Source organism: Struthio camelus, chromosome 1, assembly GCF_040807025.1.
Source record: "Struthio camelus isolate bStrCam1 chromosome 1, bStrCam1.hap1, whole genome shotgun sequence".
NCBI classification, from domain to species: Eukaryota; Metazoa; Chordata; class Aves; order Struthioniformes; family Struthionidae; genus Struthio; species Struthio camelus.
In genome coordinates, this window is record NC_090942.1 from 42,918,772 (window position 1) to 43,166,220 (window position 247,449).

Here is a 247,449-nt window from a genome sequence, read left to right on the forward strand (position 1 = left end):
TTAGCAATGATTAGTCACTTTTGTAAAGTCTTGCCAGCACTCTAAATGCATCATACACACTAGGGAGAACAATTCCAATGATTAGGAAAACTGAAGCATCAAAAAAAAAAAAAAAAGACTCATGCAGTGCAGCTGCAAAGACAAGGTCATGGAGACAGAGTGATGCTATCCTTTCATCCAAGGGAACCCATGGTGAAATTTTTGCAACTCTGCTGCCTCTTTTCTTGGGGTTTTGCATTTGCAATTCTTCTAAGTTTTCTAAGACAAGTGCCTGCTGCATCCCAAACATCAAGCAGCACGTTTACACCTTGATTTAAAGGCTTTTAAAGTATTAGTATGTGACATCTGTAATATAATCTTTAGGCATATAGAAAGACATAATAATGAAAAATGCTGAGGAGTTAATAATACTGAATTCTGAAGCCCTCATAAGTCAACTTCAATAAGACTGCGCCTCCACATATTGCATGAATGTATGGAAACACTGACAGCAAATAAAAAAGCCATATATTCTCAGAAAGAAAGAAAGGGCACCACAATTTGGGTTAAAGCACTGTATAAAATGTTCAAGTACCAAGCTAAAAAGGTGAATACATGAGCAATAAGAATTCTTGATGCATGAAACCACTTGAATTCAAAAGCTGGAAGAGTGCAATGAGGAAAAAACCTGAGTCATATCCTTGTGTAGTCCCTGACACAATAAGACAAAGTTCAGGACTGCAGCTGAAGTGAAGGCACTTTTTAAATGGTTTTGCGTTCTTCTGTGTTAGTTTCTTACATTTTCTGTCTCTGCACTGTCTTTTGCAGAGAGGCCTCCTCTCCAAGCTGCTTCTGCTCCGAGTGGCTGAGCACTAGCCAGCTCAGCCGTGACAGAGCTGTGGGCTCTCTGGGGTTCGCAGGATCAGCCCCAGAGCAGCAGCTGCCAGTCAGACCTTGCTCAGTGCCACACAGCTGGAAGCAAATAGAGTGGCCACATGGCAGGGCAAGACTCTCAAATACTTTGTAACACTACAGCTGGCAGCACGACCATTATTTCATTTAGCACATTCATTATATACACAAATACTCTTATTAGCTGCTTGGTGTAATTATCATACACCTTGATTCGAGCACAGTACACAGAAATAATACCCCTATGTTGCTATAAAAATGTATGTATACATACACACACAGAGTTATACATACACATTATGCCTTATTCCTAGGGTTAGCTAAGCAATACTTTTCCCTTTCAAAAGACTGTTTTGAGGCACAGTATTTGCCTATGCTTGTTTAGAAATGAAAGAGTGTTTTCGTGAACCTTGCAGAGGGCAAAATGACAGCCAGTCTGAAGCCACGAGCACCTCAGGACACTATCTTCGCTGCCATCAGCACGCCCTGCCGAGCATATTTAATGGCAGGGAGTTGCTGAAGAGATTTGTACAAGGAGTAACACTGCTTTTATTTCCAGTCAGGGCTGAATGATGATCCACTGGGATCTAACACAGTTTCACTCATTTGTATAAGCTCTCTGCACGAGGGAATGAAGCCTGGGCAAGCATATCAGGGATGCACTCCTCTACCAGCTGCCTCCTTTAAATGCCTCTAACAACCTCCTGTGTTTTAAGCTTGTTGCTCTCACTGTTCAACTGCTATGCTTTGTCCTCTTTTGATTCAGACAGCAGTTTCCTCAGTCCAACTTCCCTGGACCATTTGTAGCGCAGCTCCAATACACTTAGTAAAAAAAACAGATAAAATAGTATTTATACAGTACTGAGGTTCATCAGTTTTTTTTAGTTAGTAAGTTCAGCATTAGAAAAATGAGGAAAATACTTTTTGTAGAAGAAGAAAATATTACAGAGATTACCACAAAAAAGATACTAAGGAGGCAGAGGAGACAAAAAGGAGAAGGGGAGGAGACAGCAAAATTCCTTGAGTTAGAAGTATTGCAGCTATATAAAAGAAAAATGACTTAATCAAAGATGCTACAGCCTAATGAAAAAATAGAAAGAAAAATAGTGCTAATAGAAGTCAGCACAGTGTTCAAACAGAAATCAGTACTCTACCTGAGAGCTTCCTGTAGAGAGAACAAACCTCAACAGCTTCTAACCTTCAGCAGCTCTATTAACAATTATTCTCAGAGTGGCCTGTAACATGGCACACCTGGTGTGCTTGATGTCTGCGAGGAGCCCAGCCACGGGGCACTGCCCAGTGGCTCCCGCTCTGAGGCACCTTGGGCTCGTTGGCCCTGCAGCCGCAATGCAAACCCTTACAGGTGTGCACCCTTCTCTAGGGGAGGGCAGGAGGGCCCACTGTGTGGGAAGCAATTCCCATCACAACGAGTGTTCCCTATTAATACAGTTTGCTTCTCGTCTGCGTTAAATTCATTTGTTTTTGCCTGCCCGAGGCTTTCAGCTATCGAGATTTACAACCTTTCAGTGAAACCTGAAATTTTCCAAATTTCATGATAAAGTGTTCAGGGATTTTTCATTTGATTCTGCCATGCTGTTGCTAGAAATCATTTTGCAAGTCCCTTCACTGTTTCAGTTAAGGACCAGGATGGTGGGGTAGAGCTGACCAGCCAGAACTGAGCAATGCAGCTGAGCTTCTTGAATAGCCTCAACTGATCATTAAAGAAAGATGTTCCTCCAGCTCATTCCCTCTTTTCTGACACTGTCTTATCTTGACATAGGGGCTGTAAATATATGTATTACATATGAAAAAACCCCTAGAAGTTAGTAAAAGCATTAAACCAGATGAGAGTACACAGAGAAACACAATTTACCAAAACTTTATAGGTGCTGTGTGTTACATGAATTACTGCATTGCTTAGTTCTGTCCTGTTCCTCTGCAATGAGAACAGCCCTCTGAGACTTTAAAAATGTATAGAGCTGGAGTCCTATGCAGCAAGCAGAAAATGAAATAACAACTAGCCGTATTTTTGCTTCATATGGCAGATACGATAAACTGGTTGTTCAGCCCGATATCAAAAGCATTTGGCTCCCCATATATACTTGTAGTCTATCCCCAACCCACAATCTATTTCTTTCACCTTCACATTTTAGAAGCCACAGCTGCACCCCCCTAACCTGCCTATAACAGGAAATTGGAGTATTTTTTATTCTACTGTGCTCTTCGACTTCCTGTCCATAGCTCAGGGTTCCCCTTTGACATAAGAAAAAGGGATCATGGAATGAATCATATATTACTTGCATTAGGTAAACCCAGGTAATATTAATAGTTAGGCATTGCTTTCTTTGTGTTCTGCCTGGCTTATCTCATATTTCTGGCTGCAACATTGCAGCCATAATGTACAGGCAACTGACAGCCTGAGGCGTGTCCAGAGTGTCTAACCAAAAGCCTGGGGCAAAGAACTTCACCTCACACCCATGAGGGATAAATAGTCCTTCTGTGCATAGGCTCATGGACATCTACTGGCATATTTATGGGAATAAGTAAATCCTTTTTAGTGTAAGACTGGCTGCTGGCTACTTTCTACCCTCTGAGCAAAGGAGCCAGAGTCAGAAGTCTCAGAGCTGTTAACCCTCATACTATATGCGCAGTTTCTGGGTCCTTCCACTTTTTATTAAATGCAAAGCTTAGACTCTCTGTACTGAAAGTGTCTAGACAGAGGAAAAAAATATGAAACCTTAAAGGCCCTAAAATCAAAAGAAAAGGCTTTCCTCCACTCCTAAAACGTTCATTTTTAGCTGTCACAGTTTTTCAGCCAATCTCATGGATTTAGGGTGCTTGAATAATGGTATCTGAAAAGGTGTGAAGATGGCACAGCAAACACCCACCCAACCCTATTTGTGAGCAGCTATGCTAGCAGTCTCTTACCTAGCCACTTCAGAAATCAGGGCTTACAGAAACCAGCAACAGTGATAAGGCTTACAGTGAAATGGGAATGATCCCTGAAAAGCAAAGGGAAGGAAGAGCACTTTAGAGATGCGTGCCAGCACTCAGGAGTTCATTGCATGCTCCAAAGGGCTAGTCTAATAGAGAAAGTCCAGCTTTCAGTGCTTTTCAACCCAGACTGGGGGTTGAATGAACATGAGGAAGGCAAGAGCAAGAAGAGCAACTTATTGGTTGCTCTTCCCCCAAAATCACATGGGGGAGGCAGCCAAATTCAGTGCTGTGGGCACCTAACACATCTGTCTTCTATTGCAAAAGCCCTCTGAGGAGCTGAGAGAAAGGAAGGCTGGTGGCAGAAGGTCACTCATAACCTTCTTAGGAGAAAAGAGGAAGAGAGAGACTAAAAATTTAAAGCAGCTTTGCTCTCTCCTCCTGCCTCTCTCTCCAGTGGAAAGGACTCCACTGCTTTCTCCCTGCTATCATCTCCCTTCCTGGCAAAATAAAACCGAAGATGCCGGAGGAGCAGCCCCACTGGTTCCAATCATGACCAGCAACCTGGCGCTCTACATCCCAAAATTCAGCCAGTGCAGTTTGTGCTGCTGTCCCTTGCTGTCTCATAGACACCTACACACCAGCACAGTTGTTCTCACACAGAAATATGCTCTCAGTGACCAGAGAAGATTATTTGGCCTGGAGGCTATCGTTGCAATTTGCTTACAGCCTAGCAGAATTAATTCTGCCAAATAGGAGAGGAATAAGTAATGTTATTTAATAACTATTATTAAACAACCAATGTTGTTTAATGACTTTTTAATCATCCTATCTAATGTTAGCAAAACTGTCAGGAAATGAAATGATCTATGTTTTGAGAGATTAGCACTTTATGAAACAGGATAAGAAATACTAGTATTGGGAGCTGACCTTTACTCAAACCAAGAGATAACTGTGTGCTTGCATGTGTGTATGCTTTGCTCAGTTAATGAAACTTCTGTTGAGCAAGAAATAAGAGGAAAAGATATGACTTTTAGGTGTGATTCCCGCTGAAGTATTTTGTGCAAAGAGTTTACTATGCTTCACCTGGAAAAAATGATGTAACACCTGCTTTGATTTCCTTACTAACTTTCCCATGGCCTGGCCTGGAGGTACTCAGCTCTCACTTGCAATTTCCATCATCTTCATGGGAGGTGCTCAGCACCTAGATAAATTATCTGTTATTCAGATATAGAGAGAGAGGCTCCCTGAGTAGAGAGCTGTGAAATCAGCAGTCTTTCAATGAAGCACTGAGCTTTGAGTTCGCATACAGTGTTAGTGCTTAGAGGTAACAGCTGGAGCAATGATTGCAACAATTTATATATATATATATATTTTTACCTGCAGCCTAAATCTTATCAACCACAACAGTTCCCTGACAATCCACTTTCTTCTTGAGTCAAAGGCAATAAGCTCTTTAGCTTTTAGACTAGCAGTATGATGAAATAATGTTTGGCTCCTGATAGCATGCTACTTCCCATTTCACATGCATAATTTTCAAATGCTAATTTGTGTCTAATCTACAGTTCAAATACTAGAAAATCTCTCTAGATTCTTCTCCATTTTCAGTGTATTTAAGAAGAGTATCAAAGTGAAAGTTACATAAGGGAAGAAACTTAGCAACTAGTACTGACTAACCATTAATCATTAGAGAGGATGCTGGGATGAGTTAGGTTATGGGCTCTACATACAACAAATGAAGCTCATAATAAGGGAGAAACCATATTTAGGGAGAAGGTGTTGTCGGGGGGGGAGGGGGTGGCTTTGAAGAGATGGGGAAAAGAAAAGCCAGCTATATTAGGAAAGGGTGTTAACACTGAAGAATGAGATAGGCTAAATTGTTCTTACCCTGGGAAGCTTTGCATTTCCCTCTACAGACTTAGGCATTTATTTAAGTGTTACTTTCCGGTCCAGTTCACAAAATCATGAGCAATGAGTTAGGCTAAACGTGTGAAGTATTCTGCACCCTAGAAGGCTCATGCCACTATCCAGAGAGATGATTTACTTAATACTTTTGATACTAATATCACAGGATGCTGAGTTGAAGGAACGAATTGTCTCTCTCAGATTTCATCAGAAGTCATTTCGTTCAAATTAGGGTTTCTTTCTTTCCAGCTGCCTGTGAGCTGAGCCTGGAGTCTGAAATTCTGGGAGGTTTCTGTCTTTTTTTCCTTTGGACAAGGAAGCTGTGTGGTCTGAGCCCTGCGATCAGTACCTAAGTGAGGAAGGGATGCAAGTCACCCACAGCAGGGCTGCGTCCGAGCAAAAATACCACCACTTCTGCCACTCAGTGAGCGAACAGGCGCACCTCTGATTTATATAGGAAGCTCATGCCGTTTCTACATAGAGCTGTGCAGGAGCAGAGCTTCTCGTCCAGACGAGAAAGCAGCATGCAAAAGCTTCGCAAACCTGTGGTTTATTGTCAAGTCAGCACAAGGTGGCAGCATTTTAGCACACTTCTGCTAACCCTGGGCAGGCGAGGACTTGTTAGCTCCAGACTGCCCTGGGGACTTCGGGGAGGGTGGGTCCTAAAGAAGACATGATCTGGGGGGAACAGGGAGGAGCTATGAAATACTGACTCTAATAGACTTTATACGCTGTGGAGAACAAGGGGAGATATGACTAAATATGCTGAACTACTCCACAAAACCAGGCCAAGTAAATCCCTATTTATCTTAGTTTGCCAGCATTGTGGACTCTACAAAGAAAACTGCTCTTTGCAATACGCTTACCACAAGTGCTCTCCACGAGTTCTCTACTGGCAAACTGATGCTTTCCTGTGAAAAGTAGGTTGAAGCTGTGTTTACGCTGGCTCTGGGATGCTGCATCCCAGTGCGGCGTGACTGGCAAGGATCAGTGATGCTCTGCTTATCTTTCTGCTTTGCACAGGCTGGTCCCAAGTGGATTGAGATTCCCTATTGTGCAATGGAAGTGCTTAGAGTCTGAGCCGAACACAATAACAGACTATTGGTGAATAACCTAGGCTACCTTTGTGCAAAGTCCAAAACATAGGTAAGGGGCAATATCCAGTACTGGCCAGAAAATAGTGAAAATGGCAAATCCAGCAGCTTTGCTGATAACATCTGCCAGTATCTAAAACCTCGTCACTGTTAAAAGTCATGCATTGTTTCTTGTATGAACTTTTCTAATTCCAAATAGTTCCAGATGCTGATTCTTACTACGCCTTTCACTACTAGATTGAAAAGGTCTTTATTTCACTGTGTAAGTACTTTCATGGAGGTGAAGTCATTAATTCATTTTTTCTAATTAAATAAGCAGGCTGAATACTTTAAAGCTGCTAGGTAAAGGCATTTTGTTTATGCTTTGAGTTATTTTGCCGCTGTTCTCCATGTGCTTTCCAGTTTCTCAACGTCTTGTTAAATAGGTGGCCACCCAGAGCGATTGCGTTGTTCTGTTATTGATCTCGGCAGCACCACACAGAGGTAAAATGTCACCTCCCTGCTGCTCCTCATTACTCCTAGCTTTGTACAGCCAAGCAACTCTGCCCCTATAGCCCTTGATACAGACATCTCACACCTGAACAGACTGTAACCATGCCAAGTGCAGTGTCTGTACTGTGTTCATGAAAGAAGTAGCGTTCCTCTTCTTTGGCTACCTTTTGTATTCATTATCCTGGGAGCATAGAAAAGCTATTTCTGCTGCGGGGAGTTCTCCGGAGAGCTTTGCATGTGGAGACTTCTGATAATCCTGAGAGATTTGAAAGGAAAACAATGCAAGAAGGAAAACTAGTTCTACAACTCTCAGTATTTCTGGTATTAAGTTACACTTCCCTAGTAACAGTACTAGCTTTCTTCACTTTCCCTTTAGCAGCAGAGAGTTAGCAAAGTGTCCCTTATTTCTGAGTCTTTTACCTCATATTAGAGATAACAATAACTTTCTTAATTTAAAGAGAAGTCATAGAAGTCTCCGCTGCCTCTGCAGCTTCTGCCCTTCTTTTCCCCTGGATGCAATAAGCAAACCCAGAAGGGAAGAGAGAGCAGCAGACAGAGTAAGAATAGCGTCAGTTCTGCTCCTGACCTGCTTTTGCAATTGCTCTACTGGAGAATCACTTGTCCATGTGCTCCATCATCCAGTCTGAGACCTGCCAAAACTATGCTGGCATGAGGCTGAGCAGGGCACTTCTCATCTGCCTCACTTACAGGCTCATAACGATGTTATAGCGGGGGTAGATGTGTAGACTCTCTCCTTAAACAGAAAGGAAAAGGAAAAAAGAATAAACAATGAAATGAGATGCAGAAGTCAAACACAGGAGGAAGGAGAGAGGGAGGATAAGGCAGGATAAGGGTGGTCTGTGTGCAGGTGGTGAGGAAACGATCCATGGTTATGAACGCATATCAGTTGTCATGAATGACTTACAGGAAAAGAGTATCAAAGTAGTTTTGGCAGCCTTGTTCTGTTAATATTAACCAGCTGAGATGCAATAATAAAGATAGTAATAACTGTTAAGTATTGCTTCGCATATTTAGTTCATTGCAGCTAGTCTGAACCACAAGCACTGTATCATATTTTGTTAGTTTAACAGCCCATTTAGAGTAATATATAAATTACTTCCGACTGAGGTTTTCTGAATCTTATGTAACAAGCTGAACTGGCCTCTCTTTCTTCTGGAGATCTTCAAGCACAAGTTTATGAAAAATAGGCCAAATTTATCAAGATGAGATCAGAAATTTTCTAGGAAAGTCAAAAATTTCTTTGCAAGCTACTCCTTGGTGAGTATCCCACTGCTTTTCTATACTGTCCTTCCCAGGTAGTCAATGAAAAGGCTAAACTAGTTCTAGAGGTATTCCCCCCTGAGGAAGGCATTTATAATTGACATTTGTATTATAGCTGATTAGATGCCTTACCTAATGGTAGGCTTCCACTATACCAAGCACCATACAGCACCCAGGAGGAGATCACCTCTATTTAGTAGTTATTACATACTAAAGGAGAAGAGAGACCTGGAGGAAGAGAAGCAAAGTGATTTGTCCAAGACCATGGTAGAGCTAGGACTATGCTGAACATTTCCAGTGCTGTGCCTTTTTACCACACTGTGCTGTCCTCAGAGACCTGTTTGGCCTTGAGAAAATATTTGTATTGTTCTTGTACCCCTCTTATTCCCCTAAATATGTAAGTTGTAGTGATAGACCTAAAAATGTAGAGCTCTGTGATGTTCTAGTGACACTGGCAGCAGAAAAACAATGACCAGAAGAAGTTACAGCTGCTACATCCAAGCTTTTGCTTCATCCTGGCTTCAGAAATTGCTCTTATTTCACTTAGAGAGCTCTGATATAAATTACATGACTTTCACTAGTTTTTGTTAGACATACATGGGCTCTATAGGCATATGGATGTTAGTCATTCACTTCGCCTACTTTAATTGTGTTATTACCTTTATTTTCTTTTACTTTTTGCAGTTGTCTGTGACCTGTGCTACAATTGCATTTACATAGGATGGTTGACCAAGTCCCACATTTCTCCCACTGCTTCCCCTTTCCTTCATAATGAAATGCTTTTCTCCGCAGAAATGGTACTTCATAGTCCCATGCATTTTCCATTCTTATCAAAAAGTTTTCTCCTAACTGTAATCAGCTCAGAATTCAGGCACTGTTGTTAAATTTAAGTATCTTTCCAGGTAAACTCTGTTCTTTCTGCTATGATCACCCTCAATATTGGTAAAAAGATCTGCTATACCTGTGTGATGCTACATGCTTGCCTTTAAGTTCTTCTTTAAAGCTCTCTTATGTACTCTTTTATCTATAAGAAGGAAGGACCTTGCTGATTTGAGGTAATCATATAACACTTATACTACAGATCATCTATCATCTTGATCTGTATCTATCTGCCCTGTAGATATGATCATGAGATGTATGTGTCTGGGACTGTCTGATTCCACAAGCGTACAGCACCTTGCACAGCTGAGCCTTAGCGTATAGCTACAGTTCTTTCATGATAATGGCGTGCAAAAAAAAAAAAAAAAGCCTTCTGGAAATTCCTTGCTGTATCTTCCTTTGCAACTTTAGGCATTCAGGAAATGACTTCAGGGCCTACATCTTGGGAGGATGAAGTGTCATTCCCTCAAAATCTCCCTCTTTAGCAGGAAGAATTAAGAACACCCTGCCCCGTGTGACCTATAGTTTCATGGTAAGAGCTTTCACAAATAGGTGCTTTCAAAAGTAGTATCCAGCATGCTTGGCAAATAATCTAAATTTCTATGTCCAAAGCAATCACTGAGTGTGGATGAAAGTGCCCCAGCATCAGTGGCATCTCACATTAGTATGTGGTTCAAGCAGTCAGCTCCCGAACATGGTTGATGATGATGATGAATTCTAGCTGGAAGGAGGTATTGCTCCTGCAGTCACAGTAACTGTCTATGTCTCTGAGAAGGTGGAGTTTAAGATGCAATCCTTTCTTCAGAATAGCTTGTGGTATTCCCAAATAAAATCGTTAATAATCCCAAGCTATCTCATCATATACCCTGAAGCTCAACAGGGGCTTTAAAACCCGCCTATGTAAATATTTGAGCAATTTGCAATACAGCTCTTACAATAGACCCTGAATACCTAGCTTGAGGCTATGGACTCAGAAAGGTGATACCGCTGATACCGCTGAACCGCTGAGCTGAAACAAAGTATTTTTGAAGATGTTGCCTGTAAGGTACAGAAGGGGACAAGCCAGAGCAGCAGTATAGATCTAGGCAAAAAATAGAAACATTTCAGCTTCTCAGGAGAGCTAGGCTAGCAGTGTGTTTATGTAGCTCTACTAGATCTGGTGTGCTGCTTAGCACATTCAGAATGAGCTGTGCACGTTCAGAATGAGCAGTGCACGTGCAGAATGAGCAGTGTTGCACAACGGAGGAATAATCTTAATGTATGTTTCCTTCCATTCTACCTCTGTAAAATAGGCTGCTGGTCCTTCCCAGTCTTTTGCAGACAGTGAGGACTGATGATAGTGAAGGAGAGATTTTGAAGAAAGGAATAGTGTATTTTCTGATAACAATAGAGGCCCTACAATTACCCTGGCAGAGCTTGCTGAGTCCTTGAGAGTTTTTACAAATATCAGACACAACAGCAGTTTGGATTTCAAAGCATGTTTGAACACAGACACCGCATTCCTATACTGAGACAGTCATTAAAGTGGGTCTGAAAGGCCTCTCCCTTATTCACATGAGCGCAGATGGGGGAGGAGGGGAGAATATGAATATCAGTGAAAGGAAGTTTAAATGGCAATGGCAGATGTCTGTGTGTGTCAAAGCAATAGTGAACGCCTTCATTTTCAAGAACAGTTTTGGCCCTCTCCAGCTCAGAAACAGAAAACAGAAGGAAGAAGAAGGCAATGAAAAGAAAAAGTTCAATAGCTTTCCCTCTCTTCATTCTCAGGGGAAATGCTGTGAGCTGAATTTTTGGAGATGGTCCTCAAGTGTGCCAGTGAGTTTTGCCTTCTCCTTTCTGGGGACTTTTTGGAAAAACTTTCCCTTTTCATCCAAGAGTAGGAAGATACTATGCACTGAGCCTTCCTGATACCTGATAATCCCCTGGTTCACTGCTGATATTATGCCCATTTGTTCAGCACCCAATAGTAGATGAATTTGTCCCACTGGTGGGCTGCTCCATATGGCATGCACGTTAATCTAGCACCGACAGTGAACTTGTTCCCCTTGCTAAATATATAAAATGATCTACATCAAAGGAGACGGTTGGACACTTTTGCTTCCAGTGAATGTTCTGATAAAGGAAATCCCAAATACTGGCACTGGGCAGAGACACGTTTTCCCAAAAGGTCTCTTCTACCTCCCTAGGTAAACCAACCTTTCTAGCATAAGTTTTACCTTTCTATGTAACTCTCCAGCTCATGCAAACGGAGACATCAGTCCGTTTTGTGAGACATATCCCACTTTGTGATAATTGATTTGGCCCTAATGGAACAGTAGGAGAAAGTCCACATCAAAGAGGTTTTTAAAGTAACTTCAGTGCCTGAGTTTAAGACATATGCCCTAGGAGAAAAAGGAGGAGAGAACCATACATAATCACTGGCTTACCTGTTCAAACGGTGTCACAGCATGCTCAAAATCACTCTCTCCCCCATGCCAGCTTATTCCATATAGAGAGCTATTTTACTTATAAGATAAAACACAAAAACAAATACAACAACTCTTTTCCTCTCATTTTTCTAACGCATTCTGTTTTCATGGCAGGAATGGTACAAGTGACAGTTCCTGTTATTTGCAGACATTAAAGCAAAACTAAACTACCCAATTTATTTATACAGTTTACTAACATTACTGTGACTAATAGCTTTGCTTTCTCAAAGATCAGTTAGGGAGTGATAATTGAAAAGCAATAACTTTTTATGGATCCTTGCCAGAAGGAACTTATACAATAATAACAGAGTAAAATATTTTTTCTTAGGTGGCTGCTCCTTCATACCACAATTTTCCTAATCAAAGCACAGTGTACATTAAACACTGTGGAATTTGCTTAGTAAAAAAGATACAGCATTTTGTAGAGCTCCATCATAGAAATATTTTTGATCTTCTCTTTCATCATAAACAGCTTGAATGCAGCAGGAAACCTGCAGCACTCTGTTTCTTGTTTAAAAATGTATGAAGAGTTTGATTAATAGTTTCATCTACCAGAGAAGCTAAAAAGAGGATTTTCCTGGGATTATACCAAGCACAGAAGATCACTGGAGGAGAGGTCAGAATTGCTCCACCTGTATTTTCTTAGTTAAAAGAGCACTGCAATTACTGACATTAAAGAAAATTATGTTGCAGCCCTGTTTTGTTTCAGAGGACAGAGAGATGAATTTTACTCTTGCTGTCTTACAGTTTCAGATTATCCAGGGGATTTCTAATGGCTCTGATGGGCATTCCTAGATTGTCCCTTTGAGATATTTTTCCAGATCAGCTTTTTTTCTGAACAGACAGTGAATCCGGAAGCAAGTCCCATTTGGGGAACTCCAAGACATTATCTGGATGAGAAGAATCCCTGAGGGCCTGCACGTTTGATGCAGCATTGATATCTACTATCCACATGCCACTATACACATGTGGACCAGCCTTGGGTTGCCTGCAGCAGCTCTGTGAGCCACCTGTCTGGATAAAGAGGTGGTGGATGCAGGAGCAAGCCGTGCTCCCGGCTCTTTCTGATACCACTTTGTGATAGCAGCGTTGACAGACCCTTTCGTTTTATACATTTCCAAGAGGTAAGACTTCCCCACCTGTTCCAGCTTATGACTGGGTGAGGGTTGCCTCAGTTTGGGCTGGATTCATAGCTTCCCTGATGTCCGAGCAGAAACTGCAGTGCTGGCTGTCCCCCTCGCCTGTGCATATACTGGGCAGCACGAAGGGTGCTAGCTTACCACTGGCATGAACCAGCCAGAAATCACCACATACTTGGAGAAAAGTCCTAGCTTTGATTTGTCTGAGGGAAGGTGAAGGCGCTGTAATCGATGCATCATAGATTACTGAAAAGCCTGAGGCTCTGCCTCAGAGGGAATATGCGACACTGACTGACTGAAAAACAAGTCAAAAAGGTGCTCTCCTTGCTTAAATTGTGCCAGACTGAAAGACACACAGGCTTTGAGTCCACTAAGAAAAAACAAGGCCTGGGTAGGTCTCACTTTTACAGGAGGAAAACTGGTCACTCAGATAATAAATACAGGGGTGAAGGCCAGACTGATCTCTGCATCAGCTTCTTCTCTAATTAATTAATTGCTTTTCATCTTAATCAAAAGTTTGATGGATACATTGCACTGCAAATGCATTCATATCATCCCTGTTCTAAGTAGATCATCAAAGTATATCATCATGTCTTATCTGAAAAAAAAGATCTTTGTCCAGATTTTACTCATATCTCTACTTCACCTTATTCCTGGAGAAGGAAACATAGGTTTATGCAAATACTGGAGCTAAGTTTCTGTGCAAAAATAGCTAAGGATTCTCAGAGATATAAGAGAATACAAGAGCTAAAATTGCTAACTCAAATATTCTAAGTACAAATATTAACTATAATTCTTCAATGAATCCTCTCATTTTGTTAACTCAAGAAAACAGATGTATGAATTGATACAGTATCCAGATAATCCTTTTATTAGGGAGTAGAAAATATTTTACTTTTTATTTCAGATTTTTTCTGTCTCATTATTATAACTTGTGCCCTGTAAGAACCCTATTTGACATCCCATAATAGGTATTTTGCGTAGGATTTAACTAATTTGCTAATGCTTAATCAACTTGACTTAAAATCAGAAACATCAGAAATGTTATATCTTTGTTTGGAACCCTTTCAAATACGTAGGTAACTGAACTTGAAAAAGAGGCTTGGAGAATTAAACGTATTTGTCAAACTTTTTCTTTCTCTGTGTTTCACGTACACATGCCCACTCACAGAATGCACATTCTTATTGTTTCTTTTCACTCTTTTTTAAACATCCGGTTCTTCCCTTCTTTTCTAATTACTAGTGGTCTCATTGAAGATCCGTAATTGTAGTATGTAAAACTGGCAGAATCGGTCAACACGTTACCTGGCACCATTTATGGCCGCAGCCCTCTGTTGGAGAGCAGAAGCCTTTATTCAGTACTCTAAAACAAAAGTCGTGGCATTTTTTTCATGAATTATACGTGTGAAGAAATGAATGGCTGAATCAGCATCAGCGAACTGGGAAGCGATTGAGCCATAAGCACACCCGCCTCCAGGTTTCTCTTACACTCAGCGCATGTGGATGCAGCACATACAGCACATATTCCCCAGGTATCAGCCAGCACTTTGTAGAAAAAGTATGTCTGGGATGAACTTACTACCTCACTACGAGTCCCGCTGCACACGGGACACAGTGTCTGTATGCCCTATTGCTCATGAGGTGCTAAGGTACCAGTGCCCTTCGTGGGCACTCCGAATCTGCCTCTCAGGTTTCTCTTAATAAAAATAAAGGCTTCCCTTTGCTGTCGTTAGCAAACATGTCCTCCTGTACACTAAGCTATGTGACAGGGGCTGCTGTTCTGGAAGAGACAGAATTTTAGATACATAATTTATGAAGCGTTTTTGGCACAGAGATTATAAATATTTAATGCTTTAGGTGCACACTGTGTGTTATGTGACTTGCATTCACATGAGGCAGAGCAGCCCAGCCTTTTGACTTCAGGAGCTGAAAGACTCAGACTCTTCTGGGCTGAGCTACTGTCAGAAAGTTTTTACACAAGTTTTTAATGCATCACTTTCTTGGCTTGACTCCCTAGCCTATGAAGCATTTAATTTATCATCTTTTTATTAAGCACTTTGACCCATGAATGATAAGTACTAACCAATAGATGGTATCATCCCTATGGGATAAACAATCAAGCATTGCAAAGTACTCGTGTGTCATTTTATTTTTCTGCCGTGCTGTGTACAGCTGAATCTGCCTGATAGAGTTAATTACTGCACCATCCACCACGGCAGCTTCCTCCTCTGTATCCTGCTGGCTTGGTGTGCGTGAGCTAAGAAGTCCAAGCAACGACCTGAAACACCCTGACCAACAAGCAGCTGATGCTGACACAGGGAAATGTGTTCTGCCATACGTTAGGCTGCTCGAACAAACACGACACTGGCTACTGCTGCAGGACAGAGAACTGGAAACTATTTGTCTAAAGATAGAATGCTTTCAAATCACTCCTTTATACTGTAGGTTTGAACAGCTTGAGCAATGTCATAGTCTGCAGCAGGAGTGAGTGCACTGATAGATATCAAGATACCTTGCTGCACAAGCACCCTGCGTCTTCCTTCCCCACATCAGCATGTGGCAAAGTAGAAATAGCTCAGCTGGTGTCTTCATAACAGTGAGGTTTAAGATAACCAGCTGATCTAAAAGCACAGGGGATCCAAGAGTGAGCGAAGCTTTCCAGAGCCTTCCTGCCACCGGCCTGCTGCATATCAATTTGAGCCTTTCGCACTTCTACCATCCCAAAGGATGTAAATGCAAATGCAAATGCAAGTTTAAGCAAATGCGTTAGTTACAATTTTGTTTAGCTTGCACGAGTATCATCCAAGTCCTATATATGCATGAATTGTATATACACTGATAGCTCAGTAAATAACTTATCACTCCCAGTGGAAAAGAGTGGCATCTGGCAGCATTGTTAAGTGAAAAATAAACCATTTGTTGACAAAATATGAACATACACTACACAATATCTCATGCTTTCAAGGGAATTCAGTCTTCAGGAGGAAGTCACTGATGGCTTTCAAGCTGAGAATGCCAGGGCCATGCTGTTGTTTTTTAAACATAAAGCAGGTGTAACATTGCATTCATAATTCACCCTACCAGAGCAACAGCATCCTTCCTTCACTATCTGCGCAGGTAAAGAAAGATGTTTGACAACTTGTTTTGCAATCATTCGGACAATAGGGCCACTCAAAACTTACATCAGTGAGAGGCCTGAGTGATTTATTTCTATGGTTTTCTAATTTGCTTCTTTTTAAAGAGACAACAAAAGCAACAAAAGCACAAAATTCTTTTCTGTAAATAAACAGTCCTTTGTGGTGTTTTGTTGAAATATTCTTTTCAAAAAGTCTGTCACTCCCAGGAAATATTGTGCTGGCTGTCCTGTGCCTAGCAAGGCAGATGTCTCTCAAAGGGCGTCGGGACTGAAATTTTGGTTGCAGCAGTTCATTTATAAATCACTCCCTGAAGTATTAATATGGGTGCTCTTCAGCTGAATCATTCTCCAGCAGTGTTATGAGAGCTCATTTAATAAGATCACCTTCATTGTTTATCACCGTAAGGTGGTGTGATAGCAGTGACTTTCAAACACATAGTCACTTATTTGCCTCTTAAACATGAGTATCAACCAAAAGTACTGATCAGCAGTAGTATACGGTGCAAACAGAAGTGCTTCTGATTTCCTGCATGAGTTTTATGCCTAAGATATCAGCTGCAGGTGTCATCTCTCGTCTTGGAATACTATTCACTTCTAATCAGTCCTCCAATCAGTCCTTTCTCCTTGACTGGAGTCAAAGGCTCAAACCTTGAGGAGGATCCTCGTGAAAGAAAATAATAATAATCTGTTCAGGGCTTCTTCTCAGATAATTTTGGCATCTATTTTTCCTACAAGTAATCTGTGCACTTTTCTTGGGAATTTAGTTCTGAAAGACATGTTCAACTGCTTTTTTATATTCTGATCCATCTCCTATGCAAGCTAAATTAAAGTCTTGTTATCAGAGTACTGTTTTAGGGTTCATTAAATATTGAATCTGAAATGCATAATCCTCATTGTAGAGACTTAGTATTAGTTTGTTGCAAATGCTACGGTGCTTTAGCTTGGTACTTATATTTTCTTTAACATTTATAATTCCTTTGAAATAATATCTGAAAACACTACTTATCTGAACAACTATTTTGCATAAATGGCATTTTTAATAATTGAAATGTGAAATATTCATATACTTTCTCTATAATAATCCTTTATAGAGTATTTTGATAATCTATCAAAATATGATAAATTTTAGTGATGATATTCCCATCACATGAGAACAATATAGAAGTGCTTCATTCATGTGATTATTCTAATAGAAACATGCAACAGGAGGGGAAATGTACAGTGGAGAACAGAGAAGTATTAATATGTACTTTATTTGTAAATGCATTTGAAAAATAACATTAAATAAGTTAATAAATTAAATATTGCAATGACCAAAATGATAAAAATGTTCCATATGAATTTGATAAGGCCTGGGCTCTATACAGGTAGTTCTTACCCATTTTGAATAGTTTCAGTAATTTAAATGAAAATACCTTAAATATTTGCAGGAAACTGTTCTTGGATTGGGCCTTACAGTAGCTTTTTCTTTCCACGTCTTCTGGTTCATAAAATGGCTTTCCTTCAGAAGGTGAATTTGAACCAACCTGTCCCCACAGTGATTCAAAATTAAGCTACATGGCCATGGACACTTATCCATTGTTCATCCATGCTCTGCACTCTTGTTATTGCCTCTGACTATCGTGGGGGAAATTCAGATGACCTAGTACTTCTTTGCTGACAGCAACAACATGACACTAGCAAAAGGGGCAGTGGAGGAACATACTAAATATCAGGAACAGAATCCTAGAAAAGAAACAAGGAGGACAAGACTTTGCCCAAACTTTCCCCAAATATCCCTCTTCACCTGGAAAGTACAACAACTGTCAACTTTCCATGACCAAGTGGGAAGCTTTTGTTGTGGTTGTTTCCATTCAAGATTTCTGTCAGACAGATGATCTCACTGACACTTGTCATCTTATGAGACTACGATGACTATGGAATTGGCATGCTTAAAAGTGATTGACAGCATATGACCTTGGTGTGGAGCTAGCTTTATGTTGTTGATTTACTGTAACGAGTTCCCTCTGGGTTTCTAAGAGATATATTTGGTAATTAAAATCTCCTAAGCTCAATGTTTCCATTAATAAATCTTATGCTGAGCAGGAAGAGGTTGAATTTTCTGAGATGAGCATGCTATTGAATTTATATGTCCAAAAACCAATATTCTCCTATTCCCTTTCAGGGAATTAGATCATTCAGTGACGTATTCTGTCTTTGCTAAGGTATATGTGACAGCCTTCTCTGGATTGTCACAGTCTGGGTTAAATTTGGGCTACAACTTGTATGTTATCAGGGAAATATATTATTCTGTGTCCTGTAAATCGAAATGTGAAGTGCTTTTGAAACATTACAAGCATTTAGATTCTTAATAACATTTTTATTTGAAATCTAGTCTTTTTTCAATCATCATCTGACAGCAAATTACCTGAGAACACACACAGACAGCTGCTGCTTCTGGTATACATAATCGCTAGATATTAGCAAGCAATTTCTAAAGTGAAACTGTTAATTCTGCCCTCTCACTCCAGGTAACCTCTATGACGCTAGAATTATATTGTTACCATTGATTAAGGCATCAACAGCATGGCAATTTGCAGGAGATCAAAAGGCTGCAAAAAATAGCTTCCTTATGCTCCCTGTGGAGGAGTACCTGGAAATCCTGCAGTGGCGATTTCTTCCTCTCCTGCAGCACGAGGACGGCTGCCTTCTCCGCTCACCTGTTTCCCCGCTGTTCCTCCTTTGTCTCACTAAGTTCTTCAGTGATGTAGCTATACATAACATCACTCATTTGCATCGCTCTGAAAAAGCACGCTTGGCTGGAAAGTAACTTAAAGCCTTCTGTGGGAAGTGGGAACTTTTCAGGGATGTTTTTGGCTTAAGATCAGAATGTTTTTCATCCCTTCTTCTTTATTCCTGCATGCTGTTCTTCAGCCTTTTATGGAAAGAGGTATTTCTTCATTTGTTTTTTTATTTACAGAGAATTTATATTTTTTAAATTACTTGCTGTTTTTTGATATCGTACCCTTTGACTATTTAGAAAGTAGTCACATAAATGTCCCTTTATTTATGCGTACCAAAGTAGCCATATAAAAATACGGATAATCAGGGTAAATGTAAGCATAATCTGCAATGGGGCGAGGGGTCTGCAGGTGGGACTGCCGCTGCTGTACAAGAAGTAGGACATATGTGACACGAGATAGCATTAATGTGCGCAAAGAGCCAGGAAGTATTGCTCAGTCACCTTAACCGCATTCCCTTACACCTCATCCATGGTCCCTCTTCATCTTATTTGCTCTGTGCAAGGACATAAAAAAATGAGATAAATTAAACTGTCTCGGTACAAGGGAAAGGTTCTTTGTTTCTACCAAATTGTGTACTCCAGCCTTATCTATCTAGCACAACACAGTGTCGTGGGAAAGTAAAATTTGTGTATGGGGGGGCTTCAGGAAGATTTAAAAGGTATGTTTTGTGTGTTTTGGTCTCTTAGAGACAGGGCTAGTTAGTTTTTGCTCCTGAAGCCATGCGTATACAATTTTTATATTAAATGTTTTTATTTAATATCATCCAGTTTAAAAGTCAAAATGTTTTCCTTTTGCATGTGTATCAAAAAGCTAGAAACCAAACAGGGGAAAAGGAGATGTTTTAATCTTAACAAAACAACATTCAAATCTTTTTCATCAAACCTTTCAAAAGTTATTTTATTAAATCAAAATTTGTCAACAAAACTTCTCCTTTCAAAATCATTCGACCAGTGCTACCTACCTTTTTTCAAAATATTGAAAAGCAACTGTATAACCATGTGGAATTTCAGTGAAAAACAGGAGGGGCTGTAGGTCTTTTTCTGCCAGTGCTAAAACACCCTTGGTAGGTCTAAAAATCTTGTTGACATTTTTCTGATTCAACCTGAGGGAGTCCTATGTTAGATTTCATCTCACTGGCTAAAGTGGACTTGATCACAGAACAAAGCTATCCTTTCTCGAGATAAGTGATCATGACTTGATTGTACTTGTCATTTGCAAGTAGAATGAACCCTCAGCAAGGAATGATTGTACTTTAAAGGACTCAGTTTCACCAAACTCAAAATAACTATAAGCTAAGTCAGTTATGAGAGAGAATTTTAATAGGAAAAAAAAATAGTGATAACAGGAGTCATGTTAAAAATGCTTTAATAAATGTCTAAAATCTCACATCGAGAGAAGACTAGAGCATTAATAATTCAGCCTCATTTAGGAGCAGAGTGGAAATAGTAAAGTCCAAAAAGCTTATTGGATGTTGAGAATAATGGAATTTATATGGAAATTGAAGGAAACATAGAAAGAAAAAAGTGCAGGGGGTTGGCTAGAAAATGTAAAAGAGAAAAAAAGGAAGAAGAAGATGTATACAAGCTAGAAACAGAAGGAAACCTAGTTCAGGTCAGTTATTAGACAGAAATGATAGAAGCTCAATAATGCAGAAAAGACTGTGTTCAATTAGGTGATACAGCCCATTCCAACAACAACCGAGGATGTAAAGCAGAAGGCAATAGTGCTAAACATTTTAACTTGCCTGAATAACATGTATTTATGAGTCTTCAAAGAATATGCTAAGGAGATGTGTGAACATGAATGCTGAGTTTTACTAATCTTGATTAACAGGAAATGCCAGCAATATGAAAAAAACCAGACGCTGTTAACATTTGCAAAAGATTAATCGATTTATAATATTGATACAATCATAAGCAAATAATGAACAGCTGATATAGCATTCTATTAATGCAGAATTAAGGAGGGGAACAAATCCAATTAGTTTTGATTTAAGGGGAAAATTTGTCAAACTAGATTGCTGTTTTCTTTCTGAAATGGTGAAGCTTAGTTGAGAATGGCATTGTTGTTAATTTAATCCACCTAGTGTCTTCTTAATGCCTTTGGAAAAGGTTTTGGCTTTGTTCTATGTGGTGCTTTCACTGAAATGAAAAAATACAGAATCAGCATGGCATACATTAGAAGAATTCAAAACTAGCTAACTGAATAGATGTCAGAGTAATTGTAAACAGTTAATAGCCATCATTGAACAGATGTGTTTCTAATAAGGCCCCTCAGGGATCATTGGGATTGAACAACATGCCAGTGACCTGGAAGGAAGAGTAAAATGTGAAAAAGAAATGGCTAGAAGCTGAAGCCAGAGAACTCATTCTGATTTTACTGGCCTTAAGATATGAACTCATACCCAAACTTTAATGAGTCAAACTAGAACCATAAACTGATTTAGTAAACCATCGAAGACTTACGTGATAAGCAACGTGTGCTACTGTTAATCAGTTTATCTTGGCTTAAATCATATAGAGAAGGAAGATTACATTACATTTTAGTGTGATTAAGTTGATCAAAATTATTTTTGTTATTCCAGTGCAAATTCAGTGCTAGACCAGCTTTTATTTAGCTCTGCTACTTGTGTATTCTAGTCAGAATGTCTAAACAACAGCTACTATTATGTTGAACTTATCATTTATGTGTATCAGAAATGAGTATGATTTGCATAGATGTTTACACTTTATAATGATGATTCTCCTTTCTGAGAAACATTTAATGCTGTTGCATTTTAGAGAACTGCATGAAGTTGACCACATGCCTCCACCCCTACTGTAGTTCAAGGTGATTGAAAGTTGAAGAGTCTCAGACTTCGAGTTCACTTTCCTGAATCTCATCATGCTTATGTAAAGGCAAAAAAAATACATATTAAAAAAATGACCTATGTCATGCCAGATTTCTGAAAGCCATGGTAAAAAAATACTGAATAGGATGTGAATAAAGATTGTCACACTTTGCTTTGTTCGCACTGGGCAGGATACTTCTTTTATTTAATTAGAGAGACCTAAAAATGTCATTATGGTTCATGGATACTAACAAAAGCATTAGCCAAAATAACACAGAGATGTTAATTCCTGTTTTGTTATGAAAAGCAAGCAGTCGGCTGTGAACTTACTAGGAAAGATCTAGCTGACTTTATATTATCTCTTAAATCTGTCTGCTTCTTTCTTGTTGTCATCTCTTTTTATGTTCTAGCCTTTGGCCTACAACCATCTGCGGGGTGTACAGTGATGCTATTAGGCAGCTCAGCAGGAATTGGTCACACCTTCTGTGGGGGCATTTTCTGTGAAATATCAATTCGTTCCACCAGTAAAATGGTTCATTTGTTGCTGTGCCCTATTTTACCTTATTTTGCCTTTCTTCATTGTCATTTCTTTCCTGATGAGCTTAGTCACTGAGGTTTTTTAGAAAGCCACTGACTCTCAGGAGGGGGTAATACTTAGCACTGGTAAACATGCATATACCAAGGACGTTTGCATCAAGACAGTGTATCTTCAGAAATGATTTGATGTATTTACTCCTTCCATTTGAGGATGGCAGCTTGATTAGTCATTGTTATGCATTTGGGAGGTGCGGTATGTCTTCTTCTTCTAATGACAATAGTTTATTCAGGTGTAGTGCAGACATATTACTTATTTAGCAGGCATCACACATTCCACGTGTGGCAGGTCAGCTTTTGGACAAATAGGCCAGTCATAAAAGTAAACAGCTGAAATATTTTTTTCTCCCACTTATTGTCAGCAATAACAAATTTGCAACAATAGTACTTGTGCTGTGCCATGCAAGATACTCATCTGAAACCTTTTAACATTGAGTGCTGTCATCGTCCCCTGTCTTCCTGTGCCTCATTTAAAAATATACTGTAAAAGGCTTGACACAGATCCAGAGCAACTCAAACCAAGCTTTGAAAGTGCCTCATTTTGGAGCTCCTAGTTTTGGGAAGAGAAGGTAACTGAATGAGTCCTTCTAAATTATGTTTCCCACTGCTCTTTGAAGTGGAAAGAGGTGGGTACTTCTAAAGGACTCAGGACATGCAATCTGCTGAAGCGGTCTGGTCTTACTCTAGTGCTTTGTAAACTACTCCATCAATGTGGGAGAACATAACCAACAGAAGTAATGGTGTGTTCGTAGGCACATGAGGAGTCTGATCACTGGTGTTTTGAAATTATTTCTCTCTTTTTTTTATCTGCGGTGTTAAAACACGTGTGCGCACACCCCCCCGCCCACCCGCCCACACACATACACATAGAAAATAGGGTCATTAGCTTTCTGCAGTCTAACCATTCTGTCAAGATTGCACATGGCACTGTGAAAGTGAAAGCAGAGAAAGCTCCTGCCGTGACCAGAGTGCAGGCCTGACAATTATTCTACCAATTGAAATTTAGCCCTTGCAGAAAGCAACATATCTGAGAGATCTGCCACTGAACCGGAGATCTGAGAGACAGCAGACAAATCAACAATTGCATTTTCTTTAATAAACTTGGGAAGAGGTCTCTTTGTGACTTGAGTGATGTTTGGGCTGGCATACTAATGTTTTACTTACTTTACAGGACAATGTACCACCATCTTCAAGATTATATAAATCTGACCTCTTCCGCTTCTATCAAAATCTTCCTTATTTTGCAGGGCATAAATCATAAGCCACTGGCCTGTCATTTACATACACTTGCAAAATAATTCATCCAAAGTTCCAGATATGCCCACAGTTGAAATTTAAAGTATGGAAAAATAACTTAAAATAAAATTGGGAAAAGAGGAAAAGGTCAGATGAAGATAAAGTTACAAATGTAAGATATTCTTACAGTGAGCCATTCATGATCTCTGAAAAATGCAACCATACACTCAGATTATTTGTGAATCATACCAGCCCAGAGGGCTCTGTTTAATGCAGATCAAATCTTTCAGTCTTTTCTTTAACCCTTAGGATAATCATCTGCAGATTAGTTAAAACCTATGTTACCGGATATTTTTATAACTCTTAGCAATTAGTCAGTATAATCAAAATTCTCAGTGAGGTCTGTGATTCTTACAGAAGACTGGCCACGCTGGGTCAGGCAATATGCCCCAACAGTAGCCATAAATATATGCTTACAGAAGAGTAAAGGAGCAGGGCATGCTTATGTTCTGCTTCTCTCCAGCACTCTTCCAGCCTCCAACCATTTTCAGTCTGTTTTTTTCTGTAGTTAATAGTTCTGAATGGATTTCTCCTCTAGAAACTACTCTGTTTTCACACTTATGTCACCTTTTAGCAACCAAAACATCCTTCACAGGGGCTCCATTTGGCTGTGAGGACCCTGCTTGTTCTTCTGAGGGCCATGCCACTGAAATGATACCTCTCCCTATCCTCCTTCATGCTGGTAATTCTTTTCTCCAAATGCACACATCCATGTATGACAACACAGTCTTTAAGCAAATAGTGGTTCATTTGTGTTCATTCTGCTCTAATTTATGACTTTAACTATACCTGTATCACTTGCCTCACATTTTTTTAAGTCAAGGTGCTGCTGGTCAGTCAAGAGGATGACCTCAATAAAGAGGCTTTCAGCATCTGGTTGTATCTGAGAGTGACTACTGATACCTGGAGACACTCTGCTCTGTAGCAGGAAATGCGTAGTTTCGCAAAGGGAATTTTTAAAGCTATCTCCAAACATTTAATAAAAGAAAAGCAAGACCACTACCTGTGAAACCAGTGAAGAATTCAGCACTAGGCAAATCTGTAGAAAAGAGAAGAAATGAAAATGATACAGAGACCAGGAAGCCTAGAAGCTTGTCTATGATATATTTATATCACACACTTTAAAGAAGGCCAGTTCTAAATATAACAGTCAAAGGGGAGACCTTCAAGAGAAAGCCAATGTGATACTTCTTTTTTTTATTTTTATTTTTTTTTAATTCAGTACCTTGTATCTCTATCGCTCAATAAGTCCTGCCATTGATCACTGGTCTTTAATGCCAGTCAGGACTTTGTGGGACAAAGTGTTTAGAAATCTAAAAGCTGGGTAGGTAGTGTGATACAGAAGAATATCCAAGCAGGTTAAGACACCGAGATCCAAGGAGCAGTTATACAGGAGCCAAGTCCAAAACAAATGTACTTAGTTCTGGATAAGTCTCACTTTAATTGTTTATGTCCAAATTATGCTCCTGAAGTCTTCAGCTGCCATCTGTTTCAGGTGGCTCCTAAACACTGAATGAATGAAAGAGAAAGGGAAAGTGGAGGAGAAGAAGGTATCCAAGCTACAAGGTTGATTCTGCAGACGTCCATCTCTGCTTCAGCACCTGGATCTTACAATACCCCAGCAAGGCCTGTCTAACTCCTGAAGTTAATTCTTGAAGTATTCTGAGAGCATTGTCAGTGTTTCCTGAGTGCATTATGCATCTAAGCGAAGGTCACTGCCAGCACTGTTGCTTATATTTTGCGATAGTAATATCTAACTCAGTCAAGATTTGAGAGAGATGGGTTAATTTTCCTCCTTTGCCTGAGAATTTTTGAACCGACATCAGTTGCATCCCGGGGTAACCCCACATTCCGTGAAACTGAGAGTTGGAAATTCATGAATCTGTGCTACTACTAATCACAGTATGAAAGGAATTGTGTCTCGTGTGCCCATTTTCCAAGGTATTCCTTTGGGAAAAGGAAGGCCTGAGGTACAATCTCTGCTCCAAGGGCCATTTGTGCGTTTTATCCTGCGACTGTTTCGTGTGCATCACATAAACAGACCATGGAATAAGGTCAGGACTCTGAGTCTTTGCTTGTCCCCAGGAAGTACTCTAACCACATGCTCATGCTCTCAGGTAAACTCTTCTGGGGTTTTCATGCAAAAACATGGATGAGGTGTAAGGGAATGCGGTTAAGGTGACTGAGCAAAACTCCCTGGCTCTTTTGCATGCAAAACAGCAGGGACCATGGAGAATGTCCCGGCCTTGGGGCTGTGATTGCTGAGGAAGCAGATGTCTTATTAGAGCAGGCAAAAATCTTTGACAGATGATGACCCTTATTCTCTTACACCCTAAGAATTAGCCTACTGCAGATGGTACTAACATTATTCTGGATGATAATAATAATTTTTAAAAAGTATGACACGTTTCTGAAAGAATGCAGTGGGCGCTTACCCAAAGAGGGAGGGAGAGAGGGGTCTGAACTGTTGTGGTGATGTCCCTCTGCCACTGCGGTCCTGAGAACAGGGTCAGACTGCAGATATCCCTGTTCTCACTTTTTGCCCTTGGCTCTAAACAGCTGTTCTCAGGCCCTGCTGTCCCTGGGCAGTCCCATGTAACAGGGAAGTACCTTGAGGAAACACTCTGCACTGTACCCAGAAGCCTTCTTCCAAGAAAGACGTTGAATACAACTGAAACACTGCTTGCCGTGTTTCAGGAAGCAGGAGCCCTCCTTGTGAACCCCAGGGAACCCCATGTGGCTTTACACTCCTCTTGGCTGGTTAGGCTCTGAGACGTCCTCGACACAGCCATGAATGTGGGTTTCACGTAGTCACTGACTTAAGCCACAATCACAACTGAACAGCATTTCTCCAACGTGGTGGAGGCATCAAATTTGGCGGGATTCTTCCCCATATGGATCAGTGTCTTTAGTACCGGTCATTTCTGATGTTATGACTGGGTCTGCTGTGAGAGATTGCCGTGCTGTATTACCAAATGTTACTTATCATTTGTTCTTTTCTTCTTTCTCAGAAACAAAAGTAATTACAACTTCAAAGGGAAAATAGGTAGCTGCTCTTGAAAAAAGAGATTAGACTTCTGGTATTTGGATTCATGGTGGTAGAATCTGCAATTCATAAAGGCAAGTATGAAATGAAGGTATCCCCATACACAGCGAATATGCTGCTGATGTTCTTAAAACTGTGATCTGGGCAAGAGGACTGTTAGCTAGTATGTAATACACATCACTTACAGAAGTGTTGCATGACACAAAGTGACTACTTCTTTGTCATTATTTAAGATCGAGAATTTTAAATTTCTTCCTGTATCTTGGACTGTGCACTCCTTGATTAAACTCATAAAGGAAATATTACTAGTAACCAGCACAGAAGCAAAATCTTCTGAAGAAAAAAATTAGTTATTTCATTCCCAGTAGGACTCAAAGGTGTCATATTTGTAAAATAAACAAGGGTAAAATTACAGAAATTGCCTGTAGTGTTATTAAGCTGATATTGTATTTCTCTAAAATGCTGTACAGATTTTAGGGAGTAGCATCTGCGAAGTTCATGCATATATGGTAGGCAGATGGAAATAATCAACTGTAACATCTCCAAAGGGGCTTTTGTGGTGCATCAGGCCAGTGAATCATGAAATGAGAAATGTCCCAGAAACTCCATCCTAAATGAACGAAAATGCCATCAAGTAAGTATTTTCAAGAGTAACACCAAGTGTAAGAAATACATTATAGTTACTTGAATACATTTTTAAAAAATATAGCTCCAAAATGTGTGATAATTTATTTATCCCCAGTCCTCAATTTTCAGTGCAAAATTGTGCAATTATTACAGGGGCAGTATTAGATATAAATGAAAAGACTGAGACGCTGTAGCTGTTATTACAGGTAGTGCAAACAAAGTCAGGCAAGTTTTTTTGCCATTTGGCTTTAAGTCACAAAAAGATTCTATAAGAATAGGCTTATAGTGAACTGTAAACTGAAAACCCTCATATTCCTATTTTATGAACCAAAAAAGGCCTACAAAGTTACATCTTCTTTCAGTCATAAAAGTTAGTGTTTTCTACTCATTTATTATATATTTAAAATGCTCCTGATGTTATGTCTTAGAAATAGACATCTCTCCCTAGATACATGTAATGTCTTCTAACGTCTCCAACTTCCTCCTTTACTTAAAAACCGCCTTGGATAGGTGTACTGATATTGCAACAATCATTGAACGTCTACCCGCTATTTTATCAGCTCACCAGGAGGAGAATGTATGTGAGGTCTCTTTCCCTTTCTATCACTAAGTGGCCACAAACACTTCAGTTTGAGTGCATTTATTGAGATGTTATAATGTTATTTCAGTTCTCAAGGCGACGGTGACCAATTTCATAGTGGCCAGGAGCCACTTTGAAATATCAAGTTAAGCTGCCCATAACTGGGTCAGTATCTTTTGAGCATATAATGCACATGATGAGCCATAGCTAGGCTGACACCTGGGACAGACACACTTTTCACTGCCTGCAGGACGCTCTCATGAGCCACACTGAGCTGATCAGCCTTATCAGCAGTAGAGTATTCTTGTGACACTGAGTCAAAATGGGGAGAAACTAGCAAGAGGTTGAGATACAAGTGCCCTCTGCTTAGTTGGCTTTGATATCTGTTGTCTCCTGAGGCAGCCCTGATTGGGATAGTGAAGTCACACAAGTCTAGTAGTTAAACTTTGTGCTTAACTGGGACATACTCCACTCTCAGCAGGACTATTCTGAAGAAACCTGTAGAGCAGCTGGTCCCCACTGACGGTTTTCCTGCCAAAGGAAACTTGCAGCTCAGCAGTCATGAACGTGCCCTCTCAGATAAGTTACCACTTGTAAGGAGACCTTAAAAGGCAAATAGATTCATTCAGCATACTTCGGTGATGGTCATTTGGCAGCAAAAATATATGAAAAAATCAGCTGTATATTTTGAAGCAAGATCAAGTGAAAAATTTAGTTGTCTTGCTTTCTACGCATCTGGACACTGTGGGTACATAACCACTGGAGATTACAGGCAAGGTAAATTTTAAACAGTCTGATTAGAAAGGATGGAATAGTCCAGCCATGGCAGCAAGTAGTTCATTATTGTTAATTTAACCTGTTGAGCAAAACGTTTGTAATGTAGATACAGAGTTTAAATAGGTGAAAGGCCATCCTGAAAACCAGAAACTCATAGAATGGATGATAACTTGTAAGGAGGAAAAAAAAGTCACTTTCTAAGTTTGGTGAGGGGATTTTTCTATTTTAATTTACTATCTCTGTGTTCTTCCTATACAGAGGCACTGTTTCTGATCAAAATCACAAGTCTTGGGAACGCTAACGTGAGAAAAATTATGAACGAATGTTTGTTTTCATCTATCTGAGCCATAAAAGTCAGGAATCCATGCATATGTTTTACATCTTAACTATTAATTGTTAATATGTTGTAGTTACTCCCAAGTAAATATCAAAGTGGTAATGTTACCTTGTTATGTTACCTGGACAACAGGAGCATACCTTATATGCAAAGTAGAGTTAATGTTGCTCAAATCTTGTCTAATCAAATATCAAATTACTACCAAAGAAAAGAAAAGGAGTACCATCACAGAAAAAGTCTCAGTAATAATACAGTAGAAATCATTATACACACTTCCCAGTATCTACAACTTTCTCTGCTTTTACACTCGATCCCCACAGCCTCTCTCAGTCCTAAGGTTATTGGCCGGAGGTGAGGTGATGACAGTGAACTATCAGTATCCAAAGTCCGTTGCCAGGAGGAGTATGATATTGTTGTTGGTGGTTTCTTCCTCCTCATACCTGAGTTCGTTTGGTGCTATTTTATATGCCTGGTAGCACAATCTGCACCTTGCTCTTTCTTCTTTGTTCTGCTATTCCACATTATATCTGCGCTTACTATACGCGGTGTGTTTTATATATGCTAGGTAGCTTGTTCTCTTTGTTACCCCCTGAAGCCAGTTTTGCCCAGTTCCCAAGTCTGCATTTTGTCAGCTATCAGCAACTGACCACTGATGAGCTGCTTACAGCCCTGGGGTCTCCAGTGTCACCCAACACCCCCTCTGTTATTATCTTATTCCTCTCTACTCCTCTACACAGTATCCTGCGTCCTTACTTTCAAGACCTCTGCTTCCACCCCATGGCTGTGCTCCTCCACATTGCATCATCATGCCAGGGTCATAAATATTTCACTCTACACAGAATTATTACTTGATACCAACATCTATAAAAGGATTATGGTTATACCACACAAACGCTCACAGCTGCATAAAACAAATTAGAAATATCTACCTGATAATTAGGAAATTGCTTGTTTAGCTAAACCAAAGCTCCAGGGAGGTGAAGACAAGTTCAGATAAAGTAAATCTGACAAAGCAAGCATCAGTCCTGAGGACGTGTAAGCTTAGTACAAAGTCTGTGGTTGTGACTAGCAAAGACAATACTGTTTAATCTGAACTACCAGTCAACAGTTGACTGAACAGAATAGAAAATCCAGGGCAGGATATGATGAAAGGTATGTACCAAATATTAAAGAGGGCTTAGGAAGTTATTTCACATTTCTGTAGCATTTTCCATTTCTGTATGGAAAAGTACTGATATATGAGAGTTATGCAATTTTATATGACAAAATATGTAAGACAGAATGGTCTTACATGGTTTTTTGTAGACTTCCACTACATTATAAACAGATAAACTAAGGCCTGAGGCTGTTCATCACCCCACATGTGAGGCTGAGTGTGTCAGGTCTCCATCCATAGCGGTACTTAAGAGGTCAAAAGATACAAATTTGGCTGGCTGCACATTCCCACACCCTCAGAGGGAACTAAGCCTACAGTGCTTACTGTGAATTTGGAGAAGGGATTTCTGCTTTATCCCATGCTTATTTATTTTTGCTAATACTTTAGGTCAAAGTTTACTAAAATATTTTGTGAATGTCACAGACCTTAATTTTTACACTACCCTTCACACAATGACCTTAGGTTCCTATTCAACATAATGTCTATTCAAGCACTTTGTGGTGATTGGTCATTTCAATATTTTTTAACATTTTTTTCACTCCTTGGGATTTTTTTTTTGTTTAATTTCCATTTCCAAAGAAAAGAAACAATCAAATTCGTTACAAAATTGAAATGATAAGTTTCAATCATAACTAACAGCACGAAAGGAGTAAGACAAGGGCTCACCAGCTGCTTACGTCAATTGATGATGTTCAATTGCACTCTTGGGAAAAAGATGCATACGTCTCAAAAAGGATCATTAAAACCTTGATATGAGAGACTCTTCTTCTTGTCAATACTAATCTTTGTATTTTACTTTAACTTTTCCAGCCCCACATAAAGAAGTTTTCTTTTCTGTTCAGCAGTGACTTGTATATGCTCTATGGATAAAAGACATCCGCATCATACTCAAATACCCTCCCACAGCTTGAGTATCATGAAGAGAGAAATTTGTCAGATTTTGATAATACTGGGAGAAACTGCTGACAAAATTTTGTCAAAGAAAAAAATAGAATAAAATTCTGTACCAAAGCAAATGAAATTGGCAAGATCTATCTGTTCAGTTATGGAAGCAATTTTCTTCTGTGACCAAGTACTTTCTGTGTCTCAGCAAGCTTTAATTCTCCTCTTGCTTTTTTCTTCATTTTGGGAGGAATAGTCGAGAGTAATCTGTTTCCCTTTTTCCTCTGGATGTTTCCACTAGAAAGTTAATGATCATTCCAACTAATCCAGATTTTTAACATTTAAGGAATGTTCACCCAGCAGCCAAGAAAAGTGTAATCTTCTCATCTGCAGCAATTCAACTAGGAGAGGCTCTACAGAGGTCATTATATTTTTACAGCTGAGCACTTTCAACCTCTAAATTATCCTGAGTTTCCTGAGTGTCAAAAAGTTCAGGTTTTACAACAGATCTTGGTATGAGATCGGCTTCACTGGCTTTGGAAGATGCATGGGAATAGGGGAATTTGTTGTTTATTTTACAAAACTGCCATTGTGTAGGTGTTTTAAAAGAGTCTGAAATATTTCCTGCTTACAGTTTTTAGCCTTGATATTTTGGAAGCATAATTTAGGAAGCCACTGCTCAAGGAGGGGAACAGATTCAAATTAGCCAGTGCAAATAGCATATCAGCACCATCTGCAGTAGATTGCTGCCTGTTTATTCAGCAATATGACTCCTGCACTAAGACTGAATGCCCTTGCTTGAGCCCTCCAGAAGATGCAACCCACTCTCTTGCTTATTTGGAACCTAATTAATCATTATAGTCCTGGGGCACTTGTCAGTCAGTTGATGACTGTGTAAGATTTCTTTTCTCTGTGAATTTACAAAAACAATAAGCTCAGAACTCTGATGCTTCAGTGCCTCAAGGAGCAATCCGCAGGCATAGTAAAATCCATTTTTTCTAATCCAGCTGATTGTTTCATTTGGTTTAGCGAAAGACGTTTTGTGAGTGCTCACCATCTTCTTTCAGTGTAATGCCTATTTTTATTGTTTCACTATCACTGGAAGTGAGATACCACAAGCTTTTGATCTGTGCATTTTCAAGGCTGATCCCTTTCATCTCCAAAGAAATGTAGGGTCATTTCTCCACTTGATATAAGCACATAACTTCTATTATGCTGAAAGCAGTTCTAAGTATGCATATTATTAACCTCTTCATTTTGAATGTCAGCTAATATTCTGTAAGTGCAAAGGGTCCCATTTCCTAAAATCCCCAAACTGTTCTTGATCCATTCCCCTATTTGCAAATTCCATTTGCCTTCTTCATACAGTCTCATATTCAGTCTTCACACAGTATCATATTCAATTTGTTCCTACGTTGCTGTTAACAAGAAAAATGAAGCCAAAATTATTTAAGTTGATACAATAAGGGGTTTTGCTAAAGGCTAGCTGCCTCATGAACTAATCCTTTTGTAGTGAAAAAAGGTCAACAGCTTATACCAAGCTTCTCAGATTATCATATTTGGAACTTGTCAACCTGCATTTTTGTAAAAATATCTTTGAAAATCTTCTCCTTCTGTCATGGTGTTCTAAAGATAGATGCATTAGTAACAAAGCCTTATTTGATGTAATAATTAGGTCCTTGTCAACTATAATTAAACACTAGCTCTTAACAGAATTCTAATTATTTCTGCTTAGATTTCTCAGGTTGCACAAACTATTCTTCCTTCTGTAAAGTACAGAGACTATTAATCTGATTTAGTCTTGTGTTTTGTTTATTTTGTTTTTTACAAACGGAGTTTTCATAGTCAGTGGAGCTGAGAATCATAAATGCCAAGGCCCCATTTTATTCCTGCCTTCATAATATTTTTTCTTATGTATGTTTTACAGTTAGCTCCCTTGAGATTCTGAGCTCAATTAAAGGTGAAAACTTAGAGCAATACTTTCCTTTATGATAATAAAAAAATTATTTCAATCCATGCATCCCTTATAAAAGAGCAGGGAAATGCTGAGAGCTATATTTAAGTTCAGCTAAACAAAGAGGACATGTAAAACAAAATTTAATTTAAAATAAGGCCTGATTATAAAATTAGAGTGGCTGATAATTTATCTTTGCAGTTTCAAATTTTCCTTACCTACTAACATTTGTAATGTTCAGTGATAAGCCAGAGTCCTAGAAGCAGCCTCATAAACAGAGAGGTTAAAGCCATTCACTGTTGCAATCCAGGCTTAAGCAAACAGGCACCCAAACTCTGCCTATGTCCCACTAAAGAGGCTTGAAAAATTTGGAATTATTCAGGGCTGTTTGAGTTGCATTAAGGAGACCACATTTTTGTGCAGTACTTTCAGATAAAGCCTTTATCCAGAGATCAGGAGGTGAGCTTAGATTTTCCAAGGAGGTTTGCTACTTGCGATGGGATATCACAGATGAGGACACCTTTCAAAGGAAGCCCAGCAGCTGCAGAGCTGACCAAGCGAGAGACATGGGACCAGCTGATAGGAGGGAGCCTGATTCTTGCCATGGAGATTTAACATTTGGTTGAGGCAGGGCAGAACGAATTTTCAACACCCAGCCATGTGGATTTTGTAGGTGCCAGACCATCAGTGGGCAAGGACAGAAATCAGAACTTTAGGCCTTCTCTCCTCACACTATTATTCTTTCAGGCTGTATGAAATGCTTAAATTAGATGTTTTCCTATAATAGACTCTTTTCAGCTCTAATTAAACTTCCCTTTCAAGTAAGCCTGCTTTCAGACTATATCTGATAGTGTGAGGCATCACAAATGTAAATCTGAAAAAGAATAAGGAAAACTCTAATGTTGCATTTACGATTTGAAAAAGGTCAATTTTTTTCTGCAGAGACTATAACAGCTTGCAGTATAATCTCTGAAGAAACTGAAGACCATCTCCAAAATGAAAACAAAGCCATTTCACAGAATCACAGAATCACAGAACGGTTGAGGTTGGAAGGGACCTCTGGAGATCATCTAGTCCAACCTCCCTGCTCAGGCAGGGTCACCTAGAGCACTTTGCACAGGATTACATCCAGGCAAGTTTTGAATATCTCCAGCGAAGGAGACTCCACTCCCTCTCTGGGAAACCTCTTCCAGTGCTCAGGCACCCTCACAGTCAAGAAGCTTTTCCTCAGGTTTAGATGGAACTTCCTGTGGTTCAATTTATGCGCGTTGCCTCTTGTCCTGCCACTGGGCACCCCAGAGAAGAGACTGGCCTCATCCTCTTGACACTCCCCCTTCAGATACTTACACACGTTGATGAGATCGCCTCTCAATCTTCTCTTCTCCAGTCTGAACAGGCCCAGCTCTCGCAGCCTTTCTTCACAGGAGAGATGCTCCAGTCCCCTCATCATCTTTGTAACCCTCTGCTGGACTTTTTCCTCTTACTTTGGAAATGACATTGCTCCAAAATAATGCCACTACCAGTCATTGGTCATGGAGAGAAAATATTGCTATGAGTGAAAACGATTTTTTAGTTAATGAAGATTGCCCAGCCTGTACAATCTGTCCTACATCCTGCAAGGTGAACCTAATCTGTTCATTCTACCTCTGCTTCCCATGCATGTATCGCAGCAAAAAGGACCATCACATGATAAAAGGCATGCTTATGTTGTTTATTTGGGCACACTTCATGTCTCAAAGGAGAAATTGTGAGGCCATACAACTTCAAAGTGATATGATATTACTCATGTGATTGCATGGCCTTTTGTTAAAAAAAAAAAAAGATACAGTAATGGCTTACTTTATCAGATTTCTTCTGCTCATCCTTCTATATAGAAGAACAAGTGAATATAAGAAAGTTGAAAGGAAGTGTTATTACGCAAGCTGTTTATTTCTGCACAGCATTGGCGTGATAAGCTATTTTGAGAGCCTCTTTCAATCAGTTATGGAAGAAGCCAAATGGAATAAAGTGAATAGCTTTATGGATTATGCCCAAGATAAAAAGAAGTACACAGAGGCTAACACCTCTATCTGATTGTATTTTATCAGCTTGAATAGCAGGAAATTTTGGACATAAAGGAACCTTGAATGGTGAAAAAGAAGGTGACCGACAAATCAGAATTTAAAAACAGGATTATTTTTTCAGACCTGATTTTTTCAGTACAAAAACTACAACTAATGCTGCAACAAACTGTTGTTACGGTACATCTTGACTGGAAAAAAACAAGGTTCCTTGCTGTTCTCAATGTCACAGGAAGTACTGGCTCATCCTTTCGTGTGACCATAGATGGAATATAAAGTAGGTAAGCAGACGCAAGCAGAATTCTGTAGTTAAGGCACAGATAATGATGCATGGGAAGAGATGCCAAAATGCTGTTCCTTCAACTACGAAACCTCTGTTTTTTTTGTTTGCGTGAGTGTTAACATTATGATGAATAATGACATAGTCCTAGGATGTTGAGCAGGCAAGGATTCAAGTGGGATTTCAAACTTTCCTATAGCTAAAAAGGTACGCATTGCAAAGCTGCACATTACTTCTACTGCATTTTACTTTGACTGGCTTGTGAGTCCTTGGCCTGGAGCCAGGAGCTGCCCTATGGCCGGGAGCTGCCCCATGCATGTCTGTCCATGTCTGGGAGCAACTGGGTGTTGTTCTTCAGAGAGATGCTGTTGTGAGCTAAATGGCAAATAAAACAAATGATCATGCTAACAAGACCAGATGAATTCCACATGCTGTTTCTTCTGCTTCTCTCATAAGCTTAATAAATCATGGTGTTTTTTACTTAGCTTCCATGAGCGTTATACTAGAAATACAGTTCAGACTGCTGAACTGTCATCTTCAGTATGTAGCAAAGGGATTTAAGCCTTGCATGCTTAGGCTTTCAGTTAGGCACAGGTTAAATCACCTGCTCCTATATCATGCATTAATCACAGAACAATGAATATGCAGAGTAGATGGTGAATGTTTACTCTCTAGAGGTAAGAAATGGTCATCAAAGAGACCAGGAAGAAGTGAGGACAAATTTCCATAAGCTAAGGTAATGGGCTGTAAGTTACCCAGACTCGCATTTTTTTGATAGTTTGACTCCAAGAAGAAAATTTTATTCTGCGCAGTAAGCTTTTACAGTAATCATTCCTCCAATTTGAACACGAACACTCATCCAGCCATTCAGAAAGAAAGGTAGAAATAATTATTTAAATCACAGAATATTTGACTCTCATCATGCACAAGTGGCTAGAATTGGAGCTTCACTGACCTGCTCTTGCAGACTCTAATGCTGCACTACAGCAGCATTATGAAAGAAAGAAAACTAGCATTTTAATTCCTGTTTGCTGGCTTGGGAGGACTTTTGTTTATGTTGATGGAATTGGATCAGCAAAACAAGATTTAGCCAAGAACCACTGCAGAGCATTTATATTTTGGGCAGGATCATCCACTGACTTCATTTCCTTTTGCTCCCCCTTTCCTTTCCCGCTCCTTATAAATGTTGAGTGATTTTCCATCCGTCTTGCTAAGATGAAGCGGTGTCTGGATTAAGCTGCCAAGCTGTACATTACTCTCCCCTGTTTTCATTTTATCTGAATATATCTGCACATGTCACTCGACTGCAGGAAGAATTTCCATTTGGGGAGAGAAAGTTCTTATAGAGTGTGGAAGAAAATACATTGTGTTCTCTCCTCTCTTATTTTATCCTTCCCCTCCATTTTCATCTTTGTTTGATTTTCTTTTTCTATGGAGATATGCACAAAACTTCCATAAGTTTCAGTGCTCAGGAGTCAGAGAAAGGCCAGAAGGATGTGGGGGCAGAGCCAAGGCAGGAGTCTCTCAGGAAGCCATAGGTCTGTGTCCAAGTCAAAACCATAGTCCGGGATCATGGACCAGCATTGCTGGACAAACATTCAGCAGACTTCCATATTCCTCACAAAGGGCATGCATATATCAGAGTCTGCAAGGATTTGGGGCATGGATGGAGCCTTTTCACTGAGCTGGCAAGGGCCAAAACCTTCATAAGATAGTTAAGACAACAGTCTTTGCATCTTCTCCTCTTGCTTCTTAGTTCAGTCATTCCATCACTTTTGCAACAGCTACATCGTGTAGAAAATAAATGCTGTTTGCTGACCAGAGGGGCTACAGGAGCTTTGACAATGTTATGTACTCTGCTGTAATAGAATTTGAGACAGATAAAGCTGATAGAGAAGAATTTCCCATTAATTCATAGCATCTTGCAAATAAATTGATGAAATCTACTGAGTTTTTGCTAACAATAGTAATTCCTATATGTGTGGTTTTCTTTTTAATAAGAGGTATGGTCTGATCTCTGTGATTTCAAATGTTTAGGTATTGAGGAGAAACAAGAATAATAATTACTTCAAAAATGAAATATATATATATATAAATATCTAAATATATATATATATGTATATGTATATGTATATATATATATGCATATATATATATGCAGCTACAGCTTCTTAAATAATACCACTGTGTTGTGTGCTTTTAATTTGAAAACTCTCATTTGGGTTGGCTTCCCACAAGACAGTAGCAAGAGATTTCAGCTTTCATTGCTTAATAAAAATCAAAATCAAAATATGCAGGTCAATGCCAGTAGCTAAAATGTTACTGAATATAATAAGGGCAGGAGGACACAAACAGACTGATTATATAAAACCAAGACAATGAAGCCATGAAAATAGTTCCAAGGCTGCAGAGACTCATGCACTTGCATCTTCCTTACCAAAAGCAGTCCCATTGAAATCCACAGAGACCAGGTCACCACTGAGATAAGACTGAGGCAGTTCAGAACCACAGAGGGTCAGGTCAACAATTTTTATACTTCCAGAATAGTTAGACCTCTGACAAAATGACTTGTCTGGGGCTTAAGATGCCACTAGCTTCTTATTTACATCCAAGATTATACTGTTGATAAATATTAAAGAGCTTCTTAATAGTATTTTGTACCAGACCTAATTTTCTCCACCCTTTTTTTCCAATCAGCAGATGTCACACACAGCAGTACATGAGCATGTCCTGGGTTCAGTGAAAGGGAAGGGTTAGTTCTGTAAAGCTCTAAAACCAAATTTTTTAAAAATTTCACATTTCTGGGAAGGGTCATTAGGCCACATCTATACTAAATGCAAGCACTATTTGCATCTTCAAGCACAAACTCAATTCCTTTCTGTAAAGCATGGCCTCAAGTCCGTCTCACAGGCAGGGTTTTGACGAAGGGAAACCTTGCGTCTGTGCTATCCCCCAGTGCAGCCCAATCCTGTACTTTTACTTGCAGTAGGTGCAATGATTTATCCTGTCATGACCAGCCTAACCAGCTGCCGTTTGTCTCAGTGCATTACATGGCCAGCTTTGGGCAGACAGAATTGCTGGGCTCCCTCCTAAGATGGCCAGGTAATTTTGTGCTGACGTCCTGAGCACCACAGGTGTTGGCAGGCAGCCAGCTGCAGCTACCCAAGTTCGGGGACACCAGCGCCCGCCATACAAAGCCAAAGGGTCTGAGCTGAAAAATGCTGCGCTCCTGCTATAGCAGTGGGAGGTGATGAATGCCACTGACGAGTAAATGTCAGTAAAGTTTCACTGTCCAAGGCACAGCTCTGTCTCCTGAGAGACAAGATTTATCCCTAAGCTTGTTACAGTGACACTGCTGAAGTATTCAAAACCACTCTGGAGAACTGCATGGTTCAGGTTTTTTTTTCCTTTCAGTGAGGGTGTGTTTGCAGATATGATACACAGCATAGCAGAAATCAGAAACAATTTCCTGTAACTATTGTGCCCATTCCTCAAATAATGAATCTAATTGTGGAGTTACTTTAACATATACATTTCTTTCTCCTGCACTAACTCCTGCACGGTCCCCAGCCTAATTAATAGACCTTGCAGTCTGCTCAGCAGCTCAGTTTTTCTTCCGCTGTAAAGATACAGTACAGTTTGTATGATCTGAAGGAGCTGACCGACAGCAATACCCTAAGCACTGCGGGATCTCCAGATCCACAGTGATTACTATTGCTTTGATTTACAGAGTTTCTTGCAAAATATAAAGCTTGAAATTCTCTCTTGGACATTAGATACACATCTTTTCTTTTTTCATTCTTTTTGATTCTCTGAAAAGAGGGCCAGGATGCTGAAGTTAAATTCTTCATTTCATAGGCCTCCTCTGAAGGTGGTGGGGAGGGACAGGCACTCCTAGAGGTCCCATCAGTGAGTTAAATTGCCTAACTGCTCTACTGTCTATTAAGGGAGCAGCAGCACTGAGGTGTCTATGATGTAATGATGTGCCCATTTCTAAAGGACTTTAAGCAGTGTGACTGAATACTGCGTCATGTTTGGCTGGAATTTTCGAGGGAGGGAACTCATAACTTGTAGGTCGTTTTAGAGGGTCGTATAGGCCAGGTAACACGTCCGTGTCAGCAGGCACCTTTGCAGACAACTTCTTGCACATGCACTGTGAGGACGTGTCTCCCCAAGGGTGGCACAGAGACATACTGCCTTCAGCTCTCAAAGCCACTGACTTCACACTTCTACATCTACCACAGAGTGTGAGCTGTTCATAATCCCTTCAGCATTTGCCCAGTTCAGGTGGTATTCAGAAAGGAAATGTCGTAACAGGAATTGCTTATTTTAAACTTATTCACTTCTTCCTCCTAATGAATAGAGATTTAGATCAATAAATGTATCAACGAGTGTGTCTATGATTTCTAGGCATGTCTATGCGGCCAGTGTCTGGTGCTTGCCAACCTCTCTCTAGACATCTCTGCATGCCTTCTTGCAGGTGTTTTTCAGCATCATAAAGTGGTATAAAAGTTACATATTAAAGGAGAAAAGGAAAAGGAAAGCAATTCAATGCTCTTCTCTTTGGAGAAGCAAAGTAGTACTATTCATTGAAACAAGAGTTTTGGGGAGGTTAATCTCAACAGTGTAGCACTGCAGAGAAGATGACAATGAGTAAGAAATCATCAGCCTTAAGTTTGCTTGAAAATGAATCTCATGATACCTTTCCTCCTGCAGAGGAGCAGACTTGCTAAAGCTAAGCAAACGTTATTTACTTAAGAGGAAGGAACAACTTTGTCAGAAAACCTTCCTAGAAATGTGGTTAATGAGCCCATCTGTCAATTTTGTGGCCAAGAAATCTACCATAGACATTTCCAACAGCTGAGCTCTGATGAATCACTCAGCTTATGGAACTGTTTACCACTCAACCAAAGAGCCTGGAAAAGAACAAGGTGAAATCTGTACTTTAAAGGATCAAAACGCCTGTTTGCAGTCAACCACTTTTCCAGATGCTTAAAAAACTAGCGCATGAATCCAGCCTTATTGGCTAGTGTGACAGATACAGTCTTAGGAGTGTTTGTACACTGTGTTTGAAAAGTTCATCTATACTTCCCCCGTACCCTGTAGTTTGTCAGGAGATACTTCACTTACGGATAAATATAGCTTAGCTGCTACATTACAGTCATCCATAGTCTCAAACTAATGGTAAGGCTGAGAGGCAACCCTCTAGACTGCAAAGTACATTTTGGAGTAAGGGAATCCATTTCTAATCTTGATCAGTAACAAAGCAATGCCAGTAAATGCCACCCATAAGAGCTGACACGTGTCGGCAGCTTAGGGTATACCGTTTTTGTATTTCTAGGGACAAACTATGTTCTAAGAGTACAATTGCCAGACAAGCTGCATAGATTGACAGAAAAGCAAAAGGACGTACTAAGGTCCTTTGGAGCAGTGAGATGCTTATAAGGACAATAAGGAGGCAGTGCTCTAGGATTATGCTAGAGCAACTAGATTGCAAAAAGGGATGGGCAGCACCTAGGACAGTGCAAGACAAATGCCATGATCCTAGTCTACTCCCTGTCCAGACCAACAGAGACTCATCTGACAGACAACTGTCCCTCAGTGCAGGGACAGTGCTGAGCAATTCACAGTTGCAGCATCAAAAGTGTTGAGAGACCATCTTCTCGGAGGAACTCCAGGCATAACTGGCCAGGTGGACGAATTTTCTAGTTGTTAGGATCATCAGGAATCAAGAATGATATCGAAATCCAAGAAACCCTCCTCCTACTCCTTTTCTACAGGCTGTTCAGTCAGAAGTTGGAGCGAGGAGATGCCTTCCTCCTTCTCTTCACACAAACCATGCTACGAGCATCCCAGGGCCCAACAGCCGAGTGCCAAGGACCTAAGCCCTGGGGCTCTGCCTTCACCAGAGCAGCCCTCCCTGATGCTTATGGCTCCCAGCAATGGAACAATATGCATTAATTCCCTTTCCTGGCTGGTTAAGCCATCCTTTTAGCACAAAGCTATTCCATATATTTTCACTTGCAGGTATGTCAAATGAATAATTTTGCCCTACAGTTTTTTGAACAAGACTAGCCTAGAATATAATAAATGTACTTTCTTGTGAGTAATACAGCAAATAAAGTCATTTGCAAGCTATAATACATAAATCTCAAGCAACACAACTCCTCACCCCTTCCCCAGACATCTACTTGGTATTCCTGTAAGTCTTATATTATCGAAATATGAGGAATAAAATACGTCAGTATAATGTACATAGAAGCCACATTCTATTTTTGGTGTTGTATTGATGTAAATCAGGAGTCAACCAAGTGAAAAAAATTGAGTGCTGTCAGGTACACTGGTATTAACCTGAAAGCAGAGCATGGTCCTTGAAATGCAGTTATATAACAACTGAAGAGGAGATGCTGGTGGAACAGATGATCTCTAAAATGTTACCAGTTAATTAAGCAGAAGTCAAAGCCCAAGCCTAGATCTCATTCCTGCATATTAATTCAATAAAACACATTATTTGTGCTTCAGATGTTACCTTTTCATCTGGGAAAAACAGGTATGTCCTTAAGGAAATGTTGACTTGATTTCACTTGCTTATTTTAAATTTAAAATCCTTAATAGCAGCAAAGAGAACTGCGTAGCTGATAAACGTTTAAGACCAAAGGGAAAACATCATACCATACCACCAATATTTTTAGTTCCCCATGAATGATTTACATACCCCTGCACTATCAGATATCTTCAAAAGAACATGTCAAAAGAGAAGAGCGGTATACTAGGTTCATGTAAAGTTAAATTTGTTGCGAAACATCCTACTGAATTCCAAGGTCTGAGACCCAGTTCTCGTTCCAGATGTTGAGTGCACAATCACAGTCTGCCTTTGAAAAGCCTAGCAGGGTTTAGGGGGAAGGTGAATGTTCAGCCCCTACAATGACATGACTATTGGAAAATACCTGTTCACAGGTACTCATGGTGCTCGAGAGATCCGGTCACAGCTGAAACCCTACAGTCCCGGTCTTGGGTGCTGCACAAATGTGCAGGGCACTTCTAGTGCGGAAGAGCTGATTTGCAGAGGATTAAGACAAAGCCCACATTTCTAAGGGAGACTGGCACAAAAGCTCGTCGTCACCCTTTGAATTACAGTGACTAGCGTAAGGTAGTTCTCAAATCTCCATCAGTCCTAGCTCAAGGGGACTCAGTCTTTGTCATTCAAGTACACAACCCAAACCAAAACGTATCTGGCATCCAGCCCTCCTAAAGAAAACTGGAACCCCAGTTTTGCAGGTCAGTCTGGACAATCTGTGTTAGTGAGTTTTACAAGCACTTGTATAGTAATAGCTTTTCCGCTCACCCAGCAGTACCTTTTTGTCAGTGTAGCTTTCCATGCTGGAGCAAACTAGGAATACTGAGTGGCAGGTCCTTTCTTTTTATAGCCAAGTCTATTATTAGCTGTTTGGTGAGAGGACAATTGAGATTCAATAATATGCCTGAAATCACTGGGTACATCATAGGTATTCACTCCAAAGAAGGTCTCAGTAAACAGCACTCTCATGCCTTGCCCTTGACATGTCCTTCCTTACTGCAATGCAGCCTGAGACAAGACTATTTCCACTAGTGTATAGTCATTCCCCTTTACAGTTACCACAGAGTGGTGGGTCCTGCCATGGAATATCTGAATACAACAGGAACAGGTAGTTAAAAAAGATGTGGGCATGCTACTTTTTACAGGATTCATGCAACAAGAGCACTCGATTACAACAGTGTTTTGATGTTACTCAGCATTAAACCTATTATCTGTGTTTTTCTTTTGCCCAGTGTTGATTCAATCATTGTAGAGCTGTAGATAACCTCCAATCATTGTGCATTTATAAAAAAAAAAAAAAGCAGACCAGAGGCATCATCATCTTTTCTGCCCTACTGTGAGCTCAGAGATCCTCTACTTCCACAGATGGCCTGCCAGGGATAAGTGAGATCTCTCAGCCCAGGTTTGGAAATGGAGTTTTCCTTCTGCTACATACAGCAGCTCTATGGAACATTCTATATATGTGTGTCGATACAGATGTGCGTGTGTGTGTATGTGTGTAGTATGCATAAAGTATACACGTGTATAATCCAGTGTAATTCTCAGATCTCTCTCTTGTCGCGGGGCTTCAGCATATGACTGCTGAAACTGTAAGGAGAATGTGACAATCTGAGAACAAATAAACCATTTATTATTAATAAATGTACTGAAAAAATAGCTTTAGTATTTAGCACAGCTTAAAGAATTGAAGACACTTTTCTTCTCAGTTCTTACCAACATGGAATGCTTTTTCTTTGCAGTTAAATGGTACTCCCTCAACTCTTTTTGAAAGGTTGTTGCATAAAATGGCAAGATAACGTCAATATGAGTTATGCTGTTTTTTGTCATAATCTGACTATTATACCAGAAGGCCTTAGTTACAGTAGCATTTAACATATCAAATTCAGGATTTATAGAATGTGTTTTGGTTAGAGAGTATTCAGCGAGGAAGAAGCTGAAAAGCAACCCACAACTGATGCCTCTTTTAATTAAAAGATAAAATACTGCTAGAGGTGACTGATCTTATGTTGCTGTGTCACTAGTGAGATGAAACCAACTTGATTGTTTTTAAAGTGACTCATGAAAATGTTTTCTTCCTACTTACTTCTGTTTCAGGATATTACTAAAAAAGAAAATATTTTCAGAAAATGTAGTGTGTTTGATTAAGAGACCTAGGGATTTTGTTCTGCAGCTTGTCTCCTGTACAACTGCGACCGCAGAGCAGCAGCACACTGTTCTGCATCACACTCCACCATTTGGTTTAACCCTTCACTGGAGTCACTAGTGAAAGTACCACTGGGACTAGGACTGCAGAGCTGGATCACTATCCAAAGATTCAATTTTTAGCCTCTTTATGGTGGCTACCAATGAAAGGTAGAAGCTAACACAGTCGTGATTTAGGTGATATAAATCCCTGGACATGGACATATGTTCTGAACACACCAGCATGTGGTATTACATTGTTGTAACAATTAAATTAGGACATTTAGAATAGTATCATCCATGATTTTGTTAATAAATGGTGAACATAACTTTTTTTCTTTCAGTATTTGGCCAGTTACTCATGGAACTGTTCAAGTGCTGATGCGCCTTCTAAATGGATGTCTACACGTTATGCTGCCTTGATAAAAATCTCACTATTTTTGTGAGAGAGGAGAGTAGTTTTTCTCTGATCTTCCAGACCTACAGTCAGTCAGCGAACTCTGAATCTTGCTGTAAGTTCAAGAACTACCTCTGCATCTTTTTGACCGCTCTTGAGCAAATCTGTAATACCCTTTTACAAAACTGCAATCCCTTCCAGAATTTGGCGTTACCTGCAGCTAGGACTTTTCACCCTGTTCCACCAGGTGCTTTCTGTTCCTGTAAAAAATGAGTTCAAAAATGTTCATTCATTTTCAGTTGCAACAAATTGATTGCATACTTAATTAGTTTTACAAACTAAGATCTCTTTCTGAAAAATGAATGACCCAGAAGGACTATGTCAACCATATTGCCAGGGAATTTCCAAGCTATGTCCTTCGACTCTTTTGTTAGTGGCATACATTTTTAATGTGGAAGAGAGGATGTAGAGCAAATTTAACACGATGAAGAAGAAGCAGGGATTTGCAATGTGACTTTTCCCCTTTCAGCTCCAAAATAGTCTTGTTCGAATGTGAATGATAAACCATTACCTTCAATCATAGCATTGTGATTCTGAATGAGAAAATCAAGTATAGATATAAAATGGGGTTTGCTTCTATTAATGCTGTTTGAAAAACAAACAAAATCTTTACATTAGTAAGTTAGGGTTGGAACTTCCTAGCAAAACAAGTTCAATGCAGTGTTTCTTGATGTGTTTGTGGAATTTTGTTTCAGAAACTGCACTGAAACATGACGTTTCTCTAAGCCTGTTATTTTGCCAGATTCTGACTGGGCAAAAAATAATGCCTGTCAGCTGCAAAGTAAGAAAGTAATGTTGCATTTCCAGTTGAATGATTCAGTGCTGTGCAGAGAGTTGAGACCACAGTAATGTCACACATTAACACCTACAGGGAACTTGACTACAGTAATTTGTTTCACTTTTTTATCAAGGACAGTTTGGGACAGTTAGATTTATGAAGCCATAATAAAATATTGGCCATGCCAGTAGTAGAATTACATTCATTTCACTCTCTCGTTCCTTCTCCCTTACTTGCTTTTAGTGCTGTTCAAAATGCTTTCCTATATACATGCACGTAACTGTAAAAGAAGCGTATTGACTTAAATTAATGATTTATAATGTAATTTATAATATTCTCACAATTTCAAATTATAATAATATGTTTCCTCAGAGACTTTACTCAAATCTCTGGATAAATAAAGGCTACCTTGTATTTTTCTCTCTCCCTTCATAAAATTTTAAGTAGTTTACTTCTAAAAGCCAAGCTGTGGTACTCTATGAAATGTTCATACTTTAGCGGCCCAGTCCCTCAGTGGATTCCCTTCCTTTCTGTTTTGCTTCTCTTTTTTCAGTACACATCCTCAGAGGGTACGAACTTACTATCTGTTGGCTGCTGAATATTGACACACAGACATGTCGTGAAATGGCCTTTCTGCAGGAAGGCTTTCTCCTTACTGGCAGCCCACAGAAATAGCAGTCATGACTTCTGTATTAAAGAGATGGATTTACTTCCAATTTTCTTCCATGAGGCAATGAAGGAGAAAGACTGGATGTGCTTCGTATCCCATTCTATAGCAAGGAATTAAGTGTGTATCCTGAAACGGAATAGCTCTTTCCCAATTATGTCTACTTTCTGTGCTATAAAAACCATGGTGGCAGATCTGCTTCACATTGACATGATCCTCAGGGGTAATAAGTGTTTTTGCCTGGCGTACTGACTCTGGTGTCTGGCCATGAGCTCTCACCCAGACAGACAGCCAACACTCATGGCCCAACTGACGTGGCAGGGACCCCTTCAGCCCACTGCTGTGCTGGTGCCTCTCCCACCTCTTCCTGAGGAGGGTGAAGACATTGTGTCCACTTGTCACCACGTGCTGAGTCTTGTGTGAGTCTTTCTTCAGGCTCTTTGCCTCTTCCAGCCTGAAGACCTCAACTGGCTGCCCGGTTCATCTCTCCCCGCAGGTACTGCTGCCTTCCCATCCAGGCTGCAAGCAAAGCTGGAGGTGACAGAGGGGTTTTCCAGCTCCTGGGTACACTGGAAGAAGGTTTAGATAAGCGAGCGTGAAAACCTTAGGAAGAGATGTGGTAAACTAGACTTTACAGACACAAGAGGAGCTAATTTCTACATGATTGGAGCTGATAACACTTCTGTGGCATGAGAATGAAATCCACCACTCAGGAGGTGTCCTTGGTGTTGTCCTGCTCTTCTTCCTAACAGTGAACCTACCTAGCAGCAAGCCATATTTTTAGGCATGTTCAGGATTGGAAAGGATGTCCAAGGGCCAATTACAAGTATTTGGTGCTCGAAAGGAAAAGGCATATTATTTTTGCTGAGGAAGTTCATTGTGAAAGAGAAAGGCCTGACTTGTTTCTGGTGAGAGCAAAGATGTTCTTAGCGCAAAGAAAGATTAAACAGTTTGGCTGCATTCAGAATGAATTGGAACAGAGATGCAAACATGCAGAGTTATTATAGGAAGAGACAGACACACAGATCTTACTCGCCTATCAGTCCAACCCTGGTGGCATTCTGTGGTTAAAGAAATATATATGCGTTACTTTACAGAGTGCAAGTACCAAGAAAACTAGGCTATCTGCTTCCTATTGGTGCTATGAGAAAGAGGTACAGCTCATGTCAATAGCAGTTTTTGTAGCTCAATAGTAATATGCAGAATAATCTCATTCAGCTATTTATTCTGTATTAATTGCTTGCGAGATGTAAGGAGAGACTTTATTTGGTTCGTCAGACCCTGGATAACAGCTTCTCAGTGCCCTGAGTATCGTGCTTTTGAGGAGAGAAGACTTCTGTTTGCTCCATGCAAACCCTTCAGTTTGGAGCAGAGTAGTATCAGCCTGCATCACTTTATGTTTGACCTGTCTGTGAGCCAGTCACAATGAATCCTAATTTTGTTCATGTTTTTGAAGTGTTCTGTTAATGTTTCCTGCACCTGCACCTTTCATCATATTGCTTCTCGACATGCATTTCAAGCTCAAACCTTTAGAGCAGACCTTGGGGCAAAGTCTCCCCTGATGCTCACATACTCCCGGCTGAATTAATTTCCCCAGTTGAAGGAAGCTTCAGTTCTGCTCAGCATAAGCCATTTTCACCTTATTGCAATGTCTAATGGAGCACTGTTCAGGAGAAAATAGTGTCATGGCTTTATGTAATTCTGGTTGAGAAGTAGCCATCTTCTTTAACACCAGCTGGGAATGAAGCCTTGGACGTCAGTCATATCCTGTCCCTGCTCTCAACAGTCCCTCGCCCTCAGCGACATCGAGGAGAAAGAGCAGAAAGTGACTTGCAGGGGACTCCCTCCACCAATGCTGGGAGGCCCACGGGAGGTCTCTGTGCAGACGGAGCAAAGAGAATAGCACGGCTAAGGACCTGCTCCTTTCCTTATGGCCGATCCACATTACAAAACTAACAAGTCCTGTGTGTTACTCCTTGAAATACTGCATGCGTGAGTAGGCAAATTGCTCTAAAAATACATAAATGAATGCTGGCAGTGATTAAGTATGAATAGATTGCTTTTGCTTCATCTAACTGCAAAAAATAAACATTAAATTTAAAATGCAAGGTGCAGAGATTCAGTTTGTCACAGGAAAAGAATGGCAAATGTCATGAGCTGCAACGTCACACACAAAATGATGTTCAACTTCCTTCAGAATGAAATATCCTACCCTGGAAAAATTTATCCAGATGGCATGCCTTTTTAGACCTGAAACTACTTTATTTTGCTCTATTTCTCTACTTTATTTTGCTCTATTTTTCTCCATTTTTCTATTTCTCTGTACTCTTTCTACATATAGGTCAACTGATTTTTCCCCAATTTTGTCTCTGATCAGCTTTTAGAAATTTCTATTGTGATGTCATGATTATGAAGGCTTGAAAAGGTCCCTTCAAATTATACCTGACAGGTTTTAGGCATCCAAGTAAGAGTGCTCCAATGTTGTGGACTCAGAGGGCTGCAAAGCTCCATCCCTCCAGGCAGGTGTTTCTGCTCTTTCCAGCTGAAATGCAGACAGATGGAATTTGACAGTGTTTCCCCTTCAGTTGCGTCCTAAGGAAAATTAGCTAGCCTTGTCTTTTAGTTGATGCAGGCACAAATGACAAACAGTTGCCAGCCAGGGGTATTTTCCCACGCCAAATCCACAGATCTGACAGCAAACACTTGTGAAACAAAAGCAATAATAAGGAAGGAAATTCTCACAGGCCTGTGATACTGGAATGTTTTGTAAGAATGTCTGCATTTTTTATCTTCCTTATTAATGGTAGATGCAAAGTTAATCATACTGTTGGTACAAAAGATGAAGTTAATAGCAGGGAGCCCATAGGGCCTTTTTCCTAACGTAACTATGCCTCAGCTATGTTTGAGCTAGACAATAAAATAGCTCAACTGCAACTGTGTAAATGATGAGTTCACAAAGCTGTAGCATGCAGATTAAACGCATGAGCTACTCAAATATCTTCCTAAAGTAAGTCTAACTTTCTTAAGGATTCCGTGAGTTTATAGTAAGAAGGCCATGGGGGACAATGTTGCAGAAGTGAATCTACAAACTACATATATATATATGTATAAACTATCTATACTATATTAAATATCTATACTATACTAAGTATTTATATTAAGTAGTCTTCACATATTGTAATGTAATGTGATGGAAAATGACTATTTAGACTGGCCTACGAGACTGCTAATATAACCTCCATGCCAACACTTCCTTTGCTATAATACTAATTAGTAATATTTCTGTTATATGCAGCTAAGGGTTGACACATTCTCCAGGAGTGGAAAAAGGAAAGTTTATGTTCTTTTCCATACTCTTGAGTTAACACTTTAATTTACCTTAACTATTGTCCCAGTCCATTTCTCCCTCTTGTCCCAATTTCTTTAGCCCACATTAAAGGAAAATAGCAGCTCAGCCCTATTATCACAAACGTCTACTGATGTAAGGTCCTTAGGGATGAACCTTGCAAGCGTGCTCATGCTGTCCTCTTACAGTTTTGCTTTCTGAGGTCTCAGGGATGATCTCAGATTTACGGCAGAAGGTGGCTTTACAAAGTATTTCAGTGTGATGCTACATTACCAATGACTATGAAAGTCATGACCCCCACCTAAATAAAATCCCTTAAGGCTATTTTTTTCTTCAGTGCAACATGCCGCATGTTTGTCTTTAAAGGCCTTTAATTTCAAAACAAGAGAAAAGGAAAGGGGGGAAAAAAAAGCAGATGGCCATACGAGTACATATCTGAAATGTAATTTATGGTGTGCTCACCAGTATCTCTGGTGGTAGACTCTCTTCGTGCATAAAAAAAACTCCATCCAGAAAAAAGCTGATAGTTTGCTGTTTGTATCACCACATGGGTTTCAGAAATTCCCCTGACTCTCCTGAAGTCACAGCAGCTTTTCCAAGCCTTCAGTGAAGAAAACTAAACCATCATCTACAGCTGTACCGACCTTTCTCTTCGTTAAAAGTTGAGGCATTAGTAAGTTGCAAGAGGCTGTGTTGTCAGCTTTCTGCACATCTAACTATCTTTATAAATCCATTGGATGGATGGTTTCTTATTGCACTACATAAAAATCACTGCTTTAAGAGAGAAGACTTTCTCCTTGCTCACGCCTTCCACATACATTTAGTGGAACACACACTGGAACCATTGCTTATGGAGTAAGATCATTACAAAGGTAATTTCTTTCTGCAGCATGAAGTAAAGCTATAATAAAACTTCCATTGGGTTGATAGCTGCTAAAGTATTGAAAGTAGTCATAAACTTTCATGGTATGATCAGGATTCTGTAATTTGTCACTCAAAATGGGTCCAGGTGAACAGGGCCCATGAAAAATCTATTTGACAGCTACTAAAGCTATTGAAATAACTCAGGTAAGTTGGAAAAAATGATTGGGTAGTTATGTCCCAAAGTGCAGCTTGTATATCAATAGGATCAGAGAATAGCTTTCTGCAAAAGATTGGCAAGCCTGTTTCCTGTCTGCCACGTTACCCTGTAGCTGTATTCCAATGTGAGTTGGATTCTAGTAATTTCTTTGCATAAATACCCTCTGCTGCTGAACAAAATGCAATATTCTCTCCTTCCTTTGAAGCACGGGTGCTCCTTACTCTTGGAAACTGGAAGAACTGACCATCAAGTAGGTTACCTCTCTTTCTTAGGCAAATGTTAAAGGAGGCAAAACATCAACCAGTTCTTCCCTCAGTTTCCTTCACGAGGATTACAATGCGCTACCCTTGAACTTCTTAGCTGCTTTTGTCTTAGGCCTTTAAATGAAGCTGCGATTTACTAATCAACCATGAGGCAGAGTAAAACTAGATATATTTTATTTATTTGGAATTACTTACCTTTAGCTCTACATCATTTTCCTTTAGGAATCTTTATCCTGTTTTTATTTGTAATAAGAAAAACTGAGACAATGACATAGAAGAAAGACCAATCAAACAAAACTGCATCAGCATCTAATTAGTTTTTTCTAGTAAGCTGATTTTTGATCTACCTTGGTAAGTCCGTTTATTTGACAGAAGGCAATCATAAAATTAACTTGCTCATCTTGAAAGAAGTGGAGTGATTTCTGAATTGTGTGGTATCATTTTTGCTATGATACTGAAAACAGTGCTAATTTTTCCAATGAAAACATCCCCTCAGGCCTCTTCCTCACTTTAAACCCTTTCCTTCTCTGACAAAGTAGACGTAGGAAGCAAAAAAATGAAAATATTGTCTTCATATTGCGGCAGAGACACCAGCCCCAGAGTCCTTTTTGGAGCTTAACTTCTATTAGCATCATTAGTGTGAGGACAATCAAGAATTGATTTCATCCCTGAGCTCGCTCACTCACACACACACACACAAACACACATACCCCCTCCCACACACACACATACACAAAGACGGTATGACCTTGTTTCCCAAATTCAGCAAGGCTAATCTGCACCAGCCCTCCAGAGCACTGCATTGAAATAAGCATCATACAGGCTCCTGTGTGAGGTTACATTTCCCTTGATGCTAATCTGTTATCAGTTTTCCATGCCCTTGAAAGCAGGGGGTGAATCAAGGCATCTCTGTCGTGGCAACCCCATCTGCCAGAAAGGCCCTGGACTCCACAGATCCATCATCCTGCTTTGGACCAATGCCCATTTGCCACAGTACTTTGCTGCAATAGAGAGTTTAGGCTACTGTTACGTGCTACTTAGGCTTCAGGCATGAGTATGAAGACCAGGCTCTAGTGCTATCTTGCAGAAAGTCAAAAGACTTCCAGTCATGATGATAAGAGCAAAAAGTACTACCCCTATCCAGGTTGCATTGTTAATTATTTTCTACTGTAAAACATTTGCCCATGAAAATTAAGTAGGAGTGTGTATTCAGAATAACGTACTTGAAAATGGCAGGGAGACAGTGACATTATCAGCACGAGCTTTCTCCCAGTACTTGCACTCTGACTTCAGAACTACAAAGCAAAAGGTGTTCCCTAATTTTATATCTAATTATCTAAGCTCAGAGCCTCTTTGGTTGGTCTCAAAGGTCTATCTGTTCAGGCTAGATTGAAAAGATAAGCTAAATCTTACACGTGGTATCAGATGAATGTGAAATTCGCTGTGAAAGGCAAATAATTTATTTTAGTATCTCTTGCTATTTATAGAAACAAAAAGTCATAGAAGAATCTGTTTGCCTGATTTACTAAGCAACTCTGCATGAACTAAAACTACTCTGTGAGTGATATTAAGTAAACAAATTTAGCTGCAGCGAATGATGACCTTTCTTCCAGTGGAATGAGAAATAATCGTCAGAAAAATAAGGAATGGAGTTTTATTTAAAATATCTTTTCAGAGTACCATTTTCCTTTGACAGATCTTTTTTCCGTCTCTGTTCTGGAAGGTATATTTCTACTGTTCTACAGTATGTAGTTTGATTGTCATGAATCAATTTATTTGTTAGAATTATATTAGTATCAGGTTTTATATATTTCCTTGCATCTAGCAGTTTTGAACACCAATTTATTGAACTCTACATGTGCAAATAAAGTTAATTTGAAAGCCTGAAAAATCAATATTTAACAAGTTCTTAAAATCTATTCTAATCTGTATACAGACGGAAAATTGTCTTCTAATAGCTGCATCTGAGATAGGAATCTTTAAATCTTTACAATGTATTCCATAATTTTTAATGAGTTGGGAAGGCAATCATTTAAAGATAGAGCATTAGACTAATTACTAATACAAGACATTGAAGCATATAAATATGTGCTGTACCGAATCTTGCATTACATAACAGGCCTTATATGAAAATTCACGTCTAGACTTTTATGAACTTCAGTAATATTCATTATTTCCTAAAAAATCAGAAAAATGGCTGGATCAAGTTTAAATAATTTGGTTTGCTGAAATCAAAATGCAAAGCCAGATATTGGGGACTGAAATATCCAGTAATGAATGAAAACCCTTCCTGCTTTGTTATGATGTGGTTTTTACATACTAAAGCTAAATTTATGACAAAAATTGTCTTGTTATATGTTTGTCATTTAATTAATGCATTGTCAGAACCTTCAGCACAGATTGTTCTACTGTAAAGGGTGCTATATGAAGTAACAACCCCTAATACATTTCAAAAGAAATATAAGTGACGTTTAGCCACGGGAAGTCTCTCTGTTTCATCCATATCTCTACTGTCCTTAAAAGAACAAACAAAAAAATTACTTGTGCAGCACAGAGACTTTAACTGGGACTGATAAATTGTTTTCTGCCATAAAACCTATATCTCTATCAAGCACATTTTCCCTTGTATTTAAGAGAGTTATTAATTTTATTTCCCAATCACATTTTTTGAAGGTATTTTGTATCTTTTGAGTGCTAGAAGCAAGGGGATAATGATTTTTAAAATGAAAATTATTTCCTACATTTGGCTGGATATTTCTGTCCTGTGTGAGTTCACCCGGTTCTATGCTGGTAGTGTGCTCTCTTTTGCAAAATCTCCAAAGTGGCCCCATAATGTGCAATCTCCTCCTGAGCCAGGCACAGAAGGATATATTCTAAATAATGCACACTACCAAGCCTGCGATGCATACCTGGTGCAGACCTGACACCTCCATCATCCACAGTAATATTTCCATGATTTCCACCATAGACGCAGTAACCACCGCTCCTCCATCAGACCATCTCTGCTAGCCCAGCATCAATCACCCGGTCACCATGAGTAGCATAAAAGTACAGTACCTTCAAACAACCATATACAGATGAGCACCACAGATAAACACATATCTCCACAGACCTAGAGTAGAACCGAGATCTGCATACTATGTTGTTTGCTGTGAAGAGAACAAGCCCAATGAAAATACAGCGTCTCCAAGCTACCAAAACACTTTTCTAGAGAAAAAAGATCACATTCCCAACTTATTCTCTTCACTCCTGATGTTCAAAGAAGACCTACAAAATATCTTTCAAAGATAAGTCTAGGAGTCAAGATTCTTGGCTGTTGTACTCTACAGATCAACGGCAGAAAAGTAATTATTTCTGGCATATTATAATTCTTTTCTCTCTCTCCCTATTCCTACCTTTAAAATACAGAGAATATGTGGCATGCCTATGAGGTCACCTAAACTTATAAGGAATTGTACTTTAAATTTTGAATGAGTGGTTCCCCTGCTCAAGGTTAAGCAGTAAGCAGTAAGCTTAAGTAAGCACCAGTAAAGGATGCTGGGGTATTTCTGTGCGTTACGCATAATTTGTAATGTGTCCTGAATGATTTTATTATTGCTTCATTTCCAGAGCAAGTGGTTGAGGAAAAGTAGCTGTTTGTGAGTGTGTTCGTTTTCTTTTTCATAGATGATTGTGCTCAAAGTGATCAGCTTTTTCTAGTACAAAGTCTTTGAATAATAGATTCTTATTCTAAACCTTTGCTGAAATATGTATAAATGGTGTACAAGAGGACACTGCAGCTTTTGGTTTTAAGAAGGATTATATGCAGTTTTTCCTTTCCCACACTGAAATAGACCCAAGAAACTGTGGCTATCATGGAGCTGCCTAGCACAGCATCCAGTATTACTTCACATCTCTTCCCCATACCCATATTCCTCTCCCAGACAGGATAGCTGCAACCTAGTTGCCTGTTGGGTGCTGTCTCTCAGGCTGTGTCGGGCGCTGGCTAGCAGATTGTTCTTTGGCACGGTCCAAAACCATTTTGGGGGTGCGCTAGCTACTAAACTTGGGTCCATGCTGTGGCCCAGTTTCATCACTCTAGACCTAGCCTGTGGGCCATCCACACCTATATGACAAAATATTTTGTTTTCAGCAGGGTTAACAGTCTTCCCCTTCCACCTCACATTGGTGTGCTGAGCTGCTGTAGCTGTACAGAAATGTCCACAGAAATGGACCAGTACAGAAATGTCTTCTCATTGCAGGATGTTCGGAGGACTGAGTGACTGGACGCAAGGCTGCAGTGAAGCACAGGGACTTAATTCTTAGTGAGGAGATTATGACTGACAAGCAAAGGAAGGAAAAAAAATGGGACGGTACCTGAGAGAAGGGTTGAGAGGACAGTGAAAAAAGCAAAAGGTCAAAGCAAGGAAAAGAATAAAGAGGAAAGGAAAGCAAAGCAAAGAATAAAAAACACAGGGGAGAAGAAGGCTCAAGGGAAATGAGTGGTAGGTAAGGCAAGGCTTGGAGCAGGACAGGATAAAAATAATATGTTTCAAAGAGCTGGACCTGCAGAACTTTAGTGAGCTGAATTTAACATTTCCAGTCCCTGAGGTGCAAATAACCTAGGCTGAGAGTGGATGAGAGCCACGGTGAGTTTGTCCGTTTTCTGTACCGCTATTCAGACGGGTGCTGCTGGCAACATCATTCTACCCTCAATTTTCAGATTAATCCTGAGCCCTCCATTCGGGATAAATCCTGTCCTTCTCATCCACACCTTTAAATGACCAACAGCAATATAATCACTATGCTTTGCTGTGTTCAGGCACCATACAGAAACTGGAGTATTTAGCGGTCCCGTGCTCAGCGGATCGACAGAGCGGTAGCATGAAACCACCGAGGAGCAGGACTTACCACTGTACCACTCTGCTAACCAACCTCTTCCCTCCAGAGTGGTGTGCCTGGTGCACAAACTGCAAGGACTGCATCCACCAGTTCTCACTGCATGATGATTCCTCCACAAAATTATGTATCAGTATTGTTTCCTAAACTGCAAGAAGTGGACAGCGAAACAAGGTGAGGCCTTCTTTTACTTCACAGTACACAGAGTTTTAGTATATGCAAGTTCACATGTAAATCCTATTTGTTAGACTAAATGGGAGATTAATTATTATTGCGCCCTCATCTGGTCCTTTCACTTCCTACATTTCTCACTTGAGTTTCTAACTATCAAAATTGACTGTAGGCATGAGTTATGTGCTTTAACACAGCCTGATTAATCAGTCAAAAAGGATATAGTCATTTTTCACTAGGAACTTTTTTAATTGGGTTCCTGGGCTCTTCTCTCTACATAACGTGTCATGAAAAAGCATCTAATCAGTTTAAAACCCTCCGTCCTTGAAAAGCACCCTACCTTCTATGCTGATTTTTCACACAAGTTACAATACAGGAAAATCAAATTACAGTGATATGCAGATTTCTGGATACGTTCTTTGTGAACGTGGATGCGCTCTTTGGTGCTCTTTCATGTTGCATCATCTTTAAGCCTTAGGTAGACCCTTACCATTGCATCATATGCTCTGTAGTCCTGACCTCTTCTAAAGAGTAGCTTCTCTTAGTTCTTCGCTTTTTGAATAATATACATGCATATGCATCTGAAGATTTTGCTGCATCCAGGGTACTAATGAAAATCAGAAAGTCAGGCCGATATGACAAGATACAGAGTTCAGAGTCAAATCTGAAGCTTTTTGCAAAAGTTAATTGTGTCCAGACGTCATCACTGGATTAGATGTCATCACTGACCCTACTAACTAGAAACACATGTACTCTCCCATCTAGGTTGATATTATAAAAGGAAGCATTCCTTCACCATAGTGTGAACTTGAGATGCTTCCAAATGGGTGAAAATATCTATACAGCACAGTGCCGTGCAATACAGACTCACTAGCTAGTGTCTCAAAAGCAGGTCCTCGGTGATGTGGCTATCTAGCTTGTGGACACTTTGCTGAAGGAGCTGTACTGCTCCCAACTCCAGTGCTAAGGTATTTGAAGATACGCCAGATGTCTTTGTAGAGGTGGATGCAGTTAAAATATCAGTTAGAGCTCTTGCAGTACTGTGTGGCTTGAAACATTCATCGGATGCAGCCTCCTGACTCACCCTTGTAAAGGAGGTTCAGCATATGACTACGCTAGTCAGCATCAATGTACCAAAAGTATGTACCTTTTGTGAAAGCAAAGACCAGTCACAGGATTTCAGATAAGAGACAGAATGCCTTAGAACGATCTTCATCTCACCACGATGAGATCATTAAAGATCACCTTGGGAAAAAGGGACAGGGTGTTTCTGAGGAAGGAGGGACAGAGTATTCGGTACCATCCTCCCAGGGCTTGATAGATAGGAAATTTGGAGAGTTGCATGTGCACCCCTGCTCCTGCTTGCCTATTAACTGAGGTAGTGACTCCCTGTTCGATCACTAGTTGCATATGTAAGCATCATAATTGGATCATGCTAATGAAATATTTATTGAAGCTTTAGTATTTCCGGTGGAAGAAGCCAGATCAGATCTTTACCTGTTGGATACCTTGGTTTCTGGGAAATTTTTGCCCTTTCCTGAAGCTCTGAAGATTGACCACAGAAGCAAGATGCAGAAAAAGACAGGTACAACTGCTCCTAATAATACTTAAATCTTGGAACTATTTGGCTGGGGTATCTTGTTTATGTTATTACGATCATTACAATTGTCAGATTTGAACTGAGAAAAATTTCCCTCAGATCGGCATTGTCAGGGACTGTTTTTTTACAGGCAAGGTCACGGCCTGTTTCTGAGAATTACCCAGTTTCACCCTATGGAAAAGCCTTTGCTTTTTTCCCCTATAATACACAAAAATTGTGGCTTTTAATCTTATATTTCAGGTCTAAGTCAGGCAGAAGCTACTGGGAGTGTTTTGTGGCCTCTGCTGAGCAAGGGTGTGTGGAAGAGGTGTTCTGCAGCCCTTTCAGTCTAAACATCTGCTGTGTGGCCACCTGTGATGAGAGGGGGAATTTGGGACCTACGGCAAATTGTCTTCCTCCAAGGAGCCTTGCATGACACACCTCCATTGCATGATAAAGTGGAGACACAGGCCAGTACCTGAAACCCTTGGCTGAGGACAACTATTTTAACAAAAAAGCTGTGTGGGGTCCAGCACCTGAGAAATCACACCTTTGGGATGCAGTTGAGGAGGTTTTGTCATAAAGAGCAAAATCTAACTAACTCAGACATCCAGCAGAGCTGAGGATACCTGACCTGACTGAAAGCTGTGACGTGCAAATCTTTTGTTTTCCTATTCCAGTATCTGTGTTCCTCAGACAGGTCTAAAAAAGAGCTCTTCAAATACCTGAAAAACAGTCCCGTCCCTGCTGCCTCCTCATCTCCTCAGCAGGAGCTGGCTGCCGCAGGAAGACCTGCCTGAAATCTGCAGATAAGGCAGTCGTGGAAGAGCTGGGGGAGCCCTCACTGTGCTCAGAGAGCAAGTACCATTACAGTAATGTGGCTGTTGACACGGACTATCATTTTCCTTCTCTTTCGTCAATGCCACTTATTTCTGCCTGTTTGGGAAAGGGCCCTTCTCCCCACCCACATGAAGAAAAGCTTTTCTTCAGAGAGAGAGGGTAAGAGCAAACGGGAGGAAAGGCAGCCAAAGGTAGAGAGAAAATGGCAGTGACTCTGTAGAGGGCTGGGAGAAGACCCAGCCCCACTGCCACTTATACCCTGTATTTGTGTGAAGGCAACAGCTCACCAGGACTGCTTTTTTTTTTTTTCCTGGACATTTTGTGATCGTTTAAGGTTGACACTTGAATCTGAAATTATCACAAACAAGCTGGTCAAGAAAGACTTCATAATCACACCAAAAATATAGTAGTGGAGAAGAGTAAAATAGAATATCTTCTATTTAATGATAACCTTAGGCTACTATCTTTTTCTAAGGCAGCATCTGTATCAGTGGAATAAGCGTCAGCAAACACAACAGAAGTTCATTAGCCAGGGATGTAACCATTACCAAGTTACTGGAAAGTTGTCCTTCCACTGTATTTTGTAATGAAATGTTTAAACTTTTAAATTAATTGAAAAGAAAAAAGTAATGAAGATAGCAAGCCATTTGCCAAATTTCTGAAAGACAAATAGTTGAACATGCACATGTGAACATAAAAAACGATATTTCTCTATCCTTTGTCCTCCTTTGTCTCCTCCTTCTCTTTCTGCCTTCTTTGCGATCTCTTTTCCCCAGCACCACAAAAAAGTGTCATGGTTTTGCAAAGTCTCTCACTTTAAATGGCCATTGGTGGGTGTCAGGTGATCAAGGTCGGGGACTCACATACCCTGCGGTCATCCAGGAGCAGCCGTGCGGTGACTGCACTGACGGGGCTGCTGAGCAGCCAGGCCCACATGGGACAACAGTGCAGACATACGCCTGTCGGGGGGAAACTGCCGCACCACGCCTCAGCGCCCATCCTCAGCTCTGACTGAAACCCTCCCATTCTGGAGTAACATGTTCTGATAGTACGAATATAAGAATAACTTAATCCTTTCCTCAGGAGTTTTACGTAAGTATGTACAGCGGTAGTTTACCCTTAGGCACAAGGATGATAGCATTGTACAGAAGTAAAGTTAACATCACTGTCATCGCATCTGAGTAACATTAGTAACTTACGAAAACATTAACACAAACAACAAAAACCCTACAAGGAATTCAGATTGTAATTAAGGCCATTATGAAAATATGCACTGTATTAAAGCATATCTTCATGCTTCTATCAAATTCATCCCTTCTTACCCACGTGCTGCTGGTTTTCTTATTGCTGTAGGAAATATTACCTCGACCTAACCCTTGTATAACACTTGCTGCAGAACATATACAAGGATAGCCAAAGGCCTAAGCATACTTCTGATGATCATCTCTTTTCTCTGTAACGGAGAAGAGGGAAGTACACCATTCAAAGAGGCAGCCAGCAGCAAGGAGGGCATACCTAGATTTAGACGCAAGTCTTCTTATCAGCAGAGGACAGGCTCCCTTCTTACAGAAAGAACGCGTTCCTTCCTAACCAGGTACTATTTATTTTTCTATCAGTCCACAGAACTATGGAAAATGTGACAGACTGTGAATTGTTGCTGCCTCTGTTCGCATATGTGTCAACATGAAAAAGAGAGCTGCGCAGTCTGATACCCCAGAGTCCAGGTGGGAGCTAGACACTGATATTGCTGGTATTACAGACAAGCTTGAATAATTTGAGAAAGGAATTTAAAACACAAGCACGGTTGCCAACTTGGCTAGCAGACACATGCACAGGCACAGGCACTTGCCTAGCTAGTGCCTGGAGCACTAACAGTACAACGATTATTGCGTGTGAGTGCAGGGCACCAACAAGCTGTGCAGCAACTCAGCAAATGTGAGTTATGATATATAGGAAACAGGTTGTATACAAAGAGGGCCAGGATGTCTTTGGGCTCAGGACACAAAACAGAAGTAGGAACGTTAATCAAATACCTTGTGTCCTTGGTCCTGTAAAGTAAATCTTCCCTCCAGATGACCAGGTAGGCAATAGGAGTAACTCCAGGTCAGCAAAAAAATGGGATTTACATCCTCAGCAAACAGAGAATCAAAACCAAAATTGGCAAATAACCACTGGGAAGGAGGAGGACAGCAAACCTGAAGCTATCTGTAGTTCAGAAACTGAGTGCCTACATACTCTCATGACAATGTAAAAAACAAGAGGATCCTTCCTATTGTTCAAAGAGATTCAGAGCTGCGAAGCCTGCAGGCTCACCTCAACACGAAACTCCAACTGAGTAACAGCAGTGCGAGCAGGATCCTGGCAACGCTGCTGTGCAGTCAGGGGGCATCCTTAGGTCCTCAGTCTGGTAAACAACTCGGTGAGAGCTGGCCTTAATAGGCGATTAATGAACAAGTCTTTATTCACCACATATGCTGACAGTATTGCCTTTATTAGAACTCACCCTGTGAGGATTTCTTTTGCAACATGCAGGACTTGGAGCTTAATTAGCTAAGAATTTGTTTTAAGTGATTTTGACTCAAGCAAACTCTTATCTCTTAAGCTTTGAAGTTGTCATCATTTTTGGATCATCAGCTTTCTTTATAAAAACATGCTTTGTTGGCATCCGAATAGAATTTCCAGCAGATTTACTTTTGTGAGAAATAGAATGCACCTTAACTCATTTTCAGATGTACTCAGGCAGTGCCTTTTGGCTGAAGCATGGAAAGAATTTAAATCATTATCAGTGCTGCAGCAGACAAAGCAAGCATCTAACAAGCATTTTATTCCATACTCAATTTGCAGTATTAATAAAACAATTAAATTACTAACAGAAATAAGCAATTTTCCAAAAGTGATACAGAGTCGTGTTTACTCATTCTGAGCAGTTTCCTTCTCAACAGGAATGTAGGAAGATTCATTCTTAACTGCTTTTCCAGATTAGGCAGGTCATTGCTGTTTTATTTAAAAATAAAAGCCTACTCAGCATTCTATTTCTTTTTTATTTCGAATTTCTGCTGAGTACAACTATAATAATTGGATTCCTTCATTCCTCCTCCTACATCATCCTGGGTCAAACAAACTCGGTGATTAAAATGAAATGGAGCAAGCAATGGGTAAAGCATTCGTATCAGCACAAATGTACTGATTTGAACGCCTTCACTGTAACGTGTATCCCTCCCACCATTGCAGGAGGGCTTGGAATCTGCTGCTGTACAGAACAAGTATGAAATTTGGCTCCTGAGACAATTATGCTTCAAATATGGTGTGCATTCAATCTGTCAACAATGGACAACAGTGTTCACAAGGAACCTAAGCATCTTTTCCAGCTGAAAATTTAGATAAGCTGTGTTGTCCAAGGCACTCTGTTTTAAATAGTCTTTAATGTGCCAAAGAAAAGTGTTCTTAACCCACCCTTCATTTAAATGGGTTAAAACTCACCGTTTTCCCGATACGAAAAGCTCCCTCAGACTGCGACAACAGAGAAGTTCCCCTGGACAGGTTTGAATTACTGCATTTCAGGCAGATTATGCTTTCATAAAAGCTTTATAGGACGATGGTTTGGGGCAATGTGTAAAATACTGTAAAACACTGTGGGTCAGGTTATCCTCTGGAGATTTTCCTACGAGCCTGGACTGGATGCTTTAGAGACAGGAGGGTAGCTACCTTAGCCTAGCCAGAGCAGGCTCCACTGCCTGCAGGGGCACTCCACTCTCTTGAGGGAAGAGTGCTCCAGTCTCTGTGTCATCTCAGCGGTCACAGACATCAGCAGGTGAATTGAAAAGTTTCCCTAGTAGCAAGCCATGGGAAACTCAATGTCCTGCCCCCTTGTGCACAAATTCTGCTTACTGAGGTCCCTTGTGTTGTGTCCAGCTGCCCTGGACCCAGAGCTGGCCTGAAGTATCAGGCATGAAGACTTGAAGAGAAACAAAACAAAACACAGGAGCACTTTGATGCTAGTTTGCTTTTCTGTTATTTCTTACTCTTACTTCTGTCTCTGCGCAGCTCAATTAGCTACACGGGAGAGTTATCTTTGAGTGCTGATATGCTGTCTCATCTCTAACATAAACAAAGAAGTTTACCAAAAGCTCTGCTCTTAATTTAGCATTGGTTTCCAAACCATAGAAAATAACTGCTTAGAGATTTAATCTATTCTTCTCATCTACTAACAGGATCTTTCCAGGACAAATGCCAGCTCCCTCTTTTCTGCATTTCTTTTATCTGTGAGAGCCTTGTGACCTTGGAGGCTATGGACTTGAGAGTACTTCTGTGAAAACTTTACCTTTTTCAAGTACTTTGTTAACTCTGAATATCACATAAGATAACAATGCACCAAAAATAGCAGTTCTCCCAAATCAGAGCCAGCATTTGCTAAGGGTTGAACACTTAGCATTTGGGTGACCTCTTTTGATATTTGATTACTTTCTTCTGATTTAGTACCTAGATAATGCAATGAATGGCACCATATCTGAGCCTGCCCAGAAGCACCTCGGTGATGAACGGTTCTGTCTTTACATACCACAAAAAAAAAAAAAACATTTATTTAGTTATCACTAAATAGAAAGCTCACAAACATTAATAGGAGCAGGCGCTGAAGCCCAGGTCTCCTCACTTGCAAAAGAGTGCTCAGACCACCAGGATAAAGATCCACATCTCATGTTTTTGTCTCCCATGCATGTGTACACATGATGCTTCTCTCTCAGGAGGGAGGCCTGCGAAGGACCTGCAATGCTGCTGTTACAGAATACTTTTGCGAGGTGGCAAATGTGAGATTGGAAAACCAACGGACAAAAAACCTGACTACGGAGATGTGGTCTACTACATCCTAGATGAATGCTGCCATGCCTGACCTACTAGTGCGCCAAGCAGCATCACCAGCATCAGTTTCAAAGAAAAGCCTTAGGAATCTGATTTCATAATATGCTATGAATCTTGAGTGAAAGGAGGTGCCAAGAATAAAGGCCCATATATTGCAGGAAGATTCACTTCTCCTTGCACATTTCCAATTTTCTGGCTGATGCAGCTCTGCAATCCTGTGCCAGTTACAGGGCTCCCCAGGATCCTGGGCACCTGGGGCCCAGCAGAGACTGTGGGTACTACTGGAGGGGCCAAGTACCTAAAAGTCAGATGCTGCAACACTAATGACTGCCAGCTCCATTTTATGGATTGAGCTCTTAGGCCCAGATCCCCAGATATTTCAACAGCTTAATTATTCAAGCAGTACTTTTGAGCAGACTGGTGTTAGTGCATCAGTTGCAATTGTAAAGGCGGTTTTCCTCAGGAGGTGCCACATAAAAGGGGTGAGTGTACACTAAGGGGTGGTGGGAACTTGTTACCATAAAGTAACTTTGTATCTTAAAGCTCTGATTTTAGGGTTATTAGTGGAAATCAGAAAAGCATAATCACTGAGTTATTTACTTCCCACTTGCAGGAAACATGCGCAAAACAAGAACCTTCAGTGTTGCTACCGGTCTACCGTTTCAATCTTAAAAATAAACAACTCCAAATGTATTATTGAATAGAGAATTTTCAAATTATGGGCTCCAGTGAACCTGTAGCTTCTTGAAAAGTTCATTGGTGTTTGTCAACTTTCATCACACGAGAAAGCAGAGGAAATACAGAGTCTGGGATAACTTTTTTATTTACTTTCACTAAGGAACGACATAGCTCTGTTTACCTTCCATGACCTGAATACTCCATCACATTTGAACTAGATTCAGGTGCTTATAATTGTTTATAATATCTTTTTATATGAATGAAACAGGTAAAATTAAAAAAATGTTTTAAATAAGCATCCAATTTTTCCTATCTTAAGCACATTTATGTCTCTGGAGATCTGGATATACCTGGAGATATAAAGATGCACTCATATTTATTTCATTTATTTGTGCATACATATTATTAATGGGCATGTAATACATGCATGCACTCACACTGAATATTATACATTAGACTTAATATTTAGAATAAGGAAAAAAAGAAAATGATTTTTGATCTTGGTGACATTCTTTATCCACCCAAATAAGAATGATACTTGTGTGCTAGATTAAACAAAGCAAACACGCACTACTTTTTGGAATATTTTGGTCCACAGACTTTGCAGAAGTTGGGTTACTACACATATGCAAGAACAGTATCTTTCTTCAGATCATTGGAGACTGTGGGCATTGCTTGAGGCTTGGATGAAGAGAGCATTGGTTTTGTGATTGGGAGACTCAGTTTACTGCTTGTCCCTAGGCAAGCCCTGCTTCACTGTCCCAATGCTCCTACGGAGCTGCCTGCTCCTTCAGCACCTCTGACCAACGCTGGAGAGAGGTACAAAGTGGAATCTAAAAACATTTCCAATAAAGTGCACATTTTTTTGCCTCAAAAATTAATGAAACCAAGGTCTTCTATCAAAAAGGAAGTCATTTGCACTCAGCATTCATTGCTATACTAACGCAGGTGAATTAATACTTCCTTTAGTTTTTAGCTACCACCTTTGTATCTGTTTTCATTCTTTCTGCAGAGGGTTATTAGAATCTACATTACTATGCTTCATTCTCCATTGTTTCCCCTCCAGTTCTTTATCATCTGGAGCAAGTCAGCCTACAAATGAGCAGAAGAGAAATAACCAAGGAGGTTTATCTTTATCAAATAATCCTCTCCTGGAGCAAATGAGTGCAGCTCTGTGGAATTCGACTGAGTCTTGCTGGATTTGTGAGTGGAATATTCAGCCTTAACTTGGCCCAAAATTCACAAAATATTCCATCTTGTTCTCTGTCATGATTGCTGTGCCTTGTATCACATTGCCATGGGACCTCCTCTCATCCACTCGTACCCTGATTTTAGTTAACCAGCTTGCACTTAATAGCAAGGAGTTCAAATATATTCTATATTCACACTCTCAAAATTAGGCGAACTTAGTGATATCATAATGGCATTTCAAAGACTTGAATTGTGCTTTACATTTCTCTGTTATATTAGTAAACTGTGTTGTTCTATGGTTGATATGACACACCGTAAGTGATCTGGCTAAATGAATCATAGGCTTTCTAAATTATTAAAAGGAAAATGTAGCTATTAACATCACTTAAAATGTTATCTGTTACTATGCAGTTTAATTTCTATGAAAGGAAGATATTGTTATGCTCCATGAAGCAAGATGCAATATCCTTCCACTACTACAAACATGAAAATGCTCCAAAATGTGACGTTCAGCCATCACATGCAGATAAGTAGTCAAACAATGAGTCTTCCTGAGTTCTCCATGAGCAGTGTACTTGCACAAGATGTTGTTTCCTACCGACTGTGAAATCAGAGGTAAAACACCCAAACTAAGCTTTTGCTGATGAGTTCACCTTAGACAGGATGCTGTAAAGGTACACCAGGCATGGGGCATCTGCTGATTCACTGCTAGCCTCTGTGCACAGCATTGCAAAGAAAAAGCATCGGAAGACAGCTATTGGGAGTGTTCTAGCTCCTCAAACCAAGGTGAGAAAATCAGTCCCCTACCGCATGTATAACTCCATTGAGAGCAATAATTAATCATTCCATAGTTTTACTTCATTTCAGATGTCCTTCCAAATTTTGTTACAGGACATTTATCATTCATATGCAAAGTCAAGAAGCAAAAAATACTGTCAGGCACATATAAGAAGATAATGCATGAGATGAATCCAATCAAGGGCCTTTGGCTGACTAACCGCAGACATCTACACACAGAAGTGTGTAGATGTCTTACAGCACTTCCATCAGTTTCTGACAAGCCAAAAGCATGTGTTCTTCAGTGAGTTGTTAGGAAGAACACCAGATACTTAATAGTACTAGTGTCTTAACGATCCTTCCAGTCAACTTCAGGGAGAAAAATTAATCCCTGGTCAATATTTTTGAAAGAAGGCCTTTAAATTGTCTTTTTTTAATTCCAGGAACCAGTTCAGCATCGTTAACCCCAAAGAGATGGAGGAGCAGAGATACTTTTCTGCAAGTGCTTGTAATTTCAAAGGTTAAAGAGTGGGGAAAGTGTTCCCAATACCCTAGTGTCCCTGGGGCATCTTTTGTTTGCTGCCTTCAGCAGCTGGATTTTGTGGATCTCATTTCATGGATCCTTATGGATGGATATCTACACACTGTGTTGTGAGTTCTGTAAGGAGGCTGCACAGCTAAAAGATGCTGTGCTGTTACATATTACAACACCCAGGTCTTCTCCACGGATCTTTTGCAACTTGCACCTCTGCCTTCAAGTGGTTCGATGGCTTTGCCTGTGTGATGTCAATAACCCTATTTAAGATTGTCTTTCTCTCTACATCTCCTGTCAAAAATCTTTCCATTAGCCTCTGTTTTCTGTGTCAAGCTTCTATTGGTTCCTCTGTGATCTGTGCATTGCCTTTGCATAATTAGGCTTATTAGCTACCTTACAATATGCTTAGTGTGTAGCAGTCATGTTTATCACTGTCATATTAGTTCAGCTTAGGAGTCTATCTGTCTGGAAAATCACATCAGTTTTGAGAAGGCCATAATATGTCTTGTTAAAATATGAGAAATTTTGTCTTGTTTAATGGAGAGATAATACAATGAACATGAAAACTGCTCTTAATCACTCCTTTCATTTTTGTGAACAATCTTGTGCTGACTGGGCCAATATGGACTTGGTAAGAAGTTTCTTCTCGGCTCCGGTTTGGAATTAACCACCATTATGGGAATGATGCTGAGGCTGTAGGAACCCACATAACTACTGCAATGCCCCTTCCATAAATACACACACCCACATTTAGAGAGAGAGAGAGGTTCTTTCTCAAAAAGGAATTCAGCTTACACAAAAGAGTAGGGAAGGTACAGGAGAAATTAAAAAGGCCCTTTGTGAGAACTAGAGGAAAAAAATTAGGTAGGACTGCATTCAGAATACTTTTAGGCATTCAAGGACAAGTCAAGAGCCTAAATAGATCTTTGGATCTGGGCCCTAGTATACTGAAAAAAGAGGTAAGGAAGAGTTAGGATTATAAGTAGACAGGTTGAATAAAGGAGCCTTATTTTGATGTAGAATATGCAAGAGCATGTTTGCAGGCAGTAGGACAGGAGCCAAGAGAGATGAAGGTGAAGCAGAGATAATAAGAACAGAAATAAAGGAGGAAAGGAAACTTGAGATAGCAGGGAAAGCTGAAGGGGTTAGAGGTAGATAATAGGAGTCAGACCTCAGAATTGGAGACAGGGTATGAAAGTGAAGGTGAAATCTGTGGTGGGCAGGAAAACAATTTGGAGAGGTAGAAGGTTCAGTCTTGCCAGATATTGTCAGACTTGTTTTTGTAAGAGTTGACAAAGAAGTGTGAGGAGGAAGCAATACATCCTAGCAACAATGATGGGAATATTGTCAAGGAAAAAAAGATGGAGTGAATCTTGTCAGATATGATATTTTCTCATAACTTATAGTAGGAAAATATAATCTCTATCATCATTAGAAATAACAGTGGAGAACAATTCACCTCTGGCTATCTGACAGTTGCATCCAGTCATCAAGAATATGTGTCCAAAGACATTTTTCTGCACAGTAAATTGCAAATTTTTTTTGCCATTTAGAAAGAATGAAATTGTCTGAAATACGGAAATCACTGTCTAGTTGTCAATACTTGCAGCTTTTTCTCTAATAATTTTACAATTCCAAATATTGTGCATTTTGATGTTATTTAAACATTATATTTTCATTCCATGAAGGGCCAGGGGCAGCTGCAATCAGAAAAGGGAGTAAACAGTCATTAGGGCCTGTCATCAGACTGGACTGTGCTAGAAGGTAGAGTAGAGGAAGGACTAAGCTTTTCTCCCTCAATAAGTAAACCTATGCCTTAGTCCATTGAAAATCCATTAAATGAAACTACTCCTGAAAAGCCTTGCAGAATAGTACATTAAAGTTTGTTACAGGCAAATTTAAAAAAAAAAAATTCAAAATAACCACTGATTTATTTGGGAAAATTTTCTCTTGAAGGAGGCAGAATTTCAGGGAGCACTATCTAATCACCTCTAGGGCGGAAAGGAGGAAAAGCCAGATGCCTTTCTGGACTTACCACATCCAAAATCAATGATTCCCATGGAAAATTTTGCCATGGGATCCCAAGTCAAGGCTATGGCCGCAAAGGAGGATGTGCTCTGAAGGATCTCACGGGCTTCAGTCAGTCACCATGCATGAGTTTCAGCCCACTGCGGTGCTGAGGAGCAGCCTTAGAAAGCATGTTGCTACCACGATGACAGCCCTGCTACCACGATGACAGCCCAAGCTTTTCACTTTGGATGGAGCCTAGGGTCCCTTGCCCCCTGCTCCCCGCTGCTGGGACTTCCTCCCAGTAAAACAAATACAGGCAATACAGACACCTCTTTGAAACTGCAGCCATCTTCCTAATGTTCCACAGTGCATCAGTTTCCTGGACATGGGTTGCATGTTGTCCTTCAGCCTAAATTATCACGCATAAAGCTACATTCCTTTCTGAGTAATTCTCCTCTGCTTTTAAGCACCTCTAGAGAGGAAGAACTTCTTCAGATACCAGCAAGCAGCGCTAACTTTTGAGTAGATATTTTACTGGTGGGAACAACAAGCAGTATAAATCCCATTCATTCCTCATACACAGGTCCCAGTGGCTCCCAGGGTTTTCAGAAATAAGGAGATGTATCTGTGCAGGCATCTTACTGTAGGTACTCCTTTCCTATGCTTTAAGGGAGAGACCTCAGCCTGCCTCACATTTCATGACAATAACGGAGCCATTGCTTTTCATTTTCATGAATGAAGTAAAGGCTGTAGAGACCTGCAAGATTTGCTTGATATTTACTTGTAGAAGTTTCAGAAAACAGCCTCCCTTATCACATATTACAGTTTTTTTCTCTTTCAGAAATTGATACAGGCCGCCCTCTACAATTATATGACGCCAAGATAGGAAGGTTACGTTCAAGTATTGTTGTAACAGGAATCTCTTTTGAATTGTATTCTGTGGTCAGAGATGATCTGTAGGCATGTGTTGCCACCCACTGAAAGTAGGAAACCCAAAGGCTTTCTTATGTCTTTAGTATCACGTGCTTCATGAAAGCAGTCTTCCTACAAAATGAGATATCATTTGCCACTACCATCCAAGTAACTTTCTCAGTCTCAGGCATTTCTCACCAAAATTTATTCAAGTTTTTAATTCTTTACTATTGCTATGGCTTTTCTATCTGCTCCTCTTGTATCAAACTGATTTGATAAATCTATTCATAGCAATGCAGCTACATTCAGGGAGACTATCTGAGGCCCAGAAAACAATATAAACCGATGAGCACGGCACTGTACCCTGGCCCCAGCACAGCCCGGTGCTGAGGTAGCTGCACAGGTTCCCATCCCAAGACATCCTGTCCGGGGCTCGCTCCAAGATCACTGCTCAGTGCTGCCTTACAGAGTAAAGACTTTTCCAAGTCATCATTGAAACCCAACGGGACTCAGGCTCATAATTCAGGCCCTTCAGGAGACTTGATGTCTTCTTCTTTGCCCATCAATATTCACACTATGTGGCTTGTACATGCCTTTGAAAACATCCAGTTCTCCTTTCTTCTTACATGACACCTTTAAGTATAGCAATTGTTCCACTGAGTTTAGGTGCACACTTCACTTCCTTTGAACACTGAAAATTACACCAGTACAGAAAAGAAAGGTGTTTAGGTTCTCTTCTTTCCCCCCAGGAATTCTCTGCACCCTGGCATGGAGGGATTTAAGCTTCTCAGTTAAATGGGTGCCAAGTTTTTCTTCTTAACATAAGCAAAACAAACATTTTTCATTTCTTCCCTCATGAAATATTAATACTGCTTCTCTGGCCTTTTTCCAAAAAAGAATAAATAATATAAAAAAAACAGCAGACACTTTACATGGAAGATTTGAACACAAATGGCTAAAGTCTGGTGAAATTATAAACCATGAAAAAGACCATTCAGTAATAAATGCACTCCACAGCTTAAAATATAAATTATATTTTCCCAGATCCAGAGTCACGGCCTCCAAATGAGACCATGACAGCTAAATAAGCTTTCAGAAGCTAAACAGAAATTTAATTCTTATAGGTCGCAAGCCTGACAAAGACATGGCAGAAGATGCATTTTACTCTCAGGAAAGGTTGGGGACAGTAATAAAAAGTAAAGTGAGTTCCATTACCTCTAAAAATAATGTACCACGAGAGAAAAAAGTGCCAGGAACTTTGCAACTCTAGCATAGCCAAGGAAGAAAACACTGGAGGTGAAATCCTGGCTCCTGTCGGTTTGGATATTGACTTCAGTGACTTGATGTTTCACTATACATCTCTACCATGAGGTAGGAAAAAAAGCATCTGCTTGATTTCTTGAACTGCTCTCTTTCAAGACCTGTTTTGCTAGCTTGTGCTTTGACCTTTGTGTCAATTTTATGTTCAACGGAAGCTGTTTCTCTCTTGTTTTATTTCATAATCAGTGGTACCCAGTCACTGCAAGACTTGGAGGAAGAGGAGAGGAGAAGGCAGGCTGCTCGGTTCCTGCTCGTTCTGAGTCTGCGGAAAGCCCAAAAGAGCTTTTAAGGCTGCCATAGCTGTGTGGGATAAAGATAAACATAAGGCAATTCTTATGCAGAAAGAAGCTTGAGGAGATTATGGAGAACAAACAACGCAGCACAGTACTAGTTCAAAAAATATAAGCAGCAAAAGCAGTTGCTCCTGCAGCGTCTATACAAGAAAGCCTGTTAGATAGAGTAGGAGCTATATTATCCTTTTGAACCACCTTGCACAGAAGACATGTATGCCTGTGAGTCACAGTTACGCTAACATACAGCCATAGGGTACCTGAAGGATCCCTTGAAGGGAGGATGCTACACCTAGAAGGTGCAGAAAGATGCACTCAGGCTCTTCCCAGGCCTTAATGTGTGCAAATATGCAGGCAACAGATATGACCAGGGAGGGCTATGCTCCCTCTGCACCTGGTTTCCCCACAGGAGCTTGAGATGAGGTTCAGTTGCCTACTTGTAGGTGGCTGATGCCATCTGAGATGCCCTCGGCCATCAGTCCAGCTGCCTCTCCAGGAAGGTATGAGTCCACAGACAGTCTCGGGCACCCTGGGGACATGCAAAAATAGCATCGATGGCCCAATAGATGGGCATCCAAATCCTGCCCTAGCAGCTCCTGCTTATGCTGGGGGCAAATAAGAGAATATACTATTTCTCCTGTTCTGTCTCCATTCAGAATTTAAGAGTCAGCTGGTTCAGAAATGTTCAGAAATGGGCTTGGACATCATTCTCATACAAGTTCATCACTTGAAACTATAGCAAAAAGTCCAAGGGGGCCTAACAGCTACCCATGTCCCAAAGTGGGTCTTCTGAAAAGAAACTGAGTCATTGTCTTATTCTAAGAAAACCTGGTATTTGAATGAAGATACCGCACAGAGAAGCAGGACAGGCATCAGCGTTCACCTAGCATTTGAAAGAGCGGCAATGAGCAGAAGCTGAAAAAGGTTAAATTAAGCTTAAGTATTAGGAATAGCTTTTAGATAACAATGATGATTTGGTGTAATGTTTTTTCTAGGAAAGCAATTAAGGCCTAATTGCTAAAGATCATTAAAAAGTGATGTGGGGCCATTATCATGTGATTTAAGTTAAGGTGCGAGGTGACTCTGGAAGTGTTTGTGCCTACACTAGCAGGAGCCTAGGCAAACTCTGGCCTCTGTGAAAGTCGGTAGGAGTTTGTTATGCACTTCTATGGATCCCAGTTCTACCATAATAACCCTTATTAATAATACTGACTGAAATTTTCCAATTTCTATTTAGTCTTTACATTATAATGAACCTAAATAGACAGTCTGCTATTTATCCAAAGCTCCCACTGATTTCAGTGGCAGCTGGGATTGCTCAGCAGCTCTAAAAATCAGACTACTTATATTTAGATACGCAAATATGAAGTCAGGAGCCTAATTTTAGACACTCAGATTTGAAATTTTTGGCTTAAATATTCTATATCAATTCTTTTTCCACTGCATTCAGCTAGATTTGAGGAAAAATCATTTTAAATCTTCATATCCATGTAAGAGAGACATAAATAAATGATAAAACTCTATTTTCATTTTCAAGATATTTTATTCAAAGAGTTTATAAAATATACGTAACGTTCAAAGCAGCACATTGGAATTAACTTTAACCATATACAACTGGTTATCTTAGGAAAAAATGCTGGCATGCAAAAGTTTCATTTCACAACGTTTAATTGCAAAAAGTTTTTTTATTAAAAAAAAACCTTGACTGGGACTCAGAGACATGTAAGTTTATCCAACAGCTTTCAGATAGGAAATGTGTCGCTATGTTTTTTCCCAAAAGATATGCTATCAGTCATACTGTGATGCATGCACTTTGTCTAATTCTCCTTTTGTCTCTGATAATTACTCTACATTAAATGCTGGAGAATATTTTAATGCAACAACCCAGCTGAAATGCTGAAGTCCACATCTTCATCCCTGCAGTTTCAGAGAGAGTTCATGCAAAGACAGAAGACATGAAACAGAGACGTCATTCATTAAATGAATGAGCTCTGCTGCAGTACAATTTTCACTTGGTCCTCCTGCACTTCACAATCAGTGGATAAAAGTCCATGTTTTTTCTTGATTTTTTTTTCTTAATTAATGAATACTAAGTATATTAACTTCCTAAAACTTTGTCCCAGTGGCAAAATGCCTTATTTGGTTGGCTGGCCACCTCATCTAACCAAGCAGACGTGTGACTTCCTCAGAAACCTCTGAGTCGCAGTGGCTTTTGGACAGGAGCTGTTACACTGCAGAAGCAGTTTGGGAAGTTACCAGCTCTCACTGCCCGTCCCAGCGCTCTGCAGGAGATTGCTGCAGAGGGGACTGTGTGCATGGACTCTCGTATGCTTTAGTGACAAGTCAGGTAGTTCATTTTAGGCTTATCACTGCAGGCACTTGGAAGCAGAGCACTCGTCTGCTGAAGCGGTGAGGAGCCCCCACACTTTGACCATCCTTTGGCCAAGGGAGGCAAGGCTGGGCCACCTCCAACAGAAAGGAACAAGCAACCCACAGGCAGTAAGGTTTAAACCATCAATGCTGTTTGCTAAGTACACATGTGTTAATGCCATTAATAAAAGAGCAATAACCAACAAAAAAAGCAATAAGAAACCTTATAGCTTTTTCCTTAGGTCTTTCTTCCTCTTTCACATTGGCTTTTACCCCTACTGGAACTACTGGTTCTTCTTTTTCTCTTTTTCTCCTATGGTCTCTGATCAATCATCAGCTCTTTCCTTCTAGTTCCTTCTCCTCTTTCCTCTCTCTCAAAAGGACCTCAATTTCTTTTGCTACGATTGCTCCCCATCTCACCATCTTAGTCATAATCTAAGAACACTGTGGGGCTTCCTTAGACTAGCACGAAAGCTACCCTCCCTGCCTCACGTTCTTCAAAAGCCGTGAATTTTCAGCACAGACTACGCTGGCTGTAAACCCCTGGGCATGTTTATAATCTGAAGGATGCGCATAGCCTCTCATAGCGTCCTGGAAATATGCTTAGCCACAGAGCAGCAGAGGTGCATGCATTCAAGCAGCAGAGGTGCATGCATTCAGGACAGAGGCATCTGTGGCCCCTCTGACTGGGGATTCAGGGAGAGAGGTGGTCTGTGAGTGTCTTGGTTGCCTGTTGGAAGAAGGAGAGCAGCCCAACAAGTTTATTGTGAGAAGGAAGAGAAGAAAGATATAGATGGGATGAATCAGGTAAAGAAACAGCCATTTGTGTATCCAAATACATTTGGATCCTTACCTAAACTACACTGAGGCCCAGGGTTGTTCACAGCTCTCCCATCTCTCCAGTTACCATGTTCACGTTTGCCAGGTCATATTTTAAAGAAAAAGTTAGTATATGTTCTGTGTTAGTGCTGTTAGAGAAATGTTTATGTTTTAACCTAAAACAGAGGTAATCCCTCTGCATACAGTGTTTAGGGGAAACAGAGCTTTTTATTGTTATCTTTAAAATTTTTATCATAAAAAATGCATTTTATTGGGGTATTCTAACTGTCTCTCTCCCTCACTGGCTTTCTCATGCTTTCTGCCTTAGAATTCTTCAAATCTCTGACACTAATTTGTCTAACAAACATGGAAAGCTCTGACCTCTCTGCTTAGCATATTGAAGAGGTAATCTGCAGAGAAATGTGACACAAGAAGTAAAGTTTAACAAAAGTTATTTAAGCTGAAATCACACTGGAAGAAGTATAGGCATCATGCTGACTTTTTTCACTGGAATCTGTAAAACAATTAGGAAGGGGCACACATCTGTAGGGGTTTTTTTTGTTTCCTTTTTTATAGAAAGAAATTTATGAGTTTGGAGGATTGTTTGGTTTGTTCCTTGAATATGTATTTACTGGATGCTTATGGTCATGTGGTTTTTAAAGAAGAAACAGAATTCACTGCAAAGCTGCTCTACTTTGATAATGTGTAAATGTTATTAGTTATGGGACCTGAGCAAAGAGCTTATGCAGTATGAGGAGGACTGCACTGTCGGTCCGTATGATCACAATAACGGTGAAGAGGTAATGTAAAGGGACAAAACTTCTCATTGTCATCAGGAATGAAAATGATAGCAGACCTGCAGATTCCTTATATTGAAGCTCTAGGACTATTCAAAAATGTCAATTTTTCCTTTTCTATTTGCAGAGAGTCAAAAGTCACCCACTTAGCTACTCCTCACAGCATTTTCTGCCTTCTCCATGCTGCTTGATGGCAGTAAGCTGCTGGTAGGATAAGTGACAAAAGCGTTCATTTCCTCAACCTCAGGCTGAGATTGCAAGCTCAGACTATGAGTCCCTTAGTCACATTGACTACAGTCATCAAGCTTCAGTCGGTGTCTACTCACTCCCAAAGCCATGCGAATACCATAGGCTCTGCTCTGCCTGTAGCACTCCTCTGACTGCATCTCCACCAGATGTGAAGGTGTAACTGAAGTGTAACTGAGTGCAGAAGCAGTCGAAAGCTCCATGAAAGTTTTATTCATACCCAGCACCCACATTTAGCTGAATAAAGGGGAGACAACAAAACAACTCAATTTTGTGTTATTCCAGGAACACACGTAAATGTGTAGTCCCATTTCTCTGCCATGGCTGTAGAGGCACCAGCCTGACGAGGAGGGGACATCGAACTCTGCGAGCTGCTCCTTATCCCAGGCACAGCCTCTAGACTCTCTAGATTCAAGTCTGATCAGATGCTAAAAGAGCAAGCATGCATGGGAAATAATGACCTGATGTGGAACCTGAAAGTGTAGAAGCAATCTACTGCTAAAAAACAGCCCTTCAGCACGAAGGGTTTAACAGGGTTCTGTCTTGCTAGTGAAAAAAACATTACTAGATATTTAGAAAGATATATATATGCGAGCAGAGAGAAAAAATCAACATTCAGTTGGAGACAGAATCGCCAGAAAAGTTTAGTTTAAGCTTTGCTTCAAAAATAATCTATAAGCCTATTTGCAGAGAAGGCTCTGAAAACAAGAGGAGGGAGTAGAAGTGCCAACTGCAATCATAAAACCTCTGAAAAGTTTTTCAGTCACAAAGCACTTCAGGTCACTGCTCATTGATTGTTAGATCATTCAGATCATTGATCATTTTTATCGCCCAGCAAGCAACATATAAAGCAACTCAAATCTTACACCTGCCTTGGTGTCAGAGCAGCAGAAGGGCTGGGTACACGTCCTGCCTTCCTTCGCTGTAGATCCAGCTGAGCTTCTCATAACTGCCTTAAAATGTTTCAGAGTCTTTTTTGGCACAGGCAGTGTTTTCGTGGGAGAAGATGAAAGCAGAGGTGGGGCAGTATACTCCTTTCAAAGATTTCTAGCCAGCCGCAAAGATTCATCCCATCAGCTGCTCCTCTTTGGAAAGAAAAGGGGATGGTTTGCTGACAAGCCAAATTATGGCTGCAGCGGCTGCTGCCTGAAGTCCTTACAATGGGATTGATTGTGTGTGGTGAAAAGGATTTGAATGTAAGCAGATAGGAGCGAAGATACATAAGAATGCTGGTGTTAAGCTTTCTGCTATTGAAATAGCAGCTAGTGAGAAGCAGCTGTGGTTATCTAAAAACACTCGTGCATGGAAGAATGATTTTTCTTCCAAAATCTGAAAGAAACTCTAATGATGAATCATAGGCTAGGCTATATATAAAACATGACTATGGATCTGCAGACACAGAAACATTCTCATTAGATGCTGTTGTTTTTTAGGGCCAAATTGCCTCATTTTTTATTTTTTAAATCTATCAGAATCATTTTGAAATGATTACTTCCATGATGTCATATACATTGTAATGCACAGTAGGGTTTGCTGCATGATGTGTGACAAGCATTAAGGTTGAGTAAATGAGCCTGGCTAAATATCTGCTAATAAGTGTGACTCACCAGCATGATATATATTCACAAGTTTGCATCCTCTTTCTATAGGTTTTAAATGAGGTAAGGAAAGAACCTTTCGCCCTCAATCTCCCTTGCACTGAAGAAGTGAAAGTTATTTAGGCCTCATCTTCACTCTGAAAGGTCAAAGATGCCTTCTGTGTCTGGTAAACAAGGAGGATCAGGCAAGAGGTTCAGTGACAAGTATTAGAAATAGTTATTGATAGTTATAGCTATTGGTAGCACCCACACTTGTTACGGAACACAAAATTATCCCAAAATAAAGCTGATACATTTGTGAAGGATTATAAAAATTGAGATAGATGGAGATGGAAATTCATTAGACTTTGTGGGATGTTAACTATTGAAATCTCATCCACTGCATATGCACTAGTCTGTATCAGACTCAGAAATAATCTAACAATTTTTTGAAGACAGGTCGTGATTATCTTTCTGCACCATAGTCTGCATGGATAAATCTCATTGTGATGAAAGGCCCACTGAACTCTAAAAAACAGCATATAGATATGGTTATCTCTCTATTCAGGTCTTATTCCAGGACAGGATAGTTTGAAATGATGAGAAATGTGCTCAGGCACCACCTTCCATTTGAAAGCACAAATTTATGCCTGAAAACACATTTTCATTGATTCTCAATTTATTTTACATACCAGTATTATTTTAACTGGTTCAACCGGTAATGACATGTAGCAGTAAAAGTGCACTGGTTTATCAAGTTCATCAGACTTTTCTACATTTTTGTGGGTGGGGAACCACTGATGCTTCTTTTTCGGAGAAGTTCTTTAAGGTTGTGCTCAATCTTCTGTATTGTGTTGGTTCAAAAAACAGCATGGTCTGCATAAGAAGAATCAAGAATTATTAAACTGAACTAAAAATGTGAATATTCACAAAAGTATTAATATATAAACTATTTATAGTTAGTTGGATGTGCCACCAAATGTACAGATACACATGTTTATTTAGGTAAGAGATATTTAAATTGGGTTCTTTCTATTATTAGATTATCTTTGCTTTTGTTGTATTTAAAAACGTGACCTATTCTGTCAACATTTGGCATGTCAATAAGTAAATAAGGTTGATGGAAACTAGTCAGCAGTCTTCTGCAATTAAACTTTCATTAAAATAAAGATATTTCGTACCGATGTCTTTGATTTTTTGATTTTCAAAGGTCAAAGCATGGCTACCTTTGAGTTGAAAGGGTATGGAGATTTCTGGTTTGAAATGGATAGTCCAAATATCTTTTGAGTTTTCTTCATATATACAATTGGCTTCCTCACAGTTCTCCAGTACCGTAAAGCTGTAAGCCAGATTGGCTTGCTCCTGCTCAAGGAGTGTAATCCCAGTGCCATTACAGATAATACATTCTCAACTTTAATGTTTCCTTTATGCCTGGAATATCTCAGTTTAGAGACTCAAGGGAATGCTGAATGCTTAAGCTCCTCTAAGGGATGAACAGACAAGGGATGTACTTATTCTGATCTAGAAATCTTCTGTACCTGGGCAGTTTTCATACCATGTTAGAGGAACTGAGTGTCCTCAGAAGCCTTCCCGGAGCAGCATGCACTTTTTGGTAATGCAGGATTCTGTTGGCTGTCAATGCTAAAGTAGAGTGGCAGTGAAAAGGAACATGCATGTTTTCTTATTACTGGGTAGCTGAACAGATGCAGACAGTCACTTTAGGGAGAGGAAATACCATTTGCACTTGTCTCACTAACTGCAAATTTCTCTTAGTCAACTAGAAAATTTCGCTATTTGAAAAAGCTGCTTATCTAGCTGTTAAGAATTATTCTTTTCTATTGCTCACTTCTGCTTATTCAAAACCCTGCTTAGGGAGTTTCCTGCCTCCCTGATAAGTTCATGTTTCTTCATCTTTCTCCCTCTCTCTTTCATTATTTGTACCTACCACCAGAAACTGATGGCATGAAATTGCTTATGTTGTCATCAAAAGCAAAGGAAGATATATAGTATACCTTCTCTGAGTCCAAAAATCCAGATTTTGTTCTACTGGGATCTTATACAGCATCCAGATTCAATATACTAGCTTGCCATATGGATAAGCCCTGCTTAAAGAGATGCCATCTGTCTAGCTATTTGCAGACATTTGTTCATACTTTCTATTTTAAGCTTTTTCTCCCAATTTCTAATTTGGTTTTTGTTTAGGCATTTGATTGGTCACCTGATCTGTTATAGTAGGTTTTATGAATTAGTCACACACTGTGCACGTGTCTTGCCAACAATTCTGCTCCACATTGGCAGCAGAAATGCTCCTCTGGTGGCACGATCTGCTGCGAGCCCTCTGTCTCGTAACAATCCTGCGGCAGCCACTAGCTCCGGGACGCTTGACCTGCAGGGGCTGAGGACATCGGAGAGGTGCCTCGGCCCTGCCTTCGGCACCAAGTCATGCCAGAAGACCTCCACTGCCAGTCGGGGCTGGGCATTTGGGGGCCTTCCCAACAGATAGACATGCCATCATTTGTAATTCATTCTCCGTTACCTTTTATACACATCGGACATCTGGACTTTGCATGGGCAAAGCAGCCACCAAAAGTCTCCTGACAGATATGTGAGGAGAGACCCAGTTAGTGTAGGATTCGGAATTTGTGTTGCATGAGTCAAAATAAATGTCTAATAGGTAGATAAGACGCATGCTCTGTCTCTCATACCCATGAGAAGCAACTGGCCCACTAGTTTAAGAAATTCATGATAGGATTTTTTTTAAACTACTAGTATTTTTTAGTAAACTACTTTTAAATCACATCTTTTAAATCCATAGAGTGGATCACCTGAGAGTCCTGAAGACAGAAGGTATATGTCCCACTGCTATTCTTTCCCATGAATGAAATCCTGGGCTTATTAGCATTTATTGTGAAACTCCCAATGATTTCAGATGGAGGCAGTCTTTTACCTACTATTTCATCCAAACTTACTGGATAGAGTAATGAGCTTTTTATTGTTATCTAAGAATCACTTAACTCAGTTTCCAGGTGTCTCCATGACAAAACTTCTATTAAACTGCAAGAGGAGTAGGACTACTCCTAGGTAGGAGGTTTTAGAACAAGTCAGTCATGCTTTTCATGCTATTATTTTTAGAGAATAGACTGTGAACCGGAATATTTCATTTTTTCAGTGAGTCCTGGAGGAGGTAGTCAGTGAAAGAACTGATGACTATGACATAAACTCAAAGTTAATTAAATGGTAAAGGGAAGCATTTTTCTTGATAGACATGTTTTGCTGTCATCAGCAGAAAGTGTAAAGAAAGGATATCTTGTGTAAATATCAAAAGCTGGGTCACAGGGACACTGACATCTGCAGTACAAAGATCTGCCTGAACTAACACATACGCTGGGCGAAAATGGCAACTCACTCAAAAAATACCAGTCAAATTTCTTTATCAAGAATAAAATGAAGATAAAAGTCATATATATTTGTCTCTGAGTAAATTTATAACCAAACCTCAAAATCTGGAAATTATCTGAAAACATCCAGATTGCCGTGGATTTTAACTCACTGAGTTCTGAGTACTTTACAAGATAGAAAGTCTGCAGGACAGCAATGCTGCCGGAACAATTGGGGATAAGTGGGAGGATAGCAATACCCTTTTAAAATGAACATGGGTTTGGTGACAGAGCAGCCAAGATTTAGCAGCCAAGATGGAATGGAAACAAAATATCCACATTAAAAATTTAATTTTCAAAATACACCTAAGCTCTTTTGAGTAAAATAGATAACTTTCTGCCCCTCCTAAATGGAGTGAAGCCATTAGGTGGTCTATCAGCTTGAACACTACAATAAAAAGAGTCAGAAAAATGTTATTTATTTCATATTTCGGGTGTATTACCGCCCAGAATGTTTATATTTAAAAAAAATGCCCAAAATGTTTGAATTTTTCGGTTGTCTGGGATTGCAAAATATTTTAAGGAATCAAATAATTTCTTAAGAATCCTAGCTTTCAGCCCTGCCTGTTAGTGGAATTTTTTTTTTTAATCAGCTCCTGTGCAATTGCACTCATTGACTTTATTTCCCTCTCTGTTTGAACTATTGCATTTGCAGAGTTGTATTAAATCTTTCAGGAGTAGATATAGCACCCTGGCCTTCAGATGTTTTGAGAAACTCTTGTCATCATCTCTATGCAAAAAAATTCCAGGAAAGGGCATTGGTGTTAATAAAAAGCTTAGGTACCCTGTGACTAAGTCTGATGTGCAATACAAGATCAAAATTTTGCTACCAAGCATGACAGATATCGCTGAGAGTACAAAGTAGCAAGACTCTGAAAAATGTCACGCACAGCTCCATAAATTAAAACATGATAATTTTGCCTTACTAAAATAATGGTGATGATCAGTGGAATTAAGTGCACGATTAAGAATCAATTTCCTTTTACTTTAAAAGTCTCAGGCAGGCACTTAAGTTTCCACCCAAAGTTTGACATCCTTTTATGATGCAGAGAAACAGGCGGGTGCAGAAACCTGGCCCCGATGTGCTCCATCTCACCTTAACCTGGCAAGGACGGATGTCTGGGTCCCCTCAGCCTGTCAGGAGACAACATTGCTAGATCCCAGAGGAAATCTCTACCACGGTCAGGCAACGACAAAGTTACTGATTTTGGCAAGGGATAGTCAGGCCTTGAATGAAAGGATAATACTGCTAATAGCACGGACCTGTTCTTTAAAAAACAAGAGGGACCTCTTCTTTAAAAAACAAGAGGCAACTTCAGCAAAGGTAACTGGAGGGAAATTCTGATTCACTAAAACTTTGGGGATTTTTCGGCACAGTGTAGTGCACTAAGCCTGTCCTCTCCTCCCCGAGTTATTTTCCTAACATACTCTCTAGTTTTAGCAGGTCCTTCTTGTTCAGCCTTGTCAGCACAATTTGCCATTTGCTCACATCTTCCTTAAATTCTGACTTCAGGGACAGATCGAGCATTCTAATGATTTACTAGGCACGAATTTTGTACAATACATTTAGGACACAGTAGTCCTATCTGCGCATCTTCACCTCAAGGCAGTTATTTCTCTTAAATACTTAGCTCATAATTATGTACCTAAAATATTTCAGAATAATGAGCATATTCCTAAAATATTATTCAGCGTGACATCTTGCAAGCTGCAAAGAGACAGTTCCCCAGATCACAGGGGGTTCATCAAGAAGAAATTAATATATTTCAGTCTTAACCTCTGATCCTGGATTTTCTGCTCTTTTGCCATGTTGCCATGGTTTCCAGTGCCAGTTGTATCTTTGTCTTGTAGTTGTCTTTTTCAGTTATATCCTGTAATGGGGTATGTAATGGGGTTCTTGTTTCTTGTCCTGGGCAGAATGGTGAGGTCCAAACACTCTGTTGTCTCCACCCTGGCCATGCTGACCTACCTTGGCCAATTAAATTTGGCCCTAACAAGCCTTCTGCACATAACTCTGGTAATATTTTTAGCACTGATTTCAACACTGAAATACATTGCTGATAAGGCAAATTTCATGCCATCATGGTTCATTGTAACAAAGGTCAAAATCTAGCTGACTGCTTACATGGTTCTTTCTTTAGAAACATCACCGTAAACTAGAAATTACATTATAAGTCTCATAAATATGTTATTTACCTGCTGACAGATAGCCTACTCAGGATTTGCTATACTGCATTAGTATGCTGCTAATTCAGGAATTAGTGCTACAGACATCTCATGGGCTAGAAAGTCACAACATCATCTGGTCGTCTCCAGACAGAATTTTTCTCTTATTTTAAAAATATGTGAGGGAAAGGTTAAAAATGAACTGTATGCTACAAAAAAATAAAAGTAAAAAAAGGCTGTGAAAAAATTAGCTGCTATTGGTCCTGGTAATGTCCATATTTCCACATCAGTTTCCTGTTCAGGATGTGGAAGTCCAATGTCCATTCATAGATGGATTCATTCACAGCTTTGGATGCGCTGCTTTACAAAATCTATGAGTGAAATAACTACAAATCGACCAGGAAGGTTAAAAAGAAAGTGGGAGAAGGAAAGTAGTGAAAATGGTCCAGAGACGTCAGAATCTGCCATGAAGAAAATATCTTCTCATGCTTCATTTAAAAAAAAAAAAAAGAAAGGTTTAATAAAAGAAGAGTTTGACACCAGACTTTGAGGAATGGTAATGTCAAGCAAACCTAAGAAGTCAGTGAATGGAATATGCAAGTGAAAACAAAGCTGAGAGGCTGGTACAGGTAATTATCCAAGAGACATTAATGACCCCATCTGCAAAGAAATCTCCCTTGTAAAGGAAGACAGAAGTTTCTAAAAGACAATGCAACAGCTGTACCTGTCGGACACATTTACACTCAGAAACAAAATTGATTGCATATGTACATTGTGATAAGCTCTACAGATGAAATTACTCATCTACATGCAAAAATTGCAAAGTTTGAGTTATGTACTCACAGCTTTCCCTAAATTCTTCATGGGAGACAATGAGGACTGTTGTAGTCATCTGAACAAATAGCTGTGTGAACAGGCTAAAGAAATAGAGAATAAAAAGGACAAAAAAATATCATATCATGTTCTGAATGCCTGTCAAAATAGGCGTTCTTCCAGGGCATGTTAACTTATTTGGTGGAGTGGTTATTTTTTGATTGACAGGACTGAAATAAAAAGGCTGATGTGTTGTTGATACTTCTTGCAGTAAAACAGCTGTATTAAATTACGTGTTTCCCTCTTTTTGTCAACAAGTTGGCAGGATGTACACAACGTGTCAGCTCTGTAATGACAGGCACCATTTTAAACAGCAGCTGAAAGAGCCTTGTATGAATGCTTATTTTTGTGAATAGGTATCTCTAATAAGGGAAAACACAAATAGTCGTGAAGACACTCATTAGGTAATATGCATCAAAATTGTATTTCCACCTCAAAATATTAAATTTCTGGCTCTGTCCAGATATTAATTGACACAGAGGCATACCCCCAGACTGACTCACAAACTGCTGCACTTCAAGTAACAGAAATATTTTTCCTGCAATGTTTTCAGCTGGGTGCTCTGCTCCCTGCCTCCTGTGTGGTTAATGATGGAAATAGCACGAGCACCATATGCTTGCTGAGGCACTTCACCACAGCTCTGTTGGTCCTAGCCCAAAACAAGAAATGAAAAGTCACAAGAGAAATAGAAAAGAGCCACAAAAAAACATGTTTTGAAAGAGGCCTGACTTTGGTTTGACATGCCTTTTAAACAAGTTATCAAGCTGCTTCTTCTGCAATAGTACTGTCTATTCTGTTCAGAGAGTTTTGTCCATTTTTTTTGTACCCTCATGCCCACAGAACTGCTTTCTTCTCGATGGAGTACACAGCCACAGCTATAGCTAACTTAACAAATCCAAGGCTTTGAAAATTGCATTCTTAGATACCATTTGCAAGCTTACCTCTACTAAGATGGGATCTCACATGCTAAGTCTCTCCTTTGCATCTGCCTGCCCGCAGCAAAGAGCCTCTGCTGGGCTTCTGTCTTAGGAGACCCACGTACAGGGCTCAGGGAATTAATACAGAGAGAGAAGGAGGGAGGGAGATGGTTTTCCTTCGTACGCAGCGCTCACAAGTGACACAGCCCTGCCAGTACAGTGGATATGGTCCTGGTAGAAAGGGGAAAATGGACGGTTGAATAACGAGGGCGTGAAGGATGAGCACTGGTTGTGCCATGTAACCATAGTGACCGCAGAGGTGATGGCTGTGACACCAACCCAGAAGGTTACCACATCTGTCTCTGAACAGAAAACCTGCTCTCCTACCAAAGGCAAGGAGGAGTTAGAGAAAAGGATGGACTGAGATGATAGGTGTGCCAGTCAGGATATTTTAGTCAGAATTTTCTTCCTGGGTAAATAGTATTTACACCCACAATGAAAGGAATTTCTTATGTGTCAGTATTGACAGCCTTTCATTTGGGGAAAAAGTGCTGTGATATAGGAAAGCCTGGTTTTAACATTTTGAAAGAACAACGTTGAAAAGCTGTTTTAAAATAAAAATTAATATGATCATATCTTCATAAAAAGATGACATTTAAAATGAACTGTTTTGTCTCCTCAAAGCAAAACCAGGCTATCCAGCCAGCTTATCTAATACAATTTTTGGAATAGTTGTTGCTATTCTTCTATTTCAGACCAAGTGAAACATTCAGAAAACTAGAATCTTGAGCAGAAAATGCATTCCTAATTCAATTATTCAGCTTACAGGTTCTATGCAAATCTGACAGCCACTTGGTTTTGTGCATACATTAGCATAAGTTTTCACATATTCCACACATACATCTGGAAATATTTTGCTATTGCAAATGACATTTCACTTTCTGATAGGCTATTCTGATCTTCCCTCCTGAATTATCTGGGAAGAGTTCTCAAAAGAAAAGAAAAGAAATACTGAGTCATTATCTGAATCTTCTCATTAACTGTATCTCCCATGCATTAGATACTCCACTTGGAATTAGGCTGTACTTTCCAAAGAAACTGTGTACACCATCAGCCTCATTTTTCCTAGAAAAGGAATGCGAAGTTGATCTTTTATAGCAATAGAGGGCAAATGCGCCTCATTTCAAGAAATAAGTAATCTGAGCTATCACATCGGTGAGATTCAGCTCACTTAAATTTAACCATTTAAAAGTTTCCCTGGAGAAGGTGTTTTGCTCTATAATTAGGATAACCTCTCCAGATGGCAATCCACCTCACCTAGCTGAAGTGTTTTAGGATGATACAGCTCACCCTCTGTCCTGACATGTGGAAAAGACAGAGGTCACACTTCTTTCCGATACTGGGTGAAAAGAGTCTCTTCCTCCATCACTAAGGTTGCCAGGCTCTCCCTCTCTCCAGAACAGAACAAATAAAGAGCAGTTCTGGCCTCCAGATGTGGGAGTTATCTCATTTCAGATGGGGAATCATCTTATTTTCAGCCATCTAAAACTCAGACTTGTAATGGAAGCAAGTTATCTGCTTTCCTCTATGGTCAATGGAAGAGAGCCAGATATCTTCGAGGGCAGTTGAACTACCAACTTTAAACCCTTGTCTGTAGGTGCAGAAGTGCTGCCCTTCACTCTGCAGAAGTGCTAACTCTTTCCCTTGTCTGTAGAGTGGATCTAGGTGACTAGTGTGACTAAGCACCTCTCCTTTAGGCAGCTCATCCCTAGATCAACTTTCAAGATCACATGTTGAAATTAGTGCACAGCTTTCCTTGTAATTCAGTCTATGTATTATCCCTGAATGCTGATTTTCTTCACAGGAGAGCCCAACAGGCAAAGAAGGAGGAAAAGTATCTAACGGAAAAAAGTTAGTAAAGAAAAGCCAGCTAAATAGCCTGCAGGCTGCAAGCTGCAAACTCACAGCAAGCCACCCTGCCCTCCTGTAAATCCCTGCCACCAAGCAGGGAAGATAGATGAGAACAGCCACCCCTCTCCCTCAAAGATGAGGTTTCGTGCTGAACACAAATACCTCAGGCTGGAGAACCTGAATAATTTAAAAATTGCAACTATATGTTTCCTTAATCACTCGTCTTTACATTTAACGGTTAAATCTCTTTGGCAGCCTAGAATTTAGATATTCAATCATTCTCTTGTAGTCAGTTGAATATGTTTGACTGATGTTGGAGTGATATACAATCCCCGCATAAAATTACTGATGGGTAGTCAGTGACAACAAGAGCACCTGGAAAACCTTTGCAAGAGCTGCACTACTTAAAAAGATGTAGAATCTATTGTTGAGGCTTTTTCTCCCCTTATATACATATTCTACTGTTATATGTAATGACGTAGAATTTTGAGGATGGAGGACATTAAATACTCCGAAGCTTTCTTGTCTGTGAACATTAAGGCACTCTGCTGTGTTAGCCCAATATCTGATGACACAACTTTCACCGTTTCAGAGCAAAGTGTTGAGGTGCCCCAATTTCAATTACAGCTGATAATGATAAATTGCAATGTACTTCCCTCTAAATGCTCCATTTTTCCTGAAGACAGAAATTCACAAAGCCTGTCATCCCAACTGCTGCTCAGTTAACTTTCATTCTTTTCTGTATTTCAAGGCAAGTTCACATGAATCGGCTTTCAAGTTATTTACTTAAAATGTATCTCAATAGGGTTTTTTTCCAATAAAGTTTCAGTTATTTCCATCAAGTTTAATTTTATATTTTGTAACTTCAGTCTCTTACAACTAGCTAGAGGGATAATATTAAAAAGTCAGATTGCATTGAGTTTCTGTGTGCCTAAACATCCTTCCAGCCGTAAGGTACCATCGGTGTTTTCTCTGTTGTTCTATAAACAGGTTTCCCGCTATACATCTGAGGTAATCAAACACATTTAAGGTGTAATAAGATTTCACTACCTAGTCGCCCCAAACGAGTGAGGTTTTGATGTTTCTCCTGTGCAGTTTTCCAAACCAAACCCAACTAAGAATATTGACCAGTCTATAGATGCAATTTTGCAGTGCAGTTTTGCAGGTGTATTAGTTCTCATGGTTTGTGCAATTTCTCTCCTGTAATTTATTCTCTGCACTCTTGTGTTTATCGCAGCTGCCCGGGCTGGTGAATTTAGTGTTCTGTTGTAAATACCTGCATTTGAAAGAAAAACACAGCTCTTACTCCCTATAAAAATGTCTTATATTTAGCAGCCAAAGGATTTATCACTTCTGAAAGTCTTGGCTGATGCATTTGTTTTTTCAGGTTATGTAATAAGGTTCCCTTTGGGATTGCCCAGCATGGTTCCTACGCGTTATTGGCTCTGTGCCTACTGGTCACCAGTAGGACAGTACAAATCAGGGGTGAACAGTCAGTGACTGCATTTTTTGTTGCTCTTTGGTTTTTTTGCCTAATGGTGTCCCTACCTAATTAATTTCATGGTCTTAGTGAGATGCACAATCTCTTTTTATTTCTTATTACACAGCATTTCTGTAGGCTGATAAACAGCTGCTGGATATTTTTTATGCCAAAGAAGATCTGAGCAATGTTGAGGAGAGCGTAATTCTTACAAAATAAATGAGATATTATGTAAATAAAACAATTTCAAAGCCTTCAGGCTGCAAGGTGCTATCCAGATAAGACAGTGTCACCCACAGCCTCATGTGTGGCTTAAAAAAATCAGGGTTAAGTGTCAGTTTAGCTGTGCATTTCAATTAGGGTTAATAGTTCCATACTTTATGACTCATGCAAAAGCATTTGTTCGGGGGCGAGGCAAGACACACATGAATTTTGCCTCCAAAGAGAGGTGTTTAGGGGGAACATTTTGCACATGAGCCTGCTGTTTGAACAAAAGGACTTACAAATTCTGTGTATGTTTGCATATCTCAGCCAAGAAACTAAAAGCTATTTTTCAAAGAGCTCTTCCAAAACACAGTTAAAATAACCTGTTAAAAACTATAGCTCCTCTTAGAAAATGAGGCATCCAACATTTTTCCTGTGGAATTGCATGCCATTTTGTGTCTTCCTTCTTAAATTCTTCAGGCTTCCTTGGTTTTGTTCTCACTCTGTTTTTTTCATTCTCATGTAAGAATTTTGCTTTGATGTATGCAAACCCTCTGATAATTAAAGTTTAATACTAAGTCATCATGGAGTCAGAACTGTCCAAAATATAGGCTGCTGGGGTGGGTAGCAGTGCCTGCCTGCCCATGAGAAGAGTTTTGTAGTGTAGGGATTAAAGGTGCCATATATGAATCTGAAGGCAGATCCTGGAAAACCTAGGCCAGGTGTTTAAGTGTATTTAAATATGTGGGCCTTAGCACTGTTTGTTAGGTGCCAATAACATGCACTGCTTTTAATTAAAAAACATATGGAAGAAAACCCTTACTTTGAACCCTTACTTCCTCACTGTATCTCACCTGGTAAGGTGACATACAGTTAGGAAGAAGTTCCAGCTAGCACCAGTTGCAGCAGAAGCCTTTATGTCCTTTCCGTTTCTGACTAACGCAATACATATTGCCCTTTGCAAATAAAATGACCTTTGCACTTGTAGCCTTCAAAAGCATTTGATATTTCTATCATCTTTAAAGGAATATAAAGCAAAATAGCCATTCATTTCTATGAGTTACGTGGAGTGTAAACATGAGGTATAGTGAAAAGAGAAGTACACGGGTAACTGAAAGAGTACAGAGGCTGTATGAAGGAAGGGGATTACCATTACAGCAGTCATGAGCTAGAAGCAAAAGCAAATCTGAGTTCAGCGTTGCTTGCTGACAAAGAACAGACCAGGAGGAAACCTTGCTCATTAGAAAAAGGCTCTGACAGCTAATCAGCATGGAAATCTTTTGTTTTGCTGTTATTATGGTGAAAAGTACTGGACAGAGAACTGAGAAGGGTCTCCAGATCCTCCTGTGCTGCTGTTGCAGGCAGCCGCGTGGCTTTTCTTACAGGAGGGCACGTTCCTTCAGGGCAGGCAGTGGCCTGGTTGTTGGCATTTCCTCCTGGAAGAAGAAGAGCCAGTCAAGTCTTTTTTCTCAGGAAGTATTTAGATTTGTACAAAATGTAAGGTAAAAAGAATTCAAACATTAATTCTTTTATTTTACCAAATAAGATAGTTGCTTTCCATCTGGCATGGGTCCTGAACACCTTGGTTTTTACCTTCTGAACATAATCTCCACACATCTTCAGCATAACGTGCCTCCTCCCTCTGTGCATAACATCTTCTATGGCAAAACCACAACGTGACACCTAAACAACAATGACAAACAACTGACAATTAAATAGCTTCAACCCAAACCCATCTGCTCTGTAACATCACCATTGCAATTTTCAAGAGAATTTAAAATACCCTTGACATTTGTTATCAAGAATAGACTTATCTAACCGAAAAGCATCTGGATGTATATGGAAGGATGGGGGAGAGGAGGAAGGCAGGTGTCACCATCTGAAGGAATCGGTCATTTTGGCAAGACTGTAAAAGATTCTGGAATAGTTTTGATAGAAAGAAGAAGTGGGGCCGGGGTCACACTGGGGCGGCAGCCCTAAAGAAGTCGTGCAGGCTCCGATATGCTGGCTTCCTGGTGCTACTACCTCAGCTCAGGAAAGAAAAAAAGTATGCATAATTTTCCAGGTTGCCTGCAGAAGCACAGATGCATCAAAAGAAACTTTTAATCTGCTCTGATGTTCACTACTCCTGGGAGAGGAAAGCACTTCATTCAGAGTTAGAAAGTATGGCTCAGGCTAAGCAGCCTCACTCTGCAGTTCTTCAGAACAATTACTAGGGCTGCTTGCTAGATGTGACCTTAATTTCCAGGAGAAGAAACAACAGCATAGAAGATTCATACCGTGCGGTACTGAACTGCCTTGCAAATTCTAATTTTTCTTCCCATCACTTCATTTGCATTGCCCATGTCTGCTGGTGCCTTCATTCATTAATTCTCCATTACAGACCCATCCATCTTGAAGGAAAACTGACACTACAGAGTGGATTGAATTCACTCAGCGAGGATGGCGAAAAAATCATAAATGCTTCATAACAAGCTTCCTCCCATACTTATAATTCTGTTTTAGCACTGCAGATAATTAATGCATGTATCAGATGAGGGATTTTTTAAAATCAGATGTTAGTAAGAAACTTGCAATTCAAATAGATTCATGAGCATTTAGAAATGTACACAAATCACATACACTAATTTAACTACATCTCCCTTGGCATTTCAGCTTCGGTTTGTAAACTGGCACCAACAACTTGCTTCAGACACTTCAGCAATACTGGATTACATCCTTCCTTTGTGTCAGAGAACCAAATCTAAAAACTTTAATATCATTAGCCTTGCATGCACATCATTTTTTTTCATTTTACATTACATTTTTTTTCTACTTTAAACCACTTAAAATTAACCAGTCAAGGAATTTTGGCAATTAAATTCTGATTAGCAATACACACTCCTTCCCTCTCTAGTACTCTTAAACGTATGGATTATTTTATTTCGTTGTAAAAACTTAGTAAAGTTACAAAGTTCATTCAGCAACCTTTCGAATCAAAGCTCTTATTTTAGTTAGAATTAATGTAATTACACTGAAGATGGTATATATAACAATATAGAGGTAGAAGCCCAGATGCAGCAGTTCATGCCACATCTACATTAAATCAAAATAATTCCAGTCCATTCTCAGCTGAAAGGAAAGATTTTCCCCTCTTTTTCCAGGGTGCTTTCATCTGGTCTAATTAAAGAAGCAGAGTGGGTTCCAGTCTTGCTAAGTTAGTTCCTGAAGCAATGTAATGCTTGATAGGCCTGCCTGTAAAGAGGCAGTGTAATCTTGTGCCGGGTTCTTTCTTTAGAGAGGAAAGATATTTCTGGTAACAAAATTCCAAAATGTGTGTGCCCAATCTGATCTAACAATATGGTTTTGTACTGCCACTGAAGAGTAATTCAAACCATATTGATGTTCTAGTTGCATTACCTTATTTTGCCATGAGAAAGATTTTATATTTTTAAGCATTTATCCTCAGCACAGTTAGTGTCTGGCACCACTGATGTCTGGAGTAAGTATAACCTTCTACTGCTGTGTCTCTGAATCAATAGCATAGAATTTGGGAGGCTTTTGTTTAGATTTTGCCTGTGTAAGCTGGTGGTTGCAACCTTTCGGCCAAACCTGTCGTATATACCATTAAGGAGGTTTTCCAGCCAATACCACGGTCCTTCTCCAAGCACCGGACCAGACACGGATTTGATAGGTGGCTGAACACAGGTATCCCCTGTTATATAGGCTGAGTATTCTTGCTTTGAACAGGGTAAAACAAACACAAGTCAGAAAAGAAAATTCTCAAAATTTTCCATTCATTTTTATGGTATGTTTAAATGATCATGTCTCCCGGGGGTCTATTTTCCTGCCCTGTGTATAGATTGGAAAGAATTTGTGTAGTCACCTTCAGAACTCAAACAAGGTGTGAGGGTCTTTCAGTGTTGTCCAGCATAAAGGATTTGGGGCATCCTAGGATTCGAAAGCTGTTGAACAGTGCACGATCTGAAGCCGTTGGATGGCATTTCAAGCCTGCTTACTGCTTTTTCCTACCTATGCAGCTATACTGAAAAATCAGTCAATTCTCTACTGACAGGACTTTTTTCTCATGATACCAATCACGTTTGCAGGTAGCAGGAATCAGTTGCCTCTTGGAAGAAAGCCAGTTGGTGGGGAGGTCTGATAACAAACTAACTATCCAGTTAATTAAGTGAATGAGGAAAAAACATGATGGATGATCAAACTCCACAGATTTTGGTGCAGAGATTAGTCATGGAATAAATAAAATATACTTTCACATTTTATTTAAAAATTCCCTCTGACTTGGGCATTGCCGTTCTACCTAACATTAAAATCCACTCTGCACAAACCTCTTTCGTGGAGGTTACATTTTAGTTACAGCAACATATTTGATACTCGTAGAGGAAAGTATTTAATCATATACTTTTGTTTTTATTAGCTGACATACAACATTAAATACCACACAAGAATCCGTACTGTATAGGAACAGGCCACGGTGACAAAATATCAAAGATCTGAAACATGTCCTCGTGCAGTGTGACTGTTATGCTGAACTGCAGCAAGTGATTTATTACTTAATGTACAGAAATATTAAATTCTGCAGCACATCATTTTTATTACTCATCAGTTTCTATAAAGGATGTCCTATAGAGACTGCAAAATCAACTTCTCCCATATGAATATTATTAATGATAATAATTATTATTAATATTGATATTCTCTTGATAAATAATTCTATGCACTTTTTAGGTCACTTTGCAACTCTTCACAGTGGAACAGAAATTTTGGAAAAACGAATGGTTGTGAGAGGCAGTAAAACAAAATGGCATCTTCTCAACATATTTCCTTCAATTTTGCTGCTAAAAGAAAAATCTGAAATTGAGAACTCTTATGACATCAGGCATAGAGATGCCACGTGTTTGGTAATATTCAGAAGAAGCCCTTCTGTCTGTTTTGAAAACTCAGGCTTTGACATATTAGTGATAGATTTAAGTAGAAAGCTGATCCTTTCCTTGCACTTCTTTGCTTTTTTGTCTATTTAAACTTTGTTTCTCTTTTTTACGTCAGTCTTTTTGATGTTACTTATTTTGATTGTTATTTGAAGCAATTGCCCTTTCATTTCCAAGATTGCTATTCTCCATATGTGTTTCTGGGAAAACCCGTCTGCTCTCATCGAACTCGAGAGGAATTTGACCATACTTGAATGTCATTTTGAGTTTTTCCCTTTTCTTTATTCTCCTTTTTATGTCTTACATCATTTCCTTTTCTCTCCCTACGAGTACTTTATTCTATAGTTAAGTCTTCCCAATAGCCTGTCATTGCTTAGCAAATGCTGTAGTCGGGCACTTTATTTTTGACATTACTGATTTGCTAGGCTTTGTTTCCTTGCTAAGGTTGCATGTAATTAATTGTGCATTCTTAAGGACAGGCCACTGCTGTCCACGTATTGAGTTGAGCATAGTCCCTCCCTTGTAGAGCCTGGGGTTCACTCTTGAGAAAGACACCAGAAAATATAGTGTACTTACTTAGGAGAAAAAAAGCGGGTGGTCTGATTAGATCAGTGAAACTGATCTTCCAGGATCAAAAATAAGCATTTACACTTAGAAGCCCTATAGCCTCAGGCTTTTTTTTAACCAAATAAGAGCTGGTTTTGCCACTTGTCTCCACTCTGGAAAGTGTTTAACTCCTCAAAGAATGCAGGAAAAGTATTCATGTGAGCTATTGTGCAAGGGCGCCCTGCAGTCAGCTTCTATTCATTGGTTAATACAAGTTCTGTGAGTCACCGGGGAATGCGCATTTCCATCTTTCCATACAAATGAGCCAAGGGTGAAAAGAATATAGTGAAAAAATTACAGTGCCATAGCAGAAAATGATGATGTATGACCTCAGGAGATCAAAAAATGTAGAATAAAATTGAAAATTTTTTTCAAAGTAGTTGCAATTAACTGAACTTAATTGCTGCATGCGTGCACCAGGCATCAGCCTTGCGTTAATAACTTTGGCTTTCAATCACCATCCAGAAGGGCATTTTAGCTTATTATTTTTATCAAATAGATGAATGGTGTAGATTAACCCTTTATGTTCAGTTGTATATATTAATACTAGTATTAGTATCAAAATAATTTCTGCATTAGCCTATTATATACTACCTGTTTCTCTGCTTGAATACTGGTAAACTTGAAGCACCATATGAATTTAAGGTGTGCCAGAGTGAGGGAAAAAAAGTATTTGTTTTCCATTTCACCAGTTGGCATGTTGCCCAGAAAAAATCGTACTTAAATACTTTGGCTTAGCCCTCCGTATACAAACTGTGTGCCCTGAATCTGTAACTCCTGCTCCTGAAATCATGTGAATAACTGCAAATCTCCATTTTATCTTCTAGCTTTCCTAGCTGCAAAGAAAACCCGGAAACCCCAGAGTACTTAAATAGTATAGGGCAAAATTATGAATTAATGCTTTCATTATTTTTAAGTCATTATTTTTTAAGATAACCTTAAAATTATTAGGATTCTGATCAATGGCTTGCGAATATCTGGCTGGATTAACCCCAGGGATTAGACATACATTCACTTAACAATAGACTACAACAATTTAAGGTGTTACTGCTCCTCTCTGCCATCTGTTCTGTTCCAGCAGGTAGGAAGAAAAGATGAACACTCCATACTAAAGTCAAACACCTCAAAGGACAGTTCAGGCCATCAGACTTTGCCCAGAAATGATTGACAAGTGCGTGCACAGTCCCCGACTGTGCTGCAGGCACAGTAAACTCCACCCAAGGGACAGCAGCACGCAGCTGCAGGGGGCTAACGTGAGGAAGCACCTCTTCCCTTTGCTGTGTTGATGTGGTTGTGAGCCCAGACAGAGGCATAAAAGCGTGCACAAAAATTTAAGCATGCTATCAGAATCTGCATGAGGTTTGTTTGTCTTGGTGTTGACCTGCTCATCATTAGCTGCTTAAGGTTATAGAAAACAATACCCAGAAGGCAGCTCACACGTGACAACAACGTGGCTATATATACTTCCCCAATTAATGAGTTTCCTCTTTAATGCTATATACTGTACCATCATAACTACATGATGATCTCTGCCACAAGCCCGCACCTCTGCATGCTGGTAAGAGAAGCAATGGAAATTTTAGCCTCTGAGTCTGCACTGAGCAGTTTCGCTGCCCCAAGCTGCACTTCAGCGCTGGACAGCGGTGCTGCTTCTGCTACCACGAAGGCAAATTTTCCTTCCTGATCCAAACAGTGATTGACTGAGTACTTTGGAAAAGTTTATTGGAAAGCATTTTAAACCTTGTTAGTTATCTTTTATTGTTGTTTGCAGTCAGCCTAGCAAGTCTGGTTTCCCATTGTGCTGGCACAATAGACAATGTTTGCTCCAAGAAACTCTCTGTTGGAGCTAAAAATAAGGTATAAAAAGGTGTGAAGATCTTATGGATACAGGTAGGTTGACATCCATGGCAGGATCAGATCAGATCATCATTACCATAAGCTTTCAGCAGCTACCTTTGTTTCAAAGTGAATGTTTGCAATATTTTCAGTGGTGTCCAAACTGTAATGATGGTTGGCAAAGTTTAGACACCTAACTGTTGCCACCTAAAAGTCAGGCACCTGATCTAAGGTAGACATCTCTGCCCTCTCCATTCAATAAAAAGATCTCTCAAAGCATGCCCATCCCATTTTGCATAGACTCTTATCTTAGGGATGGTGTGAATTGCCCACAGGAGGTGCACATTGCTATCCATTACCCATAGAAAAAGTCTTGATAAGTGGACTAGACATTTGCCTAGACATTACGCTTTCTTCTTCACTCTTCTAGTGTTATTTAATTCATGAGTATGGATTAGGTTATTTCCGAGTTCAAGCTTAGCGACTTGCTTTGTTTTGTTCTGAAAGGAAGATATTTATGCTGGCTTTTTCTTCATAAATTCACAGTTAAATTTACTGGAATTGAGTATAATGACGTTCTTCAACAATGGGAAACACTTTATCTAATAGATAGCTATGAAGCATAACTTAGCATGGTTTTAAGTGGCGGCTGAAAACATAGGGACTGAAAAATGGCTGTAATTAGCTGAACAACTTTATTGCTGTGTGAACACTACTATTACCTGTGTATTATTATTTTGATTTTAAATCAAGGCTAAATAACTTTATTGCTGTGTGAACACTACTATTACCTGTGTATTATTATTTTGATTTTAAATCAAAGCTAAATAAAACTAAATAAAAGGGAATGAGGAACCAGCAGCCATCTGCTTAACAGGGGAGCTGAGAAGTAATACAAAAATTAGAGTTGGAAAGTTCAAAATGAGAATTCCAAACTCTCTCATACTCTGTCATAAATAAGAGCAGTTCTGTAACACTGTCACGTACAAGAACAATAACTCAGCCACAGGAAATCTACCCAGGGCTAGCATAAAGTTTTAAAATGCAGAGGCATCATTTCACAGCATGCTTTGAAATTTGGTAAACTGCAGAAGCAATCTGTCATATTCCTTCTAGTCAAAGATGTTTTGCCAGGACTTCAGTTCGTAAGCATGATGAATGTTTGAACAGTAATGAAGCGAAAGATTTACTTTGTAGCCACTCCAGCTTAGACTTGATTTAGTACATTCTCAAACTGAGCATGTTTTCCATAGGTGGCAAGTATGAGCTATACCGTTTACAGAAACACCCACAACTCCATCCTCACTGTCTCTTCAGCCTTCATAACTGCCCCTTCACCAAAGTCTTTTTACCCCAGCCAATCCGTGAATTTCCTCTCCCTGATATATTACTACAGCTTATGATGGACGTGTGTTTAGCCAAGCTAGCAAAAAAAGTCAGTTGCTGGAAAACAGAAAGGGACCAATGGTGGCATCGGGCTACGCTATAGGGGATGTAAGTAAGGAAGCACAAGTGGAGATCTTTGTGCCTTATCTGCAGTAAGAAGCCACCTGCTGGAAGGGATCCTTGTAGGTCAACTGAAGAACTCTAGAACAAACGTCTCAGGTACAGACAATTATTTATTTAATTTCAAAAGTCCAAGGCTTTAAATACTGGAGCTACTCTTTCAGTGCAATCTGGCATTTGCAAGGTGGTGTTGAAATTATCAAGGGTATTTCTGAGTTTGGTGCCAGAGAATAAATTCTCCAGATTGGTGTTTTGCTGGTCAGATAAGCTTGATGGATGCTGGAGATGGAAAAATGCCCTCCTGAAATATTGATATATTCATTACATCTCCATTGTCCCTAAATTATGTAACTAAAATGTATAAGAATCAACTATGACTCTTAAAATGGTTTGTGAGATCTCCGACAATGTTATCTACGATATATGTTTAGAAACTAATAGTTACTGCCAGCTATAAAATAAAACTTGTTGAGTTTTCCAAAACTCAGGAGTTACTGCTTTTACTGAGTATATTTTTGCCCTCTTGTGTTTTATAGTTATGATTCCATCCTGAAAGCAATCAGCTCCAAAAAGTTCAGCTAATTTGCTTCCAACCAGATACAATAATTTTTCTTTTTAAACCTGCAGGCTTGTTACGATGTGCCAATGAAATAATGTGTACTACTCTTTCTTCATAACATAAAATTTTAACAAGGGCTGTTTATCATTACAATCTGTCTTCTGCCTAATAGTACCCAGATGAGTGAGGACTCTCCATTTAAATGTGAAAAAAAATGAAGTTTTTCTTTGACGTTGTTTCCTTAAGTGGTCTCAATAGTGTTGCTGTGAAATTAGAAACCGTAGATCTAGTAAGAAGCTCAATTTTAAGTCCAACTTCTTCCACTTGTAACGAAAAAACAAATAACATTTTGTTTATGGTTTCCTAAATCAAATGGCTACAGAAATTAGCCATTATCTCAGGCATCCCCATGCTGACCGCTGGAAGATAACGAATCTGAAGACTTCTGGCAGTGCTCTCACAAGGTGATCGCTCTCTGCTCACCAATTTCTTGCATTTTTTTGGTAAGTTTATGTTTGACTAAGTGCTAACTGGCATCCAGCCCTTGTTTTTCACCTCTTACTTTTATGTAAAAGCTTTCCTCATGACACCTTAAAACAATTTCCACAGGAGACCAGGATCATTATTACTTTATAGATATGGAAAACTGAGATGCAGGTTACCTGGGCTGCGTACTGGGCAGCCCAGGGCTGAGCCAGGTTTCCTGAGCATCTGAGGTCTGGTTAGACAAACCTGAAGAAGAGAGTTAGCAATGTTAGGAAATTATTGACCCTTTAACTGCTTGAACTCAGCCTTCTGGTGCCATCAGGGACACCGCTGTGTGTCCAGTTCACCTCCAGCAGCACCGCAGAAGGCCTGAGGTCTCCCGTAGATCCTGCGACATAGCTGGCAGCCCCATGGGGAAGTCTAGGCTCCTCAAAGGCGTTGTAAATGGCATCTGAATCGGGCCCTAGATGTCCTTTGAAATGAGCTCTCTGAATCACTCTCCGGTCTTCATCAAATGTTGACCAGATCTCAGTCAAGTAGCGTGTGAGCCCCAACATGTCACTCATATGCAAATGCCATGTGAAACCTACCTTTCTTCTGCCTTGTCTCACTCTCACGGCACCGTTACCTTTACTGAGCCACGTTCTTGGACATTGTTTAATTTATTCTCTCGTTCCGCTAGAAATAATCAAAATAGTTTTATTGTTTCATCCACTTTGAAGATAGGTGCTTTATTTTAAAAGATGATATTACTCCTTTCTGTCCCCTGTTCCAGGATCAGGACACTGTTGCCTATACCTGTGCCTCTGTCTTTCTTTGCAGCACTGAAGGAAATACAGAGTGGGGCCCATATCACCATTTTTACCCACCCCCAACACAAAGGTTTAGCTCCATGGTGGAGTGCTGAACACAGAAACCTGTACCATTTCACCACAGTTAAATCACCAGGGCTGGACAGGGCAAGGACATGTCGAAGTCAGCAGTCCCCTCCCACTTCCCTGTTGAGTGGTTTTCTCTCAATAAACTCTGCAAAGGCTCAGTACATTATTTGTTTTGTTTTTCACTCAGGTCATTTAGCTTCCTTAGTTTGAAAAGTGTTTTCTCACCTGGTTATCCTTACTGTGCATTAGCAGTAGAAAAACTGGAAATAGGTGACCAGAAAAGCAGCAGCTGCTATTGATACAGGTGCCAAATCCCAGACCTGCCAAGTGTAATCTACACACCTAAGCACATATGAGAATCCAGGACTAATGCTCAGCCCTAGGTCTCCGACCTTGAGTCCTGAAATTACATCAGGGTCACAGACTTCATTTAAGAAAATGAATGCAAAAAGCACCTTAGTCACAGGTTTGAGGAAAGGAGCTTTAAAACATTTAACGCTCATGTAGTCAGTGCAGGAATCCAAAGCAGAGCAAAGGCTGGTCAACTAGCAGCCCTTGCTCTCCAGAGTAAGAAAATCTCTCCTATTCCTGTAGAGTACCAGGTGTTCCTGGCTACCAATTCTTGTATTTTCAGGGGACAGAGAGGGCACAGAGGGCACATTAAAACCACTTCTGATCTTCTGCAATAGGAAAGGATTTCCATGGAGTGTTTTGGACAGAGGAAGATGTGAAGGATCAGAGGAGATTGCAGCATATCGTTTCGTGACTGCTCTCCAGGTCTATCCCTCTCTGCCTCTTCATGGAAGGATTGACCAGAAAGGATGTGAAAAATCCTTCCGGATATGACCTGCAACTCGTTGTCCTTGAACTCATACACGAGTGCTCAGAAAGCTTCCACCATTTCATGTGGTATTTATGAGATGAGTAGGTTGGGTCTCTGGGAGCTCTAATATGACTTCAGTTAGAGCTCTCTAACTCTAGAACCAAGAGATTTACCTTCAAAATCATTAGCCGTATTCCTTGTGATTTTTGGACTTGCAACCTGCAGTATATTTTTCATGTTTCCCCCTCCCAAAGAGATTGGTCAGATCTGACTTTGTAGCTGGAGGAGCGGGTGCACATTTTAACAGCAGGTTGACATTCCTGTAATATATCTTGTATGAGCCCTGCCATTGCTCATAATTATTGCTCAGCACAATTTACAAGAGAAATGATAGTAATCTGCATTTCCTTTAGAACTATTATCATTCTGCTAAGGCACTAAAACACAGCTACCCTGAAGAAATATTTCAATGAGAACCTCCATATATAATACATGTGTTCAATTTATTATTAATGCACTTCAATCTGAATCGCAAATGCAACATGATGTCTGAAATTTTCTCAGACCCATTCTGTTCTGTGTCAGCTCTTATAACATTGTCATCACCATAACATCTGAGCAACAGACTCCTAGTGCATTAAGCAACAGACTTAAAAATCAGTCACACCCAGCTTAGTTTCTCAGCTGTGCCCCAGAAGCAGAAGTCTGGACTATGTGGAACGTTCCATTTTAATAGGGTTTTTATTTAGTTTGGTTTGATGAGGTTTTTTTACACATGTTTGTATTTGTTACAGAAAGTCAGTCAAAGCAATAGTCCTTACTGTCAGAGCACAGGCCAGATTAGTGGTGGGCCCCAGCTCCCACACCATTATTTTCACAATCTTGGACCAACCATTAAGAAAGCTCTCTCCCCATGACAGATAAGCCTCCCCTCTGCGATAGAGGATGTGCCAGTCAAACGCAGTCGTCAGCTTTGGTCTTGATCCCAGAACATCCAGACATTTCATAGATATTCTGGGCCTGGGTTCAAAATAAAGATTAAAATCTAGCAATTAGCTACAAATCTTACAACATAATTGTTTCTGTATGCTGAGCAACCACAGTGGTATCCAGTGTCTGTCTGCAGGAGAGGGCTGACGGGGCTGTGTGACACCTGCGTGCTGTGCACATCAGCTGACAGCTTACCTGCTAGCTGTGAGTTTCATAAGGAAATCTACAGGTGATGGATCCAGCAGTGATGATACAGTTTCTAAAATACAATCGCTGCAAATACAACTTCAGCAGAGACTCAGGAGCATCTTGCCTGGATCCCTTTTCCAGACAGCAAAGTATTGTCTGACAAGGGCACAGCAATTTCCTGCCTGCCTCAGACTTAATACCAGTCCTCAAGTGTCTTTCATCTGACAAGCCAGCACTAGACAGTTTTGGCTTGAAAGTTAAGCTTTCTCACCAGGCGCAACTGTTTCTAAAGCCTCTTGGGTCCCTTTCCAGTATTACACGCTTGTCTTCCATGGAGAGAAGTTTTAATAACCCCGCCGCTGCCCAGTGGGGACAACACCTGTGCCACTGGCTGGATCCCTGAGCTCCAAGCACAGATCCAAGTGCTGATTACCGGGAGCTGCAGGGATTTTGTCAAGCCTCTTCAATAAGCTGAGAGACAGAGGGCATGAAGCCTGAAGTAACTTGGATGCCACACACTGCCATTTCCCTTTGTAGAAACCTAAGGAGGAGCAATATGGAAGTGTAGATTTTATACGCAGCTGGCTCTTTCCAGGAGCACGGAGCATTTTGTTGTCGATGAGCATATTCCATTTATGACTGTCATCTTGTTATCCAGCTCCTGTATGTTGTTCAAAAGACGTATCTCAGTGTATTTCTTCAGGCAGTTGATAAAACACTAAAAATCTCACACCATTTGCTACAAAAACACAGGCATTGTGTAGTATACACCAGTTGGAAGGAGTCCATAAGTATACTAAAGTGTTCCTTTTGATGTTCTTTGAGAATATGAATGGCAAGCTAGTAATGCAATGATATCACTGAACAACTTCGTATCCAACCATGGTAAATGTGAGGTTACCTTACTTGAAAGGCATAATCTAGCCAAATTACCTTTCTAACCTCTGAAAAGAAAAGAATCTTTCATGTGAATAAGCATTTCAGAAGAATGCAACTGAGCCAAATAATCATCATTTTGACATTTAAAAATCCACTTTGATAAAGATCCCAGTGCCTATGACAATATTAATACAATTATAACAACTAGGAAAAAGGCTAAGCTTAACGTCTGACAGAAAGTCAGAAGCAAGTCAGGGAAGACAATTCAAGTACTCTGATTTGCCAGCTTTGCACCAAGTCACCTCCTCCCCGCCCCCAAAGATCTTTGTCACCTTCTCCACACTATTTCCTGGGGTGCCTCTTAGTGTGCTACAAGCCCCAAAAACCAGAGAGAAGAGATTGCAGCTTCTTAGGCTCACAGACAAGATGCATATATTTCTTTCTGTGTGGGTGAGAAGCTGATGTAATGATTCCCAGTCCACAGAGCCACAGCCCTGTTCTACCTGCTTATAGGACAGAAACCTTGGACGATCGAGGCCTCACCTGCATAATTAGACCATGTGTCTGCAGAGAACAGTTTCCTGAGCCAAGATCTTGCCTTAGGCAAGATGTCATGAGCTCCAAGGTAGTCAAACTGAAACAGAACCAAGAAGGAGAAAATGGTATCAATATGATGATGATATAATCTTTAGCACAATGGCTTGAGAAGAGGAATAGGTCACAGTCCACAGATATTTGATAAATACTGGAGAAAGAATAAACTTCAGGAAGGTCTGTCCTATGAACATGATTTACTTTAGAAGGGTGCTCTGTACAAGGTGCAGAAAGCACAGCAGCAACTCCTAGCTGTTGTAAAAAGGAAGTTTGTCAGGAAAGAGCTGGATCAAGACAGTAACTCTAAGGGCATATGAGTTTTTTCCCTCATTCCTCTCTGCAGGTGAAATGTTTTCCATGCCTGTGAATCCCTTCTGCTGGATAGGAAGCCATTCCCCAAAGTAGGCCAGCCTGATGATCACTTCTTTTCCTTCTGAGAGTTTAAATTCTCTTCATGAAAACCAGCTGTCACTCAGGTGTTCCTATTAAATGTGTAGTCTGGAGTGGCCTGTGCATTTTAAAAATTTACTAGTGCTCCATTTGCATGAAATAGCTCTATGATAGTCTGAGAAATTATATTGTAGTTTATAAATATTTTGTAGTTTATGAAAATTTGATTAATGTGGATAAAATAATACTTTATCAGCTCTTCTCTATGTTACCCCTATATCGAGGGTTTAAGACCAAAGTACACGGAGGTCGCAAGGCCCTGCTTTGGATAATTTGAGGACGTCTAGCTGTTTAGCGAAGTAGAAAAGCAGGTTGCTCTGGGCAGCAGCAGAGGCGAGTTAATGCTCTCAGCCAGAAGGTGTTGTGCCCAGGCAGTCGGGAAGGCTGAGGCTCCAACTTTGACAACTGTATGTCCTTTTCCAAGGCTGAGTTCTTGAAGCCATGCTCACAAAATAGGGAAAGGGACTGAGGTCTCTCAGGAGCTGATCCACCAAAGACAAGGAAGGCATTAGGCATGGTCAAAGCGGGCTGGCAGGCAGCCAGAGGATTTACTGCTAGAAAACTAGGTCCCTTTGGGGTTATGCGTTGCCAAGTAGCCTCTTGGAGGCTCTGGGTGTTGGGCTTAGGTATCAAAAGTGTTTGGAGGGGGAAGTCACATGAGTATCTGAGCCCTTTTATAAACTGAGCTACAAGTGAGACTCAAAAGCAGTATGGAACAAAGCGCCAGGATGGTAGGGTTTATTATTATGCAAATGGTGCCATACAAAGAATAGTTAACTGATCCTTACTTTTATAAACTGCTCTTTGAAATACTTCCAGAATTCTTCATGGGAGAGTCCCTGAAATCTTTGACATTACCATACTCTAAAAAGTTGGTTTATTAGGAACTTCGGAGGCCCAATGAGAAGGAGAGTTACTTCTTACATGTTACCCTGGACAAGGGAAAACTTTGAAGTCTTTGTATGTCATTTTTGACTGATTTTGTCATTTAGAAGTTATGAGATTTCCAAAAGGAAACTCTTGTTGGACAGAACAGTACGTATAATCATGTAACTGAATAAACTAAAGATGTGCAGTCTCCAGAGCCACTAAACATTTAATGCTGCTATTTCTGAACTAATTTATGGCTAGCGTTTTTTTCTCTACAACCTAATTATTAGTAAGCAGAGGCTGCAGTCACCCTTGAAAGAGAGATTCCGTCTGAAGCTGCCAGAATTTTTCTGATCTCATTAAACATTTCCAGCAGATTGTTGTAAATGATGAGAAGGAGCTGAGGCACCTGACTGAAGAATTAGAAAAGGAAGGAATAATTAAACAATATCATAGAGAAATATATTACAAGATTTTTATCTATCCAAAGGGCATTATTTTGCAGTCTAGATTGTAATCATAATTGTGATTTAGCAAGGCACTTCTTAAAGACTTATTTTAAGTGCATTTAAAGTCAGAGGGTCTGAAAAGATATGAAAGAAAAGATACGAAGAAGCTGCAAAAGTTATCTCAGGTGCTGGACTTCATTATACCAGTCCCCTGCACAGGAAGACACCCTTACCAACTGATTTTATTAAATCTTGTGAATGCCAGCTAGACCATTTAATACCAGCAGATGCTTTGTAACACGCTCTAAGCTTTCCGTGGAAAACCAGGCAACTTTTACAACACTATGAGTAAGCTTGCAGATCAGTATCTTCCTGGGTACTTAAAATACAGATAACAAGGGACTTGACCCATCTTATGAAAAATTCCATAGCCATGTGTAGCAGAACAGTATTAGCTGGAAATGACCAAAGGTATTCATTGCTACTTCCTAAGGGTAAGACTATCTTCTGCATCTCCAGAGAGGTGTGAGTAGCAAGCTTGGGAGGGGTTCGGCGATCACAGGCACCCATTCTGCAACCAGTGCCTGGATTAAAGCGCAGCAAACAGGCGCCAGTACAAGGTTGTGTATGTACTAATCCGATGAAAGCGATGTGCCAGGGCTCAGACAAAAGTGAGCCGGGATTGCTGTCGTGCAGCTAAGGATGAGGCCTGGCAGAAGGTAATTAAAGCAATTAACACTCTGGTGAAATGCTCATTTGGGCATCTTCTCAACCCTGATATCAGTGAAATGGAGAGCTCTCAGCAGCAGATGGATTTTTTTTCCTAGATGCAGAATGGTGCCTCATTCTTAAACACTTTAAAGAAAAATGTATTTAAAAGGCTGTGTGAGAGTCATTTAGGGATCAAAACATTTCAGAGGAGGACCAGAGACATTTTAAATGGCCTTAGATGAACTGTGGCATTATTGAAACTCTTAAGGTTTGTCACATATGACAACATACAGGGCAAGTCAAGTGAAAAACCCCATGTTGGTGGCACAGGAAAACTGGCTGCCTGGAGCAAAGTAGGCATAGGTTTGTTTAAGCTGGTGACAAAAATGCTTCTTGTTATATATATTTTAAAAAACTAGCAGAATCTGCTTTCTAGATCTGAGTGTAAGCTGTCAAACATTTTACATGAAGAGTCACTCGTTTTTTAATTCAAGCCATATCCATAACCTTTTTTGGTTTTGCTCTAAGCAAGTATTTCTGTGACTGCATCTTACTGGCACCTGAGTTTCATTTGGGTGAATCCAACCTTGTGCAGCCTATGACATGAAGTCAGTGCACTACTTCAATCACAGTAAGAACAAACATTTAGCATAGTGAATACTTACTGGGTGGCCTTTGAAGAAAATGCAAAGTTGTGGATGAACATAACTGCAGAAAAATGAACTTTCAAATGACATGAACGATAATACTTATTCCTGAAGTGTTGGTCCGCTGAGGGTCTGGTCCAATGAAAGCAATATATTCATATAATAAATCCCAAATAACCACAGATAGATGAAACATGGATATTTCACTCACAGAATACCACGGACTCCACACTCAAAATAAACCACATTTAGATCCATTTTCTTATGTTAGCAGTATTCCCAGCTGACATCAATATGAATATTTATGGAACAGGCAGCAACCTTGCAAGAACCGGAGAATAATAATTTGGTCCAGAATGTGTGCATAAGATTTCATCTATAAACTTTAAACACGCATTTAAAAAAAAAAATTGTCTTTCTCCCACCAGATCTATTCCAGGAAACCATTTTCTGTATCTATCTATATCCAATAAAAAGTAATAAGAAGGGCCAAACTTACAAGCTGAATTATTAGTGCTGATTTATTAGCTTTTTGTTTACTCCTTAACTTTTTTCACTTTCAGAGCTAGAAAGGCAATCTAGGTTTCTTTTCAGAGTTGCATCTCTAGAACATTAATCTTTTCAGAGGCAGACTTTGGATTAGCGGGTTACAATAAAACTTTGAGACTTGGCATATTTTTTTTCTCTTGCATCTTTGCTGTTCTTTTCCCTGCTCTGTACAAAGATACATCTATAGTTCAAAGATGCCTGCTCTTGGCACACTGTATTTTTACTGGTGGCTTCAGATGCTCTGAGCATGACAGTGTTCTCTAGTATTTTTTTTCCTGTAAGTCTATTTTTCCTAATCTTCAGCGCCCATCCTCTATTATAAGTAATAGATATTTATTTCATCTTGCACTAGTGCTCTTCATGTCTTTGCAATTTCCAAAGAAAATAGCACCGTGCCACTTTGGTTTGAAAATGAGAAGGCAGCTGCCATTTTGATACTGTTTTGAAGAGAAGAACAAAAACGTGCTTCAGGCCAACCTGCAAGATGGTGTGTACTTTTATGTGAGTTTTTTGAAAGGTTCACATTTCTAAATTTGCCTTGCTGCTACTGAGGAATACATGAAATGTGGCCTGAAACTCAGAAGCTACATATAAAGCAATAGGCATCGTTCGCAGTCCCTCAGTCTGACTGAGTCTGTCAAACTCATTTGCACCTTTCTTCTGGTGGCCAAGAGAGCTGCAGTTATATAAGATCTCCATGCTGAGAGACAAAAGAAAGCATAAAAAAATATAAATTGAGGCAAGGATTATTGTCCTTGTACTTCTTCTCCTTATTTCTTATTTATTCTTCCTCCAATTCAGTCTTGATCTGATCATAAGCATGATGCCAATAGTTTGAACCTTCTCACATCCACAGTTAGAGGCCAAAGAGGTATCAGATAATGACTTCTGTTAAAGGCAGGAACACTGTCCAGGTGGACCTTGCTCTGACACATGCTATACTGCACCCCAAGCTTTTCAGCTGATAGAACATCATTAGCTCTCAAAGCTGGCCATGAGCCACCATGTTTCCTTTTTATCAAACTGTAAATGAGCTTTTTATATAGCTACTGTGTATAAGAAATTGTAAAGTTCTGAGAAGAAGCTGCACCGTGGTTTGGGCATGGTTTTCAGGAAAAGCAAATCCTTCTCACATATTTCATAAGTGGAGGACCTTTTTTCCCCCCAGCATGCACAGTCGGGTTTGTTGGCACTGCACCACATTGTCCTGGCCAGGCAACAGCCCAGCATATAGCTGATTTGGGCTCTGTGTCCTGCCCGGCTGAACCGCCCACTCGCTATCCGCAGCTGACACCGTTGTTCCCTCCTGCCAAGGTGCGAGTGGCCAAACACTGTGTACTCTCATAGCGTGCATACCGCTTTCATCAATACATTTTGGTTTCTCATTTTGAAATTGTGCTCCTAATTCTACGTGGCAGGAGGGCATGTCTTCCCTGAAAAAGGGCTGGCTGTGCTGTGAATAGAGGAACATATGCGACATTCAGCGTTTGTGTCAATTAGGAATGTTTGAATAGTGTTTATACCAAGTAGGGTTGTTTCAATATTTTAATGACTACTGATTTTTGTTGTGAAAATGTTTGTATGTGCCATACATTTGCAGCAGAGAGCTAATCTCTCTTCGGTATTCACTGTACACTCAGATTCAGCCTGTGCACAATAGTCGCCATAATAACCAGGCAGCCATTTATCCCCTGCACAGGTAAAATAGGACTCTCATACAGGGCCCAGAGCTATTCTTCTTCAGAAGAACAAATATCTTCCTCCTGGTGACTCAAAGCTGCCATGTCAGAAACAGCTTACCTAGAAACCAAAACAGATTCAGCAAATGTTTAGCAACATTAATGAAAGCTGAATGCAATCGCAATGGAAAGGGCTAATATATATGGCATCTGAAAATAACTTGGTTGAAATTGAAATCTGACGGAGACTTTTTATGTAAAGTACTGCTTTCAGCTTGCCAATTGCAGCTTTTTATAAATAGTTCATAGTAATGGCATGCCATGATGGCTTTCACTAAGTGCTTGTCACATGAAAGAGGAAAGCACAAAGGCTGAGAACCCTTCACACTGTCCTCTGTCCACACGCTATGGTTGCTGCCATAGACAGCTTCACTATTGCCCGATAACGCATTATGGTATCGCTTCTTTACATGCTAAAGGTTAAAATTGAATATTGGTTAAATCCATATCTCTTCAGTGTATAGCATTCTCTGTATTCCACGAGAAAAATAAGTATGCTTCAGTATTGTCAAATATTAAGAGAAAGTGAAATTGAATTCTTTCTCTAGTTTATATTTAGATAGAACAATTAAAACAAAATATTTAACTCAGTTTGAGCAAGATTACAAAAATATCAGATTGGTCATTTGGGGTAATTATTAGAAAGGGTTATTTTTGTGATTATTGTATTTTAATGGTTTATAAACAGTAAAGAGCAATCCTTCTGATGAAAGACTCAGAAGACGAAAACTAAGGAAGTCCACTAGTGGCTGCCTATTAGGTTACATGAATTTTGCCTCCCTAAACTATTTTTTTCTGAGAATTTTTGTCAACATTATTTTTAGACAACCATTACATAAAACAGGAGTGGCTCGCAAGCTTGCAAGGAGCTCCTTTTTTTTTGGCAAAAAAAAAAAAAGTGCTTAAGTGCTTGTTAGTTGATTTGTAATCTGGGAACAAGTCTGTCTGAATTAAGGCTGGCTACAAGAAGTGAAAGGCTCATAAGCCAAGGGAATAGCCCCCGGGATACGTGTGTCCCATGGAGCCCAGCTCCGCTGTGTCTCAACGCATCAGTTGGCCACTGAGGGGAGGCTGCTCGAGGAGGAGCTCCCATATATCGTGAGGCCACGTGTCCTCAACTACAAATTCGTTTTCCCAAAAGGAGGGGATGGCACCTGCTGTGGCATCGCTGGCCTGCAGCACTGAGCAGCCAGATTTGGTGATGCCAGCTGCCAAGCAGGTGTTGTGGCACTCCTGTCCTTCCCAGGCAGCTGTGTATAATGTGATGGAAATGCCTGGCCCGCCACGCAATCCCAGATTGCTCTAAAAATTAACCCATATGATTCAGTGCTAAGGTATGAAAGGTACAGCTAATTTGCAAACGCACTGCGCACTTTATTCACACTTGCAAGTGCTGTTTGCTGCAATGTGAGCATGCCCTTCTCTGCTGGAAAGGATAAAATTCCCTTTCTGTGTTGGCAGTAGAGTTTTATTTCATTCCAGGCTGGTGCCACATGGCTGTGGAATTAGCATTGCCCTGCAGCTCCCAAGCCCCATGAGGGTCTCGGCACTGATGGTCCCACTGTGACCTTCTCATTTGCAGCTCGGTATGTCAAAACATCCAAGAGGGAATAAGCCATTTTCCCAAGTGATCTGTGACCTAAGAGACTACCAGCTTCTTCTCAGTAATTGTCTGACACGTGTACAGGTAAGGGGTCTTTCCAACTCTGCTTTGTCCCCTTTTACTCCCAGGACCAGTGTGAGGACACAAGAGCTGTTCACACGAGTCCAAGCTTTCCACTGAAGAGTACATAATACACAACACATATTTCAGAAGTGGATGAGCAATAATATCCCTTTTTTAAAAAATGAAGGAAATAAATAGAGGCATAGTCCACTTGACATTTAAGCCAAGACCACAGAAATTTAATGATAGAGGTTGAAATAACAGGGCTCTGGTTTCCAAGTCCAGAGCAGATCCATTTAATCTACCTGGTCCAGAAGCATTTAGGAGCCTAAACTCCATTGATTTCAGTGAATTCCAGGGTCCTAACTGCTAGAGTTTCAGCTTTTATTCTGTGGTCTCTGCTGGGGTTTTTTGTTTTGTTTTGGGCTTTTTTTTTCCTGGCTAAAGAGTAAAATCGCCTGATGTTTTCACCTGAGTGAGCTTCTATATAGGCCAGCACCAAGGCAGCAGCTCGTAGCGCGGAGTGCCTAATGTTAGAAACCCCCTGTCGTATCCAGACTGCCTTTCTCTGGGGAACCGTTACTTCTGAAGCAGAAGAAATGTAAATTCAGCTTCAAACACTGGTAGGAGGGTGAGTTCCTGGGATCCTTACTTATATGTTTGACAAAAAGTATGTAGTCTTTAAAACCCATTACCTAAGATCCACAGTTCAAATGAAATGACAGAATTTCTCCCTCGATTATTTATGGTTTGAATCCTTCAAGGAGGGAGAAGGCCATTTGTATTATCTTGGAATGTACTTTTTTAACATAAACCCATATTCATCTGAAGTTATGCAAAATTAATTTGGAAGCACTAGTGGTCTTGTAATCCTGATGAGGCTAAAGACCACACGCAGCTGCTACACCACAAGCCAGCACTCGCATTTCATCTGCTGTGCCTTTGATGTCTCCTTGAAACTGCCTCAAGTTGATCATGAAAGAGATAATTGTGTTTCAAAAAGGAAAAAAAGAACTTCCTATGTAGAAGCTAAATTACACATTTAAGCTTGACTGATTGGGGGAAGAAAAATCCAGCCAAACAAACAAGTCCTGCTGTCATCTCAAACTCAACCAAAAGCAGGTCCTAGGAGAATACTTTCATCCCAGCATGAAGCTGAAGCCCTGTGCAAAATGCTCACTAGCGATCGCATCTCCAGAGGTCTGAAGTCCATACCCAGCCCACAGAGTCACTTATAGAACCTCTTCTCATGCTTGATCACACTGGTTTGGGCTGGTTGTGGCGACAAAATGCACCAGGTGAGGTGCCTTCCTGGTGAACTGCACTGCATACCCTATCAGGGAGGGAAGAAGAAACATCACCAGGGTCAGAAATGCACAGCAGCTTCCCGTTTGTCATGCCCTGAGGATGCATGGGGGCAAGAAGGGCAGGGAAGAAAAGGAGTCAGAGCTGTCCACTGCATGGGGTGCAGGAAAGGGGAATCCTCCACACCCAGGACACTCGAGGAGTAAAATGTTTCTGTGTGCTCCTGTTTTGGGGGATGCTCTGTGCTTTCCCTGGGTCTCTAGGAGCCTGATCAAGCTCTGAAAGCAAAGAACACAGGGAAACAGCAGAAGTAAAAGATAGGACATGGTGACAATGGGCACAATGCCTCTGCTGGTGAGAGCAGCAGGAACTGAGGCAGGAGAGGATGATGCTAATAGGCTGTGGGGGAGCTGGTCTCTCCCTGAACCTAGGCCCTGGTGGGGCTGCGCTGAGTTACGTACAACCTCTGTAGATGTCCTTCGCTGCACACTTCCCCTCCTGCCCATACCCAGCACGCAGGTGGATGGGGACCAGCAGCATTTCCAACACCAAGCCTGACTTGGGGTATGTTGTCTCTGCTCCTCACAGGGCCGTCACATCTGATAGCTCCTTCAAGTCTTGGTTTGTGCAGGTCAGCACATGGACACAGGTCCCACTAAGTGCACATTTGTGTCCTGTCCCACCCCTCAGCTCACCTGGCCAGGCTCCTCTTCCACAACAGGCAAAAATTGAACTCCTTCTCCGTCTCTGAAAAAAATCAGTGGTCTGATCACTCTTACTGCTGAGCTTCCAAGGGAGTACTCATGAAATGAGATATAATGAAGATCCTGTGCCTCCCACTGCCTTGTTGTACATGCTGTGCAATTTACAGTTTATACCAACCAGCGTACATGATTTTGTAAAACACAAGGAAGTGGCATTATTCTAAGAAGAATATTTTTATGATGATGCAACTTTTATGTAAAGGCATACATAAAAGGCAAGAAGGGACTTGGGGAGAGGACTCTGACACATTTCAGTGCTTGTGACAAAAGAGTTCGGCTTGCTTAAAAGTGACTCTGCGAGTGAAGCTCATTGCACAGAAGAAAATATGCTCATTAAATTCACAGGATAAGAGGAAACAAATCCGTTCTATAGCAGCTTTGTGGCTGTCATATAACTGTTTTCTGTACAAACAGCACATTTTAGCTGACTTGTTAAAACTTCTGTTAGGGATCGCACAGATTAACATTAAAGTTTGAATGCTGTTACACCTACTGTACACACTGCCACTGGGTCCCAAACAAGATGTCCAGCTGCAGGTCTGTAATCAGATCCAGGCCCAAAAGGATGCCCAAAAGCAGGCGTAACATCAGAGTCTTGCCCTGCGGAGGCTGTCCACACTGCACAGCAGTCTGATCTGGTCTTTTTAATGATGGAAGGAATTAAATCCTGGCACTGGCCATACACTGATGTTGGCAGTTCTCAGCTCTACATACTGAGACCTTTACAATGAGATGAACCCCTGCAGTCCCAGCTTCTTCCTTTCCCCTAGACATGGTAGCAACAGCCCCATTGAGGCAAAGCCAGTGTGACAAGGCATTCCTAGGACCAACTGCGAACTGCAGATCATTAACTTACTTCTCTCATGCTGCAGCATATGTCCCTGTGCTGTCTGCCCCAGAAATACCTCTGTGAGTGGATGGCTCTCACATTCACCTGAAAACCTGGGAAAAGTACATAACTTAAGGACGGCAAGCAAGTCCCAGGTGCTGAAGGATGCATAAGCAGAAGTCATGCATGTACCTGAACACTGTCTAGTATTTCCAGTGGACACAGGCAATACAGGAATGACTGAATCAAAAACTTATCAGCTGCTGCCTAACAGCTCAAAATCAGGTAAGTGAAATAGGCTTCCCAGTGGCCGAAGTTTGGAAATTATACCCTTCAAGTATCAGAGGACTATGAATAAAATTTAATGAATGGCTTTTTTTCTAAGACTAGTATATAAAAATGTTTCTTAAACTAAATTATTATAGCTATCCTTGGGGGATGGTTACCCCCTCACATTAATTTAGCTGATGCACATATTTTCATTGTATTTATTTTCAGGTCTGAAGGGAATTCAGTATTATAGATAGCCTTTAAAAAAAGTAAAAAGGGTCATGACACTGTTCGTCATTATTTCTGATAAATTCAAATACATTCAGCACTCCAATCAGTCTGCTCAGTACTTATATTGATTGGTAAATTAATAGCTCTGTGAATTAGTGATTGGAAAAATCTGATTTCTGAATTCAGTTTCTAAGTGGTCTATCAGTTTTTGGCATGTGCTTCAGCAGTGTCCCTGGCACTGGCCATATTCCAGTTGCAAACTCTTCTTCACTCACAGCAGTGCTACTTTAACACATCACTTGCCATTACAAAATTCAGCAATCAAGTTTAACGTTCCCAGCTGTGGTGACCATAAGAAAGGAGCTGCTGAGTTTCAAGTTCATTCTGAGCTGAGTTGGACCAAAATGTGTGAGGGGGACATCTCCAACAAGTTTTAGCTAGCTTTACCAGAAGACCGAGCGCTGCACTCTACTTTTAAGATTGAGGTCCACATTCACCTTACTTTTTCACTCACAGTCCCTTCCCAGCAGCTCTTGTGCTTGACCATAGCTGCACTCTAACCAAGAGAGAGGAGAAAGAGGCCTGTGGGTAAATCCTGCATACCAGATGGGCAGAGATGAAGCTAAGGAAGGCACAGAAGGCAGAGAGCAGTGAAGATGCTCGCAAAAAACAGGTGGAGCAATCTGTGTAGTAGGATCAGGAGACTGGAGAAGGAAAATAGCAAGCAAGCAAGCAAGCGATGTAAACTCTGCTGAAGGTTTCTCATATAGCCAGATGCTTTTCCAGGAAGTGTTTTGGAAGCAATTTTCAGTTAATGAGCTCCCATGATACAATGGTTCTTGTCAGGGATCTATTTCATGCATCAAGAAAAAAGAAGAAAGCTTGGAGGTTGGTGCAGACGTGAGAGTCCTGCATGCACCTAATATGGACTGGCTCCAGGGCAGGCTCTGATAACACACCCCCCTTCCTCTTCTAACAGGAATATAAGGGCTGAACAAGAGAATGTTTCTGGGGGGAGCGGAGAGGAAACTGCGCTGCACTTCTACGAGAGCAGGTAAAGCAACAGGAGAGCCAGGCCCTGGTGCGAGAGCACGTTGCCTCTCTACGGACAACCCTCTGCCCTAGCAGACAGGCGAGAGCTCAGCGAGAGAGATGCTGCTCTTCTCATGGGGAAGAGAGGGAAATAAGGAAAATGTCACTTTCAGATATGTTTAATTCCTTCCCCCCCAACAGAGAAAGGTCACCCAGGTAGTAGTATGTTTCTATGAGGATTTTCCCCAGCAATAGTCACAAGGTAAATGCGAGAGAGACGCAAAGATGACAATAAAGGTAATGCTATGGTCACCGCATTAACAGTGATTAATTCCCCAAAGAGTTTAACACCAAAATATTCATGAAACAGCTTTATTCACATTTACACTGAGTCATTTTATAGCATCTGCTGCAAAGGTTTGGGGGTATAATGTTATTATTTGGGAATTCTTTAGTTTCTTAGATGTTATGACGTGAGTGAAAGTGTCCTTTGGGGCATTTAAAGAGGTTTAATTTAGGCATGTTGATTGCATATTTTTAACTGATGCAATTTCAATTTCTTTGGTGTCCCTATTTAGACAAATTTGTGAGGTGTGATTCATCTTACCAAAATATGCCATGGTCAAGTTAACCTTCCCATTCTAGCTACATTCTTTGTCAATAAGCATTCACAAAGATCAGTCTGTCCCATCTGAAACAGATCTCTAAGATGTGAGTAAAATCAGTTTCTGGAGGTGACGGATCATTCTCGTTTAGCCTTGAAGAAAGCCACGTGGCTTGGCTAGAGCGGGTAGAGCGGGTAGAGTGGGTAGCATGCTAGAGACAGCAGTGTTGTCACCCATCGTGAGGTAACTTGGTTGAGGAGGTTATAGTCCCCTTTTCCTCCTCCTCCTCCCTGCACCAGAAGCCGTTTTTACCCTCCAGCCACAGGGTGATGCCCTGAGCACCCACCCGTGCCCCTCTGCCTCTGCCTTTGCCTCCACAGAGCGGGTGATGCAGAAAAGTGGAAGAAGACACGGATAAAAGCTGCGGGCAGTAAATTCGTAAGCTAATGAAATGATGACCACCACAATAAATCTGTAATACAGACCAGTTGCTTCTTAAAACCTACTTCCTCTTAAGTAAGTCAAGGACAGTTTTTGCCATTGGCTTCAGTGAGGCTACTTCGACCTGTGAACCTGGTCGGGTAATGCCCTGTGCTAAGGAAACGCTTCAAAAACAGACAGACTTAACATTAAGCTTGTTCATAAGCTTTTCTCTGAGCTCAGACAGAGTGGTTAAGCTGCATATTGTTCCATTGCTACCAAATTTAAAGCAAAACTACCAAGGGTTGAGCAGGGTTTATAAACAGCAGCATCAACTAATTGTATTGCTGTGATTGTGCTAACCAACACTTGGTTTGGCAGTTCCAGAAAAGAAAAGCTACAGTCAATGTCAATACATTGACACAGGAAAAGCTGTGTGGCTTTATTACCCTGTAGATGCAGTTACATACAGCAGGTTTTCTATGAGTTCAACAAAACTACATCATTCAGCGCTCCACTTTCCTGCCTTTCCAGGGTTCCAATTGAGAAGAAGTCTGATTTTTACTCCAGCAAAATACAAAAAAAGCAGTGGTAAACAATGGTATAGTCCTAAGACTTCCAGAATGCTGTATTATATCAACAACATTTACAGCTACGAAGAAAATAAGATTTCCATAAATCCCCAGTTTGGCATTTAGTCACAAAGGAAGGAAATCCCTGTAAGAACCTGAAAATCTATTTTTAGAGTTAGCCTAATAGGATAATGTGGCTATGGTTTACTATTCTTCAGATTGATGGAGCTTTGTATTGTTTCACTGCAAAGGCCAAGCTTCTTATATAAGCCTGATCTTGCTGCTGTTGAAAATATGAAGTTTTAAGGGCAAGGGAAACAACTTCCACTTTCTTTTTTCAGTATCTCAGGCAGACCTAGTGCTGCTCTGCAAGGCTGACAGGAAATCATCTGCTTTCAGCGCTTTAAAGAAAGGGTGACTGTAAGGGTGACTGCTGCAAGACAGTGATGGATTATAGCCATCTCCAGTCTTGATATTTTGCAAACAATATTTTTTTACAATTCATGTTTACAGTCCAGTAGGAGCCACAACCATTCTGCAGAGAAGAAATGCAATATAATACAGGTCTTCTCGCTGATGTGCCCTAGCAGCTTATCCCCAGATCCCATTTGGGGAGAAAACTGAGAGCTTCATATGACAGTAACATGCAGCTACGTCATAACCAGCTGCAGAGTATAAAGTGGGCATACCCTGTAAGTTTCAGTACAGCCTAGCTATGGTCCTTGTTTTAAACTGATCTCCAGTCTTCCACCAGCAAGAAATATAGGAGATATTAAAATGAAATGTATTACATTTAAGTGCCAAATTTTCCAAAAATGTCCACCTCCTTTTTTAAAAATGTTAGAATATTGCCATATGTGAATGTGAAACTGTGAAAGTATGACTCTGAAACCTGTCAGCTGTTCATCAACATGCTCAGAAGAAAAAAAAGCAAGCAACAGAAGGCTGGGTTTTGGGGAGGAGGTTGCAGAGGGTGGGGAAAGCAAGTATTTTTTGCTAAAAGGTAATGAGAAGCTTCTCAGAGACTGGCTCAGGGTGTTTCCATAGACAGTGCCACTTTCTGGGTCTCTGCATTAACCAAACTGGCTGGAGCACACCAGGGCTCCTATCCAGCCTCCATGCACAGATTTCTCTCCCACGGAGCTGGAATGTGACAGAGATGTGTCTCTGGATCCAAGAATAAGAAAGTTTTGCAATTTTGACATATCCCAGTGGTAGCTGATCAGGAGATTCGGCTAAGTAGAAGGAAAATGCTGGTAATGGCATAAGGGTTAGGTATCCAACCCTAGGGCACATACACCAAGAGCTCAATGTTTGCTCATGAGCCATCTCTTCACTTAAAAAAAAAAAAATCATTTTTTAAATGACTTGTATCTTTATAAATTAAATAAATAATAAGCATTTCCAACTGGAAATAATGTATTATATTAATATTTCTGATAACTTCAACTTGCCTGAAACCTTTGCTTTTTTTTCTAATTTCCTTTCACTCAGTTAGTGCTCAAAGTATCTATTATGGAATTGTTCAAGTCACTGCTTGTAATACAGCATATTAATATACTCATTTTCTCTTTCTAGTAGCAGTTTTCCATTCCAATTTCCTTTGTCTGACTTCTGCATGATTTATTCTGATGATAAAATGCCCTCCTCTTTCATATAGTTTAATTCATATCTTAAAATTAAAATATGCTGGAAAGTTTGCTCTTCTTAGATTGCTCCCCTCCCCCTCTGATTTTCAGTAACCGTTCTAAACAGAGGCTTCCTTAAAATTCCTTCTCTTTTAACACTTTTAATTTCATCTAAACCTTTTGTAAGAGGATATTTAGGAGTAATTAATAATTTTTTCACACACAAAAAAGTCGCCTGACACACAGCTTGGTCTCAATTTGTTTAGCTGTATGTTTCTTATCAATTCTGGCTCCCGCTTGCAGAGCACACCTATAACGTTACTAACACCGTGTCTCAAAATAAGCTGGAACAGCAAAGTTTTCTCAGTGCTGAATGAGGCCTCAGAAGAATGATAAATGCCCATAATCTGTGCATCTCCTCAATACATGTCAAAGATTTTGATCTGGTCATCTCTGCATCAAGCCTGCCGTGGCACTAGTTTATCTTTCAAAATGATGCTCATTTTTGATGTTACAACTTTATAGCTTTTAAAGGTGAAAAAGCAACAGCCTTTGGTAAATTGTCTTAATGGATGCATTGGTTCTAATCTTATTTCTAGTCTGAATTTATCTAGTTTTGTCTTCCAGCCATTCAAGCCTTATTTATACAATACTTAACTCAGTGTTTATACTCTTCAAACAGGCCCAGAAATTCCCACAACCGCTCTTCAGTGCCTATTTGATCCTCAGGGTACCCACATTTCCAGAGCTGAAATGCCCTGGAGGCCTGGTAGATATGCGCTGCCTAAATTCAACAAACTGGCAGGGTGACGTCCCCCCTTTACAAAATATCGATGATGTTCCCACATATTTTAAAAAGATGGCCAAGAGAGAAAGCAGATGCAAATGTGCTGCCTGTTACGTATACAATAGCTGTGCTATAAGACTTTCATTACCTCAAAAAGGGAAGTCTAGGTTCAAAGCCTTCCTCAGTTTGAGAAAGTCAAACCTTGCTGTTCCACCTCCCATGAAAGTGCCCATCCCTCCCAGACACAGACGAGCTACCTTTCACCCTTGCATGAGTCCAGGAGCAGGGAAAGCACAGGAGGGAGTTGGTCTTTGAGGGCTGGTGGTTAAACAAACTCTTCCTCTCAGAGAAGTTAGACGTGGGTTGGACACATGAATAGCTAATGAGATCACCTTGTCCTCCGTGCACTTTTTAAAAGAAAATAGTTAAACATGCTTGGTTCTTTAGGAGAAAAGTAAGCAGCTGCGATCAGGAGAGCCTGGACTCCAGATCCTGTGTCCGTGGAGGTTCTGATTCAACCTCCTTACCTTCAGAAGCAGAAGACGACTTCAGCCACACCATGGTCATTACTGCTTCCTACTGTCTTGCCCAGCGCAATGCACCGCCTGATCCAAATCCCATTTTGGACACATAACTGTCCCCAGGTAGCACTGAGAAAAGCCACTTCTCTCTGAGCACTGAGTCTCCTTTGGGGGCCAGACATGAGACCTGCATGACTGGCAAGAGAAGTAAGCCTCTCTGGGACAGAAGAGAGGCTGACCGTTACACCTCTTCTTCATGTAGGTACTACTTACAGGACAGTTGAGATACCATTTGAATTTGGGTAAACTAAGCAGATGATTGAGTTTTTGTAGTATGTCACTGTAACACATTTTCCGAAATTTGAACACTTTTGAGCATGCCTTCTGGAATCATTCTTACATTCCAACACCTCTTCTGAAATGTCTTTCAGAACTGAACATGCTCCAGTAAGTCTCTCAGATCAGGTACACAGATGTACTAGCTCCCTCAGCACTCTCTGATATTCTGCTTATGTATCCAGGCATTTCAGTCATTGCGCCAAATACAATATCAAATTAGAAGTTTTCATTAAACATTTATCACCTTTGAGTTCCTTTTTAGGTTCACTTCATACTAGGACATGCTAAAACTGTTTTGAGTCAATTATATCTATCCCAATTACTACTTCCACACAAGGTTTGGCGTCATTAAGGAGAAGGGAGATTTTGAATTGGCTTAAAAGCCAGCTTGTGTTAGTTTTTGAATTAGCTCCTCATGTACCCCAGGAAACTGATGTGAGAATCAGAAGGATGGCCAACGGCAGGGAAGGGACCAATACAGCTAAAGAAAGCGCATGAGCCACTTCAGAAGATATGTTTCAAGTTCCTCCCCAGATCGTTTGCCTTTTATTCTCCAATTCAGGTATTACATTTCCACTGGCTTCCACCAGGATTGTGCATGCACCTTGACATGTTCACAGAAGTTCCACAATACAGAGTTTCACAACTGGGATATGTCCCTACAATCAGGACACCAGGATGACAAACAGATTCTGGAGAATTTCTCATCGAATAGGATGGAGAGAACATAATTATCACATCGTACCACTACAGTGCTTCATAAACATAGAATAGATTGGATCCATTTACCACAAAAATCACAAAAAGTAACTGATCAAAGAATATCTCTTTTATGTAAAATATACATTTTTTTAGGATATAATTTTAATACAACTTACATACTTATTTATGTTGGGTTTGCAACACTTTGAATAAAAAAAAAAAAAAAATTCTTGCTGCCAGAATTTTATTTCTCATAATACTTATAGTTTGAGGTAACAATGAAAAAAGACTGTGTGCTGTGAACAAATTCAGTGATGTTTGTTTGCAGTCACATTTCTCTTATCAAAGTGAAAAGTAAACTTAAGATTTGGCATGTACACTAGAATTCATACAAATATAGATCGTGGCAAACTGAGGAAGCAAGGACTTTTGCAAACCTACTCTGTCCATAATTGTGACCTTTGCAAAATATACCATTATTATGATGGAAGTCAAGACAGATGTAGTTTACATCACTATCATTATAAGTGTGTGTCTTTGTATGATCCACAGCACAACTTACTGCAGGAACCAGGAAGAATAAACACAGGGGTGTGGGTCTTGGCATGGAGCCTTAGCGATGATGACTTGAATTCAGCTTTCCTTGATATAGATAAAAACTGATATTCCATGCACACACATTTTATTTACAGCTGACTCATCAACAGTGACTAGTCACCCCTTTCTCTGGCAGCAGTAATTATGAGCAGCCTTTAATCTTCTTTCACAAACTCTACCTCCTGTGTAAAGTCTCAGTGACCTCTTCAAGGCGTGAGTTGTTTATCAGGGCCCATTCAGCAGCAGCAGTCTCTTTCCAGTACAGTCCTTGGTATGGCTAAATTCCATTGTCCCTTTTTCAGCAGTCAAAAATCCATGATAAATTCTGTACAACACTGTAGTTAATATAACAGCAGCACCAGATATTATATTAATTCCTTTGCTAAAAGCTGTTTGCAATTATCTTTCTATTGACAACATTTTACCAAAACTAAACAAATGTACATCTCTAAATATCAGAAATGTATACTTTGATAAATAAATACATTATTGTACAAGAATTCTGACATGCAGGTCATGCTGCTGGGCTAGGCTATATACAGGAGAACATGTTACACGGCCAACAGTAAGTTATATTTCTTTCCCTATCAAAAATTAAAACATGACAAGCAGGGATTATTCAACAATCTCAAGGATCTCTTAAGATTTGGGGAGTTATGGTCTTCCCCGTGTAGTGGTAAAACTCTTTGTTTTATGGTAATTTTTCCTCACCAGCCCAGAATATCAAATCTACTGTTGCATTTGTCCTATTGCATAAACAGAGGTTTAGTTTAAAAGAAAAAGCCACTAGAGGAGATACACTTTCAAAACTGTAATGAATGCTGGTTGCTAGGAAGCAGGATTGATGGTTATGCAATAGGTAACTGGTCAGAACTATAAAACCATTACTAAATCTCACTCAAAAAAATCTTCGTAGTGCCCGCATGAGTTATTCTAAATGATACTAACTTGCACTTGAAATATATATATAATATATATATGTATCTATACATACATGTATAGTCCCCATGAAAAAAGAGAAAAGGAGAAAAATGTCCTTAGTTAATCTCAAAAGAGAGGGGCATTTTAACAGTATCTCAGTGCTTTATGGAGACAGATGGAAAATACAGTAGACAGGCTGCAAAACAGACAGACAAACAACACATAGGACAAAGCACCTCAAAAAACATTGACCGAAGAAGTTTTTGAAGCTCATGAGCCAGAGGTATAAGGCTGGTCAAAAACCCCACTTGACAACTATTGCCCTCTTAAAGTTGTACAAAAATAATGAAATAATCTTGATTTACTTGGTACTCAGCCTCTGAAAATGTTGAAGAACCCTGGAGTAGAGAAATGACTACAGTACCAAGCAGCACTTGCTAGCTTAAAATTGCAAGCCTGGATGGCATTTACCTTTCTTGCATGTTTTGTGCCTTCCCCAAGCCATTAAGAAAGAGATCTGGCTTCTGCTTGCGTGTAACCAGTAATGACAACCTCTTTGCAGTTATCTGTGTGCAAACAACCGGAGACATTCAGAACTCTGATACAGCAATCTAGTACCAAAGTAAGTTAATCAAGAAATAAAACCATTTATAAACAAGTAGTTTGTTAAAAAATAAAGGAAAAGGTTAAACAAAGAAAAACAATCCCACATGCAGAACAGTTTATCAGTGCTTTCATTTCAGCAAGATGGTACAATGCAAGAACACACATCCAGAGCCATCTGTGGTCTCCGTAATCAGCAACACGGCTTGTCAGGTGATGGAGACAGGATGGTCCATGCAAATGAGCAGACCCAAGTCACATTGTGTGCAACCAAGACACGATTCCAGACATCTTCAGAATGGAGTAGAGTCACAGGAAATGAAGGTTCAATGGAGTGATTGGTAATTAGTTGGAAGCACATTATTTAAAATATATCTCCCTGAAAATATGCTTATTTATTGAATATACTGGCCAATGGCATCCACTAACTGTCCTTTTATTGCCACAGGAAGGTAGGACAATATAGCAGATAAAAGGAGAAGCACTACCTTAGGTAATCGTTAAAAGCCAAGATAAAAATCTTCAGCTACCCAAGTGGCATTTATTACTGACAGTTACATCATGCAGGAATTATACCATATTTGTGGAGCCTATAGTTAATGCTACATTTATTTCCATTATGCAGTAAACAGTATTTGAATTAATACTATGTAGCCGATTGACGACATCTGGTTTACAAGATAGAAGGGATGGGAGACCGAGAGCGCCTTAGAGGACAAGGTGAGCTGTAGGGTGATGTTACTGGAGACAGTCGCAGAGCATTGCCTGCCAAGCCAGCTATGTTGTTTAAGCTTCGAGATTTTTCGTAGCCTTGTATGAGAAAATGCACAGACATCAGTTGAATTCAGCCAAAAAATAGACAAAGACAAACAATACAATGTAATGTAATCCAAGGAGCTATCTGGGACTCAAAGAGAATCTTCCTGCAACAGAATTCAATCCTGAGACACGTTACTACCAAAAGATGTTAGTAAATAAAATAATTCACAAATAAATGCAGCTATTCTTTCCCAGGAAATGAAACAGAGCACCACACAAGAGCTCTGACCTGTTCTTCCACATCCCAGCTTGCACTCAGTACCACCCTGCTGGCTTCAGCAGGGTTGCACAGAGCGCAAGATAAAGGACCCCAAGAGGGTTGTTGGGTGAGCTATCTGCCTAAGCATATTCAAGATGCCATTAAAAGAAAGGCAGACTATAAAAACTGCTAGAATAATACAATCTCTATCAAACTCGATTCATAATAAAGGAAGATTTTTCTTTAAAAATAAATAAAACAAAAACCAGATGAAATTGCATAAAGTATTTGTAAGCCATTTCTGCAGAGGCTTTAATGACATTATAGTAAAAAAAGCTCCATCTTCAGATTTATTAACCCTAAGACTTTCTAATATTAAAGTAAAATAAGATAGCAGAGTATGACATATTTGCAACTGCTTCCTCACTGGCAAATTTAAACCACTGTATTTGTGCTCCTTATCCAGCTGACTCAAATGAACTACAGTTCCATTCCACATAAGCAAGTAGTAAAGAATTAATCACTAAATGGGACAATCACATAACAATGCCTCACAGTTTGGAGTGAACATTGCACTTGCAGACATTTCTGTTCACATTTACTGTCAGCTCCAGCTGCCTATTTTATGTGACACGTAGATTGTTTTCACTTTGTAAAGGCTATGGTATAAAGCATCAGAATAGCATTGCTATTCACTCCCTCACTATCTTCATATTTAAGCATTTTCAGTGATGCCTGAATAATTCCACCTACGAAGAAAAGGATCAGCCCATTGCTCTGGAGAGAGCTACCAGCAGGGACACTACAAGGAAGATCAAGCTTTTCTGGATTACTCTTCCCTCATCCTGTGTTACCTTTTCCCAGATACTGCTGGACAGGCCCTCACTCCTGAAAGGACTGAGATAACTTGCTTCACTGTAAGCATGAGAAGTCCCATTGATTTCAATGGCACTACTTACTTGCTTAAAGGCAAGCATGTGTCTAAGCATTTGCAATGTATTGCTTACAGTGAAATACTGAGACTTTCCTGTCAATAAAATGACACTACATTTACACATTACATGAGGTGTCACCAAGCATTTTCTTTTTCTTATTAAAGCAGTTGCTGGTTCAAACTCCAGGTCTCAGACAACAGATCACTGGTGGCATCTTTAGGAAAAATCAGGTCTCAGGTTCTCTCCAAAATACATATTCTTTTGGACAATCACTGCATCACTGTTTGTGTTTGCATAGGTCTTAAGCCATTGAGCGCCATGGTGAAAACATATGCAGTAATAATAATAAAGACAATTAACATGTTTTTTACCTACTGAAAATTGCATGTTGTAAAACTGTACTTAAAACAAATGTGTAATCTCATGTCTGCTAAAACATTGTGCAGTGTTATCTCCAGATTGCAAGGGCACGTGGAGTTTCTGAGTTTCTATCAGTACTTACACAGATTAGAAAGAATTGTGTTTGAAAGGGGAACGGAAGGGAAGCACAATCTTAATCTAGGTATTTAAATGCTCCTGTAAACTTAATGCTGACAAAAAGATCTAAAAGATCAGGTAGCTTTTTTTGCTACACAGAAACTAGGAAACTAATATTTTTAATAATTTTCCTGTTACTTTTTTAAGTAACATTTTTCTTTGCTTTTCTAAAAGCAAAGAAGAACTGATAGAGGAAGGAAGACAAGATAGTAAAAACAGGAAAGAAAACAGGAACTCCTAGAAAATGAAAACCAGACACACAAGATGAATAGAGATAGAGGCATAATCCAAACTTAATCATTTCCAGGTATTTCAGTGTGGTTTGGATCAGCTCTGAAGCAGTATCACCTTAGAGATGGAGATAAGATGCTAATGCAAAAAAGCTCTGAATAAACAATCACTGAAAACAATCAAGAATTAATTAAGGGACCAACTAAACAAGAAGGATATACCAAAAGAAAAAAAAAAAGGGTAGGGTGGGAGGAGGAACAAAATGGAAAACTAGTAGACTTGATGTGTGAATTAAATTCAAGTATTCAAAACCATTTGGAGGTCACTTGAAGATGTTTCCTGCTTATGAGCTAGCTTCCCTACTCTATATAAAACAGACTTCAAAGTCAGTGGCTAAAAAATTTCAGCGTAGGTTAAGGTTATCATTACAGCCAGTCAAATACCACATTTTGCATTGAGATAATGTCAGTTCTGAATTCAAAACCCATTTTTTCAGGATAAACTATGAAACTGAATTTCCTATCGAATCTAGATTTTGATATGAAAATGTTCATGTATTCCTAGTGGAACATATATTTCATTTTCATATGAACATTTATCTCTAGAAATTAACGGGTAACTTCTGTTATTTCTGAACTGTTCTAATTACAGTTTCTACTAAGTAAGCAGTACTGAAATTTTTATACTAACATCTCCAAATGAATCAAAGAGCCTGATCTTGCAAGATGCCATGGCAATCTGCATTATTCAGGTGTTCCTGACCTCCTCAAAAGACTGGACCCTTACTGTTAGGGATACTGTGAAAAATCCAAAGTGTCCAGAAGTCAATACAAAACATATTCACATTAGATAAGAGTCCTAAAATCTATGTGCAAAAACATGCTTGTAACTAAGTACCATTTAATCTAAACATTATATATAGGAATATGTGAAATGTAGGAGAATTGAGACAATCATATTCTTTACAAATACCATATACATTGCACTGTGGCTGCACATCTACCTTCACAAGTTTAACCTACTGAGCTCATGCTTTTGAAATGTGAAAAGAATATCCTCTTGCATTTTGCTGAATAACCAACAGAATTTGTTTTTAGAGTCTGTGGCTGGCTGGGACAGCTACATTTGCTGCAGACAAAGCTAGAAGAAAAAAAAAATCACAGAAAAATCTCAGCCCAAGTTGTTTGTCCAGTGCCACATGGCTACTGCAGATGGTGAATTCTGAGAGAAATAGCATATCAGTGATCAGGAATGTGAAAACTATTAGAATACTATTCTTTGCCAAGAAACCAAAGCTATTCTTGTCTAAGAAAATGGCAAGATTACCCGGGCATTGCTGATTTTTGTGCTATGCCCTAAGGTTAGCCTTCCAGATACCGCCAGCTGTGGCCCAGGCAGACTGTCACACAATCAATTGCGCGAGTGATAATGCCAGAAGGCTCTGCAAACACCATTCGGAGAACCCAATCCTAGCAAATAGTGAGTAATCAGACTTGAACAGGATGAACAACTATAGAAGACATTTTCAGCACCTTGCAAGTTCAAGCCATTTTTTAATGTGGTTGAATTCTGGATGGGGTAGACTATGCTATTACCGTCACCTTTCAGCATTAATGGTGTTTTACAGAGATGAAAATTTTTGTGGCATTTTGTGGCAAAAATCTCAGTAGAATCTCATGTGATATGGCTTGTTGTGTTCAGAACAAAAATACTGTTTACTTCTGATATTTCAATCTTTTAAATGTAATTTATTCAGCTATAAAGTTATTAAGTGCAGAACAAAGTTATTAACTAATTAATTTGTCTTTTAGAATGACAAATGGTATTGAGGGATGAATGACTGAATGAGAAAGGTCTGAATTACAGGCTTTTCCATTAAAGGTAACAGACAAATGAAGACACAAATAGAATGAGGGTTCAACATCAAGCATTTTTTTTTTTTAAGACTGAGAGATAAGGTGGTTTCTAAAAGAAAAGCAAGAAGAGAATGACTAGGAAGAAAGAAACAAATACATTGTGAGTACAGTTTTTCCTATAAGAGCATTGTGCACATCATTTTACTCTAAGCTCACTTTTCACAAGCACGTTGCTGAGTGACCTTTTATGATCTAATGAAAGAAGTCCATACCTTTCCTGATCCCTCCATCAGTAGCACACGTGTAATCACCTGTTGTCAGTAGGAAACATGTTCCCCCTCTTCTGTTTTTGTCTCTGGTACTAGAGCGTCTGATGGGAGGGAGCCTTTCACCAGGTGAGAGTGGCTGCTCACTTCCTGCACTGTCTTCACCTGATAACACTGGTTAAAGCACCATGCCCATTTACAGACAAATAATGAATGAGGAAATGAGACATCACAAAGAGCTTATGTTGAATGCCAGATATTCCCATCACTCAAAAAATAGTAATAAGGTAAATCATTGGAAGAAAATAAGATTGCAATTCATCGTTCATCCGTACAAAATGCCAAAAATATATATTTTTATTCAAGTACAAATGATCTTTTGACTTTCCTGTTCTTCTTTTTAAATCTCACTTAACATGAAATAAAAAATAATCAAATCAAGATTAAGTTAGTTGCCTTCTATAGACTGTAACCTTTCTGAGCACAGTCAATCTAAGACATTTCAAAAATGAACTTATTACTTTGGCTATTCTTTTTATCAAACAAGAAGCCATGCTAGCCATTTTTGCTTAGAATATGTTCCTTAACATACTTTGAAGAACCACTCTAGCAGGGTTAAATTATGAAACATTTGGCACTGAAACCTCCTTAAAAATATGCATTTAGCATTTATTTCTGTGCTTGCTGTCATACTGGTATTGCTTGTCATCATAATTACCCAATACTAAATGCTTTCTTTGATCTGTGTAGTTAATTTAGTCAAACAGCAAAACTCTCACCTCTACTGATCCCAAAGGACTCTTTTTAAAATTATCTACTATTTCCGACTCAGGCCACACTTCAAGAAAAAACCTCTGCTCAGCAAGGCATGTAACAGGTAGTGGCATGTTATTGACTTCAACTTTACCTTTGCATCTAAAGCTGAGCAGGTGCTTTTCTGAAATGGTAATGCAAAGGGCTATATTCAGCCTTGAAGTTTTGCACAAAATTCCTAACTAATCTAACAGAATTTCTACGCAAAATGAAGTTAGAACATACAATGCAAGTGGTGGCACTACCAAAGAGAAAGTCAACACTTAAAAATTGCTCCTTTTTTGTATAGCTGCTTTCTCCCTAACCTCAAGGATTATAACACCTTGTAAATAAAGCTGCAGACACACTAGAAAGTGTCTCTTTGCTCTGATCACACTGAGCCTCCTCCATCCTGGTATACCTTTAGCAGGACCTGATAACATGCAAAAGCTGTTTTCATTAACACTTTAAAGATGTTATCTGAAAGTGTGTATCAGTCAAAGCACTGTAAAACTAACTATGTTCCACCCACAACACACGACCTTTCAAGGGTTTCCATCCTCTTAAATATCTTTAGAGATGTTCAAAAATCTCTGTTAACTTTGTCTGTGAATATTCACTCGGAGACTGAAACTGAGGTTCTTTGAACATAAATGCTATTCAGTCACAGAGCCACAGAACAAAGAAGGATATTATTCAGAGAGAGATTTTCCAGATTCTTCTTTGTAAAAAATAAATTTCAGTTACTGAATGACATCAGTCATGTTTTTTTGATGTCTTATTATCATTTAATAACTTTCCAATAGGAGCCTAATGATTGGTCTGTGAGCTTTGTCATCATACTGCGTTTGGCTTAAGAATAAATACATTCAATAAAGAAACAAAAAAAAATCCTTGCTGCTACAAATTTCTTTCAATTATACTGTAAGATAAACCTCCCTCTTTAATTTCAATAGATATGGAATTTGGAGCAGTGGTTTGGAGGGGTATAGGCTGTCATTTGATAAGGTTTTTTTTCACAGAAATTAGCATAAAACAGTCCTGGTCTGTGATTTGGGACTCTGAGAGTTAAGGAAATACAAATCATAAAAATCAACACTGAGAGTGATGATGATGTTGCTGGGGATTGCCATTTTCATTTTTCTTGACAAACTTCACATCAACTTTACTCTCATCGTCCAATTAATAGTAAATACCATGCAACGTCTCATCTAACACAGATGAAGGAGGTTCTTCCTGCCAAGGAAGCAGAACCAAATGGAGAGAAAGCTAGAAAGAGAATCTCCTCTTATTTCCTTTGAGTGCTGGGCTTTTTATGTAAAGCACCTGTTCCTTGTAAGTGGCTGCTTCTTTTTAGGATCTTGTTTAACAGCCCACTATGTGGCATAGGCAAAGCTGATACAAGAGACAAACACTGAGGCAAAACACCATGGAATTCAACAGGGTGGGACACGGTGGCTGTTCAAATTGTCACAGTCATGCAGAAAAACAAGAAACACCCATACAACACAACAAACAACAGGCAAAAAAAAAGGTTGATATCATCAGCAGGAAAGCATTCGCAACAGAGCAAGCAAAACTGTATAGACCAGCTACATATAGAATTGGGAACATCACTGTAACTATTTTTTCCTCTACAAGAACACGCAAACACTGGAGGGGAGAAGGGTGGGAGCTACATCTGCTCATTGCAGAAAGACTGGCTGCTTTCTGGCACCTACCAAACATACTGGTCTATAAAGTGTTTTGAGAGGACATGCATTTCCAGTGGGGTCCTACCTGATGATCTGTTGTGTTCCATCAGCTGGTTGTCCTTGCCCAAGCAGATGTCCCCCTGCGTGCTATTGCAGGCCATGTTCAAGTCCGTCTTGCAGAAGGTAGGGGAGCTGGCTTGAGGGGCAGGTGGGATGTGCTTCTTCCGCTTCCTCGGCAGTTTCTGCTTTGCCATCGCCAGGGAGTAGTACATTCCAAAATTGTTAACAATAACAGGCACGGGCATGGCTATGGTCAGCACCCCAGCCAAAGCACACAGGGCCCCCACCAGCATGCCTGACCAAGTCCGCGGATACATATCCCCGTACCCAAGGGTTGTCATGGTGACAACAGCCCACCAGAAGCCGATAGGGATGTTTTTGAACTGCGTGTGCTCGCTCGCTGACGGGTCGTTGGGCTGGGCTCCCACTCGTTCTGCGTAGTAGATCATGGTAGCAAATATCAAAACACCTAGTGCCAGGAATATTATCAGCAGCAAAAACTCATTGGTGCTGGCTCGCAGAGTGTGGCCCAGCACCCTGAGGCCCACAAAGTGGCGGGTGAGTTTGAAGATTCGCAGGATCCTCACAAACCTTACTACCCTGAGGAAACCAAGCACATCCTTAGCAGCTTTGGAGGAAAGCCCACTCAGGCCCACTTCTAGGTAAAAGGGCAGGATGGCCACAAAGTCAATGATATTCAACAGGTTTTTGATGAATTCAAGTTTGTTCGGGGAAAAAACAACACGGACTAAAAATTCAAATGTAAACCACACCACGCAGACTCCTTCCACGTATGTCAGAGCAGGATCTGTCTCAATTTCATACTGTAGAACAGCTTCTGTCCCGTTGACAACCTGCTCAGTTTTGTTTATAATAGTATTGAAAGCCTCATGTGTTTCCAGGCAAAAGGTTGTGATTGAGACTAGGATGAAGAATAAAGAGGCAAAAGCAATGAACTGCAATGAAAAGAGGAAAAAGAGGACATCAGAACCACACAGATCTTTAACAATAACAATAAATAAATCATTGATTATCACAAGTTTTATGCTAATTCATCCCAAAAGCTCCCCAATTTATTCACAGATTTCTACACGTGAAACTTTGCATTCAGGCCAGAGGAGAGCAGCAGACAGCTCCCAGTACACAGTACCCAGGCCAAGAGTCTGGGAGCAGGAAAAGCTTTGGTGATGGACACCACAGCATAAGGCAACTCATCTGAAAAGTGACAACAAATTCTTTAATCCATGCTAACTTATCTGAATTCCATTCAGGAACCTTACGAACAACCCTCATACATATCCACCACAGCAAAATTTAAGGCTGTCAGCTGCTCAAACAGAGAAGATTGGGCAACTGGGCCAACCCTAACGGTCTTGAGATTATGGTTCAGGAATGCACACCTAGTCTGTCCCAGGAACCGATTCAAAGAGAAGGTTTCCTTTGGATTTTCATTAATTCACAAACACAGATAGAAAATCTGTGTCTCTGTGGAAATCTTTTCACTGATAGAAAAAGTCTTCAGCATTACAGCTAGAGTTGGTTGCACCATCTGTCTAGTTCACAGTCATCCATAGTTCTGCTGAAAATCTTTACTCATACTCTTAGGCAGGACTAAAGTAAACCTAACGTACTTGTTCTCCCTTCTAAAGCCTTTCTTAGCAAAACAGCACTTTATCTACTTTTATCCAGCACTGAGAAAGTCCCATTTCCCAAAAAGCTAATATATCAACATCCTTCACCCATTGTCCTGTTTTTCAAAAAGCCCTGTCATGCTTTTTCAGTGCCTTCACTCAGAAGCAAAGCTCTGGAAAACACAGGGGCTGAAGCAGTCTCCCAAGATAAGGCCCAATGTCAAACGTTTTCTAATCATGTCAGATTTTAATCACCCAGGTGGTTAAAACTTGGTTATGCCACTTCTCTGTCTCGGGTGCCTAAGGGTGTTCTGTGCAGGGTCTTTCCCTCTACCTGTTTGTTTATTATGTTCCAGCAAAAAAGGGATTCAGTCATTTCTGACAACAAGATTAGGAAAAGACATTTTCCTTTCTCCCATTTTCAGAAATATACACAACTATTTCATAGGAAATATCTAGAACATATAGGATCTGGAACAAGGCCGCAGAGCTTTATCCGTGCTTTAGAAGTGCTGTACCACAGCCCTACTACCAAAATTTCAAATCCAGGATGTTCTGAACAAACAGGGAAATCAAAATACAGGTGTTCTAGGACACATTAACCGGTAAAATACTAGTAAATAATCTGGAGGCACCACAGCACTCATCTAGGATTGACAAGAATTTAAAAAACAGGTACTACCTGATCTTTAAGTCAAGCTGTTACAGTTAAGCACAGAAGAAAAACAGAACTTCCAGGACAGGATCCCACAAAAAACACTGAGTCCAACAGCTGGAGGGGGAGATAAAAATCCTTACACCCAGTAGAATGCAGAGAACAAAAAGGTGTTTTGAGGGCAGAGGTTTGCTCCTCTGCTAAATGTTTATCTTCTTTTAAATGACAACATTTTACCAGCATATTATCTTTTCAGCCGCAATTGCACAATGCATGAATAGGCAATGTGTTTAAATGCCTCTCTGAGCTAGGGCTTATAACATTCTCAAGTGTGCTTGTTATTCTGGATTTCCCACTTAAAAGACATTTTATAGCCACTATTACCTTCGAACAGACTTTCTAAAGACTTGAAGATTCTCAAAGGTGTTAAGGGCCCAAAGAGACAGAATGATGCTTAAGCAGGTTTTTGAAAATATCCTGGTATCTGTATGTTTCCTTAGACATCTAGCAGCTTGAAATCGGATCAATGTGATATCAATACAAAAATACAACAAAATGGCAGCAGGTGACTAACTCTTTTGGCCTCTGATTTCTGTAATCTTAAACTCTGATTTGTTAGTAAAACAAAAACATACAGCAAACATCTCAGTTTAATTCATACTCTTGAAGCAGGCTCGTCATCCTTTTTTAGTATTATTTATTTTAGTAAATGGACTTGACATGCTCTAAGCTTGCTTTAATACTACTTACAAATCACTTCCTTAATCTCCTAATCCCCTACCTGAAACTGAGCACCTTAGCATTGTCCAGCAAGTAGAAAAAAAAATCATGTTTTTTACTACCAATCTAATAGAAAGGGCATCTTAGGTTCTGGGTCCCAGCGCTACAGACAGGAGAAACTGTGGCAGCAGCAGGACGTTGGCATGTTAGCACACCAACGTCTTGAATCTCATTGAAAAAAATCTAGTTACTGTGGAGATAGAGTGGCAACCATAAGCAAGAATGTCTCCATTCTGTTACCTTAATCCAGGCTGCAACTTTATTGCAAAACCAATTTTGTATACTTTGGTTATCAATTATTGAATTAGAATTGTGTGCTGGAAGAGTTCATTTGGGCTGGTATGACTATGTTTTCCTAATACAGAACATTAGTTAGACGACAAAACGTTGTCTACACAACCTGTGGAGAGAATTGCTTTTATTCCATGCAACAAGTCTAAATTTGCAATGAGGGCCTGGTAGGTTTATTATATTCAGAGTGACAAGATATATCTATCCATCTACAAAACATATATCTAACATATATTTAGTATATCTAGAGCAGACATTTGTGGCTTGTTTATGGCTTCCTTTCCCCAGTCAATGGAACTAAGTTACTATACCACACCCTTCAATTACAAACACTCTAAATCTGATACCTTTCAGAAAGGACTGACTCAGGGACTGAATTGAACAACACTTATCATCCACTCTGAATTTCTTGCTGCAAACTAAGCAAACAATCCATCTAGCTGATTTTTACCAAGTAGGCTTTCTGCCTTTCCCTTAACTATAAAACTGCTGTATGTTCATAGCTCATTTCTTCCTGGCACCTGACACCAGCATATACATATAAGCCCTAGTCTTGTGTGAGACAGCTAGAGTCAGCAAACCCAAACAGATTTATTTAACCTAAGTGAATTAATCTCAGCAGATCTTTGCAAAAGCTTTCCATAACACGGACAGAGAATCTATTAGACTCTAAACCAATGGTGGACTAAGAACGACCCTTGGGATGCTATGACAGCACCTTCCAGCATCTTTTTATATGGTGCAAGAGGGTATAAGGCAAGTGAATCTACGGAGTTTAAGAATCACTGAAGCTAAGTCATGCTATATTTTGCAATTTGGATGGCAATTTTTAATAGATAAAATAATCTTTTAGAAGGAACATGACTGTTTATTTCAGGGCATTATAAATGTTTTTCATCTGAAAAGAACAAAAAATTACATTCAACCCAGCCAAAAACCAACAACGCAGAAATAATAAGGATTTTATGAGCATTCAACAATATACTGAATCTAATAGGAGGTAAATAATTGCAGCACCTATTTTGGGGCTATTTTTCAGCAAAAGTGTCCTCTCTGGTTCACATTCTTTCCAAAATCACCAAACAGCATGGGATTAGTTACAGGTACAACTGCCTGACAAGCTTTTTATTACTATCATGTGTAACACTGACACTATGAAAGGCCACAGTCCACTTAACACTTGACAAAGAAGCTAAGAGTTTTAAACTACATTCAAGGACTCTTTATTATCCCTAGAGGAGAAAAACATTCAGTCATTTTCAAAATCAGCTGAGTATCCTGTTCTGATATCCTGAAGGCAAGCATCCTTCAGATGTTATAAAAAAGACAGATAAGAAAAAAGACAAGAAAAAACGGTTATATGTCTTAATCTGGTGAAAGATTTTTTGATAATCCTATGGCTTCCATTCGTAGTGTTATAAAACAATGAGATGTACGCATTTATCCATGTACACAACCATATACATACCATAGATTTTGAGCAAAGGCACTCATTCTTTTTTGTTACTCTTTATATCTCCTGTTGTGTCTTGTTTTAGGCGGCAGACTCCTGGCATAAGGGGGTTTGTACAGGCAGTTTGTACAGCACCTAACACAATGAAACCGTATACACACAAAGGACCCACAATGTTATTGCAACAATCAGAGGGTTCAGAAAAAAATTAAAATAGTGGCCAATCTAAGAAAGACCATTTTCTCAATTAAAAAAAAAAAAAAAAAGAGCATGGGTGTTTTTTTAATATTAATAAAGTCATTTCCTTAATATTGTACTACATAAGATCAGGCAACAGGTTGAAAAGAATCAATCAGCCTTTTCACAAACAGTTGTAATGACAGAAACTCAGTTAAAACTCACGTTAGCCTTGCTTTCTGCTATTTTCCTGCTTCATCCCAATTCCATCTTCTCATTTCAAAAGCAATGTGCTCTAAAAAAGCACACTCAGTTTTGTTCATGTGGGTAACCAGCACATTTCAGACAAAGTTAGTACAGATTCAAACTCCCAGATTCTCTGGTGGATGAGATCACCAGCTGAGTTCTGTTCTTGAGTCCTCTAGTGTTCACTTAACTGGGGTACCATCCATAACCCTTATTTTTCATGAAGCATACAAATCTAAAAGGAGATTGACAGATCATTGTTTGAGAAAGGCTACAGAAGGAGACAATTTTTTGTTTGAATCATTAGCAACTCGTCTTTGTGGGAAGTTCTGAAAACTTAGGTTTTGACCAATTGTAAGACAAATTCAACCTTGTTGTACAGCAAAACAACTTCCTTGACCTCCTCTTTTGCACTGAAGACTGTGACCCAACCACATGGCTTAAATCATTGAAAAAAATTAAGAAAAAGTCTCAAATAAGATCTTAATAATTATGATTCTTTACTCATTTCTTAACAGTTTTCCAAAAACAGCTGTTTCTTGTTTGTTTCAATGGGCAAGATAAAATTATCTTTCTTCCTTAGGTTTTTTTTCCCCCTGGGGATAAAACATTCTTAAGTGATAGCATGATTGTATAGATAGTCCAGTGGCATCAAAACTAGCCATTTCCAGATACTGTTTGATTTAAGAAAAATTTTTAATGCATTTGGACTGGAGAGAGCACAGTTAAAAGCAAAATGAAAACGTTTATTATGTAATACAAAGCATGCAGAAAGTTCTTCCTTAGGCAGTTAAAGTTCTCACTGACGATTCCCTCTGTTCACATTTTGAAGGCAAAAAAACACTTTTGTTCAAGCATGTAAGCATCAGATTTCAGACAAAGTCGGTACAAATTCCAGCTCCCAGTTTCTCTAGTTGATGAGCTCATCAGCAAAGTTCTGTTGCTGAATCCTACTAATGTTCATGATAACTGGTTTAATCACCCACTTCCTTGGTCTTTAGTGAAGTGCACAAAGCTAAAACGAGCTGTAGATGCTTGCAGATAACTGTTAGGAGGTAGATAACTTTACGATACCTATTTTGATGAGAGTGTCTCATGGGGAAGAGCCGCTCAGAGTTTAAAGCAATTTCAAAAATTACAGCCAGTTTTAGGAATACAATTTGTGGATTATCAGAACTTCCATGCATCCAGTGACATGCTTTATCTGCACATAGCTCCTAAAGTGCCTCGAAGAAATTTGAGTCACTTTAAAAAACTTGGCTGCCAATGACCTGACAACAGTCCCTTAGGCCATGTCTCGGATTTTGCAGCAGAAGACAGTGGTACCTGGTCAGAGGATGCTATTACTCACATCTAGCCCACCTGTCCAAGTTTCCTTTCCAACACAAACCAAGACATAAAAATGGTGCACACCTTGACCTTGTGCTGTAATGGAATCAGGGCATGGCTTCAATCATTTTAAGGTTTACCAGCTTAGATATAGCCTAAATAAATCAGCAAGCAACAGATGAAGAAATCGATCCTCTTACCCAGATATGTAACTCATATTCATAAAATCAGATTCATATGCACTATTCCATATTCAAGACGTGCTTTGTCCCTTCCTCTCCCTTAAAATATGCTGCTTCAACATATTATTTGTATTCTGAGATGGACAGGACATAGTCAGGTAAGTGGATAATGTACTGTCAGTTGTTGTTAATATTCTTACTTTTTGTTTGATATTTAAGTTGTCAATAAAATCTATCACAGCATTTTAGTATTCTCTCAGAAAGATTCTGTATCCTGTCTGGATACAACTTACTCTAGGGTTGGATCTCAATTCCTCCTCCTTCAACTCCCCTCACTGTGTAATGCGTATTTTCTAACATCAGTATTCAGTAGCAGCTTTTAAGGTTCAGTTAGTTCATTGGAGTTTCACTACAGGACTTACAAGGCTTGCCCTGGATACACTCGACTACAGAAAAAGAAAACTACTTAATATTCAATAAGCCCTTGGAAATACAACATTTTATACTCTCCAATGCAGGTACAGTGCTAACGTAAAAAAAAAAAAGACCTCTTTAAATAAGTATCTTCACAGACACATTATGAGACTTGATACATGAATCTAGCAGTAATCATCTGCATATGTTGTTGGAACATAAAACAATTTTAAAAAGAATAATCCCCCTCATCAGGCCTATTAGACTAATAACACTACCATAGAGAGACAGGCACAGAAAAGAGATTGCTTATAATTTCTTAAGAGATTGCTTACAATTTCTTAAAATTTCTTAAAACCTTCTTCAATAATTTTGAAGGTTTGCTTGCTATTGAAACGAAAATTCTGCTTCCGTTACAAAAGATAAGAATTTACTGACTGACTCTTAACTTCTTCCGAACAAAACAAGCTTTGGGGGATCTCCACTCTCATGAGTTCTTCATTTTTCCCACCAGAGCATTCTTGCTAAATGGAACCCTCGAAACACAGAGCAACTTTTCTGCTGGATAATGAAAGCAAAATGTGTAAAAGGAAAGCAATATTTACTTTTTTCCTAATACCATAATCATTTTGAAAAATCAAAAATAAATGTTCATACTTTGGAGATGTAACAATCATTTCCAGTGATGTCTGTTTACATTTGTTAGTTTAACCTTCATCTTTTCATAGTTCTGAACATGATACAAATTATTTGAAAAAGAACTGATTCTGTTTGTGCATCCCCCTTGCCCCTGGACTACAGAAGTACAAGTAGAAATAATCCATGCACTAAACATATCCAATCTCACTAACTGCAATAATTTGATCAGATACATTAATTACGATGTTGTATTTCATAATAAAATTTTTCTTCGTATGTACTCTAAGACTAATTGATCCACGTTATGTCTTGATTAAAAATAACCTTAGAATAAGACAGAGATTATATGAAAATTAATTTTAGTCTTTCCCTTCATAAACATTATAATCTAATACCTACTTTTTCCCTCTCAAGATTCTGGGCAGAAAGTTCTTTGTTTATGTAAATTTTCCTTCTATTTGTGTTGCAACAGTTTCCATAAGCCTTTTTTATTCTTCCTGGAATTCAAACCTCCAGTTACCTTTTGAACACCCTAATTTTCTAGAGACTAAATCAAATAGGGAACAAAGCCAATGTCACGTACTATTTCTGATCCATCACAACTAACTGCCAATGCTGATTTTTTAAATCAAGTTTTGTAGCTGCTTAGCCATATAAAACCAAAGTCTTAAAAAAAAAACCCATAAGAATTCCAGTAAACTCCAATACTTTGGGAATTCAAGAAACTATAACATGATTATGAATATTATGCAAGCAGAAAAAGAAACTGCATTCATAAAGTACATGACATGCTTCACACAAATGAGCAGAAAGTAGCTGTGGAACAAAATCATAGAATTACGTATCACCTCCAGCTTTAAAGAAAGTTGTCTCTGGCTTTAGATTTGATGGATTGTTCTCATTTCTGCTTTTAACAAAATAGATTTTTTTTTCCCTCAGTTTAAATTCATCTGGGTATCAGGAGATTGCTAAAGTCAGATCATGATCTCAAAATGTGCTTTTGTGATGATCTTACTTCCTTGTATTGCTTAATATTGTGTTCAGGTGAAATTTAAATATTAAAGTTCACTCTACACAAATTCCGCGAAAGATAGAAGCTATTCATATCTCACCAAACCGATTATGAGTCTCTTCAAGACTCAAAGTTCAAATTTCTCAAAGTTGCTATTCTTCCCTAACTACAAGCTCATCTTGGTAGACTGCTATTCCACTCAAAGAAAAGGAAGTCATAGATGTTTTTATTTTGTGATACGTTTGGTGCATTACATCTGGATATATCGAGCAGGAAATCAAAGACTCTCAGTACCTACTTACCAAACTACTGGAATTTGAAATACAAACTCAAGTCAAATATGCCAGCACTATCCTTTTGCATTATCACTCATAAATCGTAATCTCTCATATTATCACTCTCCAAACATTAAAGAATAGCTATCGATATAACATTTTAATGAAATCTTCAAGGGAAAAACAAAAACATGTTAGAAAAATTAGAAAACAGAGTTGGTGGAGCTCTTGCCAATATTTTAGTTTTCATCTAGATAGCCTCCTGTTTTTAAATCCCCAGGCCAGTTCTTTCTCATTTGTACTCTCTCCTGTTAATATTATTTGCATTCAACTTAATGGTTAACATTCTGCTGTTACAATTCTATGCACAGTCATATTTAAATGAAAAATTCTATATATTGATACACTGTTACTGATATACTGTTTAAGAATAGCATATAGGATAGACAGTAATAATACCATGCAAGGATTTATAACATAAGAGTATTTACAGTTCAGACTGGCTACCATCTGTATATAGTAGTGGGAACACAAATGTTCACTTGCTTGCTCATTCTCTTCCCATTTGTTATAGTCTCACAGAGCAGTTTTCTTTCATTACCAGCTGGAGCACAAATAAAAGGTTATGAATGCCCCTGCTCATATTCAGAAATCCAGTTCCACAATTAAGTCACTCTAACTCAGCTGTCAGGTAAATCAGCAGCCTGACACTAGCCTACGCCAGATAAATATCTGACTCAACAAATCTACATTTTAAAATAGATCATAAAGAAAAATAGAGTTATAAATTATGCTGTATTTTAATTGCATTTAAATGATATACATCTTCCCAAAGGATCAAAAAACAATTTACAAACTTAGCCTGATATATACATATATTCTGCTGCTCAACATGGATAATTTTGCTACTATTGTGCAGTTGGAAAGATGTGCCAGTGCATGTCAGTGGTGGGTCAATAGTTTGTGAGATGGGAGTCCCAGGGACAACACGGATCTGCTGCCTACGACATTCCTACACATCTCCCAGACTCCATCCCTAATTGGCTTATTTCCATGAGAGTCATTAATTTCTTAAATGATCAAGGCCATTTCCCCTTGGACAAACCAAAATTATCTGACTTTGTTGTTGCTTTGAGAGGCTAAGTCAAATATGTAACACCCAACACACAGCATACAGACCACTGCCTATATTTTTTACTCCTGAAGACGTAATAGACCTACTGGTTAAAAAGTAATTGCGCTGCTACAGAAGCTTGCTTTTCTCATCCACTTGAATCTGTCAAGCTTATTTTACTCATGCTTTTTCTGAGCTGAGACTGTCCCAGCAACATACTAGATTTTACAGCCAGTTGTTTTTAGCTAGACTTGGCATTTGCATTCCAGTAATCATTTTTTAAAAAGGCATCAGCAAGGCTCATTTTGACCTCGCTTTATTGAAAATGTCTGCATGGCTACATGGACTGATAAGCAAATCACTATCACTCATTCATTAAACATTGTTATAAATCTATGCACTAAAAGAGGCAAAAAATTTCCAACAGCTGCAAAAATGCAATGCATGCTCTTCTTGGAGTTAAGGGAAAAGTAAGAAATAAAAGAATTCTCTCAGTCAGTATTCTGGGTTCTGGTATCAGATGTTCAGAGGTTTCTTATTACTAAAGGAGTATCCTCCAAAAACAAGCTAAAACTCACTGAATGGCTGAAAAAGGCAGATTTTGAAGGACCCATTTCAGACAATCCCAAATTTACATGCTGTGTCGAGACAGCCTCTCTGGATGCTTTATTTCCCTACCCTCTCTTTGCACCAGTACAGCAGAGATTAGGCTCTGGGACATGGCAACTTGAAACAGTACGCACACACTACCTTTCCCCACTTGACTGGTTATGAAAGGTTTTATTTAGCTCAGTGGGTCAAAACTGGGAAAAAGTATTCAGTATCATACTATTTATTATTCACAGACTTTCGCATCCATGAAGACAAATGAAGAAAAAAGAGAAGTCCTTAAGCAGAAGACAAATACATGAAAAATCTGTTATGCTGTAGTTCGTCTAGTATATAAATCTTATGTCCATTAAAATTACAGAAACATTTTGTGCCCTATCATCTCTTCCTCACTTAAGCACTCACACTCACTTATGTCTACTTTTTCTCTCACTTAGAGCAAGTCTGACAACCTAATTCAAAATCACACTTTGACAAATTTAAAAAATGTTACGAGTTTGGTTTGACATCCATTACGATTTTTAATAAAAACCCTCTTAGCTTTCACAAGAGAAGCCTTATAACCAAACCATATCACCTTTTTTTGCCAACCACAATCTAATCAGAACACACTGGAACTATTTACAAGTATTCTGAGCCTGCATCTTTCCTGTACGACATAATAAGACTTGTACTGCAAGCATTGGAATGGAAATTGCCAAACTCCTTCTTAAAAATTTAAGACATGCAGCCATCTCCAAGATGTTCAGAAGCTTTTACAATCTTCAAATACCTGATTACAAGGTCTCATTTGACTAGAATCTTCTTCCTCCTTATACTGCAGCATTGCTTTAATTCTTTATAGCTACAGCACTGAAATACAATACAGATGATATTAGCTAGTACCCTTATCGGCAGTTAGAAGAGAACAAAGTACTGAATGGAAACGGAGATTAAAATTCATCTCTCAACACTGCTGAAGGCCAGTCTGGAATGAGAAAACAGAATCCTTTACTTTACATGCTGCCCTAGTTATTTGTCTCAGTTTATTTGTCAACCTTGCTTTTCTTTATCCTTCTGCCTCCCTCCACATTTGTGGAGGCTCTTCAAGTCCTTCTTCTCTCGATCTCCAAATTTGACTTCCTCTTCCATATTCTTCAGGCTCTGCTTACTACAGGCTCCTGCTCCAGCCACTCTGAGCTATCCTTTCTGCTTCCAGTCACAACCTCTTCAGGACTTTTATGACACTAAATTCTTACTGTCCCTGTGTGGTTTTTGTGACTTTTATATTTGAAGGGCACACGTGCCTGCAAATTCATCTACTTTTTCCAACTGTATTAGTTCGTCTAATGAAAGATATTATTTCTTCTTCCAAACCTTGCCTCACTTTGCATCTGAAGGCTTCCACCCCCACAGCAGCTAGATGTCAGGAAGGAGGAAGGGAGCACAGGATAGATGCTGGCCTTAATTAAACAAACCTACCATCTAATAAAATTAAAACAGTTCCTCTTCAGATGAAGATTTATACCTTTCTATAGTCATAACATTGGACTATCTATAAAATAAAACCAATATCTCAGCTTTAACCTTTCCCTAGGCCAGACAAGATGGTGTCTTTGGAATTCTTCCCTGGTATCACAGAAGCGACTGAAAAGCCTTTCAAGGTAAAAAAAATATTTGAGATACCTAAACTGATGAACTGTGCACCCGAACATTCTGGTGCAGCTTAAATATATTTGGAGAACAGTCTGAGGTCAGAAGGGTGTTTTATGAGGGGGAAAGGAACAGCAGTTTAAGCTCCTCTGCTTGCTGTATGCGAATATGTTCCAAACACACAACACAATCACATGGCTCAAAGCTAAATTTAGAGACAGTGAATTATTCATTGCAACAATAGTCAGCTAAGCTTATGTGAACTCTCAGAAAGTGAGTACACCATCTGAGATAAGTTTATTTCATACATACGCCTTATTTTTCCAGATCTGATTTTATGGTCCAACCAGTTGCCCAGAATCCTGTTGAAGGTTTTCCTAAAGAGAGGCCAAAATTATACGTAGTTTACATGCAGTTTTTAATACATTAAAATTCAATTTACCTTTGTAGCCAGGGGTACAGAAAGTGACAGTTCAATTGAACTGCAAGGGCAACATAAGAAAGAGAAAAGTCACTAGTAGGATAGTTGTTTGGATGATCAGAAAACTATGACGTTCAGATTTCATTGCCGCCTTGTTCAAAGCAAACACTTGAACTCACAAAAGATAGCTCAAGTCCCTCCTCTAGATCCTGGGAGAAGCTTATTTAAGTATATGGGAAAAGATTACACTAGACTGAATGACACAAGAGGCTCCTCCAGCCCCTCTGTCCCTAAGAATACTTCAAAATCCAATTCACACATTGTATTCAGTACACAGATTATGTTCTAAGCTATTGCCACTGCAAGTATGAGCAGTGAAGCTGCATACAACACCATTTCAAATGTATTCCCATTAAAGGCAACTGCATTGCCAATATTATTTAGCTTAAACATTCTCTTACAGCTTTATCGTCAGTTTGCCCGGAGGGCTGACACTTACTCTTACACTCAGGATTGGACTAATTAGTGTAAAGACAAACACCAGTGATGATGTGCACGGGCCATAATTCTGCTGAAAATGTCTTTATCTAAGAGCTTGTTACTGATTGAGTGAGAGTTTGCTAGCAGCAAAGGGGAACCATATGGAACTTGCCTTGTTAATCTCAGGAGAATCAAGGAAAGAATTCATGTATTAAACCTGTCAATCCACCATAGTATTTATTCCTTCAGAACCATAAGGTGGTGAGATGGACAAGAGTGTTTGTCTCAACCCGGCAGGCTTCAGAATACTAAAATTGCTTGGGAAAGGTACTGTGTATCTGCCATACTTCTACTTCGTTCAATGATTCTTTCAGAGGCAAAACAGTAACTCAAAAAATAAACATCTTTATCCTTTTTCAGGTGATTCTAAACCTTATTTATTTTTTAACTTAGATTAACAGCTTATTTATGGGAAACCATTAGTAGAATATGCACAGTGTATCCATTCCATGATCTATTTGATTACATTGTCAACACAGCAGAATGTAGGAAGTAATTTAAACTTAGTATAAACATTTGGATTTCTTGGAGGACTAAAATTCATCTGTAGTAAAGCAGTCAGCAGTATCCATATTATCATTTATGTTTCAAAGTCAATGTGCTGTCGAGACGGCTAGGACCATTCTTGCTCCATGCAACTAGCATTCCAGGCTTTTGGAGAGAAAATTTAACTCTGTCCTGGTTGCAGTTTGAGCTGGTATCTTTAAAGTGATCCTCACACAGTAATGAAAGGCGAAGTTTGTAGCGTGTAGTGTAAGCTTTGTATTAAGGGAACACAATTCTTCCCTTCTGAGGAGAAGACCACAGTCAGGAAATGGGTTTCCTGACAAGATTTGAGACTTTACTGTTGGTTATTCACAGATTGGGAACTCTGGGAGGAAGAACTGCGACTGCTGCCAGCACTAGACAGACTTTGCTCATTAGAGACTTCGTAAATTTAATCTGCAAAAGGAGTGGCATGCAATGTTGCATAGAGACACAGTTTTCAGAGTTTTCAGTTTCCATTTCCAATTTCAGGCCTACACGGGATGTTTACTGCTAGCACATTCCTTTCAATACTGGTTATGTCTCCCCATATACTTCCCTTAGATAAGGAGCAGGTTGCTTGTACATGGATTTACAAGTATTGTCACTGCTGAGATATTCATGGACATACCAGCAGAGGCAGGTCACTGATGGTGTTTATGGAGTAGCAAGCTGGGCTTTGGGGAACTCTGTGATTTTAATTAGGGCTTTGCAGTTCCGATTTGAAGGATAATACATTCTCTCTGTTTACATATCACTGACAGTCATACAACATCTTGACAAAGTGATACATGCCAAGAAATACAACTTTATTTAACAACATACAAGCAGAGAAGTCTAGTGGCGGGCTCAGCTTTAATTTTCACTTTGTTTCTCCAGCTCTTTCTCATCTACTCTTACCCTTATGCAGTTCAAAATATAGAAAATGCAGATATACCATTTCATCACAAATTTTCCAGATGGTTTACTTCTTCTGGAGTTGAATGAAAGCCCGTTTCCCTGGTGTCTAATGAGATTTGCCCTGGTAATTCTTCGGGAAGCTGAAAACAAAACCAAAGGATTAGCAGGATGTTAATGGCATTTGCATTCTTTACAGCCATCTAATTCCTAACAAAAACATTGTCTGTTATTCACAAAGGATTCTTAACTGTTAGACTCTCTGTCCCTTTAGATGTTCAGTTTGATAATACCAGCATGAAAATGCCACCCTTTACTTAAATAGTCACTTTTTTTTTTGGATTGAAACAACCAGGAGAGATGATGTTCACTAAAACAGTCTAACGTAAAGTTATGATGTCTTGTAGGGCTAATTTTCTAAGCTAGAGCAGAAACACATTAAGAGACTGATGATCTGATGACCCCGGAAGACTGGGGGAAAACAGAAGCTAACTTGAATCCAGAGTTCTTTCTAGTTTCTAGGCAGAGAGAGGTCTTCTTTCATCTCCATTTTAGGAATAAAAGGCTGTTTTCCTCTACTAAAGAGTATGCTCTAATGTAAATGTTATCCTAGCCAGTCAGGTAGTCTGCCTGGTCTCAACACAGGAACAGCTCAAAAAACATCATTTGTGAGCAGGGTTTACCCTATATGCAATGTTTATAGCATATGATATGCCATATTTAGGTTTGCAATTTCCTCTTCAAATACAGATTCCTATACTTTGTTGTGTTTGACTTCCATTTTTAGAACAGGAAATTTCTGTGCATGCCTCTCAAAGTACTTACGACTTTGATCACTAGGGAGAAACAGTGAGTGACCACTGTCAGATGAGTATGCTACAGGTCTCCTAAAGGTGCCGAAATTGGCAGCAGCATGTACACTGAACAAGTGGAATAATGTTGCTACAAAGGGATTTTTACAACTGCAAGAAACTACAGTCATCTTATTCCACAACAACAGCAGTGACTGTACAAATCCACTTCGCCTGTTCTCCAGGGGAACAGAATAAAGAGAGGCATTACTTGATAAAGAAAAATTCATAGCAAAGAAACCCACCTGCACAGACTGTTTTTCATCAACCCAATTCAAGTCCTCCAGTATGATCTGTATTGTGTGGGCAGGGATTTTGGATTCCAGTTCCCTCCACTGCTTCTTGATCTTGAGCTTATTTCCATCTTCCCACAACAACGGCAAGCAGCTCCCAGGTCACAACACTGTTTCAGATGCCCCAGTATCAAAAAAAAAAACCCTATTTCTAGCTCCTTCATATACAAGGGAGATGAAAATCATTGAAATCTGGGTAGAAATAACCTGTCTCCCACACGTCTCAGGGAGGTTCCCAGACCTTCAGGCCTCTGATTTCTCTGTCATAACTAGACGTATTGAAAAATTCCTGTATAGTTAATGACATCCAGTCATAATTAGGGTGTCCAGGTAGCCCCGTTCCACTTAGGTTTGTGTTTTCTTATGATCTAAATATGCCCATTTGTATCCGCTTCATTCATGTGATGGCATAATTGTAAGTTGCTTTCCAAGACAGAATTGCACTGGAAAAGAGTCTTTAACTTTGTGGATAAAAATGCAACAATCTCATAGAACTGGAAGCTAACGAAAATTTTCTAGCAGCAAGGATAGAAGTTTGTGAGGCCATTTTGCCCAGGTAGAACCAGTTGAACCCTCTGTGCCATAGCATACTTTCTGCATTGGTATTAAATGCAGCAGTAAACAAAAGGAGTGACTGATATAGTACTTAGCAACTCCAACGCATTTGCACCCTACTTTTGCACATTACTGAGAGCATTTGGAAGGACTGCACAATGTATGGCACACAGGGTCTTTCACTGGCAAAATTCTTGTATGGAGACAAAGCTCTTATCTCAGGCTATATGACACATACTTTCCAAACCTACACACTTGCATATGAATAAAACATTTCTAATAATAACTTTGTTTATGCACAGTGTGGACATTGATATGTTGCCCTGTTTATACAAGATAGTCTTATTACATGAATATGGGACTTCTGTTTTTAAAAATTTTCTGTTGCAGTGGATCTTCCAAGCATACTGAAAACCATCAAACTTCATCCCATAAGTGTCAACATATTTTTGAGTGGGAAGACATAGGGAGGTGTTATACAACCTCTGGAAATGTTCCAGTTTGAAAAATCATGTGTGGTCAAGTCTCTTAGTTCTAGCTCATCATCATGCTGGTACTTTAATTTCCAAATTAATGCAATCCAAGAGATGAAAGACAACAACTATTCGCAGAGAAACTGTTTACAGAAATTTCAGTACAAATCCCATTTTCTCTGGGCCGGGACTGAATTTCTATTCCACCCGCACACCCACACACACACACAAGGTTTCCCAGCAAAATAGCCAGTGGCTGGAGGTTAGTGTCATCACATGGGAGGTGAAAAACTACATTCAAGTCTCTACTGAGTGCATGGCTGTCCCAGACTAGATTCTTGGACTGATGTGGATCACACCTTCCTTCTCCTTTACAAAGCGTTATGCAGAATGACAAGAGGCTTCAAATCCCCAAATGTTTCATGAAACAAAATTCTTGTTTTCCAGTCAGCCATAATCACGATCCCATTCCAGTTCCCAGTGGGAAGGTAACTACCACCAAAAAAGACTATAAAACTATCATGGAATGACTCTTGAGATGCTAAGAGCAGAAAGACTAATGCTTAACTGAAGCCAAAACTATTGCTGTTCCAGTATGATAGGCAAAGTAATTTGCACTGGTGCAACTCACAGGACATCCATCCTCCATATTAAAGACTTCCTGTAAAACACTGTTAGTCAAATAACTTTCATTATCATTCACTACATTGAAATAGGAGGTGGTATGGGATGCGAATATATTCTGTTGTGTTTCTTCAGCATCCTTTCTCTCCCAGAAGACAGGTGAACTCTTCCTACTTCTAAATTGTATTTGTGAAGCACCAAAATGATCAACAACAATAATTTATGGTCTCACTTCCAAACCTCCCTTTCACTACCTCACAGATGTTGCAAAATCTCATGCAAAAGACTTGTCAAACATATTCCCATTCATCTTTTTTTCCCCCCTTTGGTACATACTGCCCATCAAAACTGTTTTGAAAGCAGACACTTCCAATCCAACAACATCCTCTGAAAACCAGCCAACTTGCCACCTCATCCCTTGTCATCCTTCTTGGCAGTTCACTGAGAAGACAGGCTTGCACCTACATGTCCTGCAAACTATGACAGAAACTGTCCTAAAATGAAGTTTTCATTCCATTTTATGAGAAACTGAAAAATCTGGGAAGTTGTTTTAAACTGGAGTGAATCCTGTACTCTAAAATATATTCACCCTCCATAAAAGAGAACACCTTTCTTGGTCCATTTCCACCTAACATAGTAACAACACTCAAGCATTAAAAATGTACATGGTAGACTGGGACATTACTTTTTTACCAATATCTAACAATAAAAGTTTACTATGTGGTTGGAATTTAATGATTTTCTTCCTTATGCTTTAAAGTTTCAAATAGATGTTTCTTCAGTTTGCACCATGCAGAATTACATTCAGTGTTTCCCAGTTACATTTTCCAGCTGTAATACCCTATGCATCTCTCTCTCACTTTTCCTCTCTCCCTCTTCTTTCTGTATCAAGCACTATCTAAACTGACAGACAGGCAGACAATGCATCAGCCTTTTCAAACTCTACTGGGAAATGCACTTGAAATAAAAGTATCAAAACCATCCAAAAGCACACACAAAATATAATGGCATGCAATTAATTAACCTGTCAAGAGAGAAGCAGACATTATTGTTTGGATGAGCTTTTTAGATTGTGGGTTGCTTCCTCTTGCCAGGTGCAGCTGCAGTGATAGCGGGGGGGAAGCCTACAAAAGTACTGGGTTTTGCCAGCCGAGAACAAAAACCAGCCTTCAGACAAACGGCCTGGCCATGCACTCACAGATCACAAGAGGTTCTCTTCAGAAGAAACCAGATGCAGGATGAAACAAAGCAAGGGTTTTTTTCCATTTTGTACAGCTGGTACCAATACCATTTCTATCAAAAAAATTGTAATTAAAAGAGTGGTTGGGGCTCAACCAGAGCTAAATATATGGTGCTTCTAATGCTCAGGCCTGTGAAATACGGAGCACCTCCTGCAGTGGAAACTGATACTTGGTACATTACAGAAAGAGAGAAGTAGAGCATAGAAAGAGTCTGGTGAGGGCTGTTTGGCCAGGATCCCTGTAGGAAACACATGAATGTATGAATTTGACAAAGCTATTTAGCTTTATGAAAAGTAAAAACATCAGAAATCCCAGTTTGCATACATTGTTTCATCTGATACTCTTAGACTCTTATCTCAATTTCTATATAGGATTTATAATAAATTTTATGTTAGTGCTTCCAGAATCCATGCTTTGCTTTCATAGCTTTCTGGAAATTTTTTCACTTTGTTAATGTTTGATTAACTGTTTCTTTGGTTATGTAATCTTTAAGTGTGTTCTTACATTACCCACACTGCCAGTTATAGCTTTCTTTTCTTGATCTAGTCTTTAAAAATTACCTGAGCTCTAGGAAATTCTCTGTTACATGGGGTTAAATCACTACCAAGATTCAGAGGGCTTGTTGAACAGCTACCGTTATGTATATCTCCCTACTCTGGGACATTTCTTGTTCATAAGTTCATTGTAGGTTATTCATAAGGTAAATGACTAGGAAAAAGATAATCCTTTAGGTTCAGATAATCACAGTACTGGGGTGGAAGATTCTTCAAATATAAAGCAGTTAGTTAGTTATGTATTATTCATCTTTTTCAGATATCAGGCATAAAACTTGAACTGAAGCGTAACAGGCCATCCTGGGCTACAGATACACATTACAGTTTGGGAATATATTCTAAGAGCTACGTTGTGAAAATACTAAATGCATGCCTACATGCAATGGAATATAAGAGCGCTTCTGTAAAAAACAGGGTTATGGGTAATACATTCCCAGCTGAAATATGTGTCAGGCCAGCTCAAAGAGAGTTTTGTTCACTGGATAAAGGCCTAATATTTAAAAGATATAGAAAGTTTTATTCCCCATGTTATTTGTAGGGATTTCATTAAAAATAAACATTGGCTAATGGCCATCCATTAGCAGGCTGTCAAGTGATATAATGCTTCAGATACGGAGCAATGAACCACAGCATAAAAATCTAAGTTTCATAGTTTCATATTCAGTAACAGTGCTCTGTTAATGAATCAAATTCATGAAAAATGATGCTGGATATGACCAGAAAAAGCACTCAGAGACTATGATTAAGTCTCTCTTTATCTGCCAATACCTAATGATCCAAACACTCAGATGTTAGAAACTGGGAATGGTTGGAGAAGGTTTTGGTACATCTGTAGATAGACCTGTGCCCACCCTAGAAGAACAGATTGCTGGTATATAACTACATTACTCCTTGTTACAAATCCATGACTGCATCAGATAACCAGAACAGGAAAAGAGAAAGTCATTGATCTGCACTGCTGGAGTTAAAGTATTTTCTTTATTTCAGTATACTTATCTGATAATAGTACTATGTGAAAAACTGATTGCATTTGTTTTCCGGAATTCCGTGTTACTGAAATAGCCACATTTCAAGAGACTCACTAGGCCAAAATGTGACACTGCCCTACTCGTACATTCTTGCACTTATCAGGGAAAGAATATATGGTAGGTGAAGAACTTCCCATATGAAGGCAAAAGGAGCCTAAGTTATGTGTACGCGGGGTCACAAAGTAATTTTCTTCCTTTTTGGCTGCAAAAATGACAGTGCATAAAATGGCTTCATGCAAGATATGGTCATATAAGATTTACATCTATGAACAGATGCACATGTAGGTCAGAAGTACCCCTCTTGAAAATGTTGCCCATGAAAGACATTAGAAAGCAATAAGGTAAGCAACATTCAAGAGCAAAAGAAGCAGGAAACAAATATGTATCAGCCACATGCGTATTTACAAGGTACACTAGGGAGGCAGTAAGCCATTAGATAAGGCTTAGCGTGGTACACACGCACCCATCTATGTGATAGAGCAGCAATGGCCTGCCTGGGCAAAGGATCTCTTTTCCTCACTGCATTCAGATCCAGGCTGTCTGCAACACTAGCTGGTAACAAAGACACTTTTTCAGAAATATAAGCTGATTGAGGCTTGAATTCCTTCAGTGGGTGATCATTACCATACAAGACCTGATTATGAATACAGCTGCACAGATACAATTCCAAAATAACTTAATGTAACGCTGTGGAGTTTCATGCTGCTATAACTGGGATCAGAAATAAAGCCAGTGATGTCACAGAACTGGAGAAATGGAAGAGCAAGCCAAAAAAAGTAACCTAGACAATGCATAGCAATGTCAGTAAGTCTAAGACACTGACTATGTGGTTCTTTTGTAGTCAATGATGTGATGACACAGAGGTTTGAATAGGTCACATATTTAAAAATCTTGCTGACCCAGGGATAAACACATTGATTTTGGTAATGGGATGCTGACTTTGTGTACTGTGTGCGTGCGTAAGCTCACCAAACATGCACAAACTGGTGCTAGTATTGTTCTACAGCTACTAGCCGTAGTAATTTCATAGAAAAACAATGAAATAAACTTTCAAATCCATTGTTATGTGATCCAAGATTCAGCTTGTGCAAGAGACCTTGAGATCGTTCTTATATTCAAAGTAAATCTATAAAAGTTTATGTAATTTAGAATTGCATCCACAAGTCTTTAGTGCAGGCTTGTAAGATATGCAGATACATAGTGCTATGCTGGTTCTGAACTATCATTTAAAATTCTCTTACCTCAAATGAAAGCTTGAAATGAAGTTCAAAATGGCAATGGTGCAAGTGAAAAAGTTTCATTTCTCCCAGGTCCCTGGTAAATTTCTCCATGAAGCTGTTAGCATGATAGAAAGTGTTTATTAAACTAAATCTGGCTGGTAACATTAAGTTACTGGAAACTCTTCATATACCTAACCAGCCAAACTGACCATACTCAGTCATCACTGTAAAACAGTTACACGTAGATAGCCTGGGAACCCCCTTGGGTAACGGAGAAGATTAATAAAATACAACTTTTCCAGTACTCTACCAGGGCATTTCTAAGAAAACTGTGACACTGTCATTTTTAAGATCACCAGCCAAAAAGACTTACTGGAGACTGTAAACAGTTGTTTCCATTTCCAAAATCTATTTTTGTAAAGGGATTCCTAATTCTTAAAAATAATACTAATAATTATACCAAATAATGTAGCTGAGAGCAAGAGAAAAAGTCAACATGTCCATATTCAACCTCTTGATGCTATTCTTATCCCAGATATAACCCAAGTGGATTAAATGCCAGCACAGATGTTTTGAATTAATGGCATTCATCTGAATAGAAGCTTCATTTTGATTTTCAGCACGAACTTACTCTAAGCCTCAGGCTAGACTTGAGAGTTACTTACAGTGTGTATGCTAAGTAGCTCGAGGAGGAGATAGGAGGAATCCCCAGGTTAGCAAGGGAGGGAGGGGAAGGCTTACATTCTCAATCTAAACCACAGAAAAACAAAGTGTTTTTCAACTCAGTGTCCTATCTTTTTTTTTTAACATGTTACCTGCGAAAGGGCAGTTTGGTTTGGTTCAGTGATTGCTGCTTCCATGCAGCACCGCAAGACTGAAGCTATTTTTATTGTCTCACCCCTTCAGCATTTTTTCTTTCTCCGATACAAGTAATTTGGACAGTTAGTATAATCCAGGAACAAAACCACTGTGAGGCACAGGTTTAGATGTTCTAAACTTCCTCCTGTCTTTAGGGTGTAATTGTGCTTGCGTGTGTGTGTTTGTATGTTCTTATAATTCTTTATATTTACACCCCACATCATTATTATTAAGAAGAAAACTGTCAAGAAAAATGCAAGAATCCATTCCATTTTTTGACTACTGTAACAGAGTTTTACTCACAACTGCTGAAAGAGAAGATAAATCCCAGGCTTCAAAGGTTTGTTTATTTTTTCAATTGTGTAGGTAGAGAAAGAAGAAAGATCCCATCATGACCTCCCAAAGCTACACTAGATATTGGAATGAAATAGAACAGGTTTCAGCTTACATGAGAGAATAGTGAGAGACGCAGCCCATCATTAAACGGGCTGTCACAAGCAGCTTATGAACTATTTTTAACACTGCAGTGTAGAAGTGCACCAAAAGGAACTCTGATTTATTTTCTTAGGGCTGACCTTCACCCAGAAGGTCATTTATGGCGTTCCTCCTGAGAGACGCCCATGTGGGCAGCCTGCTTGGGGAAAAGGGGGGTTAGGCAGGACATGTGCTCTGCTGATTGGCACCAATTTAACATGGCAGCCATTCACATGCGTCTTGGCACCCACTACTGTCACCGACAAAAACAAGCTTTCCATAAACATCTACCACCTTCCACAGAAAGATCAGGAGGGGATGTCTCGTTTAGACTCACACCACTAACCGTACATATATCAGATCAGAGGCTTGTCTCATTGTACTGCCATGCCCATGGGAGAATAGTGAATATTGAAAAATTGTGAAGAAGGAGATCATCACAGTTACCACAACTTCACATCACTGGAAAACATGAAATGAAACAATTGTTTCCTTCTGTCACTGCAACAGCTTTGGGAATTGCTCTTGCACACTCAGCTACAAAGGATAGGACAAAGAACTGCTGTTTAGAAGATAGGATCCCTCTCTGCTAAATGTACGTAGATGAAACCACGCAACTGCTGCTGGCTCCTCTGCAACTTTTGCAGCATGCTAGTTCCCCAATTTAGGAGTTTTCGTTTTAAGAGTACATCCGAAGAGAGGCCTACATATTCACTAGGAACAATTAAAATTACAGCACCTTATCTTTAACCCAACTATGCTGTAAGTAATTAATTTGTTTGCTTTCCTAATGAAAAGGTAAATAAACATGATATAAATATTTAATCTGCAATATTCTCTTTTGCCAGTATGTGGTTGGTTTCTCATAGCAATACAGCTGTGCCATTGTCAACAATGGGCCACTTTAGTTACCGTGAGTCTGGAGTAATTCCACTGAACATAACAGCCCGACATCTGCCCTTCACCGCAGCTGTTCCCACGGTGCCAGCTGGAAAGGCTCGCTAATGGCTCTTCTGCTAGCCAAGGGTCAGCACATAGTCCTGGTCACAATCCCTCCCACCCCTTCTGGCACCTCTCCCTTGGACACTTCTCCTACCAGGAGCCAGGAACAAGTGGCAGAAGCACATAGATAGCTATGCGCCTTCCAGATAGCATTGTACAGAAATAGCTAGTGGAAGTGCAGGGATGGAAGTCAGAGGCAGCAGAAACCCAGGGCAGCTCAGTGATTTTGGAAAGTTACTCCAGATTCAAAGTGGTGTAACAGAAGCAGCACCCGATCCAATGCCATTTCACTAGGCTGTTATTACATCTTTTATCTTACAGACCCTACTCCATCCTCCGTGTTGGCAACCAGTCAAAGTCCCTGATTTCATTCTGCAGGTGATCATGCTACTTATTAGCAAATCAATCTTCTGAAGATTACTTTCTTCTGAATATCTAGTTGACCTTGGTCAAACTCCCCACTAAATATTCTCCCCTCATCAGTAAACTATTTGTTTGTAAACCACTTTTTCTCATAGCAGCACATAAGTCAAGATGACAGCAGGCTAGCCACTATAAGCAGGTTTCTTTTTTTTTTTTATGAAGTAGCTGTTAGTTGCTCAAGCTGCCTGTAAATTTCATAGCTCAATTAATAATGAACTGAACGCACCTACATGTGAGGAAAATTAGAACAGACTGCAATATAATAGCTTTTTATTGCAGTTTATATTGCCAATATCCAGAATCCTGGAAACACTATTGATCAAATTACTAATATTGCAAATAATATTACTAAACTAATATTGTACGTAACACAGTGAATTATTCACTCCTCATATTTGACTGTAAAAGAAACGGCCTTGATAATTCAGCTGGAGCACTGTGGAAGACAAGGATTTAATCAGAAATCAATCTGCATACATATGCTTTAAGTTTAATAATAAAGAACTGTCAGCACAGCTTCCAAATTTCTTCACCATAGTTACTAGCCTGTTAGAAGACTATGAAATATGATCTTAAAAAGTCCCTGTAACCAACCGACTATATATGTCAACTTGCCTTGAAAGATTAACTTAATTATGTTGAAAGGGGGAAACAGTGCTGGTAGGATTGGTAGGATTTAAAACTCTTTGATGTATGTTTTTTAAGTGTTGAAAATGTACTGTTTAATGTAAATGTCATGCATACATATTTTTTGAATAGAAAGTGTTATGAAATCCTTGACCACGCTGCAAGTTATCTCAAAGAAGTGTTATTAAAGGATGTTTTCTTAAACCTGTAAAATTATGTCAAAAGAAAGAATTCAGCTAAGTCTGGCAGTAAAGAGAATTGTAATATAAGGGCAGGTTTCAAAAGAATTTTTTCCAAGGTATTGTTAAAGTCAGATCAGAAGAAATTTTTATCAAAAGAATAACATTGCAATTTTATCAGGTCACGAAACAAATATGAAGTCTTAATCTGACCTTCAAATACATTCTATTTGGTTGAACAACTGGCCATTTACTCCTTCCTATTTAAAACATAGATCTACAACCTGGGGTAGAAAAATTATCAGTTAAACCAAATAGCATGTCTACAAATTAACTTTAATGCTAGAGTGACAATTAAAGTATTGTAATGAACAAAAACTCTGATTTAAAAAACACAGTAAGAAATATTTTGCTCTGGAGAAAAAAATACACAGAAAAGTCTCACAGAACAATTTCTTTTATAGAGTTTGATTTAAAGGGTGCTTATAACTCCAAGGACAAGTGATATTTACTGTTACACTACCAAATTTTTACTTAGCGGAGGTAAACCTGTGTTTGCTTTCTACTGTTCAAGCTAGATACATATGTATATAAGCAGAAATATGTATATGCAAAAAGTAGAAGAAAAAGCAGAGGTCTTAGAAAAGAGTTATAGTCTACATTTTCAAAAGTAAATCATGCTTTAAAGAACATCAGTTCTGAACGTCTCCCAAGAGACTTATTAACAGGACTGGATTTTCAGGGAATCTTCCTCTGAAACTTGAAAGTTGTCATAATACGGAGACTTAAATGTGGAATCTTTCTGAAGACCTCAGACCATGGGACCTTCATGGGGACAACACTGCTGAAAGTAAAGGTGATTCTAACATAATATTCTTGGGTCTTGGTGCATTTTTTTTTTTTTTTTTACAAACATTAGCAGATCAACACAGCACACTTCTTTTTCATATGTTTTAAAGAAGAAAAAACTGAGACAAAATGTTGTCAAATGACATTACTTACAGGAGGCCATAGTAATACTTTTAGTAATACTTGTGCTGCTTTATCTTGTTTCCATCATACCAATGTTTTGAAAATAGTGTTACATAGTTGCTATTAAAATTACTGTATCTTAAAACAAGCTATTCAGGTTTTCATAGAAAACCTCATTCAGAAAAAAAATAAAGCACAATATTCAAGTCCTCCAGAAAACATATTCTTAAATGTTTTTATGAATGAGGTGGAAAAAATACACATATATACATATATATATATATAACCGCCATACGTAGAGCCCAACTAAAAAAGCCTATTAATATTCCTCTTCCCAGTATTTGATAAATGAGCCAATAATAATATCCATAATCATCCCCTATTTCCTAGATGTGGGAATGTGCTAGCATTGCTATATTTTCCTGAGCTAGGTATATTTGGCTGTGAAATATTTTTCATTTCTTATTTGAGTTTAGTAGGTCTCTATATAGACCTCATAATAGCAAAAATCGTATTAGTAGAAAAGCATCGCCTATTTAATAGACCCAGAACGGATGGATGATTACTGTGTTGCTTGGTAAACTCTTCCTATGTAAAAAATAGCAGAACAGTATAAACTAACATGAGCAGATTTATAACCACTAGGTGCAAGTATTAAGGTGAAATATTGTCTCTATGGAAGAAAAAAATAACTTTTCAAAGTGCTGACCTTTAGAACTACTGACGACTGCATCTATTTATACCTGTAGGTTTATAGCATATGAAAGAGTACTTCAAATTTCTGTCTGGCACATGCACGTTTAGCACATTCTCTTGTTTGTTCTGGAATAAATGAAAGAAAATAATAACAATGAAAGTTCAAAAGAAGTCATCATTGCATTGTAGATAGCACCTTAGATCTTCAAAAATTAAGAAATTATTAGCAATTAGGAATCCACATAGTACCACTTAAATAACAAAATTAATCCGAAAAGCAAACATTTTAGCTGGTCTTTAAAGCTATTAGTCAACTTTTCTAAGAACTAAATACATCTTTGTACACAATTAAAAGGATCTGAGATACTCTGCCTTTTAATTTAACATCTTCACTGCACACATACACAGCCTGCATCTTCCCATTGACTTATCAGTGCAAGACAAAGCAAAGTAAAACAAAACAAGAACACAGTAAAAAAAAAATGCGTTGACTTGAAAGAGCAAAATCAAAGCAAAATTCAGTACATGATGAACTCCTTTCCCTATTGTTTCAAAAGTAAGAGAACACCATTGAAGAAAGCACTTTGTTTTCTCATTTAATTCAGCTGGCATGCCTCCCAAGGGGAAACAATGTCTGAATTACGAACTACTGCCTCAGGAATTCTCAGAATTTTTAAAGTACTTAGTTGCTTTACATCCCTTGTCCTTCATCCCTGAGCTTCATGTAATAAGGTTAAAAAACAGCCTGAGTTTCTTGACAGGCAGGATTCTGTCTGAATTAAACTGCTGAGGGTTCAAATGACTTTCATTTCTTGCTTTTCACGAGGCAAATGGGGATTAATAGTCTATATCTTTAATGGTGCTAAACTGTGCTTAGAAACGATATCTGAAAAATCAGGCAGAAAATGACAGTAAAAATGTTGCTGTTTTCAGTGCTTTCTCCTTTGCATATAAAAATGCCTGTTGTACTGACCAGAATAAGGACCCTTTTAGGAGATGGACTTATGTGGTGCAGTAGTACAATATTGTTTGGTTTGATTTTTAAATTTGCTTTCAAATACTGAAAAGATTTTAAGTTTAGTAGTACTCATTTTCATTACAGTAACTTTTTACCTGTAAATTAAAATTCCCATACTCTTATTGTAAATCCATGAATTTTCTTTTTGTTTCTAGGGAGGTTTTCCTTTCCTTCCCTTGCACAGATTGTCCCTGCCTGCTTACAAATATTTAACATCAATCAATAGACAGTAGAAGACGAGATGCCTTCTTTCCTGCAGAACAGAAAAGATGAAAAATACATTCTTGCCCTCTGAGACACTGCACACCAAGAAGGTTCTTTGATCGTGTTAAAGAACTCAGGATTGTTTAGCTCTGAAATTCCCCATGAACAGCTATCGCACTTGCAACTACTATCCTATTCACACCTTCTCAGGGTGTGTGGAATTGAGAGTGGTATGCTTGACTGTCCTCTGAAACTGACAGGAAGCCAATGGAAAGAAAGGAATCCACCTTTCCTTAAACAAATACCTCATATATGTTCTATGCAGTGCTAAAACAGCATTCCTCCCATTGTTTCATCTGCCACCATGCAACAGGAGGGCTGAGGAGTGTCTATACTACACTGTTCAGAGCTAAGAAGATAATCAAGAGAAAGACCTTCCTGAACCTTCTCAGTCCTTTTCACCTCTGCAAGAAAAAAAGGAAAAATGTGTTTGTTGTCAGATCTGCTATATCTCCTCAGCTTCAGGCACCTCCTCCTTGAAATGTGGAAAAAAGAGGGAAAAAGAATGGTTCCTCTGACATTCCCCAAGTTCCTGCTCTTTACCCAGTCCTCTCCAAAATCAGTCTCCTCACAGACCTCTTCAATGAGGCAGCAGTGGCTGGTAGGACAAGAGTTAGCAGGGAGTAAAAGAAGGCCAGAAAAGCCAGGAGTAAAGAAAACTGCAGCAAAAAGTGCACTGCCATAGAGCAGCAGGGTGTCAATGACAGTACAAGCTATCTGTGAGGGACTCTACCTAGATAGTGCAAGAGATGAGTGGTCTGGAGGCAGGAGGAGTGAAAAGCAGGTCCCATGAAGCAAGTATACGGGATATGGGTCACATTTCAACCCATGAAATGTCTGCCCATGACATGCTACCACCTGGCTCTCAAAGAAATGGAATACATTACTACAGGTGAATAAAATAATTCAGCAGGTGATCTGTATTCCACATTAGGTGTTTTACAGCATAGAAATTACATAGATGGAAAGATACCAACTGTAATTCCTTGCACAAGGGTTATGGAAGCCTCCATTCTGAGAATATACACTTCAGAACGGGGCTGAAACAGAAAAAGGTGGATGGACAACATAAATGAAAGAAACATCGTAATGAACAGCAACAATATCATGCTTTTTTGTGGCATTGCCCTCATTTCAGATCTTTGTGAACTTCATTTCTGATTTGCTGAACTATTTTATATCTATATTATCTCCTAAGTGATATGGCTGAAAAATTGTATAATTCAAGAACTGTCATGATCAATTATATTCTCATTCAGTGTTGAATACTTACAGAAAGTTTTTCAGGCAATACTATTCACTCTAACACTGCAAACATCATTCTAGGATTCTAGGACCAAGAGCAGGCTACCATACCTCCATGTTTTAAAAGAAGACAGGGAAACCTTTCTGCCACTGATTGTAAAAGTTACATATACAATTCCATTTACAGAGAGCTTCAAATGACAAAAGATGGTGTTTTTACATGATTTCAATCCTACTTGACTCTTTTATGGATATATCATTTATCTATTGCTCCTCTCGCCATATAAACAAAGAATAAAGGAAGAAGCTTGGATGCTTCTTTTGATTGTGTATTTTGTGGTTAGTATTGAAATGGTTGCTCCTCATAATTTCATACTTCAGTTAACTCATTATGAAACATTATGAATTATAAAATAATGAAATTATGAAATGAGTTATGCAAAACACATTTCTGCAACAATCTGTCTAAACAAATGTGAGGAGGTAAAAAATAAAATAAAAGTGTGCTTCTGTTTAGAAGACTTCAGCAGAATTATACTTAAGGTTGAATGAATTTCTTCTAAAAATGTGAATAATGGTATTGTTTGTTAATGCACAGATGCACACAAAAACACAGGGGTTAAAATGGGAATAAAGCACATACAGGTGAACATTTAGAACTATTGGTATGTTTGCATTCCTTCCCCATTTTCTCTCTACAGAAAGTTCTGAAAAACATCTTTGAAGAGACATTATATACTAAAACATTTCAACCTACTATATGTATAGATATATTACACGTATATTACACACTTACAAAAATTCTCTATACAAGTGCTAGGCTTCTAAACTTTCCATATTTCTAAAAAGGTTTTATACAAGTGCTGGTATAATAATATTTCTGGGGCTAAAAAAGTTTCCTTTTCTCCCTCAGTTTTATTTCTTTGTCTTTACTATCTTAGGACAGATTCCATGCCTAAAAGAGGAGAAAGCAATGAAAAGCAGAAGAAATCCTGGCTGGCTGAACTGAAGTAACAAAAGAGCATTGACTATAGAATGGACCCATAATTTCACCTACTAGGGAGTTATGTACTCCATGCAACTCAACCAGTCAATAGCAGTCTTGCTTCCTAGTAACTGGAGATATAATACAGCAAATGAAGTCCAATAATCAATTATGGGAAGGAAAAGAGATACATAAAAAGACAATTTTCTTCAGCTCCTTCTGACAATGTAAGAGCCGAATATCTTGGCTCTCCATTGTGCTTCTAGCAGGGAAGGGCATATTCACAATCCTCTAACCTTGGACTGTGGCTCAAAGCCACAGTTTATTTTTAAACATTTTAACAATAGAAGTCTGAAATAACCTTCTAAGGCTTGTATGGGACGTACCAGCGTGCACATTTGACAGACTGATAGCTAACTATGCCTGCATAGCCAGTAACAGTCAGTCATATTGTAAGTGAACTTGATTGAAATACAATAGTCAACACTAACTGCATTTTGAAGGCAACACCTTCAAGCTGTGGCTTCTCAGAAGTCCTCTGGCCAGACCACCAGAACAGTGAGCAGACTCTGAAGGGGCTGTAACTCTTTACAGCTGCCACACAGCGACGCTTAGCTGTGAACAAAATAAGCCATTAGAACTGCCAGGGCCAATGGAAAACCTCTGAAGTCTCAGGCATGGGGCGCTGCTAAAGGAGAAACACAAAATAGCTTTAAGCCCCAGAGTTTCTTCTCACAGAGCACCAAGAGAGCAGGCAGGTGCTCTACTTGCATTGGTAAATATAAAATGGATAACTGCAAGTGAAAATTCCAGTTTCTGTGTATATGTTATTGGTAATAACCTGGTTTGCACAAAATACATGACCCTACACATTTTGTGAGCATACGAGGGCTTAAAATAAAATCCTTATTTAAATCCACGGAGAAGGGCAATTCAGAGTTAGGACTCCTCCAAAAATGTCATTCTACAAGGCACCTTCACACTAGTTAGCTTTACTGACTTAGCCAGCTAGTTCCCTCGGTAGGGAATGGGGAGCCCCTCCAAGGGATAACACTTTCTCTTCATTTACTACACAAGGGTCCTCAGAAGACTCTCCTCTGAATTTGGCTGTGGTTTCATGAGAATACTGCAATGCTGGCTTGAATTTTCCGAGCTCATAGGCTTTAAAATTTTTTTTCCGAATCATCCATTTCCAAATCCAACTCACAGCACAGCTGCACAAAGCGTGGTGGCAAAGCAGCAAAGGGAGCAATGCACTGTGTTGCAGGAGGGGAAATGACTAGTTCAGGAATAAGCAAGAACACCACAGGCCAACACTGCACATATGATTTTGTCTTATAAAAACTTGGCTTTAGTTGGCTAATGAGATGTCTGAATTTGGGTGATGAAATCTCTCATCTCTCAGCCACTTTAGTGGTTAGGGGTGGCAAATAACACAGTAAGCCTAAGGACTAAAAGGAGTTTCTGTATTTGGAACCTGCCCCCTCTCTCACTGCGGCCAACCTGCGCAATCCCTATGACTTTCCACAGCAACGTAGGTCCTGAAACACCAGTGAACAACAAAAAACTGAACAGTCATATTTTAGTAATATTTACTGGAATAATCAATCTGCCACAGAATAATTATTATTTCTACTCTTTGTACTAAATATTGAGCATGTTACATTTTCTATACTGACAAGATGCTAAACACTGTGCTTGTCCTTCTAACAAGTATCTACAGCCAATGAGAAATAATAATTGTCAAATGAAGTATGACAGAGGAGAGGGCATTAACTGATAAACACAAGACTCTTCTTCCCTCCAGAACAAATCGGATGAGATTGTGATCAGGAGTCACAGAGGTCTTAGTCCTGGTTTAATACAGTGAAAGCAGCATTATCTTGTCAGGCTGTAAAAGCAGGAGGGAAGGAAGGATGTAAGGCCACAAATGGAATTACCTTGAAAACCACACAAGGCAACACGCAGCTACTTACAAAGGACAATATTATCTCTTCAAAAGCTTCATGCAAGACATCATTCCTTAAGTCTGATCTAAGGAGATAATGAACACTCACACAGCTCTTTTCAACGTCAGTATTAGCTGCCAACATTTAATACATTCAAGAGCAGGCCTTAAAATTGGAAACGGACAAGTAAATTGCATCTTGTTCACTTTAGATTCTAGAAGTGGTGAGAAGTAAGTCACCAACCACCGCTGTTGACTCTACAACTGCAGATGTGATCGAGGAAAGAAGGAATATAATTTTCTTTGCTGACCAAATTCAGTAAGCCCTGAATCTGCATCAAAATCAACTTTTCATTAAGGAATAAAAGGGAAACTATTTGAGCGCAGAAACAATCCAGCTCAAACAGCTTATTTCAGCAATGGAAAGTGACAGCATATGCACTCATATAATCACATGGAAAATAATAATAGTACATCCCAGTGCACTGCATAGCATGAGAAAGCCAACTGCCCAAGGGATACGTCAAGAATGATTTATTTGTATACAGTGCTCTCTTTCCATGTGTCACTGCCTGATTTCTTCAATGGAATCACCCAAATCTCAGAACAAAAAACATCCATAGCTTTTTTCCCTCAGCTTATCTCTTTTTATTTGAAAAATGAATTAAATAGTCCTCCTAACAGAAGCATAAGAACTTTCTCAATGGTTGAAAAATTAGAGAAAGGTGTTTAAAAGCACCTAGCTTCCAACTCACATTAACACACATACACAGAGGCAACATTTTACTGAAAATATTATCAGTATTTTGAGACTGAATGGTAGCTTCTCTTGTCACTTTCTTGAAGGGTTTTCTCACATAATCTTTTGACTCAATACTGTCCAGCTTTTGCAATGTAGCTGTTTTGCTTCTATACCTCCACTATATTATTTCAAACTAATCAGATGTATAGGTGATCTGTTCATTTATATAAATCACAAAGCTACTATATTCTTCTTCTCACAAAATTACTCTCTCCTTACTACTTACTATCTTCTTTTACCTCTTTGTTTCCCATATCCTCCCATGCAACTTCTCCGGAAAGTTTAAGAGAACTAGTATCTACAATGTCAGTACAACCTGAGGGAAAAATATGCCAATTTCTGATTATGGTTTATTCTCTCCATTCTTTTAATATTAGTCAATACAGAGATTATTTTTAACCTGCCATCTAACTTTTATTAAAAGTTTTATTAAATATTATCTTTAATTTTTACTCTAACAAAAATTCCATTCAAATTGTGAGATAAATACAGTGATCAGTAATTTTTGCAGTAGATTTACCATAAATCTGAGGCTTCTGATTTCCTCAAATATCTTTGTTTTTTCTAGTTATCCAATGCATAAGCTTCATTTTGGCATTTGCTAGACCACAAAGCAAAATTACGGCTTCCTTTACTCAAGTGCTATGAATATCACATCTTCTATTAAGTTTTGGTCAAATATTTAAGAACAAAAAGGATCAGCTGCCTCATACAAATGAATATTTTAACATCCAGAAAGTATAGTATTTACATCTTAAGGGGAAAAATCAGAACATTGATGCAAAGTTTTCTTTTTGCTCTTTAGGTACCAGCATGGTTTCCATCAGAATGGTGTTGGAATACTGCCAGAGAGCAGAGTTTATTCTTACATCACCCTTATGAATTGCCATTCCTCAGAATAAGAAACTGGAGAACAGACAAAAAGAAGACTAGTCCAAGAATGTGCAGTCACCCTATGTAAGGAGTTTGCAAAATTCTCAGAAATCCAGTACAGTACTTCACTCAACACTTGTAGCAATGTACTATACTTCTTAGAAGACTGGCAAAACTCAACAAAGAATTATATGCATCTGCTGTGAATAAGTCACAAAAGTTACACGAAATAAAGTACTAGGAAAAGATACGGCCTGCCTTTTTAAAAACATCCACTATCCTGTACTGAGACATCTAGCACCTGTGTTTTGTAAGGGTGCACGCCCACAGTGCAGCTGAAACAAAAGGAACTCCAAGATGATTAGCACGGTGACTAGTCACCCGCAAGACACCTCAAGTTGAATAAACACTTGAAAACTTTGGCCCAGATTATATTTTATGGGATTCTGTCAAATTCTTATCTCTTCCATAATGAATCTCAATCAATCAATGACCCAATTAATCAATCTTAGACAATTTATAAAGCAGGTTTATATGCAGGTGGAACTACATAGGAGGAACAAGGTCCACCTCTCTATCTAGGGAATAAGTATATTGTAGTGATTGCAGCAAAAAGAGAAGTGTGAAAACAGCCTTTCTCACTCCAACTAAAAGTACAGAAAATGTTTTGACGTTAGTGATTAGGAATTCATTGTTACCGTTTGAAGTACAAGTGAAAAGACACCTGGGCAGGAAGCTGAAATTCAAGAAACAGATCAAGCCCAAATCATTCAAATCAAGCCCAAATCATTGACAGTATTGTGCTTGGAATGGAATCAGCAGTGGTATTATCTGGCTTCCTCTGTAAGAATGGCATGTGGAAGAGGGTTGCTAATCAGAACCTTTCCAAAGATTTAACAGCATTTTCTGCAGTATGAGCTTTATCCAGTTTGCAGAAGCAAGCTGAGTATGAAACAGTGCCACCTCATCCAGTGGTCTGACAGACGAAAGGATTTTCTATTTTGAAATATTCAATAGCATTAACATTTACCAAATCAGAATTCCCATGAAGACAAAAGTGATACTCCCTTTCAGGAACCTAACTGTTTCAATTAATGCTGGACTTGAAGAGTTAGTCTATCTTCCTCTTCATCTTCATGTATGCTATCTGCCACCAAAGCCCTTAATGACACAATGTTATTTCCCATGGTATTTCTAGATATATTAAAAATTTGAAATAGTGCAAATTTTTACAAGATTTCCAGGTGACTTTTGAAGATCAGAAAGCTTCATCTTCAAGTGGTAAGGTTTTGAAACAAATAATGAAAATGTTATGAAGCAAGGTCACCTACCACATGAAGTCGATGAGATGAAAACGGACACCAACATGGCAACCAGATGTGGAGAACACTCTGCAGGAAGATGAAGTAGATCCTAGTACTCTTAATTAAGATGGGTCAGTATGAAACATACACCTATCAGTAGCATAGAATGGGCATACGTGAAAAACACCAATGAACAAGTTTGCTGTCACTGATTTTCTCAGAAAGGAGGACAGAGATGGTACACTGACTAATAAAATTACATAATATTGAACATATTTGGACCCGGTTATTGCTATAAATGAATAGAAATGTTCAATATCTGATACAGTAGAACATTATTAAACAGGATAAATTCTGGGTCTCTGCTGATGATCAGCCCATATTGCACCAGAGATACCAGCAAAGCATTGCTATGGTTTGCTTGGTAGTGTCAAAGATTGTCATCAAAGGAGCCCTTGATTGACAGACAACAGCAAGTCCTGTGAACAAAGGTGCACGTGTTAAGCATGTGGCTGAGTTAAAGGAAAGGAGTAATTGTGCCCCTTTACGAAGCGAGACAGGTAGGCACACTAAAAGCCATGGTGCAAGTGCCACAAAGTGCATAGGGTATATGGCACAGTGTACAGCAAAGCTAAGCCATGCAGGAACTAGAGAATTTCCTGAGTCCCAGTGCAGAAGTTAAAGGCTCATTCAGCAAGGCAGGAGGACGGCATGTGTTAGGCAAAAAAAAAAAAAAAAAAAAAAAGAAAAAGACAGAAACCCAGCAAACAGAGGAAGACTGCCATGGCATTTTTCAGAGAGGGTGCACAGAGACAGAACTCGTTGATTGTGGAATATACTGAAAGATAGAGGTGGGAATTTCCACATAAGCACCCACATCCAAAGTACTTCCAATATACCACCCATGGTATGATTAGGTAATGACAGATTTACTGCAGCAGTAATAATTATTGCACTTCTCTACGCCAATCCACAAAAAAGGAAACCAAAGACACAAACATTCAGTTAGGTTTACTGATGAGCTTAAGTTTTGCAGGATAGAGGATTTCATGTCTTCCACGTTTTCAGTTTGCATGCAGAAAAAACACTGCATTCATTTATCATCAGCCAATTTGCACATGGGAGAACACCACCAGAAACAATCTTCACATATTTTTGTTTTAAAAATGTTATGGCCGCAAGTCTCACTTGCAAATTTCATAACCTGCATTATTTTCCACCCATATTAGATAAGCAAGACAGAGATGATTATGCATTACATAAATTACATTAGACAAATCTCTAGAACAAACTACACATTCTGAGCTAATGCCTTTTAATCACAGGCCTGCATCAGCAACTATGGAAAGTCACCCAACTGGAGAGAATGACTGGGGAACGTGTCAGGAAACTCAGTCCCCAAAAGTCACCTTGCCTCTCAGACCACAGAGGCTGACCTCAGAGGGTGGGATGACCTTCTCTGAGTCCCTTATGAATATTCAGAACTGCTGAGAACAGCAGCAATTCATTTCTGCGAGATTCCTGATTCTCTGCAGCCCCATAATGCTCAGTTTGGAGTAGGCTTTGCCTCCCCTCTTCATATCACCAGATAACCTAAAAAGGTTATCTGAAAGTCTGAAAAGAAAAATCATGCATGCAGCCCTCTGGAACATGTCTAGGCCTCAGAGATTTGGCCAAGGGCTAGTACTATAAATGCACCTCAGCCAGGATGTAATCAGGAACAGGCTTTGTTTATTCATAACAAGAACCACTTCGCCTCCCCAAGCAAATACGAATCTCTGATGAAGAGAGATGTTCCCCAGCATCAATTATGTTTAACAAGTCATTTCCCCCTCTTCTTGAGCTCTTTCTAAGGAGCTTGGGAGAGACATCTGTTCATTTTGTTATTTGACTGCTGCTAAGGAAATAATAAGAGGACTTGTAAATACTCATAAATGCTGCAGCCCTTATTTCCTTAAAACACAGTTATGAATTGCCATCAATTAAATATGAAAGACTTCAGAATCCACTGTTCAACTACCTAAACACCAAGTTCTTTCTCTCACTAACTACAAGTACTCATTCAAATACAAAGACATGTAAAACTGGATTGTTATTTAAACATTTCTAGGCTTGAATTCATTTTGCTTTTTATATATTGCCCCTTGTATTTAAAAGGGCTTTTTATTCCTCAGGAGAATATGAAATATTTTATGTATGGAAGAAAATAAGCCTGTATGAAAGTGACAGTTATTCAGACATGAGCCAATTTATGAATCTTACAGTTCTGCAAACTCCTATGTTACACAGGATGATTCACATTAACATGGCATGTTAGTGAAGTATATGTGGAAGTAAAAAAGGAAATGTGCAATTTTTAAGGAAGCGATGATAACATCTATCAGATTCAGAATAAGTGAAATAGAAATCTCCATAAAATATTTAATGCATGTCCTGAGTTTATGAAATTAAGAGATTCCTGCCTTCTGCTATTATTATTAATTCAATTGTGGTAGCACCAAAATTTCATTCTCAATCAGAGCATAATTTTGCAAACACTGAAGTGACAAGTCCCTGCCCCAGAGAGTTTCTAATATAATTTGAATTCATAAAATCAGTAATGGCTTAATTGATTCAAAATTTTAGAGGAAGAATATAACTAATTATCTGATGAAAGCAAGGATGACATTTCTGAGTAAGGTTAGTACAAATATCATTTGATTATTTCATTAAAAATATAGCATTGTATATAGTTATTTCTACTTGTATCAACTTGGATAGCCAATGAACCTTAATTAGTTGCAATTTTTACATAGCATGATCTTCAGGGACTGTGGAATTATTTTTCATCATAACAGTTAAGTTGTTAAGCCCTGTAGTTATATGCTTAAAAGGTACATAACATTTATTATTCATGCAGAATGGAAGTAGATTGCAAGGATTATGGAAAAATAAACCAGTTACTATGTAGTTCACTCTCTCTCTATAGGAATAAATATACATATAAAACATATATATCTATATGCATGTATACACACAATTATGAGGACAATGTTCATTGTAGTTTAAATTAGCTAATAGAAAAACATAATAATTAGGGTTCTCATTATGCTATTCTGAAAATAGATTCCTGTCACAACCCTATCAGCTATCTAGAATTTTACATTACACTTGGCACTATGAACACTCGACTTCCTTCCAGCTACATAAAAGTCAGCTTTTTCTGCAGTCAAATAAAGTAAGACTTTGCACAGTGCTCTAACACAGTGTTTAACCAACAGGTCCTGTCAAAAAGTTGCTTCCTTGTCATCCTTGGACCACACTAATCAAATGACACTAGACCAGTAAATTTGGAAAAATTACTCTCTTATTCTTAAGGCAATTTCTTCAGATCATTGGGTTATTTTATATGGAATCCAGAAAGAAGTCAAAGTGCATGTGTAGCATTATGCAGGCATTATTGATGATCTACATGATGATGATCTACAAACATAGATGTCTATGCTGTAGACATCTAAATCTAGGTTCCCTTCATAGTCAGTGGACGTAAACAGGTATTTTAAAGGTGTGCTTCATCTCAGCCCAAAGTAAAGATTTTATCCTCCCATTGCAGCCCGGATGGAGGTGAGATAACAGTCCTGGAACAAGCAAATAATTGAAAAACTTTTGCTTGACATATTGATATTCAATTCAATAAAGAAAAAAACAGGAGAAGTGAGAAGTTTTGCTCGAGACATTCTCTTCTGTGCAGGAAAGGTACACAAAGACAAATACAGAAAGCATCAGACAGAAGGGAGCAAATTGAAATACTCTCCCCTCCCCCAAAGGATAAACTCACAAAGGTATGAGCTACAACAAAAACACTGGAAAGGGCAAAGCATGGTCTAGGTCTGGGGTGGTTTAACTCCCTCAGCTGCCGAGGCTGTTCTCTGTCTCATCAAAGGAAAATGCAGTGCATATGCCAAAATCACCAGTCAGCTTAGCTGGTAGAAGGAACTGAGGAACATACAGATGATAAAGAAAACAGATACATTAGTGCTTCCTTTCATTTTCTAGTTATTGGACTTGAGGGGCTTTCCACGTTCCAGATAGCATCAGGCAAGTATTACAGGAAGGGTAATTCCAGAACTCTCTTGCCACCAAGGAATAAAGACAGGAACTATTTTGCCTTCTAATTCACCCTCAGGCTAACATATACAACCATGGCATCTGAGAGATAGGCATTTTGGGTGTTGATATTAACATCAGCTTCTTTACTTTTATAGACTGTTGCTAAGAGATGTTCACGTGCAACTTTTACTCTAAGGTTATAACTTTTTTCCCATCATGTGAATTTTCTTTGCATTCTCACTTGCTGTAGGGCCCCATGTCACAAAGGTCAGTGCTGACTCTGACCCTCTCCAAAGCCTATATAGTAACTTGATTTTGTCTGGAAGCTTCTCTGCTCCTTTTAAAGAAAAATTCAATATGCATTTTATAAAACAGCAGTTTTAAGAATTAATTTACTCAAACCATATTTATTTAGTGCGACAAATGCAGACATGATGTATGCAGAAGTCTTGCATTATGATTCAGAGTAAATAGCTCAAAATCAATAAGTAAGCATGGTATGGTTTCCATGTTCATCTTATTCTGCAAATAAGTGACTGAAGACCAGCTATTCTTTTCTTATGCCATTGAAGAGGGGAAACAGACTGGGAGCTCAGAGACCTAATTTAATTCCTTATTGGAAACACAGTACGGCTTTTTCAAAAAGAAACAGAAAATACTTGTTAACACTTGGAACTGCTCACTGCCCCGTCTTTTACCTGAGCGTATGTTCTAGACTGGGGCAAGGGAAAGGTAATTCTTTGCTAATTCCTGCAGGACAATGAAAGAAAATATTCTCACCAAATTCAATTACTATTACTCAGATCCTCTGTATTCTCTTCAATATTTTTCCTCCTGGCCTACAAATAGTTGGACCCATGAAAATCTCATTTTATTAAGGCTTCCTACCAGGAACATTGATACCACCTAAGCAGATATTTGCATGGAGTACGGGTCAAATTACCATTCAAGTGTTTTCCCAAATTGATCGTATATATCGTATATATTGTATGCTACATTGATTCCTGCAGCTTTTCAGCATATCTGATTAGTATTTGGTTTTTCTTTAGCACTCCACTCCAAAACACCCACTATTATTTTTCAGAAGGCATGAGGCTGGATAAGCCCGTAGACAGAAGGACACAGATTCTAATAAATACTCAGTGACATAATTCCCAGAACTGCATCTCCAACCTTACAGGGTTTTCTTGGGAATAAAGCCTGGCACTCATACATTTTTAACAGGTTTTCTAAATTCAACGGCAATGCTTCAATGAGGTAAATCTGCATCCTGGGACTTATGTAGTCTATAGGACTATCTGAGGGTGAACCAAACAGTTGGCAAGGCAGACAGCCTCAGAAACCTTAAACTGGTTATTCACACCCAACATTTGTAGTTCAATAAAATAAAACCTACAGAAGAGAGTGAGAGTCACAGCTTACATCTTTAGCCTAAGTCTGCGCCTTGGAGCATAATTCCTGCTAAAAGTAGCACTGTCCTGCCAGTTCTTGTTGTCTTATTAGAAAGATTTTCTAGCTAGCAGAAATCCCCAACTACTAAATCATGTGTTTTTGCTTTAAGCTTACATTTTCACAGGCAATGCGAGTCTAACTCACACTGAGTCTAACTTTAGCCAAAGGTTACCTTCCTTGTGTTCTAGTCAATCTTAGGTTTGTTACTGCAAGGGTTGCAGGCATCATCTCCCTTCCAGCACTCATTGTCCTTATCCAATTTGGACAATTAACATTTGCTCAGGGACTGTAGCAGAGCATTCAATTGTCCTATCTCTCAGCAGACAGCAGTTCTGCTAAACACCAGCCCTCAGAAAAGTTTTATAAAAGTAAATCCTAATTAAAACTTTGTCAGAAGAAAAAATTAATCCAGGTTGTTTTATATGCTTACTGGTGTACTAGAACAGAATTCTTGCCCTTCTGGTTGAAAGGCTAAAGCTGTGGCTAAACTTGTGGAGCTGGGAGTGTTTCTGAGCTCATGGGTCCAAAAGTTTGATTTGCCTTGTCCTGACCCTATCCTGTGGTTAAGACCCAGATAGGCAACAGTTCCCTCTCTTTCCTCCTGTGCATGGTTTCCCCAGGAAGGAAAGCCAGGCATGCAATACTGGGAATCCGGGGAGGATCCAACAGGATCTGTTAAAGCAGAAATTGCTCAGCCTCGACACAGCCTGAGGCACCCACCTAGGTCTTCAGGAAGAATTATTTAAATCTTGCCCACAGCTGTAATTACTATAGTCCCAGGATGAAGAACCCCACTTGCCTCTGGAGCAGTAACTTCAAATTCTCTGGAATTCTAGCATTAGTATATTTAAAATGAGTTACTTGTTCTCAGAGATAGCAAGAAAAATGTGAACTTGGAGAGGAGGGGCTCGTGCTATATGAAGGGCCCTTGGGTGTCACTGGATCTCGAAAACAAAATCAAGGATTGTGGTAGCTTTTTGAAGTATTCAAACACAGTAGAAGTGAAACAGTGTTACAGTTACCTTAGGAGCACCCTGTAAAATGTTTGTACTGTTGTTCCTTATATGAATAAGATGGTTGCAAAGACAAGAGGAGACATCAAATGAATCACGTTAAATAAAAATGAGCAGATGTGCCTGAAGAAGGGGTCAACAGAAGCTGGACTGACTAGCAGGTAACTGAGCATCAGCTGTTGAGAACAGGCAGCTGAGAAGCAACTGGAAAAAGAAACTGATGGGGAATATTAGCACGAAAGAAAATGAGAGCCTTTGTATACTTAGCAGGTAACTGGCTATGTGTATGCTCAGTTTCACCTCAATACCACTGAACATCTTCATTTAAGTGCTTGGTTAAGGAAGATAGCGTCCTCAATTCTCTATATAGACAATGGAAAAGGAGAGGTAGCCCCAAAGGATGATCTGCCCTGCCTAAGAGATTAAGTACCACCCCCTGGAAGTTCTGTATCTCTTCACTGACCAAGAAGAGCTAGTTTTGAACATCTGGCCCACAGACTCCTTGGATCTGTAAAATCCTTCTGAGAGGTCTGCCAATGATAAGTAAACAAAGCAAATCCACTGTAACTAGGCTTAATTAAAAAAAAAATAGGGTCCCATCTCAGGTAGAAATTTTTATGAAGGATTCTGCCAATTAAAGAGTGATGGAAACACCAGAGAGTAACTAAGCTTCTAACTTGGGTAGGCCCTCAGCTAGCGGTATCCTATAGGGTGGGATGAATTTGGGTTGAAGAGCCTAGTGCACCAGTCCACCTGAGCTCAGCTCAGAATAACAAAGGAAAGCAAATACACCAGGTTTACATTTTCCATGGTATGAAGCCAGGTAGGGCTAATATATCCCCTTGGATATTTGAATACAGATCTGGTTGAAAAAAATGTAGGAAACAATTCAAGAAACTGGGACAAACACAAGTACTTCTGCCAAACTTTGTCATTCTTAAGCAGGGATGCTTCCAGAAAAGCACAGTATATAGCACAATATGCTAGACTAGGGACCTAGAATAGAATTAATCTCCCCTACTGTTAGCCATATAATGTTATCTATCTGAAGTTAATTGTCTAGGCTCCCTCTATAGTCAATGCAGAGAGATGGGTATCTCAGCAGAGTGATTTGTCTTATCCTTTGGTAACTCTTTTCATTGATTACAACAGCCATCCAGACCACTAGCTAAATCTAGATAAATAATGTTTAGATGGATTAGGCTAGGGGAAAAGAATCATACATTCCTTGACTCTAGTGAGTCTGAACCTGTACTGTCCCCTGTATTTCATATATCGTATGCTGGAATCAGCATCTCACCAGGTTAAATATAACTATTATATACAGTTACATATATCAGCAACCTGTATGCAGAATGTTAGATAATTTATATCACTATTGAGAACAGTGATGCATGGCACCCAACCACAAGCCATGTAAAAAAAGGAAATTAGGAGCTAAAAATCTCCTAGAGAAACTTCAGCTTTTCTTAATTGTTTCTAATCATCTTTTTGTGGACTGTCTTGGAATCATACAAACTGAATGTAACCCAAGTCTAACTAGGATTAAAAACTAGCAGTGTCTCTGCATAATACTTGTGGTTTGTGCATCTTACAGTCACCTAGGAATAGGCTTTAGCGAAACACAGTCTGAGTATTTTTCCTTTATAAAAGTTGCAACATGGCTCAGTGAGCAAAATGCAATGTACTAAAAAAATAAAACTAGAACTAGGGACCAGCAGTGTCATAGTATGATCTTTGAGTACATGCCAGGCAAACACTGGACTGCACTAACATCCTCTGACTGGGCCTGTGCTTAATGGAATAACAGGAAGACATCTTTCCAGTAGGAGAAGGAATTAAAAAGAATTGTTTCAAGGCCAAAAATACTGAGTTGATTCACAGAGTTCCTTGGGCAATCGCGTATCGCTTACTAATACAAACCAATAATCTTCCAGGGGAAGAGATGATTATTAACCTTAACTTTTCTCCATTATGGACATAGGGAAGCCGGAAAGTCCTATTGTATGTTTTGTAAATAGGCAGTTTGATGAAAAGAAGGTAACAAAAAAAAAAATCAGACTTTTGCAGAAAACATTTTGAAAGCACTGTCATCATCATTAGAACACCCTGCCACTATCATAAGATTACATGACTTTTATGCATCCTGTATTTCTATAAACATACCTGGCTCTGCAAAATAAACATATTTAAAACTTCAGGGATAATACCTGAAAGTTGTAATGAAGGTAGAACGTGATTTGTCAAAAGATCTTCAGAACAATAGTCAGTTTATTTCATTTTCTGGCAAAGAGATGACTAAAATCAGTAAAGTTTTTCAGACTTTCATCTACCTGTGTTTGAACTCCTGAAAACCAGTCCTACATTCAGTAGTCTGTGATGGCATACATATATAAAGAAAAGCTAGATGAAACTGAAATTGATAGGGTAAGGGTTTCATCTAGGAAAAAGATTATTTTCCATGAAGAACTGTAATTCAACACATATTTGACCTGGCAGTGAAAAACATCTGAAATATAGACCCTAATACTAAGCCTATTTATTCTTGGCCTATCGGTTAAGCCTAGCTAAACCCCTGCAGGCCCTTTGTCAGACCCTTCGGGACCCCACTCAGTGCAAGCTGCATGCTTTCTCTGGGAAAAGGGTTTCTCACTGAAGGGTTTCATGCAGACCTGTTTGTAAATCTCATTCATTTGACATACCCGTTATGTTTGTTCCCATAAACCGCTCAGTATATATTTCAGTTCATTTCCTAAAATTAGGATGGATTGTCCTCACCCTGGAGAATCCAGGGCAACTGGTAAGTCCTGCTAGAGACCACAGTGATGGAACTTTAAAAAGCAGGACACATTACGTTTTCCCATGAATCTAATAGGAACATAGCTACAGAATCTAATAGGAACATAGCTACATCACTGGGTTCCCCAGCACAGGCAGTTACTCTCTTTATTGAGTTAGGGAGATGGTTCTGTTCAATCCATTAGCAATCAAATGGAATAAAGATATTTGAAAGTCCAGTTGTCATTTGAGCTCACTGTGAATCTATTATTATAGTTTTGGCTGAATAGCAGAAAGATGTTTTATAAGCCTGACAGAAATTGCTAAGAATAATTCCACTTCACTTCATAAAATTTCTTGCATTCTAATTTCAACTGTTACTCAGATTTCTGCCTCCTTTAATTTTTAACTTTATGTTTAAATAGTAAAAAAAAACCTCACTTTATGACATCCCCAATGGAGTTTTTCTAAAATTCTCTAGAGATACTGCAAAAAAGTGGCTATAGGCAACTGTCTATGAGTTCAGATTATCATTTACTTAATTTTCAGTGCATATTCATACTAGAAAGTGCATATGGTATTTCAAAATTTTCCTTTATGTAGACTCTACAACTGCTTTATACAGCAGAGTATAAATGGAGTGTGGTTTCAACACTTCAGAACTAGCATTTTTAAGGACAGGGCTTCTACAAAGCACTTCTATGTCATGATTTTTCCCCTTAAGTCTTTGCTTTCAGAAGAAAGACAGTATAAGAAATCATTTAATTATAGCTAATAGAAACTGACCTGGTCAGAAAAAAGATCTTAAATGTACAAATAAAATTTGCCTTTGTTCAGGATCTCCAGCTTTTCAAATTCCTATTTTGCAAAGCCAACTTGATTTTCCGTTTTTTTGATTCTGCTCCAAATTAAATACCCCTGATTTTCAAGTTGCTACTAAATAGGACAGAAATAAAAGTCAGGGTTTAGGTAATTAAAATTCTTCAAGTATAACCTTCTAAGACATGTCCCTCTTCTGCACAGTTAGCTTTAAAAATGTAAGAAGAAAGTAAATCATGTAGCTCAATATGCATGCATTTACATAAATGAAATAAATGGCCACAGTTCTATGACTTGAAGGAAGCAGGATGATGAAATGTTGCACATTTATTAAGCCAGAGAGCTATACAAATAACCATCTTTAGCCTATTATTTACACTATGAATCTTTCTTTGATTCTGCCTTAGTTGCAGTCCTACTTCGCTCTGATAGGACAGCTTTTTGCATCTATTGTATAATTCCTTTATCTGCTCAATATACTGAAATAGCTTTTGAAGCTGTAATGCAAAAGCTGTAACAAGAGTCAACAAGCAAAACATGTAAGACGTTAGTAAAAGATATGGTTAGGAAAAAGCCTCAAATACATTTAATCATTTTTTCCTTTAAGAGCTGACAATTTTGAGACATAGTTGAATATACACATGTAGAGGGCCTTGTGGATGACTGACATTATTGGCTCAAAACCCTAAGTATGACATTCAAAATCAAATCTTCATTTGTCATCTAAAGAGAAAAAGATAAGCACAGTTTGCCCTGCTCATCACTAAGAGGCTGAGGCAGTTAACTACACTGATTTGTTCCACATCCCTTACAATGTATATAACAGGATCCTATGATCTAAAACTTATTCAAACTTACCGCCTAGGACGGAGGAGGCTTCCTTTTCCATACAAAGGCAGATTATCAGAAAGCGTTATTACTTTGGTTACTAGGTCTTCTTGAAATCTATACATGGATTTTGCATTCGGAAGGCCTGTATTTGGAAAGGTTGCTCACTCCTCTTGTATTTATTACCTTGCAATTCAAGTGCTTCAGGCTCTTGCAGACTTGAAAAGAAACATTAAAAGTTTCCTTCTGGATATAGAGAAAGTTCCTCCTTTCACCTGCTTTATGTATCCGTATTTCTTAGTATAACAAAATTAATTTCTATGATAAACCATATGTTAGGAATAGGATTTTAAAATATACAGTATTTGCTTAACTCCATAAAAGCTTATCATTTAATTAGAAGGAAGTTAATATAATACTTTTAATAATTTTTCCTAAATGAAGAACAGATTAACTTCAGATATTTCTCCTTTATATTTCTCCCCAGCAAGGTTTGCTACGACAACACAGTATCTTCCTACTGCCTGATTTTCCACCTCATCACCAGGATAACGTACACAGCATTTCATTTTCTTTTCACTAAGGCAGTAAGCCTTAGAGACACTTTAGCAAGTAATACGTATCTCATTAATTCATTATTCACTTATTTTTAGTTGTTTCATTTGCACAGATTGGCTATTAAGCGTTTCAGTATGGGACAATACATTTTGTAATTGAGAGTAAATCAAAAACAATAGTAGGCTCAATCTTAATAGAAGGGAAAAATTACTTGAAAACAGTTCTGTTGAAGAACATTTACTTCCCACTCCACACACGGATATGAAACTAAAACTGATTCGAATTTCAAAAAACAGTTTATTTCAAATATCTCATTCAAGGTGCCTGCATGGAATTTCAATTCTTTACTCCCCCAAATGACAGTACCTCTAGGGAACTCAAAGCATTTTACAAATGAAATAAGTAAGATGGCCATGAAGAAACAGATCTTCCAACAAAACCCTATGCACGTTAGTTGAACTCATAGGTTTCCAAATAAAGTTTTTGAGTTCAAGTAATCAGCATTTCCAAACAGATTTTGCTTTGCCTGAAAATCTATTGATCATTTCTTTTCTTCGGGTAATGCCTGAGAATTACTGCTGGTGGAGATTCCTAGTAAAATTCAAAACTATTTCAGAGTTGGAATAAACTAAACAAACAGACTATAAAACTGGTCTCGGATGTATGACGTGGAAATGAAATTCATTTCTATCCCTTCCACAATTTTCTGTAAGTTATTACTCTGATACACATGAGCTATTCAATAGTGCACTTTACACTCTAGATAAAAAATTAATTAGCATGGTAATCAAGTTAAATAAGGTAAATTTTAATGCTGAAATAAGTTGCAGTTATTCCCATCTAACGCATTCACAGGTCTCAAAATGCTTTGCAGCTTTGAATTAGTTTAGCCTTCCCATACACCTTTATCATCTCATTTTACAGCTATGGAAATGAAGACCTGTAAAAAGATTAAACAGTTTCCTAAAGCTTCTGCCAGAGTTGAAAATAGAGAGCGAGCCCCACTCTTATTTCCTTGTTTTAATTATTAGCCATTTCCTTTTTCCTCTAAAATAGTTTTTCATAAATAACATTTCCAGTATTTTCCAAAAGTTCTGCTTTATTTCTCATTCATTGTTAACATACCAGCTCACCACTAGCTTTATGATTTCATGGATTTGTCAGAGGGAAAAAACAGACTGAACTATCTGATGATAATAATCAGCCTGAAAGTGCAGTTGTCCCATCTAAACATGACAATTCAGCGATAAGAAGAATGGAAGTAAATGGGCTCAGTGTGAAGGAGAAAAGAACAGTTTACAAACATATATTCAAATACTTTAATATAATTTGTATCCACAGATGTGACATTACTGTATGTCTTTACTAATTGGTTAGTTAACAATAGCTAATACTGGAGGCACTTAGTATTCGTGTCAAATCCATCAAATTTCACCTGCCACTTCTGCCTAAAATCCACTCAGACACTACAAACTTGTTTAGACTATTTCGTCTTGTCATAAAAATCCTTTACAGCAATACTTTTTTCCACTTTTTTGCCTATTGCTTTACACAAAGTACTCTGCAAGAAATGTAAACGTCCAGCAACCAAAACCACTCTTTTGAAGTCATTAATTTGAAACTATTTGACTCCATACGGACAAAGTCAGTACAGTACATTCCCTCTTTTGGGAGTCACATTTAATACTGAATAGACCTTATCTTGTTAGAGAAAAGAGATCTGAGTATAAAAAATAATCTATTTTTACAGATATGCAGAATCTGATTTTGCAAGGACACACGTACTTTATGATACAGCCTATAATTGACAGATCACACAGTATTTTTTCCCAGAACTCCTTGTATTCAATGCAGAGTTTGAATTATTCACAATAAAATAAATAATACCCCATAGTGTTGGAGACAGGAAGACAAATGTTCCCTGTTTCTAGATAAAACTTTCTTCGCAAGTACTACCCTGCAAATCCAGAACACTTCCAAATGTATCACCATCATATACCATTGGAACCAAAGGCAAAGGTCAGACTACGCATTAAATTAGGCTGGGATGTTTTCACTGAAAGCAGAGAAACCAAATTAATAAATAAAAATAATAATAATAGCAGCTTAATTACAGTCTTGCTAGAGCCTAACATATGCAAGGTAAATGGTGCGTTACATGAGCCACTGCAAGACATAGTTGTTGTAGCTGCTGTGTGTACCTCAGCTTCCATAGCTCCAAGAAAAAGCTGCTGATGCTCATGGACTACAACCTAGAATAGCCCTGATAACTACATTGTCACTTCTCCTCCTATGCTCTACAGAGGGTTTAAACTATGCTGGGTTTGAACTCATACTTATCTGCATCAGAGTGATTTAGCTGGACTGGAGCACCACGACGTGTGGATTCCATCCCCACAGCTTATCCTACGTTTATAAAGATGTATCTTTATTTTCTCTGTGGAGATCAAATATGTTTAATTGATTATATTTAAATATTTGCAGATAGATTACTGATCATGTGTAATTTCTCTTTCAGTTACAGTAGCATATAAAAACTCTAACCATGGACCACAATACCAGTAAAGGGTGTACCATACAGGCGTTTGAGAAAGGAGGCCTGCTTTGATAGACAAGAGAGATCTTTAATAGACAAGGTCATGGTAAAAGAGACAGGGACTGTTAAGGCAATGAAGCAGCATTAAGACAAAAGGCTTGCATTCTATTTAGCTATAAAGCTCAATACCAATAAATGTTATTTAAGAACTTCATTTATAGTTACATCATCAACTCTCTTAACTGCTAAAGGAAAAGCCCTGAAGAAATGAAAATGATTGAGCAATTATATTCACTGTAATGCACAAGCAGAGAAGCGGGGAGGTGAAGCTGCGCAGCTGCTTGAACTTTTGCGTGTCCTGACTTTTGAAGTGCACAAGCCTCACGACTTCTGCAATCACACACAGCAGTAAGCCTGAGCATCCCCTAGGCTTTGTGGGTCCCTTTGAAGCGCTGTAGACCTCCTAGGTGCCCGGCACTACCGATAGTTATCTCAGAATGATCTCAGAAATCTCAGTGCATCTCTAACAGAGGATTTAAAATAAGATATCTGCTGCTATGCACAACTTTTGAGCTTTCTGACCTGTCCAGCTCCAATGAATTTCATCATACAGATGCTTCAATAGATCAAGATGATAGCAAGGGTTTACCCTCCCACCTGTTTGAGCTTGCTAAGAGTTACCAATAAGGTACGTCATCAGACATCACCTCCAACTCAGCATCCATACTGGGAAAGTTCTTGAAAAGCATCTGTGAAAACAGTCTTGCATAAAGTGTGTAAAGCCGAAGTAGAGAACACATTTGTTGGAAAAATGTTCCTAAAAGCTGATAGCTTTAGCTATGTAGTATTTTGCAGCAGTCATTCTGCCTTTTTTCCTGCATATTTCAACAATATATTAAAAAAGTCAGAAAATTGCCATGGAAAAAAGTAATTTTAAAAACATTCAGGAATTGAAGAAATAAGGGCAATCAAAATATATCATTCTTATAGCCTTACCTCAAAACTGACCAAAAAGCCTTCATGAAGGCTACTGTTTACATCTCTAGCCCGTTCTTCACCCAAGCTACAAATTTCACACCACCACCTTAACGAGATATTTTTCTCTTCTACCTACAAGTTTTTTCCAGTCTCCCTTATTATTTCTGCTACTCGCTTATTTCTTTTTACTCTTGAAGCAAAAACCTTTTCCGTCTTTTAACTATTTTACCTCTGCTACTTGACAATATACCATGAATTTTTAGTCAAAAGCTCATGATTACATTCATTATATGGCTTCAGAAGACAGGGCAGAGAGTCACCATTCTCCTCACCTCCGTGGATTTTAGCTCCACCCACATGGCTTCCATCAAAGGTTTTCAAACTTAATATTATTGAGATATCATTTAGCTGCTCAGGCAGCTTTGGCATACAACTTTGAAGTGACTTTCATACCACTAGTTCTATGCTTGCCATAATAGGGAATCCCTGTCGTACACCAACAGAGGACATTTAGACAGTGAAAGTAACTAATGCTATTTTCAAAATAATAAACTGTTACAATCCCAACATTCAGGGTTTTTTTAAAAAGGTTAGATTCTTCCTAACATTTGTATGTGCACTTATATTGTATATTTTTGTTAAATATATATGAAATATATATATATATATATATATATTTCAAGCATGTAACTTGCTTCTCATTTAAACATAAACTTTTTAAAAATACAGTTCCTTGAGAATAGGTGCTCAATAACCTTTCACAAGCAGTGGGGGTGGAAGGTGTGCTATCATTTCCAGGATGGGAGAAAGTACTCCCTCCTCAGAGGGAGACAGGGATGCCTGTTTGAGCAGCAGCAGGAGGGGAAGGAAAACAGAAACCTCCCTTTTCTCTGCTGGGGAAAGGGATCTGCTCGATCAGCTTTTCCTTTTGTGCGCCATATATTAATTCAGCTCATACTAGTGTTGAGTTATTTTGGCAAAAACATAAAGAACTGAAGAAAGGGGTTTGTAATGAAAAAAATGGGTCATATAACTGTGGGTTACAGCTATGGGTTGCTTTGATTCTCACTGTGTTCAGAGAAACAGCACTCTATTTTCTTTATTGATTAAAAAAAGTAGGTGTAAGAAACAAAGGCTCTGTAATCAATTTCTCTTCTCACCAGAAACAAATGAAAACACTTTAAATTTGACCAACTGCTCAAGTCAAAAAGCAAGAAAACAAACCTTTTTTTCTTTCTGCCTCTAAGATCCTGCCTCATTCACTCTGCACCTTCCAATGTCAACAAACGATGCAATGATGACACTGCCTCCGGTTGCCTTTACAATATAAACTTTAAACATTTGATAGATATCCACCCGGGAATGAGGCCATCCTGTGAAAAAGTGGTATATTAAAGTGGTATATTAAACATTGCTTCACAGTGAATGTGCACAATCTAGCACTTCTTAACTTTTGCCTAACTGACTGTATCTTTTTTATTCCTATGTTGTGGTTTTCTGTGTTATCGACTTTCCTAAACAAAAACAACAATGCAGAGTTCATCATGTAGGGCCAAAATGGCTCAAAGTTGGTGCAATCAGAAATGTACACATACACACGTGTGTATGCACATATAAAAGATGGAATTCAGTGAGACTAAAAAAATATATATTTGAAAAAAGGCGGCACAAGAGACATTAATGACCTTAACAAGGGGAAGGCCTAGGTATGGAGCATGTCTAAATGAATCTTTACTTTCTATTACATATTTTTTCAATAGAAAAATTACTATTTCTAAGAGAGGGAGAGAGAAGCAGGCAGAATGAGAATTCATTTGCAGCTGACTTACTGAAACTGACTTGCAAAGGAAAAAAAGATGACAGCAACTTTTACTTTCCAAGTATTCCCAGGCTGGCAAACTTACCAAAAATGCCTGGTCCCACGATTTTCCTAGCTCAATAGTTGGCCTAGGAGAGAAGAGCGAATCTTGCTTATATTCTCAGATTCTCAGTTTCCCCTTTTTCTGTTTTTAATTCCAAAATCTAGAAAATCTATAGATAGCATAGTCACAGGTGCAATGCAAGACCTTAAAACCTAGTCAGTCCAATTAGTATTTTGACTACTATTTTTTTCTTTCTGCTTACTCCCTTTTCATGTCTCCTCTTGCAAAGAGAAATCATTAATCATTAAGGAACACAACATGCATTAACGTCAAAATCCAAACCTCAGTTCTGTGGTACTTGAGAGGAAAAGACAGAATTCCACTGAGCGGCAACATCCATGGGAACAGTATACATAGAGTTTGACACAGAAGAAGTTTAAAGCCAGTTTCTAAGACACTGTGTGCAAAACTTCTAAGAAGTCTGAATATATGAAGTAGAAGTATTCTCTTTTCTCTCTCAGAAGTAAAAAATTTATTCAGAAACTGCTCATTAAGGGGTTTAATTATGATAAATTATCACGTTATTTTCAATATGCTATGAACAGCTGAAGAGAAGGGATTTGAATGAAATGTCTGTCTCAGCTTTAATTAGTGTCATTTCCTGAAAGCTGTAATAAGGTTCATTTCTGCAAAGCAGTTTTCAATTTTTCCCCTTGCTTATTTTATCTCAGCAGCAAATGCAAGATTAAACAATTCTTAGAATTAGATCAAATGCGACATGCTACATAAAGATTTAACAAATCCTATGAATCAGTTCTCAGGTGAGAATTAAGAAGAAAAAGAATACATACAAAATGCATAAAATCACCACAAAAGAAGTTTGTGTTGTAAGTGTAGTTTTTGTATTGTAAGTGAAGTTTGTGTTGTTGAAGTGTTGCAAAAGAAGGAACACTGTCGGTCAATTTTTAATACTGGAAAAATACAGGAAATATCATCTAACTAGAAATGTGCCAGAATCACTAGGAGCAAAGGAACTTGCATATTTGGCAAAGTCTGACAGTAACTACATTAGCAGTTCACAAATGGCTCACATGCCTGTTTCAGCTGTTTCCTCCACCTTTTTATCCTAAATCCTCGTGAACACTAAGTGTTTGAATAGGCCAGAAATGCTCTGCATAGATAGATACTTTATGAATAGCTTATAAAGTCTGAATCATCTTACTCATATTTTGGTTTGAAGGTTCTCCATGATGCAGACAAACACTGAGCCTGACAATTCTGGCCCCAGTACCATGAAAGGTAAATCACTAGCTTTCTAAGGAGCTTGGCTCTTTTCTCCTGTCAAGATAAGGGGACACATTCACTGAAACAATAAGCAAAGACAGTACAGAATTTCAGCCTGAGTGTAAACTGAAGCTGCAAGCTAGCATGACAAGAGCGACTACCTAACGTAGGCATTACAACATAGACATAATAGTTACAGATCACTTTAAGATGCATCAAACACAATATAACGGTGCATATCAGGCAGGTTCAGAGTCAAAATCACCAACAGATAAATACAGAGGCAGCCTTTATACCTGAAGCTAATTTATTAAGTTTGAAAACAAGTAAAAGAGGTTGGCAGAAAAACAGAGCAAAAGAAAACATAGTTGCCTTTTAGCCTTCTGCCTTCTAGTGAAGGTAAAAAAATGGAATAAATAGATTGACTATGTAATTTATGAAAAATCAAAGGAAAGAGTTGGCAGCAAAATGAAAATATGCAGGAGTGAAGAGGGAAGGCTTCATGTCCCCTTTTAACAAGAAAGTGAAGGTTAAGGCCAGCAGGCAGTGGGAAAACTTTATGCTGTTTGTTGGTGTGTAATACAAAACTTAATCAAGATTTGCAAATTGGAAATGCTGTGTCTTCATACTGGGAATTACCTAATTGCGTGCACCATAATGAAAATCTGTACAGTTCTGCTACAGAGGACCAATGCTATAGACTTTGTACTACTGTCCTCTTGTTTCCAAACTACTTAATTCAAAATCTGCAATCTCAAGTAACAGAGATAGATAAAGTGCAAACTGTATTAAAAAATAATGTTCATTTTGATATGTTGATAATTTGATGAAGTAACACAAAAAGCACATTAAAATTAGGACTACTGTTTCCTGGATCTGTCATCTGGGGCACTTGGACACAAACTGTTCAAATAAAGATTCTTCTACTGCTTCATAAAACTCCAGAGAGTCAAATTGTTCTGAAGTACGGTGTGACACAGTAGCTAGCATACATCAGAAAACTGCATGAAATCTCTTACTGGCTAATTTATTACTCTAGGGGAAAAATCACACATGAGTATTTTTATATGGATGGTTATCTCCTGTTTATATTTAAGTCTTGACTAAATGTACTAATTACATTTTAAATGGCCTGTGATCAAGACAATGTATCAAATTGAATCATTGTCAACATGGAGAGGTAAACCTTTACAGTACACAAAATTTAGTCTCTGCTTGGCCATTGGACTGGAGTCCAATGAAATGGACTCCAGTCCAGTGTGACTGGAGACACACCAGAAGACTGTGCTGCCATTCAGAGGGACCTGGACAGGCTGGAGAGCTGGGCGGAGAGGAACCTCCTGAAGTTCAACAAAGGCAAGTGCAAGGTCCTGCACCTAGGGAGGAATAACCCCAGGCACCAGGACAGGCTGGGGGCTGACCTGCTGGAAAGCAGCTCTGCCGAGAAGGACCTGGGAGTGCTGGTGGACAACAAGTTAAGCATGAGCCAGCAAAGGGCCCTTGTGGCCAAGAAGGCCAATGGGATCCTGGGCTGCATTAGGCAGAGTGCTGCCAGCAGGCTGAGGGAGGTGATCCTGCCCCTCTCCTCAGCCCTGGGGAGGCCTCACCTGGAGTACCGTGTCCAATTCTGGGCTCCCCAGTGCAAGAGAGACATGGCACTCCTGGAGAGAGTCCAGCGGAGGGCTACAAAGATGATGAGGGGACTGCAGCACCTCTCCTCTGAAGAAAGGCTGCAAGAGCTGGGCCTGTTCAGCCTGGAGAAGAGAAGACTGAGAGGGGATCTCATCAACGTGTATAAGCATGTGAAGGGGGGGTGTCAAGAGGATGGGGCCAGACTCTTCTCCGTGGTGCCCAGCAACAGGACAAGAGGCAATGGGCACAAAGTGAAACACAGGAAGTTCCGCCTGAACCTGAGGAAAAACTTCTTCACTGTGAGGGTGCCAGAGCATTGGAACAGGTTGCCCAGAGGAGTAGTGGAGTCTCCTTCCCCGGAGATATTCAAAACCCGTCTGGATGCGATCCTGGGCAATATGCTCTAGAGGACCCTGCTTGAGCAGGGAGGTTGGACTAGGTGATCTCCAGAGGTCCCTTCCAACCTCAACCATTCTGTGATTCTGTGACTGTCTAAGCACTGCACCGTAGCGCTGTTCAGGCACGCATCCCCACTCTGCGATTTTTCTGTGATCTGCTGAACACGAGGATTAACCGGATATCAGGAACTGTAGCCCCCATTAACCTCCATGAGAACCAGCTTTAGGCTCCATGCTCCAGAAGTCTTCATGCAGCTCAGCAGCCTTCCTCTTCCTTCCTCCTACTCTTCCCCCTTTTTCTCTGTGTCCCTCACCACCTCCACAGCACAGTCCAGCCATGGTATTAGTGATCTCATAGAGGCCTAGAAACGTGGCACCTAGGACACAGATCATTCCTACAGGCCTGCTTAGTTATATTAAATCTTAAGAAAGGTTTTTAGTAACAGAGTATCTATTTCATGTTTTATGGGGTTTGTAGCACTACATTCAATTAGAAGTATTTGTGAATATATATATATACATATATGTTTACATACAGAATCACAGAATGGTGGAACTTCCTGTGCTTCAGACACACATTCATACATACACACACATTTATATATACATACACACTCTCCCCTCCTGAGAATAAAAATTTGGAATTTTCAAGTATTTTGTTATCAAGAGTCATAGTCTATCAACAATTCTGACTGAAAATTCTGAACATCACAGCAACATAATGTGTTTGAACAAAACAAATGCCTTCTGTTGTAGGGCCTGCCTCAGTTGGAGAACGCTACAATATTTAGTGTGTACTAGCCAACACAGAATCTTATCCTGGAAGGCTTAATCTACTGCCCTTTTATCTGCATAAAAATATGGACATAAACTTGAACAAGAGCACCTGAACACTAAAGAGGCTGTATGGCAATATGTAACTATCATTAGTTTTCTTCTTAACTGGAATTTTCTCAAACTTTGTCTCTCACAAACTGGACAAAAATACCATACCTTCGGAGAAACACTTTCACGCTACATAGCTATTGTAAAATAGAAAATAGTTCTATCACACTAGTGTAGATTTGTCAATATTCCCTTACTTTTATTCTGCCCATAGTAGTCTTACATTACTCACATAAGTCAGTTGCAGCACTTCAGAGTTGCATTCTCAGGAAATCAACGACTAGGTAACTCAACTTCTTCCCAAGTAGAGCACTGTCGCTCACAGAGAACCTGATATAAAAGCTACCACAGTCAATGGCAATATTCCCAACAATTTGCATCATTAGTTTAGTTCTTTACTACTGAATATTTGGGAAGCCGGTTACCAGAAACAAAGATTGCACGCTTACTGAATCAAGGGATAGTAATTTCATTTGAAAGCCAATCACTGTAACAAACATAATAGGATGAGGTTGATTCTATGGCCAGATAATGTTTTCAGCCCTATTATAGTTCAGCGCAGTGGTTGATAGTTAGCAGATCTCTTCTGCTTTTCATTCAGACAGTGCTCATTTTTGACAGACGGCGGTTTACATAATGATGACAAATGTGAATGAGCAGCTGTCAGGAGTGTTCATCTTTTATGCATCATTCAGTATTGGCAGTCAAATACTCCCTTTTTGAAGGGGAAAAAGTGTTTTCAAACCACCAAAATCAACACCTAAAATCAATCTCCTTGGTATAAAAATAGCAATAGGAAACAGTAATCAACACAAAGTACTGACTGGAGAGTTAGGGAAGAGACGTTCCTGACCATTTTGGAAATTGCTAGAGCGGCTCACTGTTACCATCCTTCCTCTAGCTGCTTGTCATTTGCTCTCTCCTGGAGCTTGCCAGTCTCGTAGGAAAAGACCATGCAAGCATCCTTACTTCCTTTCAAAACAAAGCTTTTCATCCTAGCTTAAAATACCTTCCGAAAGCATTTAGGAAGACCTGAATGACAAAAGGATAAATAACTCTTCCTTGTAGCCAGGATGCTTAGGCCATAATAACCTCCATCTTGGTGATAACATGCAGGTAGCTGGAATATCTTTGATGTCTGCAGGAAAGAGGATCTGTCTTTGCCCTTAGCAGAAAAGGAAACTGTTTGTCATTCAGGCTTCCTTTTAACAGCCACGTTTCAGCATTTGTTACAGCTGTGTAATCACACTGAGGCCAATGCACTGGCACCAGTGCTTTTATATAAAAGCATACTTTGGCTTATGTTTGTAGCATTAGACTCTTTCTCACCAAGAAGAAGAGCTAAAACTAATCAACTGCTTAACATTAATTTGCTAATACTGGCTATTCCTATTTCTCTTTACATATTGATTCTTTTTACTAAATCACCTTTATAGTCACAAACTCTTTATGCTTATAAGAAAATAAACTAATTTAACACATTTATTTTCTCATTGTATATATATTTCCTTTTTCTATACTACCAGATACTGCATAATTAATTTCTTGTGCTAGTTCTGCATGTGGGCTTGTAGCATGGAACTGGGTTGGAGTAGTGGCTTTCAAAACCAGAACAGGAGGAACTTTTTCTTTTAAAAAAAGCCTGCATCAAACCTTGTCTAGCTATAAAATAAAGATGAGCACCTCATTTCTTGTATATGAGTAAGTAAATAAAGTTAAGCAATGGCCAAATAACACACCTGTCATCTGCTGCTTCATAGCTTTTTCAGTTCATTCCCTCTGCATCAAAAAAGTCAGTGGAGCTTTATATTCTGTCCCTCAGAATATAAAAAAAGGAAATCTCAATACATGGCCATTTCAAGCTAGATCAGGTTCTGATCAAATGCAAGCTGCAAAATTTAAAGTGGCATCACTATGCTTTACACATTTCCTTCATTTTCAGCTTTTATCATTCATTAGCATGCAATATGAAATTCTTCACTTTCTAATTCTCCTTATACTTCTCAGCGAATACTTGTTTCTATGAACTGGTTCCACAAAATAGTGCATCCTTTTAGCTAAAAAAATTGTTTTGATCTGAATGTATTCCCATTCATTTTTGTTCAAAAAACTCATCTGAATCCAGACAGCAGATTTTCCGGCTTAAAATCACAGTGGAGAACAGGTGTTCTTGAAAGTATAGGCCGTGAATTGTAGTCCATCAGTACACAGCTACACACTGAGTAGTACCCAGCCCACCCATATAGCCATTAGCTCATTTGTCCATTAAAATGCAGTAACTTAATAAACTATAATTTTGCATAATGCATAAGAAAATAAATTCCATCTGTTTTACCTTCAGATTCAGTGTTGATTAGGGGCCGTGACTGTAATGAAGTAGTGAATACTCAGAGGTACTCTACCAATATAAACATACGCTGAGAGAGGAGCCTAAAGGTTTCAGAACATTTGCAGGATTTTCAAGCTTACATACCAAAAGAAAAAGGATTGAGACTTGAAAATCTGAAGAAGGGTGAAGGGATTTCCAGCATATCTTTCAGTGCTATGTCACAATGTATAATCTTCACGTCCACCCTTTCAAAAAAAACAAAGAAAAAAAAGGAAGGGTGCAAATAGGAATAGGTATTAACTTTACATCTTTGTAAGTGCAGTCTTCATTTTTATTGATATGTCTGCCAAGCAGAAGCCCCTTAAAGGCAGGCAAGCCCAGATCCATTTATAGTCTTCTTTTTTAGACCACATGATTCAGAAGACAGGCCCAATACCTTTCCTGCTCCCCATATAGTTCAACAACATATTATCCTGTCATCAAGCTGAAAAAAAATCTTACTCTTCTCTCCTCCAACTGCTGTATGCGTAGACATACACATTTTATTAAAAATATAATTCACAAACTCTCCTGATTTTTTTAAGTATACAATATATTAGTGTTTTAAATCCTCAGTTTCAAATGAAGCATGATGGATATCGCACAAAGTATTTTGGCTCATCCAGTGTTCTGATTTACAGGGATAACGCTCTTAGAACACTTGTGTGCATTTTAGGATTTACAGAAATAAAACATAAACTTATGACAAATCTTCAGCTGGTATAAACTCTCATTTTTCCACTGATTTCTGCCCCTCCCACCTGCCATGAATTGTTCAGGTGCTCTTGGCTCTCCTAGTCCATCTGTGTTTTGCTTAAAGGGACCACTTTGGATCTTGAATACCAGTTACTAGAATTTCCACTTTCTTTTTTTTTTTTTTTTTTTTTGTTAAAGATAGCTAGCTATTCAGCTGCTGGCCCAGAAGATCTCCTGGCCACCTCAGAACTACAGCTGCAGAATGATTGCCTGGTTTCAGCATCTGTAATAAATAAACATTGGCACCTGCTGAAGGCTTTCCTTGCCGCTGCCTCCAACTACAATACATAAAGATCATTTCTTTACTCCTTTTCTGGACACCATGCATGTGATATGTCATCTGGGAAACTTGTACTGGCATGTTCAGTTAACTTTCCTGACATCTTGCCAGAGAAGAGAGAACTCTCTGATTAACATGAAAAATGAAAGTGAGCTGTAAGCTAAGCAGATTTATGATATGAAGGGAAAAGAAAAAAACTTTATTAAAAAAAAAAAAAGAGCAGAGAGCAACAAAAGCTCTCAGGAGTCCTCAGGAAAAAAAAAAAAACATAAAAGAATATTTTAAAATTGCATTAAAATAATTTGAACAGACGTCTGTCAACAGGCAGCAAAAGAAATTCCAGTGTGACAACAAAATAATTGCCCAGACAAAAATGATTATAAGGATGCATTCCTCCTAATATAGCTGTAGGTTTGAAGGAAAAGCTTTATGTCACAGAGTTGTACCAGCCTAAGGCATGCCTCATCCAGACCAAATAATATGATTCAACACAATATCCCTCTCTGCTCCAGAGGTCGGAAGGACCCTTTTCTCTGAATTATCTCACTAATCTACATAACTCATTTAAATTCACAGCAACTGTTTGCAACCTGTACTAACTCTGTTTTTTCTGTTTCTCACCTGAACAAGGGCTTATGAACCCAAAGCCTTGCCTACTTCTTCCATGTATGCCTTCTGATCTAGGAGGAGATATTATTTCTCCCTGAAAATCTTTTTTCTCTTCCATCTTTGGTCCATCAGAGCTCCAACAACTTGATACCAGAACTAGAAAGAACATCTCACAGAGGATGGTCAGTTTCCCTTCAGCTCATTGATCTGTTAAAAAGTCAAATTTGCCAACTGCCCTCAATTGAGAAGGCTACAAATCATTACAGTTCACATCAGCAGAAAGGGTTCAAACTGCATTTTGACGTTCAGCATTAACATTTCAGAACTCCTACTTCTTGGCTTTTTTTTCCTTAAACCCCCAGGCCTAAAGAAACAGAACTATGTGGTGTGAAAAGTCATGATCGGCTTCTCAGTTCTTCACTATGGGAACCTCCAGCTGATGAGGTCTGCCCTTAGCAATGAGGATTACTAAGTCAATGGGAATAATTTTAGAAGGTTTGTGGGAGAGGAAAGGCTGATTCATCTATATGAAAACAAAAACCAAAAAAGGAATAAACACAATAAAAAATGCAGCAGGTCCTATGTTTGCTACATGGTTACTCTTCATCTCACAGAATAAAATATTCATGAACTTTCTAACACTAGCTGCCTACTGCTCAAGAGAAACTGTTAAATATGTAGTAGGGCTATATGCTGTGTGAGTTTTATCCATTTAGACATTCAATTTTTTATATGATGCTTTTAGGATTTTCATGTATTTCACAGTTGTATGCATCTAAGTTCTCTGCCAATGCCTCTCACAAAAGGCATTATATCACATGGAAAACGGGCAAAGAAGGTTGGAGAATTTTCTCTTTCTTTCGATTCAAGCAGAAACACTGCTAAAAAGGCAGCATTCATCTTAGACAGCAGAGCAAAATTCAAAAAAGTCGGAAAAAAAAAACCACAGGAAAAATTAAGCTGACAAGAAAAGTTTACCAACCTTTTGGACTGCAAAAGAATTACATATCTTGATCTTACTGCTGATGAGAATTCAGTTGTGTAAGCCGTATAGGAGAAAACTGTATTTCTCACTTTAACATCTACAGCTATAGATATAAAACCACTAGATACATATTTTCAATCACCTGGTCATCCTACCACTGTCCAGACTAATCTGTGCCCCAAGTAAGGAACAGCCTCAAGACCCTTCTCAAAATATTTCCAAGTACAATCTATTCGAATTCAGAGAAGGACACGACACACTGCTTTTCCAGCCCACCAAGATCTACTGTGATGCTGGCTCCTAGACTTCTGACAGCTCATAGGCTCTCGGTTTCCAGTTTTGTACCTGCAAATTAGACAGTGTGCTCAGTAATTAAGCAATATTCCAAACTTTTTGAAGGCATCAGCTTTATTTCCTATGACAAGCACTGCTTGGATCAGTGCTTCATTGAGATTTTGACACAGTTTTTCATGTCTTTTCAGAAGAGGAAATGTGTTATATGATAAAACACTCCCATATCTCACAGACAATTGATAAACAGCAGTTGGCTAAACAATCCCTTCACTGATGTACATGAAAGAGCAATCATCAGTCAACTCTTCATAACAGCTGCAGGCTATCCAGTGACAACAGAAGTTCAAAATTTCTCTCATCAAACACAGAATTCTCTTAATATATTTGAATAAAAGACCTATTGAGTGAGAAGGTTAAACATTTATTCACACCCTTGGCAAAAAATAAATTGGCAAATGTTTAAAAAGGACTAAATATTAAATCAATTTCTTTGACAGTGTTTTATGCTTTTTTCCAGGGATTCACCCAGCTCAGGACTAAAAAATATTTTCTGAGGGATGAATTTCATGAGTGACTGGAATATAACTAGCAGAACAACGTCTGAGGCAGATGTCTGTTGCTTTGATACTTTGTTTTTTTCATATGTAATATCTACTGTAAATACGTCATCTTTCAAAGTTATTACTGTCTGATATAAATATTGCTACAAAAGGATAAAACTGCAAGAGGAAAAATATTCCACCCTTATGGAAAAATTATCTACTGCATCATCTTTGTAGATATTTCTCACATGTGAAAGTTTCTTTTTTAGAACTGAAAAAACCTCAGAGATATTTTCATTTTCTTTTCTGTATTTTTCAAGAAACAATTTGCATAAAAATACTCCAGTCATAACAAAGTACATTAAAATGTTAAATTGATCATAAAATCAAACACTTAGAAGCTGGAAAATGCCAGGTTTACTTGTTCAGCCTCCATTCATAGAAATACAGAAAGAGAACGTTACCTGCATCATCAAGCCTAATCCTTCATAAATACAGGCAATTATGCAATCGTTTTTTGAGACCTTTTTGTTTGTTTGTTTGTTTTAAGAAGTCACCCCACATCTGCTGGTAACAAGCACTTTGCAACACCCTATAAAAGCCCTTACAGTTCTGTAATATAAAAGACCTAAAGCTCCAAGGAAGTGGCCCAGACTCCATTCTACACTTGACATTTAAAAAATAATAAAAAGAAGAAGAAGAATCAACCAACCAATGAACACTGGCTTTCAAACCTGGGTGAAATTTCTCCCTCAACCCCAGATACGGTGATAGTTCTGATCATGTGAGCAAGACAGGCCATCCAGAAGACTCTGGTACTTCTCATAGCATCAGTAGATCCCACTAGTTCTTTGTATTTACCTGCAGACATTCTTGTATGCTTCAAACAAAAATGAAGAACTAAAAGACAGGATACGCAAGGATATGCAGGTCAGGGGATAATCCCAGTAAGCAAATAACAGAAGACTTGAGGGTGGGGATTAATACAAAAACGGGTATGAATGAACACTATCAACACCAGTAACACCTCCTTGGGGAGATGAGGAAGCTGGTTATCCATAGCCTCCTCCTACTTGGTTTAATTTCTAACAACAGCAACATCCTTTCTTGTCGTCCGCTCCCATCCAGAAACTTACCAAGCTCTACCTTAAAAGAGTTTTTCATCTTTGTTGTTTTATAGCATGAGTTTTCCTAATTCCAGTAAAGGCTAAACTAGGCTACATCAACATCAATTTGCCATTGGAGCCAATAAAAAAAGCTGAAAGGCATAAAAACATTGGTCAAATAAATGAAGGATATATTTTCTCCCAGCTTCCACATTTCCCGCACATTACTCTCTTTGGCAGTCCTACTGATGACTGTCCTGTTAATGAAAGATTCCCGACTACTAGCAGATGCTCAATGAGCATTTAGTTTTGTTAACGCTTTGTAAACTGAAGATTTTCATTCTTCCCTCATCACAAACACACATGTTTATGTATACTTTCCTTACAGACCACACGGGAGCACTTTTTAAAGTCTAATGGCAGCCTTTGACCTGCTTCTGATACCTCTGCTCTTAGAAGCCATTTCCTATAATATAAGTCCTGACAGAGAGCCATAATTAAACAATAAGTCTTTTAAAGGACCAGATTGTCAGACTTCGCAATTAGACTGGTTACAGTACAAGGCAATGCTCCATGATACCTAGTCACATATTCTGCAGCTGTTGAAGAAAGAAAATTTTTACTTCCCAAAATAACTTAATTATCCTCCGAAGGCAAAGTCTGCAGACTTCTTGCAGGACAACTACCACTGAAGCTAATTTCATATTGCCTTAATTCTTTGATAGCCTGACTGTATGTGTTCTTCTCAAGGAGTAATCATCTCAAGTCATCTATGTCCCTTTATGGCAGCAAAAAGTAATTAATACAAAGCCACATGTCCCTACACAAATCTGAAGACTTACAATGAACAAATTCTGATGCTGGAAACTGATCTTCCATCTTAACCTCCTTTTCCTCTCTTAGCCAAGTCATGATTTCTATTTATTTAAAAAAAAAATTTCAGGAATTTTATTCGTAATGTTATTTGAGCTATAGAAGGGCCATTTCCTTAATTTTTTTACTTAAATAGAGTGCATGAAGTGGCCAACTTGGCAAACCCTGTGCTTAAATGTCTTGATGACAGAACGGTTTATTTTCTGTAAAACTGGATCCGAATTTGACATTTAGTATGGATGACACTAAGGCTGTTGCTCTTTAACCTAAACACCCAGCAGAGACATGCCCTCATATCCGCCACTTATCCTTTCAGCATAACACAGACTGTTCCACAGGAGAGATCCACAGTGGGATGGCTGGGATAGCTGACTGTGGGTGAAGTCACATGGGAAGTGTGCAGGCTTTTTATCTGTGCCAAAGCCAATTTCTCCCACTCTCAAGAGCTTTCCATTAAAATGAACTAAACCAAATCATTTTGCTAACATATCAAGACCTTGTCTATCATATTTCAGCTAGAAAGTACTTATTTAGCATAGTTAAATCCTGAAAACTAGGGCATGTAATGGAATTGCCAACACATCCTAAATTGTTCGAGGCCACAGATAGCACTGTGATAATTAAGAAGTCTGCTTCTGAGCACTGTTTTGGTAGTTTAGGAATAATCATGAAGTGGTGGTTATGTATTAACAATGCCATACAGAAAAACTTGCTCAGCCAGTATGATTTTCCAAAGATCACAGACTATATCAAGCAAAAGGCATCAAGAAATGTAAGAAATCATAAACACAAACATTTTTTTATTAATCCAAGATGGATTTCTGTTGCTAGTGTACTGTGACTGTAGCTCATGAAGCTCTATTGAAACGTTTGCTGCTGCAAAACAAGAATTTAAACATACATTTCTCAGAGATTATGTAATTATGAACCCATGACAGCTACACAAGTTTTAACAGAGAAAAATTATATCTTACACTTTGGTGCTACACGTTAGGTTAATAAGATTCTTTCTTATGTTGTAAAGAAAACATCCGGACGTTTTCTATGCTGTATTTCTGCCTTTCTGAAAAGTAAAAAAAACCTACACACCCAAACAAAAAAACCCTCCAACTGAAAACTAAAACTAGCTGTTTGCCTTGGAAAACTTAAACAGCAACTTCACTTGCAAAATGATAGCGCAATTGTTTAGACTCTCATTATATCTGTGCTTATCAGTTTTTCTGCCAATGAAAGCGACATTGTAAAAGCACATTGTTTTATAAATGCATATTAATTTTACTCACTGAGTGAAAGACATGTTCTGATGGACAGCAGAAGGGAATCTCTGCAATAAGAAGGTGACATATTTTCAGAAACAGTAAGTTAAGCAGATTTACCCTTCTTTGAGTATAATCAATGCTTTTTTTGATCAAATGAGTGATAACTGATTTTCAATACTGAAAATTCATCAAAATGCAACTTTAACTAACCACAGCAAACGGAATACTAAGACTAGATCACTGTTTTCCCATACAGTCTTACAAAAATCTAAAAGAAACTTCATCTTAATGCGTTGTGCCTCTTCATATAAATAACTTGATGTAGGTACATCATGATGGTTCAAGCCCAGTTTAGTTCTGACCTGGCTCACAGTGCACCTAGGAAAATGAAAGAACGTCCTAACAAGATTATACTTGAGGAAGATCATTTTTCTTCTGTGTATATGTCATCATCTCAGCTCTTATCCTAGCCTAAATAACTAAGCCAGTCCCTTCTGGCTATAATCTGACTTAGAAGTTATCTTCAAGCTTTCACTAGACCAGAATTATAAATAGGGCTATGTCACATGAGGGAAAAGAAATGAAGCATGGTTTGGACTTCTAATGACAACTTAGGAGGAAAAATAAGTAAATAAACTGTATGGCAAAAGATTTATTGTATCATCAAATTATAAAAGTAATTTTCAAGCCAAGAAGAAGGGGCAAGACATCAGTTTACTAATCAGGTCTAGGAAATATTTCCATCACCTATGATAACGACATTTAATAGGAAGTTGATAGTAAGCCTAGAATTGTTTACTGTCCTATAAACAGGATTACATTTTGGCTTCCATCCCATATTAAATTAATTTCTAGAGCTTTGAAGATATGCCCATGAGCACCTCAGGCCAAACTCTCAAGCAACTGCCTCTCACACACCTTATTTTGGTGTCACACAAAATAAAAGTTTCCTTTCCACTCTCAAAATTAAAATGTTCTCCCAAGTCAAATAAATTCAAGTAGGAATAAAATCTTCCACTGAATAGCGGAAGGAAGCAACTACTTTTCAATGTCTGATTCACAATTAGGAAACTGAGGATGTGGATATTTATTAAAAGCAAAGCCACAGAATTCTAACATATAAAACTGGAACTTTTTTCTTACTTAACAAGGACAGTGACTCTGAGGAAAATCATCAAATAAAACAAGAAATATTAATGACAGTTTTCTTGTGCATCCATTAAAGAAAAAAAGAGAAATTCTACTCCTGTATAAATCAGAGTTGTTCCACTGCACTATACAAGGATTTACAGGATGGGTGATACATTTGACTACTGACATATCAGCTGAGATTTGCAAAGGAGTTTAACAGAGTTAGTTATTGAAACATTATTGGCATGCAATAGAAATTGACATGTAATTTTTCTCCTTTGAAGAACTCGGCTATGAACCATGGAGAACTTCAGCAATAGAAAGCCAAAGTACCATTTAATTCTTCTTTTGGAAAAAAAAAAGTCTCATATGGTATCAATTTCATTTGTTACAGGTAGGATAACGACAATCAGTCAATACTCCTATTAACTCCACAGCTGTGAAGCACAGTTAGATCTACAGTTTCACTCCACAAATGTTTCTTCCTCAAACATTTTAATGCTTCCTCTGTATACACTTCTGATTCAGAGCTAAAAAGTTAAAACAACACAAGAAACTATCACAAATCAGACACTCATGATGCATTCAAAAGCACACAAGCAAATAAAACTTGCAAGACATAATGCAACCCTCTCTGCAATTTCATTCGGGCGGGGGGCATTCTTCTGGCCCACTTCAAAGACCTGAGACAGTAATTTTGAAATGTATATCAAAAGGATCAGACTATTCGCCTCTACATTAACAGGAGGCATTCAGTTCTCCTACCTTTTGTATCTAATCCCACTGATTGCTGTTAATAGAAACTTATAGGCTCTGATCTTAAAGAGAGTGATTACTATCAAAAAAATCCCCAGAGTTTCTCCCACTCTTACAGATTTCAATAATCCCATTGGCTTCAACTTGTCAGATGTTCTTACTTTGCCTTATAAAGTTCTGTGACATCCCACTTGACCAGCAACACATTCAAATATCATAGTTTTAATTGTCATTTGTGTCCTGAGACACTTGGAACTCTGCATTTAGCGTTTCCACAACAAAGAAGGGCTTAGTGTGATTACATACATTATGTTACAACAACTTGCCTTCCCATATCTCTCTGTTCCAGTGGCTGGCCCATTTCAGCTGCTTTTTTTAAAAAAAGAACACTTGGAAATCCCCAAACGCCTGATCTGTTATGGTGGAAGTTGAATTAGACTAAAACTAATTTGAAAGTGTCAGCAATATCTTTTCTGAAGTGTACTTAGGTATACTCCATTTAATAATAACATGACATGAAGTAAGTAAGGAAATTATTACTGTAGGAGTGAAAATTGTTTTAAAAGAAAGACTATTATTCATACTGAATACCATATGTTTAAATGACTGGCATTGCATTAATAATTATAGTAGTTATCACTCTCCATTGAATAGAAAATATATTCAGATTACTAGCTCTATTATATTATAGTAAAATGAAAAAAACGACAGATTTAACAAATGTTATTGCCTACTTGGGGTAGTCATCTGCCAAATTCTATTCCCGTTATTAGTAGCCAACTTGTTTTGAAGTCACTGAAAACTGGGTAGGAAAACTGTTATTCGTAGACACATATGTTATTGATAGAAAGCCAAATAGATATAAGCACACACAGAAAATTCAAAAAGTGCATTTTTGCATCTCTTTTAGTTTTCTTCACCATACTCTATCTGCCCCAACTATGGTTTTAAGTCAAGAAAAATTAAAACCCTGTTCTATTTCTAATTGTTTTACTGCGCTCATGAGTAGGAGTTCGTATGTAGGGATAGATGGACATGAAAACGCAATTTCAACTTCTGGTTTCTATCACAAAGAGTTATACAAGCTAGAAGTGCCTTTACCTTGACAGGCTTCTTCAAATAATGATTTCCCATGATGATCATCCTGGTTTTCCCTGGGATTTGAAGATTCATGCAGCACTTCTCCCACTTTCCCATTAGACTGCCTGTTATTCTTTAAAAAAGTGTAATGCTGTAACGCCACAATCAAAAGAATGACCTTGTTGGCTACATGTTGAAATTACGTGTATAGCAAAACCACAAAAACTGTATTGTCTGGAGGATATTAGTTGCATCCATACCAGTTATTCACTGATGCAAAATCATATTCTTTCAAAAAGAGAGCTAGTTCATTGTCCTAGAAATGTTATGAAGTAGAGATAGTCCATAACTTTGAATAGAATGGGTAAGCTTTCCATAGGAAGCTGCTAGATCGTTCATCTGTTACAAAAGGTTTCTCATATAAAGAAACAGGAACTGTAAGCTTTAAATGAATCTTTTTGGAAATGGCTTGTTATTCCTGAGACAGACAGATTAGTGGTGCCTCATCTTGTCCTTTCAACTACGCATACCCATTTTCTAACTATCCATTTTTCTTCCATCATCCAGACGCTCATGCTTCCCTTCTCCTCACACGTACTATAGCCTTTCCTCTACTGAAAAAACAAGATTCCTTAACATAAAATACAACTCTGAGGATCATTTTATCCTACAAAGTACGTAGAGCTGTTCAAAAGCACTGACAGTCCATATGGAGCATTTCTCACAACTATTCAAATGAACATTCTATTCAAATAGGATCTACAGACCACATAATAGTTTTTAAGGTAGAAGAATCGGTGAAGAAAATAGGACATAAAGACCGTGCTGCAAAGTGCCAGGCAGAAGATCATCAGCTGGATGATCACACTGAGGCCAAGATATCCATGTCTGCATAACTGTCAGAACTGGCACTTCTCAAGCCGTGGACTGATTTGAGAAATCAGAATATTAGAATATCCAGTCACACTGTAGAGCACAATTCTGTCTTCCATCTGAACAAGTTATCAGGCTGTGTCTAGAGTTTTGTTTTTCCTTTTTTTCCTTTTTGATTGAAGTATTTGCTGCTTCAAATATTCACAGAACCTTTTAACTTCAAACATTTAAGATATATGTTTTCATTATTTCATTATTTCAAAAGGAGAAAATTCTGTAACATTTTGAGGGCCAGAGAAATACATTGCTGCATCTCTCAGATGAAAACTTTCCAGCATCAGGAACTTAGTACTCCTGCTAGAACATCATCTACTGCAGGCAGTTAACCTTGACAGTCCTGTGATCAAAAATATTAGTAATAAAACGAGCCTACACTGTGAGCATATGGGTATGCTGATGTTCCTGTCCAAAAGGCCATCACCTCAGACTCCTTCCATCTTCATTACAACATCAAACAAATAGTTGAACTGGATTAACTCATATTTCAACTTGTGCTACAGTGATTGGGAAATAGCACCGGGCACAGTGCTCATAAGAACTGCAGAAAAGTCCTATTAATCCGCGAATAAACTTTTAATACATCAATTAAGGATTGTTTGGTAGCTATTTCTTTACATAACACACAGAAGGACTTCTCACAAGTCTGCACAGAACTAACGCAGCAGCAGTAACGTTCCTCTAGTAAAGCAGTTCAAGAGGCAGCCAGCAATTTCTTCAAACTGTTTTCTTCCCCCTCAAATTTTCTTTATTTTCCTGAAACTAATAACCAGTAAGTAATCTTCAAGGAAGATTTCTGGTCTAAACTTCTGACTAGTTTATTAGTATTTAATCTTGGCTATCATTACCATCTAATTGAAATAACATTTCTCCTGCCTTGATCTTTCAAAGTAATAAAACAGTCATTCAAAACTTGAAAGCAGGATTGATACTAATTAGCTTCACTGACTGAGCCAAGACACAACTGAGTCCTGTGCAAAAGGCTTTGTATTTTGTGCAGAAAGAGAGCATGTAGGACCTAGTTCCCAATTCTCCCATGTTTTTGAAAAGAGAGTTCCTCCCTCTTCACAAGCAAGTCTAGTGTATTCTATAAGAGCAGAAACATTCCTATGTGAGTCTACAAGTTGACATCACACCAGCCAGGTAAGACACAACACAGGAGTCTTAACACCAGTGACACTAGATAACCTGGCCTCCACAGGACTGCTGACATTCACACAATAGGCAACGAGCACAAGTATTTGTAGAACAGTTCAGTGATACCTGGATAAAAAAAATTCACATTCACATCTGACTAGCAGTGCAAAGAGGAGGCAACCTAACACACATTAAGAGCACGTACAAGAATTTGAGTGGTTATTCTAAATAGCTGAGCAAGAGCAACTTATTCCCCTCATAGAAATCACTTTAAAACTGTTCTTTATTTTTTCTGTGGTGTGTCAAATGATAATAACACTTTTTTCTTCCTTTAAGAGAAGTCTCCCCCCAGCCTGTCTGCAGTTATACTCCATTAATTCAGAACAGCTGCTGCTATAGAGAAGTTAACCATTGCAATTTCTCATATTCAAACTTGTATTATTATCCTCTACTTGCCTTTTTCTTTTAATAATATTTAGAAGTAATCTAAATTGATAATATTTATTTATGCTTTGTCATCTACGAAGAAATTCCACTCCATTTCTGCTAGTAATTGGACCATTTCTGTTACGATTCACTTATTAATTCAGCAGAACAAAGCTCACCTTAGGAAGTTATGCACATTAATAACAGCCTATTACCCATCTTGTCTTCTTATGAATCAATTAAGTCTAATGTCCAAACTTAAAAATGAGCAGAAGAGATCGATTTCTGTATAACGATCTTTGTTAAAAAGCTGAGAAATGAAAAAATTCACTACTTTTATCTACATAGGCTCCTAATAAAAGATATTGATGTTTATATATGAAACTTCATCTACTGTGTTTTGCTAATATTTTTCTATACTTGGGCCTGAGATTTAAGGAACTCATCAGGATTATCAAGTGTACCAGCTTTTTACTCCTTGTACATTTCTTACTTCTGTTAAAGTGTTGAGCTGTGGCTTCCATTTTTCTTCTCACAGGAAAAACATGACTCTGAAATTAATGAACCTTCTACAGTCAACCACTGTGAGCATGCATATGGCCCTGACATACTGGCACGTTTCATGCAGCCTGCGTACATGATACTATCTTATCAGACCTGAATAGTCTGTCAGTTTTGCTTTGGGTGTTTGACATCCAGGGTGTTTTGCCACTGTTCATTTTAATGTTGCTATTGTGATATTCCTCCAGAGAGCTCTAAGTCCTGTCTCTTTTACTGCAGCTTCCCCAGAACCTCAACTGCCCAACCAGGAATGGTCGCCTGAGCTGTAAAAATAATGGACTTCTTGCTCTTGGGGGCACACTGGAATGCTAAAAATCGATATAGATCAGGCTATAATGAACCTATTTCTTTTTTTACAGGGGGAAAAAAAGAAAAAAATTATTCAACACAGAAATATTTAATTCTATATTTCCTTTTCTAATGAAATTTTTAATTAAAATGATTTTTCAGAGTCAAAAAATGATGCCAATGATTATTTCAGCATTTTAAAAATGTTGCCCCATCCCACTATTTCTTCTTTCCCATATGTAAAATATTCAACAAAAAAACTTTATGAATAGTTTCTGTCTCCTTTAAGCTACTGTTTGGACATATTTATTATTGACTTAAAAATGTATATTGCCCAGCATTTCAGCTGCTTTTCATACATTTTAATAGACCTCCATGTATGAAACGTGCACACTGCAGAAAAAAATTATAGCCCTGACCCAGAAAAGCATATATGCACATTAAACAGGCATTTATCTGCATAAGCACAAATATGAAAAGGTACAACATCAAAAGGCATGACAAAGTTGGTAGGAGAGACAGCTGAGTGAATATAAAATATGTGGAAGGTAAAATCTGGTGGCATTCAAGGCTATGGAGGGTACTTCAGAAGTTTTTTATTATTATTTTCAAGGTTTTCTAAACCTATTTTAAGATCTTGTCCCAGGTAACTTGCTGCTGCTACTTGCATGAGAAAAAGTTAGATCCCTTAATGAAGGTGAAGTATTTTTGGCCCAAGCACTCACCATAAATGTTTCTATTTTCCCTGCACTGATTTAGATACATTATTGGATTATTTATAAACTAGTATAAGCCATTCCCATGAAGGTTACAGAGGTACAAAATGGCAAGCATCTTCTCTTGTGTAGGAGAAACTTGTAAATCTTCATTTGTGTCACAGAAAATGGTAAATGATACCTCTGGATTTGATGTGGCCAAAACAATAGGATTTGGTGCTCCCTTGACTAGCTTTCAGAGTCTTTTTGTAAAAAAAATAAAATAAAACTTGTTTCATGACTCCAACTAGAGGCTGTAGAGCAAAAATGTTTTAACTTCCCAAGGGTGCATATAACCTTAATCATAGCAACCCTTCTTGATTGACTTCTGGGCTTCCTTATCCCCTGAAATGCATCTCTCCCACTGATGCAGCAATTTCAATATGAGCACAAAATAGCTTCAGTCTATATTGCCTCACTTCACAATTCTCTTAGATGAGAACAATTCTGTAGTAGTTACCTAGTGTCACTTAGTGCTTTTAGTAGCTATGCACATGACCATGCAGAATAAGAATTTCCACAAAAAAAATATTCAGGAATACACATCAATCTATAACCTGAGACCCTTCACTTATTCTACAAATTTCTATCACTTTTTAAAAATCTTACAAATTGGTATCGTAATGAAGAACAAAAAAGAAAACAAGCATGGATGGAATCAAAGTATGGATGATCTCATCCAAGGTAATCACTTGTTATTCTGTAACTCTCCAGCTACAAAAGTACAATTTGAATCTTAAAACTTCAAGACTGTTAATCTTTTGCAACCCCACAGAATTTGGAAAAATGCAAGGAGATAAGAGCAAATTAAGGCTTGATGATTCATGCTTAAGGTCTCAGTTCAACTTGATTTCATCAGAATCTGTTCTGGCCAGACCAAAGCACGTAAGTATCATGACTGACTTTAAAATGTTAAGACTGTACAGATTCATAAATGTGGAGAGCCTTATATTTTCCATCCTGCCTCTTCACAGAGTATTGGATAGCACATAAAGAAGTCACCTCATCCATGTACTGGCTCTCTAATTGTAGATATCTAACCATATTCAGTGCTAGCAAAGATATATCTAAACTGATCTTAAAAGCCTGAAAGGATGACAATTCTATAACCTCCCCAAGCCATCTTTTCCAGTACTTTCTCATCTATACTAAAACGAAACTAAACTAAAATTAAGCTAAATCTATACTAACTCTTCCTACCTCCTATTTAATCCCATTACATCTGGGTGTTTTTGACAAGGATACCAGAAAAGCTTATTCTTTTCTTTGTAGCAGCCTATTTGAACAGCCACAGTATTTTATTCCCTCTTCTAAACACCCTTAAGTCCTTCGCTCTTTGCTGTTGGACAGGATTTCTAAATCTCTGATTAGTTTGGTGATCTGTTTCTCTCCCACTAGTCCACAACTTTATTTTTGCTCCATAATAATTTTAGTAAATAAAAACAGAAAGTCATGCCTACACGAAAAGAAGTTATGAGGAAAAAGCAATACCTGCATATCCAAAAAGCTTGATAAGAGTAAAGTCCTATGTTTCATTCCTTCCTTCCTTCTTTTCCTTCCTTTCTGTTTTTCCTTCTTTCCCAAAACATATCATTATCAGTTGGTTAAAAGCAGTGTGGAGACACTTGAGAGTTTGACCCAAATACAATCAATAAAGATAGAATACTCAATAGAAATCCAGGTGGCAAATGGAAAATGCCATGAGCCTCGTCTGCCAACTCATGCAAACGACCTGGGAAGAGAAGTATCCCCTATTACTGTTCCTTAATGACAGATGTTTACTTGTCCATAGGAAGTCTCTCAGAAGTGGAAATATTTATACAGGTGTTCAACTGCAGCTGAACATATAGCCTTTGTGTCTTTCTATGTATAAGACTATGTTTCACAAAAAATCCACAAAACCTTAAAAGCCACAACAGGTCAGATCAGTCATAGAAGATTCAGTTGCACAGCATAAGCACTGCACTATAATCTTCTAAATGTTATCAAATATTTCACAATTTGAATTAATGAAAATAATATCTATTATAATATCAGTCTTTTTGCATATTTAATTTTAGTCTTATTTCTTAAGATATAATCTTCTCAAGTTAATGGACTTCAAGTTTTTTGACAAGATTACATAAGTAACCTTATGTAAGAAAAGTAAGAAATTTGTGTGTGTGTGTGTGTGTGTGTGTGTGTGTGTGTGCGTGTGTGCGCGTGCGTTCGCCAGTTAAAAGGTTAATCATGTTGGCATCTATATGGTCACAATCCGGCTTCAGCATCCACTGAGGTGAATGAGAAAGTTGACGCCTCTTAACATTATTGTTCACTTTACCTAGCTGCAGACTAAACAAAACATCATTTTGGATCCAGAATCAAACCTAAGCTCTGCAACAGCCAAATTGGAAAGTCTGTATGTCCTCAGAGACCAAAACCATGGAACATTGATTTCCCTGCTAAGCAGGATCCTACAATGGCTACTAATACTTGAATATGTAATAAATGCTACTACATTTAGGAACAAGTTTAATTAAAGAAGCCTATCACCATCCACCATCCAATCGACATCCACCAGCCAATGAAGCATAGAAAACTATGGTTTGCATAACCTTCCTCATTTGAAGGAAACTACAATGCAAGTATGAAATAAAATACATTGAAATGATACCAAGCAGCCACATATTGCAGGATTTGGGTTAGAATCCTACCGGCAAGACCTGTTGCTTTGAAATTTAAAGCAAATTATTTTGACGTTTATGATGTTTCTAGTGACATTTAGTAAAAAAAAAAAAAAAAAAATCTCTCTCTGATGCACTATTGACAGTTTCCTCTGAAACAAGTGAAGCCATTAACTTCAGTCAAGCAAATGCAGTTGGCTTCCAGCTTCAGAGGAAATCTTTTGGAAAAACAAAACAATGGACATGTGACCCAGCCACCCTTCAGAAGCAGTTTTAATTCCTGCTTTATTTCTGGCAATAATTGGAGAAGGAGATTTCTTAGCCTTTGACAGAAATTCTGTATTTGTTCACTAGCATCTTTGCCAATGCTGAACACTAAACTGAAGTAAAATGTCCATTCAAATCAATGCATATTTTAGTCATCCTGAACTAAATGACAGCTTGAATGGATATAAATCACAGAGAAGTCCACAGCAGTGCTGAGAAGCAAGCTTAGCGTTCAGCGATGAAACCAGAAGGTCTTTATAGCATCGTCATACTATCATTAATTTAATCTCTGAAAGTTTCTTTAAAACTCACCCTATAAAAATAACATATTTCCCAATAACTCAAAATTATGAGAATTTTTTACTCCCACAGAGGTAGAATATGCATAATTCAAAGAAAGGAAAACCCTTTTAGCACAAAAGAAAACAGAGTGGTCCCAAATGAAAGCAATTTACAGTCCACACTGGGATCCTTTGTTTTCGATTACATCAGATTGCCTATTGAATAGATATTGAATTCATTAAAACACTTGCAAGGAAGTATAAAGATATGACAAACTAATAGCTATCTACACCACACATGCAGTGGAGTTTGATGAACAAACTGTGGAAGTAGCAACAATCCACATTGACTGGGTAACAGTGTCACATGGCACTAGCATTTGTATCTTAAACACAAAATGATTATGTTATTGCTAAATGTCAAATTTTGACATTCTCTAATTTGAGAGTACTAACTTTATTTAAACTTAGTAAATGCCTTTTACTGTATTTTATGCATTTAAATATTATATATTGGGTATGAAAGTATTCCCCACTGGAGAAAGCATAGGTTTATTATCTACAATGAGAAAAAGATCTTGAGAAAGTTTGAGGTTTCCATTCCCTAGGCAGAGACAGACTGAGTAAATGATATAAAAGCTGCAACTATATAACCTCAGATCCCACTCACAACATAGAGGGCTGTATTCATTTTCTCAGAACAGTTAGGAGTGTTGAAGAGTGGAGAGGAGTTGTTTAATGATGAAGTGGACAAGAGGCAAAATTCAGTCCCAATAGTTTCTTCTACTACCAAAAATTAAAAGAGCAAAATTAGAATTTACAGACACGAATTTTTAAAGCTTCATAAAGTGAAAGGAGCAGAGCTACCACAATGCTGCACAGGAACATGGTGCTTTCTACCCGAACATCACTTCAACACTGCTGAGCAGGTGTGTGCCTACTGCAGGCTAGCATAATGTTTCCTGCTTTAGCCCCTCCTTCACTTTCCCTTTGAACAGCGACTATTTACATATCTTTTAATATGAAAATACGCCTGGACTGTGGTTGGCTTCTCTTTTGATTGTGATTGATGTTTATGGTTTTCTGGAGGAAAAACAGCTTTTGAGGTTGCTGATGCTCTGCTGTGTCTCTTATCCTAACTCCAAGAAAGGCCTGAAAGATAAAGACAAGACTGCACCTGCATGGACCTCCCCAGTTACATCCAGGCAGTTCTCTCTGCCTGCTCCTTCTGTACCATTCTCATTCTCTTACATGGCAGAGGACAAACAGTCCTCACTCTTTCATTTTTCTGCATGTGACCCATCACAAAAACACAGGCCCACAATCTCCTACAAGAAGTTCTCTGCTGATTTTGAACATGGCCCAGCCTCGTATCAATCCTGCTGTAAGCCTGTAAGAGGCATCTTAGCCTCTGCTCACTAGCTTGGAAGGACAGAAGTTCATGAGGGAGAAGGACAGAAATCACTATTTTAGAAGTAACAGAGTTGGAGTTGTACCTCGGCAGGGTTAATGCAGTCACAGCATGTCTGAAGAGCATGCAATAGCTCTGTTGTGAATTTGAGGGTCACAGCAAACAAGGAAGGAATCCAGCACGAATGCAAAAAATGAAAAAACATCACTTGACAGTCATGTGAGGTTATAATTTGCAATAAAGTATGCTAGCAGCTGTCACAGTTATTCCCTATTAACATTAATAAGACCTGCTAGAGTGGAATTAAGATGATTTTACTGACTTCCTAAAAGAATATTCATGCTCCCTACAACTGCACTTGACTTTGATAAGGTCACAGACTTGACAGTGAATTGTGTTTGGAACTCATCATTATTATTATCTGTATTGCAAGAGCAACTAGAGAAACCTCTGACTGATAGCGCTTCCACTGCAAAATCCAAAGTATGCACAACTCACATACATACACAGATAGGGCAACAACAGTCTGTGCTTATAAGGAGCTTAGAGCTGAAATAGATCAAGGCAAAGAGTGGGAGCAGAAAAACAATAAACAAGGTCAGACAGTGACACAGAAGCAATTATCTGAGTCTCAGTTCAATCCAATTTTACTCAAATACTTTAATTTCAAGAAAAGCATAACATATTGAAAGTAAATATACTTCAGACATGTCAAGCGTTAGTGAGCAAAACTGATAGCTCTAGCTGTAGAACAGTGGTTTCCTAGGAATATTCCACTAAGGTCTGAAGACCTCAATACTGGAACTAATCTACACAGAAATTCCATAGAAATCACATTGATTTACCTAAACTGGTTTGTAAATTGACTTATTTAAATCAGAGCAACCCTCTGGTGTATTCCGTTAAGCATGGGAAAACTGGTTTGGTACTGAAATTAAACTAAATAGATACTGGACACTCTTAATTTGATTGAGCCATGGTCATACAAGCTTGCTACATTGATTTAGCTAAACCAGTTTTGTAAGAAATTTTATTAAATCAATGCCAATTCTCTTTTTAGACCATAAATACAACTATTTGCTCTTTTTCCATTATTCACCTTGTGTATTTCTCAACAGTACTGTTTATATACAAGCAAATGTATCACAATGAAATACACTGAGTAAAAATGCCTATTTTGGTCATATATAATAGAATTATATTTAAAACATTCCAAAGGGGATTCATTCTGTTCAAATTTATGCATCTCTCAGCTATTTTTATCATCCAAGCTGAATCTCTAACCATTAAGAAGAAAGAGAACTTAATTCCTAATTTTAGATGCTCTGAATTGCACCTGCTGGCCACTTCGCTGATAAATTATATACTAAAATATCTGAGAACTTTTCAGGCAGAAATTGTGTGAAGGATTCTGTAACAGAGATATAAAGGAGATGCAGGTAGGATAAAACATAGAAGGAGTTTTCCCTGCAGTTTTAAATTTGTAAGTCTGTTTAATAACAGAAGAATATTATTCATTATATTTAATAAATTGTGAGTCTAAAGATTTTTTACATCACACATTAAAGGGGAAAAAAAGGCCTGGACTCTGCCCATGTGTTCTATTTTACAGGATCAGAGGTCTAAGCGAACGAGGTGCCCCTCTAGCTCTACAAAGCTCTTAAGAGAACCGTAAGGGCGTATTTTCACCTCTGAAGGAATGGAGCTTTCCCGATGAATCTTTCTGCAAAGGAGCCAAGTGTTACTTAAATTTAGAAAGTCTTCAAATTATAAGAAAAATAGATAAAAAGGATAGGAAAAATAAGTAAGTGAATTAGATAAGTAGGAAAGAGATTTTTAGGAATAGGAAAGAGAAAATTAGTTTGTTCCAAAAATAAACAGACTTATGAAATGAGGATGATATAACGTCACATATTTGAACAAAAAAGGTAAAGAAGAACATGGGTTTAGTGCTGGACTAGAATTGCCTCCAACTTCAGTCAGTTCTGTAACAGATTTTGCATCTAAACAGACTTTGGCTTATAAACAATTATCAATAAGGCACTTCAAAGCAAAGCTCTGGAGAAAGTGTCATAAAATCATCATTCACACGTATTGATTTTCATACATCGGGTTGTTCCTGTGTCTTCCTGTTTGTTCCAAAATAACTCCAGTTTTCATAAAATGATCTGATTACGGTCACAGAGAAGGCAGTCTGTCAAGACTGTCTGACACTTTAATTTACATCATCTATAATTCATGAAACGGGGTGCAGCAAATCTTCAAGCTTCATTACTACTCTCTCTCCCCTCTTCTGAGCATTCATCTTAATTGAAGGGTACGTAAGTTTCTGAGACCTAATAATAAAAACGCATCCTAGAGGTCAAACGGCATGGCATATTTATGCTATTTCAAGCTACTTGATCTTCTGCTCTTGGTTGTCTCTCATTCTTCATATCAAACTAACATTAGCTATTAGTATTAACAGTGCTATCTTCAAAGGCAGAAAACTGATGACAGAGCCAAGGACAATTCCACTTTCTTATGTTTGTAATCCATAGCAGAAAGTTTCACTGTGAAATGCCCCTTGAATTAGGTAAGACTCCCACAGCTAAACAAAGGATTTCCAGTTCTGGATTACATACAAGCATGAATCTAACTACTATCAGAATTACAGAGAAGCACATTAAATGAATGGTGAAGCAAACTACCTATTCATCACTGCTGTGAGCATAAAAATAAAATATAATGACAAATCACAAACAAAAATCTTATTGCTGTAATATAAACTTCTTTTGAAAAAATTCTAAAGAAAAGGACTCCATTACATAGCTTCTGATGTTGTTTTAAGACCCTAAAAATTAGTAAATTATATTATCTCAAGCCTGGGATTCCAGAAGCCATCACATTTCCATAGTCCAGATAACAGTTAAGAGAAAATTTAGTCCTTTTTATTCTACAAAGAAAATTTTAAAATGATATTTGTTTAACAGTTTCTTCTAGACTTTACCTTCAACCACAAAAAGGCATAAGGTAATATCAAAGAAGGAATAAGGACTTAGGAAATATGTTTATTAGGCTTCTAATTCATTCATATTTTTCTTTTTTAATAGAGTGGGAATCTCCGCACTGGGAAACGTGGAAAAAAATGACATCCTCATTTAAAAAGTTCTGTCCCATCATTTATAGTTGTCTTTACCTTTTCTCTGCAGAGTAAGATTTTAGCCATTCTTGGCACTATATTCTGTGATTCTCTTCCAAAAGAATAAAAAACACTGTTAGCTGATACTACATAAAGAAAGTTTTGTGGAAGAGTACCCCAAGAGGGACTGCAGGTCAAATATCTTTCTTAGTCTTCAATAACTTCAAAACGATTCTCTTTTTTAAACAAAGTAGAGGAATACCTGGTATTCGAGTTTCTTCAAAGCCTTAGTAGGATCCTTTCTTATTGCTGAAACACCATGTTCTTTCAAATACAGCCCTAAAAAAAGGTTTTGTGATTGAGAAAAAGCATTGATTTGAGTAGGTGAATTCAGAATGTTACAGTATAGACTGCCTTAGGATAACTTTACTCAAAGGTGTTTTACTTCTAGCTCATTAGTTTCTGTGGAAAAAAAAAATCTTTATCCAACTTAGCTGTTTTCCCAAATTTTAAATATTAGTCTTATTAGCATCTCCTGTCCTTTTAACACGACCTATTTTTCACTTTCCTATGAACAAAAAAAAAAAAAAATAGCGTTGAGTTTTCTTGAAAAGCATCATAATATAATACTCCTAACATTAGGACATATGGGTACATACTTAATGACTCAAAGTCACAGTGTTTTGTCCAGTGCAGTTACATCTCAGTGCCATATATGGTACGTAATTCAAGACGTTTAAGTCTTGTATCTAAAAAGCTACAAATATAGAATAATCAGAAGTTTTGACAAAGAGTTTAGGGAAGAGCATAATCTCAAGATTCTGAGCTACTGATCCTTATCAGAAAAATAAAAACAAACACATACGGCACCATATTCTGAAGCTGACTTGAGGTAAACAGAATTTTTCCCATTCAGACATTGCTTCAGTAAGACTCATGGTAGACTGAAAGACTTTAAACAGTTTTTCAAAATTCAAGAATCTTCAAGTGTATAATTACGCCCAAGAAGTCTGTGCTAATGAGCATTGAGGTTTCTCCCTCTCCTTTCCCTTCCCCCTCCAAATACTTAATTCTAATCAGCTGAAGAATTCCCAAGGACTGTGACAAATGCAAATATTTTTACCCTACAAAACCGTTAGCATGTATTTTTCCTTCCCTAGGTAGCAGAATAAAACAAATCTAGAAGTAGCTATAACCAGCAAAAGCTACATTTCAAGGCAATGCCACTCCCTCATCTTCTGAGCCTCACTCACTTTGTGATCTCAAAAAACAAAAAACTTTTCAACAGTCATTTTCATCTCTCTCCCCTGGCTTTTTTTTACCTAATTGCCATTTCAAAGATACCCTTTCTCTTCAGCATCTCTTGTCTGGATTTTCCCTTTAAGAATCTCTTTCCTCAAGGTCTTGGTATGGTTTTTTTTTCAGATTCATTTCCTATTTATAGGAAATGCACATAGGAGCACTCAAAACCTCTAGCACACCTTAGCTTACCAATTCAACAATGCTTAGTTTGTCAGGATCCGTATGTAAGTTTAGGAAACCCTTCCCTGATTCAGAGGTTGCCCGACTAGTGCAGAAAGAGCAAGTCTTTCAAACACAAACATCCTGAACTTGAAAGAACAGTAAGATAACACCAACCATTATAAAATTTTTAACTTGCTAACTTTTGAAAACATTTTAAGTGTCCAGGGTTTTCACTCTAAAATACCTTATAGCAGTGCAGAAGGATAGTCCTAACATCTAGTACCAAATTCAGTTTAAAGAGCACGGCGCCTCATTATCATGGCTACCACTCCCTCCCTTCGTCAGTGTCAAACTAACAGTTTGTCACCCACACCAAAAATTTACCATTATCCCTCGGAATATGCATAAGTATTTTTTCATGCTTAAAAAATAAATCTTCCATTACAGGAATTTAAGTTATATAGTGAATGTGAAACAAGATATGTCCCTTACTCTACTCCTGGTCCAGAACAAACTTTGGCAAATGCAGAACCTTGTACAAAACCAGCATAGCGTATGCATAGAAGAAAAACCATGTATGGCAGAATTATAAAGCTTTAATTCTATACTTTTTTTGTTGCTAAATACTTTTACATTGATTTTTGGCTTGGAAACGTGCATTCCATTCTAAATAAAATCTAGTATATGCAAAGTACTGTTTCAAGATCACAGATTATTCTTTGTAAGGGATCATGTAAGGAATCATGCTGAAACCCAGCCCTGCTCTATGCAGCTACTGAAAACATGCTAGAGAAGAATTTTTCAAACTTCAAAAGTCTCGGAAGACATTCCAAAAATGCAGCTCTCTCCGGACAAGACTGCAGGTAGTGATCCTTTCAGGTGAATAAAGAAACTAAGCTCATGCGTTTATTCCCTATCTTATTCCAAAGGATTAACTGAATGAAGAAACTATTTGCCTGTCCCTGATCAGAGCAGATTTAACACCTGTCAGCTGCCCTCTTTTTGGAATTAATTCAGCCAATGTTGTTACGTGCTTTAAACCCATCCCCAAATCTTGGCCAAATACAGTTACACATTTTTCCAGCACAGAAACACATCAGTTAAACTATTAATGAATTTCCTGCAATAATTCTTCACAACTTCCTGGTATGTAAAAGAACGGTAAAGGCCTGTGTTGAACTGGGAAGGGGTTTTCCGGTGGAGGGGGAAATCAAACTAACAATGTTAACGCCCCCAGGTATCTGTACGGGCAGATCTTCAGAACACCTTTAAAATTTTTTACAGCAGTTCTCTTGCTCTCACCGCCTTCGACCACATATTGAATAACTCAGAAGTAAGCAAAATTTCCGGCTTTGATTCACAGTAAACTACTGGATGATATCTTACTCATGAAAATGCATTCATCTACATGGGAGGAATTCACTCATCTATATAGGAAGATTTCCCTGCTAGAGTTCTTGTATAAATTAGTCTTGTAGATGAGGTAGGATAGAAAGACGAATGTTATTTCAGGAAAAAAAAGGAAGAGGTATTACCTACTCCTTTGGAAAATTTTCGTACCAAAACGTACAGCAACTCAATACAATACTGCAGTGTGTTTAGCCAAAACTGACTGTTTATATAACTGAACACACTAATTAGCATATTAAAAAGCAGCAAACAATAGTAACAAGCTTTCACTCACCAACCAGAATCCTCCTGAAATTCATAATTAAATGCTACCATAATTATTCCTCACACTGGGCATGGCTTCAGAATCTTCCTTCTTTTTTAGGAGGAGTCTGATACAGTGTAACCACTAGAATTACAGCATGCAAGCTCAAACACCCTCTCCAGCATGGCTGGTGGCTAAGGATCACAACGAATCTATACTCCAAAGGCAGCTACAGAACATAAGCAAGAATCAACACGAAAACATTCAACAATCATTCTGATATACTGCAGATGGAATTGATAGATAAGTCTACTGTAAAGATTGCCCAACATTTCTCATTTTCAGACTCTGTACTCTGTTCCGCTAGAATTTAACCGCACAGGCCAAATGCCAAATGTTTTTGCAAACATTCAGCAATTTATGAGAAAGTGGGTGAACTAAATTGTTTTCAGTCATATAGAATTCTGGGAACATCTTGTTTCAGTAATTTTAAGTTTTGGAGGAAAAACTTGATATTTGACAAATATCATACCTGTGCCAACCCCTACCTGAATTTGATCTCTTATGTTTATACACTATAAAGCAATATTTATTAACATTACTGAAGAGTCCTTTCCCATGTAGACCCTGCCTCAATTCAGTTCAGAGAACAGACAATGTTTACTTACTGAATTCAAAGTTTTCTTTATTCCATATTGTTCAGGTATGGGATATACGCCTTTATCTGAATACACTCCTCCAACTCTGCTCTGTAAACAAGATTATCAATACATTCAGAGGGTTTCCTTTCATAGCCATTACTGTATATATCCAAGTGAGTATACAAAACTGGTTTATTCTCAGCACAGATCCATGCTGTAAACTGAGTGACGCAAAGGTCCTGAAAAAAAAGGCCAGGAGATGATTATACATGCTTAAACCTTTGGGCATAGATGGGCAGCCTATCCCCAGACTTCCTTTAAAACCACCAAAGCCCTCTTTGTATTACATTTGACAGTCACCAACTAAAAAAATATGCCCCTTTACTGCGTTCTTTGAGCACCGCATAATTCTTAAGTTATTTTTCCATTTTCTAAGGTAAGAGAACTTTTGTTTCTTGTCAATTTGTAGACAGGAAAGTGAATCACAGAAAATGTTACAGCCTAGCAAAGAAATACATTTGGAGCTCCAGAATTCCCTCCTAGTGCTTTAGTCATTGAGCCCTCTTCACTTTCTGTGGCCCTCCTAGCCTGAACCAAACAAGTTCACCATGTGGAAAGGGAGAGAGAAAGCAAGGAAAGGAACATGTCTGGGGAAGCAGAACTAAAAATAATTTTAGTAAGGTCAAGTCAAGTCTCTTTGGACTAGCCATTGGGATTATTCCTCAGAATAAAACAGGAACGAATCACTACCGTAATATATTGCACATTAAACAACCCTCCTAGAGGCAATGGCAACTACATCATTTTAAACTCTCCTGCTGCCTGAAAAATAACATTATCCCACATGGACACAGCCTTCAGCCACCTTGCCTGGCTTACTCATAACGCAACCCCTATACTACTCATGGCATTCACTGTACTGTAATTTTTTGCATCTTCTACTTAAATGTTGGCTCTTACGTTTTTGTGTTTCTCTTTATTCAGTATTCCTCACAAGAAACAGATGTATGAACCTGGTTTGGACGGCTCCTCTCTTGCTTCTACATTAAACAATAAATAAATAAATTATATATAAATTAATAATAAAACAAGTTGCAATACTTAAAGATGAAAAATTCATAGTATGTATTTATCACCACAATCTGATGAAAATGATTGCCAAATCTGATTTTGGTTTATATTTGCCCTTTACCAACAGCTGCAGAATGGGAAGCTGCATCCTCTGGAAAAATGCTTTTCTTAAAAAGGTCTCATAAAAATATAAATAATATATAGAATTTAATAATAAAAATAAAAATCAGTTGGGTTCCAGTGAAAGACTATATAATTTATCAGAGGAACTCGATCTTTTTTTACAGGTTTTTGAACCATTTCATGTAACTCTGTATAAGTAATGTAATTCTCTTTTAAATGTTATAGGATGTTTGAAAATAAACCTGTGGAAAGAGTATTTTTCTTGTGCACATTTTCTAGCGTCTGTCCATAAAAATGGACACCACAAAACATCGGTTTGCTTTGGAATAACTACTTTTTAAATGACACTATGTGTGTCATAATGCAGTAGTGACTGCACAAAAATAGTAAAATAATTTCCATCCTGTTTAAGTATTTCCTGATCAAAAGGTATTCTTATGAAGTGTGGAAGGATTTCCTCATGTCAGCCAAATCCATTCCTAGTCAGAACAGCACTTAAGCCTCTGCTTGTTGTTTTAATCTGTTCTTGAGTTCCAGTTACCTTGGCAGAGTTAATCTTCCTGATGTAGCAGGTGTAAATATAACTGCTTTCTTGGAAAAAAAAGGATGTTTTACTTAGTCAGGACTTTAAATTAAATATCACTTTACTATCTTTGTTTTCTAAAGAGAAAGACTTACCTGTCTCCCACCTAACAACTTTGAACCTATTGGCCATTTATAAGTTATACCAAAGGACAGAGATTTTGAGAACAGTTACAACTCTACCCAACTGTGAAAATAAGGGGCCACAGAGAGAAGAAAGTTGTAATGGAAGCTAAAGACTTTTTGACAGCAATGAATCTGCGCTCAGAAGAGACTTTATAATACACCAACTGCAGGAAGGTGGCAAACTGGAACAGGAAGTCAACCATAAGACATACTTTCACAGAAAACTAGATTTCTTTACTTCCAGTACTCACAGAACTGCTTCAGGTTTTTTTCCTTTTTTACTCAGGTACAATTCATAAAGGATGGAACACTGTATCTACTAATAAATGTAATTAACAAAATACTATATGCCAATATAGCCAATATAGAAGTGTAGCCAATAAGATCTATCATAACCTTATAAAGCAGAATATTCAGAGAGTTCAGAAATCTCTACTGGAACTACTAGATGGGATCTGAATTAAACAAGTAAAAGCAAGAACATTGTGAATTAAATAATGAGATTTGGACTGCAGCCCTCTTAATAAAGTCTTGAAGAACAAGTAGGCAAGAAAAAAGCAGAGAAAATCATCTTGATCTTCCTAAGTACAAGTTAGGAACACTAATACATGCACATATATATGTGTGTCTGTATGTTCACATAGATAAAAACTCTCCCTGAAGTTTGAAAGCACTAGGACAAAGAACATTCTCATCCCCTATGTCAGGCTCACAATTCACACCTGTTTTTGTAATGCACATAATTGCCACACAGACACTGTACTTGTCTGAACAGCAGAATTGCAAAGAAGAATTTCTATCATGCATTCTCCTTTAGCCTCTACTATTGCCAAGACTTTTACTTTCAGAGACAAGGTTTGGGTATCTGGAGGCAGGATTTTGCTCATATTATGATTAAAAACTGTAACATTTATGTTGTTACTTTAAAATAGCATTGCTAGTAAATATTTAAAAATTGCAATTTTTGTTCACTGTAATTACTAATGCATACATCCTGACCTATACATTCAAGGAATGCACAAACAATAGCAGCATAAGACAGGAGGGTAATAACTTTCCTCACAGTATTTTATAAAGTTGCCTATCGTTAGTTTAACAAAAGCAGAAATTATTTCAAAGACCATTGCCTTTATCTCATATGAATTTGTCAGGATTCCAGTGCAAGATAAGTTGCTCTAATGAAATTCAAACCCAACATGAACTAAATCTGTACTTCCCCAGAGACTAATGGGTACAGTTCTTCTACCAAATGCCCAAGACACTTTAAAGTGTTGAGAATACAAAATCATTGAAATTTTTCATTTCAATAACTGATGTATGCCATCAAGCTTTCAAAGAAAAGTTGCTAACGCAGCTACTAAAGGTAGCATTAACAGTAGAGAGGCATTTGTAACGGTCAGTGTACTTGAAACTGTAGCAGAATGGCTCATTTTATTACAAAAGCATTGGAAAGCCATTGATTCAGAAGTGCTAGAATAGACAGTCATTGGCTCAACGATAGGCAAGACACTGACATGGCAAAGAGGTGGGACTGAACACTGAGGAAACAGAAAATTAAGAACTCCGAGACTTTCCAGAAGTTAGTTTAGGGAGATACTTGCAGCTGTCAAAAAGTCTGGATTAAGGTGGAGGCCTGCTGCAAGAGTGAGTTGTACCGGCTACGTTAGCTGTTTCCAAAATACAATAAATCTAGTCATTAGAGAAGTCATTTTAAAAAGATCAAAGCTCCCTTCTCATTTAAAAATTAAGGAAGTGACAATCACAGCAAAAAGTATAAATCTGGGGAGATAAGCTTGCAGTTTAAAACCAACACCTTCCACCCTTAAAACAATGAATATCATTGATAGAAAACATACATGTAATACAAAATGCCTTTGCCAGTTTTAAGGCTTGTTTGGCTATGTTGTGATAAACTAAAATTATGAAACTATATTCTTTGCTTCATTCTATAATGGCATTTGTTCATTTTCCACCAAGATGCAATCCTCCCTTTTATCAAATACTTTCCTCTTTTGAACTCCTCCACTTCCTTTGTTCTGCTATTGAGGCACCAACTTAAACATGCAATGACTAACCAAGGAGACCCTGTAGCTGCAATGCATCAAACCAATTCTGTTGAACGTTCACGGGTCACAGACATCAGTCTCATATGCCTTTTTTGGAGACAAATGACAAATGTCTGTTTCTTTCTCCGAACAGCACAGGCATCCTGTCACCTAGGCAAGCAGGAGAACAACTTTGTCCTGCTGCCAAAAGCTTCAATCCAAGCCTAGAATGTAACCACTACAAACTTTCACAGTCAAAGGATAAATATGCCTGAGGTGAGTAAATCCATTTGTTCAATATCAAATAGTATCATACAACGAGCTAAAGCATTTGGTGCAGTATAGCAAAGCTGATGTCCAATACTTGGGCTGAAATCCTACCCCACTTGAATTCAACCCAAAAAAGTTGTTGATTCCATTTATTATATGCCATTTACTAAGTACATTTGATTTTTAAAACTATAAAAATATGACTCTCACAATAGTTATTAAGTAAAAGGACTTCATCTTGCATTGTAAGGGAGAAAGAAGTTTGGAAGACCAGAACTTGATCCTACAAGTGTTCAAAATTCAGTTTCCAGTCCAACAGAACATTTCAGCATGTGCTTAATTGCAAGCATACAAAAAAATCAAAAGAACAAATCGCCTGTTTAAGTAATTTCCCAGATTAATGCCATGATGTTCAAGATGAAATCCAGATGTGCTTACACATCCATTATGTCCTAAAATTCAAACAGAAATTTGAAAATAGAAACTAAAACTAGAATTTAAAGTACAAGAAAACTAATTTCCCCAATGTGATCAAAAATCAAGGAGACAAAAAAGGTTCTTCTCAAAACAAACCTGGATTAAATCCAGGATACCGCAAAGCTGCTGTCAGGAAAAACAGGACATCAGTCGGGATCATAACAAAATGATCTCAAATAACTTTTCTACCTCTTAACTACCATAATTCCCCAAAAATTAGAATACTCCTGTGACCAATTATTTCAAGTAACTGCGATTCATACGGGTAGAGGATTGCCAGCTGCCAGTGATAAAAAGATAAAAAAGGCAGCTTTCTTGAAAAGCACAGAGAATTTCTGAATACCTCTAAGAATAAGGACTAAGCATGAAGCCTCCTTGTGGTATTAAGCATTTAAAAAATAAATAAATTTTATACCTACACGTTTGTATACTTTAAAAACTTCTTTTACCTTAAGGATTTTTGCCACTACTTAGAAGGAAAATCTGTGATTGCAAAGGCTTTTACTAAACACTAATTACTACATGCTTAATTTCCCTTGATCTTACAGCAGACATCATATAAAAGACTAATATATCTTGTGAACATTGTGTTCCAAAAAATTAAGTAGGCCAATAAAAATATGATTGGAAGAAATTATAGTTCCTTCTCTTTAAGACCACCATGATCAGCCTGATGCTATTTGAGATCCTTAAACACTATCTCAATGCTATGACAGGCACTGATGAAGCCTCTGATACAAAATCATTAGGAATTCAAACAGTGCTCCTTATTACTGCAGCAACATGTATGCAGCTTTTTACAGTACTCTTCTGTAGCCTTCCTTTTCTTTATATGAAACTTCAGCTTCATGTTCTCAAAAGCAATTCCCTGAAAGAGAATTGTCTTAGCCATTCATCGAGTTTCAACTTTTCATTTCTGTTGCTGTAAAACCCCACACACTACTCACACTCCGAGTATTGGAGTATTCCTGTGCTTTTATCAAAGAAAGCATTTTAGTGTGGTGGAAGCCATTCCTGAAGAAGAATTATGTCTCTTAGGATAAGGATTAAACAGTCAAAAAGAGGATTACTGCTATACAGTTAGTACTCCATACATTATCAGAACCAGCAACACAAACTTCAAGAGACACTTCAGCAACTTGTCCAAAGAGTAGATATACTAAAAGATTCAACTTAGTGTGCTATATACTGATGAAAATATACACCTATTTGTATTTATACAATACCTATACAATACAAAGGATACAGTTAATTGTACCTATACAAACCTGCATGGTAAAAGATACTTATGTTCATTTCGGAAATGAGGCTACATAATACTGTGCAGTATATTTCACAAATGATATTAGCAAGGTTTACCCTATTAATCAACATCAAACTAAGAGATTGTTCTCCTCTATTTACAGCATTTTTCAGGAGCATGATACATACTTAAGATTCACCCGGAAACACTAAGAAACATATTAATGTACTTACGTTTAAAAATTACTCCAGCTTGTTCTACTACACATAATGGGGAGAAAACAAAACACTGGTCTTAAACTTAACGACTGACCACTGAGTTTGGAGATTACCTCCTGTAAATTAAGCAACAACTGTGTTTGTAAACGGGCAATAGGAATAACACTCCGGACACTAAACAAGCATAATTTTGCCATGCACACAAATATATACATATAAATATGTGTAGGAATATGTAAAAGAGTATATGCTTCTAAAACAAGAAATTTATCTGTTTCAAAAGGAAGATTTCCTTCCAAAGAAAATTAAAAGCCTCTTAGCATTAATTTTAAGAAGCAAAGTAGTATGTATACATAGATGTAAGTACATAGACATGACCAAAATAGAATCTCTGCTAACTACAAAAGGCTAAAAGACTGAACTAACCTACTGGCATGAAGACTAAAAGCAGAGAGAAACCTCCGAATTTTCAAACAACTTAGCAGCAGGAAACAATATACATTTATAATATATAATTGGATAATTTTCAAGCTTCATGCCATCATTTCAGTCAAAAATTCTGTAAAGCAAATCACAAGAATTTGTGTTTTGTCTGACTAGATAGAATTCTGTTTCTAATACTACTGATTTAACAGATGGAAATAGTTTTTCTTTTTTAAAAGTGCCTTAGTCATCACAAAGTACTAACAACTATATTAATTAAACACATGTGTAAAACTAAAAAACTCGTGGCTTTATGCTCTTTCTGTACAGCTATTTCTACAGCTATTTCTGACAAAATATCATTTAATTATAGCAACTTACGTAACATATAATGATAGGGGGGTAAACATACCAACTCCTCACTACGGCTTGAATCCATTTTGTCATGTTGACAAATATTGCCAATAGGAAGTTCGTATTAGAATGCTGGTACACATTTCCACAATCGTAGGTTGTATTCACCATTTTAAATTATTTCTAATGCTTTATAGGTCTTTATGTTTCAGTGCTTGCATCAAGTTAAAGGTCCTTTGCAAACAATGGTTACCATAAGAATGCATATAGGTTCAACATGCTCCTTACATAAAATTCTTGAATAGCCTTGCTTAGCACTGATTTAAAAATAAGTTTTTGTTTCTGTGCGATCACTAGTTTATACTGGAAAGGGCATGCGATGACGATGGCAATGACTAGGGGAGTATAAAACAATTACATTACTTTAAGAAATACCCATTAGCAGAATTACAACCAACAGTCTGACATTCCAAATATTACCCTAACTATATTTTTATCCGCCTATTTGCTCATAGTAAAAAGTAAACTGCAAAAACCCCCACAAGTTTCTGCACTGGATCACTAAGCTTATATAAATCACACCAGCAGAAATAAGGTCTAAAGAAGAGTTCAGTAAAGAGAATTAAAAGGAAACATACTATCCCACCAGCTGTGAAATACAGAAAGCATACACTCTTTCTTTGCAGTTACGGTTGAAGGAAAGAAATCATGTTTCCCCAAGACAAACCAGAATCTGAAGTGTAAGCATCAGGAAGAAAGTATCTGCAGAAATCAACAGCGCTGAAACAGCCTTTGATAATGAGAATAATTTGTCTCTATCATCTTACAATGACTGGACAGCACTTTACACAACAGATTATAAAAATACTAAAGAATTTGTGTAGGAATGCCTTTCCTCTTCTCTGATCCTTCTACTCTGGTTGCAAGGAAACTGTTCATAGGCAGAGGAAAACAGGAATTCAGATACTTTCTGCGTGTTCATTGATGGAAAAAAAAAAGACAAGTAAGTTTTACAGAAAGTTCCTTTTAAAGTATCTTAAAGTTCCTCTAGTGAAGGAAACCAATCAAGGGTTTCAGATTAGTCCAGCTCCTGACTTCTTCTCGATTATGATTCAATACAAAATCACCAAAACAGCAAAAACACTGAGTCTTTCATAGAATATTTACAAATATCTCTTGGGCTAGGTACCAGACACCTTACGAAAACAAGGACCTCAAAGATACTATTTTTCTTATGTCACCTTTTTCTTATCCTGACCGTTTCCTGTGACCATATGACAATGTGATACCTTGGCCAAATATAATATTGAAACCTATACAATATTCACAAGAAGTTGTGAGCTTGTCCTCCGATTACCCTCCATCTTAATCAGTTCGAAGTCATCATCCCCAAAGCAAATGGTTTAAGATTTTTAACACTGTAAACAAAATGTGACAGATAGCTCTTTATGTATTAACTAAAAAGAAGAACGGAATGCTGCCTACCAATTTTCTCAACCAAAATTAATTCTCCCAGTATTATTATCATGGACTATGTATTTTAAGCTGATTTCCACTGCTAGTAACACCAAAGTAAATTCAGAGTAAGTCCATTAACCAAATCATTCTAGAGTCATTGGGAAATAAATCTGGCTATGTGCATATGCACATATGTAATAGTATCTATTTCTGAAATGATAGTGATAGGATAGATCATTTCTGTGGCATTTATGTCAGAGCCATGACAAAATGCTTTTCTGAGATTAATAAGTGACAGAAAGAAGGCTGTTTTCAATGGAAAAAGGAAGCCAAGAGCTGGCTTGTTTCCATGGAAACAGTAGCAGCAGCAGGCAGAACAGCTGTAGAGAAAAAGGCAGAAGTTAGGGAGGCAGAAATCTTTCTTATTTTACCTCACTTACATGCCAGTACCACAAGATACCATCTAAATTTAAGGTAGGTCAAGACAGTTGATGTTTAATAGGTAATTAATTTATTAAGCAACAACTTACAATTAAGCCTTAAAACAGCCAGCATTCCACACACAATAGAAATCACTTACAATGCAATTTGGTCAGCCCATGTACACATGAAGCTATGGATTCTATGAATATCTGTAACAGTGATGCATTATCACTTCTGTTATCAGATAGAAATCTTCCTTTAAAAGGAACTACAGCTCCCATAGACTAAATGCTTCAAGTGAACGACTGGTTTTAGTCAGTTTAAACTAATGGTCTTCTTTCCCACCTAAAAATAAATTCAATTCTTTGATTACAAAAACGGCAAAAGTAATTCCCTCCCTTTCAGTTTCTTTATCATCCTTTACTATTTTCTTTATACACTTTTATAATCATTCCCAAATAGAAAAACTCTGCATAACTCAAAAATTATTAGAAGGTGACACCTAGCATGTACTTGCTTTCCTTGCTGAAGATGAAATGAAGAGTAAAGACTTGTACTTATGAATTAAAGGGCTTTTCTATTATTTTTAAGAAAGCAGATAAACTCTGATCTTTTACTATTAACCTACATATGTATATTCTGACCGGAACATATTTTCACCACTCCATTCACTGTGTCTCAGTCAGACTATCCCGGCAGTGTTGCTTACACCAAAAATGAACACTGTCTTGCATCACAAACAGCCAAAGTCCTAAATATACCCCACTGAAATCATTCACCCTGGTATACAATAGGTATCTAGCTACCTGAAAAATACAGAACCAAACCACAGATAAAGAGGTAAGATGCCCTTAGTAAGAATGCTCTCTAATATGAGTTCTGTGACTTCAGCATTTTGAGGGGATCTACAAAATCCTATTTTATTGCTCTCCCACTTTGCTCACTTCAGCTGATTCTTCCTACCACCAGCATCACAAAATGTTCAAAGCTGGCTTAGACATTACGGGACACTGACATGATTCTCCGTTACTGTAACTTTACATAAAGCAGTACATATGGACTTCATACTTCCATCCAATGTCAGATATTGTCTTCTGCTTGAGTCCAGCCCCTCACGTCAAGATGAAGTGGGATAACATCAGTATTTTTAAGAATATTTACAAGATGTAAGTATCTTAAGTCCCAGATTGGAAGGTTCTTGGAGGTTTTATTTACATTTCAGTGAATACTTACAAATATGCATAGGGAACTTTACAAATATTCACTAATTAGTTTTTATCTTTCCCTTGTAAATCAAGTAATCAATGATGTTACTTATAGATAAAGAGTGCATAGCAAAGGGGTTACGTAACTTGCCTTCAGCTGCTGGAAATGAAAAGCGAAGTAGAGGCAGTACCCGCTGGAGTGCTCTAGGCCACACTGACTCTTCTATTGCTTAGCTACCCAACTTTGTAGTCACTGTTCCCCTTATCTGTGAATAGATTTATAGTCTTCTCAAAAAGTGAAGGGCATATGGCTACGAAGTTCATGAACCTCAGGCCCACTTTTGAGTTCCTGTAAGGAACATGAGCAAGTACATGAGCAATTCCTAAACCTTAGGAAACATCAAAGCCAAATACTAATTACTTCTTTATACAGAATCGTATTTCAACTATCATTGAAAAGTAAAAGGCCTAAAAAGCTTAATTAATTTGAAACACTGACGTTGTAGCTCCTGCTGGGCATCTGCAGACACTCCTTCAAACTCTGCTTATTTATGTCTCTTGCACTTTCTCACAAACTATTTAGACATAGTTTTGCACTTTACTATTCTAAAGTACAATGAATGCTTCGCTCTTATGAACCAATTGCCATCAAAGGATACCAGGGTCATTTACAGATATTGACTAGTCAAACTCACAGTACACACGTATGATTTGGATAAGAATATTATCTGTATGCTTAAACCAATGCACAGAAAGATTTAGTTGGTTATCCAGTACTTCTCCTTCTATGACAACATCTTATGTCAGAATCTTTCTATATCTACATAATAGTATTTTGTCAAATAACAGTTTGTGAATGATTGCTGTATTACTTAAGCCTGCAGTGAAAGGAGTACCATTGCACTATTTAATTTCAATTCACAGTCTATGAAATTGAAAATGATCAAATGAAAATGGAAATAACATTCAGACATAATTCCTGAACTTGAGTGAAAAGTGTTGCAAGTTTCAAAGCAACTCTATATAGGTGTATTGCAGTATATAGCTAAAAAAGTAAGATTAGTAGATGTCATTATCTGAATATAAGACTGCACACAGCAAAAGTTGAAAATCTTTTAGAATCTCAGAAGACGTATATGTTTTTGCTAACAAATTAGTTTCACTATTTATATAACATCATTGGATGGTCTTGCTAGAATAATCTTGCGCGTGCACTATCCTCCAACAGGTTACCATGGCAACTTATATTTGAATTTCTGTAAATTTCTATTTTTAGAGATCACAGTTTAGGATAAAGAAAGTCACAAATATTAAGGGCCAATTCATTAATAAAAAATATCCAACTTTTATGATTATCACACTTCCCAGAATAGACAATGCTGAAGTTAAATCAGGTAGGAATCCTTAAAAAAAAAAAAAAAAACTACTGCAATTATTAAGAAAGTTTACCAGTAAGCAGTCTTACCATAATATAAGTGGTATATGAGTCACTAATGCTGTGAGGCAAAGCCTGATGTCCATAGAGTTTTGTCTTGATTTCAGTAAGGCCAGGATTTCAGCCGAAATGGTTTTAGTGCTGCACATCATTTCAGCTGACACAAAGCTGCATTTGCCAGAATACTCAGAAAGTAGTATCTCTATTGCAGGTGTAAGGAAATGCTGAATTGAAAGTAACATCTCCGTTCAAACTAACGTTACCATGACCTTAAATTGTTTATTATGTGTTCAAGTGGGCTTATTAAGTGTATGCTAGTCCTTAAATACAAATTTATTTACTACTTTAAAAGTTGTCAGAAATTCTCAAAATTGTCTTACTACCCAAGAGAGCAACGTACAGGGTAGCAGTCTTGAGGAAAATTAAAACACTAATTTAGACATAGTTATTATAGCTCTGACATTCTCTGGCTGCTTACAGCTGAAATTTGAATATAAAGCTTAAAATTAGTTCTTACAATATAAAAAGGTATTGCCATTGTCTTCCAAAAAATGAATATTGCTACTTTACAACTTTGTAAGTTGATATTCTGGTAAGGATGGACAATTTGGAAGATAGCGCTTACAGGTTGCTATCAAGGAGTTCAAGCAGATTGAAAACACAAGTGGCAGCTAAAATCCCATGGTGTAACTGCAATCAGCATGCCTATCTCCCCATTTCACCTGGGATCTTCCATTTAATCTTTACTGCATATTCATTAAATCTCTAGGAAAATACAGGGGAAAGATTCTGTACTGTAAAAGCCACAGACCCACCACTGCCAGCACACCTTTAAAGAAATAGCAGGTGATAGATCTGCAGTGGAGCCATCATGCACACTACTATTTTGTCAGATAACTGACAGCAAAATTTGCTTTGAAATTCACACAGCAAAGATAAGGGCAACATGTGTATGTCATTAATGAGCAAAAATAGACTTCTGGTAGTTTTTCCTTCAGAGCCAATCCTGCACTAAAAACGTATTTCAGTGTCGTTTGGAGCCAGCTGTCTAAGGAAAATAAACTGGTGTACAATTTTTGAAAATGTAAACAATGCTAGCACTCAGTAGAGGACAGTAATTAATGAGGCCTTTCACGTGTTGTTTATTTAACTTATCCCGCTAAGTTCATAGGAGTTGCTAACTTTTTCACAGAAACTGAATCAGCTCATAAGGTACTATTCGAGAAATCACTTAACCATATGCTTATGTTTGCATCTAGGAGATTTCCAGAGCAATTCGTATGACTGATCTGGAGATGACTCTGACAGTAATTGTACTTTTTGCAGAATGAGGCTCAGGTCTGAATGCTTCACACACAATCTTGGTACGTATGTTGCAAAACAGTTATTACCATTTTCAAAATCAAACACGTTTCCCATTACAATTTCTTCTTCTTCGTGTACTGCAGGGAGGATTTGTTGCTGGTTGCTTTTTTCACTGTCAAACTTGAGAAAACCACTGTATTTTTTCCCCCTCAAAGGAATTACAAGGTTTACTTGCTCCAAAGCCACAGTTTAGGAAGCAAATCCCCATCACCACCGATAACAGTAACTAAAATGCAGGAGTGGAATCAGAATCTCCCTCGAAAGCAGAAAACATTCAGTGGCAAAATCTAAAATCGCTGTCTAAATAAGGGTAACTTCGCAAAACCATTCACGCCCTCACGCGCCAACCCGCCACCAGAGAGCCGGCGAGGCTCACCCCGAGCAGTCAGTGGCGGGAGCGCCAGGGTCACCCCCCGTCCGTCGCCCTCACTTTGCCCAACTCGCATCGCCTTCCTGGGCGGAGCGCGAAGCTGGCAAAGGGCCGAGGCCACCCTGCCATTGCCTCACCCCGCACTGGAAACCCGGTGGCGGTGTGACAACCCTCCGGCGGTGCCAGCCGCCCCGGCCTGCCCACGCAGGCCTTCAGCAAGGACCAGACCGCCTCCGGGGCGTCCCTCCCGGCGCGAGGAGGATACGAGCGGCGCCCAGGGAGACAGCACCCCTGCGCCGATGGGACGGCGGCACGCGGGGCCTCCTGGGGGCGCAGCTCCCACTTCACCTCGGGGGCGCGCGCCCTCCGCGCCGACACCCAAGGCGGCACGGCACGGCCGCAAGGCCCTGCCTCAGCGCGGGGACGCGCCCTCCCACCGTCCACCCATCCCGCTGGCCCAAACACCACCCCAACGCCCGGAGCGGGGCGCGTCGCACCTCGCCTCGCCGCCCCCGCCACCCGCCCGCGCCTCACGAGGCGCGCAGCGCCGCGCACGCGCCCCCCAACGGTCAACGGTCGCTGCCGCCGGCGGCCGTTGCCGCCGGCAGCGCTGCCCGGGCGCCCCCTGCCGGGCGGGGACGGCGGCGGCGCTTACCCTGGCGGCCCGCGAGGAGTAGGGGTCCTCGAAGAGCGCCCAGACGCGGGGCTGCAGCCGCCGCCAGCGCCCGCCCTTGCCGTCGGCGGCCGCCCCCACGTCCTCGATGCCCAGCCTCTTGGCGGCCAGGTCGTCGTCGTCGCCGCCGCCGCCGCCGCCGTCGGGGGGCGGCTCGCCCGTGAGCAGGTCGGGCGCCTCGAAGATGTCGAGCGCCTCCTCGGCGTCGCGGTGCTGGCGGTAGGTCATCCAGCAGCAGGGCTCCACGTCGGTCTCGTCGATGCCCCAGAAGGCCAGCTCCTCCTCGAAGAGCGGCCCGCAGACGTCGGCGGGGCAGTGCAGCTTGCCGGTGCGGTAGTAGTTGAGCACATAGGCGAAGACCCCCGGGTGCCGGTCGAAGAAGAACTCGCTGGCGCCGCCGCTGCTCCGGGGGCTGCAGCTGCTGCCGGACTCGGGGCAGCCGCCCGCCAGCGGCGGGTTGGGGGGGGGCGGCGGCGGCGGCGGCGGCTCCTCGCCGCCCGGCGACTCGCCCTGGGGCTCGCAGGCGAGCAGGGCCAGGCGGGTGCCCGGCAGGGTCTTCAGGGTGCTGCGGTAGGTCTCGTGCCGCGTGCCGCCCACGTTGAGGATCACCCTCTCGTTGTCCTCGAGCTTCCCCATCGCTCCGGGTCGGACATGACTGGGGAGGGCGCGGGAGATGGCGGCGGGGCAGGCGGAGCGGGCGCCCACCCCGCCGGGGCGCGGGGCAGGCGGGCAGATCCGCGGGAGACGAGTTCCTGCCTGGAAAACAACAACCAACCGCAACAAAAATCAAGAAGAGGACCCCCAAGCATCGCGCCTCTCTTCCTCCCTCCTTCCCCTCCCTCCCCTCCGCGGCTTCTCCATCGCCAGCGAGCCCAGCCCCCGCCGGGCGCCCCCCGCACCCCGGGGCAGCCCTGCTGCCGCCGCGGGGCTCGTCCCGCCGCCGCTCTCCGGCCGCCCCCCGGCACCCCCGCCGGGTCTTCCCCCAAAAGCAAGCCTAATGAAACGGCGCTGCTGCACCTCCCGGCCCCCACCCCCCCGCTCCGGATCAGCCACTGCCCCCACCTCTTTCTCCCTCTCGGGGCTGCTTGCATCGAGCGGATGGAATAGAAAGTGAGCAGTTAATTATTTAATGGGCATCTATCCGTTATTATGCTAACAGCCTAATAAAGGTGGGGGGAAAAAAGAGGGATTGGAGGTTTCTTTTTTTTTTTCTCTCCTCTCTTTTTTGGGAGGGAGGGATTGCTCTCTGGGAGGAAATACCGAGCCCCCCAGGCAGCTCAGAGAGCAGGCACACCCTTGGAAAAGCTGAATGTGTGGAGCTCGGGTTGCTACTTTCTCAGATAGATCATGAGGATGAGCGTGCATCTCGGGGAAGAGCCGGTGGCAGCAGAGCCAGGCTGCCGTGGATTTTTCCACGATCTTTCCCCGGCCCCTGCCAGCCACTCTTCCTCCCTGCCACCCCTCAGATACCTTAGCAAGAGGCGAGAAAGCGGCTCCTCTTCCTACACCGGGCTCCGTTTGCTTCGCAGCGGATGCCGGAGTCTCAGCCGATCTGCGCGTCTCTCTGTCAGGCGAGAACTACTTGTTGTTTTTTTCCATGTTCAGGTAGCTATTTTACCTCCCTCCATGCTGAACTCCAAAAGGAATAAAAGCTGCTCCCGTCGCCTGCTCGGAGATCCTGCTTCCTTCATTTTACAAGAGAGATGCAGTCTGTCTGCATCGGGACTGCGAGTAAGCATCACCGACGGAAAGCAAAACCATAGGGCAGGTCAGGGCACCCAGGGCACCGGCACTGCCGTAATCCCTGCAGCTTCTTGAGAAGACTAATCTAAAGGTGAAAACACACCTCTCCTTTGGGGTTGAAGCCCCTCCCCAGGGCGGGGGCAAGGGAGCCGTCTCTCTGTACCCCACCAGCCCCCCACTCCCAGCGTTGTGGGGCGGAGGGAGGCGACAGCTAAAACAAATACCACATCTATCTGAAAAAGGCAACACCACCTCCGCTCCTACATGTGAATTTGATTCACTTAAGGAAAACACCAGGAAGGGATGGAGAGTGAGAATAGCTATTTATCGGATGGGTGCAGGGAGAGCAGCACCTGCCTACAGGCAACACAGCAAAGAGGAGCTGGTCAGCTCTCCAGGGCAGGGTCCTTACACCTAGCAGAGCTGTGCTTACAGCTCCTGACTCACATAGTGTCCACAGCCTCTGCAGGGATAGCAGGGGTGCTGGCTGGCTGCGGCAAGGAGAAGCACCCTGGGTCCCGGGCAGCCCTCAGAGCCAGCTCAAGTGTCCGACAGCAGCTGGAGGAACCCCTGCCTCCACATCTCTTCAGGCACGCTGGAAGGAGGGGTCAAGGAGAGGGGATCCAACTTTTATGTCAGCCGGTAAAAAAAAAAAAAAAAAAAACTGATATAGTGCCGTGGGTACGTTTCATACTCAGTATACTTTGTCCTCAGTACAGCTGGGAGAAGGGGAGGGGAGGAGTTCTGAAGGTGAGAGCTCCCAATAAAGTGTAAAGGAGCCCACAGGCCCCTGCTTAAATGCCCCTGCCAGGGATTCTGCCACTAACCCAGCTGAGTTATCTTCTACAGCCTAGTTTACTGATGCCTGGTTTCAGCCAAGTTCAGAGCTGGTTAAAGGGAAATGAAGCTTCCAAACCCAGAAAGAAAATATGGAGAGAGGTGATTCCTCCTGCTGCTTCCTCAAAAGAAAGTTCATCCTCCATACCAATAGCAGTCCCTGGCACCGAGGAGGATAATGAGTGAGATAATGGTAGCTGAGATGTTCCCCTTCCACATCAGAGCCTTTGATGGGACATCTGCTGGCTTTGGGAGGGCAAGGCTCTGCTTGAAGCAATGATCAGAGGACACTGCTTCACCCAAACCGCTTTAACCCAGATCTGTCTGTACATGGCATTCATGATGTAAATACAGAATCCCAAAGCAGCAGCAACTTTAAGAAATGAGTTTCAAAAGCTTACTCCAGATGTACATTTGGAAGTTCCTAAAAAAAGCTGGGGCAGAATACATCCTGCCAAAGCAGATCTAATCAGTTAGTGAAAACTCCTGGGAACCAAAAGTAATGTTCAAGTACATAGTTTTAAATCCAGTGGAAGAGACTCACCCATCCCCAACTGAAGCAACACTGCTCATACCATACCTACTTTCCTTTGCAAAGGGGATTTTTGTGGAAAGGGGACATATGGAAGGAAGGAGTAGACCAAAGTGAATATTCATTGTCTTCTCTCTGACCTACGAGAGGTTTCTGGAGAAATGCAATGTATTACAGCTCTGCAGCATTCATCCATTATGGAAAACCATGGGGTGGCAGTAGCTGCCAAAATGCCAGACAAACTGTATCATAACAGAATGCTAGGACTTCTCTGAATTACTAGTGCCTGCTGAAGTCCCTCATGCATGGTGAAGTTACAGACCAGCACTTCAATCTCTCACCTCCACTGAAAAAAAAAAAAAAAGATAACCAAAGACTAACCAGAACAGCATCTCATAAACAAAATTTTACAGACATACTCAGTAATGCAAATGCCATGAGAAAGGTCTGTATTACAAGAAATTAACTTACACTTCAGGCTTCTTAAACACACGTTTTTTTTACTGCCTGGGGAAGAAATAAGCCACAAAAACAATCTTTCTGATTAGTTTAAGAAAAAAGGTCTCTCTTATAATATAATTGTCCTTCAGTCAAGTCAAGATGTCTATATTCTGCAACATGTTTGTTACTAAATACAATGCTATTTATTTCTCTGTGTGTCATTCCTACTTTTATTTTCAGCATGTGGCAGATTTCTCAGTGAAGGATGAAATTATATTAGAACTGACTTTCCAGAGCCAACACTGTCTTGAATCATATCATGGAATAAGCAGACAATATTCTGCATAGGCAACAGTTGTTACAGTTGTTCATAAATTCATTTTTCTCCCCATAACACACTGACCTGAATTTTTGCACCCCTCAATTTGCAATAAAAGTGGGAGCATGTAAGACATGTAAGAGTTTGAAATGAGTCTCCTGAATGAGTCTTACAATGAACTAGATCTGCAAATGGAAAAAAAAAAACAAAGCAAAAACCAATAACTATTCACATAAACTGTCAAAAACATTTGTTTTAAAGTTTAGTGGAAACCTTTCTGTACCTGAGGATTCAGAGCTTTCTTTAAAGAACTGACGAAACTAAGCAAAGCACAATCAATTTTCCCTGGTGGATAGGTCTTATGAAAGGAAAAGGTCCCAAGTTTTTTTTTTTTTTTAACTGACAAAGCAGTAAAACTGGATGTGAAGACTGCCATTAGAAGCTCAAGCCAAGTGAGCATTTTACTTAGTAGCAGCGATCATTCTTTTCCCAAGCTCAAGTACTACAATGCAAAGTCATTAGAATTACCAGCTGTCCAACAATAAAAGAGTAAATGGAAGAAAGAAAAGGCCTTATCTGAAATTAGGACTTGTGAAAAAGAAAAACAGACCTGAGGACAAATACGGTGCATCCAAGTTACAGTCATGCTCTGAATCACCTTCTGGAGGAGCTCTGTCTCTGTTGATGGGAAGATGCCTGGGTAGATTGACTTGCCCAGCTAAAGATAGCTTTTTGGAGGGGGAGGCAGTAGATAGGAGGCACAAGACCTTATATCTACTAGATGTTTCTAATGCAGGCCAGCATTTCATATTTTTCATATGATGTTGTAACTGGGAAAAGCAACAAAGAAACCAATTTTATAATTGAAAATTATAATTGAAGTCAGAACGAAATAGCCAAAATATGATCTGTTTATATCAGTTAGTTGATGATGAAATAAATGAACTAAATATTTTAAATATCCACTGCCATTAACATTTTATTAAGCTTCTATTTGTTTCTCTTACTTTTCTGTTCTCCCTTATTTATAATCATCTTTACTATTTACAATTACATATAATAGTTCATTACAGTTCTTGCAGAACATGACAGCCACATTATACTAAAGTACACTGACATTAAGTCAGAATCACTCTTCAGAATTTCTTGCAAAAAAAGAGGAAAAGAAAAAGAAAAAGATGAAAATTTTTATTGACTAAATGACCATGAAATACAACTAGTAGAAGCCATGGGGTAGTTAAACTGCACAAGACAAAAAAAAAAAAACAGCAGGCAGTTGTTACTATTTTTAAAGTCTAAAGCACAATTGCATTTCTATTTAATAAGGCTAAAATGTAAAACTGGTTTATCAGTAACACAGAATTGGTGAAAATAGGGCTTAACGTAGAAAAATATAAACAAAATAAGATTGAACAAGACATGTGGACAAAGCGTGAAAGCTGTCATAAAATCAGTCTGTTGGTCCCATAGTGGCAGATAGAAGTTCATCCTACTAAGCACTGCATAAACACAGATGTACTTCATCTGACCTCCTCCACCCTTACTTTCCAGTTCTTTGTGAAATTCTGGAGAACTTGGTATCTCTCACTGAAAAATGTAAAACTGGAAGGGTTCCATTTGCATTGTTTTTATTAAGATTTATTAGATTCGCAAGCTAGAGCACGCAAACCCAGATGTTCTCCTTCTGATCTCTTCTTTATTCTGCAGTCCTCCCACAGATGCTCAGAAGCACAAATGCTTTAAGATTTCAGAGTAACATCCCTCTTCATGAGTATCCAGTATCATAATCCAGTATCATACCATTTCTTTGAGCTTTCAAGGGTTAGACAATTCCAGAATCTACCATTTATCTTTGGGGGGGGGGAGGGGTTTGATGTCAAGCTGACCACCTTCCAAGGAGCTAAATCTTCAGAATCCCCTATGTGGAGGACCTCATACTAGCCCTACTCCACAGCACAGCCCTCTTCAGAGAGATCCTCCCTCTCTCTTCTCTACTCCTGCCCCAAATTCCTTCCATCTCTTTGTGATCTCCAAAGCTCTCCTTAGAACTGGTACATGCAAGTTCAGCAACCCTGGCTTAGCCTTGGCTCTGTAGCAAATGGAAATCCTTCAAATACGATCATGTTGATTAAGAGTATTGGGCATAAGCAGCTGGTGTCAGTGTGGGGGGCTGTGGGGCACCCTGTGCAGAGGAGGCCATGAGTTGCCCTGAGCTGGTCCCAGCCAGCTCTGACCTCAGTGCGAGCATCTGCTGCCCACCAAGCCGCCAGCGACACCAGCAGTACCACAGGTCAGATGTGGCACAGGGCGAGCAGCAGCCATGAGGGGCAGAAGGTACATGAGGAGACCTGTGAGGAGAAATGGAGGAATGAGAAGATATGCAAAGGAAACATAGAAAAGGCACGTTAAGAGACGTGTTTGGAGAAATGGAGGAGATGTAAGGAGAAAGAAAGGACATATGTGGAAGGGGACGCTGTTGGGGACATGGCTAGAAGTGTGCTCTTGGAAGGAGGTGCTCCACATAGAGAAGGTAAACCACTGAGGGAATGTGACCCATGGATAAGCCATGTTGGGGCAGGGCCACCTCTGAAGGCACTGTGGCCCATGGGTGACCCACACCAGAGCAGGGACACCCCCAAAAGGGACTGTGGTGCTACAGGAGCCATGCTAGAGCCGTGACACTGAGCAGCCCAGAGAAGTGGGAGACCCCACTAAGAAGCAAAGAGTGGTAGGCAGAAACCAGTATGCACTGACCCTCATCTCCTCCATCCCCCACCTTCCTCTGTCATCTCAAGGGAGGAGCTGGAAGGGACCAAGCAGGACAAGAAGCAAAACCAAGGCAAGCAGAGATTCGGTGGGGGAAAAGAGGTGTTTGGCTTAAGCTGAGCCTGAGGAAGGGGGAGGAAAGGTGTTTTCCTAAGTGTGTGTTTAAATACTTGTATTTTCTTTTCCTCAATACCCATTCTCAGTTCTCAGTGTTTAGAATTTTGTGTTAATTGGCAATAAATTAAGTAAAAATTCTCTGAATCAAGGCTGCTTTGCCCACCATACTACAAGAATGCATGTATAATTCTAATAAAGTCATACCATTCAATCCACTCCTCCAAACATTCTCATAAATTTCCAGACCCAAAATACCTACTGTTACAGGGACCAGTTCCTTAGAAACTGTCACCTTTCACATTTGATTCCAGAGTGGGCACTATTCCTCAAAAGCAGCAGTGTATCACTCATCCTTTGACCAAATGTCAGTCATCACAGAATCTTCTTACAGCCACTGCCTTCTTCATTCATGACAGTGTGCCCTTTGGCTCTCACTGGCTGCTAATGCCAAGGGTATTGGTAATGAAAGATGGTGGAACAAAAGATTACTCACCTGTTTCTGCAGTAGTTCAAGTAGCTTTGTCAGTGCTGATTCACATTAGTGCGATGCATATTTTCTCAAGAGATATAGGATATTACATTTTGCTTATAAAAGGAGGCATTGCCCCAGGCTCTGTCCATACTTACTCTTTCTTTTCCAGTACTGATTCTGAAATAGTGGGAATGAAATTTTGATCTATCCAGACAATTTGGTTCAACTCCAGGTAAAGGTCAGTGACCTTCCTCATTCATAACTTGTCAGCACACAATACCACTTCTGAGGAACTGTCACCTGCCAACAAAACAGTGGTTTTGTAAAGAAGACAAAACAGTGAGAACAGTACTGAGCTCCTCCACAGGAATTTCCTCTTTAGTTCGGGTACAATATAAATATATGGACTGAGCTTCTACCAGGGCCTCTATATATTTACAAAGAATGAAAAAAAAGTATTAGGATGATCTAGTCAAGCATACAGAGTCCTGAGGGACAGAGAAATGAATACAACATCCCCAAACTAGTTTCAGCTCTTGGGTACAAGCCTCTATCATTCAAAAGGGGTTGATCTTCTTTGCATATGCAATGAGAATGCACAGAGACATGCAAAAATGGGGGAAAGCCCAAGTCACATATCTCCTCTTGCAGCATGACTATCTGAGCCAAAAGAGACAAGCTAGCCTCCACTAGGCCTCGGGGTCCTGCCTCCCACTACCTGAACGTAACCTTAATGCAGATTTTGGGAAATGTCATTCCCAAAATGCCTGCAATTGTATTCTTCATAATTCTCATTCATTGCTACTGATGCTACAATATATCAATGATAAAACTTTGTTACTATGTGTGTATTCAGCATAATGAGGACCTCATCTTGGCGTAATTCTTAACCACTCCAATAATACAAATAGAATCAACAGTCACCTAAAAGATACTGGCCAAAAGGTATTGTTCAGCTACAGAAGAACATGCCCTGAATGTACAAAATCTGTCCAAACAGAAGAGGTGCCTTATTACCTACTTTAGCAGCTTCTTCAGAAAAGAAAAAAACAGATTTGCAGCATAGCTTGCCCTGAAACATTTGTCATTTTTAGTTCATTGGCAAAGACTATTAATAAACAGCCAATTTACAGGACTGCTGTTCAAGTGCCACTGTACAAGTACCACCTTATAAAGAAACTTAAAGCAATCTTTGGCTTCTAAGTCTGTGAGATGATTGAATTGAGTTAGATATAATTCAACTCATAGGGCAAAAGATACCCTTGTATTTTGATTTTGTTGATTATATTATCTATTATCCAGCAGACCACCCACTACCACAAATCAATATTCAAATATTCAATATTCAATCAATATTCAAACAGCTAGTCTGTTTTTTTAAGAGTAGGACCACTGACTAAAATGCTCTGGGAGTGGTTTTACTTTGCACTTAATGCTAGCTTTGAGGGATCTATTTCTAAAATCCGTTCAAATCTGATATACGACGTAATGATGATTTATCTGAGGAAGTCAGCAAACCCTTCCTTATATGCCATTAAAATCAATGAAAACACACTAAAAGGACTACAATAGTTTTCCAAGCACTCTGGCACTGCTCCACATAGTTTCTGAATTCCAACAAAGCTTCACTGGAGGCCTATCTCATCTGTCACTTTCCTCCTTTTTGCAACTAACAAACTCCATGTTTTCATTAATTTTTAGTCTGAGACCAGGATATATTTATCCTAACAAGGCAAGGGATCTGCTTTAATAGTTTATCTTCTGATAATTGCGTTGATGATCTTCTACACATCCCTAAAGAAACAGGCATTTAATTGACCATTCCATCAGTCTATAGACAAGTTTTTTGTAGTAATAGTTCATTCTCTACTATTATTTCAAAGTTTAATAATTATGTTTCATAATGACTTTGTCTTATTGTTAGGAGTTATAGTTTACGTGTCAGAAAGGAAACTCTCGGAGTGCAAACGGCAGAAGTCTCATGCAGAGTTTCACTGATTGAGGCAGGCAGATTTTAAATCAGATGCCTTAGCTATGCAGGAAGCAAAAAGCTTCCTTCATAGCATCTGCAGTCTTATATAGCAGACCCAATCTCTGTGTATGCAAGCTTGATTAATTTTGACTGCCTGCATTCAGCTACAGTCAAGTTTTTCTCTCTGAATTTTTTTCATGTTACTTTGCAGACAAGATTGCCCAAATCTGGACTGAGCTGTCTACTGCCATGGAAACAGCACAGTATTCTCAAGAGATAAACACTGCATCTCCTCTGCTTGTGCTTCTGTGTTGCTAGCAAAAGTTAGAGGTGCTGGCATAGATTTCTGCTATCTCTATAAACTGGATCAGTGTCCTACCTGGCAGGGGAAAGCCAGAGGAGAAATACCACATTCATCACGGGTAGAGTTGTCAGCATTTCCACCTCAGAGGCAAGGTGGCAGTGATCCTTGAAGAGCTATGCAAAGTCATGTTCAGGAAGTGAAGTCTTGACAGAACAGCCTAGCTAACTCTCAGTAGTAGCCCATCTCTTAGCTTGAGGAAAAGAAAACAAGAGATTGTAAAACCGCAAGTTCATTTCTTGAGTCTTTGGATGTCTTTGAACAAGTCAGCTTATATACTTAAGTACAGACTGAAATTGCATTGGTCACATTAACTGTTTTACTTGTCAAAGAGCATGGCATATCCATACTAACCTATATGCATTTCAGCAACATTTGATATCCTTGGGAGTTTTTTTCCCCTAATTCGTTTTGAACTGCAGTGGTCTAGTTGCTCTATATCCTCCTTAACAGGACAAAAGATTAGTTTGGAGCAACTAGGGAAGGTGTGGGCCCAGCAGTTGTTTTTACTGCAGATGTCACTAAGATGTTACTCTCCCTGAGCTCACCGCCTGCTCAGGATACTTGGTGCGCTGATTAGGGGAGAGCAGTTATAACATAGCCAATAAAACACCAACCCCATACCTCTGTCTTTTGCACATGTGACATAAATGGAGCTGTTGAGTGACTTCTATGAACTGGAAGAAACAGAGCAGTTGATACGTTAGCGTTCTTGTCCAAGGCCTTGAATACCTGTTGCAATAGAAGTTCCGCATGGAGATATGTTGTTAGACCTTGGACTGATCTGCCTTGCCAAAGCAGAAACTGCTTTGCAGGGACTGCTTTTAACATCTGTGTCCTGAAGAATGAATACCCTCCTAACTTTAGCCAATTACTTTAGCTATGGTCATTTTCCTAAGTTCCTATATATTCAAAAAGACAGAGATACATGCCTCCAAGTCTGGAAGACCCTGCTCTTTCTGCAGAATAGGCAGAGAGCCTAAAGACTTAAGCATCGTAACACAAGCACCTAAAGCAGCTGCCTAAAGTTAAGCAACACACCATTGCCAGTGGCAGTCCACTGCTGCCAGCGACTAACAGAGACCTTGCTGCAACAATTTGTGTCTCTGTTTCTTGATATTAGGTTGCTGTAACACCTTCGTCATGCCTCTCCACTTTGAAAACATGCAAATTGAAATAAGTTCAGAATGTTATAGTCTTCTTAAGAAGCAGAATTTCACCTCAAGAACACAATGAACACTGCGGCATCAGTACTAGCTTCCTGAGAGTCCCCAGCTGAAATTCAAGGCATCAGTTTTATAACCTATAACATTCTGCTTAGCTTGCGATTTGAAAATTAGCAAGACTGGCAAAGAGACAGAAGTCAATCTACCACTGCTGTAGTGAGAAAAGCTATTTAAGTATGCAAGACAGCTATTGGCAAGGCTTGCATAAGAAAGTCACTTATTGCCACTTTGTGCCAGTCAGGTCTCATCTGCTTTTTCGCAAGATTGGGGGCTAACAAAAACAACACAAAAAAATTCAGCATCCTTCTCATTACAGCTGGTAGTCAATGTTGACAGACAAAATGGAAGAAGCACTTCCATATCATGTAATTATTATTATTTTTTAAAACTTTGTTCAGTGAAGGTCAAAAATATCACATGGCAGATTTAAAGGACCTTGCCACAAAAAGATGAATTTTAAAGATCATCTATCTGGGAGTTGCCTAAACAACAACAACAACAACAAACTTCATAATATTTTAAAACCCTATCTATCTAGAGCCCTAAAGAGATAACCTGTGCAGAGACAAAGATTGCTCCGAGTTTTCAATAATCTTCTCATTCTACAAATTGATATTGTTGATACTTGTTAAGCAAGAGGCGAGCTGAGATGTTTCTGGTTATGTTAAACTTAGCTGCCAGTATTATATCTTCCCTGTCTCTGCTCCTCTTTAGTTTTTTCTCTTATACTTTTTCTAATACTTAGATTTTATGTTTTCTGAGGCAAGGATTGGACCCTGAAATAATTGCACAACTCAGGCCATGACTTAGTTTTTAGGTGCTATGATGCTAGGAAGTACATTACTGAAATGTGACCCAGTTCAAAGTTTCTGCATCAAAAGGAGAAGTACTATGAAAGTCAGAATTTTAAAAGAGATAGATACTCTGAGAACAAAGTTGTCATCTGCAGTTTATGTTTAAACTTCTCCTAATGCTATGACTGAAAGATTCCTACCTCTCCTGCAGAAAAGGGAGTTCTAGTTTAAAAATCTAGCAGTATCATAATTAATGTGAATATTATACTAATCTTGCAAAAAATTGCCACTACTTATCACTCATTTACATTTTTTTTTACATTAATATCTCCTTGACTTAGGCTTTTAACATTAATTTTTAAGATTGCTTAGGAGGTTCCGTGTGTTGGCTCACGTTCTAGCCACGCTGTCCTTTCCTTAGGCAAAATGTGTTCTAGAATACAAACGGGCAAAAAGGTCTATCATTTCTCCTAAAGGGGAAACATCACTGTGTCCTGTTTTGTCAGCCATCCATTCAGCTTCACAGTACAGAACTGACATAACGCAGTTCCAGTAGCAAAGACACTTATCATCAGCCTCCGTTAATGTTTTATTTAGATTACTAAATAGACATCTACCATGCCAATTTTTGTTCAATACTTCTCAAAAATTTTTATCAGCAGAGATATTAGAAATTGGCAATTAAAACAGTCTAAACTGAGCATTGCTATGCTGTTATCATTCTGGGTTGCTTTTCAAAGGTCAGAACCATCTCCTTCCACCTTTCCACTGCTCATAGATAAGAGCTATGAATGCACAGTCTACATTAACTACTGTAATCAAATATTCTGTGCAGCCTAAGAGCACAAGTCAATCTAACAAGTTGTCAGAAAGATTACCCTTGAAGTAAAATGGCAAAGGAGCACTTTCATGTCCATGATTATTAGGAGCTAGTAACACTACTGCTTTTACTATTGCTTTTATTTTACTGAGAGGAAAATGCAATTAAGCCAAAAAGAATGCTAACAAGTTAATAATCCAGATGTAATCCTAACTAGTGTCTAAAACATCTTGTGGTCTGCTCCTTCTGCCTGGGTTGCGCTTCATAATTTAATGTATTATTAGAGGAAATTAATTCACTGGAGAGCAGGGGGAAGGCAGCGTAGAAATAAATACACTAGTAAGTTAATAAGGGGGTTGAAGAAAGATCTCACCTGGTAACAGTGCTCTTCCACTGTGTTTAACTGAACACAACCTTTTAGTTCTCCAGGCAATGGAAAGCCTAATTTAAGCAAATGGTGAAAACACACAGCAGTAGGAAATAATAAGAGTCCTACTTATTAAACACAGTTCAAGGTAAGCCAGATTTGGCTTGGGAATTACAGTAAAATATCTGTAGACAGAAGGTGGCCTACCTGCATTTATAACATATGAGATAGTAACAGGGGCAGGTATGCATATCAGAACCTAACAAAAATATGTTCCATTTAAGAGAAAATATTTTCCACATGACATCAAAAATAAACAATGATAAAATCTAATCTAATATCTCCATAAATTATTATATTACATATCATAATTACTAATTGCATAAGAAGGGACCTATTTACATACAGTGTCTGAAAAAGCTGTCCAGCCTTTTTTCCTCCTTCTTTCTCTCCCTCTCTATCTATCTATCTGTCTTGTCTCCCTCTCTGTATTTTATGGAGCAAAACTTAGAGCAAGCAAGGACTCAGTCTCAGGTAAGGTTGAGGAGAGCATGTTAGCTATTTGAAAAGAAACATAAGCACAAAGCATCTGTCTGAGACACTTAAGATTTTCCAGTTGGAGCACCTCCCAACAGAAGAAATTGGGCAAAGCAGAGCAGTACTGAAGAAGGAAATCTGCAGGTTAAACTTCATCACAACCTTAAAATTACTTAATAACATCAGGTTGCCCCTCCCCTCCCCACAAAACAAAGAAACAAAAATCCCACAGCATACTGAGAAGTAAAACCTGCAGGACAACTATCTCATTTGCAAGACTTTAGCAGAGCATTGTGCCTAGTTTGGGTGTCACATTCAGGACAAGAAAGGCACCAATTGGCATTAAAAGAGAATAATGAAAACGGGCTAAATATGTTCAGTTAATGTAATTTTCCTAGGAAGTCATGTTTACCAGACTTCAGGTTAAAGAGCTAATAGTCTTCAAAGATCTTGTGTAAGGAAAGGATGGGATAGTGAAAGCAGTAATCAGCTTAAACTGAAGCAAGAGAAAAGTTCAGGTTAATCAGTAGTTTCTAAAATTAAGTGCAGTAAAGCGATTTAATAGATTACCTGGGGATACTGTGGAATCTCCATCGCACACAAGAAGATAGTAGACACGCTATTTGTCCAGATGATATAGCGTAATGGAGTAGACAACCTTGTAAAAGCTCTTCTGGATTGATTTCTTCTGACTGTAGGTGAAGGGAGAATATTTATACTGATCTATGCTACTCAGTAGGCTTTTCTTCATAGATGGCATTCCAGAGGGAAGAATGAAAAATTTACATTTCTCCTAAGGATTTTACCTGTAACAGAGGAAGATGTAGGACTAAGTAGATTTATTCTTTCTGGAACACAGGGGTTGAAAACCTTCTACAGCTTTTGTGAAGCATGCACAGGAGTAAGAGCTATCTGCATCACACAGTCACATCTGCGCAGAGGCAATCTGGCCTATAGCATAGTGACAAAGTCTTTTTCTAATCCCCACTGAACAATATTTAAACTTCCGAGGGTATTTGACAAGAGTTAAGAGATATGAATGAACCAAATATAGGTTCAGCAGTGATGCCATCAAAGCTAGTGTTTGTTTTCGTCATCTGTCCAGTCTCCTATCCTCTCCCCCCAGGGATTTTTGCTGTTGGATGTTACTTTTTATTTTGACTTATTTCAGAAAAGTCTTTAAGGTTGGGGCTTTTACTGAATAACTTCATTTCCAAGGAAGATGCTCCTGAAAGAAAAGAGTTTGGAGGGATATCAAAATAAACTTGGAAAGAGATCTTAGAAATTGCAGTCTGGAAGGAGATGAAAGTATCAGGAAGGACTACAAATGGTGTGGAAAGTTAATTATCCGACTCTGGTAACTGATTTTCTCCTTTTTTTTTTTTTGTTCTCATTTAAAAAAATCAAAGCTTTTATAGGTGCTTATTTCCCTATGATTACTTGAAACTATGCAACAATAACATCTAGAATAGTTGTTTCTCAAAAGTCTATCAAACCCATGAAAAGCAGAGCATTGTAATGTAACTTGGTTTAAACCGTATTGCTTTATCAGGCCCTTCCAAAAAGCTATTTAAAAGAAAGAGTGAAATTGGAGCATTGGACTTCGAGTTAAGTGTGTTAAATCCTTTTTCTCAGCACTCTAGCTAAGGTGCTGGACTGCTAGAACATCACCACCTAAAGCTTGGGGCTTCCAAACCTCAGCTACTCCTCCACTTGGTTCTGAAATACCGAGAAAGGGGCAGAATTCAAGTTTAGTGCATGAAAGCAACTCCAATTAAGCACAAATGAAACCTGCAGTTAATCACTAACATCTGCAAGACAAATGCTACTGTCAAAGGAAATGACTTCAGGGGAATAATTTTACCAGCGTGACTGTAGGATTTAATTCATGCTAAGACAAATCATAGGATCCCAGAATTAGTCATAGGGGACATTAAATGTTCACTTACCACAGGCTGTGAGAAAAGGGAATACTGCTTTAAGATACATCACTCAAATTGCTGTTTTAGCTTCTAGTGATTTTTACTTGGGCTTTCCTATAACAGCCTGGGGTTTCCCCACATGAAACATAAAGCAGCGTAAAGCGGGTGTCACCCATGGTGTGCTCCTCCCAAAATTAATTTTGTGAAGGCCTTGGCAAAACTGTCAAAAGAAGAACATCTGCAGAATTACCCAAAAATAACCCCTGAAATGGAGTAGATAAAAAAGGAGGATACCAACAGAAATCCTTTGAATAGAGTCATTTTGAACCTCAATTTAGCGCTTCCTGCTGAGTTTCACTCCAGCTTACAACCAAACTGGAGATGTGGCATAAAAGTATGGGGAAAAGATGCGAAAGAAGCCCCATGAATCCCTGCTGCCTTATTGCAAGGAGGTCTTCATCATCCCCAAGGTGTCTTGCCTTGGCAACAGGCAGTTGATTTGGTCAGATGCCCAGCTACAAAGGCAGGAAGACATTTGTGTTCACCAGTGGAGCACCAGCAGGTGATAGAGTTCCTAACAGTTACATTTGCTTTTTAATCTCCCCCACCGGCCATTAAGTGCTGCCATTTTTTAATCTTTAGCTTAACATTTTTTCATGTCTTCTCTTTGGTTCCTCTCTATTCAGCCTCTGCTCTCACCATTACTTGCCTGCAGCTAGACTTTACTAAGAGGCTGATTTTTTGAAAAGCTACTACAATGAGTAGCTTTGCCATGAGGACAGTCTTTTGTTCTAGCTTGGCAAAGGCAGACTGGCAGGTATTTAAATTTCTGCAAGAAGTTTCCTTCTCATAAGCTATTACAAGGGGTATGGAAGGAGCCCAGCATCACAGCAAGCTGTCTGAGAGCCCAGCTGCGAGGTAAGCAGATATCCACACATGGACTGAAGTAGATCCCTTTGCATCTCCCAGTCACCAAGTTGGCCCTTCTCACCAGTGCTTGTAAGGTTCTGCCTTCTGACCTGAGCTATCTAAGAGGAGAACCTTTCAGCTCTTTATGATTATTTATAGCACCTGGAGGAGACTGCCAAAGAGATTCTTTTAGACTATTCAAAAGGATGATTTAAGAACAGTGTCATGTTTTTATAGGGAGAATCCTCATTAGCAAGATACCTAGTAGTAAAGCTTCTAAATGCCATATTTTCTAGCTTTTCCAGAGTCTCCAGGTTCTTCTCCTCTCCTCCCAAAACTAAGGGGTGGGGGTGGAGTGGGAAGGAGGAGGACAGTGAAAGGTCAGAAGACATGAGGTCAAAAATACACCACCAAGAAGAAGATTCCAAAATGTTAAACATCTTTCATGAGAATGCAGCCTGTGAAAATCAAACCGCAAAGAAATGACTCTTTTCTTCTTATTTTGAAAGGACCGCTCTAGGATGCCAGGCACATGAAATTCTCTGCTGCAGGTAGCAAACACAGACATTTCCATGCACAAATCCAATGAATTCCATCCAAACTACAACACATGAGCGAGGAGTAAATAAGTCAGGAAACAAGTATTCAGATTCTGTAAATTCCAAGCAAATAGAGCAGATACTATAATAAACATTAAGCATCCTGTAATAAACAGGTGACTTTTTTTTTTTTTTTTTAAGAGTATATTCTCTCTAACTGCTTTCTTTAAGGTTCTTTTTCCCCACAATCACAGAAGAGGATGCAATAAAAGTATACAAGAAATGAAATATAAGAAAAATCTCATAGGGTTATCATGTAGGTGCCTTCTTGCTACATTTTCTTCCTAAGTACTTTCCAGTTCAGGTAATATTTTGAAAAGTTTTCTGTGGAACAATTAGCCTAAATAGGTCTGGAAGTAAGAAACACTTGCCTTTTTCATCACTGGAGATGCCTCAGAAAAGAGTCTTTGACTCAGCTTTTCAAAGACCATAAGGTTAACAACATGGAAAGCAAGTACAGAATTGTCTCATCCTCTAAATTCATGAATAAAGTTGAGATTAAGAATAAATTATTAGAAATGTGAATAATTTTCAGAAAAGTTCATGTGATTTTCTACATTTCCTCTTTTTGCTACAGAAACGTATCTTATCTTTGTATGGGCTTGACCAACACATACAAAATCAGGTCTAGACTTCCCCTCTTACACTAGAGATAGCCTAAGCAAAAATAAAATAAGCAGCAGCTCAATACACACTGATTTTGGTAGATGCATTTTTAACTTTTTTTGTTCTGGTCCCAAAAAACCCACAAATTATCAGTTGGCAGTGATTTACAGAGGAAAAACGGGTTTGTGCGCACTGTGTGAATCAGTAAGAATACCTACTCATACCAATAAAGCTATCCCAAACTATTTTACCCTTAAGTCACACTATCAAAGTTTTGACATCCAGGTCAGGATGCTGTCTTTCCATTAACTGACAAAGTGGAGCTTCTGCATGCTTGTACATGTGCTTGCATTTTGCTTTTTAAAATATCCTTAAATATGCCAGCTAACATGGCTGCCCTACAGAAGAGAAAATACGCTTGTCAGTGCATATTCATTTCATGAAGTGGTCACAGCTCTCAAGAATAAGGAGCTGCATCACTTCACTGATTTCTCCTTCTGGGTATAAGTGAACCTAACAGGGCAAAATGCTTGTAGTGTGCTGCACTTCTAGTCTCCATTATAGGTTGTTAAGAGTTTTTAGTGGAAGTATAATGTGGGGGGGGGGGGGGTATGAAAACACACAAGCTTGTCTTATTAAGCACTGTTTCAGGGAAGAAGCCAGACAGCTTCTCTGAGAACACTGCTTCTAACTAAGAACATAATCTAATTCTGAAAACTTGTGCAATACTGAGGAAGGTAGGAAATATAGAAGACAACTTTTGTCTGAGACATATTTAAAGGCAGTAAATCCCAGCAGACACCCCCAGAAAGCTTTAAAAGTACAAGGTATTGATCAAAAGGAAAGGATTCAGGTTCATCAAATGACTCGCAATTAAATAAGAGCAAATCATAACACAAATATAGCACTGAAATCACTGATGCTGAAAACAAAAAGTCTTGAGAGCTGCAGTTCTTATAGCTGGATGGTAAAAGCGAACAGAACTCTCATGTACAAAATTGGAAACAAAGAATGGAGCATGACATCTGGTTATTCTCATCTCAAAATGATTCAGCCATAGAAGTAAATTTCAAATATCTTCTAACAATGGTTATAAATGCCTTAGATACTCAGTGAAAAAAAGACAAATTACTGGGATTTGCAGAATTGCATAGGTGCCATATTCAGAGTACCTGCTGCGGTGTTTGATTTCCAAAGAAGGATAATGCAGACTACAATCTCCAGCACTGTGATAGTTTTCAATAGTTAATGAAAAAAAAAAAAAAAAAACCACCAACAGACCTCAGAGAGACCGGTTTGAATAGTTTCTGTTTTTCTAACTGGGAAGCATGGTGTGCTAGCCTTGGGTAGAATTCGGTATGAATTCTTTGTCCTCTCTTGAGTTTGGACAAGGGACTACAGCAAGCAGATGGAAAATGACTTTTAGGTACTTGTGCAAACTCTACTAAAAATTCACTATAGACATGATAGCTGATGGTTTGAGGCAACCACTGCTGCATAACTGACCTTATAGTTAACAGAAGTTATATGCCCATTAGGTTTCACAGAAGTACCAGAGCAGGAAGTACCTAAATGCATTCTTAGGTACTTTTTCTTGAAGTCTGACCTTTGGGATTTATCCTAGATTACCCTGCTAGGGAGCCACCTTCAGATGAACAAAAAAAAAAAAAAAAAGCATGATTATCAAGACTATGGAAGTAATAGTCACTTAAAAGCACCTCATTTTAGTGATAAGAGCAAAATTAAAAGCACATTAATTTGCAACAGACATGACCTATACAGCCTCTGCTGGTAACTAGACCTACTAAGAATACACCCAGTTGTTATAATTTTTTCCATTCCATAGGATAATGTTATATAATCACAGAATCACAGAATCACAGAATCGTTTAGGTTGGAAGGGACCTCTGGAGATCATCTAGTCCAACCTCCCTGCTCAAGCAGGGTCACCTAGAGCATATTGCCCAGGATCACATCCAGACGGGTTTTGAATATCTCCAGCGAAGGAGACTCCACCACCCCTCTGGGCAACCTGTTCCAGTGCTCTGTCACCCTCACAGTGAAGAAGTTTTTTCTCAGGTTCAGATGGAACTTCCTGTGGTTCAGTTTCTGCCCATTGCCTCTTGTCCTGTTGCTGGGCACCACGGAGAAGAGGCTGGCCTCATCCTCTTGATACTCCCCCTTCAGATACTTGTACACGTTGATGAGATCCCCTCTCAATCTTCTCTTCTCCAGGCTGAACAGGCCCAGCTCTTGCAGTCTTTCTTCATAGGAGAGGTGCTCCAGCCCTCTAATCATCTTGGTAGCCCTCCGCTGGACTCTCTCCAGCAGTGCCATGTCTCTCTTGTACTGGGGAGCCCAGAACTGGACACAGTACTCCAGGTGAGGCCTCACCAGGGCTGAGTAGAGGGGCAGGATCACCTCCCTCGACCTGCTGGCAACACTCTGCCTAATGCACCCTAGGATCCCATTGGCCTTCTTGGCCACAAGGGCACACTGCTGGCTCATGCTTAACTTGTTGTCCACCAGCACTCCCAGGTCCTTTTCGGCAGAGCTACTTTCCAACAGGTCAGTCCCCAGCCTGTACTGGTGCATGGGATTATTCCTGCCTAGGTGCAGGACCTTGCACTTGCCTTTGTTGAACTTCATGAGGTTCCTCTCCGCCCACCTCTCCAGCCTGTCCAGGTCCCTCTGAATGGCAGCACAGTCTTCTGGTGTGTTAGCCTCTCCCCCCAGTTTAGTATCATCAGCAAACTTGCTGAGGGTGCACTCTGTCCCTTCCTCCAGGTCATTGATGAATATATTGAACAAGACTGGGCCCAGGACTGACCCCTGGGGGACACCACTAGCCACAGGCCTCCAACTTGACTCTGCGCCATTCACCACAACCCTCTGAGCTCGGCCATCCAGCCAGTTCTCAAGCCACCTCACCGTCCACTCATCTAGCCCACACTTCCTGAGCTTACCTAGGAGGATGTGATGGGAGACAGTGTCAAAAGCCTTGCTGAAGTCCAGAAAGACAACATCCACTGCTCTGCCCTCATCTACCCAGCCAGTCATTCTGTCATAGAAGGCTATCAGATTGGTCAAGCATGATTTCCCTTTGGTGAATCCATGCTGACTACTCCTGATCACCTTCTTGTCCTCCAGATGCTTAGTGATGACCTCCAGGATGAGCTGTTCCATCACCTTTCCCGGGATGGAGGTGAGGCTGACAGGCCTGTAGTTCCCTGGCTCCTCCTTCTTGCCCTTTTTGAAGACTGGCGTGACATTGGCTTTCTTCCAGTCCTCAGGCACCTCTCCTGATCTCCAGGACCTTTCAAAGATGATGGAGAGAGGCCTAGCGATAACATCCGCCAGCTCCCTCAGCACTCGTGGGTGCATCCCATCGGGGCCCATGGATTTGTGGATGTCAAGTTTGGACAAAAGATCTCTAACCCGATCCTCCTCAACCAAGGGAGAGTCTTCCTTTCTCCAGCCTTCCTCTCTTGTCTCCAAGGTCTGGAATTCCTCAGGACTGGCCTTAGCAGTGAAGACAGAAGCAAAGAAGGCATTCAATAACTCTGCCTTCTCTGTATCCTTTGTCACCAGGGCACCCGCCCCTTTCAGCAGCGGGCCCACGTTTTCCCTAGTCTTCCTCTTGCTATTGATGTATTTGAAGAAGCCCTTCTTGTTGTCCTTGACATCC

General features: G+C 39.1%; 1 protein-coding gene and 2 long non-coding RNA genes across 12 annotated transcripts; 2 read left to right on the forward strand and 1 right to left on the reverse strand.

Annotated features, from left to right (window-relative positions):
- The first annotated feature begins 18,868 nt into the window (after positions 1-18,868).
- Positions 18,869-27,324, forward strand: LOC138065769 (uncharacterized). The gene is made up of 3 exons (XR_011138843.1): positions 18,869-19,148; positions 26,734-26,842; positions 27,239-27,324. It is a non-coding gene; the product is annotated as an uncharacterized lncRNA (long non-coding RNA).
- A 6,712-nt stretch (positions 27,325-34,036) lies between these two features.
- Positions 34,037-48,678, forward strand: LOC138066356 (uncharacterized). The gene is made up of 3 exons (XR_011139749.1): positions 34,037-35,422; positions 44,524-44,691; positions 45,968-48,678. It is a non-coding gene; the product is annotated as an uncharacterized lncRNA (long non-coding RNA).
- Positions 48,679-118,779: 70,101 nt separating this feature from the next.
- Positions 118,780-228,493, reverse strand: KCNC2 (potassium voltage-gated channel subfamily C member 2). Of its 10 annotated transcripts, XM_068935846.1 has the most exons (7): positions 227,892-228,493; positions 226,404-227,177; positions 128,505-129,435; positions 128,052-128,183; positions 125,940-126,107; positions 120,959-121,053; positions 119,814-119,901 (listed from the first exon to the last, which is right to left on the reverse strand). In XM_068935846.1, exons 2-6 carry the CDS (start codon positions 227,055-227,057, stop codon positions 120,992-120,994), a joined length of 1,947 nt encoding a protein of 648 aa, XP_068791947.1. In that variant the 5' UTR covers positions 227,058-227,177; positions 227,892-228,493; the 3' UTR covers positions 119,814-119,901; positions 120,959-120,991. The 10 variants fall into 10 exon arrangements, with proteins under 10 accessions (XP_068791932.1, XP_068791968.1, XP_068791985.1 ...); XM_068935831.1 differs by lacking the exon at positions 120,959-121,053 and having other exon boundaries at positions 118,780-119,901; positions 227,892-228,490; XM_068935839.1 differs by having other exon boundaries at positions 119,809-121,053; positions 227,892-228,492.
- Positions 228,494-247,449: the final 18,956 nt, after the last annotated feature.

What these genes read in the sequence shown, in the direction of transcription:
- KCNC2 (XM_068935826.1), bottom strand. Translation starts at nt 227,057, where the DNA reads ATGGGGAAGCTCGAGGACAACGAGAGGGTGATCCTCAACGTGGGCGGC. An exon ending in CAGCCACTTACAAGGAACAG is followed by an intron (nt 126,108 to 128,051) that starts GTGCTTTACATA and finishes TGCTTTAACCAG; the next exon opens with TGTTATCAGGTGAAGACAGT. An exon ending in TGATGGAGGGATCAGGAAAG is followed by an intron (nt 121,901 to 125,939) that starts GTATGGACTTCT and finishes TTCTCATACAAG; the next exon opens with GCTACGAAAAATCTCGAAGC.